A 281,382-nucleotide genomic window follows, 5' to 3' on the forward strand; every position below is an offset into this window, starting at 1 on the left:
GTCCTCATCTGTGCTGACTGTTGAGCCAGATATTAGGCTTGTGATCAGGATAATTGTGACCAGATATTAACCTTGTGACCAGAAATGGTGAGAGGATGAGAAAAAGGTAGTAGAGAAAAAGGTAAAGAAAAATAATAAAAAAGTGGAAAGGACATAGGAGTTATTTAAGTTCCCCATTTCCTGAAAAGGCCTGAAGTCTGAAGTCAGAAAATGAGGTGCATTAATCACAATTGTCTTTTGAGAAAGTGACACAGGAGAAACTGCAAAGATTAGGTCAATGGTCTTTGAAGTACCAACGTGCAACTAGAAAAACTGCTGTCTGTGGCAGAGAGACAATCTGCAGGAAAGCCTACTTTGACTTTTACTTTGAAAATTACTTCATCAAATCCCACATGAAGCATTTTCTATTTCAGTCCAGCACAGTCCCCTCCCTCAGCACCCCTCTCCTGCCACCCCGTAAGGCAAAACCTCTGTGTGGTGTTTGGTGCCCCCTGAACGTGGGCATGGGCTGGACAAGTGAGCTGCAAACACATCCTTGTAAGGCCTCAGAAGGCTGTTCCACGAGATGCACAGACATCCACCCATCACCCAAACAAAACTGAGCACAAAACATTTGCTGGCAGATTTGACGGGGTAAAAACCCAGCGAGAAGTCCTGCAATACTTTTTTAATTAGCTGGCTTTCTAGGGGGATTATCCTAGTAAAATATTTGTCTTGTTCATCCTGCTTGTAGCAATTCCCAGAGCTGGCCACTGTTACCCTGCAGTCTGCATGATTTCATGTTCAGTGGAAGGGCTGGAAGCACTGACAGCTCTGTCAGCAGGTCTGGAAGAGACCCCTAGCCACAGGTACCCCTTCCACATGGCAATGCCTTGGTGCTGTAAGATCCTGCATTTAGAACTCGAGCCAGGAGCCATCAGCCCCACCTCTGACAGCAAAGGCTGAGAGCTGCCACCCCACCCTGCGCTGCTGGCAGCAGCCACGGCAAGAACCAAATCACCCCCAGAGGTTTTGTCAGCAGCTGGGACCCACCAGCAGTGCTCCCCCGCTCTGGCTCTGGGACAGAAGCCCAACAGCAGATCCTGCAGAAGGATTCCCTTCCCAGGCCTTGAGCTCAGACAAAGTGTTAACATCTTCTCTTCATAAAACAGCCAGCAGCAGGGAACTTTGGATTTTGAGGGAAGAAACAGACTTGTATGGCTAAAGGTGCAATACATTTTCAGTTTGTTCTTAAGCCACCTGAAGCGCATGGTGAAGTGCAGGGCCCTCTAGTGACCATGCTCACTGCCTCTTCCGAAGCCTTCAGAAACAGCAGCCACATCTTGGGATCCTTGAATTTGGGGTCTGGCTGGCATTTTGGAAAAGCACCCATGTTTGTACAACAGAGCTACCCCTTGGTTTGCCCTGCTGGCCCGAGTCATTCCAATGGGGTGAGGCTGTACACAGAGCTCAGCCACCCCACCCGCTCTTAAGCCCTTAATCCTCTGCCCTGGACAACTGCTTACTTCTCACTGCAAAAATTATCTGTGCTGCAACATTTAGTCCATCACAGGCTGGCATCTTACCCTGGAAAACACTGCACTACCTCTTCTTTGGGGCTTCCCATGCTCCTAGCTATCTTAGAGAGCCCACAGATTTTAAAACAAAGCCTTATCTGATCCACTCCTCTCATCCCTGCTTCAAGAAATGACCAGAGGGTGCATGGAAAGAGAGGAAAAGCTTGGCTGACTGGTGCCTTCTGGGGAGCATCTGAGAAGCCTCGTGCACTGTTTGTTCTGCCTCACCCATAGGGAAAGTGTGAAATTGTCAATGAAACCAGCACCCAAACCCAGCACTCCAAAACCATGGATGGACCACTACAGCTTTGAGCTGTGAGTCTCAGGACCGAGAGAGGGGCAAGAGTACTGACAAGAATGTACAGACAATTCTGCCTCTCAAGAATTCCCACCCCCTTATTGCACTGAGAGACTTTTGGGGGAAGGAAGGGCCTAGAGGCTCAGGGTAACTCACAATGGCCCCAGGTGAAGGATGTGGACGTGGCAGCAACACGCAGGGAGAAGGTACATGTGCTTCCTCGTGCCTTTGGGCCCTTCTTCTACACAGATAAACCCCCACAGAAGCAAAGTCCATGAGGAATTGTGTATTTTCCATAGGGTTTAGGTGACACAATGGCAAGAAGAGCTCAAGTCCTGCACTAAATGTTTACTTGTTCTAAGGTACACAATGTACATATTTCATACTTTTAAATAAACATTTAAACCTCAATCTATCTCCCCAAACCTCAGCTCTCCCTCAGAATATACTCCTTTCCTGCCTCCACAGAGAAGATATAGCTCTTCCATTACCATACATTTCTGCTAATTCTGTACTTGATTTCAAAACTTTTGGGAGGAAGAGGAAGGGAGGAAGCCAAGCAGGTGCTTGAGGTTAAAATAGAAGACGGTCACGAAAAAGAAGAGAAAGGAAACAGCGGAACACCAAAGAGCCATGGCGTATCCCCAGAGCCCGTGTCCCGGCCTGGGCAGGCACCACGCGAGCCCGTGGTTCAAACCTGCCATCACAGAGCCGCAGCTCTCGGGCAGGATGTGTCACGGCAAAGGTCGCGGCCAGCCCTGGGAACAGTCTGGGAAAAGCAAATTCCGTCCCGGCGGCTCGGAGCGCTCGCTCTGTGCCGGCTGCGCTCCCAGAGCCGCCCAGCGCCGGGCTCCGAGCAGCTGCGGGCCAGCTGCGGGCTGAGAGCCCGGCCACAGCCGGCCAGGGCACGGCCCTGCTCGCCAGCCCTTCCTCTTTCTGCTCCTCAATCCCGCAGGGCTCCGCTGGCAGCAGCGGGGCCGCGGGCACGGCGGGCGGCAGCGCCGGGACCGGCTCGGCAGGGAGCAGAATTCCCGGGATAGGCAGGGAGCAGAATTCCGGGATAGGCAGGGAGCAGAATTCCCGGGATAGGCAGGGAGCAGAATTCCCGGGATAGGCAGGGAGCAGAATTCCGGGATAGGCAGAGAGCAGAATTCCCGGGATCAGCAGAGAGCAGAATTCCCGGGATAGGCAGGGAGCAGAATTCCCGGGATCAGCAGAGAGCAGAATTCCCGGGATCAGCAGAGAGCAGAATTCCCGGGATAGGCAGGGAGCAGAATTCCCGGGATCAGCAGAGAGCAGAATTCCCGGGATAGGCAGAGAGCAGAATTCCCGGGATAGGCAGAGAGCAGAATTCCCGGGATAGGCAGAGAGCAGAATTCCCGGGATCAGCAGAGAGCAGAATTCCCGGGATAGGCAGAGAGCAGAATTCCCGGATAGGCAGAGAGCAGAATTCCCGGGATCGGCAGAGAGCAGAATTCCCGGGATCAGGATCGGCAGAGAGCAGAATTCCCGGGATCGGCAGAGAGCAGAATTCCCGGGATCGGCAGAGAGCAGAATTCCGGGATAGGCAGAGAGCAGAATTCCGGGATCAGCAGAGAGCAGAATTCCCGGGATCAGCAGAGAGCAGAATTCCCGGGATCAGCAGAGAGCAGAATTCCCGGGATCGGCTCCGGGGGATCGGCTCCCCACGGGCAGGACCATCCCGGAGCCGCTCCCCAGGGCCATCCCGGACCGGCTCTCCAGGGCCATCCCGGACCGGCTCTCCAGGACCATCCCGGACCGGCTCTCCAGGACCAGGACCATCCCGGACCGGCTCTCCCGGACCAGGACCATCCCGGACCGGCTCTCCCGGACCAGGACCATCCCGGACCGGCTCTCCAGGGCCATCCCGGACCGGCTCTCCAGGACCATCCCGGACCGGCTCTCCAGGACCAGGACCATCCCGGACCCGTTCTCCAGGACCATCCCGGACCCGTTCTCCAGGACCATCCCGGACCGGCTCCCCAGGACCATCCCGGAGCCGCTCCCGGCCGCTCCCCTCCCCGTGCAGCTGCCGCGGTAGCGAGCTCTGGTGCGGCGCAGCAGAAGAGGGACACGCATCCATCCCACCCTCCTGTCCAGGTGAGACACCGCCTCCCACCACCTGCTCTGTCCCCTGCAAACGCTCTCCAACATCCCCCAGTGGTTTTAAGTAGCTGCCACCGCAATTTTACTTTTAAAATTGGCAAATAAGGTGAGCATCCGGGCCTTCTGCGAATTACTAACACCTAATAGCACAAACGAGCAGTTTTAACTAACCAACTATCTGCAGAAAGCGGTACAGAAACTCCTGCTTCAGCCGTGGAGCAGCTCCAGCTGTGCCAGCAGATGGAGGATCCACAGGCAAGGATTCTTCTCATCTGCCTTAAAAAAGATATTTTTCTTAAGCAACTACTTTCGTTTTAATTTATGACTGAGAAAATGTAACTATATGAAACTCATCGTTTAAAACACCAGAAAACAGAAGTTAAAATAAAATATTTGAATGACAAATGCTACTATTAAAATATAATAATAAAGGGGGAAACTTCCTTGAGCCACATTTTACTACTTTTAAAGCCCAGTTTTAGGACAATGAAATGTTTTATTGACCCAGGGCTCTGGTTTTAGCTGGGATAGAGTTAATTTTCTCCCGGTAGCTGGTACAGAAATGGGTTTGGGATGAGAACGATGTTGATTTCACCCTGATGGTTTAGCTGTTGATGAGCAGGGCTTGCACCAAGTCAAGGATTTCCCAGCTTCACATGCCCTGCCAGTGCAGAGGGGCATACCAGGAAAGCTGATCCACTTCTTTTTCTTGGGGTTTATCACTCTCCTTGTTATTTTCCTTCATTGCAATTTTTATTGTTGTTGTTGTTATTATTATTATTATTATTATTCACTTCTTAAACTATTACTTGACCTAACATTTCCTCTCACATTCACAACTCCCTAAATCCAGTATGATAACTGATGTGAGATCTCAGCGGGGGAATTTCAAGACTTAATTTTAAAACCTCGGTATTTGAAATTATGCTGTGTGCAAAGAGCTCAAATCATTGCTCAAGGTTCCATCTGAGCATCAGGTGGGAACCAGGCTTTGCACAGATACTTCACAGACTACAATCTTTCAAGACTAGAAGCTTGCACAGAATAATGCATAATCTTGTCTAAATATCAGAAATAGAAAGAGAATGAAATATTTAGCTTCTCAGGAAGACAAAGCTGTTAAATTTCAGATCCAAAGGAGCACAGAGACTGCCGGACAGGAAGAAGAAACGGAACAGTTCCTGGTGGTTTTTGCAAGACAGATAAACAATTCTGCCCTTGAGGTGTCCTGCCACCGTGGCCAAAGGAGCCCATGGCCCTGATGGGAAATACACAGCCTTATCTCCTGTGCTGTGTGTACCTGCTGGCTCTCCTCTCCGTGCCCTTCAGAGCAGCAGGAGCTCAGTGCTGCTGCCAGGAGAGCATCAGGATGGTCTCAGCCGTGTGAGACCTGCGCTCACCTCGCTGCAGCATCCTGCATTTGGCCTGTTGGGATCCGCACTGGATGTCCTGGGATGTGCACAGAGGGCTGACCCGCCTGTCCTTCCCTTCTGCTGCAGACAGAGCACACCCCCGGTGCCACCAGGCTCACGGGGCCACACGTCCCAGGAGAGCCACGGCTTTCTGTGTCCCCTGTCCTTGCACAGCACTCCTGGGGGTCTGGAAAGCAGGAGCTGGGAGGAGAGGGCGAGGCACTCCCGTGGTCACTGCTGCACCCAGCGAGCCCTTCCTGGAGCCCTGCTGGAGGAGGGGACCCTCCTGCATCCTCCTGCCCCCTGCAACGGGACTGCCACCTGCTCATCCTAATTCTCCCACTTGCACCAGGGCACATCCTCCCCAGCCGCCTCCTGCCACGGGAATGACACCTATTTCTTCTGCCATCCTCATTCTGGGATTCATCCCGTTTTCCTCCACTACATTCCATGACAAACAAGAACGACTACCAGCCAGCATGCCACTTCCAGAGGCTAAAATAACCCTTTAGTATATTTTGCATACTTTTATTCTCTTAAGTATTAAAACCCAGACATTGCCTTACGACAAACGTCATAATAAGAACAATAAATAACAAAATTTTAGACTATTGGCAAACTTGCAACACGTCAAATGTACCAAGATATCTCCACAGTGACTGCAAGCAGTGCCTTCCAGAGGAGAGCAGCAGCTCCAGCCGGGGAAGCGTCTCCAGGCAGCCCACACCCCACAGGCTGCCAGGCTGGGCTCCTCGCTGGGGACACAGAGAAGGGTCAGAGCAGCCCTGACCACGCTCAGCCAGCCCCTGCCTGGCCCCTGCCCGTGCCCAGCACAGCTCCTGAGCCTCAGCACCCTCCTGCCCCACAGGGACACCCACTGCAGCTTTCCCACCGGATTGCACCAGCACGGACAGCACTGCCAGTTCCACCAGGACCAACATTCCTGCCACATTAGAGGGAAAATCTTAAAATAAGATTCTTCTTTTAGCACACTCAGCACAACTTGCAATGGCTGTGGAGTGTGTTGCGCTTCCTCCTTCTCCATCTTCCCCCTCACGTCAGAGGTACCATCCGGCGTGATCACATCCCCTGATTAACTCCATTTTGCATTTAAAAAACAGCTTCTGGTGACAGTGACCACTGTCACCAGTTCCTGGCCCAGTGACTATATTACATATTTAATAAACAGCTGCATTCGTTTCCATAAATAGCTGAAATGTGTGCTTGGAACTGCACAACCTCTGGTAAATTCAGGGTAAATAAACAAATAACACAACTTATAAATATTATTCTTATGTTCAGTAAAGCAGGGTGAACTTTGAAACTTGACAGCCATGTCACAGGAGTCAAGAATTGCCTTAATGCTACTGTGGAAGAGTCACAGGGGACAGCACAAGAGTCTGACCTCAGAAGGGACTGAGCATTTCTAATGGTTCATGCAGCTTCCTTTTTGTGTGTTGTGCCAAGACAACATGATTTGCACGCTGAGAAACTTCATAGAAACTTTTCTATGCTTTACCCAATCAGGCTCAGTCATCTGGTGAATCAGGTTTGCTGTTTTTGCACAACTGGCTGACATTATTCACACTTCAGGCTGGCCCAAGCGTTCAGCAAGAGCAGCTGCTGGAGTGTGAAAGGCTCTGTGTGTGTGCCAGCCCTCCCAAATGCTGGCCCTGACACGTCCCCTCTGCCTCCTGCCAGCACAGGAGCCACCTGGGACAGGCCAGGAAGGTGACAGTGCCTGCTGTCACTGCTGGGCTGCTCAGGGCAGCAGGAGCAGAGCAGCAGGGGACACGGGAGCCCCCAGCCCCACCCAGCAGTGACAGGGCTCAGCCTGAACACGGCTGCTCCACATCTGTCCCTAAGCAGCCTGAGGCTCCCCGAGGGGTCTGAAGCCATGTGTGAGCGCTGGTCAGTGCTGGGCTGTGGGAGCCCCTCAGCCCCCAGGGGTGCACTGCCAGGAGCCAGGATCCTTGTCTCTCCCACAGGTGTCCCAGCAAGAGCAGAGCCCCCGTGCCTGGGAAGGGACAGCGCTCTGGACCTGCAGCAAAGCACCACAGCAGAGCTGAGGGAAGGTAAGGACATGCCAATGATGTGGAAAATGTACAGAGTCTGGCCCGGCCTGTGGCTCCCTCTCAGTGACAGGCAGCTGATAAATCTGCTGGTATCAAATGTGAAATTTGCCTAGGGTGTCCTCCATGCTGCACAAACTCAATGGACTTTACAAAGATTAGATGTCCACATCTCTAGTCACACAGTTCTGAAGTAATCCTTTGTTGTATGATGCCTCAGCACAAAACATACTTCATGAACTTCTAATTTAATACCTGTTCCCAAATCCAAGCACAGAAAGACCCAGCTGTGTGTTCTTGGCTGGGGACAGGTTCTTAACACACTATGTGCAGAGAGAGGGTCCTGCTGAGAAAGCCTGGAGGGAGAAAGTGAACAGGGACACAGCAGGAGAGAACAGTTTTTAAATACAGTGTGTTACTATTTACATTAAAATGCCATTTGCTATTAGTGCCTTTCCAGAAGATGCTTCTAATTTCAGCTTTATCACCCCAAGCTCTACCCACACAGCCTCCCAGCTCAAACACACCTGTTCATGTGGTGGTTTAATGCCCACTCTCCAAACCATCGTTTTCTTTTAAAACTCCAGCAAACAAAAACAAATGCCTTGATGAGCAGAGCTGGAACACAAAGACAGGACGGCTGCTCTGGCAGGATAATGACCAGGAGGAGGTGAAGTGCAGGCTTTGGGTGTGCACAGGGTGTCACACCTGCCCCGTGCTCCTCTCCAGGACACACCTGAGCTGATCAGCCTTCACACCATCTGCAAGAGGTACAGAAAACAATACACCAAAGGAGACCATTTTACCTATTTGAGAAAAAATGTCCATTTCTGGCTATTGCAAGGTTGCATTCAGGCTCCAACCTGCCCCACAGAGACATCAGCTACTGACTCAGAATGGGGATAAAAGGAAATTATTTTCTAAAAGACAAGGTGGGTTTTTTCCCAGCTTCAAGGCACATATTTTCCAGTTGCCCAGGGCTTCACTTGTCAAATACAGCAGCATTATATTTATATCTATATTTTGTTCTGCCCTCCCCACAGAGCATAATCCACCCCCACAAACATTCTGGCAAAGAAAAGCAGACAGCAGATGTGATTTCTTCTTGGAAATCCTTTAAAATGTAAATCTGACTGACTTGAGAAGCCAGCTCAAGCTGCCACATGACAAACCAGCACACAGACACGCTCCTGTGTGCTGGGCTGCTGGAGCAAACTCTGCCAGCTGCACATGCAAGTTCCTTGCAAGGGACCCTGGAGATGCCCAGCATGTGGCAACGTATCTCCAGTCCTGACCAACAGAAGAGGAGTTTTTACAGAATGCTTTGGCCAGGAATATTCATATCCCTGATGTTTCATGGTAAATCAATGTTTAAAATACCAGTCCTTTAACACGTCTCATTAACCCTGAGTCACCAGCTCACAGCACGTGGGCTCAGGCCTGCAGGAAAGGGGCAGCCCTGGGCTGGAGGGCAGCGGGTTAAAGTCAGACAGAGAAACAAATGGATCCTCTGATCAAAGCAACAACGTGCCCTGGAACCTCCCCAGGGAGCGAGATGGCACCGCTCAGAGAATTCTCTGCTGGGAATGCTGAGGTGTGGGAAGGTGGTCATTTCTGAGAGGCACACACAGCTCCTTTGGAAGTGAGGGTAGAAAACTTAGAGTAATTAGCAGAAAGCCCAGCACCACGCTGTCCTACTGAGATACTGTGTTCTGTGCTTCCAGGAATGAAGATAGTGCAAGATGTTCAACTCCAGCAGCAGCCCCTGGGCAAACAACTGCAGCCACAGCACGGTGATAACCACAAGAGTCATCCCGCTGCTCTACTGCTTCATCTTCCTCGCAGGGCTCTCGCTCAATGCCGTGGCAGCCTGGGTCTTCCTCTACGTTCCCAGCACAAAGAGTTTTATTGTCTATCTCAAGAACATCGCTGTGGCCGACCTCCTCATGAGCCTGACGTTTCCTCTCAAAATCCTCGCGGATTCAGAGGTTGCCCCTGTGGAGCTGAACCTGTGGGTGTGCAGGTACTCGATGGTTGTGTTCTACATGAACATGTACATCGGGATCGCCTTCTTCGGCCTCATAGGCTTTGACAGATACTACAAAATCGTGAAGCCTTTGTTCACCTCCTTTGTTCACACAGTTAACTACAGCAAGGTGGTCTCCATAACCATATGGCTGTTACTGATGACTCTGTCATTTCCAAATATGATTTTAACTAATAAAATCACCGAAGACAATGACTCTAGAAAATGCATAGGTCTTAAAAGTGAGCTTGGCAGACAATGGCACAAAGCAACAACTTATATTTGCACTGGGATTTTCTGGATTGTTTTCTTCCTGCTAATCGTATTCTACACTTCTATATCCAAAAAAATATACAGCTCTTACAAAAAATTCCGGAGGAGCTCAGACATGGCCAAGAGGAAAACCAGCCGGAACATATTCACCATCATGTTAGTGTTTGTCATTTGCTTTGTGCCCTACCACCTGTGCAGGACCCCGTACACCCTGAGCCAGACCAGCTCCCACTTCACCTGCCAGTCCCAGAAATCGCTCTTCTACGCCAAGGAGTTCACTCTGGTGCTGTCTGCTGCAAACGTCTGCCTCGACCCCATTATTTATTTTTACCTCTGCCTCCCCTTCAGAGAAAAGCTGTATCAAAAACTGCATCTCAAGCTGAAAGCTTCAGGTGAGGTTGAAATTTCTAAATCCAGAAGATCAAATACGCTTGGGGAAAGTATAAACATAGTGTAGGTTTGTGTCTCTGCAGTAATGCACATTTCAGGAAGTTATTCATGAATGCAGATGTCCCAAAGAAACAGAGACAACCAGCAACTAACAGGAGAGGGGTTCAGCACAGCACCAGCTGCTGCTTCTCTGTCTGAACCCAGAGCTCATGTGCCAATACATTCACTACCTGCTGTTGCAGCCAACGCCCTGATTGCACCTGGTCCCATCTGGGTCCCAAGTTCAGAGACAGGAGTCCCTGAACAGCACAGTGTGGAGCTCCAGGCAGTGTGTGTCTGAGAGGAGCGTCCAACAGAGCCAGAACCACACCAGTCTGCTTCCCTGGACTCACATGAACAGAGCCAGAACCACACCAGTCTGCTTCCCTGGACTCACAGAACCAGAACCACACCAGTCTGCTTCCCTGGACTCACAGAACCAGAACCACACCAGTCTGCTTCCCTGGACTCACATGAACAGAACCACACCAGTCTGCTTCCCTGGACTCACATGAACAGAAGCACACCAGTCTGCTTCCCTGGACTCACATGAACAGAACCACACCAGTCTGCTTCCCTGGACTCACATGAACAGAACCACACCAGTCTGCTTCCCTGGACTCACATGAACAGAACCACACCAGTCTGCTTCCCTGGACTCACATGAACAGAAGCGTGTCTGCACCAAACTGCAGCAACGCCCTCCTGCTGGTGCAGAAGGAGGCAAGAACATCACGGAGCCGTCTGAACACACAGGTACAGCTGTCTGAAAACTCTGGGACATTTAAATCCAGAAAGAATGGCTTGCTGGTTTTCCCATGATTTTTACACCTCAGTAAAGTATTTCTGTCTGTACCAAGGTAACAGCTGAAAGCCACCAACCTGCTCCATGCAAATATAATCTCTTTTATAACTTTTTCAGAACAGCTTTTTTATTTTTTTCAATTGATTAAATTGATGTCAATTCATCTTTTTAAATTGATTAAATTGATTTTAATTGACTTTATTATTGTACAGGGAAAACACACCGGGGCCTAAAGTATCCACAAAGGCTTTCAGACAGTAGCTCTGGAGCTGAATGTCTTCATTTTACTTAACAAAGTATCTACAGGAACAGAAATAATAAGTCCTTCACCTTTCTGTCACTGCATTTTATTTTAGTCCAAACAGATCTAAGGGTGAAAAGTTTTTAAACATTTGGTCCTTTCATCTTCTCCAAGGCTGTGAGTAACTTCTCTTGATCCAAGATCATGGTCAGCAGCAGCAGCAGCAGCAGCAGCAGCAGCAGCAGCAGCAGCAGCAGCAGGACTCTCCCATTGCCAGGGCTGTGCTCCAGCTGAGGCTCTGGACACCTCCCCTGGCTGCACACACAGCTCCTGCAGCAATTTCAGCCCCAGGGATTTCCCAGCCACCGGCAGAGCAGCTCCAGCCTGGTGCCAGTGAGCCCCAGTGCCTGAACCTGCCCACAGGGACTACACAGGAGAATGTCCTCTGGGTGTATTTGTTAAAGAAAATACATAAAAGATATTTATAAGGTTCTTTCAGAGCTCCCTGACTCTGTCAAACTGAGGCTCTGCAGGCTCTGCCCTCCAAGCAAGGGAACCAGCCTGCTGCAGAAGGGAATCTGGTGCTTTGTGGGAGATCTTTTGTCATTTATGGCAAAAACATTTGGTTCCCTACATGGCAGGGCTTGGTATTTGCCTACGTAAATTTACATAATTGCAGCTGTGAAGGATCACTGGCATAGACAGATGAAAACACTTCCACAATATAAATTGGGGTAACTTTTTAATTGCTTTGCAAGCTTTGAAAAATTTTTTTATATTGTGCAATCGTTTCACACCCCACCACCTAATACCAGCTTACTGATATTAGAATGACAAGAATCTATATGCAGGCACCAGGGGGGTGGATAGTGATCAAAACCTGTGTTCAAAAGGGATGCTACATTTCCAGCTTTTCATTTATTTAAAAAATCCTCCTCCAAGAGCTTCCCTAGGCAGGAAATGGTTGCATGCCCCTGATCCTGCTGCAGTCCCACGCTGTGAGTGGCAAGTCCCAAGTATCAAACCAAGCCTCTGATCCATCTCCTCAGCCTTGTTCCTTACTTTGATGGATGAACTGAGGCCAGGCTTTTTTTCAGGACTGGGTAAATAAATCCTTTTACATCTTTCCCAGCCTCACACACCCCAAGCAAGCTCCTCACACACTTGGGGCACTCACATTCCAGTATCTGCTCTCTTCCCACAACACTTCTGCAGGAAGGGCAGACCATTATGCAGTAAAGGTTTACTGAACCATCACTTTGTCTTTATAGACCTGGAAAAGTTCCCTGAGCTGTTAAGTGACTCTACAGAAAAGGAGAAACTGACTGAGACACACAGAAACAGCTGCCAGTGCTGCAGTTTGGGTTTTAAAAAAACCCTACAAGTATAGGAAGATCAGCTTTGCACGAGCAGAAAATAAAATGAGTCGATGTTTGCTCACAACTGGACACAGAATCATTCCAGATTATGAAGCTTTGCAAACATTTTAACAAATATGGTCTGAACTTTCAGTTTATGACTAAACTTAAAACCAGACATTTCCTGTGGATTCTTAACTACAGCCAAGGGCCAGCAGTTGGAGATTCAGTATTGCTCTCAGTACCTCGCCCCCAGCACGGTGTCAGATCTTTTCCCATGCTTTCTCAGACCAATCAAACAAAAAAGAAAGATTTCCCCAACTTCCTTAATGTGTCATTTTTATTTTAATAGTGCTTTGGAAATAGCCAAAGATTTAGAATGTGCTTTGCAATCAGCAGAATCCCGAGGTCTCTTCAAAGCTGCCAGCTAAGGTGTAACTTTAAAACAAACCCCATGAGATTCCCAGAACCTCGAATTTCATGCAGGAGTATTAAAATGAATGAGGACCAGCTACATTGCAAAATCCTGATTTCAGACAGATTTGAAATTGAGATATATGCAGGGAAGTGGGGAAAAAAGGCTCCATCTGTCTGTCCGGGGCTCCGTCTGTCTGTCCGGAGCTCTGGATCCCTGCCCGGGGCTCCGTCTGTCTGTCCAGAGCTCCGTCTGTCTGTCCGGGGCTCCGTCTGTCTGTCCGGGGCTCCGTGTGTCTGTCCTGGGCTCTGTCTGTCTGTCCTGGGCTCTGTCTGTCTGTCCGGGGCTCCGTATGTCTGTCCTGGGCTCCGTCTGTCTGTCCAGAGCTCCGTCTGTCTGTCCTGGGCTCCGTGTCTGTCCTGGGCTCCGTCTGTCTGTCCAGAGCTCCGTCTGTCTGTCCAGAGCTCCTGGACATGGATGGGAGCTCGTATGAATCCAGGCTGAGCTGCAGCCCCAGCTGATGGCACAGGGGAAAGGGGGAGAGAAGAGCACAACAGGCACACACAAACCCGAACAGAAGAGGCTGAGCAGGAAGGTGACCGGCTGTGCTGTCCCTGGAGAGGCTGTGCTGTCCCTAGAGAGGCTGTGCTGTCCCTGGAGAGGCTGTGCTGTCCCTAGAGAGGCTGTGCTGTCCCTAGAGAGGCTGTGCTGTCCTAGAGAGGCTGTGCTGTCCCTGGAGAGGCTGTGCTGTCCCTGGAGAGGCTGTGCTGTCCCTGGAGAGGCTGTGCTGTCCCTAGAGAGGCTGTGCTGTCCTAGAGAGGCTGTGCTGTCCCTAGAGAGGCTGTGCTGTCCCTAGAGAGGCTGTGTTGCCCTTAGAGAGGCTGTGCTGTCCCTGGAGAGGCTGTGTTGCCCTAGAGAGGCTGTGCTGTCCCTGGAGAGGCTGTGCTGCCCCTAAAGAGGCTGTGCTGTCCTTAGAGAGGCTGTGCTGTCCTTAGAGAGGCTGTGCTGCCCCTAGAGAGGCTGTGCTGTCCCTAGAGAGCCACTGTGACACTGCCACAGGTCACAGCACAGCCCAGGACGAAGACAAGCCCAGCATTCCCAGAACAGATCCGTGTTTAAGAGGAGAAAAGTCACGGCACAATGAGAACCAGAGAGAATCTAACCTCGGGGCTCAGGCCCCCTCAGCAGAGAGGGACGAGGATACTGTCCCCACACACCTTCCCTGGGAGCAGCCCTGCCTGCCCTGGGCTCTGGACTTCCCACACTGCAACAACTGGGGCAAGCTGCAGCCCCCAGAGAGGGAGCTGCCACCAGGAGAGCTCTGACTGGGGCAGACTGCCCCGAGCTTCGGGGCCTCACATGGTCTGGGGAACCTGCTTTGGTTGACCCTGCCTAGGGAGGGCACAGATGACATCTGCAGAGGTCCCTGACCTGTTCCATGATGCTGTGATCCCATGAGCATCTGCAGACTCCTGGTACCAGCAGCAGGACATCGCTCTGCAACCCCTGGGGAGACACTGAGCAAACAGCAGCAGGCTTTGGAGAAGTCTCACTAGATCAGGGCTCAGGAAGGCAAACAAACACAGCTCGTCATTTTTCAGAAAATAATTACTCTCTTGGTATTTCTGTGATTGCCAAGCAACGTACAAAAGCAAACAGGCTCTTCTGTTCCACAGTCGTGAAAACTGTAGAAGTCAGTAAGGCAATATAAACCTCTCATAAATCTGACAAAACTAACACAAAGTGTCTGGCACCAGGCATCAGTGACAGGCTGGAAACAGCAAAGGAACCCTGGCGGGGCAGAGCTCGCAGAGGTCGGTGCTGTCACTGCCCAGCCTCACTCAGCAGGCACACGGGGACAGGTTCATGGTGAGGAGAACACAGGAGATGCTTGGGGCAAACCCTCCATCCCAGAGGGACAGCCTGGCCATGCCAGGCAGCACAGCCACTCCTTCCCCCGGCAGGGGTGCAGAGGACACACCGACACCAGCAGCTTCTCCAGAGGTTCCTCCATCGTGCCTCAGCAGGTGCAGAGACCTCCCCAGCCGTTCTCCCAACACCCCTCACCCTGGAATGGACACGGGTGCATTTCAAACCACAGCCAGCACACCTTGCCCCACCCGAAGCCCACTGTTCTCCAACACACTGAACGGCCACAGCCTTGAGAGCAGAGCAGCAGAGCCGTGACCGACCTGCAGCATTCGGCTGAGCCCATGCACCAGCGGAGGAAACCCGAGCAGGGAGGGCTGGGGCTGCCAAGGGAGGGCTGCTTGGTCCAGGGATGATGTGAGGGGAGTGGGCAGCTCAGCCCCTCACTGAGCAGCAAGGACAGGCGTCGGGCACAAACGCACACGAGGCGATGGGACCCCAAAACAAATCAGTAAATCCTTTTTACGCAGCCTTGTTTCATTTTAATTCCAAGTTTGCCTTAAAACCCACATAGTTAACTAGACTCAGTCTTTAAGCCCAGGTGATACAATATTCTTGAACCACCTGCAGAGCGTGTACGTGCAGTTAACAAAGCAGTAAGCTGATCTGATTGAGAGAAAGCCCAAACTGTGTTTGCTGAAGCCCCTGGCAGTCGGTGGATGGATGCAGGCAGAGCCCCTGGCACTCGCCCTGGCCACACTCCAGGGATGCTGTGTGAAGAGCAAGGCAGGAGCCGTGTGTTCCTGAGCCTCGGGGTGGGCTGGGTCTTCTGTCAAGTTGTAAGAGGAAATGTATTTGTGTGTGTTTGAAAGCTGGAGCGAGCAGCTTGCCTGAGCATCCCACATGCTGCAGCCAAAACAGCATTGTGCTTAGGAGAGAGCCCTGGCAGGGAATGCAAGGACAAGCAAGTGCCCAAATGCAACTGGATACTGAAGAGGGGCCTCCTGCTTTGGCAGGGTGCTGTATGGTACCTGGGCATTTCCTTAAAAACAGCAAAAAATAAATACACAGAGATGGAAGAAAAAACAAAGCCCAAAAGCAAGAAAACAAAACAACAACCAAAAAATACAAGAGAGCAGCTCAGCATTGCTGGCTTTAGAAGAAAACCTGCAAAAATAAACCCTCTGAAACCTTCCTTTATGGACAGCAGATAATCAGATAGAGCAGCCAAGTTTGTCGTCTGAACCCCCAACTCACCCACTCCCCCGGGGGCTGGGACGAGCAGAGCACTCATCAAATTACAGAGATCTGTCATCCTAAACCCTCGCTATCAGGTGACAGGGGATGCACTGAAACATCTGCAAAGCTCTACAGAGAAGGGCACAGGGACGAAAAACCTTCACAGCATCCTCCGGGCACTCGGCTCTGGGGACAGGGCTGGCCGGGTGCCGGGGCTCTGGGGACAGGGCTGGCCGGGTGCCGGGGCTCGGGGGACAGGGCTGGCCGGGCTCTGGGGACAGGGCTGGCCGGGCTCTGGGGCTCTGGGGACAGGGCTGGCCGAGCTCTGGGGCTCTGGGGACAGGGCTGCCCGGGCTCTGGGGCTCTGGGGACAGGGCTGGCCGGGTGCCGGGGCTCTGGGGACAGGGCTGGCCGGGCTCTGGGGCTCTGGGGACAGGGCTGGCCGAGCTCTGGGGCTCTGGGGACAGGGCTGGCCGGGCTCTGGGGCTCTGGGGACAGGGCTGGCCGGGTGCCGGGGCTCTGGGGACAGGGCTGGCCGGGCTCTGGGGACAGGGCTGGCCGGGCTCTGGGGACAGGACTGGCTGGGCTCTGGGGCTCTGGGGACAGGGCTGGCCGAGTGCCGGGCTCTGGGGACAGGGCTGGCCGGGTGCCGGGGCTCTGGGGACAGGGCTGGCCGGGTGCCGGGGCTCTGGGGACAGGGCTGGCCGGGCTCTGGGGACAGGGCTGGCCGGGTGCCGGGGCTCTGGGGACAGGGCTGGCCGGGCTCTGCGGACAGGGCTGGCCGGGTGCCGGGCTCTCCAGTACCCGGGCTGTTGCCGTAGCCAGGAGCTGGGCAGCGCCTCCCGGGCTTTGTCGCGTCCCCGCAGCCCCGGGCGCTGCCATGGCAGCGCAGCAGAAGAAGCTCATCTTCTGCACGGCCGGGCTGCTGAGCTTGGCCTGCGCGCTGGGGACGGCGGCGGCCGTGGGCAGGCAGCTGTGGGTGAGGGGAACATTGCTCTGCTCCACCGGGGCGCTGCTCGTCAACGCCAGCGGCCCCGAGCTGCACAAGTTCATCGGCGACATCCAGTACGGGCTCTTCTCCGGACAGCGAGTGCGGCAGTGCGGGCTCGGGGGGAGACCCTCGCACTTCTCATGTGAGTAGCGATGGCTCGGGGGGGTCACAGAGCCGTGCCGGGACCGGGCTGTCACCAGCCCCGACACCCAGCCCCGACACCCAGCCCTGACACCCAGCCCTGACACCCAGCCCGACACCCAGACCTGATACCCAGCCCCGACACCCAGCCCCGACACCCAGCCCCGACACCCAGCCCGACACCCAGCCCTGACACCCAGCCCTGACACCCAGCCCTGACACCCAGCCCTGACACCCAGCCCTGACACCCAGCCCTGACACCCAGCCCGACACCCAGCCCTGACACCCAGCCCTGACACCCAGCCCTGACACCCAGCCCGACACCCAGCCCCGACACCCAGCCCTGACACCCAGACCCGACACCCAGACCTGACACCCAGCCCGACACCCAGACCTGATACCCAGCCCCGACACCCAGCCCGACACCCAGCCCCGACACCCAGACCCGACACCCAGCCCCGACACCCAGCCCTGACACCCAGCCCTGACACCCAGCCCGACACCCAGCCCCGACACCCAGCCCTGACACCCAGCCCTGACACCCAGCCCCGACACCCAGCCCTGACACCCAGCCCTGACACCCAGCCCTGACACCCAGACCCAACACCCAGCTCCGACACCCAGACCTGATACCCAGCCCCGACACCCAGACCTGACACCCAGCCCTGACACCCAGACCTGACACCCAGCTCCGACACCCAGACCTGATACCCAGCCCCGACACCCAGACCTGACACCCAGCCCTGACACCCAGCCCAACACCCAGCCCTGACACCCAGACCCGACACCCAGCCCTGACACCCAGCCCCGACACCCAGCCCTGACACCCAGCCCGACACCCAGCCCTGACACCCAGCCCTGACACCCAGCCCTGACACCCAGCCCTGACACCCAGCCCTGACACCCAGACCCAACACCCAGCCCTGACACCCAGCCCTGACACCCAGACCTGACACCCAGCCCTGACACCCAGCCCCGACACCCAGCCCTGACACCCAGCCCTGACACCCAGCCCTGACACCCAGACCTGACACCCAGACCTGACACCCAGCCCCGACACCCAGACCTGATACCCAGCCCTGACACCCAGCCCCGACACCCAGCCCCGACACCCAGACCTGATACCCAGCCCTGACACCCAGCCCCGACACCCAGACCCGACACCCAGCCCTGACACCCAGACCTGATACCCAGCCCTGACACCCAGCCCTGACACCCAGCCCCGACACCCAGCCCCGACACCCAGACCCGACACCCAGACCTGATACCCAGCCCAAATACCCAGCCCCGACACCCAGACCCAACACCCAGACCCAACACCCAGACCCGCAGCGGGCTGTGCCAATCTGTGCTGCCCTGCCGGGCTCTGATCTCCACTAACTTCATTTATGATATAGCACAGCCTGGTTAATGTCTTCAAAAATCTGTAATGCAGTAACGCAGATAGCCACATTCCAAAAGATTTTTACTATTACTTTTTAAAGAGTGTTTGGGGGTTTTAATTAATCTCTGTCACCTTCCTCTGTGTGCCAGCATTACAACATTACCTCGGTGCTGTCAAGAATGAACTAAACCAGCAAAAACCTCAGGAGAGAGCTGGGGCACTGGCTGCTATTGAGATAGAAAGCAGCCCAAAAGTTTGTAATCTGTGGCATTAATTGGAAGAAAGACTGGGGGAGGCTGTCTGGGGAATGCTGGCTGACTTGGTACCTGACACACAGAATATCAGAGTATTAGTAACGGCTTCACTTTACATTCATAAGCTATTAATACTCAAGGATAAGAAGATGACTCAAAAAAATCATGAAGTGAGACACATTTGTATCCAGCAGCACGCAAACAGGCAGCAGAAAAGTCAGTTGCTGTGTGTACAATACCTCTCTTTAATTACTCCAGCACACAGTTTATAATTGTTCTGCTACAACAGCACGGACAAATTGCTCACATCCGTGATTTAATGCAAGGGAAGTTTGCCAGACTAGGTACCAGAAATTATTTACTATATAACATTCTCTCAGAAGAGTAAACCAAGCTAATTTAATGTAGTATTAGTATTTGTTCTCTCTAAATTCCATCACTAGTCTATTTATACCACTGAAGTTCCCTTTTGATTGCTTTGTGTGCCATCCCAGTGTGCAGTTATTGCACTGTGGGCAGATTTTCAGAGCAGTCTATGCAATCCCAAGGATTTGGTTTACTGCTGGAGGTGAGACACTCCAGGGCTGGTCCAGCAGCTCTGGGGCTGACAGGTTCAGTCAGTGTCCACTGCGAGGGGCAGGAGCACTCACCTCAGAGAGCACCGAGAGCAAGATGCTGATCCCGTTCCCTGGGGCTTCAGCAGCCCCCTCCCATCACCTTGGTACCTTGGAAGCTCACCAGGAGCATTTTGGAAAGCAGGACAAACTTATAAAACACACAGCCATAGCTTAATGCAGTCACTGCACTTTAGCATGTCTGAGGACAGCAGACACGGAAAATAGGCTAAATGATTTAGTTCTGTGCTTGTTCCCATTAAATGCTCCCTTCTGACCACTGTATCTCTTTTAATTGTAATATGAATTTGCTCTGCCAGCAAACCCAGTTCAGCTGGGGAAAAACTTCTGCTCCATTTGTTCCTGCTCATTCCCATCAGTTTCTAGGTCAGTGGTTCATTTTCTAAAGGTCTCTGCCATGCACAGCACACATGGGTTCATCCTGGACTACGAAGGAACCTTTTCCTTTCAAGACAACATTGTTTCTGGAATTAATTTTTCCTGACACATCACATATAAAATGTTAACAACAGAATCAGCTGTAGATGCAGCTGCCCAGGGGAGGATTCAATACCATGCCATAATTTGTTTTCTTAAAACAAACCATATAAAACTGTATTAATAAATGCAGGGTTTTGCATGTTTTCCCAAAACATCCGATAGTGTCGCAGGAACTAGTGCTATTCCTTGCCGGAATCCTGCACAGGGAAGCACTGCAAGGGGCTCCCAGGTCTCCCCAGAGCCCTCCCTTCCTCGGGCTGAACACCCCCAGCTCTCCCAGCCTGGCTCCGTGGCCTCCTCCAGACTCCCTCAGGTTGTTTTTGTGTTGGGGCCCCAGGGCTGGGGCAGCTCTGAGGATGGAGTCCCACCTGGGCAGGGTGAGGGGCAGAACCCCCTCCCCTGCTGCTCCCCCTGGGGGCTCGGGGGGCTCTGGCCGAGGCACGGGGAGCTGCTGAGCCCAGCAGCCTGAGTTTGTGCTGGGATTGTCCTGACCACACACAGCACCTGGCCCTTGCTGAGCCTCACGAGCTCCGCAGACATTTGTTTCATTGACTTCCCTTTCAGTTATTCGGGGAGGCAGATGGGGTTTGGTACCCCGCTGGTGCCGGTGCTCCTGCAGGGAGCTGCAGAGCAGTCTGCTGCTCCAGCCTTCACAGGGGGAGTCTCTGATGGGAGGCTGCTCTGCTCTGCACACACTGCAGCCACAGCAAAGCAGCACCAGGCATTGGTACCTCTCTTTAGTCATGTCCCCGTGGATCAGGAGCAGTGAAGGGTGTTTCACACTTCCTTCCAAAACACCCATCTTTGCCAAATGGTAATTTTAATAAATCATTCTCTCTTGCTGTCTGAACGACTATCCCTGTGTCCTAGACAAACAGGACCACAATCTAAAATAGTAGCTTAAAAACTGCATTAAAATATTTAGAATAAATTATTCCTGTATTTGTGCATCCATAATCACAGCATAATTTCCTTTCCCACGTCACAACCCTTTGTGGGACCTTGTGAACATAAATGAAAACAAAGTCTAAAGAAAGATTTCTTGTCCCAGTCCCAGGGAAGAGCGGAGGGCCAAGCCTTCAGCCAAGGGAGATCAGCCCTGTAGTGCTGGCACGGGGAGAGGCCTCGGTGGCACCTTGTGCCAGACCTGCCTCCTCAAACACAAATTCCTGGTTTTGCCCAGAAGATGCTGTTCACATTGAGGACCAAACACCATCCTCAGGAGGGGAGGAGAGGCTTTCCCTGGAGCTGGTCTCTCTCTCTCCTGGCCAGTCTATGCTTCTGAGTGTCACAGAATTTTTCTGCCCCCAAACATCCATGAAAAACCATTTCTAGTTAATTACTTCACCTGGTTGCACTTAGAATAGCAGGACTAAAACAAATATCACAAACGAGCAGGAACCACCACCTGACATCAGAGACAACTTTGTCTAATGTGTATAATAATGTTGTGTTTGTTTTGGTTTCAGTTTTTCCAGATTTGCTCAGAATTATCCCTGCAAGTATCCACGTTAGTGTCATTCTGTTCTGTGCAGTGCTGATTGTCTTTGCCCTGGTGGGAGCAGGGTTCTTCATGTTCAACGCTTTTGGCAGCCCCTACGAGACTCTGCACGGCCCCGTGGGGCTGTACCTCTGGAGCTTCATCTCCTGTGAGTACCTGGGCTGTGCTGAGGCTGTACCTCTGGAGTTTCACCTCCTGTGAGTACCTGGGCTGTGCTGAGGCTGTACCTCTGGAGCTTCATCTCCTGTGAGTACCTGGGCTGTGCTGAGGCTGTACCTCTGGAGTTTCACCTCCTGTGAGTACCTGGGCTGTGCTGAGGCTGTACCTCTGGAGTTTCACCTCCTGTGAGTACCTGGGCTGTGCTGAGGCTGCCAGCGCTCACCAACACCCATTGCTCAGCGAGGAGAGCGAGTTCAGCTTGGCTGTGCTCACTCTAAACTGGCAAAAGCGAGCCAGGCAGGAAGGAGGGTGACTCTGCCATATCAAACACGTTTCCAAATTGAAGCTGAGAGATGAAGCGGGGAGATCCCGCAGCAGGGAGGGTGGCAGGATGGGAATGGGCTGCAGGAAGCCAGGGCAGGAGGGCCCCAGAGCTGGGCTGGCATCACTGGCACCCCAAACACAGTCAGAGCCAGGAACCACACCAGAGTACAAAAAGGGGGGGAAAACCCCACCAAAATATGCCAGTGATGGAGCTGGTCCCACAGCAGGAGGGTTCCAGATGCTGTGAGTGAGGTCAGCACTTGGAGCAGCACAGCCTGCCCCAGGACACAGGAGCTGGCAGCCACACACAGGAGGTGACAGCCACACACAGGAGCTGACAGTCACACACAGGAGGTGACAGTCACACACAGGAGCTGACAGCCACACACAGGAGGTGACAGCCACACACAGGAGCTGACAGTCACACACAGGAGCTGACAGCCACACACAAGAGGTGACAGTCACACACAAGAGGTGACAGTCACACACAGGAGGTGACAGTCACACACAGGAGGATGACAGCCACACACAGGAGCTGGCAGCCACACACAGGAGGTGACAGCCACACACAGGAGCTGACAGTCACACACAGGAGGTGACAGTCACACACAGGAGCTGACAGCCACACACAGGAGGTGACAGCCACACACAGGAGGTGACAGTCACACACAAGAGGTGACAGTCACACACAGGAGGTGACAGTCACACACAGGAGGTGACAGTCACACACAGGAGCTGACAGCCACACACAGGAGCTGGCAGCCACACACAGGAGGTGACAGTCACACACAGGAGGTGACAGCCACACACAGGAGGTGACAGCCACACACAAGAGGTGACAGTCACACACAAGAGGTGACAGTCACACACAGGAGGTGACAGTCACACACAGGAGGATGACAGCCACACACAAGAGGTGACAGTCACACACAAGAGGTGACAGCCACACACAAGAGGTGACAGCCACACACAGGAGGTGACAGCCACACACAGGAGCTGGCAGTCACACACAGGAGGTGACAGTCACACACAGGAGGTGACAGCCACACACAGGAGGTGACAGCCACACACAGGAGGTGACAGTCACACACAAGAGGTGACAGCCACACACAGGAGGTGACAGTCACACACAGGAGCTGACAGCCACACACAGGAGGTGACAGCCACACACAGGAGGTGACAGCCACACACAGGAGGTGACAGTCACACACAGGAGCTGGCAACCACACACAGGAGCTGACAGTCACACTCAAGAGGATGACAGCCACACACAGGAGGTGACAGTCACACACAGGAGCTGACAGCCACACACAAGAGGTGACAGTCACACACAGGAGGATGACAGCCACACACAAGAGGTGACAGTCACACACAGGAGGTGACAGCCACACACAGGAGGTGACAGTCACACACAAGAGGATGACAGTCACACACAGGTGGTGACAGTCACACACAAGAGGATGACAGCCACACACAGGAGCTGACAGCCACACACAAGAGGTGACAGTCACACAGAGGAGCTGACAGTCACACTCAAGAGGATGACAGCCACACACAAGAGGCTGGCAGCAGCTCGTGGTCTCAGAGAGGAGCCACTGCCGTGCTGGGATAACAGAGGGTCCCGTCCCTCTGCCACACACCCACTCTCTGGGCTGCTGGCTTGGGTGACAGGCAGATTTACCCTGACTCTACAAGGTATTACGCGTTACAATCATAATTTAACAAAGGACTTGAGCAGGTGTTTATGTTCAGGCACACAGGGAGCTCCGTTATGCTCAATGGGACAATGAGCAACAGGAAGCTGAGCACAGATATTTCGCTAGCTCTGGGCACTAAAGCAGCAGCGCTAAATATTCCTGCTCCTGGGCCAAATTCAATTAGGAAAGCTTACCCATTTCAATAGCCATTGGCTTGGGTTCCAAAAATAATCCCTGTTAAAGCTGAGTGGCCATACAAACCTCGTCCACGTGGTTTTAGCTGCAGCATACATCATACAGCATGGCCGAGGGATTGCTGAGGTGATGAGCATCTCCCCCTCCCTTTCAGGTTCCTGTGGTTGCCTCATCATGATTCTGTTCTCCTCAGAGGTGAAGATCCACCACCTTTCAGAGAAAATTGCTAATTTCAAAGAGGGAACTTTTACCTTCAAGACTCACAGTGAAGAGTTTGCGAATTCCTTCTGGACCATCCTGGTTTGCTCCCTGGTGCACTTCCTCAATGCCCTGCTAATCAGATTTGCTGGATTTGACTTTCCCTTTTCAAAACCAAAAGACTCAGGGACAATCACAGGAGCGGCTGACCTGATGTACTAAAATGATGGGATTTAAGGACATTTCAAGAAAAGAAGTTTGTCACTATTGGATCAACAATGACCAGATGTACTGACTTGTGAATTTTTAGCTCTAGAGAAGGGGAAAAAAGGGAAGTTTCAAATAAGTGTCAATATGGTGTAAGCAGTGAATGAAAGAAAACGTGCTGTAAGGTAATGTCTGGATGGAAAAGCCATCTTTCTTGGAGTAAGATCTTATTATGACATTTTTTCCTTTAAGCTGTTTAAAAAGTGGCTATGAAGAAAAAATAGGAATCTCAGTAGCGTTCCACTGAGTCTGGACAGTCCAATCAATGAGCTGCAGCAGGAGCACCCAGGCAGCAGCAGCAGCTCTGCCCTTAGCCCTGGCGAAGGCAGGGATGCAGCTCGTGTCAGAGCCCAAGGACACCCAGTGAGGGAGAGGACAAGGCCCAGGCTCTGCCCCAACCCTCCCCAGACTCCAGCTCAGGTGTGCAGAGCTCAGAGGGCACACCCAAACACACACACTTTGATCTGGCTTCACACACATGGCAAGAGCATTATTTCTCTCCGTGAAACTCTCTGGGGTTTTTCCTCTAAACAAACCAAACCCAAAGCCCTGGGAGCCCTCGTTTCCCAGCAGTTGCTGCAGCTTGGACACAAAGCTGACACAGCACACCAGATGCAGGGCAGGTGCCACGTGCTCCTGCTCACCTGGGGGAGGCAGCCAGGCTTGGCAGCACTGAATGATCCCTCTGCAGCACATCAGGCAAAGGGCATCTCCCAGGGCAGAGGGACAGGAGTGAGCCCAGGTGCCTCCAGAGAACGGCCCTGCAAGTTCCCATCACACAATGCCAATAAACCAAGCCAGAACCTCTGGCAAAGGGCAGCAATAACACAAGAGACAGGCTCCCACTCAGGCTGCAGCTCAGCAGGGACACAGGAAGGTCTGGTGTGGAAAGCCAGAACACACAGACACATCAGGCCTCGCCCCCTGAGCATCCCCAAGGCAGCCAAAGCAAGAGCTGCTTCCCCAGGCAGAGCACCATAGCACCAAACACTGCCTGTCTGGGGTTACCTCGGTGCCCTGGAGATGAGATGGTCCCCACAGGACACAAAAACAGCCCTCAGAGCAAACACAGGGGAGAGCCCCTGCTCCATTTATCTGCAGGGCTGCAGCCAGCTGTGGGTGAGGAGCAGTCGCAGCCAGCATCCACCCAGTCCCCAGGTACAGCTCAGACCCAGCTATCACAGCCCTCTGTGCCTCAGGATCTAGCAGCCCATGAGGCATTACTGACTGGGATGTCATTTCTTGTGCTTTCACTGTGAAAGGCAAAACACTGCCGGGTTATTGTAAAGGTTTGTCAGCTGTATCCTTTCCCAAGGAACTCTGCTTCTGCATCTCCTGGATTTTATCAGTGTGGAAGGGCTTCTGCAAGTCAGCACAACTCCCAGCTTTTTTCATCATTTTCTTCTTAATCTGTATGCATATTCCTCCTAATGTTAATGTGTATTTTTAAAGCATAATTCGTATTGCATCTCGTGGTATTGTTTACTACACAGCAAACCCAAACACATTCCTTCATTGTGCAGGCAAGAGCAGCCCCAGCCTGGGGTCTGGGTGTCCTCACAGGGGCACTGTGCCCAAAGCCTGGCCCCATCAACCCCACGTCCCACCCTGCACCCCAGCACCAGCTCTTCCCAAGGCAAACAACAACTTGTTACCAGCAAAATAAAATTAAGCCAATGTTTGTGTGTTTGACTGGCTGAAAGAGCAGGTGTGGTCTGTCCAATGCAAACCGTGAGGGAGCCCCATCATGGACCCTGAGGGACCCCAGAACGGGCCCTGGGGAGCCCCTGCACGGACCCTGGACCTCCTTGTGTCCATGGAAATGCCTCTGCTCCCACCCCACACTCCTGCCACCCTCAGCCACCCCCCCTGAGCAGCCACTGCTGCCATCATCCCACCCTGCTCTTTATTTATTAAATTCATCATTAAACATTGATGCTGCTGTACAGCGAGCAGAGCAGGGCCGGGCTCTCCTGCAGCTCCATCACATTGTGACGGGGCACTGCCCACAAACCCCGGCCACGGGCAGGGAGGTCGGTGCCTCTCAGCAGTGAGGGTTGGAGGGCGGCTGGCCAGCAGCTCCAGTGCCCCCACAGCACTGCCTGGAGCAGCACCTGGAGCAGCACCTGGAGCATCACCTGGAGCATCACCTGGAGCAGCACCTGGAGCATCACCTGGAGCATCACCTGGAGCAGCACCTGGAGCATCACCTGGAGCATCACCCGGAGCATCACCCAGAGCATCACCCAGAGCATCACCCAGAGCACTGCCTGGAGCAGCACCTGGAGCAGCACCTGGAGCATCACCTGGAGCATCACCCAGAGCATCACCCAGAGCATCACCCAGAGCATCACCCAGAGCATCACCCAGAGCACTGCCTGGAGCAGCACCTGGAGCAGCACCTGGAGCATCACCCAGAGCATTACCCAGAACATTTCCCAGCTCAACACCCAGAACGTTTCCCAGCTCATCACCCAGAACGTTTCCCAGCTCAACACCCAGAACATTTCCCAGCTCAACACCCAGAACATTTCCCAGCTCATCACCAGAGCATCACCGCAGCAGCCGAAGGGAGCGCAGCCGCTCCATGGGTGACGGGCAGGCTGAGCACCCTGCACAGACGGAGCTGGAGGAGATCACCAGCAGAATCTCTGATCTGAGCAAATGGAGAGAAATCTTTAGTTTCCGTGGGTAAGATTTTCATTCTGCTTCTTTAACACAGTTTTAATTCCAGGTGGCTATTTAATGTTATTTTAAAAGTTATGTTTTAATACAAAACTTATGTGACAATGATAAAAGTTCCTCGTGTACTCAGTAACGTAAATGCTACAGCTCTTACTCTCCCCTTGTTCTGGGGTTCCCTTCTGGCTGGGCTCCGGTTTCTCCACGTGCTAGCAATATCTCTGTTGGGTGTTCTAATTTGTACTTTATTTTACGTTTTCAGTTTGGAAATCAACAGCACGACTCATCAGGTAACTCCTTTTCCAGAGGCAATATTTTCTGTTTGTCTGGTGAGTTTTGGGCTGTCCTTGGTTGGCACAAGGACACACGTCTGTACCTGCAGCCCAGGTATCTCTGGAGATTCATTTCTCATGCTGCTTCTTTGAGAAAGAGACGTTCTCTTCAAATATTTTGAAATCAAAGGGACAGGCCAGTCCAACATTTGATTAAACTTTCTCTCAAAAAATAATGGTTTTCACAGTGAGTTTTAGAAAACAAACTAAGATCTCCAAAATGTAAGTACTTGGAGAACTTGCTGTGCCCTTAGGTTGGGAGCCACTGAAGGGTATTATTCCCTGCAATTCGGACAAACACAGCACTATGACCTGCTCCAGTCACCAGCTCGTAGGGATGTGTTGGGAATGTCTGCAGAAGTGAAGGGCACCCCTGTCCCAGGGCACCCCAACCCCCTGGCAGCGACAGCCAGGCGTGGTGCCCACCCCAGGGCACGGGGGGAGCTCGGGGATGGAGGTGCTGTCCACTGCTGTCCACTGCTGTCCACTGCTGTCCACTGCTGTCCACTGCTGTCCCCTCCTGTCCCCTCCTGTCCCCCAGCCAGGACGGAGCAGTGCTGCAGAAGGATCACCCGGAGCTGGGCAGGCCCCAGGGTCGCAGCCCCAGCCCCCCCTGCTCCGGCCGGGCGTGGGCGGCCGCCCCATCTCCCTGGACACGGCCATGGTGAGCTGCCTGCTGAATTAATTATGAGCTGTAATTGAATCCCCTGACGGCTGGGGAGCCTTTCCTGGTGCTCTGACTGCCGGCTGCATCCTGCTGCCAGCTGAACAGGCTGTGCAATGGGCATGGATTATTTAGGAGACTCTTAGCAAACAGGGCTGGAACCTTAAAGCTGATAGGCAATAATTCTCAGGGGAGAGCCAGTCAAATGACAACAGGCAACGTTTCCCTGCTCTTAGGGGCTTCCCTGAAAAACAGCCTCAGGACAAGAGGCAGGATGATGGAATCTTAGGATTGTTTGGCTTGGAAAGGGCCTTTAACACCATCAGTGAGGGATTTCAGCCTGGCCCCAAAAGCACTGCTGCCAGGTGCTGCTGTCCAGCAGCTCTGCAGGTGATGGCAGGACAGGCCCCAGAGCAATCTTCCCCAAAATCTGCTCTGTACCCAAATGTCAGTTATTACACGCCGCAACCAAGCTTCAGCAGGGTGGCTGAGTGTAGAATGCAGTCCCTGCACTCCAAACATCATCTTTGCTCTGAAGCTGTGAGGGCTGGCTAGGCAGGCAGTGAGAGCCCCATGTTCCAGAGCCTCATGCTGGGATGAGAGGTGTGACCCTGCTGCCTCCTCCTCCTCCAGAGGCTGCAGGAGCTGCTCTTCAGGAGCACGACCCCCCTCTTCAGCCGTGAGTGGGCAGCAGCTGGCTTCAGGTTCCACCCGCCACACTCGGATCTGGCCTACGCTCTGCAGGCAGGAAAGGTAAACGTGTCCCCCAGAGACTGCCACCCCCTGCCTGGTGTCCCCAGAGACTGCCACCCCCTGCCTGGTGTCCCCAGAGACTGCCATCCCCGCCTGGTGTCCCCAGAGACTGCCACCCCCTGCCTGGTGTCCCCAGGGACTGCCACCCCCTGCCTGGTGTCCCCCAGAGACTGCCACCCCCCGCCTGGTGTCCCCAGGGACTGCCACCCCCTGCCTGGTGTCCCCAGGGACTGCCATCCCCTGCCTGGTGTCCCCAGGGACTGCCACCCCCCGCCTGGTGTCCCCAGGGACTGCCACCCCCTGCCTGGTGTCCCCAGAGACTGCCACCCCCTGCCTTGTGTCCCCAGAGACTGCCACCCCCTGCCTGGTGTCCCCAGGGACTGCCACCCCTGCCTGGTGTCCCCAGGGACTGCCACCTCCTGCCTGGTGTCCCCAGGGACTGCCACCCCCTGCCTGGTGTCCCCAGGGACTGCCACCCCCTGCCTGGTGTCCCCAGAGACTGCCACCCCCTGCCTGGTGTCCCCAGAGACTGCCACCCCCTGCCTGGTGTCCCCAGGGACTGCCACCCCCTGCCTGGTGTCCCCAGGGACTGGTGCCAGGGCTGTCCTGCAGCTTCTCCTCCACGAGGGCTTCTTCTTGTCCCTGGCCAGGGACTGTGGGAATGACATGAGCTCGTTCAGACTCCTCAGATAGCAGGGGCTGTTCTTCTGTTCCCAGGGAGGAACAAGAGCCATTCTGGCAGCTGTACAAGCACACATCATCACATACCTGCTCTTCACAAGAGACACAGAATGTACTCACCTGGAAAGGTAAGAGCTGGGCCTCAAGGCACATATAAAAATTATTTCCACGCAGTGTTTGCTCAGTGCCAGCCTCTGAGCTCAGCCGTGCAGATACAGGTGGGGATAGGCACTGGGAGAGAAGCTTTGGCTGGCCCCCAGGCAAGGCTTCTTCCCACCAAATCCTCTGATTTCGGGACACGTGTCCCCCCAGTCCCAGCCCCTGCTGTCCCCTGGCACAGGCTGTGCCGGCTCGGGCGGCACCAGCAGGGGCAGGCACTGGCCACGGCCCTGGCAGAGACCCTGTGGGCAGCAGCAGGAGGTGGCAGAGCCGTCGTGTGCCTTGTCACTGCCCCTATCACCGTGGTGCCACGCGAGGGCTGCAGAGCCAGCAGCTTCACAGACAGAGTGAGTATGGATTTTCCTTAAAGACATATTGAAACACAGAATCTCCAACACCTGCTCTGTGCCTTGTGCTGCAGTACAAACAGCCACCAGCCAGGTCCTGGTGCAGCCCCAGGTACATCCCCTCCCCTTCACCAAAGCCCATCTTCCTTCTCCTGCACAAAGGAGAATCCTGTCAGCACAAAGCTGCTCCCCTGAAACCCAGCACAGAGCCAGAGCCCCCGGCTGGGGAAGGGGCAGAGCAAACCTTGGCATTGCTCTTTCACTTGACTAACAGAACCACAAGGATTGTGGCTGCACAATCTCAGCTTTTCAGGATAATTCATGTCTCCTTTCCACCACCCTCACGGTGCTCGTGCCCAGCAGACCCGGCTGTTCGAGTTCTCGGAGAAAGCTGCGGCTCAGGGCTTCATCTCTCATCACATCGACTGTGTAAGTGGGGATAACTGCTTCATCCCTGTTATTTTCTTGCTAAATTGCATCTTATTTCCCATTCAAATTGGGCATTTTGGACACAGAAATGTCATCATCATCAGGACGTTCACACAGTTGATGTGCAGCTAGTTCATGGATCATGTCCAGCCTTTCCTGTGGGAAGGGATCCTGCTCCCATGGAAATCCCTGTGACTTTATGCATTATTCCAGCTCTCTCAGCCCACACACACTGGGTAAACAGGGCATTTTGTACGTCATTCAAAGATGTGATTCCTTGCAGCCTCAGCAAAAGTATGGAAAAAACTGTACAAAACACTTTTAGCCAATAACTGGAAGTTCCTTCTTTCTTTTCTTTACCTGATCCTATTTGACAGAATTAGTTACAACATTTTCCTGGAATAACACCTTCCTTATCTAACTCAACACACTCACCTAAGGCTGTATTGAAGCAGAGGAATTGTGTTAATTAATTAAATATGATTTACTGGCCATAATTCCTCCCCTGTGACCCCTTATTTCTTTTTCCAGTTCAAAGGTGATCATGGAGTGATCCTGTTTTTGTACAGTTTACTTTTCTCTAGGACACTTGAAAGGTATATTTCGCTTTTTAAAAATTTTCCTGTAGTTTGGTTAGATCTTCTGAAAAGCCCTTTCCTTTTCTCCCATTTCTGTAGGTCAGGCAGGGAGGTACGGTGCTGCCTCTGGCACAGGCCCAGGGCTGCCCTGATGATCTGTGCTTGGCCACACAGGGTCCAAGAGGATTTGGGTGGCACAGCTCCTCTGCTGAGAGTCACTTCTGGAAACATCACCTGTACAGAGGTAGGATCAGCCACATGCCTCAAGCGTTCTGGTTTTATTTTTCCCACATAAATATTTTTTATTTAGGAAAAAATTATCACTTGTTAATTAATCCGAAGGAAAAAAGAAGCATAAGTAATGAACTTCTTTTTAATGAAAAAAATATTTTGCAATATTAATCATGTCTGTGCACTTAAAAAAGAGATGATGAAGATGATAGGAGCAATAATTTTAAAAAAGCCGCTGTCAGCCTGGCATCTCCTGCTGGCGAGGGACAGAGCTGGGAGCAGGGCACCGCCCGCAAAGGGCTTTTCCCGGGGCTGTTTCCGCAGGCCGTGCTCAGCCTGCTGCTCACCGGACGGGCGAGCCCGAGGGAGCTCGGCGGGCACCGGGAACCGGGAACCGGCGCTGCGGATGGGGATGGGGATGGGGATGGGGATGGGGACGGGGATGGGGATGGGGATGGGGACGGGGATGGGGATGGGGACGGGGATGGGGATGGGGATGGGGATGGGGACGGGGATGGGGATGGGGATAACGAACCCCGGCAGCGGCGGTACCCGGTGGGATTTCTGCGCTGGGAGCGAGAGCCAGGACAGCGACAGGTGAGAGCAGGGACACGGGACACGGGACACGGGACGGGGACATGGGACAGGGGACAGGGGACAGGGGACAGGGGACATGGGACATGGGACATGGGACAGGGGACATGGGACAGGGGACAGGGGACATGGGACATGGGACATGGGACATGGGACAGGGGACATGGGACATGGGACAGGAACAGGGACAGGGACAGGAACAGGGACAGGGACACGGGACAGGGGACATGGGACACGGGACAGGGACACGGGACAGGGGACAGGGGACACGGGACAGGGACACGGGACAGGGACACGGGACAGGGACAGGGACAGGGACAGGGACAGGGACAGGGACAGGGGACACGGGACAGGGGACAGGGACACGGGACAGGGACACGGGACAGGGACAGGGACAGGGACAGGGACAGGGGACAGGGACACGGGACAGGGACACGGGACAGGGGACACGGGACAGGGACACGGGACAGGGACAGGGACAGGGACAGGGACACGGGACAGGGACAGGGACAGGGACACGGGACAGGGACACGGGACAGGGACACGGGACAGGGGACACGGGACAGGGACAGGGACCGGGACAGGGACCGGGACAGGGGACACGGGACAGGGACAGGGACAGGGACAGGGACAGGGACAGGGACACGGGACAGGGACAGGGACAGGGACCGGGACAGGGACCGGGACAGGGGACACGGGACAGGGACAGGGACAGGGACAGGGACAGGGACAGGGACACGGGACAGGGACACGGGACAGGGACAGGGACAGGGACACGGGACAGGGACACAGCTCCCGGTAAGCGTGTCCCGCCAGGTGAGCCCCGGGCTGCGCACGCCGCGGGTGCCCGTGTGGCTGTGCAGTGTCTCGGGCAGGCACGGCGTACTCTTCGGCACCGACAGCCGGCTGCTCTCCGACTGGAAATCCGAGAGAATTTTCCACCTGTACTTCTGCAGTGGGCAGCAGGAGCAGACCCGAACTGCCCACCTGACGATAGGTACGGAGCCGGGCTCACCAGGGACTGAGGGCTGGGAGTCACTGTCGAGAACTGTTGTTGTGTTAAATACTCAATACAAAGTTTAAACATACCAGAAAGCAGGACTGTTTCAGGATTAATTCAGAATTTATAAAAGCCTTCTCTCCAGCTGCCGTGTTTTGCCCCATCCAGCCCTCAAGCCCCACGCAGCCACTCACTCACTCCCCCACCAGCAGGATCAGGGAGGGAACTGCAGGGGTAGGAAATGAAGAACTTGTGGGTTGAGACAAAGACAGGTTAATAAGAAAAGCAAAAGCCACACACACGCGCCAAGGAAAACAAAGAATGAATTCACTTCCTCCAGAGGCAGGCAGGTGTTCAGCCACCTCCAGGAGGGCAGGGTCCCATCACACACAGCAGTGACTTGGGAAGACAAACACCGTACTCAAAAGTCCCCCTCCCTTTCTCTTCCTTCCCCCCACTTTATACACTGAGCATGATGTCACACGGTCTGGAATATCCCTTTGATCATTTTGGGTCCCCTGTCCTGGCTGTGTCTTCTCCCAGCCTGCCACGCACTCCCAACTTCCTCACCAGCAGGAGGAACCCAAAAGGCCTTGGCTATACCAGCAATAACAAAACCAGCTCTGAATTATCAGCTGGGTTCTGCACAAATCCAAACCACAGCCCCACACCAGGCACTGGGAAGGCAATGAATTCTACCCCAGACAAAACCTGCACACCCACCTGCCCGGCTGACTGAGGCTGAAGTCTGTCTTGCTGCTCAGCACCAGCTGCCACCGTGGCCCTCGTGTTCCCCACCAAGTTTCATATCCCCCCAGGAGGGATAAACTGCTCCTGTAGCAACGCTTGGGTTGTGAACCAGGTTTTGTGCTTGGGGTGCAAGGTTCTTGTTTCTCTGCTGCTGTGCATCACTTACCTTCCTCGCTGGGTGCCTCCTTCCTTGCTCTCCTTTCACTGCAGCACTTAAAGCAAAGTCAGAACCTTGAAACTAAAGGGTAAATCTGCACGGAAGTAGAGCGATTTGAGATCAACTGTCATGATACCTGGTGTGGCCACAGATCCTATCTGAGCATCTGCTCAGAAAAGCAACATGCAAACACACTGTGCAAGTAGCCCAGGGCTGCACTTAGAGCACCGGAATTTCCCGGGGGCCCCAGGGGCAGGGGCAGTCCCCAGCTCGGGGGCCCTGCTTGAGCTCCCCCAGCTCCCTGGGGCAGACCAGCAGCACATCTGCACCAACACAGCTGCGGAAGCTTCTGCTTTTAGCCTTCACTGAAGCCTTTTGGAGTGGGGTTGGGTTTTTAAGATTTTCTTTTTTTAGACATTTATTTTTCATTTCCTCTTCAGACACTCATTCGCATCACTGGGAAGAGGCTCAAAGAGAAGGCCCCTGCAGCCCAGGGAGGAGGCGCCCAGCCCTGGAGATGGCAATCAGGACCAAGTGGGCAGGTGCAACCATCAGCTGGAACGGGACAGACCCCTTCTTTTGAGGAGTGAGCACAATGGACCCCTGCTCCTGAAGGAGCATCTAGCACACATTACCAACTCCACTGGTCACTGCAGTCTGGGGGACAAAACCTCTCTCCCCAGACAAACAGCCTTTGGTGCACTGAAGGGACACCCTGCCCACAAGGCATCACACCTTCACTGGGGGAACAGCCACCTGCAGCCCTGTCCCACTGCACACCCTCTTCAGGTGCTAGGATGCAGGAAAGAGTCAAGTCCCCGCACAGCTGCCTGGAAGGATTTAAAAGCTGCGCAGATTGGGATGGGATGTGTGATTTGGGAACTTGGTTTAGCGGTGGCCTTGGCAGTGCTGCGGTAATGGTCGGACCTGTTGGGTCTTAGAGGGCTTTTCCAACCCAAACTGTTCTGGGGTTCTATGATTCAGGGATTTTGCTGCCACTGCCAAATCCTGGCACCCCACATTAGCCTGACAAGCGTGCGCAGGGCACATTGCTTCCAGCTCACAGAAACCACTGTCCACTTCCTTTTTCACTGCCATTACTCCAAAACGACCTGTCAGTCACACCCTTAACGTGTTGCTAATGACAACTAACAATAAACCTTCTGCAAGTGATCCAGAAGCTTGGTTCAAATTTATTGAATCGAATAAACTAAATTTATATTGAATTGAATAATTTAATATATTCCATATTATAAAATAAGAAGAACTGGTGACCCCCAGCCTGAGATTATGCTGGGCCAGGATGAGATGCTGGTTACACCTGGCGTGGGGTCTGCGCTGCCCATCTCCAGTTTCTGCCCAGCTCAGGGCACCGCGGAGCTCGAGCTGTCCCCGGCGCGGAGCTGCGGCTCAGCCCGAGCGCTGCAGGGGACGGACAGCGCCGCTGGCAGGGACCGCTCTGGTCCGGTGTCACTGCATGGTCCGGTGTCACTGCATGGTCCGGTGTCACTGCCCAGTCCCGGTGTCACTGCCCAGTCCTGGTGTCACTGCATGGTCCGGTGTCACTGCCCAGTCCTGGTGTCACTGCATGGTCCGGTGTCACTGCATGGTCCCGGTGTCACTCTCCGGTCCCGGTGTCACTCTCCGGTCCCGGTGTCACTGCCCAGTCCCGGTGTCACTGTCCGGTCCCGGTGTCACTGCCCGGTCCCGGTGTCACTGCCCGGTCCCGGTGTCACTGCATGGTCCCGGTGTCACTGCCCGGTCCCGGTGTCACTCTCCGGTCCCGGTGTCACTGCATGGTCCGGTGTCACTGCATGGTCCCGGTGTCACTGCATGGTCCCGGTGTCACTCTCCGGTCCCGGTGTCACTCTCCGGTCCCGGTGTCACTGTTCCGAGCAGTGCGGGCGGTCCCGCGCGGTGCATGCCGGGAGCGGGGCGGGGACCGCGCGCAGCCGCCGCTCGCCCAGCACCGCCCCGGCCATCATCATCATCATCATCATCATCATCATCATCATCATCAGCATCATCATCATCATCATCATCATCAGCATCATCATCAGCATCATCATCATCACATCATCATCATCATCCTCATCATCATCATCATCATCATCATCACATCATCATCATCATCATCATCATCATCATCATCTTCATCCTCCTCTTCTCCTCCTCCCCTCCCCTCCCCTCCCCTCCCCTCCCCTCCCCTCCGCTCCCGTCCCCTCCCCTCCCCCGGTTCCCAGCGCGGCCCGATGCTGCCGGCGGTGCCGAGGAGCGATGAGCCGCCCGTCCTCCGCCGGGCCCGGCCCTAGCAAGCCTTGCGGGAAGCAGCAGCAGCAGCAGCAGCAGCAGCAGCAGCACGCCCCGTCCCCCGCCGCCGTCCTGCCGGGCACCGGCGGCGCTTCTCCGCCGCCTCCCCCTCCTCCTCCTCTTCCTCCCCCCCAGCAGCAGCAGCAGCAGCAGCAGCAGGAGCTGACCTCGCTCTTCGAGTGCCCCATCTGCTTCGACTATGTCCTGCCGCCCATCCTGCAGTGCCAGGCCGGGCACCTGGTGTGCAAGCAATGCCGGCAGCAGCTGAGCCTCTGTCCCACCTGCCGGGGCCCCCTCACCCCCAACATCAGGAACCTGGCCATGGAGAAGGTGGCCTCGGCCGTCCTCTTCCCGTGCAAGGTAAGGATGAGGGGCTGGGCAGGGGGACCGCCCGGACCACCCCCGTCCCTGTTCCCCTGCAGAAAACCCCCACCCACCACCCCCAGATCCCCCTGCAGAGGACACCCACCCATCACCCCAGGTGTTGAAACTAGAATCCTCTGTTCTTTTTAAAGAAAAGGAAAATCCGAGCCAGGACATCTCCAGCTGATCTGGACGGATCAGATCTAACTGCAACAGCAGATCTAACTACAACTCAGCCGTACAGCCCATTTTATCTGAGTGCTTGTGTTAGGAAAAAACAACCACAAAATACAAGAAGAATCCATTTTAAGTGGAAACAAATACTAAGTAAAAGCTCAGCTTAAATCCAGGCTACATACAAGTTATGTAAAATTTGCAATGAGCACGAGAGCTCTGGCTGATCACCTGTGTTTCCAGTTGACGGGTGGGAGCAGCGAATACGAGTGCTGGTGCCTTTCCTGATGGCTTCTGTTTGGTCTCTTTCCAGTATGCCACAACAGGCTGCTCCCTGGCACTCCACCACACAGAAAAGCCAAAACATGAAGCCATGTGTGAGTACCGTCCCTACTCCTGCCCGTGCCCGGGTACCTCCTGTGACTGGGAGGGGTCCTTGGAAGCCGTCATGTCCCACCTCATGCATGCCCACAAAAGCATTACCACCCTTCAGGGAGAAGACATCATTTTCCTTGCCACAGACATTAACCTGCCAGGGGCAGTGGACTGGGTGATGATGCAGTCGTGCTTTGGTCACCACTTCATGCTGGTGCTGAAGAAACAGGAGAAGTGTGAAGGTCACCAGCAGTTTTTTGCCACCGTGCTGCTCATTGGCACCCGTAAGCAGGCAGAGAACTTTCAGTACAGACTGGAGCTGCACGGCAGCTGCCACCGGCTGACCTGGGAGGCGTCTCCCTGCTCCATCCACGACGGCGTGTCCGTGGCCATCCGCAGCAGCAACTGCCTCGTTTTTGATACAGCTACCGCACACCTTTTTGCTGACAACGGAAACCTCGGCATCAACGTGACAATCTCTATGTGCTGCCCGTGATGCATTGCTAGTGAGACTCGAGCTGTCTGGGTGTAGTGCTTCAGCAGGGTTTGGTTTTGGTTCCTGTTTTTTACGCTGCTCAGCTATGCCATCTTGTATGCTAAGGCTTCTGACTAGCCAACGGTTGTAACTTTGGGCAGAAGAGGAACAAGAGTGTGCTGTAAGTAACATGAGCGGGACAAGGTCTTTTAAAATTCTTGGGTGCCTTAGGAAGATTATACACACAGAGTTACCTTTTATAATTATATTTTATGTAAAGAGTGCTTCCATTAGATATGTGGCTCAAGAGGCTCCTGTTTGGAGCACATCTAGAAGCCCTTTCAGCAGCAGTACAGACTCCTTCTGTCACAGGTGGGCTTTAATAAAAGGCTTTAGTATCACAAGAGGGTTTGGTTTGGAAGAGATGATTATCTGTTCCAATCCTCCTGCCATGGGCAGGGACATCTTCCAATATCTCAGATGGCTCCAAGCCCTGCCCAGCCTGGCCCTGGACACTGCCAGGGATCCAGGGGCAGCCACAGCTGCTCTGGGCACCCTGTGCCAGGGACTCCCCACCCTCCCAGGGAACAATTCCTTCCCAATATCCCATCCAGCCCTGCCCTCTGGCAGTGGGAAGCCAGTCCCCCTTGTCCTGTCACTCCAGGCCCTTGTCCAAAGTCCCTCTCCAGCTCTCTTGTAACACCCTTAGACACTGGAAGGGGCTTTAAGTTCTCATCATTTGCCCTTAGTGAAGCCATATTGGCTATCACAAGTCACCTTATTTCCCATGTGCCTTAGCATCATTTCCAGGAGGATTTTTCCAGGCGTTGAGGTGAGACCTGACCGCCTGTAGTTCTGTGGATCTCCCTTATTCATCTTTCTAAAAAAGGGGGGTTATGTTTCCCCTTTTGGAGTCAGTGGGAACTTCTCTGGACTGCCACAACTTCTCTAACATGATGGATGATAGTGGCCAAGCCACTTCTTCCACCAGTCCCTCTGAACCCATGGGTGCATCTCATCATGTCCTGTGGACTTGTGCACCTTCAGGTCCCTTAGACCTCCTCGACCCCCATGCTCTCCTAGTGCTGGCAGTTCTTTGCTGCTCTCTGCCTCCTGTGACTTGGCCAGTGTGGCTGGAGCAGCTTGCTGTGAAGGCTGAGTCAGAAACGTGGCTGAGTGCCTCAGCCTTCTCCACGTCCCAGGGAACTGGGTTTCCTATTTCCTTCCATAGAGGATCCACATTCTCCCAAGTCTTCCTTTTATCACCAGTACCAGTACCAGTACCTATAGAGGTTGCTCTGCTTGTTGCCATTGATGCCTCTGGCCAGATTTAATTCTTTCAGGCTTTGGCAGTCCTAACCTGATCCCTTACAATCTCTCTGTACTCCTCCCTGGCTGCCTGTGCTTTCCTAGTAGATGAGAGAGTAGGTGAGAAAGGAAAGAAATCCAAGCAGCCTCTCACAGGAGAAGCTGTGAGGGGAGCAGTAGGTACTTCAGCAATATTGCTCCATTCCCTGGTACCTTATGGAAGGGAAGAGCACTGGGTCAGCTGTGGTGGCTTTAACAGGAAAAAGGAGAGAAGGGGCTGGGGCACATTTCACAGAGCATGGAACTGCTGGCTCCTGTCTGCTTTAGGGAGATGGGGCCAGGTACAGGGGCAAGCAGGAGGCACAGGTTTCACAGACTGCAGATGGCTGGAGCCAGTGACACAGGGTTGTCCATGTGCAGCTGCCCTGGGACACGCTCTACTGTTGATTATTGTCAAAGATTTATAATATAACAAGAGCTTTATGGCCAGTGTCTTGTCATTTGCTATTTAAGTTTTGTTGCCATATTTCTTTTATTTTGCAATAAATATTTTGCAAAACCTCCACTGAGGAGCTGTGCTAACACACGAGTGCGTGGCAGCTGCTCCGTGGTTTGTGGTGTGCTCGGCCATGCTGGATCAGCTGGGATCCCCTGGCATGGGCTGGCTCTCCCTGGAGGGTCCTTGCCCCTGCCACCTCCCAGCCCCGCTGCTGGACACACGAGCAGAGGAACTGGGTGGGGATGTGAGTCCCAGGGACAGCAGTGACAGCCTGACCTGTGCAACTGAATCATGGGGCTGTCACCACAATCGACTCTGCCTGCAGCTCCCCCCTGCCACAGGAACGTTCTGCTGGAGTCCCTGACAGCAAATACCAGCTCCCCACACGGCTGTGCCAGATCTTGTCCGTGCACCATTTGGAGGAGGCAGTGAGCCACGAGGTGACACTGCCAGGGGGAAGCCTCACAATGGTGGAAAATGGCAGGTAAAGGGACAGGTGAGGCTTGGTGTGAATAAATACAATACAAAAGGAGGAAAACCAGTCCTGACTGTTCCTCCTGGGAGAGCTCTGGAGTTATGTCCAAGCCCTAAGCAGCCGTCACCAGTACCTGGCAGCAGCCCTCAGAAAAGTGCACAGGAACAAGTTTGGCCTCAGTGAAGGGAAGCTCGGTCTGGCTGCAAGAACTTGGAAGTGACCATGGAAAAAACCTCCCAAGGAATTACTCTCTAGGCACTGAATACCAACGATTAAAGATTCTACAGCTGGTGTTGCTTACATTGTGCCAGCAGAACTCCAGCAGCATCAGCCTGGTGAACTAATTGCCTCCTGCATAAACAGGATCGAAATCAAGCTATGGTTCCAACAGCTGTCACCACCTGTGCTTTCATCAGGATTTAAGCAAGAATTCCTAAGGATTTGATTAATTTTTCTGTAATTTGGTAAAACTTATAGTGGAAGGTAATTTGGTTATTGACATTTGGGACATAAGAGGATTTTTGCATAAAGCAAAGCTCCAAAGTGTGTCTTTGAATATAGCAGGATTAATTAATTACTCCAGTGTTACCTATAACCCACATAAGTTAACACACTTTATCATTAGGTCTGTCCACACCATTCAGTTCTGAAGAAGTAGCAAACTCTTGCTAGACTTCACCTAAAAAAAACCAAACAAAACGAACCCATCACCTTGTGTCTTTTCTGACTGAAACTGAGTTTAGGATAAGGAATACCTCAGCTGGCACTGCCAAGAAGGGAGGTGTTTCCAATTCAGGTCACCTAGTAGACAAGTGACATTCATTTCAGGATTCCCTCATCAGGTTTCAGGTTTTCCTCCCAAGGCAGCTGATATGACTTCCCAAGTAAAGTTGTGACAGTTCCTTAAGACATTCAGAAGAGGTTATTGAGGCCTGCCTGGTTTTCTGAACAGAACTGACCCCTCTCAAGCCCCCAGCCTTGAAAGGGATGGTGAAGCATATCTGGACAGAGCTTGCAGCAGGCAGACCTGCATGCCAGGCAGAGCCCCGGCCAGGCTACAACACCTGGGAGGTGCCCTGAGCCCCTTGGCTGCTCTCCAGCCCGCCAGGACCATCTGCTGTGGAAGGTGATGCCCAGGGAGCAAAAGCTGTGCCTGGGAAGCAACTTTTCTGTTGCTAGAGTTCTCCCTAAAAACTATTTCCGTTTCAAACACAAATGAAAATGCAAGTGTCCAGGGCCTGATGAGTTTAGACTGAACACAGCACAGCTCGAGGGGCCCTGGCTGGGGCTGTGCCTCTGGCTGTCGGGACAGGCACTCGGCTCCGTCGTGCCACAGCCAGACCCAAGGGCTGTGGTGACCCCAGGAAGCCATGGAAATGATCTTGCAGTGCTCTGGGCACCAACACCAGACGAGTCACTGATACCGCTGGCTGCACCTCAACATGCTCTTTCCATCTGAAAAATAAGTGAAGCTGACTTAGTGTGTTGTGGAACTCACATGCTAGTAAGACACTGTGAATTTGTACAGACAGCACTGGTAAAGTAGCACACACCTGCTCTCCCGAGGGGTATCCAAACCTGGCCGTGTTTGCACATGACAGTTTTCTCTCTTTTATTCTGCAGACTGTACGTGCAGGTTCCTTGCAGAGGTTCCACAGCGGCAGGTCCTAGGGAGAGCTCAGGGATGTGTGACAGTGTGTGGCACAGGTGTCAGGAGCGCGCTCGGGCAGGTGTTCCATGAGCACGCCGGTGGTGTCCGCAGTCAGGGCGGGTTTGGTGACGCGTGCTGTCACCCCCAGCCCGGCTCCCAGCTCCTGGCAGAAGCAGCAGCTCCGGGGCTGGGCAGGAGCAGCACCGAGAACGGCTCGGACACCGCTGGCACCAAGGGCCCCGCAGGCTCCCGGGGAGAGCCGGTACCGGGCAGTGCGGCCGGCACAGCGCCCGCAGCCCCGCCGAGGCGGCCGCGGGGAACGGAGCGGCCGCAGCTGCAGCCCCGAAGAGCAGCGAGCGCCGCGGGGCAGCCTCGGCCCGGGGCCGGTACCGGGCGGGACAGGGGCCGGTACAGAGCCGGTACCGGGGCCGGTACCGGGCGGCACAGGGGCCGGTACAGAGCCCGTACCGGGGCCGGTACAGAGCCGGTACCGGGGGGGACAGGGGCCGGTACAGAGCTGGTACCGGGGCCGGTACAGAGCCGGTACCGGGGCCGGTACAGAGCCGGTACCGGGCGGGACAGGGGCCGGTACAGAGCCGGTACCGGGCGGCAAGGGGCCGGTACAGAGCCGGTACCGGGGGGGACAGGGGCCGGTACAGAGCCGGTACCGGGGGGGACAGGGGCCGGTACAGAGCCGGTACCGGGCGGCAAGGGGCCGGTACAGAGCCGGTACCGGGGCCGGTACAGAGCCGGTACCGGGCGGCACAGGGGCCGGTACAGAGCCGGTACCGGGGCCGGTACAGAGCCGGTACCGGGCGGCAAGGGGCCGGTACAGAGCCGGTACCGGGCGGCACAGGGGCCGGTACAGAGCCGGTACCGGGGCCGGTACAGAGCCGGTACCGGGCGGCACAGGGGCCGGTACAGAGCCGGTACCGGGGCCGGTACAGAGCCGGTACCGGGCGGCAAGGGGCCGGTACAGGGGCGCAGCCGCAGCCCGCGCGCTCCCGGCGTGCCCCGCGCCCGTCGCCCTGGAGACGCCGCCGCAGCTGCCGGGCATGGACGGGCCGGGCTGGGCCGCGGAGCCCAGCGGAGGGGCGGACGATGGGGCGGAGGATGGGGCGGACGGGCTCCGCTGGCCCCGGCCCCCCGAGGAGGGCACAGAGCTCCCGGCAGAGCCGCGGTGCGAAACACCCCCGGCCGGCCCGCAGCCGATCCTCGCGGGCCTGCCCACCCTCCTGGCCTACAGACCCGAGTCCGCACAGGCAAACGTACACCACGAGGTCAGTTGGGGGTGGGCGCACCTCGCTGCTTCGTTCACACGGTTCCATGTGCAAAACACGGAACCAACGCCCTTTGCCGAGCCCGCAAAGGAGCCCCTTCATGACAGGCTTTTCTTCTGCGAGGCTGTTGAAACAGTGCTGGCTGTGCACACCTGGGTAGCAAGAGGCTGTGCAGTCTCTCCCCACTGCTGCATCCTCTGTTGAGAATTTCCCAGCAGAATATTTTGTCTAAATCTGATAGAAAATGTATATAAATAGGTACAAACACAGAATACAAGCAGAGCACAGTTCCCTGTAACCCTTAGCAGAGCAAAGTCACCAAAGAATTAATCCGAGACACGAGGTGGGGAGTGAGGGAATTTTTGTTTCCATACTCAAAACACACCCTGCTGCCAACCTGGTTTGCACCTGGTCAGATGTGACCAGCACTGTATCACCAAGTCTGCTGGTGCTTCCTCAGAAACTCCCACAACTGCAGACATCAAGGATTTTTCTCTGTAACACATTCAAATCCTCAGCCTCAGTGTTCTGTGCTCTCAGCTTCCTTGGGAAGGAGCACAGCTCATAAATATCACAGTCATTCCCTTTCTTTGGGAGCATTTATTGATTTACTTACAACACCTCTGCTTTTCTTTTTGGTGGTTTCCTGAAGCTAATGTTTTGAGTTAAATTGTTCCAAGGTATCCCAGACACGGATCCGCCATGAGTGCCCTTAGGCGCTTTGTCACATTTGTTGCATTTTGAGCAGAGCCCTCTTTGGCCGTGCTGAGCCGGGGGTCTGGGGGCTGGCACCCCATGTCCTTCCTCCCTGCTCTCCCCACCATCGCTGCAGGCAGAGGAGGATGCTGAGCCAACATGCGAGTACTGTGGCAACCTGCTGAGGCCGTTCCCTTTCTCCGAGGACGTCCCTCTCTCCGAGGACCAGGAAGACGTAAGCTGGTGGGAAGGACGAGCAGGGTTTGCCGTGGAACAGCCGTGCTCACGGCTCCGCTCTCTTGCCTTCTAGAGATTCTGCTGCGAGCGCAGCCGAGAGCTCTATGAGTTCATCAGGAATGAGAGGAAGAGGCTCGAGGATGTCAGCAGCCTTCCCAGAGCTGTCAGCACCCAAGAATCCCTCGGCTCTGAAGCCAACCTGCTGCTGTCAAAGGAGCAAGAGAACTGGAGGTACTGGGAGAACTGGGGATCAGGTCTGTGTAATGAACAGATGCAGCTTGAGGGGAAAAGGACTGTTAAGCTGCAGGGAGAGGGATTAAAGAAGAAAAACCTTTGCTTTAGGCACCAGAAGTTCAGATTCTCTCTGGTCCCTTCTGACTCCTCTATTGCCAGGCTGTTTGGATTAGTTTCCAGAGTCACGCTTAAGAACTGTGCAAGTTCTCAGGCTGTTTACAGGACACCCAAAGCTTGTGCAAGAGTTTAAACCTCCAGGGAAAGTCTAAGTCACAGGGAAAAGGAAAACCAAACCAGTATACCGGGAAACAAACTGTAGGTCTCCTTGAAAATCCTTCGCAGGCTGAGGGTGCAAGTGCTTCCTACTATGTACAAAGCACAAACCAAACCACTGTCCCACTGTCAGATTCGTAGGAAGCTACACAAGAATAGTGAAACTATTCTTTAAGATGAGCTATTTTCTTGATCTTGTGGGCATCTTTCCTTCTCTTTCACGTAAAATCCTGACCCAAACCCCATTACAATATTCGGCTCTCCTGCCAGCAGAGCTGATGTCACTGCAGTGGCAGTCTGTTCTCTGGAATCTGTGTGGGCATAATTCCTTCCTGCTGAGGCATTAGTATTTTGGTGACACTGCTGCCTGTTACTTGAAATTGTGAGCAGAGAGAAAAACAGATTCAGAAATTGTGTTCCTAAAGCAGGGATATCCACTACTTGCAGCTTTCCAAACAAGATACATGAGGCGTCAACAACACTTCTATTTTCCAGGCAGCAGAAGAGACACCTGGCTAGAGAGTTGGCTGAGCAGTCTTTAAAGCCGAGTGCCACTAAAGGTGAGTTGGTATATCCGTATGGATTTTCCATTTGTCTCAACAATGCATGCAGTGGAATTGCTGGTTTCTAACTGGAGGATTTTACACAGCAGCATGTTCGTTCATTGTCAGATATGCAATCTCATTAAATTAGATACAGCTGTATTAAATCATCCCTCACACATAAGCACAGACAGGCTGTTTGTCATGATTTTCAGTATGTGTGGAGTTTCCAGCCGAGATGCACAGAACCTGACCTGAGAGGACAAGTTGGCAAAGCCAAGCCCTTGGGAAGTAGGAACTGCCAAAATGTGGCTCACCCATATTTTGCCTGACCAGGTGGATACTCCACCAATTCCTAGCCCAGGCTGTGGATGACTGAGCAGCCTTTGAGTCTAGTTGTAGAGGAGGAGTTTTGACAGGTGAACCAGACTTACAATATGGGCATGTTTTCTCAGAGGATAGCAGGGCACTGAGGCTTTTGCAGCACTGGGATGTCAAATGGTCAGTTCCAGTGGGTGGAGACAAATGTTATCCCAAAAAGGTGGTCTTTACACAGTTGTGTGTATACACATAACTGGAAAAATACTATCTTTTATCATAATCCTGTGCTTTGAAATAGCTGAGCACTTTGGACTGCCCTTGTTAGAAAATACCCCAAGACAGACTGTCAGGATGGAACATTTCAGCCAGGAACTCCCACTCCCCCAGTTACAGCAGAGGAATCAGGCAGCCCCATGGTGGCCACTGCCAACCCCCTCTGCTGCACAGAGGCCCTCCCTGTGCTCTGCAGGTTCACAGCAAGCTGGATCCATCTCCTGTGAGCTTTCCCAGGAACTTACATCTCCCAGAGGTGGGACACCAGAGCCTGTTCCAAGTGCAGCTGAGCCCAAGCCCAAGCTGGAGCCCCAGCCCCAGGAGCTGGAGCCGGAGCCCCAGCCCCAGGAGGAGCTGGAGCCGGAGCCCCAGCCCCAGGAGGAGCCTGGGCCCGAGCCCGAGTCCTGGCCTGAGGAGGAGCCTGGGCCTGAGCCCGAGTCCTGGCTCGAGGAGGAGCCAGAGCCCCAGCCCCAAGAGGAGCCCGGGCCCAAGCCCGAGTCCCGGCCTGAGGAGGAGCCTGAGCCTGAGCTCGAGCACGAGGAGGAGCCTGTGGCCTTTGGTGACCTTGGCTATGATTTCAGTCTTCTGGGGAAGAAGGCAGGTACCTGCGGCCGACAGCGACGGGAGCCCTTTGCATGTGTCAGCCGAGCGGTCAGAGCCTGGCAGTACCCATTTTCACAGGGCAGCTGTGCCAGACTGCTCTCATTTGTTCCATCCTTCCAATCTTAGGTGGGGAAGGGTAAATTGGTGCAGAAGTACTACAAAAATGGAAAGAAATTCCTTACCATGCTCCCAGACGGAACCTCACAGTTATTGTATCCTTTACAGAGTTCACTTGCCGTTAGTCCAGGGCCGTTACTAATTTTAAATGTGTCCCAGTCCACTTTATTACAACCTGGCTCATCACTCCCACTCGCTGTCTGAGGAGCAGCAGCAGTGAAACCTGACACAGCTCCTGGGCTGAGGTTTCAAAGAACAGCCAGCAGCTCCAATGAGCACTAGCTTCCAAGACCCAGCCCTAGGAAGCTGAACACCTTTAACACAGTGCTCTGAGTAATATATGTTTTTACATACAGAGTAGTACCCGGAAGTATATAGTGTGTAGTAAGAGACCAGTCAAGCAAAGCAGGGGGTTACAAACACCTTACCTGGTGGCAGCTATCCATCTGGAAACCTGGCCATCATCATTACACGACAGAGAGACCAGCTGATTTGCATAGTACAGGAGGACAAGCAGAGGACAGCCAAAATCCGAGCACTGTTTCAGTCTGATGGCAGGAGCACATGCTATTACCCAAACGGAGATGAGTGGTGCGTTCAGCAGCTTTGCTGTCTCCTCTGTGCATTGACATTTCAAAGGCCATAAAGGGTATTTTTAATAGCATCCAAAAATAGACAAATCCAGCAGCTCATAGGCCCTGCTTTGGGTGCCTTCAGAGCAAGGCAACCCAGCTGTGCCTTGAGAGATGGGGGACAGACCCTGCCCCTGCTGTGCCCCTGTCCCATCCCTCAGGGGAATGAGACCTTCTGCCACAGGAGCTTACAGAGTTCAGAGCTTCCATTTCCCTTTCTTTAGGATAAATATGAGTATCCAGGGTGGGCAGTATTTGGACCAAGCAGGCAACAGGATAAGAAGGTGGACGTGGCCAAACTTGTTGCCAGGACGTCACGTCCCACTGAGCCCCATTTTCATCTCCCTGAACCGCCACGTGGGAGTCAGGATCCTGGCCCAGGACAAGATCTTCATCTCCTTCCTTGCCATGGGGCGACAAGCAAAATTCAACATGGGAACCAAAGTGCAGGTATTGTTCCTGTGCCAAGCCACTCCCCACAGCAGGAGCAGGGCAGCCAGGGAAGCTCTCATTTGCACTTAGCCTGTGGTGGATGCTCCCTATGTTGTCCCATGCTCCTTCCCCAAAAAGCAAGCTGTGGAGGTGTGCATATTACTGCCACTCCTATGGAGATGGGGCACTTGCCAGCCCCAGCTCTCTTCAAGGGGCCACAGTGTGGGACTCCACTCCCAGGCAGGTCCCTGGCTATATCACCAAGGGTCACCCTGGCTCTGCCACAGGGAGAAGAGCTATGGGCAGGGTGCATGGCAGCTACTTTCCTCCAGCGGCTCCTGTCACAGGGGCAGGTTTGTCTGCTGGAAGCCCTGGCCCCAGCTCGGGTGGCTCTGCTGACACGTGTCCTTGGTTCTGCAGGTCGGCACCGCCAGCCAGCCGCTTCCACCAGCCCAGCTGGGTGAGGACGAGCTCCTGCTGCTTGCCTTCCGGGTGAGGATCCTGCAGCTCTTCGACAGGATGCGGGGATGCCTCAACTTCCCTTCCAGTGTGCAGTGGAACAAAATGCAGCCTCCTATGTACCTCATGACCCAGGCTGTAAAGATCTTGGAGCTCTGCATGGCTGCTGACATAAGTGATGAGCTGCGCAGCTCCATCAAGGCGATAATAAATGCACAGGAGCTTTGACCGGTGTGTGTGGTGTAAGGCTAAATGAGCCAGAGACAGTCCCTGATGCTGTGGCACCTGCATGTGCTCAGCAAGGTTTCTCCTCTGGCCCTGCCATGCCCTGGTGCAGAGCAAAGGGCAGTCCAGGGTTGATCTGCACAGCCCCAAATGGGTCTTGCTCAGGGCAGGCAGTAGCAGCTTTCACTGGGGACACCCTGGTGATGGAGGCATGAGAGGGCTTTGCTCAGGCAGCTCCTGAGCAGCCTCTCTTCTGTCTCCAGCCCCAGCTGAGTAGACACTTCAGCTCTTGGCTAAGGCACAAGGTAAAAACATAGCACAGCCAAGCCAGGGCTTGGGATAGGTACACAGGCAGGTGTTTGCTCCAGTCACCCACACAGGTACTGCTCTGCCACTCCTGACAAGAAGGTGGGACCAGCAGGAATGCCCTAAGTATTCCCAGTGCCCATGCCCACGGCAGCTCAGCCAGCTGCAGGTACAAAACAAGGTGGTTCCCTGTCCAGAGTGACAAATGCCCTCAGAGTGCCCAAAGCAATCACCTATGCTTGGTTTCAGGGAGTACCAGCTGCAGCCAGGGATGGGCTCTGGTTCAAGCACTGCAAACACAGAGCTGTCAATGGGCATTTAGAGACCTGTGGTGCTGCACTTGGCAGTGAGGAACCTCCCAGCCTCTTAGAGCTAACTTGGGCTTCACCTGGCCAGCTTCCCCCAGGGAGGCCACACCTCAGCTGTGGCAGGTGCCTGAAGGGTAAGGCCAAGCTCCATGTGCCCCTCCCTGCACTGGAGGTTCTCGAGGGCCTACACACGACAAATACAAAATCAGTAACTTTGAAAAGTTGGCTTTTTATGCAGTTTTTTCAATTGCAGTTCCAAGAATGTCCATAAGTGACAAACAAGGTACTTCACACAGGAAATGGGAACTCTTTATTTCAATTAATGTTCTTGGGTTCTATTTAGGACAGCAGGAAGGCCCAGCTCATCTCTCAAATGGCCAAGGAAGAACTGCTAGAGCTGGCCCACATGATTAAAGAGTAGCTGATCTTAATTTTCACTGAAGTCACCAAATGATGTAACTATTCTGCATATAATTTTGCTTATATAATTCAGTATATAATGCACTGTTCGACTCTTCCATAGATTTTGAAAAATATACAAACCTGTTTTAACCACATTAAAGAGATTTGATAGACAGCTATCACTTACTCAACAGCTTAGGACAATATCAGACACTCCTATAACTTCATTTAAACTACAAAAAGAACATAAATTCATATAAAATACAACAGATTAAACAAACTTCTTTTTTTCCAAGGAAAAATTAGGTATCAACTCAATCTGCCATTGTGTGAAACATGAATATAAAATAAGTTACCATTAGTAATGCCTGCATTGCTGATCTATGAACTGGTCGAATGAAGTCTTAAAAAAACTATACAGTATTATTGCACTCGTGGCTGTGCAGTGTGGACCAGCCAGCACTGAAACAGGGCTCATTGAGTGTTTGTCCAGGAGGCACAACGTGGCTGCAAGAGAGGCATCCAGCCTGCACCAACAGCGGCTGTCTTCAGTGCAGGCCTTCATGGGTCTGCACCACGTGGCCCAGGAACCACCACCCAACGCCTGCGAAGAGACACCTGGGTTACAGTCGGCAACAGCCCTGTGCCACAGCAGCACACCTGCACTGAGCCAGGGCCACACCTGCACTGAGCCAGGGCCACACCTGCACTGAGCCAGGGCCACACCTGCACTGAGCCAGGGCCACACCTGCACTGAGCCAGGGCCACATCTGCACTGAGCCAGGGCCACATCTGCACTGAGCCAGGGCCACATCTGCACTGAGCCAGGGCCACACCTGCACTGAGCCTGCTGCACACCTGCACTGAGCCTGCTGCACACCTGCATCAAGCAAGCCCCAAGATGCAGAATCATAACCTATGCATTTTGAACGTCACAGGTGACACAGAGATGTGGAAGTGGTTTGTCATAAAATACCTACAGGATGTGAACCCTGTGCTACCAAAAGCTGTGGAGCTTTTGCAGAGGGGCAGGGCAGTATAGCAACTGGAGCATGACGGTGTTCTGCTCTCCTGGGTTAAGCACGGAACAGGACAGCACCCTGTTCCCCAAGGTTGTGGAATTCAACTGGGTTAAAAGCCAGGGAGACCCTAATCCCCTGTGCAGAGGCTGTTCTAAGGCACGTAAGGCAGCGTGTTTCTGATCTCTGCATCACACACTTCAATGACATTAGACCTTCTGCCTACAGTAATACGTGTTCTCCTGCCTCATGGAATGCCAGCTTCCTGCTCTGAGACAAGCAGAATGAGCCACATCCCAAAACCTCCCCCCCAAACAGCCTCTGTGACCCCACAAGTGACAGTTTAACATCACAGGAGCTAATTCTCCAGAAAAACATTTAACTGAACAAACACACAATCCAGTCTCCAGTGTGCCCCTCTCACCTGGGCAAACACACTGGTGACTGGAGGAGACTTACGAGAAGTTTCAGTGCTGATCGATGGGGCTATGATCGATGATGGGGCATTGACTCCATGTGCACATTGAGCTTCATCTCGTTATCAAGGATCTGTACAAGCTGCTGCATGGAAGGGAGGTGGCCAGACTCCAGCTTAGACCACACTGGGACATCTAGCACAGAACATACGTGGGAGAAAAGCACCATTACACTGGGAGCATCAAAAAACAGGCAGAGCTGGTGTAAACATGGAATTGAGAAGCTCTAGGAAGCTGTGTGAGTTGGTACTGATCTGTGCTGAGGAAAACATCTGAATCAATAATCCTTCCAATCTCTTGCTATGCTGAACCCCAGCCCAACTAAGAATCACAGAATCCCTAGGTTGGAAGAGACCTCCAAGATCATCAAGTCCAACCCAGCCCTAACTCCTCAACTAAACCATGGCACTGAGTGCCACATCCAGTCTTTTTTCAAACACATCCAGGGATGGTGACTCCATCACTTCCCCAGGCAAACCATTCCAATACTTTATCATCCTTTCTGTAAAAAACTTTTTCCTAATACTCAACTTTTATTTCCCTTGGCACAGCTTAAGACTGTGTCCTCTGGTTCTGTCAGTTGCTGCCTGGAGAAAGAGACAGACCCCCCTGACCACATCCACCTTTCAGGGAGTTGTAGAGAGTGGTAAAGTCACCTCTGAGTCTCCTTTTCCCCAGGTTAAAAGAAAGGAGGGCAGAGTGTCTAATGCTTCCACTTAGAAGTGTATCATATTGATGGAGAGGTGCAAAATATCCTGACATTCCTGTTAACCTGGAAAATCAGTACTGTTGTCCACCAGTACTGATAATCCGGTAACCGTAATGGATTCTTTAGGATTCCAAGGCTAAAGCATGCTGCAGAACAGACAGGGAAAGCATCTAATTGGAGAGTACACGCCCCTAGCTGACGGCTTTCTACTTAATGCACATCACACATAAAGCAAGAATATAACACAGTTATTCCAAGGGATCAAATATCCCTCAGAGTAAGTTTTTACAGAGCTATTCTAGAGTATCTGACATCTGTGTAAATTGCTTTATAAGACTTTTATGATTTTTATATTTTATTGTGATAGATGAAATCTGAAGATCCAAATGGATGGCAATTTCTACATACTACATTTGGGATATAACTTTCCTGACACCATCCCTCATTCTCCTCACCCCACAGCTCTCACATGTGTATATGTGACACCCCTCAAATGAAGTCTCAGCTCACCATTCAAAGTGATTTCAAAAGCCCCAGTGGACATACACTGGTTCTCAATCATGTTGCTCAGGAAGAAGACCATCATGCAGGCGTACACCTGGAAGGGAACGAAGATCCACACAGACCTCAGCCACACCTACTATTATTCACTGGTGCCTCTGAACTCCCTCTGTGATTGTTCAAGGAATGTTCCCATCTACAGACACTTCCCCTTCCTCCTCTTGAACAGACTGCACCTTGCCTTCCTCAGAAAAGCACCAAACCAGCTCCAAACCCACCCAACTGACAGCCCTCCGCACACCTCTGGAGCCAGCACATCCAGGTTTGCAGGGGGGCTGGCAGTGTGACATGGGAACCACTCCCAGACACGGCCTGTCACTGTCACAGCAATCTCCAGATCACAGAGCAAAGGGCCCAGCCACAAACAGCAGAGCAAGGCAAGTCACATGTGTATAGGAACCACCAACCCTCCTGCATGCCTCCAAGCTCTTCAGCTGGAATTTTCTCTGTGCATGGGTGACTAAGGAGGAAAGGACAGCATCTTCAGCAGTGTAGCTCCTCCCTCACCACCAGCACATCTCTAATTTCCTTTTCCTGTTCACAGGCACACTCACACAGGTCACTGTAACATCACAGAACCTGGCACAGGGACAGCAGCTGTGCACTGCAGCCAGCCCAGCCAGGCATGGAGTTGGCCCATTTAATTCAGCTGGAAATATTACAGCTTCTGGGCATGCAAACTGGCCAGTGAAAAACCCAGGGAACTGGGCAGCTCAGCAGGAAGGTCTGCAAATTACTTTAGTTTAGTGGAATAAATATGGAATAAGGTTACTCTAAATCAGAGTACAACACCCTGAATCTGCTGGCATCCTGAGTACTGACTCATGGGGTTATTCTCCCACAATGTCATGCCAGTCAACTCTCCAAAAACACCCACAGCATTTCAATTTCATTTTTCTAACACCCTTCTAATTGCTGCCTAATCTATCAGGAGTCTGATGGAAACATCAACTGCAAAACAGTTGATTTTTCCACAGAGACGGGAAGCTGTAATTTTAACATCAATAACACAGGCTTGAAATGCTACTCTTGAGCCCTAAAAAATAAAAAAAACCCTCTTTTATCATCTTTGATAGCACATTAACCTCATCTGCCCCTCTGCAGTAGCAGCAGCTTGGAGAGAGCTCACAGAAGCAATCCTGGGTTTGTCAGAAGCGTAAAGTACAACTGGTAAGAATTATTCTACTGTAATGCTGTAGCATATGAAAGGTAAATCAGTCAGAACTGAGGGACTCACAGAGCACCCTCATGAAGTAACTCTGAAGCTGCTTTTTCAGACTAAAAGAAGTATTTCTTTACCTTGTTTTCCTGGCCCCACTGCCAGATGCTTGGAGCTTGCATGCCAAAGAAAGCAAACGGGTCCTTGCCAACAATGATTAAGCCAATTAATACTAGTTTGAAGACAGACAGGAAGGATGCTATGTGCCTGTTGGAGACAACACACACCAGTGACTGAAAGGTTTAGTTCCTACTTCACCATACACAATTCACCTCACTAGAATTTTGACAGTAAACAAATGTTTCAGGGGAAGTACAAAACTTTCCAAGAATGTTTATCTCACTGTAAAAAAATCCCAAACCAAATCAAACCAATAAAACAAAAATACAACACACATTAACAATACCCCAGTAAGACCCCGCTTTTGCACAGCACCCCAGAGAAGCACTTTCCCGTAAACCACAGATTCTTTTGCCCCTCAGCAGACCTCAGATAGGACTTTGCTTTTAACTTACATATGCCTGAACTAGGCAACAGATTCAGTTTCTAAAGAAGCTGTTTCACATCACAGACATGTTTAACTGACGGGCACCACGTGTCATGGAGCATTTCCCAGTGATGCAGAACTCCCCACAGCCAGCCCACACTGAGGCACTGCACCCTGCAGCCTCCCACCACTGCAACCCTGCCAGAAATTGGGCCAACGAGTGTTCCAGGAGCCACCCAGTAACTATGGCATCACTCTCCAGCGTGGGCACACTGCTTTAAGTAACAGGAATAACACTGTTTTGTCTTTTTCGAAATTCCTTTGGCCTTTCCTCCCACAGCTGCACCAAAGGCCACTCTGGCAGCCTCCCCACTGAGGTGAGCTCTCCCTGATTCAGATGTTAAATGTGAACTTTCCCTTCCTCTGTGTCCTTAACCCATTACAGGGATTTGTCACTAAGTGCATAAGCCTGAGCAACAAATTGAATTTATGTACAGATACAGCATGAAGAAAAGCTGGGAAAAATCACTGCTTTAAAAAAAAGTTACATAATTAATTTTAGCTTGGATATGACAGGCCTCATCATACAGCTATCCAGACAGTGATACTTGTACGGAAAACTAAGGCAGCTACCTGGAAGGCAGAAAATCACCACACTTGTATGTAATGGCAATAGAAAATCCCCTTAAGTTTACATTTTCTGTATTATTTCAGTGTAAAGGCACGTGTTTATCACTGGAAAGCAGACAGACAGACAGTACACAGCACAAGGTGGCACACTCACCTATAAATAGGTTGAGGAAGGTAGTTCTCCCCTTCAATTCGGATGTCTGGGTACCGCTGGCTGATGACCCGCATGTACTCCTCAAACACCCGCCTGTAGCCTCAGGAGACACTGAACACAGACAGCACTGTCACCACAGATCGAGGGCTGCATGGTACAACCACTGCTCAGCAGTACTCACCCTCTTCAATTAAAATAGAACTAACACTTATGGCACAGAAAAAACCTGAGCTGCAGTGAAATTACACATCACAAATCCCAACAGGTAAGCCCTGGGCAGGACACTGGTTTGCTCCACATCCCAGCACAAACAGAGCTCTGGAAACACCCACTGGGCATCAAATCACCTGCCTTCCCTGTAAAAATCTGTTAAATTAGGATTAATTTAGGAAGTAGATGTAAGCAATCCCTTGCTCTGTGCCCAAAAACAAAAACAAAAAAAAAAATCTTCACACAGAGCCGTCTGAATTCCTCTCTAGGATTGCCCAGACAGGCAGTGTCACTCCCCATGTAGGCACGACACGTGAACTGCAGGAGTTAAATGTTCCCGAGCTGCCCCCTGACTCGCCTTTCAGCAGCCGCCTCTATAAAACTGCGGAAAGCCGCCCAAGACCCAACTGCACTTTCCTCTGAGCGCTTCTGCGGTGCCCCATGGACCCAACAGGGCCCGGCCCGGGCTCTGCTCGGCCGCCACCCGGCCTGCCCGCCCTCAGGGCCGGGAACCGTGCTGACGGGAGCTCCGGGCCTGCTCCCCGCTAACACAGCCCGTGTGCCGGGGCTGCCTCAATCCTGCTCGCAGCTGCTGGCACCATCGGCAACACCCCCAGGAAGGTGCAAAGGTGCCCGAGCGCACCGACTGCAATACGGGCACTGCACCAAAACAAACACAAAATTACAGCCATTGCTGAAACATCGATTCCAACCAAACGTTAGTCCCGCATCACCACAACGCCATCCGTGGCATTAAAGGGCCCGAAAAAGCGCGGTTTTACGGCGGGTGGCCGTAGAGTGAGACCCGCTGACAGAGCCGCCGCCCGCGGCCCGGTGCCGCCTCCCACGCTCCGGCAGCGCCGGGCGCCCCGATAGGTCACCCGGGGCGGGATGGCCCCCAGCCCTGGCGGCCGCCCCTTCACGGACGACAAGAGCGAGCGAGGCCGCCGCCGCGCTGAGGGAAAGGAAGGGAAGAAAACGAACGAGGGAGGGAGAGGCGAAGGCCCTGCGGACGCCGCCATTTTGGCCGCCGCCATCTTGGCGGGCGCCCCTCACCAGATCTGGAACTTGAGCAGCGGCCCGGTGGCGTAGGCCATGCGCAGCTTCTTCGCCGGCAACCCGCCCTGCTCCGCCGCCGCGGCGCCGCCGCCGCCCGGTGCCGCGGCCAGCCCCGCCAGCAGCAGCAGCAGCAGCAGAAGCCGCCGCAGCCCCGCCGCTCGCATCTCGGCGCTCTGAGGCACCGCGCGCCGCTCGCCGCGGTCACGCGCGCGGCGGGACGGGGCGGGGCCGGGCCCGGCGCGCCCCCTGGCGGTCACACACAGCAAGGACAGCCCGCCGTCAGTAAATGCTCTTTATTTCATCCACCTGCCCTTATTGCATAGAGACCACATCTCCTCTTAAATAAAGCTATCAAATGGCTTCAGCGCCTTCCCTTCTCCCACACAAATAAGGAAAAAAAAATCTGCTTTAGGCAGTATGTTCTCAGAAAAAGAGTGCATTTCTCGTTGGAACAGCAGCAGAACTAGCTGATGGATACTCATCACGTGCTTACAGCTTCATGTGCACAAATCTTTAGGAAAACGCTTTTTTAAAAGCAAATGACAAGCAAATCTGTGGACTTTCTCACCCTTGGTCATTTGCTGAAATGTTTAACAAACTACGTTTTGCATCAACTTCGTGTTAGAACCATACAGGAGCCCAACGAAGATTTAAACACCCAGTTCTAGGTCTTGCAGTTCCTTAAGAAGAGCAGCTTCTTTCTGAATCTTCTCCACCTAGAGCAGAGAAGCATAAAATGTCATAGATGTAGCTTATTACAAAATGAACCTGGAATAAACCATACAGATCCAAACCATACCTGATTCTTCTCCAGCTGTTTGCCAGCAGCTGCCTGTTCTTTCAGCTGCTCAATTGCCTTTAGTTTCTGCAAAAAAAAAAAACCACAAAAAGCCACTCTAACACAAAAATATTGGTGAAACAAGAATAGAAAATAGTCTTAGAAGCTGCAACTTGTAATGTCCTGATGCATCTGGAGACAGGTCTCTATGGAAGGCACAATCCCTTAAGCATATCCAGATGCTCTGCCCAGAATTTCCCACCCATAACAGACATTTCTTTCAGGACCAGAACCTGGAGAACAGCAGCACTTCATCTCTGAAACAAACACCAGACATTGTCTCACTGAAGGGCTAGATACAAACTTGGAAATTACTCCATCACCATGCCCCTTCATGACACATTTTCCTCAGAAAGCCTGGAATGTTAATCCAGAGACTATGAGCAGCAGGAGGCAGCCAAGAGAAATGGGAAAGATTCTCTAGCCAGAACTTAACAATTTCTATTCTGGCATTATCTAATGCAAGAACTGTCAGGACTGGCAGTGGACTTGGCACTGTTCCCTTGCCAGATGCAGGTCCCAACAACCACAGAAGGCACAGAGCTCCTGTCTGGGCACCCCGCACCCTCCTGGGCACTGCCTGCACCTCCAGCATTCCTGGCCAGAGCCTGAGGGCTAGTTTTAAAAACTCCTCCCTGTACTGCCACCTGGGATGGGGCCTTCAGGAACCCTGGCACACGATGGCCTCCGCCGCTGCACAGGGAGGTGGGTACGGACTGGGGACATGACCGTGGGCACGTGCATCCTCCTGAACTCAGCTCACCTTACACTCGCACTAGGTCTGACAGATCAGCCCTTGGAGAAATACTGTTTGCTAGAAAAATAATCTCCTCACACCTTTTTCAAATTCTTTATCTTTTTGTCCACTTCAGGATCTCCTGTGGTCACGGCAGGCACAGTGTTCTGCAGGACATTCTGTGCAGTTTTGACCTCGGCAGGGCCTTGGTGTGCATCAGCTTTGGCCTCCTGCAGACACATAAACACAATCTAGAAAATACCTTTGATTACAAAGAGAATGAAAAATGTCTTTAATCACTTTAAGAGGATCTATTTAATATTTCTTTCCCCAGTTTGCTGGTGTATTCCAAAGTCTGGGAATTACTTGTTCTGAGGTACTGTATCACCTATTGATCTGATTTCCATGGACAAAGGTTTATCTGGAACAGCTTACATGCTGCTTCTTGTTTAATTTCTACTTCCTCAAGATCCCAACCACACACAGCACAGGGAAACATCAGTTTAAGAGTAATATGACAAACACATACACAAAGCAGACCGGGTCATTGTCTCTAAAGCAAAAGAAAGGGCTCAAAACCAGTGCTAGAAATATTTTAAAATAGCATTTAAAGAAATTATTGCTTCAGAGGTTTGTAGAGATTGGAAGGCTAATACCAAAAGCTGACTTCTATCTACCTAGTCAAAGAATAGTAAGTCCAGAAGTGACAGACAGGCTGTCTCTGGTCTGCACTAAAAACACCCCTCAGCCTTGACCTGCTGGGACCACAAAGCACCCAGCCTGTTCTCAACTCCTACCTAAAACCAAAACACATTCTGTAGAACGTGGAAAGTCAGAATCACTTTGTCTCCACACTGATTTTAGCTAACATTCGCAGTGCTGCAGCAAGGCTGCTATTTCTGAATCACCCTTTTGTACCTGCTTTTCTCTGGTTAAACTCTGCTGCCCTTCCCACATTGCCACACACACAACAGGCGTGGAGGGCTCAGAGCACAAGCCACTGCTCTGAGACTGACCACTGCCCTTGGGAGAAACTAATTAACTAATTAAAGTTATCCTCCTAAGAAGACTTTAGCAGTACCTGTTTAGCAGCCTTCTTTGCTTCATGTTTCCTCTGATTTTTGAGAGCTGTTTTAGATAGTGGCTTATCACCACCTCCCTGCTGGGGTTTCATGTTCTGGGGTGGCTCATCCTCATGCTGCAGGATATGCAAAATGGTTAAAACTCCATATTCCATGTTGGCACAGAAACCCCAAAATCTACCAAAGAGAACATCATGTGCAAAGATGAAACAGAAAGAAAAAAGAAAAAAAGGAAGTGGGGGGGAAAAGTATGCACCCCTTGGAACAGCCAAAGAAGGGTGAAAGGGTTTCAAACTCATCCATTTGAGTTTGCATGGACCTACTCTGTGTGCCCTAATAATATCACAGATTTCTGATAAAACAACAAAATCATTATGTTTTCTATCTCAGGAAGGAAATAAAATCCAAGAGGAATAATCTAGCACAAAATGACTGAAGCCTGGCATTTTGCTGCTGTTGACAGCTTTGTAACTCAAACTCCTGACGACCAGAGAGGAAGGCTGAGTGCTGGGAGGGGAGTGGGGCGTTCTTGAGGGACAGTGGGGGCTGAGAAGGGGGGCTGTTTGGTGCTTTTATGACAACTCTCAACTGTGGCACTGTATTGTTTTAATGCATGTGACAAGATTTTTTTCCCATATAAGTAAGCAAAATTATTTTATTGACTGTATCTTTTTCCTACTCCCTCTGCTCAGGGATGGTTTGTGAGAGCAGCCCTCAGCCCTCAACATGACTGTTCTCAGGCTGAGTCTCCTGCAAAGCACCAGGCTCAAAACCAAAGCTCTCCAGGACTCAAAGGTGAAGGGTGCAGCTGTTATATGTTGCTATTCAGCCTACTTTGAAAACCTGCAGAAGGCAACCAATTATACAAGCAGGTCACTGTACTGAAATGTGTTTAAGCTGCAGCTGACTTGCTAATGATCCAATCTCTTTCTAATAAGTACATTTATCTTATAAAAAAAAGAAAAAACAAAAACAAAACAAAAAAACAAAAACAAAACAAACAAAAAAAAAAACCAACAAGGCTGGCTGGATTCATAACTGGCAAGTCAAGTCACCCAGATCAGAGGCTTCTGTCCTAACCAGAGCACTCAATTTCACCAGAAGCCCCACTTGGGGTTTAGTGTTTCAGTGCATATTGCAAAGAATATTACAAAAGTTTGCAAATGCTTTGTGAAAGGACAGTACTTGGCCAAACAGATGAGAGCTTTCTAGCATACACTCTTACAAAGTGTGCCCAGCAAAGTGCCAAAGAAGGTTACCAAAACCCCTCCAAACCCCCACAGTGCCGTCAAGCCAACGACTCTTCTCATGTTCCTCCTGAAAAGCACACACCTAGGTGAGGCCAAGCCCCAGACAAGAGGTCAGTTCCCACAGGACACTGGTACTCACCAGCTTGGAGCTGGTGACGGGTTTGTTCCTCAGGGCAGGAGGTCTGTATGCCTGCGCGGGCCTCGGCTCAGCGCCGGGCAGCTCGCTGGGAACCGCCCGGTGTTTCACCGCTCTCTCCGGGAACACCCCGTCCAGGAAGGGCTGCCAGGACACCTGCCACATCTCCTCGTCAGAGGGCACCTCGTGGGAGTGCAGCACCGAGCCCGTGTAGTGCCAGACCTTGTAGCCGTTGCTGACGCGCAGCCGGGGAGCGCAGGTGGCGGTCACGATGTGCTCCCCGTCGGGACACCAAGCGAAGAACGTGGAATCCGACGCCACCGGCTTGGAAATCAGTTTGTAGTTTTTAACGTCCCACACTTCCATCTGTCCCCTGAGGTTCCCAAACCCTGCCAGCACCAGGATGTGTCCGTGGGGGCTATAGTAGGCAGCATTGCGGGGCCCGGTGCCAAAATCAAACACAGGGTCACATTTCAGGTTAAAAACTGTGGCTTTGGCAGGCATGAAACCATACACAGCACAGAACTCGACAGAATTGGGGCTCCAGGCAACATCGTAAATGGGGCCATTTTTTGCTGAAGGAAAAGGAAAAACATGCAGCTGTTGGGAGATTGCACTTTCTCAGAGCAAGGCAAAATAAAATCCATAGCCATTCTTCATGCTTTGCTAAAACGCTGTATTCTGATTACCGACAGTGAAAATTAATTCTGCTAACAGAGGGAAAAACAACCTTGTATCTTCTGATAACTTTGGTTACAGTTTGCAACAATAACTGCAGTCATTCCAAATCACCTCTGTAGGGTCAGCACCAACACTTTAACAGCAAGCACAAACTGACACATAAAAAAAAATCCTTTTTTTTTTTTCTCAAGCATGACCTCAGGACTTCTCAAATTGTCCCACTGGAAACCTGAGAAAACAGGAGTTTTATACCAGCTGGATAATAGTTTTACTTCTTTCAATCCAAGAAATACTGTGTAGTTCAGCTTTGTAGAGGTAAGCATGTGACTTATCTTTGGTTCACGCCCATGCATAGTATTTTATAAGTCAGATTTTAATGGCTTTACACATAATGATCAAAATTTGGTACTCTTAGAAGCTATTCTGGGGGTTTGAACATTAGGAGATCCTGAAGAATGATAAATTAGTGATGAAAACTCAGATAAAATATCCAGAGGTAAATACAAACCACAGGCCATTATAACTTTTCATTATCATTTATCCATGGTTCAGAAAAATGCCAAGTGCATTACTGAATCCTTAAATCCAGAGTTGACCCAAAATGTGCAACCTGAGTTAAATGGTTCATGCCTGTTGTCACTCTGCAGCCTCATTATCTTTAGAGATGAGGGTGTATAATCACACTGTGTGTTCTCCTCTGAAACCTTTTCAGCGACATTAACCCACTGTAGCTCAGATACAGAGGTGACAGAAAATGACATTTGGTGACAGCAGCAGCTGGAGAGATGAGGGCAGCTCCAAGGCTTCAGAGCTCTGCCAGAGCCTGCAGCAGTACCACATCTTAGTTGAAAATGAAAAGCCCTCTGCAAATGCCAGCGTGGAAAAAAGCTTCAAAACTGCACTTCAGAAAAGAGCCAACTCCAAATGGTATGAGACACCTCTCATTGCAAGTGCCCACCACCTGCTTTTATGAGTTTGGGCTTTTCCTTGAAAAAGAGTAGCTAAATTAAATGAAAAATAATGGTAAACTTCCTGTTAAATGCAGATGCAGTAGAAATAAGGAATATTTTAGTAAGTATGCAGATAAACAAGTAGTGTTCTCAAGCTGGGAAACTGCTCGCAGAGAGGTTCTATATACCGAGTCATAATCCAAATTCTCCTTCACCAGCAGAGTTATTGTCAAGGGAAAATGGGGCCCAGTACTCGTCCACAAGTTTTGTAGCAGAAGGTAAACTGGAAATGTTTCCAGTCAGCAATGTTATGGAAATTACATTCACAGTACCTCCTGCAAAGACAGTCCATGTCACCCCATCCCCAGGGTTTCCAAGCATTCCCAACAAACTGGCTTGTACAATCCCAAACAGGCCAGGCATTTGCACTCAATGGCAAGAGCCTGAGAGAAGGAAAAACGACCCCCACAGGGGAAATTTAGACACGGACTTGCAGTTCAAGCTAGACATTGGAATTAAGCACATTCATCTGCTGCTTCCCAATATGTCATTTTTATGTCTTAAAACACTTTCAATTTTACAATACAAAAATAAAGGACCTCTATTTTCCAATAGACTTCAAAAAAACTGATTTCTGTCTGCCCTGGCTCACTGAGTAACAGTATCTTGCATGTGTAAAAGTGTAGGTAGGATTATTCTGTCTGCTGACACACATTCCTGCCCATTATGGATTCTCAGGCATCAGCCTGGTTGAATTGTCCTGGTGTTTCCTCAGCAAACAAGCATAGTTCCCTTCCCGTGCACTTGAAGCACCTTCCCAAGCAAAATATCAGTAAGTATTAACTGGGAGTGTTTGCTCTCTGCCACTGACATTAAGATAAGTCTATCAAAGGTAAGAAAATTCAGCTACTAAAAAAAACCAAACAAAGCAACCCAGAAAAAAGCAACATCTTCCTGTAGAGGTAAAAAAAAATAGTGAAGAATTTTTTGTTAAGAGGATTTAGTTGCAAAGATCAGTTCATGACACTGAGAAGCCCTGCAGGAGCTGCAGGAGCTGCAGGGCAGCACAGGAGGTACTCACGCAGCTGCACCACGGCGCTCTCCCCGCTGGCCGCCAGGTAGTGCAGGGTCTGCTCGCCGTAGTACGAGGCCCCGCTCTTGTCCACCTCGGTGCTGGCAACCACCAGCAGTGCCGTGGCTGTGAACAGACACAGTTAGTGCAGCACAGCTGCTGAAAGCCACAGCAGCCACAGAACACCACAGGCAATGTGAAATCGGCTCCGCTATCAGTTCCTACTGGTTCCTTGTGTAACAGTGCTGGTATCTCTTCTGAGTTGAGATTTTCCTAAATGCTAGCACAAAAGGACTGAATGCCTTCCCTTCTGAGATGGAAAATGTCAGCTCCATATATTCATTCACTGTTAGACCACAAGCAAGTGAACATCCTTTGCAGCTGTAAAAAAAAATATTAAACTACGGCAGAAACCAAACATCCTGATCAATCCTTGAATAAAACGTTTCCTCAACATCTTGTGTATGCACATCTGTTGTCCAAAGCTGTGTCCCTCTCAGGGGTGCAGAGCAGGGCACTGTCTCATCAGGGCAAGGCCCAACATGCCCCTTCCCCAGGGCACATGCACCCCAAAATGTCCTAAGACATCAATCTTTCGTATCTCTCACAGCCCCCATGCATGGTTTCTACATGTGTGCAACACCTTCCTTGTATTCCAAACTATGTGGGTTAAAGTAAAATGATTTGTACAAAATCATTCTGAAACAGCTCATTGCTAACAAAGAGCAAAGCACAGTGGCCTGTCAGCTCACCCTAGTTATGATATGCAAGCATCCAGACAATTCTACAGATTAAGATTATATCATCGCATGTTCTTATGTCAACAATCCAATTATATTATCAACACAGAATGCAAAATTATATAGGAATTCCTCATTCAACTGCAAAAATTACCAGCATGTATAGAATATTTTCAATTACAACAGTCAGAATGATGGAAGTCACAGGGAAGTGCTGAGCACTCCAGGGTGTGCAGAAATGCACCTCAGCAAGGTGTTAACGGCTGCCCTCAGGATTTAGCAGCATATGCAAACTAAACACAAAACCCACACAGTAAACTAAGTAAGTCAATCTCAAATGAGCACAATATAAAAGTTTCAGTACACAGCTGCTATACCTTTTTTGTTCCATAGCATTGTCACCTTGTCAGCTTTAAAGAAGCTTTTGTTGGCTAGTGCTGACTGCGGGCCCCCGAAGTTGGGGTACTGGTAGAGCCTGACAAAGGCTGGAGCACCTTTGCTGCCTGGGACATAAACAGCAACCTGAAACAGTCATGAGATTTCACTGCAGGTTAAAAGGGCATAGTTACTACCAGTACATTATACTAAAATCACAGTGGGTTTTTTTTTAAGAAAACCAAGAAAAATACTGGAAGCTGGATCAGAAGTACCTTGGTTGGCTGCGCTCCTGGGGACAACACGAAATCACTGACCTTCTGCAAATGCAGCTTATTTGCGATGGTATCTGCCAAGAAAAAGGTCACAGATGTGTGATGTTAATGACAAACCACATTACCTGGATGTCCTATCCACACCCTTCTATAGGGCTGTATCCTGGATAACACAGACCAGTAAAGACAATCACAAAGGATCTTTTTTCTAGGCAAACAAACATTATTTTCCCATTTCACCACATCACTTTACCTACAAAACAAACTTGAGTCGATGTCTGAAACCCATCACTTAGTATTTGGAAGTCCAAAAAGCAAAGGAAGCCTCTGAAGCTGAGGTGAGCACAGCTTGTGTTTGAAGCAGGTATTCTTCACCTGATCTGTGCTGGGTTCAGTCACATTCAGGTGCCATCACACAGAGGCAGGAGCTCTCCCCTCACACCTCCATGGGATGACTCTTCCCAACAGGTCTGCTCTGGGCTCAACACTGCCCCTTCCCACAAACAACTGATGGCAACAGCTCCACTGCAGCCAGGAATGTGCACTGCCAGCAGACATCCTGCTGAGGCTGGCATTCCACACTTCCCACAGCTCCGTTAACAGGAGCAGGGCTAATTCTCAGGAAACTGAATATCTCGTAGCCCTAATCCTTGTATCAACTTTATATTTAAAAGAAAACAAAAAATTGAAAAACTAAAACCATACACTTCTGTTCTCCCTTCAGTTTTTTTTAATTCCTTTACATTTTTGTTCTAAATTTTTATCTTCCTTCTTTTTTCTTCCCTTTTCAATATCTATTGACCCCAGATACTCTACACCACCAACAGTAAATCTTCTTGGTAAAAATCTTCAGGCTTCACTATTTCATTTTTGCCATCAACTTTTTTAATGAGGCATTTTTAACAGTCTATTGACAGAATATGCACAACCCAAGGAAGTAACTGCAGACCATGCTTTCTAACAACAATTCCCTGGATCTCATTAAATAAGAACATAGAATCAGGCCTCTTTAATTGAGAATCAGATGCATTTCATATCATGTCACTCAGTGAAAAGACAAATAAGAAAGTGAAAACACACTTCATTAAAGCGCAATGATTCTGAATTCCAAACTGAAATAGAAAGTAGGCAGTACCTAAAATAAAAGGCAAACAAAGGAAGAAACAAAAGCCTGAAAACAAAAACCACCCCTCAAAAGAAGCAGTATTTATAGAAGCAATGAAACTTAAAGAAATACTCGCATACTGAAGTTGTTGCTTTCAAAGAAGTGCACTTCATTGTTCACATTCCTGGCACAAATGCTTTCATCATCTGCCCAGCAAGGACACCTGCACATTAAGGGAAAAGCCAGAAACAAAAAATTATGCTCATCATTAAAACTCCAGGATTGTTTTTCCCCTCTATTGTGAGCCCACTAAGTTCAAACATGATACATTTAATATGGATAAATGACATCTGCATGCAAAAAATATAAAAGTGCCCAGCTTTCCTCTGTGGTGCAAAGTGAGAGTGAATTTACAATGAACTACACACAGGCACTCACAAGCACAGACTCTGGCTTTCAGTTAGCAGCAGGCACTGCTTTGAAAGCCAACACCACACTAACAGTTCCATTAACCTGGATCAGACTTAAAACCCACATTTCTTTATAAACTATTAGCATCTGGAAGGCTCATTTACCAGTTCTGCATCTTTTTCTGCACAAAAGACTTTAAGCATTTTCCAGTTCTCAGATCATGGAGCTGCAGGTTGGGCACCCCTGCTGTGCCATCCTTAGCAGCTGAAAAAAAACATAATGGTCTTTGAGGCTTAAATCTACTTCATCCTAACATCCCACCTCACGCTTCTGCTAGTGCCCAAACATGCATGAACTTCTTGCAAGCGTGCAGCTGCTGCCCCTGAGAGAGCAAACCCATGATGCTGATTGCTGTACCTATTAACCTCAGTCTGTTTGCTGAAAGAACTCACATTTGGAGGCATAGGGTTTCTACTCTCCACTGTAAGGCTGCAAGCACCAACACCTGCACAGCTTTTTAATCCAAACCCAAAACCATCCTCACAGCAAACAATGGGGGCATGGTCTCCCCTCCAATGTTTTGCTCTCACAGGAATGAGATGATTTTGTCCATTCCACCAGACACAGCTTTCTCTGCAAGCTCATGCAAAATGGTTCTGCTGCTTTCAAACTGTCTGTACTCTCCTCCTTGGCCTGGATAGCAGGGCCTGCCTGCTGCTGTCAGTGATTTACAGCAGACCCAGCACAGCTCACTAACAGCCCACAGCTTGTGCTGTCTTCTCTTATCCTACAGCCTGACCTGGTTCCCAGTGTCCCCACAGCCTGGCCAGGTCTCAAGGCCCAGCCTTGCCCAGATCTTCCCTCCCAAGGGAGCATTTACACTGTCTGTGGCTCAGACAGGACTGCAGCTCTCAGGATCAGGAACTCAAACGCCCCCAGGGAGGCAGAGGAGGGAATAAAGCCCTGGACACTGAGAACACTCCATTCATGGGCCCCAGGGCAGGACACAACTACTCCAAGACAGTGTGCCATCTCCCCTGCCTACGCAGGAACACAAGCTGCCTGCACAGGACACTGCACCAGGACCCTTCCCAAAGTTTAGAGAACACATGACTGACTGACACAGAAACTACAAGCACCTGCACCCTGACACAGCTGGTGTAAGAATGGCCAACACCAGCTGCTCTCAGACAGGGGCATCCCTCCCTCCTCCACTGTGCTCCTGACTGCCCACAGAACTTTCTGCACCCTTTCTGCACTGCTCATTTAGCCAATAAATGTGCTGCAGAGGCCGGCCAGGTACTAGCCCAGACATGGATCAAGACATGCACAAACCCTGTGCTTCCCCAGCTGGTACAGTACTCACTTGCATAGGCCTGCCACGTTGCCAGAACATTATTCTTTGGCGAGAATTCAAGGCAAACGGTCTTTGGGAGATCAAAGGAATGCAGTAACTCAGCTCTGGTGACATTAACAACTTTGACTCTGGAACCAAAAGATGCTAATTCAGTAAAACATGCTTATAATAACTAATAGCTGAGAGAATTGTTCAAGTATTTGACTCTTCTAGGTCTGCCCCAAATTTGCCAATATAACAAAATTACAAGAGCTTTTTCTTCTTGTTTCATCTTGTTTTCACTAAATTTTTCCAAAAGCACATTTTAAAACCAGACACCCAAGCATGACAGAAACCAAGAAAAGTGACCACTGGTCAAAAACATAACACGTATTTTTTTCTGCAACGCATTAGTACTAAACAAAGAGAGTGAACTCTATAATGCACCTGATCTGCACAAAAGGAACCTTGTAACATTCACAAGGTGTACAGACTCATTATGTTCTGTGGACTCTACAAACAGATTAATCCCAGAGACCAGGTACGGGGAGCCATCAATAAAAACAAAGAAAGCATACCCAGACTGCACAGGAATGGGTGCATTATAAATAAGAGAATAACAGCAAATCTTTCATCTGATGGTCAAGAAACTAACTCACTAATGCAACAATAAACTCACTAACAATAAACACTAATGCAAACAATAAACAGTAAAGTGTACATGCAAATGCTTAAGCATTAACATCAGTCGCCTTCACACAGACAAGAGTACATGAGGTATAATTGATTCCATTTATTTCATACAATCTAAAACTTAGGATAATAAAATGCACCCACTTTTCTCCATTGCACCAAGCAAAGAGGGAGCCATCTTTGCTAAAAGCAACAGCTTTGCAATTTTTTCCAGAATCCCTAAAAAAATAAGAAAAGCACATGAGTATCCAATAGTGCCATAGTTAAGGTTTTTTTAACAAAAACAAACACAACAACTTTCCTGCTGTGCTCCTGAGGAGCCCTGTGTCACAGTGCACTCCCTGTTACCCCTGTTCAGGGGCTGCCACCTGCCAGTGAGAGCTCAGGCAAGTGCAAAGCCTTCCAAACCATCAGTTCTCCGAACTCATTTATAGTCACACGTTTTTCAGCTCCAGAGTCTACCCTTACTTTTCAGAAAACAATTTATTTTGTGCCACTGACACCAGTACCTCTGGAATGCCGTGCTCTCAGTGAAACTGGGGGGTCCGTTCACCATGTACAGCCCTTGGGACCCTCTCACTGCAAGAGGAAACAAACAACTCATTTCAAACGCAGGAAATTGTCCAAAGCAGATGTTTTTCTAATTTGTGAACCCTGAGACATGCACACTCTTCCCTATATTTCCCATAAGGAAATTCCAAGGCACAACCAGGACCTGTCCCTGGAGCTCCCATCCCAGCCCTCCTTCAGCAGGACCCTCTGCAGGGCAGGGCCGGGAGGAGCCCCCAGGACGGGGATCCGCAGCCTCAGCACAGACCGTGCCCTGGTCTCACAGTAAAACAGTTCTTCTCGTGCCTTAATGCGATCTCCCGAGGTTCACGTACACCACAGCCCCGAGAGAGCCTAAGGGAACCTTTTACCACCCCCGAAATGTGACCCACGAACCGCGCAGCCCTGCCTAGAACGTGTTCTCCATCTCTTTCTTCATGCTCCCCACTGACATCCAAAGTTACAACAGACGGCAGCGAGCAGCCCAAAACTTACCCTGAGCAACTGCAGCCCCCACAGACCCGAGCGAGGGGAAACAGACTGGTGTTTAAAGCTTACAAACACAGAAAAGGAAAATACACGTCCCTTATGTTAGGGACAGTTTAAGCAGTGAGAGGCTGAAACGGAACGCGACTTTTCGAGAGACCTTCCCAAAGCGCAGGGACACACGAGCGGGCTCCGAGCTGCCGGGAGCTGCTGCCCGCGCCTTGGGCGGCCCCCGTGCCCCGACCGCTGCCCGGGTACCCCGCGAGTAAATCACCCCCGACCGAGGAGCGAGACCCGGCCGGGCCCCGAGAGCTCCCGCGGTGCTCGGGAGAAGGGCCGAGGTGAGCAGCGGCACCGCCCCGGCCCGACCGAGCACGGGGCCCGGCTGGCTCTGACCGGTGCCGGGAGCGGCACCGTCAATGACTCCACGAACGGGGCCGGACTCGGCCACGCCGCGGCAGCGCACGCCAGGGAGGGGACGGGAGGCGGACACCGGAGGGGCAGCGGGCCGCACCGGAGCGCCCCAGGTCGCGCCGGGCCAACTTCGCACGCCCCGTACCCCCCACCCCCCCCGCGCACCAGCCCCGACCTCGCCGCCGCCCGGGCCCGACACACCTGCGAGCAGCGGCGTGGGCGGCGCCATGTTCAGGCGCGGGCGGAGCGCTGCTTCCGGTTCCGGTTCCGGGGCGGGGGCGCCGCAGCGGCCGCAGCGCGCGCCACGTTCCCGGGGGGGCGGGGCCCGGGCGGCGCGCGCGGGTTGGCGCGCGCGGGCCCCGCCCCCGGCGCGCTCCCGGCGTGCGGCGCGCGCGGTGCTGACGCGGCAGCGGCGGCCGGGCCGGACCGGGCCGAGCGCGGACATGGTGGCCAAGCAGCGCATCCGCATGGCCAACGAGAAGCACAGCAAGAACATCACCCAGCGAGGGAACGTCGCCAAGACCTCGGTGCGCGGGGCCGGGCCGAGCTGGGCGGGCACGGGCGGGGGTGGCGGGGCCGGGCCACGCCGCGCTGATGGCGGTGCTGTGCTCGCAGAGAACGGCACCGGAGGAGAAGGCGTCGGTCGGGCCCTGGCTGTTGGCTCTGTTCATCTTCGTGGTCTGCGGATCAGGTGAGCGGCCGCGCGCGAGCGGCCGGGTCCGGCGGCGGCTGCGGGCCCCGGTGGCGGCTCGGGCCCGGTACTGCCCCTCCGGTACTGCCGGTCCGGTCCGGTACTGCCCCATCGGTACTGCCGGTCCGGTCCGGTACTGCCCCTCCGGTACTGCCGGTCCGGTCCGGTACTGCCCCTCCGGTACTGCCGGTCCGGTCCGGTACTGCCCCTCCGGTACTGCCGGTCCGGTCCGGTACTGCCCCTCCGGTACTGCCGGTCCGGTCCGGTACTGCCCCTCCGGTACTGCCGGTCCGGTCCGGTACTGCCCCTCCGGTACTGCCTCTCGGGGCCCCCGAGCTCGCGGCTGGCGCTGCCCGGCGAGCGCTCCCCCCTCCGCTCTCTTGCAGCCATCTTCCAGATCATCCAGAGCATCCGGATGGGCATGTGAGGGGCCGGGCTCGGGCCATGGCCCCCCGGGCCCGCCGCAGCCCCCGAGGAGCGGCGCCGGCCCTGTCGCATTCCAGGTCCCTTCACGAGTCATTCCGAGTTTTCTAGCCCGTGCCACAGTGCCTTGAACAGCACCACATGTATAAAGCAATAAAAGTCTATTGTTGATCTACAATCGTGGACCTACTTATTCGCTGAAGATCCAGCCTGCTCTCTGTAATACGTGGAGCTGTACGCGACACAGGTTCGTAGGAACTGACATCTGTTGTAAACACCGGTCCCAGATCAGTGTCACCCTCGCTGTATAGCTGGAAATGGTTTTATTTGACGCTGGAAGCCAGGATTCCTGTAGAGGCTGGAGCCGGACTGTGCAGCATGTTCCCGAGGAGCCTCTCAGCTCCGCAGCCCCAGCGAGCATCCTCCGTGTGTGCGCAGGGTAGGCTCACTGCAGCATGTGGCAGTGCCCATCCTCACACCACGGCACCGCCCGTAGCTTTGTCCTAATCCACGCAAAATGCTTGTCTGTGTAGGGGTAGTGGGGTAGTGAGGAGCTGGCACGGCCGGGCCCCAGCTGCTCCTGGCGGGACCCAGTGCTGGAGCTTTGTGGACTGCGGGAGCACCGTGGCCAGACCTGTGGCTCCCCAGGCCTCTCCCGGCCGTGCCCGTGCTGTAAATACTTCTTGGACAACCTTCAACAAGTGGTGGTAGTTTTAAATTTGACGATGTTGTGTGGGAATGTTGGATGCAGGGGGGGACATGCTGCCCCCTGCCCACAGTTCTGCTTCTGTATGTGCAGCCCCTGCAGAGTGTGGTGTGTCTTGCAATATATATTTAATCCTATTTAAAGTAAAACCTGCCTTCAACTCGATTTCTTTTAACAATGGATTAACTGCTTCCCTACTGGTGATCACAGTTCCTTCTGTAGACGACTGTAACTCGAGATCACATGGAAAATGCTGCTATTGATCATATTTCCCTGCTGATGGCCCTGACTCCTGCTGGCTCTGCTGTCTGCGTGGTGACAGAGGTGGTGGGAATTGCTCTACTGGTGCACACAGTTGCTAAAGGAAGGTTTTTTTCCAGGTTTCTTAGCAGAAGACAAATTTTAAGTCTGGTTACACTAGAAATAATAGGAAACTGAATGGGTTGAAGTTAATGAAATGCCAGTTAGCTGTGAAGGAGCAGATCTTTTGTATGCGTTGTATTTCCGTATGGAATCACTGGGACTGGTGTAAGCCAGCGCAGCCCCAGGCCTGGGCTGCCCCAGGGCACGGGGACCTTGTGCTGGGACACTCCTGTGCTGTGGCAGGGGAAGTCTGTATAATTGCTGATTTTAAATAAAGTTCTTTTCAAACGCAAGTTGTGTTCACTCTGACGTGGGCAAAGCAGGGCTCTGCTGGGTGTTGAAGCTCGGCCATTCACCCCGAGCACGGATTAATTGGCTTTTCCCCGAGGGGAGCTGCCGTGCCAGGGGGCACCCCCATGCTCGGCTGGCGGGGTGCTGGGCCAGGCTGGGACCAGGGGGCCCGAGCTGGGGCTGCCAAGGCTCTGCATTCACCCAGCTACTGCTGCCCTTCCCCCTGGGGACCACAGAGGTTCGGCAGGTGCCTTTCCTCACCTCTTTCTGTGCCTCCTGGGAATGCCACAGGGGCCCCAGGGCTGTGAGCAGCTCCTGCTGTTGCTGCAGGAGTCATTGGCTGTGCCAGCACGGCAGCCGCTGGGCTGTGGGAATGTTCAGGGTGGCTTGTACGAATTCTTCAGAGTTCAGTAAATGATTGCTTTGGTGCACGCTGGGCACAGAGGTGTGTGTGTGAGGGGCCACGGCTGGGGACATCTCTGGAGGGACCTTCTGCTCCCGGCTGTGCTCTGCCTCACACGTCCAAGTACAAAAGCTACAAAACATCACGCTTGTTTCTTTCCGAAAGCTACCAAAGCAATACCCGAGTTTATTTCCCCTCGTGAGCTGCAGCTGCTCCTCTCCAGGTCCCGCCGTGCCGGCCGTGACCCCGCGCCCCCGGCGGAGCTGAGCGTGCTCGGGTGGCGTCATTAACCACCCGCAACACTCTTGGACTCAATTGATTCATTTTTTTCTCCTGTGAAGCCTTCTCGAGGCCGGCTGCAGGACCGCGCTTCAGGAGGGACACGCGGTTTGCTTCCCAAGCGAGAGGTCCCGGCTCTCCTGCGGGGCCTCTCAGCTCCCGGAGCCGCACAAAGCGCTGTGCCCGAGTCCGCCCGTGCCCGCCCGTGTCCGCCCGAGCCCGCCCGCGTCCGCCCGTGCCCGCCAATGTCCGCCCGTGCCCGCCCGAGTCCGCCAATGTCCGCCCGCGTCCGCCCGCGTCCGCCCGTGCCCGCCAATGTCCGCCCGTGCCCGCCCGTGTCCGCCCGAGTCCGCCCGAGCCCGCCCGTGTCCGCCCGAGTCCGCCCGAGTCCGCCCGAGTCCGCCCGAGTCCGCCAATGTCCGCCCGAGTCCGCCAATGTCCGCCCGCGTCCGCCCGTGCCCGCCAATGTCCGCCCGTGCCCGCCCGTGTCCGCCCGAGTCCGCCCGAGCCCGCCCGTGTCCGCCCGAGTCCGCCCGAGTCCGCCCGAGTCCGCCCGAGTCCGCCCGTGCCCGCCCGAGCCCGCCCGTGTCCGCCCGTGTCCGCCCGAGTCCGCCCGAGCCCGCCCGTGTCCGCCCGAGTCCGCCCGAGTCCGCCCGTGCCCGCCCGTGCCCGCCCGTGTCCGCCCGTCTGCGGCACGGGGGGACCCGGCACGGACAGGAGCCACGGCCTCGCGGAGAGGAACAGCCCCGAAGCTGAGGCGGAGGCCGGGACAGGCGGCAGAAGCGTCGCTGGTGGAGAGGGTGCGACGAGAGACGGGAACCGGTCCGAGGCAGCGGCGGCGCATCCGGGGCTGCGGGGACGGCCGGGACCGGGATCGGGATCGGGAACTGGACCGGGAGGCACTCCACACCGGGAGCCCCACAGCCCCGCAGCTCCACAGCCCCACAGCCCCGGCCCCACAGCCCCACAGCCCCACAGCTCCACAGCCCCGGCCCCACAGCCCCGCACCGGGAGCCCCACAGCCCCGCACCGGGAGCCCCACAGCCCCACAGCCCCGCAGCCCCACAGCCCCGCACCGGGAGCCCCACAGCCCCGCCCCGCTCCTCAGCGCCGCCCCGCGGCCGCAAGGGCCCCTGGAGGTCCCGCTGCGCCACGGCCGGAGCCGGGAAAGGGCTGGGGAAGGGCTGGGGAAGGGGCTGGGGAAGGGGCTGGGGAAGGGGCTGGGGAAGGGGCTGGGGAAGGGCTGGGGAAGGGGCTGGGGAAGGGCTGGGGAAGGGGCTGGGGAAGGGGCTGGGGAAGGGCTGGGGAAGGGGCTGGGGAAGGGGCTGGGGAAGGGGCTGGGGAAGGGCTGGGGAAGGGCAGAGGGAAGGGGCTGGGGAAGGGGCTGGGGAAGGGCAGAGGGAAGGGCTGGGGAAGGGCAGAGGGAAGGGCTGGGGAAGGGCTGGGGAAGGGCTGGGGAAGGGGCTGGGGAAGGGGCTGGGGAAGGGCAGAGGGAAGGGGCTGGGGAAGGGCTGGGGAAGGGGCTGGGGAAGGGCAGAGGGAAGGGCTGGGGAAGGGCAGAGGGAAGGGCAGAGGGAAGGGCTGGGGAAGGGGCTGGGGAAGGGCTGGGGAAGGGCTGGGGAAGGGCTGGGGAAGGGCAGAGGGAAGGGCTGGGGAAGGGCAGAGGGAAGGGCAGAGGGAAGGGCTGGGGAAGGGCAGAGGGAAGGGCAGAGGGAAGGGGCTAGGGAAGGGCTGGGGAAGGGCAGAGGGAAGGGCAGAGGGAAGGGCTGGGGAAGGGCAGAGGGAAGGGCAGAGGGAAGGGCTGGGGAAGGGCAGAGGGAAGGGTCTCTGCTCCAGACACAGCCCCACAGTGCCCGGCTGCAGCCAGGGAAGGGCCACTCTGTGCTCACCTCACCTGGCACCAGCTCCAGAGCCGGCTCACTACTGTGCCAGCCTCCTGCACACGCTCCCTTCCGAGCCAGGGCCGCGGCTTTGAAGATCTCCTTGATAAGCATTTTCTCTGCATCTTCTGTCACATCCTCTCTGAGACGCCGGGCCTAACTCAGAGCCACCTCTGCCCAGCTTCACTGCATTCAGACCATTGTGACACCACTCAGAACATTCTGTGACTGCAGCCCGCTCCCAGCCCGCGCTAAGGCACACGCTGCCGTGAACGCGGCGGCTGAATCCTTTCTCTTTTATACCAAAGCTATGGAATAACGTCCAAGACACGTGTTAGAGCACACACATCTGGTCTGGAAAGCCAGCTCACCCTCCCGGCCAGACCCCAAGCGTGGGGAAGCCGCGGCAGCCCCGGCACAGCAGCACCGGGTCGGGCTGGCGGCAGCAGCCGCTCAGCCCCGGGGCTCTGCCAGCTGCAGTCACACACACCTAACCCCAACACACCGACAGCACGGCGAGCCCACGGTGACAACTGCTGCGCCTTTTCCTCACGCTGCCTCTGGAGAACAGCCCGCAGCATTCCCAGACTCCTTCTGCCAGTTCAGCGCTCTCACACCGAGCAGCTGTCCAGAGCTGAATACAACTTATCTCTAGGATAAACACACACCCCCAGAGCAAACCTGACAGGAGCAGAGCAAAGGCTTCTTAACAGGATCAGTTCAATCTTTGTTTCATCCCCTTTTTCACATTTCCTAGATGCTTTTTGCTTTCGGAGAACGCGCCTGTGTGAAGGATGTGCCTGCCAGCGCCTCACAGCTCACCCAGGGGAGCAGAGCTGTCCTCGCCCCTGCTCCCAGCAGCCAAACAATGACCACCTGAGGCAGGTTCAGATGCCTCTGTCCTGTTTCGTTCAAAAATGAACTGACAGCTTCCGTGTATCCTCCATAGAAGTTTTAATCAACTACTCACCTGAGGGACTCTTGGTTCCCAGAAGTCCCCAATTTGTCCCTTTTTTCTTACTTTACCAGCATCTTCCTCACTGCACAGCTGGAGCGAACCACTGATCTCACTGGAGAGGAAACAGACATAGCTACTGGAATATTTTACTTTCCAATCTGTGTGCACTAAGGTCTCTCACAGCAAAGGGGTGCAGCAGGCAGAAAACCAATCCACGCCTAATGGAGAGATCATTTTGCTGTTACCTTAGTGAGGACCTTTTAATAAGCACACAATACATGGTCTGAACGGTGTTGAACTGATGCTTACCAGGAGGAGGAGATGCTTCTCAGTTTCTGGGACACAGACACTTAAAGATGTGAAGCCACCAAAACCTGCAGTTTGCAGTGTTTTACCTTAGCCATAAACCTGAGCAGAGCTAGAGCTGCTCAGCACTCAGGTACTGGAGCAGACACTCACAGTAGAGACTGAGCAGGCCCAGATGTTTCTTTATCAGTGCAAACCCAAAGCCCTACGGCAGCCACTGCCAGCATTTGAAGATGCTTCTCCTAGAAGAGAAGAAAGCAGTCTGTTGCATTAGAAGTGGTAACCCTGGCACTGGTCTGTTACTGCCTCAACTGACATTGCATTTCTCCATTTCGTTCAGAAAAGAGCTACTGAATTTAATTATACTGCAACAACATCTACAGCCAAAAATGTCAACAAAACTGGTTTAATTTCAGAAAATGTGTTAAAATATATATATATTTGTACATCAATTTGACACACTGCATTAGTTTACACAAATGATGGTCTTTCTTGAAACTGTATTTATGAAATGTACATTTTTAATTTAAATACTCAGTATACACTGCATTTAATCTGCATGTTGCATTTATTAAATACATTAAATCTGCAATGTAACAAAACGTTTTCTGCATACGAAATTCAAAACACCATTTTAAATGAACAAAAGATGGCTCACTTCATTTATTTGTTTTAACAACTAGTGCCTAGCACACTAGCTTAGCTCCACCAACACCAGCTGTTCTTTCTCTTTACTGACATTGTTCACAGACTAGTACATATTACACTAAGAGTGCTGGATAAAAACATGAGGTACGGAAGTGGTTCAAAGATTACAGGTCATGCAGATCATGCGAGACAGCAAAGAAAGTTGTGAATGAGAAAACACTAAATAAAAAATACATAAAGAATGTGCATCATAAAATAAAAAAAAAACCCAAACAAAAAGCCAACAGAACAAAACAAAAAACCAACAACCAACTCAATTACACAGCTTTGCTTCTTTGGTTACAAAGTAGGTTGAACAATTTCACAGCTTTTTATTCCCACCCAAAAAACTAAACCAAAAACGAAATGTCAAAAAGCAGAGGAATCATGGCCCCTTTCTCTCTATTAGAAAGTAGAAACAGAAATGAGCAAAGTTTTCTTCATCAAAATAGCCCATCGCTTATTTATTATATCACAAGGACTGGTGACTACCTGTACAGATGCACTATGGTCTTCATACTTACACTCTATACAAAATTTACATTCAAGCTGGATCTTTACTACCGTAAATAAATACCAAAGGTCAACTGCCATTAGTGTTAGAAATATGCCAGGATTCTTTGTTCAATTATTGCCTAGACATTGTATCTATTAACGCAATCCCATCTATCATTTTACCCATACAGACATTTATTTAAAAAAAAATTCAAAAGTTCTGTGACATTGTTCATGTACATTATGAAAATAGCAGCCCTGTAATAAATAAAACAAATAAATGAAACTAACATAGGCAAATGTTACTTATATGAAAAGAACAGTGGCTCTGAAGAGGAATTGTTGCTCCTTACCAGACAGCAAGGCTCAAAGCAACCCAGGAGCAATGGGAACCTCGGAGAGCCACCCAAGCTCTAACAGACCTCCCTCCCGAAGCCCAGGGGACTGCAGGGACTCCTCGGCGACCTCCCGTGCGCAGCGAGGACGTGCGGACACCTCCCACGCTGCAGCCCCAGCTGCCGGCAGGGCTCGGCTCTGGGAGGATGATTGTCTAATACTGAAAAGGCCAAACACACAACAGAAGCACGGCTGCTCGCTCCGGGCGGGTGGGAGCCGGCGGTGGCACACGGCGCGGCCGCTCACGCCGAGGACACGTTGGGCTGCGGCGGCTGCGCCGGCGGGGGCTGCGCCTGCGAGGTGCTGGGGCCGGCCTGTTGGCTTGAGAGCTGGGATAACTGATCGTTGTTGGAAAGGGATTTTAACAGTGCATTTTCTCGTTCAAGTAAAGAGTTTCTTTCAACTAATTCTTTTATTTGTTCCTTCAGGACTTCCACTTCTTCTCTCACTGCATACATCAAATGGCTTTTCACTAGATCCTGCAAAGAACAAGAGGACAGTTACACCACGGGAAAGAAGAGTTTCCTTCACCCCAGCCCCAGGACTTACTGTTTTCACTGCAGTAAGCCTGGAAAAACAAAGCACTCATCACCAAATATTTATAAATAAGTCAGCCTTCGAGCACAAACAACCCAGCCCTTTTATGAAGTGGGCCCGATATGAAAAGCTTTGTCTCCAGCACTCCGGTCACTTTGGTTACATGGAAGCCAAGGGTGTGAATGATGTCCCAGCTCCTCAGAAGGAAAGCACCAGCTCTGATGACTGGGGATATGGGTCTGTGGTACACAGGCTCAGTCAAATCAACAAGCTTTTACATCATAAGCAAAAATCCAACAGCTCTAACTGAAGCTGAGCAGCATGTTAAGTAAGGATGGCGTACCTGACCCTTCAGAAAAACTAGTAATGAACTTGGCTAGAGTAACAGACTGGAATATGCACTATATTTTGAGCACTCCTTCAAGTTCAATCACCTTGTTCACAGCAATTTGCAAGAAAATTAACTGAAAAACATTTCTGGGCCAACAGTAAAAGCAATAATGGTTTGTGGTCATCCATAGTTGATACAGAAAATCCTTTTTTCTATCATTTTTTTCAGTCAATGTTCTCAGACTGACTCACCTGGAGGGGTATCACAGCCTCACAGAAACAAAATATAGTAGGAAACTTATGCTCAGCGATGAACCATTTCAATCCTATTAGAAATAACAACTTGTATTTTACTTACCATTGCCTGCTCTATTTTGTTGTCAATGGCAACAACACTTGCACCAGACGCACTGTAAATACAATGAGAAAATTCGGTGTTATTGTATCACTCAGGTAAAACCACACACCCGCAGGACTCCTGGATCATGCTGTCACTGGAAGGCTGAAGCTCAGAGTCAAGAATTCAAGAATTCAGTATACACTCATAGGGGCGTGCCCCATGTCCCTCCCAGCCCTCACCCCACCCAGTTGCCCAGTACAGTTGTAACTCACAAGAAATTCTGCTCATTCAGTTTATACCTTTCTCATACTGGGCTTATGACACCCAGAACCATAAAAATGCATTAGAATAAACACCAAATCAACTGCTTTGAATCCTGGCCTCATTTTCCAGCTTTCTTCACTGAGGAAAAACAAGTATTCATGGGATATTCATAGGATTCTTACCATGAGCATTATTTCTTCCAAACTGTTTTTATAAAGCAATGAAGAAAAAATCCTGTTATAATACCTGTTCTCTGGATTCACCTGAGTCCACCTTCCAGGCAAGGAGCTCCTGTGGCAGCAGCCAGCAGGAGGGTGAGACACAACCAGAGCCCTCAGCCTGTGGCCACTTCCTGGCTCCCAGTGAATCCTCCCTGGATCCTCCTGACAGCTGACAAACACATGGCCCTGGGTCACAGCTAAGGCCAGGTTTGTTCCACAGACACACTGGTGCACCTCAGAGCACACTGTGAGGATGCGTATTCACTCCCAAACTGCATCTCTGAATGCTGCAGGATGGAAATGCAGCCCCCAATAGCCAGGGTCTGTTTCCAAGTCCCACCACAGGCACACGAGCCAGTTCCTCACTCGCAGCTCTGGAGCCGGATTTCAGCAGGCCAGGAGTGTCCCTGATCTCCCCCAGACTCTGGTTCCTCTGTTCAGAGAGGAGCTGTAGCTCTCCCCGGGGCATGCAAAGCTGCAGCCTGCAAGCAGGCACCTCCCCACCCTCCACACCACCCTCCCACCCTGGCTCTCAGGGGTCCCTGACACACACAGTGGCTCCTGGGCTGACAGCCCCACCAGTGAGAGCTGCTGATAAAACTCCCAGCCATGGACACAGCTATCAGCAGTGTGCAGCCACGTTTAGTAGAGTTAACATGGGGAAATGCAAGGGTTGCAGTCATGCTGGAAAACTCGCCTCTCTGGAATTGTGCAACTCACCAAACACAAGTGTTAAGAAAAAAACCACTCAAGGCTTTTTACAAAGAGTGTGGCAATGTGGTCAGTAGTACCAGTCACAGATGTGAAACATGGCTCAGCTCCCAAAGAGTGATACTGGTCAGAGAAGTTAATTTTAAGGGCTCCCACAGAACTGTCAGTACCAGCACTGGGCTTATACAAGCAGAGGGCATCAGGTTTGCAGACTGAGGGAATAACAGCCTCTATTTCTACTGAACCAATCTTGAAACCCAAACCAAAAGCCCTGAACACACATTTCAGAAGAAAACTGTTCTAGTCTCTTATTGTCTTCTAAGCCTCTTTCAAACCCTACCTATGGTAAACCTCCTCAGAATAAAAGCTCTTTATAACTCATGCCAAGGGAAGTATTCCTTTCCATGTTGAATTAACATGCATCAGAGTCATCTGGCACTGTCAGAAGTATCTGTGTCCATGAACCACAAAATCCCCAAGACTCCCTGTCCTCTCACAGTCCTTTATGGACACCACCCTACAGGTCAGATGAGGCAGCTCTAAGAGGTAACAGCAAGAGAATTAAATAAAACAATTAAAGCAAACATCAACCATGGCAGGGGGATCTACTTCCCCATCTTTGCAGCACAATCGTAAAACTTTTGTCAATACCTGTCTAGTCAAACTTGAGATGAGAACTTTGCTCTATCCCTGTTTCAGCTATTTTGTAGTGTAATTATTTTAAAAAATAAACCCTGCTATATCACTCCAAGTAAAGGCATTCCAGCAGTTCCATAAGAAAGACAGGCAGCCTTCCCTTAGCCTCCCAAAGAGCTGCAGAGGCACCCTCCCTGTGCACACCTTTTGCTGTGAGCTCCCCTCTGCCTGTTGGGTGGGTGTAGGAATTGTCCCTCCCTGCAGAGGGATTGGAATGAGCTGGGAAAAGAACTGCCTTACCACACAGACCCCACACTTGGCACGACACCAACAGTGCTGAAAGCTCTAAGCAGCTTTATACACTCCTTTGTAAGGCTCTTGCTGCCCCCATCTGCAGAGCAGCTGTGCCAAGACAGAAACGCGGAGCCTGGATCCCTGTACGCACCCCAGCTTCAGCAGGCAGAGGCTGGGACCACACAGACCCCCCCCACACCCACCAGGAGCTCCACACCGACACAGGGTGCCCCAGTTTGTCATCGGGATAAAATCAGCTGACTGTACGTCATATCACTTTCTGAAGGAAGATGAGAATTAGATGCTATAGAATTCCCACATGTTTTTGTTCTTTATTAATCTGACAGTGCTCCCAACAGCAGCTCCTGTGGGACATTCATGAGCAGAGCCCTCCAGTGACAGCTACTCTCATGGGGAACTCCAAATGTGCTGCCAAATCTTAAAATTTTATACTTTTCTCAAATCCTAAACTCTTGACATCAAATTCCAGTTTGCATAAAAATATTTTATCCCATGGCTGCAGAATGACATTTATAAATACAATCCAGTCCTTATGAAAAGGCCAGGAAGAAACCCCAAATATCTCCTAAATAAAGTCTTTTTGGATGACCAAATGAAGTGAGAGTGACACGTTCTGTGAGTGCACCATCCACTGTAGAGCCAATGCCTCAACTTGCAAATCCTGGAATTAGAAGAGGAAAGACAGCATTTAGGTCTTGTGAAAAAAGATCAATTACTGATTGCTCCAAGAGCTACAGAACTCTAGCAATTTTTGTCAAAACTGTAAAAAAATCCACATAACACAGGGCAGATGAATGGGTGCATTAGGCATGTAGTATTCATTTTTAACAGCAAAACTCCCACCCCACAGAGCTGCTGCAGCACACCAAGTATCAAACAGATAAAATGAACAGTGCACATTTAATTTTGACTTGGACCTCCCACTTAAGGTCATGTCAATGAAGGCTCTACCCAGAAAGATACTATATTGGTACACCATGTTCAGATTGAAGCCCACAAGGTACATGGCAAGATTTACAGTCAGCAAAAACACCAAAGAGCCCCCCCAAGCACAGTTTGTCATTCCCAGAGATGGATGGTAAACCCAATGTTTTCCTACCTTAAGCACCAGGTAGACAAGACCCCATCTTGTCAGAGAAATACTCATTCTGATGGTGGATTTTGCCTTTCCTATTAAATTGTCTTTATCTCAACTGACAAGTTCTCTCACTTTTCCTCTTCTGGGAGGAGGGGAAGCTGAATGAGTGGCTGCATGGGGCTTAGTGCCAGCAGGATTAAACCAAGACACCACCCAACATGGGGCTGGAAGGGTTTGAAGTAAGGACAGATTTGACTGGGATGTTCTAGATTGAATGGATAGCTGTTCCTTCTGTGCAGTTATTGCCTGGAACCTCCCACGTTTGCCATGGGCTTGCTTGCCCGAGACTGCTCGAGTCCATTGCTTGTTAGTGGCCACTTTTTGCTCTCACTGCTGCCACACTGCTCTTATCACCTCACTGCTGTGCCTGGAACACTTGATAACAGCCACTAGCATGTGCCTGGGCTGGCAGGTGCCCATGGCAGCACTGACACACTGGGAAGGCTGGAGCTGCAGGACTGTGACCTGTGGATGAGTCAAGGGGCAGCAGAGACCCAGCTGCAGTGCATGGAGAGCCCCAGCACCACAGCAGGTGGTGCCTGAAAGAGGTCATGGTGCCTTGGGAAGTCTGTGCTGGGACAGGCTCCTGGCAGAACCTCTGGCACACTGGAGCAGGTGTTGGAAGTACCCGAAGCAACCTGCTCCTGAAGGACTGACCCTGTGTAAAGGACCCAATGGTGCAGCAGCTTATGAAGAGCTGCAGCCCATGGGAAGGACTCAAACTGGAGAAGTTCAAGGAGGACTGTCTCTGTGGGTGCTGTGCTAGAGCAGGGGAGAGTGTGAGACTGCCCAGCAGTGTGTGGTGAAGAGCACAGCAAGGAAGGCTGCAGGACCCAGCGTAACTCAGCTTCGGTGTCCAAGAGCTCCGCGCAACACACACACCTCTCCTGTCCTGAGTGACCACCATGAGAGATGGAGCCCAAAATCACAGACTAAATTATCTCAGTGGACATCTGTGGACAACCTGCAGGCCTGGTGCATAGACTACAGGAACAGCACCCATTATCAGAGCAAAGGATGGGAAGGGGTGGTGGTTAAGGAGGCTGTATTGGAGAGTGTGCAACCTGAGCATGAGGTAAACACTATGGAATAAAGGGCAGAAAATGTGCTGCTTTGGGCTGGAGTTCATTTTCTCCGTTGTAGATGGTATGGGGCTCTGCTTTGGATTTGCACTGAAAATGGTGTTTATTATTGCTGAGAAGCACTTGGCTTGCACAACACCAAGGTCTTTCCTGCTTCTCATACAAAAAAAAGGTTAACATCTTAATGCTAACTTGCTAATGGCCACAGCCTTCAATACCACCTCATATCCATGGGCACCAAGATTCATTTCTATTATTAATTCAACAAGCACTATGGCAGTCAGTGTGCTGTTTTCACTATTAATGCCATTAGATACAAATAGCATCCTCCCAAAAAACATACTCTGAACTTCCAAATTCACCTCAAAACCTAGGTAAAAAAAGACTAAGAATCCAACTTCAAAGGTATTTGCAGCTTAATTCATTCTGTATGCTTAAAAAAAGCACAGTGGTTCGTTTTTAGATATTTCACAGACCTCAGTAACGTGTGTATTTTACACCAATAATGCTGGATATATTAGGAATGAGTTATACAGAGCCTACTTTGGCATGCTCAAGCACTAAACTAGGTAATAGTGTTTCACACTGAAATGAGATTGAAATCCTACTGACTGCATGATGTAAGCTAATTCTGGAGTTTTTTAATCAGTAACAGAAAACACTCTGTGTTCAGCTCTATTAATGATTATCTGTATACTACTATCCTAAGGAATTTCTTGACACCAAGTTACTCCCCAAAAGACTCCCAGAAGGCAGAAATTTTATTGCTTTTTAGATGTATAAAATGTATCTCATCTCACAGCTGATCCTACAGGACAGAGGACATGGGACACCAATGCTCTGTACAACAGCTTCTGCAAGACAAATCCTCCTGGAAACCATCACAAGTGCTTCCCTTTAAGTCACTGTAAGTGGGAAAGGCATTACCAAAAGTCTGACACACAATCCCAAGTCAAGTGACCACCCCCAGCTCTTCTCTCCCTTTTGCTGTTACTGCTTTGAATCAAACTATCAAATAACTTTTCTGTGAACACCAGTAAGGTACGCTGGAGTGCTTCTACCTGGTTACAAGTGAACTGAAGTCCTGTGGTCATTTATTCTTTCCCCTCATTGTTTCCTCATTTATGAGCTACTGTCTTACCAATGGTTAAGTTATTCAGTTTATCCAGAGAAATCTTTTCTATTCTTGAAAGAGTTAAAGCCTATTTAATTAGCCTCCATCCCATAAAGAGATTTTATAATGATAGCATCCCAACGCAATCTAATCACCTACCCAGCCTGGAAAGAGGATCTGTGTGAGTATTACAAAATTGCATTATTTTTCTTTGTCAAAGGCATGTGAGAATGTGTGACAACCTGAGGCAGTGAATTCACCACCTCAGGAGTTCCCACACACATTTTATGAGTTACTTCATATTGTGAAGGTTTAATACTTCATACATAAATGCAATGGAAACATAAATCCTACTACTTTAATTCAAGTCTACCAATAATGTCTGTGCTTTAGGCAGACCCAGATAAAGCTGGTATGGCACCTTTACTGTGCAAAGACAACCCAGGCCCAAAAGAGCAACCACCCAGACTCACGTGAATAGGCCAAGAAACCACTGCTCCCCTTCCTTAAACCACATCAGTTGAAAAGACCCAACACATGAGACTCGTGTCTTCAGCAGCACCTGGGTGAGCACTGTGCAAGAAAACATCCCTGCTAATGTGTCAGTAACAACTAGTATCTCCCTAACACTTACTGGTTTGAGTGTCACCAGCGCTCTTCCTGCCACAGCGTGCTGGTGAAAAATAAAATAGTTTCTATTCACTGGAGCAATTCAGCAATCTCTTGTTCCCTATTGCAGTATCATGCAGCTAGCTCTGCTGACCTCAGCAGGTCCCCAGTGACAGCTACTCATAGGGGAATAATCCGTATTTGTTAGAAAAAAATACTAGAATTACACAGAAAGATTTTCTGTTTACAAAGTCTCCTAAGTCAAGCCCCTCAGGTTCACAAAGTACTTCTGAAAGAGCTGCAAAATATAATTAAGAGTTCACAGCCAGCAGACTCACGGTCCTGGTGCTCTGCAGTGTGTCAACCCCCACATTTTGTGATGGGCAAACAAAGGGATTCTGAGGAAGTCACACGAGCTTATTGTTTCCACAGCAGCGATTTTTCTTTCCCAAACCAGAGATGACAAGAAGCAGCCCCACACCACGTTCCTGTTACAGCCCTGCTGTGTCCTTGTCCTGCATGGCTCCCACAAACAGCTGCACTGCTCACTGATGCCCCTGGCTCACTCCACTAGCTTTCACTTTTTATAGTTTATAAAAACATAAGTTTATAAACTTATAAACTATAAGTTTATAGCTGAATGCTTCTCTGTTTCAGTCATCCAGTGAAAGACAGCTGCCTAATGTAACTTTAAAATCCCAGTAACTGAGGTATAAATGCAAAACCTGCAAAATCCTGTCAAAGACTTTGGAATTTGAATGGATTATAAGTTTAAAACATGCATCAATCCTGGTGAATTTCATTCTGTGTTCTCACAAACGTTTGTTTTTACCACAAAGAGTTCACCAGCAAAGGTGCAAGGTTATTTTAAAGGCAACTGTTTACATTCTTCTACCTGAATTTAATGCTCTTCTATATCCCATACTTCCAGCATTTGCTTTAGGCAATGTACATAAATCTCAGATTTGTAAAGCCTCCATCTTAATAATTTATTATTTGATTTTAGGATTTTTTTGAATTAGCTTCCTCATCTTAAGACTTATTTTGCAACATGAAAGTAGAGAAACAGCTAAAGGCTAGACCACAAAGTGACCTTTTGGTCTACAAACCAAATGTGTATTCTAAGCTCTGAAGTTTGTTCCAGTGAAATAACAAAGTCCTTGAAACCTAAATACCAGCTCTGTTCCATAAATACAGGGAAGCAGCATCATCCAGAGCTTAAAGCAGTAACATAAATTTGTCTGACTTTCTGCTGAAAAAGGAAGACGTGCTCTGAAACTGTGCTTAATGCCAGCACCCCAGCAATACAAAGTGATTTTTAAAAAACCTGCAGGACACTTAGCATTACTTATAACCATCACTCTGCAGTATACAAACTGTTGCCAAGCAAACTTTAAAGGATTCAGTTGAACTGTGCAAGTTGAGAAGCCTTTCAAGTCAAATACAGCCAAGACAGTGATGAAATGGTTATCAATACTTCAACAGCCAAACAAAATTTACATTCTACACAGCTTGTTAAGCAGAAGTTTTGACAAGCCAGAGCAGCACATTAAAGGCATTAAATCACATCACTAGGACTTTGACTTAATGCTGAAAAAAAAAAAATAAAATAAAGAATCCCTCAAAATCACTAAAGCACAGGAAAGGAACAGTTTGCAGCTACTGATGAATTAGTAATGCACCTCTCTCAAGTCCTATCCATGCCAGGTAAGACTGTTGCACTTCACTGCAGTTTCTCACCATGAGTTCAATGCTAACTTTGGAGATTTACTTTGTCCTTGTCACAGTTCATGTTCCCCATCCAGCTTCACTCGAGCAGAATGAAAGTAAGCGAGAAAGCTTCTTTTCCCAGTTTAAAGACAGAAATATCTTAACTTTGCCAAAATTGTATTTAAATGTAGTATTTTCACAATGTGTTTTCTGATACAGGGCTCAATGCCAAAAAGTCTCCTCTTTTGGACAAGGAAGCTGTAAATATTTTGGTGAAGGTTGACTAGCATTAAACTCTGAACTTATGCATCATGTATGATACATGCATAATGGAAGGAGGAAGAGAAAAAGTCATGTCATATTTTAGAGTTTAGTTCCATGTTTCAGAACAAATACTTCCATGACCACTTTCACCTCTTCAAACTGCAGAAGCCCAATATGGAGTTCTGAACACAGGCAGCAGTTCTGTGCAAACAAAAACAATGAGAAACTCGCATAGAGCAAAGCAGTTCATGCATACCTCAGCATGTATGCATTCCATACTCAAGCATCCATACCTATCCCAGGTGGTCTTTGACTCGTGTAACTTGTTGAAATGGAACGCTTGGTAGAATGCAGTTGACGGATTCCTATGAGATCCAAGAATCAGACAGACATGTTGAAAACGGGTACGCAATAAAAATACCAACTCTCTTAATTCAACCTGCATTACAAAGTGAATTAGCTGTCCAGACAGGTTAAACTAATGTCTGAAAGGCCCTACTGTTTCTATGGATTTTCATTAAGGACACAAGGACCCAAACCAAAACAGTAATTTTCCAGCCCTATGGATTTTCAGGCTGTATTAAGCTGCTCCTGTACAAAGATGAGACTAAGACCAACAATGAGACATCTCCCATCCTGCTGGCAATGCTGTATAGTTTAGCTGACCATCACCCTAATGCCAAACATACTTAAACCCAAGAGATACCTTCCCCATTTTTGGCATGTCCCAAACTACCCCTGCAGACAGTACCCAGTGTTTCCATCCTACTTAACCCACTGCTTTATACTCAAAACAGATGATTCCTCCAAGGGGACCCAAAGTCAGAGCTCAATATGTCACATTCAAACTACGACAGATCAAGTTACAACTGAAAAACAGATCCAGCTAGAAATAAAAAATGGAATGTCAACTACCTCTGTAAGCACCGCTCAGTCCCACTCCCCCTCCCTGAGGTGCCACAAGGCAAGGGCAGCCGTGGCAATGCACTCAGCACAACGCTCCCACAGCCACAAGCCCTCTGGCCATATCCCAACACCAGTGCCAGAGCCCTGAGGCAGCCTGACCCTCCAGCCTCAGCCCCACAATGGCAGCTATACTGACAGTAGTTACAGAATCTTACTTCTCCAAAGTCTCGTCTGGACACTTGCTGTAAATCAGATACTGGATGAAGCACAGAGCTCTCTGCTGCCAGTGCCTGCAGCAGTGTCACACTGAAGCTTAGAAACGCCCAACCTCAAACTGCTCATCCTCATGTGGGCACAGCTACACCAGCCCTAGAGACCAATGACACAACCTTGCTGAAAAATCTTCAGATGTGCAAGCATGAGTTCAAATTCTTTTTAGGAACAGTTTTAAAATGAGAAGTTTGTATCAACAATGGAAGCACGGGTATCAATCCCTTTTCTAAGTTTATGGCAAGAATATTTCTAAAAACAAATGTCTTCAAGTTATTATTTCAATTGAAGTACAATTACTGCATAGTAAAAATCACATAAAATAAATCAAAAACATCACAGAAGCAGCACCATAACAGAACACTATCAGAAGTAATTCAATTCTCATGGCAGGTGAAACCAAAAATCTTGCAAAGATAGTGGTATTTGTGTACCAGCAATGATCAGGAAGGGTCTGAGTTTAAAGTGCCTGTCACTCCTTTTCCCACCTTCAGCACTGTACCCTTAATAAAAAAAACCAACTTCGTTGAAGTCTGGAATTTATCTTAAGATCTGTTACAGAAGTTGCTTGATCAAAACTGATAGACACCATCCTCCTATGTTGGTAACATCAACACTTTCCTAAGAAGCACTGCACACAACAAGCAATTACAGGAAGAACAACACAATAGTTAAAGGACATTTGTGTAAAAGGACTTCACATGTGGAAAACAACTGGCATCTGCAGATCAAGAGAGCACTTCTTTGCTGAAAGGAAGTTCAGCTCTTCTTTCTAATGCAGCTGTCAGGAGTATGTACAGTCCCTTCCTCAGAATGAGGCTGTATATAGAAAATAATTTAAATTCCAAGACAAATTTACTTGTAGCATATAAAGCTGTGCTGCTACTGTTAGGTATAAAAAGTGGTTTATAACCACACAGCATGTATTCCATATAGTCTATTTTTATACTGATATTCTCTATGCTCTATATTTTTATACTATTCTTAAGCAAGCATCTGAAAAGATATGGAAAAAATTTCCTTATTAAATTCTCATTTGTAGCCCCTACTGTTGAAATTGCTTTTGCATTACTTCATACAAGTAAGAGAACCTTTTCTAGTCCATAGCTATACATTTTAAAAATAATTAATGGGTGTGTGTGCACCTAAACAGGAAAAGCAAATCCACAGAGGCAGCATGAATGATGCCTCACATGCAGATCTGAACCAATATGACTGAGTTTCAGACTGCAGAGGCATCTAGTTTAACCATAAGAAACAGTGAAAGGTTAGAGAATGCCTAAAAATGCCCTTCTGTTTGCAGAAACAACTGAGAAAACAGCTTACAGGAGCAGTAAAACCTAGCCTGCTGCTGGCTGTGCCACAGCTGGAGCCCCACAAGTCCTCCTGACACTGCCCTAAGTGACTACATGTAGACACAGCCTGGACCAGAGAAGCAGATTGCCTGTGTCTCCTCCCTGGCAGATTGCCAGGTCTGAGGTCAAGACTCAGACCCAGTCTTTGGCAGATTGACACAGTGGAACCAAGAGCCAGACAGGACAGGAATGTCCCAGCTGCTGACCCAGAGTTAAAAGCAACCACCTACCCTTCCATAGAAGATACTCCAGAATTTCTCTTCCTCCAACTCTGGTGAGAGAGATCAGGTATGCCCAAGGGTACATGGGCTGAATTTCATTCCCAGACTATGAAAGACAACTAACTTAGTACACTTAAACATTCAGAGTGTATCTCAAGTGGCCAAAAATGCTTCCATGTCTCTATAAACAAGTCCTACAACACATACTGCATTTATGTCCTTTAAAAGTTCATGAAGGCCAATATTCACACCTTACTCCCATGCTCCGGTTTCTAAGAACAGTTTTCATGCAACAGAAAATTTGATCCAAATTTAAGGACGGAGAACTTACTCATCTCCCTGAATGCCCAAGACATCAAGCTGTTCCTTTAAAAGGGAAGCCTAGACCTCATTCCAAGTCTCACCCAAAAGTTGCAAGTGTATCCTCCCACTGCCATTCATAAGGACAGTATGCCAAATACAAACTTCACCCTTGAGAGCTCTGTTCGCTAGAAACCATGCCTGTGAAAGCTGGCAAATCATCAAGTGTACAGATAAATGCCTTTGGGTTCAAATAACGATACTGGCTTGGACTGGGTATCAGCCCAACACAGCAGCTGCTGCACAGATGCCTTTTTACCATCTACTTCCTTTGAATGAACTAGTAACATCCTTGCTCACAAACAAGTTTCAAACTACTGACCAACCTCAGTAATTGAGGGCAACAAGAAGAACAACACATGAAAAATAGCACCTTTTTCCCCAAATAAGAAATTCATACCACCTCAGATAGTCATCTCTCAACCTCACAGGAATGTAAAACATTCAAAAGGCCTAAGCACCTGCCTTTGAAGAACATGAAAACAACAGGTCAGACAATCCATGCTCAATGCCTCTAAGGAAAACCAAAGAATGGAAGCACGTATTTATTACCCAGACAAGCACACATGGGTGACCTTTAGAGAAGCTCACTTCAGCCAAAATTCCTTCTGAGAACTGACTGAGAATTGACAGGTCTCATACAAAAAGCCACAGGAGATGTGACCATGTCATAGAATGAGTTGAGCTTTTAAAGCCACCTTGCATGACATTTCTGTTGGTAGGAGCTCAGCTCATACAAAGCAAGGCCACCACTGGCAACTACTCTGTGCACGTGGCTCTCCGAGGGTTCAGTGGGAGGATCATTCTTCAGTGCTCTCCCAGGGTCTCCTCCAAATGTGTTATGGGACACTGTAATCCAGTGCTTGGGCAGTGGAGTAGACTATCTCTCTATACCTGCAGATGATCTGCAAGCATTCTGGACAGGAATAGAATTCAGGAAGATCTTGCCCAATTGGAGCAATTGTGTGGAATAAAAAGGGTGCAATTCAATAAGGATAAGGGGGAAGCAGTGAGCTCTGGTAGCAAGAACCAGCTGCACAAGTACAAAACATGAGTAGCTGACTGCAATTCCACAGAAAAGAATCTAAACAGAATTTAAAAAAATAAAGCCTTGCAAGGGTGTCAAGCCTCTACACAGGACATACAGAGAATAACTGAAATCTTACTTTATTCAGCCTGAGCCCTTAGCTTCAATTTCATGGCCAGGTTTGGACACCAGCTCTCCAGAAGGATATACACCCACCTATTCTCATAACCCAGATCCTAGGAGTCAGGTCAATCGTGCAGTAACACTCTGATAGGATGGGGGAGTCAATAGCCATCTTCCAATTCCCATCCTGTGCACAGAGATACAGGAGCTGGGCATTTTGCCCAAAAAAAGTGCTCTTCAGTCACATTTACCACAGGAAGCACACTAGTGGAACTTTGTGCATCTGTGTTACTGCTACAGAGCCAGAACTGAATCAAGCACTTGGAGAAAGAATTGATTCAAGGATGGCTTGAAGAGGGAATCAGCAAACAAACACATTCAGCCTTTTTTTAACATCATGATTACTACTGAATAGGTAAGAGACCAATAGTAAGGTAAGTGTGCAGTCTGAGCTCAAGAGAACTGTCACCATACACAGATGTGTTTGTGCACTAAAGGACAACAAATGAATCCCTCCTTAGTGTCTGAAGCTTATAAAAGACTGGATGTACGTTTAGCCAGAAGTATTTCAAATCCAAGGCAGTTTTCAGTTCTGTGTCTCAGTGCTCCCCAAAAAAAGGCTATTTACTGGGCTACTGACTGTGACCTGCAATAAGGACTGATTACAGCTGGTCTCAAATTACAGCACTTGGCAGGGGTCATCTGGGATCTGGATGAGGGATTTGATGGTCACTTGATCACAGTTTATCAGGCAACTTGCAGCAGAGTTTATTGCATTTTGAGATGATGTTTACACTAGTAACAGAATTCCTTCTCCATCCTTCTCTTTTAAAAAGATGTTTCACTTTATTTTTAGCACCTTCTATTTAAAGCATCTGCAACTTTGAATCAGCTTTCTTTCTAAGACTCAATTTACAGAACAGTAACTGGAACACAAAGCTTTGCAGGAGAAAACTGACAGGGACTAAATGTGGGAGAGTCAATGCAAAGTTAAGGAAAATAACATTTCAAGTTCTGAAGTGATGTGTTTAATTGCATGTTCTGTTCACACAGTCCCTTAAGGTCACTGTAGTTGCTATACATCCCCTAAAAAACCAGCAAGAATTCAAAGATTTAACACTCGGTTTTAGGTGCATTCTAGCTACAGATAAGAGGAAATGGCTGGCTCAAAGACCAACCCACATGACAGTTTTTGAGACAGTGAATCTCAAACACCATAATGGATTTAAAGGGGTTTCACAGGCTACTACCAAACAAAAATATTGTAATAGCATAGAGAAAGCACTCTGCAGGGAACTGATCTTCACTGGAAAAACCAAAAGAAGTAGCCCATACTTCTTCACCTCACTCTCAAAAGAAGATTTTGGCAACTAATTTCCTGCAGGGTCTAGAAGTCTCTAAGGAGAAGGAAACAGACAACTGTCTCAAATACACAGAGCATGAAGTCTGGCAGCGGTGTTTCACTGATCACTTGCCTGCTCTGTTGAAATATTGGCACCAGCCTTCCCCTGCTCTAGGTGGGCTTGATTGTTTAAAAACAAGAGTAATATTTTTCAACCTCTACCAATGCTATTATTTGTTTTCCATAATTACATTATTTTAATAAATAATTTAAAAAATATTAAAAAAGTTTCATTATTACCTGTACTGGGTAATAACCATATACTATTTCTGAAGGAGCTTTGCTGAAGAGTTCAAATAGTGAATTCCAGTATGACTATTTAATACTAATCATAGTAAGAATATAACAATCTTCTAAGTATCTTCTTATTCCTAGCTGCAGCTCAAAACTCTGGAATCCAGTTCTCTGGGGTCCCACAGATTGGTCCCCAAGCCTCAGGAGCACTGCACACAACTCTAATCATAACAGCTTTATGGCTTCCAAGATCTAGTGATGACCCTTTCCATGCTCAACAGGCTGTCTTCCCACTTTCTGAAGCCAGGCCCGGCGCTCTTCTGTCCCAGCCAGGTACCCAGTGCTCTCATGCTCCTCCTGTCCCAGACAGCACTGCCACAGATGCATTAATTAACACACCACCTGCTAATGAAGCACAGCTCTTCTGTGAAGGCTGCCAGGGCTGTCAGTCAGGCTGAACTTCAATTACATCATCTTACAAACTGTGAGAGGACTAATCTAAGAGCTTCTGTTCTTAAACCAAAACGTGTAACAAGGATAAGGTTTCTTGTACCAATGATTTGTCTTCTCGCTGGATATAGTCAACCTTCAATTCTTGCAGGGAGTGTACAGAACAAAGTAGTTGACATGATGCACAGCTTGGCTTCCAAGCAAAATAAATCTACAGCAGATCACAGTTTCAGAGAGAGACTTTCATTACAAGCTGATAACAGCAATGCAGAAAGTCTGCCTGATCTAGTCAGGGATTCTTAATTCTATTAAGAAAAGCCACAGAAAAACTCTGCAATATTATCCACATTTGAATGAACTGAGACAAGTTAAAAAAACCCAAACAAAGCCAAAAGCAAAGTGCTGTTGAATATAACACCCATGGTCTCAACAGACACCTTGAACTCTACTTCACATGGGATGGAGCCCTTCAGCATCTACTGATATCTGCCAAAGAATATCACTATGCCATGACACTCTCTGCAAATGATCCTATGCAAGAGCAAGCTCTGAGTGCTCCTACCCAGCAGACCCTGATACACTGGTATGAAGGAGGAAGCATAATATTAAATTCAGCATTTCTGAAATAAAAAGATCCACATTTTTAAGTACTGCATTATAGATCCAAAAATCTGTAAAATCCCTCAGAAGTGTTGACTTTTATATAACATGGCTGGTAAAGAAAAGGTATATATTTGTATGTATGAACATGTTATTGAAGATGATCAGGCTCCTGCTGCCTGTGATGCCCACAAAACCTGATTTTCTCATAAACAGTGATGAAGGGAAAGCTGCCTGTGATTTCTGGTGAAAATGGCCTGGCACAGTGGAACAGCGCCAGGGTCTCTATAAATTGAATACTCATCCTCAAATAAAACTGCACTAAAATGAGATTTATTTTTTTTTCTCCCATTAAGCTGAAGTGACAACACTTTCAGCTATTTCAGTCATCTATAAATACAAATGGCTCCTCTTTTTTTGACAACAAAATATTTCTGTATCTGTCAGGGGAAAAAAATGAGTGGATAAAACAACTTCAAGCAGACTCAGACAAATCCCACCTGTCCTACTCATGTGATAATGGTCAGGAATGCATCTATGAGCAAATGTTTCAAATTACACACTTGGCTTTAAAGAAAGATATTAGATCCTAAGCCATGTATGGCATGGTTATTTACACAGTGTATTATAAATCTGTCTGCCTTCCCATACCATTTACAAAACCTCTACCACTCAAGTTTCAGGCCAGCCTGTGCTGTCACTGAGTGCTCACCACTTGGTTTACAGAAAAAGTGTTTTTAAGAACGCATTTGTAGGGTTGGTCAAGGTATTTACAGGCCTTGCACCCACCAAAGAGTGCTCTACATAGGAGGCATTCCCAAGAGTTCTCATCTACACCCCCACAAAAACAGCCAAAGTAACTTGATGGAGAAGCAAGCAGGGCTTTTTAACCGTCATTTCTGACCACCCCTTCCTCCACTGGATATTAAATCTGCTTGAGATGGATGCAAAAGCCTCAGATCATTCACTGAAAGCAGTATCTCATCTCCTATCCAATCTACACTTCTCCCCTGCAAGCTCACACACCTGCCACACTCATCCCATCCCAGACAAACGGGTCAGGACTCTGCCCTCGCTGCAGAGGGGGTGAATGTTATCCTGGGCTGCACAAGGCAAAGTTCAGCAGGTGGAGGGAGGGGATCCCTCCCCTCAGCACTGCTGAGGCCACACCTGCAGGGCTGTGCCCAGACTGCCATTCCCGCTTGTAACCTTTAATGTGTACCAGACAAACCCGCCAGCTCTGAGTGCAACACACAGCTCATACCTCTCCAGGGCACTAACTAATTCATATTTCTACCTTCTCTCTGCACTGACAAAAGCACTCAAGGCAAGCTGTCACAATCCAAATGCATCCTTCGTAGCTTCCAAGGGAGAACAGATACAGGCACTCCAGGACTAATTTTGCTCTGCTTGACAAAGAAAATTAAGACAAGCATCCAGCTGTCCTTCATGTGGCCAAGTAATTCACCTGCCCTGAGTAAAAATAGATTATCCCATAAAGCAAAGACTTCCTGACACTTAATACACATTTGCATTTATGAAGTGTGAAGTTTAAAGATATAATAATTTTCAAGAGGAATGAAACTACAACCTTACTCTGCACTTCAAGTGACCTCTTACGTCTGGAGAATGTTCTCAGGAGACAGTGGCTTTAGCTGTTACTATAAATACTTCTATCTTTATACTTTGTCAAATAGAGGAATAAAAGCAGACACCTGTGCCTGACAATCTAGATTTATTGAACAGAACCATCCAGATATACTTTAGCAGGAGGAGTCTCACAGATATTTCTTAAGGAATCATTGCTGACCCATAAAGCACAAACAAGTTTGCGCTTCTCCTGAGCAACAGAAACTGCTAATTGCCAGCTTTAAAACAGGAGAATTAATATACAGCTTCAACATACAACAGGCTGGTAATCAAATATCCAGTACACTTAACAGGGAGCAACTCCTCTTTACTATATTGTCACCTGAAGTCATAAAAATTATCAGCACCTCCTGTAAAAATGCAGCCTTGGAGAACTTTCAGCTCTTCTGGAGTCTGAGAGCAGTTAGGTAGTCCTGCCTTCTCAAAACATCCAAATTACTCAGCTTTTAACAAGAAGTTTAAAATAGCTTCCATAAAACATATGCTGTTCTTTCTCCCATACAGACAGCATTCAGAAATCAGCTATGGAACATTTGCACTCTTCTACAGGAGACAAGGGAAAAACAAACCCCCAGCAGCTGAGCAGAACACTCGGGAGTCTGAGGCACAGGGAACCTCTCCTGTCAGAGCTGGTCACTACAGTCTTTAAAACAAACTGAACAGTATCACTGTAAATTTCTTTCAAATATTTCCCCCATTTCCTCCTTTTAATAACTTGCTCACCTGAAACACTTGGACCTCATTAATTTTAAGAATGCACTGACTTAACAAAGTCATTTTAATGTTTAAACTAGAAACCCATACTGTCAAACAAGCAACCACAGTTCTGTTTAGCTATCTTGCACCACTCCAAAACTGACTGCACAGCACAATAGGCTTTCCACCACCCAGAAACTCATGCAGTGCTGCAGTTACCTTTGGTAATTTTTGTTACAGAAAGTACAGCAAGCACTGAACACAACCAACTGGAGTTTCTTTGCATTAACCATTGTTTGCTGCCATGAGCTGCAGAGGTGACCCCAGAAGTCCCAGCTTAGTTTTTGAACAGTCCATCAGACTGAAGGCTCTCCAGGTTCTGGAGTGTGTCTGCCCAGGTTGCATTCCCACCTGCTTCCACACATATTCACAAACACAGGCCTTCAGGAGGAGAGCTGACAAGTCAGTAGCTGTAGGAGAGATCAAACCTCTACAAAGTTTATGAGCAAGGTGAAGAAAGGAGTAACACTGAGTACTAATGCAATTCAAGTATCACATATTTTCTGATATTTATTTGCAGAACACTTACTTTTTTCTTTAGGAGCACAATAAAATATGCATCTAGGGCAATACTTAAGTGATCCCATGCCCAGTTTTGTCCTTAAATGATGAACATGGTCTCAAGAGCACAGTTCTCCCAGCAGTTAGTGCTCCATACAAATACATGATTTAGCTGAGCTCAGAGACACACTGTGGAGAGCCCTGCACTGTTGGGCTCTCAACAGCTCAGCTGCCATAGCTGCCAGTTCACAATTGCAGCCATTCATCAGTGTTCCTGGAATACAGCCGGAACAGTTCAAGCCGGTCAGTTATCTCTGGAAAATGATCTATACTCTGCTCCTTTTCCAACAGCCCTAGTAATATTTTGCCCCAGAAGCCTGCCAAACACGTAGGAGGTTTGAACAAGCTTTCTCAGTAACATTCTTATAACAGAAGCAACATATTTCTTTTCCCCCCAAGAGCCAAAATAAAGTTATTTAGCCAGATGAAATATTCTACTTGTCAATTACAAATTTGTGTATACATGGGCATAAGGGTAAGCAGAGAACATGACAGAGACCAACACCAAAATCCTCTCAGGTGCTCTAACTGCCCTCCCTCCAAAATAATTAGTACTAGTGCTGAACAAAAAAAGAAGAGTCAGAGCAATTTTGAGACCTAGTTCTAGTTGTGTTTTTACACAATTAGTATTTTTCAGGCTCCCTCTTTGAGGCAGCAATACCCACATCTGCCTCAGTATCAGTACTAGTTCCTCCATCCTTCAATACTGCTGCAGTTTATTTTATCTCCAGCCACATTTAAAGATGAAAAGAAAATAATACTGTGTTATGTTGTAAAAATTTCATAATTTCACACAACAATTTTTCCCTTTTAAGAGCTTAGCAATTTGAACACATCAACTGAAATACTGGCTTTGCTTCTCAAGGAAGGCATGACACACCAAAGGCTTTTTTCTTTTTCATTCTTGTGGACTACCTATCCACCCGTTCTTCCCCCAAGACAAGACTTTCCAGTTAATTGATTTTTCACTATTCATCAGGTCAATGCAAGAAATCACATTTTTTATAGACTACTCTCAAAAGTGTCTATGGGAACAGGAAATTAAAAGTCTTTGGGCAATGGCTTGGAAGAAAGCAATCTATAAACATAGTTATCTTTATATATCAGGCTAGATCACCTCCACCCCTAATAACCTTAGATGTTGTCTGATTTAAAACAAAGATAGCAGAAATACAAAAAATATTTTTTCAGAAACACACTAACTGACCAGCTTTTTACATCATGTTTACTGCAGTGCTGACATGCTGCTTTCAAAGAATTTCCATCTTTACTATTTTACCTTTAAAACAGTTCCTCTTCATATTCAGAATGGTGAGTGACTTTCCAGATAAATCCAGGGTATTGAGAACTATACACTACTCCTTGATGAGTCACTGTTTTAGAAGATGACTATAGGAGAATGATCTAAACAAGTCTGTGAAGCTTCAAGTAGGTGCAAATATTGAAGTATAACTAAAGGTGTCAGAAGAAACGTAGATACCTGCCTACGCACTGAGCCCCCTTTCTGGGAATGTTACACATTAATAGTAAGAAAGACAAAGAAAAAAAAAATGCTTTCCAATGATTTATAGATTCTATGACCACCAAGTAACCTCTCTGAACTGAGCTGTGCAGTAACTTCCTGGACCTGCCAACACAAACCATGACTCATGATGTATCAGCTCCCTTTGTGCCTTAATAGCTTTATCAGTGTCAACCCCCAGCCTATTAATGACACTTGAAGGTCTTCATTAACTATTTCACGACTGATTCCAGTAGATAAGGCAGCTGGGCAAAGCCCATGGGAGTAGTGACACAATTTAAATAGCTGGGAAGAGAAAAAAAGCAGGAGCAAGAATAGAACAGCAGACAAGCAGGAGACAGTCTTACAATAAAGCCTTCTCAGAGAGTAAAGCAAATAAAAACCAAGTGGTAAAACAGCCTTAACAAGCTGCTAGGTTTTTATTCTCACCTTTCTCTGAAGCCAGTGGAAGTCAGGCTACTGCTTGAGGGGAGAAAAGAATAAACTTTGATCAACTGTCTCTGTATTCATCTCCTATGTTATATATGAGGTCTAGGTCCATTTAAGGTGAGCTTTCATAGCTTACCAGGAACACCTTCCCAGCTGGGAAAGGCTCCCACAGCACACATGTGCTCCTGGCTTTCCGACAGCCGAGCACACGGCTCAGTTTTATCACCCAGTGCAGAACTGACAAACGACACACAGGCACTCCTTCACTGATAACCAGACATTCGTGTCTCTACTGAACACCACAGCATGGCCTGTCAAAAGGAGCACGCTGCATCCAGACCCCATTTCCTCTTCTTACTCACAGTTCTCCTGGCAAAGTGTGAGAGTCTCTTTAGAAATGAACACCATGTAAAGCACCGTGGCAAGGTGGCAAGTTCAATGACTAAACTAGAAAACTAGCTTTAAAAATTACTGTTCTGGTAGGAGCACCAAGAGGTGACTCACTGGAGTGCCACACAAAGTTATATGTTTTTCTCTATCTTTACACAGAAGTGATTCACTTGTCACTGATACTCATGTTCATTACCACAATTTATATTAAGTATTAGAAGCTATGGAAAACAAATGCAAAATGCATTCCTTTCTTTCTGATTCCTGAATCAACAGACTGATTACCAGACAAAACACCTCAAAAAACACTGAGCTATGAAGAGAACCCACCAGCTTGAAATCTAACCTTATTTGCACAAGGCAGTTTGTCAGCCAGGTTAGCAATCCTCTTAAGGTAGGCAAACTGCGAGTAAATTTTAAACTTTTTCTTGTCAGTCCTTTACCACTTTAATCAAAACCGGCACAGGTTTCCAAACAACAGCTTCTCCTTGCAGAAAAGCACAGCAGTTACTTTCTTAGACACAGTGTCAGCCAATTCTCCAGCAAGCACAGGCCAGCATTAAACCTGCAGCCTGAATTCTCCAAACATCCACTTTGAGGTGCTCTCTCCATCCACTGCACCCCAACCCCACAGACACAGCTGCTTCACTAAAACATCCTCAAAGCAACACTGACCACATTATCTTAATGTCTGGTGCTGTCCCAAGGTGAGGGAAGACTTGCAAAGAAATTCACCACAAGACCTACTCATAATGGTCTAATGCCTGTTTTTAAAAATAAATAACACACATGCATTCCCTTCCTCCAAACTGCAGCAATCCTGACAGTAAATGTTTGGACTTAAATTCAGTGCTTAAACACTGCTTGAGACTCCTTTCCCTCAAAGAAATCAATCAAATAGTTTTGGCCTTCAGAGCAGTCTAATGTGTCTATGGGAACAGCAGCCACACACCCTCTCTCAGGCCCTCTTAGGAGTCTGCTTACACCACACCCCTCTGTTACAACTCATAGTTCCAAATTACTTTGCAATTTAAAAAAAACCCCTCACTGTAAGGGTGGGAAGGACACTTCCCACCGTGTCCACATCGTCTGTTTTCTCAATACAAAGGATCATTCTCTGCAGAGCTTTCCCCGCATATGGATTTGCACATAAATCCACATCCAAGTGCAAGTGTCTCCTTACTAACTGACACTATAAAGTGTTAATTCCACAGCAGCATAAAAATCAAGAAACTCTGTTAAAAGCCCTGAGATAGCATCACACAGATTTAACACTACAATACAGTGTCATTTTAACCCTGCTGTCACTGAAGTGTTTTATAATGCATTCTGGAAAAAGGAGAGAGCAGCCCGTCTCACATCTTGAGCCACTGGCTACAGAAAGACAGCTTTCAGCCTTTGATTTTGAAGAGGTCATATTATTTTTGCATTGAACAGCTTTCAGGATACTTTGTACCCCATTTTGTGAGAAAAGTAATTGCATTCACACCCTGCAAAAAACAAGCACAATTCACTACTGGCCTAAACACTTTGCTATGGTTTGCATTCTTAAAATAAAAATATAGTCCAGGCGAACCTCAGCATGACTTTCTGAAAATATGAATTTGCAAAAAAAACTTGGCAATACCTTTAAAGTTGACATTTTTCCCCCCGAAAAATACGCCTCTTTTTTATGGCATTATAAAATAATTCATACCTGTCTTCATCACCATCAACAGGAATGGATATGCCAAAAACAGAGCTAGCAAGACTGTTCATTGGAGTACTTGCAGGTAACTGAAGAGGATTTGCTAGAGTGTCTGGAATGGGAGGCTTCACAAGAGGTTTATTTTCAGCTATAAGAGAAAGTGGTGGCTGAGGTAGGGGTTCCGATTTTCTTCTAGTATCATCGATCTGGCCTACTAAGGACTGGGCCTGGGTCTGAAACTGTCCGAGGTTTGCCTGAGGCAGGCTGGCGGGTGCATTGGGCGCACCTTGCATCATCGAGTGTCCGACGTGCTGGGACTGGACCACACCAGTGCTTCTGCTGACAGAAGGGTGGCTCGTCAGCTGGGACTGGACCAGCGTAACAGGGACGTTTGGCATAGTAACAGAAGCGGTGGTGGACACACCAGGCACGCTTGTACCGGGCACAACCGCAGGCACGCTCTGGACTCCAGGGACCACAGCATGGGGAGCACCAGGCATTCCTGACACTTGACTGCTTCCCCCCATTGGATGCTGAGTCACAGATTTCTGTTGCACAACCCCCGTATGCCCAAGGCCTGGCTGCACCACACCTCCCGGCTGTGGGATGCCAGGTTGACTGGCTTGTGCCTGGCCACTCTGCATCAACCCCGATCCCTGTCCGACTGCTTCGCTGGGCTGCGCTGACACCCCCATCACTGGTGCTCCCACAGGTGAGGGGTTCTGGCCCGTCACCTGCCCCACAGGAAGGCTGGAGGCCACAGTACTCGGAGCAGAGCTTGTAGTAGCCTGCTGAATAGCTCCTTGAGACTGCATCATTGTCATGTGCTGCATGTATTCAGCCTGCCCAGGAGGCTGCGTCGGCAGTAGATGCACTGGTGGAATCTGGGACTGAGAATAAGCAAATTGTTGAGGCTGAGTCACTGGTACGTTTGCCTGCTGCACCTGCTGCTGGGCCACAGGAATGCTTGACTGCCCTACTGTCACACTGGGAGGTGCCATGCCTTTCCCGTTGGGTCCAGCCTGTGAAGCACCCTGTGGATTTACCTGTGGCTGGGGCTGCTGCGGCACTATCATTTGCTGACTTGCTCCCGAAGCCCCAGAAAACACAGGCTGAGCAGTACTCTGAGGCACGGCCCCACCTACGGGCTGTTGCTGCTGCTGCTGTTGCCCAATGACAAAATTAGGTTGCTGTAGAGAGGACTGGTTCATTTTCTCTGTCTGAAGCAGCTGTGACACAGCAGCCAGGGAGCTGTCAGCTATAGAATCGGGGCCATGGGCTGACGCTGGCACAGCCGAGATCACAACAGAACCTCCTGTGGCACCGAGGCCACTGTCCCTCTCTTGAGCAGCCTGTTCGAAGGTGCTGCTGTGCCTAATGCAATCTCCAGTCCTGCTCAGAACACCACCATCTGAGTCCCGGTCATAGTACTCCATACACGTCCATCGGCCTCGCCTGTAGGGCTCCCCAGTACCGTGGTCCAGCTTGATCACCCTGAAGCGTGAGCTGCACGCAGCAGCCGCCGTCTGAGACATGGCTCCGGAGGCAGCGGGTGCAGAAGGCCCTGTGGAGGGCAGAGCAGCCTGAGTACTGCTGCTTCCCCCCACAGCAGCGCCAGGGGCAACAGCTGGCAGGGGCACAGCCGAACTTTTGGGCACAGCCCCCCCGTTGGGGCCTGCAGCCACCCCAGCAGCAGCCACAGCCAGCTGTCCGTCCAAAAGGAGATTGGGAGAGACGCTGCTGGGAGTTTCGGCCTCGCCCACGTTGTTGAGAGTCTCTTCGGAAGAGCTCCGCTCGCAGACGTCCTCGGGGCCGTAGTCAGTGGCTCGGGAAACATCAAAGATTTCAGAAGACACGTCCTCGGTGCGGGACTCATCCGGGTCATCCAGGCTCTCGGTGTCCTCGGTGATGCTGCTGGCCACCTGCGCCGTGGTCACGCTGGTGATCTGGAAGCAGCTCTTCTTCTTGGCCGGCATCTTGGACATGTTTCCTCCGCAGGAAGGGGCTCGGCCGGCCGTGGCGAGGCGAGCGGGGTGCTGGGGCGGGCTGTCACGGCGTGCCGGCCGGGCCCCCGGCACTACCGTACATCCTCCGGCGGCTTCCTGCGGCGGGCGGGGGGCGGCGGGGCTCCTCCTCTTCCTCCCTATCCGCAGCCCTCTTCCCGCGGCCGGGCCTCCTTCTCCTCCCTGCCGCCGCTCCGAGCGCCCCGCGGCTTCCTGCGGGCCGCAGCAGCGGGCCCGCGGCCCGCCCCGCGCGAGGGGCCCCGCGCTGGCCGGGCGAGGCCCAGGCGGCCCCGTGTCCCCCCCCCCCCCCCCGCTGTCTCCGCGCTCTACCTGGAGACCAGCGCCAGGCGCATCCTGCTCGCAACCGGCCCGCGGGCTCGCCCCACGGGCAAACCCCCACCGCGGGCGGGGTGCCGGCGCCGCGGCGGCCCGGGCAGCGGCGCTCAGCGGCCGCGGGCGGGCGGACCCGCTGCGCTGCGCCGGCCCCGGAGCTCCCGGAGCGCGGTAGGGCCGCGGCTCCGCTCGCCCAAGATGGGGCTCAACTTGTGCGCTGCACCCTGGGAGCGATGTGGCCACGCCCCCGGTGGGTGACGTCACGGCAGGGCGCAAAGCAGCACGGCGCGGGGGTGGCGGAGGAGTGCGGCCTGCGGGGAACAGTTGGGATATGGCGGCTCACGCCGAATTCCCCCCTCCCCCCGAGGGTTGGTCGCGCCCGGCCGCACGCAGCCCCGGCCGGAGGCGAGTGCGCGGCCCCGGCGGAGCGCGGGCGAACGCGAGAGAGCGCCCTCCTCGGGCGGGGCCGGGCACTGCCGGCGGAGGCACCGAACCGCGGCACCGCAGCGGCGTTGCGGCTGGAACGGACCTCTGAGACCCAACTGTGCCCCGTGCACTGCTTGTCACCCGGCCCAGAGCACCGAGTGCCGCGTCCAGTCGTTGGACACCTCCAGGGATGGGCACTCCAAACCTCCCTGGGCAGCCAAGGCCTCACCAGCCTTTCCATGGGGAAATACCTGCTGCTGTCCCCCCTGAACTGCCCTGGCCCAGCCTGAGGCCGTTCCCTCTCCTCCTGTCCCTGTTCCTGGGAGCAGATCCCAAATCCCCCCGGCTGTCCCCTCCTGCCAGGGACTTGTGCAGAGCCAGAAATTTCCCCTGAGCCTCCTTTGCTCCCCCTGAGCCCCTTCCCAGCTCCCTCAGGGATTCTGCAGCCCCTTCCCAGCTCTGATCCCTTCCCTGCACATACACCCCTCCCTGAAGCGAGGGGCCGGGCCGGCCGCTGGCGGTGCCTCAGCCCAGGGACAGGCCCGCTCCTGCGGCCGCGCTGTTCCTCACGCTGCCCACTGCCGCTCTCATGAGCGGAGAGAGGAATGGCCTGTTGAGACATTCAGTGTGGTTTGCAAAGAAGAAAGGGAAATTAATAAAATGGAAAGTAGTTGAAGGGTAAGGAACAAGAATGAATAAGGTGAATGGATTCACTGGCAAACCAGAAAGGTTTCTGAAAAGTCAAGTATGAAAATTGCTGCAGTCCATGGCCAGGTTAGCCAAGATCCACACAGCATGGCCTTGTCAGTGTTACACTGATAATATTTTTGTGATGTTGAATTAGAGCTGAACAATATTCCAGTATGCTGGGCACAAACACACTGATAATTTTATTGTGTCAAGCATGGACATATTCCTTTTTTTCCTTCAAGAAAAACATTTGCCACAGTTAAAAGGAATTCCCACGTGCCTTCTGTTAGTGTGTGCAAGCGCCAGCGCTGTGGGACCCTCCCGGTGTCCGTGTGCCTGGCTCCAAAGACCTGGACAGGACAGATGGAGCAGGCAGTGGAAGAGCAGCAGGCTCCTGCTCAGTGCTGCTGTCGCCTGAGAGATTTGGGTGATTCTCCCCTGCTCTGTCACCTTCACCATTACACACTTCACTGGGAGGATCCCCATACAGGTCTCAGTGGTAGTAAAACCCTTAGTGGCTTTCCTTGTGGTTCTTCTGTTCTCACTGCAGGTGATCTTACATATTTTTCATATTTTGCCATTTAAAGATCATGCACCAGTCATGTGAAGTATCTCTCACACAATCCCTCAGCCTCTGGACTAAGGGCAGAAATGCTCCCTCAAGTAATAGAAGACTTAAAAAGAAGCTCTTCTGGAGTGTGACAGTTGTAGGTATCCAGTGAAAATAACACCACAACATTCTCTTTGCTTGTATCTATAATTTTAAATGGTCAAAAGGCGGTGCTTCCCACAGATGGTGGCTGAAATCTGTGTCTCACTACCATGCACTAAACCCCTAAATGCTTATGGAGTGCACACAGTCACACACGTGCTCACACCCAGAAATGAATGTATGGCTGGATAAAGATGTATATTAATAGGTGTATGTGTGTGTTTAAGCTTTAGAAAAGCCCTGACGTAAACTTTAAAAGTAAACTTTAAAATGGCAGTGTTTTTCAAAAGAAAGATGTAGGAATATGAAAGGGAGCCAGTTTATTAGTATCTAGAGTGCATGGGTTCAGGTATCTCAGCCTTTAATAACATTAGGTGATTACTGTTGGAGACTAAAATCTAGCCTGGGATGCCATTGCTCTAACAAGCAGGGCATCTACCCAAGCATCAGGAGTCCAGACTGAGACTGTTCGAGGGGAAGTCAGTAGGAAAAGCTCAGGGGATTGTTTTTTTAGCTTCACTCTCACCCCTCAGTTGGTATTCATCTGCAGCACGGCCTTGTACAAGTTCCTTTTCATTGTTTGATCTTCATTTTTTCCTCTCCCATCCAGCATCTGCCTTATCTGCAGATGCAGAGAACTGTTGAGGGCTCTACTCACCATTCTTTTGTGTGTTGAGTTCTGCGACCTGAATTTTCCTCAGGCCATGTGATACTGTCTTAGCAATAGTAACATACTGGCATAGTAATGAACAAGTGATAAGCAGTTTATTTATCCCTAGGGTCTTGTCAAATTTGAAAATAAATTTAGGTGTTACTAAAAACTGGATATCCTAAGAGTGCACTCTGTTTCTGATGACTCTTATATCAAATCCTGCATTAACATCATAAATTTTAAAATAACAGTGGTATCAGAAATTCCTTTCTTTAACTGTAAACTGTACATTTTCCTTTTTATGAAACTCGTGGTTCTAGACAGTAAGACATTTACTCAAATTATTCTTGTTTTTAAAACTCCTCTAAATTACCCCAAATGGTCTCAAACCCAACTGAGATGCAATTGTAATTTGAATTTCAAGTTCTTTTGAATTTCAAGTTGTAAGACACAAGACCTGGAAGACAAATACCAGGTTACAGACTGCTGGAGGGGAGAAGGGCACAGAAAATGGCAAATTAGTTATTTTAATGTCTAAGTGGGATTTTTGCATTTATAAAGGCCACTAACTATCCAGAGAACCATGAATATTAGCTTCAGTCTTTAGCTTCAGGCTCTCCTTCAAGTTTCACGTGACAAATAGCACAGTTTTCATCTCCCCAGACTCTAAAAAAAATTGCTCTTTTTGTCTTTGTAGTGTTTGTAGTCTTCTACATGGAAAATAATAGGCACTAAATCCAACAACTAATGAAAAAAAAATCATAGGAATGACATGTGAGAAAAATGGACACTTTCACACATTGAAAGTACAAGTAGAAATGAATAAATGTTATGAAATATCATCAGCTGTTTTTAGCCAGATCCTGACCCCTTTCACGTCAATGGCAGTCAGCCCATCATATGTCAATGGCAGCTGTGTTTTCCTTTACTGAGAGATGTTAAAATCCAGGATGTACATTTGTACAGACCAACAGACAGGCCTTTAGCGTATTAGGCTCTCCTTCACCATGGGCACCTTTACTTTTTCTGTAGATCTTGTGCTGCACCCAGTTGTGGTGTTTGGATAGGAGCAGCTCCTCCAGTCAGAACAATGTGTCAAAAGCTCTGTGCACACCAGTAAATAGTAAATAAACAGTGTAAATAAGGAGGGAAATGACAGCATTCTGTGGAATGGAGACTGCTGCTTCACTGGGGGTCTGAGGCGATCTGTTGGTCGAGGAGTTACTGTCAATACCTTCTGGGCTATATGAGCCCTGTATGGCTTTCATCTGTGTGATTTTGCCTGTTCCTATTTACACAGTGGTTCTCAGCCTTGCTGACTGCTGTGTTTTGAACCATTTGTGGTTTAGAGGCAGAGGGAAGAGAAGTATGAACAAAATCTGATCTGCAAATCTAGTTTGGGGTTGTCGTACGTTCTTGATGCTGAAAAAGAGCTGTGGATTTGGAAGACATCAAAAGGCAACTACCATGTTTTGGCACAAATGATGAATTACTGCTGCAAGAACAAGGCTTTTAGGGAAGGCAGAGCAGACCTGGGTTTGGGCCATAGTTTTAAAGCCAGGAAATCAATCCTGGCTTTAGGATAAATAAGTCAGGTTGGTCTGTCTTTTCTTTCTCCATTTGAATGTGAAACAGTTTGTAAACTGTTGCTATTTAGCTAATACACTGGAATGCAGTGAAATTTAAAGATATGCAATGTTTCTTCAATTTGATGTATAAATAGATTATGGCATTTTCAGCATTCCAGTCTTATGATCAAGTGGAATCCAGATCAGGTTTCATTTAACCTAGTAAAGAGAGAAATGAGAACTGTTTTAGATAGTTCATGCAGCGTTCAGCAGCATATTCTCTCATGTATTTCAAACTCATACTGAGTAAAGTGGGATATCAGTATTGGAGAAAATCCACATCTCTTTGATAGATATAGTGTATCTGAAGTCTTTCTGTTTGGCATGGTTTTATTTTAATGGACATTTCAATAATTCATTGCTGGATTTCTGAGAATCTAGGTTGCTCATTTTCTTGAAAACCTCTTCCTTAAACAGTAAGTAATCACTTTGCTTTGTGTAGAAACCATTCTTTAGACTTTTTACCAGCTTTATCAATTACCTCTCAGTGTTAAAAGCATGAATAATGGCAGAGCATTTGTTTTTCATATGTTGTCTAAGCAAAAAAGACAACATACACAAACTTCAGAGAGCTTGTCAGATACTTTAAATAAGTACTATGTGGCACAATCTGATCTATAGTTACAGATCCATTTTCAGGACTGATTTCCTAAAGGACTTCTGTAATACTTGGGGTAGAAGACTAAGAGGAAGTGTGGAGAGGAAAGATGGTCTGTTTTTAAGATGAGAGAGGAGTTACAGAGTAGACATTAAAGCCATTGCAAGTCCATAATAATAAAAATAATGTTGGCCTATTTAAACATACTTCCCAGAGAGTCCTGATTGTTTGGAGTGGTGGCATCTGTGCTAACAAGCTGAGACAACATCCACTTGCCTCAGGTATGTGGGATCCTCAGGTTCAAAAGGGAATGTGTACCTGCACCCCTCACATTTCCCTTCCAGAAGTGCAATGCCCTTCCTTCCCCTTTTACTGCAAAGAAGGAATTCAAAAGCAGAGATCAGAGCTGGATAAATAAAGGTGTGGGAAAACTTTTACATATATAAGTTCTGAGCAATTTTTGACAGACTATTGCTACCACATCATGTAGGACATGAGACAGCAATCAGACAAAACTGGTTTCTTGGCCTTATTCACATAAACATGCTCCAGAAAACTCACAGTCTGGATTAGCTCTAACTTTCCTACAAAAGCACAAATGTGGGGTTTGTAGCAGACTGGGGATTGATGGATTCCCTGTCTCCACATGGAAACTGTGAGAAGTGAGGATTTATTGCCTGGTCCTTTGATGCCATGGTCTGCTGAAGCACGGAGAATGGCCATAAGAAGCGGGTTTAGTGTTCTTTTGTGGTAAGTTACAAATGGCACCAGGAATGAGGAAATGTGTCTAATCCTTGTATGGATATCAACTGATTCAGTGGTATGGAGTGAGTTTCTTCATCTCCTTACATCAGTTACTCCATTTTTGAAATCAGGTTGATGACTATCAAGCATTGTTCATTGTTTGAGATCTGCAGTTATAAAATAGGAGCAGCATGGGCAGAGTCAGGATGACAGATGTCCCACATGCACTTTTGGGATCCTGGCCTGTGGCAAGAGCTGTGTGCTGCCCAGATGAGTTATCCAATAGCCCACAGCAGTGGCCAAGTAACCAACGGAGATTATGAAAAATCTAATACTCAGAATTAAAAACTGTGGAAAGACCTCTCCCAAGACTTCCTTATAATTCCTGGTTTGGGGAACATTTTAAATTCATCACCGACATTATTTTTATGCTGCTATTTCCCAGAGCCCTATTCAAGTTTTATGTATTGAAAAGGATAACTGTGTTATCCAAGCAGGTCTTTAGAAATTGATTTCTTTGTTTGATACCCAATAGCTGAAGTCACCTGTAGGTGTTTGGGTTTGGCCATCAACATAAAAATCTGGCTATTATGTATTCAGCACTTATCTAGGTACTGTGTAGTTTACAGTGAGCAAAGGTGGAGTCAGATCCTTTGGATATTGTTCAAGGAATAGCATTTAAAGTTATGCTTGACCCATGCCAATCCTGAGCAATTCCCATCCTTATGGAAATCTCTGTATGATATGACATTTGTTTTCTCTAATCCAGGATGTGCCTTTGTAACCAGAACTTTGTTTTGCACACATATGTATGCCTCTAAAATTGTCTAGTTCTGTCTGACAAACATAAGAAATTTTCAGAATTATATTAATTTTGGGGACACGCATTCATACCTTGGACAAGACTAAATTTGTAAGCCTTGAGGGTGCAAGGTATGGCTTTCATCCTAAATTTAGTTTTATTTTCAATTATGTTGATAAATTTTCTGTACTGATTTCAAAGTCATAGGGCTTGCTTTCTGGATAGTTAAAATTTCTAGAGAAAGGGGGTTATGTATTTTTAAGGATAATAGTAATACTCAGAGTGACACCAGTAAGGGTTATAGAAATAATTCAAGGAGTTGAATTTAAGAATTAAAATCTGACCACACAGAGTCACAAGTGAGGAGAAGGAAAATGCAATTCCTCTCTTATGCTGTCCTCTCCCTCGTGGCCCAGCAGGGTGGGACACCAGACTGGATCCATTACTTTAAGCAGAATACCTCTTCTGCTCCCCAGGTGAGCAGGCACCAAATGAGGATGGGCACTGAGATCTTGCAGTCCCTCATAAATACAGCCTGGTTTCTCTAGGGAACATTTATCTGGTTTTGGCAGTACATACTGTGAGCCTGGCTGTTCCATGCTCTGGGAAAGCCAGTGTGCTTGTTCTCCTCTGCATTCTTACCTGGAGATTGCTTGTGCCTGTTTGTTCCTCGCAGTTTGTTCTGGCAGGCGCTGCAGACGAGGCGTCCGTGCCTTCCTCCCAGAGCAGGAATGGTGTCGTCATGCCTTGCGGAGACTTTGCAATGTGGAGGAACTGGCATGGGGATAAGATCATGCTTGTTCTGTTCTCTGACCTGAAGGAATGTAAACTTGCTGACCTCACAGATCTGCTGATGTTGGCAGAAGCTCTTACCCACACCACCTTGTAATTCAGCATTATGCCTGTTCCTCACCCTGCAGCGTGCTGTGCACACGCTAACAAGTGGTCTTAGGAGAGGCCACCATTCCATGAAGCAGAAAATCAAACTCCTCAGCTGGGCTGCCTGAGGTGAGAGATGGCCCCGAGGTGGCCCAGAGTCCCTCATTCCCTGATAAAGGGCCTGGCTACTGTGTTATTTTCTGCAATGCCTCAGAGGCTGCAGTGTGATGGGCAGCAGAGTCTCTAAGCCCCACCACCTGAGTTCAGGTGAGCTGTGGGGAAATCCTCTTGAACCTTCGAGACACCAGATATCCACCTCCTTAGCTGCCTCCCTGCAGCTCCATCTGGGAGCCCACGTGGAAAGTGCCCCATTAATTCCCTTTGGATCACATTCATTACTGCTTTGACTTCCACATGGGAGTCTGCTGTCGGCAAACCTCACAAGTGTGCAAACTGCATGTGCAGTCTTACCTGAAATCTGTCTTCTCCATGCTCTGTTGCAGCTCAGGTTGACCCCAGAGGCAAATCTGTGACATTCCAGTTGAACATGGTTCCACGTGAAGGTGACATAACCCTCTGTTCCATCGGGGCAGAGAAGGGGTTTCTCAATGGGCTCCACCTCTGAGCAATGCATGGAAGGAACAGATTGTCCCATACCAAACTGCAGTCACTGCTGAGGAAACAAGGAGTTGGAACTAACCTCTTATCATATATCCTCCTTTTTTCCTATAAAATGGGGAGCTGGAGCACCACACTTCTGTGTCATTAGGGAATATGTCTGTGCTGGGATATACATTATTGGGATTTATTTTGATTTTAGAAGCTGTAGCAATATGGCTCATGATTCACATCTGTGGTAGGTTGTAGTAGCAAGAAGAAGCAGACAACTGTTCTTGTATTTGACATTTTAAGTGCTTTTTAGCAATGTTAGTATCCAGACAAACCAACATTATTTTGAAAGCTACTGTGGAAATTCACAAACGATAATATAGCCAGAGACAATTATAAACATGTAAAACAAACAAAGGCGGTGTTTTCTAAACATGAGTCTAAGGTTTCACCACTGGCTCTGCACCATATGCATCCCAGAGGGTCCATGGATGTGCCATAAAGAGCAAATTTCTACATATAGAAAAATTAAAAAAATAGGTCATAGTTACATGCAAAACTAACACTCCTCCTTTAGGGATGACTGGCTGAGCCACATCTTCCCAAGAGCAGCTACTGACTCCAGAGAGGACAGCTGTGGCACCTGGAGCCAGGTCCAATTTTTGTTTGCTTATTCTAGCAAAGAACCTTCTTAGAAAAGTAAGAAAAAGCTCTTTACTCCTGCAAAACTTGTGGCATTATCCCCCATAGCCTTCCTGATGGTGGGAGTCACTGCCAGAACCTTTGCTCAGCTTCCCTCTGAGGAGTTGTCACAAACCCTCGCACTTCTCAATGCAGAACCAAGTTACACCAACACCCCGCTTCAGAATGCAAAGGGTTAGTGCTGCAGGAATAAATCCTCTTTCTTAGAAAAAGAACCATAGAATGGAGCAGGGCAATTGAAAGATTTAGTCTTGTTCCCACTGCAAATGCTTGAAATGCATAAGACTGAATTATCTAGGGAGCATGACAAGGGTCTGACAAAACCTGGCATTTTTGATTAACAGCCTCTATTCAGCTGTCAGAATCAGTGGGTCTGCTGACGAGACAGAGTGATGACAGATCAGCCTCCACTGACACCCTGTGTAGATGCCTTTAAAGTAGTAAAACATACATTTAAAAACTTACACTTTGGCATTTACACAAAACTTGAAGTCTCCCACAGGTACTCAGATTTGTATCTCAATTACAGATTCCCTTCAGCGAGGCTAGCAATTTAAAACCCTAAACCAAGTCAAACATGATGCAAAAATGATTAATTATTGAACAAAACTATCATCATGACCGTGAGCATCTGTGGATAAAAAGAGTTTCACCACCACAAATATAAAATTCGAAGTGGTAAGACCTAGAACGAGCTTGGAGGTTTTTAAATTAGCCAGAGGAATAATGGATTCGGGAATCACTACAATGACTTAACCATGGCTTTGGGTGCCGTTGTTTTGTTTTGCAGTGACAGAGACTTCTGCAGGAGAAAAATGTGGAATCCCAGCCTAAAATCTCCCATTGCAGAGGTGAAGTCTTTAACCTCATTTGGAGGCAGGCCTGGCCAGCTGCTCAGGAATGCTGCTGAAATGCAGCAGGGAGAGCAAGCATTCACTGCAGGTGTGCCAACGGGGATCGCTGCTGGGGCTTCCCAGGGGGAGCTCAGAGCTGGCTTTGGCAAGGAACCTCTCTGTTTCCTGTGGGATACACGCCTGGCACGGACAGGGCAGCGGTTCTGCCTGAGCAGACTAAGCCCCACAGTGCTAGGCTGGTCCAGAGGTAGCAGGTGAGTTGCCCTGGGTGTGTTCCTGTCCGTGGGGCACAGTGGGTGCAGCAGCTCTGAGCTGTCTGTGCCCCCACGACACCCTCGCTGCAGCTGCCCTCTCGCTTTGAGGAGGTTCTTGTTCAGAGAAGGTTCCATGAAGGACCTTTTCCTTGTAGGAGAAAATAAATGTACTCAGGCCAGCCTGGGACCCCTCATTTTAGGAGAAGCCTCAGAGCCCCTGGGAAAGAGCCTTCACCCATGTTGTGCAGGCTGTGGATGAGAGTTTCTGTGCCTCTGACTGCACGGAGAGATGAGCGCTGTCACGTCTGGAGGGAAAGGGCACAGAGCACTTCCAGCTGAGGGCACCAGGCTGGGCATTCCCTCCCTGCCAGGGAGCTCTGATCTCCATGGCTTGCTCAGGGACAGGAACCACAGCTGAGTACAGAGCCAGTGGGAAAAGCACTCCTGGCAGCAAAGAGAAAGCAAGAAAGTGAAAAGTGGCAGAAATAGACCTTCAGGTCAGCACGTGTCTCCAGAGCACCCCGAGAGTGAATCCATATGCCCTCAGCCAACCCATTCCTGAGCTCCTCAGGGTAACCTGGCCTTCCCTGTGCACACACGAGCCCTGAGTGAGCACCTCTTGGGCAGCTGCTGGCAGATTTTGGACCTGACCTCTGAACCCATGACCAAAAATAGGTGGGTCTGGTTTCCCTAGTCATCATGTTCAGTGTTACACATGCCTTGGTGATGAAGCACTGTAAAAGCATGAGTGTGCTCACATTCACTGATAAACCAGTCATGCAAAAGGTTCCTTGGAGTAGGAATTCAGCAGAAGGCATTTCACATCTGTCAGAAATAATTCAGGGGTGTGGAATGACTAATTGGGAACTGCATGAATAATCAAGACTTCATTTTCAGCAAGACAAAGCCATGAACTTTTGTCTGGCACATCAGTAGAGAATATGTTCCCTTCGTTAAGGCCCGTGTTCTGGAGACTGATGCTAGCAGAAAATACCAGAAGGAGGGATTTTTTGTGCTGATCACAGTGTCCACTTTTAAAGTGTAGCTCTTAAGTCTAGTTAAAGAGCTGTCTGAGAAGCAGTTGATGCTATGTAAAAACAAAAATAAAGGATTAAACTGAAAATAAAGACATAAAATTTGAGACTAAAATAAAAAAAATGGAAAATTAAATCAGCCTAAGCTGAGGTTTTTAATATTAAGCAAGGATTCCCTTTCCCTTGGCCAAATCTAGAAATTTGCCAACCATTCCATTCGTGTGGAAATGAGGAGCTGGGTTTTCTTTTGTTTTTACCCTAGGCTGCAGAGCAAGCAACAATAGGAGTTGTGCTGGTCTGAGGTTTTGATTTGCTGTGCCGTGTAAGAACAATGATGAGAAAGGGGGAAATGGGATCATTTTCCTTCTGGCCTGTGCCAGCTCCAGAGTCCAGGCACCCTCCAGGGTCAGGTGCTGGGGCCTCAGCTTGTTCCATCAGAGCTCCCAGGTGCTGCATCCCTGCACACAGAGCTGTAAATGCTGGCAGCTCTCAGGGATTGCAGACTTGGCAAACAGGATAGATGGCAGGAAAAGCTTTATAAGCTGAGCACAGGCTGGGAGAAAGCTTGTGAACTCTGGTCTGCTATAGAACACACAAAAGCATGTCAAACAATGGATATTGCTGCATTTCTATGTATACTGAGGTCCAGAAATTGTCATTACAGATAAGGTATTTCCAGTATATTTTTTCATTATACAAATTGTAAAATACCTCCCAAAAGTACAGGTTAGGTGACAGGACCTGTTCTTTCAAGTACAGGGCTAAATCCATCATGACACAACTTGCCAGCACTTCATATAATTTGATTCCATGTGAATCACACGGAGAGTGAGAGCTCTGAGAGCTGAGTCCATGAACAAAGCATGTCTTGGAGCAGGGTGAGGAATGCAGAGGTGTGTGCTGGAAGGTGTGGCAGGTATGTGTGAGCTGTTAATGACCATGCTGAAGAAATCCTGATGATGCAGAGGTGGAGTCTGAGAAATGGAGGAGTCCAGATCCCATGCTGTAGGATCAGCTGAGGGGTGGATCTGCATCCACAGCAGCTGGTACAGGTTCCTGGCATGGAAATGCTGTTCAGCAGCAGCAGCAGCACTTCTGAACCTCACATGCTAGCAGCAGGTATGACCCTGCACTGGTATTATCTTAATTTTCAAAGACTTCATCATGCTTTTTAGAGACATCCTATTTTTCACTTGAGACTTCACTAGATAGGGCACTCCATGGCTACTACCACTGTCCTCTGAACCAGCCTCTCTGAAGGTGACCTCCTCCAGTTACAAGTGAGCAAAGGCAGAAAAATTAGAATTTAATGGATGGAACAGTGGATGGAGCATGGATAAACCCAAGAAGTTTAATAGGTGAAAAGTGGCAAAACCACTGACTAGCATTTGTAAAGCTGAAATGCAAAAACCTTAAGTTCTGTAACTTGAAAAGTACCGAGTCTGTCTAGTTGTGAGTCGAAACTGTGGCAGGATCTGCCCCTGCCTGCTCAGCCCTGCAACTGAGGTTCTCTTTCTCCACGTGATGGGCTTCAGCTGTAGCACCATCCTGACATGAGCACAGCTCAGCCTGCCCACACTGCCTCGCTGCAAAGAGCCTCTGAACTATGGGTGGGCAACATCCACCAAGATTGATTCCCCCAGAAAGTTTGGTGCTGCTCACCTTATTTACTCCAAGGGCTTTCTCAACCCCCTGGAGGTCCCACACCACTGGGGAGGGCTGGAGCCAGGTACACCTTGCTGGGGAAGTGACCTGTGGGCAGAAGTGATCCTCCCTAACACCTGGCACCTGTCCCACCCAGGCTTCAGCTGCGTCTCCTTCAGCCACGGGGAGGCTGGGGATGAGGCTGCTGGGTGAACAGCGTGGTCCTGGCCCTGTGTCCAACCAGCACTACGTGAGCAGGCATGCCACCAACAAACATCCCAGCAATTCCAGGCAGGAGATATGCCATGTCCATCTCATCTTGATTTTTGATATTTTTCCACCCTAAACACTTGGCTAGGTGATTGTTGTTTGGCTTTTTAAATTTTTCTGTGTGGTAACTGAAGATGTTTACTACCAGGAGTTTTGTCTCCTTCAGAGCAGCAGCCTCAGCTCCTGGAAGCAAGCAGCTTCAGTGGCTGCACTGGGCATCTACTGACCTCAGGCCTTATTCTTTCACCTGTTTTGTCACTGACCTGTGTCTGCTGGTGCTGAGAGATTGAATACATGATGCCAACAGCCCTCCCTTCTGGGGAGGTGCAAAGGAAACACCAGATGTTGATTTCTAGTTGTCTCTGTTTACATTTTGTACTGGAAATTCACTGATAGGCATTCAAGCATGAAATGCAGCGATTTTTTGGAAGGTGTCCAGAAAACTCTGACATTCTGGGAGTGAGTTAACTTTCTGTGCTTTGTCTAGCAGAGAGGCAATATGGTTCAATGAAATTTTTCTCCCTATAGCCTCAAGTGGTGCTGGTTGCTTCAAGTCATAAGCAGTGAGATCTCAGGGCTGTGAAACCCTCTGACCAGAAGTGGCACCTCTGTTACTACAGAAAGACACAGAGTGTGTTTCTGACCCATTTCCATGCCCTAGGACATTGTAATTCTGTGCTGTTAGGTTGTGCTGAACATGGTTTTCGGTGGGCTGTGGCAGCTGGGAGCTCACTGCAGGAGGAAGAGGAGGCTGGTGGGGCAGGGGCAGCTGGGGGCCACCACCAGGCTCAGCCTCATCTCAGCTGTCACTGTGAACTCTTCAACCCCTGTGCTGAGGGGCTGAACATGTTCAACAGCCTCACATTTGTCCTCTCTCTCACAGACTTTCTCTTCCAAAAATTCTGACTGCTAAGGGCCATGGCCAGGCTGGAAGCCCACTCTCCCCCGGGAACTCCGGGTGGGGAGGGAGCTGTGTGCATCCCCGAGGAACTCTGGCTGGGAGCAGGTGCCCTCTGTCCCTGGGAGCGCTGGGCCAGCCGTGCAGGGCAGTGCTGGCACAGGCAGGGCTGTGCAGTGGGATCAGCTGCTGGACTGGGCAGACACTGAGCGTGTTTGTCTGAGGACTAAGCAAGGTAAGCCTCTGTGCTTGTCCATGCCCTATTCTGGGGGCCCAGTCCCTTCACCCTTCTCTGTCCATGGGGTATTTAAAGGCCCTGGTCCCCTCAGGAGGACACCTCGGGCTGGCAGGACGTGCTGTGGCCGTGCTGTCCCCGCTGAGCCCCAGCACGCTGCTTTGGCAGGCACAGCTGCTGGCGTCTGCTGTCTGCTCAGCTTTACTGGCAGGTATTTAAACTTAGTAAAAGTGGCTTTTTTTTGGAACCATATGCATAGATCAGGTGGTCACCTGTGTCAATATGTTTATTCACAGATCCTAGCTGCTTTCAGGGAGCAGCCTTCTCTAAACACAAGTAGAGCTATTTAAGTAGTTGCTCACAATTACCTCTCAATTCATATAGAACACCATGAATTCCCCCACTGAGCAAAAACTCCCAGTGGCACAAGGGTGAAAAGCAACAAGGATTTTGCTGTTGAGTGCCTCAAATATTTCTATGATCCTACTGTAAATGGATGTTTATTTCTGAAGAGCTGCCCACTACGTCCACTCTGCCATGATGTCAGTTTTCAGAGCAGCAGCTTTACTGGCACTTTGACTGTTCCCACCTGCCAGCCTCCCTCGCCCTGGCTCACAGGAATTGGGCTGGAGGTATCTGTAGCAAAGCCTGATTTGGGGCTGGAGGTGAATAAATGCTTTTCAGCTTTTGTCCTTTTGCCTGCCCTAAAAAAATTTGATTTCTGGGATTCCAACAAGGCCATCAGACTGGGTGTGATGTGTGAGGGCTGGTGAGCAGAGCTTGGCCCCACACCCGGCCCCAGCAGGCACTGAACTATCAGGTCATCTGGAACATGAGTCTCATTTCCAGCACTGCACAATTTCCCCCACACTGATGTTATCTTTGCCATCGGCTACTGGCATGCAGCAGCTCCCATATGCCATTAGCAGGTGGCAGAAGACATAAATGGAATTTTCTCTCGGAACATTTCTTCCATTCTTCCTCTGCTGAAGTGCAAGTTCAAGCTAAAGGCATGTAGTGACTGCAGCCCATTCCCAAACAGGGCCATGGAGAGTTAGGAGCAGGCTCCAGGAGAAACTCTCCCATCTTTCAGCCTCTGTGCCATGGCTGGCTCGTCAGCACACTGCCCTCAGAGCTTGGGGGCTGTGTGTGGCTGCACTCCTGGCACCCTCGTGGCTCCCTCAGCTCCTCTGGGGTCAGCTGGCAGGGATGTGTGTGCAGCCCCTGGGGGAAGCTGAGGCACCTGCCCGCTGCTGGCAGCTTGGCACAGCTCTGCCCACTGGAGACAAACACAGAAATTTAAGGATCAAGCAAACAAATCTCCAGAAGAAGTATGAGTTCAGGAACAACACGTGCACATTGCGTGGCCTCCAAAGGAAGGAGGCAGAAGCTTGAGGAGCTCCACATCATCCCACATTTATCTGCTGTGAGCTCAAGCTGACTTGCCTTCCAGCAGAGCCACAGTCAGAGGAGCCTGGGAGCTGCTGCTGCTGGAACCATGTGCCTGAGAACACTCCTGACTCACCATTCACTTTTGGATCTGGATGTCCTATATAGGAAAATAAATGGCTTTCTGAAAAAATCTTGTTCAGGTTTCTTCTTTTATTTTTAATATTAATTTTTTTGTCTTACTCAATTGCAGAAAATCCTGCTCAAAGTTGCTCCTGAACTTGATGAAAAACAAACATATTAAAGACCATGGCTCAGGACCCCCTTGGTCTCTAGACCTGAGCATTTATTTTTCATCTATTTTGTTTTGTCCCCAAAGGACAATTTCATTCCAGGTTCATGAGCTCATACTGAAAAACAATAGAACATTTCCAAAGTCACAGAATTCTGTGGCATTGCAGGTCTAATGCTTTGGATCCAAAGTTAAACTTTGGGGCTTTTTCCCCACAAAGATGCTTAGATACTTGACCAAATGAAAAGTGTTTCAGTGCTACAACTGCCACATTGATGCTCTTGTCTGTCTGACCTGTCTCAGGGACTTTGTTTTGTCATATAATGCAGATGGGGGAGGGAACTGTCACTTGCTTTTGTTCATTAAAATTGTTATGTTCCAAGGTTATTTAAAATAATTTTCTTCCATACAAGTATAGTTTCTATTACCCAGTGTGCTCCCTCATCTTATGTGGAAATCCCATTCCCTGGTTTCAAAAAGCCTTTGGGATTTTGAATGCTGCTGCTTTCCCACGTGGGGGTGGTCTCTTCCCCCCGTGTTGCTGGGGGCAGTGAAGAGAACACTGCTGTGTGCACCAGGGCACAGCTGCCACTGGAAAGGTGCACAGACACTTGTGCTAGCTAGAAAAATAATTTCCTTAGAAAAGTATTTTGCCTAAAGCCCACTAGAGATTGCAGCCCCAGATAATTCACTGGCTTTGGCCCAGGATCAGAGCTGAAACTCTGCAGAGGGGACATGGCCAGCCCCTGGTGTAAGCATTGGTGGCCACACAGGCAAGGGATCTCCTGTACCAGATGACCCAGGGCAGAAGGAAAGAAAAGGCAGTAAGGAAAACAGGAGTTGTAATAATTTTGTTGTACTGGGGGGACAAAAAAAGAACTTGTCATCTGACTAAAAAAGCAAATTCCACTAGATCCCAAATTTCCTATCTCCATGGAACAGTTTCTGTCAAGTGTAGTCAATACCTCGGAGCTCTCCCATGTTCCTTTCTTTTAAAATTCAAAGTCAAAAGGTGACTTTGAGGTGGCTGCATAGATTTGCCCTTTTCTTCCCTTGGAGCAACCAACCAGTAAAATTCTCTGGCGTATTTCTCTCCTTTCTGAAGTTTCTTTCCTCAATTGTCCTCCTCCATAAAATCAGACCCCTTTTCACACATGGGTGAACCTAGAAATCATTTAGGGTGGGAAGCATGTGAACCACTTCAGTGAACATCAGGTAACTGTATATTAGAGGCCTTTTGAAAGGTCATCTATTCCTGGCTAATTTTTCCAGCTACTTTCTTCATGAACTGAAGCTCACTGGCACAGAGTGAAGAACAGGGTGGTTTTCTTTGCACAAGTCTCCAGGCCCTGGCCCTGTGAATTGCCCACCCCTGACCACTGTGTGATTCCTTTGATGTTTTCTTTCCAAGATGCCCATCTCCACCTGTGTCACCTGTGTTTGTATCACTCACCTGTGTGCTGGGAATGGCTGAGGTTTTCAAACACACTGCTCATTAGTTTCTACACTTTTCTAAAAAAGGCTGACTTTTCAGTTGCATCAGGAAATAAAAAACAACCTGAAAATCATGAGACCCACAAACAGACACACAAATACACAGGCCACTGGAGTGCTGGTGAACCTGCCTGTCTGTGGTTGCTCCTGGTGCATTTCTGCTATGACAAGGATTCCAGGTGGGCTTATGCTGCAGCTTTACCTTCTCAGCATCACAAATCTGGGTATTATTCCTAACAAACCAATAAAATTTGGGAAAAATAAGTAAGAAACCAAAACATTAATTTAAATGAACTAACAAGTGTTACAGCCACAAGACAATCACATAACATAATCCCAACTTCCATTCAAAACCAGACAAAAACATCAAACAACATTAAAGAAACTATGCTCTTTAGTAATGCAATTTCAACTACAGAAACAAATAAATTTGGTTTATACTAAGTATGGAAGCACAGAGTGACTTCTCTAGATAAAATTTCTATTTTTGGAGAGATTTAAATTTCCTAAACTGGTCTTGTTTTCTGAAAAACAACCCAGAGTGGAGAAGGATGACACTTAGGCTGTACATTCATTAAAGCAAAGGTTTTTTTTAAACTGCAAACCTGGCAATCAAGGCCCTCTTTTGTCCTCCTGGGAATGCAAGACCAGTCAGTAACAGTGGGGTCAGCTCCTGGTCCCAGATTCCCAGAATCTCCCCAGATTCCAGACACTGCCCAGGTTCTGCCAAGTTTGCCTGTGCAGGGTTCTGTTCCTGAGGCTGCATTCCTGGGTTCTGCAAACAGCCTCCACACAGCTCCAGACATGGCAATGCTCCTGGTCAGACATTTGTGCAGAGGCATGTGAAGAGGCAGGAATAGCTGAAATTCTAGTTAAGGAAAACGTAAGTGACATATGCATTTGAGAAAGTGATGGCTGTGCAGTGCAAGTGCATCAGTGCCAGCCTCCAGAGCTGCAGCCAGCACTGCCTTTGCTGCAGGACAGCACGATAATAATGTAATTCTCTGTACTAGTTATTGCAGCTACTGCTTGGAATGCACTTCACTGTGGAAGCAGCAAAGCCCTATGGACATTTTACATGAAAGAAACGTTGATGTGACTCTGTTAAAGAGAACAAAAGGCATTTTGTGGATTTTTGGCTTTGCCCAAGTGCTGTATATTTATATTTCGTGATACTACTGCAGAGTATAGGAGATGTTAAGAGCTGTGCCTTGGCATCAGCACTGGGCTGGCAGACTGTGCCAAGGTCATGGCCAGTAGCCCCAGAGTGGCCATCAGCACCTCGCTGACCCTGCACTGACCCGCACTCTCATCGCCACACAACATTAACTCTGACTTATCCATGGAAATGAACAATTGCCCAATAGCAGAATGGACTCAAATTGGTAATCCTGGCAGGCTCCAAGCAGGTGAAAGTTGACTCTGTTATAGTCTTGTGAGCACAAAGGAGGCATAAACCACAATAACGGAGCCACAGTGCGGCTCTGACCCCACGGCACTGCCAGAAAATCCCTTCCCTACCAGGCCTTAAAGCACTCCAGGCTGAGCTTGTCTCAAGTCTCAGACCTCTGCATGTTACTCATTCCAACGCAGATTCTAGGGCTAACCACAGTACAGAGAAAAACAGCTGAGGACACAAAACACCAGAATAATTTTAAGCATTCACTACTAAAATACTGTATAAATTAAAAATGCTGTCAGCTTTTACACTAAAATCAAAAGCATCCCTGGTTTTAGGCTTTGTTTTACATTTCATGCTGAGTTAAACAATAAATATTCAGTCCCAAGAACTTAGTTTGGAAGTTCAGCAATTTTTAAGACCCCTCAAAGAGAGTTTGAAATGACTCCCCAAAGCAAAGGGCCTTTTGCAGCAGCCAGAGCGTGCAGAGGGCTGCGTGGAGCGTGGGCTGGCAGCGTCACCACAGAGCCTGCCCGTGGCAAGGGGTTCTGGCAGGATGAATCCATGGATATGCCGAGTCAAGGTTTGCTGTGCTGGCTGTTCCCACCCTCCGAGGGCCCTGGATCAGCCACAGCTCCCCTGGCTCTGGCAGAACCTCCCTGCCATGCCCAGGGCAAGACTGACCCAGGGGCTGGGCTCTGTCCCCTCCCAGGGGTGGCTGCCCTGCTCCCAGGGACCCCCCAAAGCCCCCGCACAGAGGCTGCAATCCCAGCCCTGCACACTGTGGGTGGCAGGGGAGTCTGAGCTCAGCAGCTCTCGAAGCACTTTCTCACCGCTTTTGCCCGTGACTTGGCACTCCCCAGCCCCAGGAAGCAGCAGCAGCCCTTCCCTTGCAGGTGAGCCACCGAGAGCTCACAGCTCCCTGGCTGGGACACGGGCACAGAGAGTGGGCACTGCTCCCTGGGACCTGGGCACAGAATGTGGGCACTGCCCTGGCTGGGACACGGGCACTGCTCCCTGGGACCTGGGCACATGGGACGTGGGACCACTGCCACTGAGTCGTGGGCATGTGCCCATTGTTTCCTCGGTAATTGTGCAGACCTTCAGGACCAGAAGTTCTCATCCAGAATGTAAAGAGCAAATCCCCACACTTTCTTCCAGTAGTTAAATCTTTTCTTTATTTATCAGAGCAATAGCCTTCAGAAATCAAAAGCCCAGGTCCTTCCCCCCCACTGCAGACTTCATGTGATACCAACAACACCCAGAACCACCAGAGGCAGTGACTTCTCTGCATCACTCACCCCACACCATGGCCATGCTCCCCGGGCTGGCAAAGCAGGTTCCAAGGGCTGGAGAGTGAATCTTTGGGAAGTGCTGTGAGTCAGACAGGTGAGTGTACCTGTCCTACACCTTTGCTGACCCCCTGAAATGAGAGATGAAATTAAACTCATTAAACTATTCGAAGCAAGGACTAAAATAAAATTATTCCAATGAGGAATACCTGCATTTAAAAGAAATTATATGGGTAATATCAGCTAAAGAGGCTTCTGTCTCTTCCAGAACATGCTGCTGCTGACAAGACCTTAACATGTCGCTGGTACCACTAACACCTGAGACAGTAAACAAGAGCTAATCCTTACACCCTTCTTGTGCTAATGACTGCAGGAGATAACTGGTGTCCCTGGCAAGTGTCCCATTTAATTCAATTAACTCCAGCCAGGCCCTGTTGATTGCACTGGCAGTGTCAGAGAAAGCCAGAAGCCAGATCTGGAGTCAGATGGTCAAACCAAGGCAGTCTCCACCATCCCTCTGTGGCCTAGTCCCCAGCAGACAATCCCAGGGGTAACAACCAACCTGGCATCCACAGCAGCTTCTACAAAAGGGTGTGGAAAAGGATAATTTTTTTCCTTGAAAATGCTCATCTTTTTTTTTCTGAGAAAATGCAGGCAACTTATTTCATTGTATATTTTGCTTATTTATTCTGAAATCCTGGGTTATGTGTTACAAAATAAGTTTAAGCAGCAGTTTCAGAGCGTTCCCACCCCCTTCCACAGGTCCAACGCAGCAGGAAGATCATGTTTCTCCTAACAGAAGGCAGATGTCTGCCAGCTGAACTGGGGGCACACAGAGCTGCTGGCCCCTCCAGGGGACCCTGACACTTGCAGAGACTGAGTGTCTGAGGTATGAACTGAAACATTCTGATAAACGTGAAAAATAAACTAACCATGAAAAATTAAGCTGCATGAACAACTGGTATATCCCCTCAATACAACTGATACAGTTCCCAGGTCTTATTGATAGTAAAAAAATACTTTCCAAATATTTCCTTTCCCTTTTGAACATGCTTCAGCTGTGAGCTTCAACAGGTAGTGATGTATCCACCAATTCACATTATTCAGTTAAGAAGTTTTTAAGTAGAAAGAGATATGCAGAAAAGTTTTGAAGTGTTAGTCTAGGATAGCAGGTAAAATCCTCAGAAGCCTGTGCACTGCCAACATAAATAGAAAGTGTATTTAAAGATGGGAGATTATCCATTCCTTTACAGGGCTGCCATACCTACTCTGTTGTCAGGTCTTGGTAATAGTTTTATTTGAAGGTCAGTCCAGCACAAATAGCACCCAGAAAATCTCTTCTGCTAGAAAACAAAGCCTTCAAACCTTCAAAAGGAGCTGTAAAGATTCATATGTGACCATCAGCTTGGACATGTCTCAGAAGCAGCATGAGCCAGTGGAGATTTCTGAAGCTTCACTGAGTTTCTTTGTGGAAAACTCGTTATGGCATTCCAGTCATCCTCCAGGATGGCTGAGAGCACAACAGGGAAGCCCAAACATGTTAACATGTCATTGTGTTGCACCTGCAAATCCACTGGAGAACAATTCTCTGCAAATAAAGCTCAGCCACTCCATCTCAGCAACTGGCTTCCAAGTCAGAAAGCCTGTGCTGTGGGCCCACTCATCAGCATTAAATACATGTTTAAATCAATTTCTACATCCTATGGACATTCTTCCCGTGCCACAGCTCCACTGGATAGAAGTGCTGAGCTCCTGGTACGGATGTTGGCACTCATCTCCCCCTTGTTCCCACATAAGTGTTTGGTATTTTCCAGAAAAGAACCAACCTCCCTGCTGTGCACCAAACCCAACTGTGCCCAGGTGTTTCTATCAGGCACCACTTTTACACCAGTTCAAGATCCAGGAGGAAAAACAAGGGGAGACCAGAGCTGTGCAGAAATAACTGCAAGAAAAATGCCATTAAGTGCAGGCACAGTTGGAATTCCCTCCCCTGACAGTGTTGATGGATCTGGGCAGGCTGACCCCAGTGCTGCAACCCAGAGCAGGGGTGCACAGAGCACAGCACCCACGTCCAGGAGAGCACCTGGCTGCACTCACACCATGCAGCAGAAGCGGGACAGAGCTGACCATCCTTCCAGGTGCCTCCCAGAAAGCTGCAGCTGGCCACTGCCTGAAGAACACTCCGGTTCTTCCTCGCTGCTTACAGGTACAGGGTGCATGTCTATGGCATCCTGCAATTAGCAGCCTCCCCTCTTCAGATCTGTGAGTTAGCTCCAACAGGGCTGTGTTGAGCCTTATCTTTTTCCAGGTGAGGAGTCAGCCAAGGGAAAATTGTGCCTCATGAGGGCTGGCACCCATGTGAGCCATATGTGTGTGTGGCAGCGGTGGGACAACAATAAAAAAAAAATGGTGTAAAAACCCCAGGGCCTTTCAAACCATTTCCAAATGCTGCCCCAATTTTCCTGCTGCGTGTCAGATTCTAGGAAGCCACCACCCAGACAAAACAGCTGTGGAGCCACATCTAAACTGCTCCACCTTTTCTGTACCACAGGTGAGGTACAGAGAGCTGACAACGGTATTAGCATGAAACTTAGAGGCTAATCGGGTTCTGCAGTCACTGAAATTGATGACAGCTCAGCAATTAACATCCCTGAATGTTCTTGACTAAAATAAATGTAAAATTTGCCCCCATTCATGCTTCTCCCTGCTCCATGAGCAAGCACTGTGGTAGCCTGGCACACAGGGGAGTTCTGGCACCCCTGCCAGGGCTTGTGGGGCTCCCAGCAGTTACTGGGGCAGGCATAGGTCTGGGGAGAGATTGTTATCTGCAAATCAGCATCATTTCACAGAAATGGAACGTGATATTCAATGCCAGGGCATGGGAACAATCACCAGCACATGAACACACACAAGACAGCATCCAGCAGGAATGGTGAGCGGTGATGGTGCGGTGTCACGCCCTCCTCTCTGCAGGTATGTCTGGCACTGATCCACCCCAGTGCTTCAAGCAAAAGAGAGAGATAGCAAAATTAAAAAGTGAGAGCATCTCCTGCTCAGGGTGTCAGAGTGGGACACAGGCCCAGCCTCTATCAGTACTTCTTGTAAGTGAATCAGAACATCTATTAAGGTGGGCAATAACACCTACCGAAAGGCATATGAACCTTTCACTGGATCTCCCAGGGGTGCATCACACATTTGGGGCAGAGAAAAACCAACTGTATATAACTGTACATGTTATTATACATGCTATTTTCAAGTTGAGGGGGTTGTTCTCCAAGATCCATAATGAGAAAGCGAATGCACGGCCATTACAGCTGCAAGCAGCAATTGCCCAGCCTCAGGCAGCGTGCTGCAGACTTGCTGTGCAGGATATGGCCACCTGCAGCCTCTTTCAGGCTTTCTGTGCAAGTGTGCTGTGTGTGCTCCTCTGGCTGTGGTATGCTCACCTGCAATTTGTGCAAGAGCTCTACGATCTCATTTTTAGCTCATTGTTCTGTACAACACTTGGAGTTTCTGATCCATAAAAGCATCTTATGGTAGAACATTTGAAAAAGCCATGGTACGCTTCTGCCTCCACTCACAACTGAAATCTCTGACTGCTGACAGAGCTGAGCTTCCAAAGCCAGCCCCTCTTCTGTCCCTTCCTTCAGCACCTGCCTTGATTTTGCTGTGGCCAGCAATTTTATCCGCACTCTCTGGTCCAGATGTTGCCTGTGGCTCTTCATGAGAATCTCCCAGTTCTGCTGTGACCCACGAGGCAAGGAAGGGGCATGGTCCGAGGCCTGTTCCTCACCTCAGCTGTGATGAAGAGGGGTAATCCCTGCCATCACCACACAGCTCATTGCAGTCGCTTGCTCCACTCTCCTCCTCCCTTCTTCCTACACTTGCTGCAGGCACAAAATGTTCCCAGGCTCCCACAGCCATGCCTGGGGCATGCCAAGTCCATATGCTGCTGTCCCTTTCACACACATTTCCAAAGGGCAAAAAAAATCATTCCTTGGAGATCCACTGCTCTGTGTGCAGTTCATCAAGCAGAAACAACAAACCTGGCCAAGATGGCCACAAAAACATGCCACTGTTTAGAGAGGCTAGACACCCAAAGGTATCAATTATATTATTTTGGGGTAAAGTAATATAACCAGTTTTATTTCCAGTGCAATGTCCCTAACTTTTTCTTAAGTAAATCGCACTTGTACTCATTTGGTTTAAAACTCTTGATGTGCCAGGAAGAAAAATGTCTGCATGTGTATTATATATACTACAGATATTATATACCTCTGCATTATACTACAGACATCCATTCCTTCCACCATTTATATCAGTATTTCAGACTACCATCAGAGCACTCTTGGCTTTATTCTAAAAGTCAGCCCCACAGATTATGAGCAAAGGAGTTTCTGCATTAGGAGTCCACAGCTCAGGTCTGCCCTTGGCTGTCCCAGGCAGTTAACCCTGTTGGAGGCGTTGGCTGGTGCTGGCATCTGAGGGGACCCCTCCCTGTAGCTGCCATCGTGTGTCCATCAGCCTCCACGCCCCACTCTGCCCCCAGAGCATTGTCATGGCAGCTGAGGCTTCACTTACAGCTGCCTGCAATATATAGACTGTGAACAGCATGGATTTTAAGTGCCAGTTCTTTTCTTGACTGATGCTCCCAGCTGATGGTAAGTTCATATTTCAAGGTAACATCACATTCATCAGTGTCACAAACAATTGCTGCCTTAAGAATCAACAAAATCCTTCCCTTCATTAAGTCTCACCTGAAGAATCCCCACATGCAGAAATAAGTCTGACAGCTCTCTGGGATGCCAGGGCATAAGCAGCATAGAGACCCATGTGCTGGGTGAAAGCTCAGACCCAGGGCTGGAAATGTCCTCCTGAGCAGCAGTAATTGCAGCTCACATCACAACATTCCCGATTACAACAGCTGAAGATCCCTGTTTCAAAGGGACTGAACGTTTTGGCCAAAGCTGAACTCTTGTACTCATCACTGTAGAAGCCTCACGGGGCTCATTCCCCTCCCTGTCCCCTAACATATGTGGATCATCAGCCCACAGCTTTTTTGTCTACCAACAATATGCATATCTTTCCAAAGGCAAAGTGGAAATCCCTGCAAGCATTTCTGGTGCTGCTTCCAGTCAGAAATAACAGTAATCTGATCCACAAGTGAATTGCATTTGTGTTGCTGAACTGCTTTGTACAAGTATCTTTGCTTTGAAAGAGTTTGGCAGCAGTGAGGCACAGGCTAATTTTACTTATAAGGTGTGAATCAAAGAAGATTTGCAAGTTTCTGAGTCACAGAAAGGAAGCGTCTGTGGCCTTTCACCACTTCTGTCAAGAGAAAATGTCACGGTTCAGCTATTTTAGTGCAACTTCAGACCGCTCACTGCACCCTGCAGATCCCCATCTCCCACCACCCTCACGCTCTCCCCAGGCAACCAGGACAATTCCAGTCTTCTCTTGGGACCTGGGGAACTCCCAGCTTTACTCAAACCTGCTGCTGTTAATGGGATGCATCACGGGCTGCAGGATGAGAGAGTTGAATAAATTATTAATTTGGCAGAATTCAGCAGATACTTTGTGGGAGGAAGGGGTGACCAAGGAAAGGGCGAGCTACTTCCCACATTGCACAGCACTGAAATCCCTGGGAAGCTGAGGGCCTAAGCTGCAAACCCTGCTGCAGCAGCAGCAAAGCTCCAGGGTGTGCGTGGTGCCCACAGCCCGACTCTGCTGCCATGCAAACAAGGGACTCAACAAAGCAGCTCCTCCTGTGCTGCTGTGAGAGCTCCCAGCCGAGGCCAGGCTGTCCTGAGTGTGGGGACAGCTCCTAGGAGAGCACACAGGCCTTCAGCTCCGCTTCCTGCAGCCCCAAAGGTTCCGTGGCCTCTGAGGCGCTGCTGAGGCCTGGTTTAGCCAGCAGCTCAAGCACAGGGTCACTGGCTAAAGCCAAACACGGGAGTCCATTCTGCCCAAGGGATGAGCTGGGGCAGCCTGTGCCCACATTACCTGGCACGTGGCCTCCCCATGTGGCTCCTAGGGTGACCTGTGCTTCCCTCACTTCTTTTTATCCACTGCTCATGACAGACCTGATCTCCAAGCCCACAGGGATGTGCCAAGGACTGGCACATTACAACATGTCATTCTACATGAACCTGCTGCTCTCCAGCCCCAACAGATCATTTTGCTGCCCTGTCCCCGTCTGGGGGTGACAACACTATCTTCTGCCTTCAAACAGGAGCTCAGGGTTTACAGACAGCAGGCATGGTATAAAAACTGCACAGCAGTTATCAGCAGGAGCGGAGGGTCCTCCACCTTCCAGCCATCTGTGGGATCTGCCCATCGAATATATGGGTGAATTCTCCCATGAAAGTCAGTACTGGGCATGCTTACCTGGCTTAATTATTTCTTAATAATTTCACTGCCACGTTCAGCCTGATCCAGCACAGCTACGTGGCTCTAGAGCCAAACCAGATTCTTCCCTGATAGTCTGTGAAGATGTGTATTTGTCATCTGCAATCTGTCCCTCGATTTCTGGCATGTATCTTCAGTGCTTTCTCTTGAAAGCTTTTTCAGATTTCCCTGGGCTTCTCCCTAACTTCTGTGAGCAAAGCCTCACACAGTTTAATTGTTGACATCTGTGTCAGGAGAAGGTTTTTTTACATTCCCCTGGCTGCAGCACACGAGTTGCTACACAAAGGGCTGCCTACCTGTGTAATGCACCAAAATGTGGAAAGCAGACCATGTTTTTGGAGGGGGAGGTTTTGGGGGCTTTAACTGTTTGTGATGTTTTTTCAGAGATAATTGCAGCTCCACACATGAAAATGCTGATAAATAAAAGGCAGCTGAGCAAAGAGGTGTAAAGCTTTACGTACTTGGTTGGATAAAAGTGAATCTCTCCTCCTTTCCAGGAGTTTGCATTTTGGCTTCACGGTAAAGAAAAACCCAATTAAAAGGAAAAAAAGAAACTCACTTCTGATTTTATTTTTTTTTGTAAAGTAAAAGATGGGAAATGCAGGAGACTAGATTGATCTCCCTTTCCTGCCAGGCTGAACTCAAATCTGAAACATCTGTTCACATAACTGGAGACAAGCTCTTCCAGTCAAGTAATGTAAACTCAAGCTCTTCCTGCCATCAGTGCAGAACTATCAGTTAAGCTTTTTGTGGAAGCCTAAGAATCCAGACACTTCTCATGTTCCCTGCAAGCACTGAATAACCATGGGTTCTCACTACCAGCAAATCACTTGCAAAGAAAAATTAGCACCTTTTCCTAGTATTTGAAATCCTAAAATCTGTTTTTCTCTGGAACGACTGTGTACACATTATCCTTCAGGAGTTATCCAAACTGGGCAGTACCAGCTATATAAAACAGTATCTCACCCAGCACAGAGGGGTAACTCAGGTGATTGCAAAGATCAAGGACGGGGGAAATATTCAGTTTTTAGCATAGAATCACAGATTGGTTTGTGTTGGAAGAGACCTTTAAAAGCCATTTTGTCCGCCAAGCCCACCATCAGCAGAGTCACCTTCTACTATCCCAGGCTGCCCCAAGCCCTGTCCAACCTGGCCTAGAACACTTCCTAGAACACTAACCTGGTCCCACTGTTCAGCTCAATCTGCAAGGCAAAGAGCAGCACTTCAGCTGAAAGTACTGAGACCCCAATTTGCCAGCAGAACCTGCACACAGGCCTGGGGTCAGGGCTCCCAGCGCTCACCATGTCCCCAAGCCTGGCTCAAGGGGACCCATGGCTCATGCAGAACTCCATTCTGACATAAATGCCTGTGTGTAGGTGTGTGGAGAAGAAACAAGTCTGGCTATACAAGGACAGGCAGCCCAGAAACACAGCAGATGGAGCAGGAAGCAGAACTGTGCTCTACCCTGAACCTGAACCTGTTCCTGCAGCCCTCCAAGAGCTCTTTGTGTTCAGCATGGTCTGGAGCATGAATCTCATCCTGTCAGGGAAACAGACTGGAAATCAGGGTTCGTTTCAGATCCTGATTCCAATTCTGTCTCTCTGTGTACAAGTCACTTTGTTCCCCTGCTGTTTCCTCCAGCCTCACATGACAAAAAGTGCATGTAGTTCAGCACATGCAGTAGCTTTCCCGTGTGCAGGAATGCCATCCTGGTTATTTCTGCCTTCTCCCCACACAGCAGTAGATGGAGCCCTGCTCCCTGTTCTGGGATGCAGCAGCACCAGCGCTCCCAGCTGCAATGACCCTGCCAGGACCTGCCAGCACTGCAGGGGACAAAGCTGGGGATCACACGGGAGGGACCTCGGGCTCACAGCTCCTGCCTCACTCGTGAAATTCACTGAAACTTGGGACTAACAAAGGTATCCGACTGACCAGAGTGTTACCTTTTTTTTTTTTTTCCCATTTAGGCATTGGGTAATGTTTCTTTCTTTTGTAAACTGTCATCAGGATTACATGGAATTCACCAGTTTTGTTTATTTTGCAAAATAAGGAACTACAAGGTTTGCTTGTCATACTGAGAAAGAACATATGTAATAGTTGTATCATGGCTGTGAGCACTGCAGACTACATTATCCAGAGGATTTTACAGGAACTAGAGGTCAGGATCCATGGCTAATTTCTCAGCCACTGCTTGCAGCTCTGATGCCTGCAGCTTGTGTGTGACAGGACAGAGAAGAGATCAGGGAACACTGGCACCTATGTGCAACTTGGGAAAAAATTATAAATGTATGTTGATTTTCTCTCCCCACCTCCACCTCCAAGTGCTTCTGCAAGTGACAGCAGTGCAGCCTGCACGGGTGCAGGCAGCCTCTGGAGACATGCAGCACTGGGCCACAGCTACTGCTGCAGCTCCAGGAAGACACGCCACTTCTACAGCAACACCTGACAAATGGAATATTTCAGAGCAGTAAGAACAAAATCCACAGAATCACAGAATATGCTGAGCTGGAAGGGACCCACCAGGATCACTGAATCCAACTCCTGGTCTTGCAGAGTCACACAATGTTCCTGAAGGTATTGTCCCAATGCTCCTTGAACTCTGTCAGGGCTGATGCTGTGACCGCTCCTCTGGGAATCCTGTTCCAGTGCCCAGCCACACACTGCATTTAATATTTAATATTAAATCTCCTCTGACAACTTCAGGCCATTCCTTCAGGTCCTGCCACTGTCACCACAGAGAGATCACTGTCTGCCCTTCCTCCTCTCCTCATGAGGAAGCTGTAGACTGTGATGAGGTCTCCCTTCAGTCTCCTCCAGGCTGAACCCTCAGCCAACCCTCATCTGGCTTCCCCTCAAGGCCCTTCACCATCTTCATCATGTTTATCCAGCTGTGAGATGGACAGTTTGTCCAGAAGGATATTATGAGAGACAGTACTGAAAGCTTTACTGAAATCTCAAAAGATTACATCAAGTGGCCCCCCTTGATCAGCTAGGTGGGTTACTTTGTCATAAAAGAAAATCAGGTTTGAGAAGCAGGACTTTCCTCTCATAATGCTGTGCTGGTTTAGACTGCTCTCTCTTTCTAACAAATGTTTTGGAGGTTGGTTTTTTTTTGTGTTTTGGTTGGCTGGTTTAAAAATGCACCGTGCACATTCTGCTTCCTTCTGCTGCACACCCAAGTGCAGGCCTGACTGCAAATAAGAGCAACCCATGCTGCCAGGGAAGGCTATCCTCAAAGACAGTGTACAACCTGTTGTTCTCTGTAAACATGTACTGCTAGACAAACAATACATAAAACCACATTTTGTCTGGTTTTAGATTCTTTGAAGAAGACCATGTTATGCAGGTAGGAAAACTGAGAATATTGAAGAGTTACATGAGATGCTGGAGATTATATTTGCCAGCAAGGTAACTCAATATACATCTATTCTGGCACTCAATAATTTAAGAGAGGCCCCCAGCAGTGAATTACAGGATGATTTGCTCACAGCAGCAGCTCTCCATACTAGAGAGGGGCCAGAACTTTCAGTTAGGCACTCACAACCACACATCTCATCTGCACAGTCCAGCTTCAAAATGTGAGTTTTTGCTGATTTTTCATTTCTCCAAATAGAAATTAACAGTAGAAGGGAGATGAGACACCCATCCCTGAAGAAAGGGGGTTTCTACTGATTAGCCTAGAAGTGATTTGCTCTCTGAATTCAAGAGCTTATGCTGCCTCTGATCCTGCCCCCTGATGCTGACTAGATATGGTGGTCTGTTCATACAGGATCCAAGCCCCAGCCCTAACTGAGTAAAAATCTAGGTAAGGACTTCAGCATTTGATCTTTACAAAGCAGAAGCTAACAGCTTCTTTGTCTGCAGAAAAATTAAATCCTTCAGAGTAGTGAAAATTAAACAGTCCTGCAGTCACGAGTGTTGGCATCTGGAAAGCTGCCACTAAGCTAATAATGGCATTGTCTAGCACAGCACAGAGGGAGGTCCCAGCATCCCAGAGCAGCCACACATCTGGAGACTGGGACCACAGCCATCAGCAACCCATGTTTAAGTAGCACATTCTTGCTCTTCCTGCCAGCTGCTCATCCTCTCTCACCACAGGCCAAGGGCAGAAGCCCACGAGCAGCAATGTGGTACTGGGAACAAACTGGAGCAGCCATGCACAGAGAAAGGTCCCTCAGTAGAACCCTGCCTGTCTGCAGACACCTGCCTTATTCACTTCACAAAAACACGGGCAACTGGCTCGTTTGTCACACACCTGCATTTGAACAGGACACCAGCCACTTTCACTGCTTCCTTCAGGTATCTGTGAGGAGTGTAAAGTGCTGGGGATGACTGTTCCTGGCTTACTCCAGCCTGGCCATGGGATAAGTTTCTTGTGTGCAGCAGAGCCACACTGCTTAGGAATGGGAGGAGAATCAGAGCTAGGAAGTGGGAGACGAACCAAACATGCAGATTATCACTCACAATCAGAGACAGAGAACAATTTCCAGAGAGGTGGGGATGGAGCTTGCACAAGGTATTCACCCTTTAATGCTACTCACCAGCAGCTGCCTGCAGAAGAGCCCAGGCAGGGATGGGAAGACCAAAGCAGGGAACGTGCTACAGGAGCCAGCAGCAAGAACACAGATGTATGATACAGCTGTGGGAGGAGAAGCACACTCACATGAAACATCCATCACCACGTGCACAGTGCTCCTGGGGGTGCCAGAGGTGGCTGATTCACAGCACTCCCCTCTGTAGTACAGAGAGCTGACAAGAGTTAAAGAGCAGAAGGAGATAAAGCACTAAAGAGAAGAGGGACATAAAATGCTGGAGAGGAGATATACATGAGTGTCCAAACACACACAAGGACAAGCTTGAGTAGAAAGAACGGACAGCTTTAGCACTGAATCACTGCTTCTCTTCCTGAAGTACCTGCCTTGTATTTGAAAAGACTTTCAAGGTACCAGGCTGTAGAAATCTGCATCACTGCTGAGCAAGCTGGATAGCACAGGGCAAACCAAGAGGAAACAGAGCAACCATGCACGAGGTATCCACCACTCTATAGAAGAGCAGCTCAGGCTGGCTAAGGGTGGCTGGGAGAAGATCCTGCTCCCAAGGAAGAAAAAGGAAAGGAAATTCCAAGAAGTTTCTTGGCAGCCTGGTTCTGTACCCACTGACATCCACTGCAAGGGGTATTTGTTGGCTCAAGAGATGTACCATCAGTGCTGGCAATAACTACATGGTTAATTAGGCCATCTCTCTTTGACAGTAAAAGAGACCCAAGTGTCTCAGATCCACCCAAGTAGATTTCTGTCCCAGCTGCCCCTTTCAGAACACTTGTCTGGAAAAAAAAGTCTTAGGATCAATCAGTATCTTATTCTCCAAGTTCATGCATAAAACACCTGGTGCATCCACACAAGCTGCTGTTCAGTCAACTCTGATACTGATTGCTCATAGCAATGGCAAATGCACACAGGGCTCTCCACTGTAGGTGTATGCATCAGAAAAATCTAATCATCTTTGCCTGCAATTGTAGCAAGAAAATAAAACCTCAGAAAGAATCTGCAGGTTCTCCTACTTAAGGTTTCAGTGCTTCTTGGTCAGAGGGATGGGCCTGCACCTATTGGTTTTCCCAGAAAATATAACTGCTGTCTTCCATGTGTGCAAGGCCTCCAGCAGTAGAGTTTAGCTGACAATTTCATCCCTTCAGAGACTTCACTCATTGGTACTGCATCATCTGCCTGTAGAATAAGGCTTTTACATCATGTCTGATTGGGAACATGAGCTTCCAAAAGCCCAGAGCTACATCAGGTGAGCTTTTTGTTGGCTTTTTGATAATGTTCCTTTGAGCTTGCCAGAGCAGGAGTTTGACTCCTGCAGCACTGACTACAGGGGACACACCTGACATGGATATCTTCAGGACTGGCCAGGTTCTTCCACCCATCAGGAGGAAGGGATAGCTTTTTCCTTGCTCAAGCTATGGATTACTGTAGCTAGGTATAACAGGGATCATTTCTGGAGGCCTGTGGTTTCCTCAGCACAGGGTGCTGACCATGGCCAAAATAAAGATTTTTGGCACCAAGGATGGCATCCTGGCCTTCTCTACCTGTAGCTTGTGCATTTCCTCTCTCTTTGGTCCCTTTATGCTCTCTTCTTCTGCTGCCACCTTGGTCTCTCCTGCCCATGGTAGATCCCAAGCAGTTCACAGCAGAGCAGATGGTGAAGGGCAGGAGACAGGAGGGAGCACTGGGAGGCTCATGCTCCCTTACTCCATCCATTCTGGGAAGGTGACACTGGACCATGAATAGTGATGGTGTTAACACCACACAGGGCAGCAGCTCATGAATTGGAATAGCAGCAACACTGACAGGACTCACAAGTCTCAGGAAAGAAAGCTGACGTGGAACTGGCTTGTTCATCTTTTCCATGACAGGAAACATTTCAGCCTCTGTTATCAGCACAAACACTGTGGGCTCTCATCACGCTTTGCAACTCGCCACACTCCATGCTGGGCCCACATGAGTGAAGAATGCCAGAGTGATACTTTTGCCTTCCACAGGCTCCAAATGCAACACAACTCAACCCTCTGTTATGCTTTTCAGTCTCCAAAGCACTCAGCTGCTCATTTTATGGTGCCACAGCCCATGGATGGATCAGCCTTCTAAGTAAAGCAAGCTGGTCATCCAGAGCCAGCTGCTGCAAGGACCACAGGACAAGTGGCCTGTCCAGGGCCAGAAGCCCTTGGACCAGTTGTGGCCACCAGCTGTCAGCCAGCCTGTCTGACTCAGTCAGAAAAAAATCCTCCACTTTCAATCCAAACATGTAACAACTGAGTAAAGAGGCAAGGAAGAAGAAGGGCAACTAGCTCTCACAAGTATCTACACAGCACTGTCTTCAGCTCCCATTTTTCAATTACTTTTCTGCTTTATGGCCCTAAACACAAGAGGAAAAATGGAGGTGAGCTGTAGAAAGCAATCAGTCTCTCAGCTTCTTGTGCATTCACACCAAAGCAGAGCTTGGATCAGGGACACCCTCAGGAAGTGCTGGAAAACACATCCAAAGCTTTGTGAAGAATTGCTTTTACAGGTCACAGGTTGTTTTGGAAATCACAAGCAAAAGGCACTGAAGTGTAACAAGTTTTTGAAAGGTCAGCAGAAAATTCCTATTGCATTTCAGACACAATAAAACCTTATGACTTGAAAAAGGTAATCAGGAATACCGTAAAGAAGCCTTACCAGAAATCACAAGTGAATCCTAGAGATTTTGATCTAAGCTGGAATCTGCTTCAAATCTTGCTGCAGAAAGGTTCATAGCCCTGAAATCAACAGAAAGGACACAGCAATAACGTACACGTAAGAATAAGACCCATTGGGTCTTACTGGCCCCAAATCTGATTTAGTAAAACCGGGTTAAGACAGGATGTTAGCCTTGGCTTCAGTGGTTCTGAGCTGTCCCTCAGATAGTACCTGTAGCAGAGGAGCTACTCTCTAAAATTAGACAATGCATTAGCTAGGTGTTTTTAGGTATCAAATTCTTTCTCTACTTCTCACTAAAAGCTGACTCAAACAGCCTTCTCTTTAGTGACTGCACAGTTAGATTTTGAGGCATTGTGTATTTGCATTGGGCCAAATTGCTACAATTTGCCTCTTTACTTCAAGTGAAGGTTTTCTGGGGAAAGAGCAGTTGCAGTCAGGAGCCATCCCTGGGGCCCCAAGAGCACAAACTGTAGCTCACCACCATTCTAGATTCATTCTGTAACGCACCAGCCATTCTAGATTTCCTTCTAACCTACTTTATACACGGTGAATGTTTCACTTCATGCAGAAGGGGATTGTCTCTCACGCATGCAGCACCAGCCTGCACAATGGTTTGGCAGCCCCTGGGCTCTGCCTTTCAAGGCTGAGAGAGGGCTCCAGTCCTGGGGTGTCACAGGTATCAGATATTTGTGTACATGGATGAGGCACACAGTTGCCCCAAATCTGGTATTTGTATGTGCAGCTTGGAAATATAAAATCAAAAGGCAGAGAATTTATAAAAACTTAACTTATAAAAGCAAAAGAATATATGGGTAGAAATCTAATTTCAAATGACAACCAATGTATGTTTGTTTTATGGATATCAGTTATCTACATGGGCCTTGAAAAACACTCAGAAAAAAGCGGAGATGTCCCATGGTTTTCCCTTTCACCCAAAGACAGCCTAAAGCAGCAGCTCTGGTCATTTGCTTTCCAGAGTTCCTCAGGTTATGGTGTAAGGAGACAAAAGATATCTATGACTGATCCCTGCCTCTCTGCATCTCTGTAATTCATCCCTCTTTCTACTAAGTGCTTTTTTTACCTTTTCTCATGACTGACTGACTACCTGCTATGCCAGTCCTGGTTTTCCTGCCGGATGGCAAACATCCATCTCCTGGCTGCACTCACTTGCAGGAAGCAGCAAGCCTGCTGCCTCACTCCCCACAGCACTGAAACAAGTGACATGAAACTGAACTTCACTACAACCACAAATGTACATAACCCACTGAAAAGTGTGGGGCCAGGCTTGCATGACAGGCTGCTTGCAGAAGTCTCAGACTTGGGGTGAAACGAAGCACCAATTTTAGGTGTATATTTTGTTGTAGATGGAGGCCACTCATTCCACTGTTAGAAGCACACGAACACAGAAAAACAGTGTTAGACCCAGCACTAGCAGCTGATCCATGATGGGATTTATCCTGTAGCACCAGATATTAAAATCTTTACAGAGTATGCCACCTGCTAAATAAATCCAAGATCAGGAGACACAGACACGCCTGTAGAGACGATAAATAAAGCCCAATAAAAAGTCAGAGTTAATTTCCATCCTGAGACCTAGACCCAGGATGGAGGCTCTGTTCTGTGCACCCTACAGTCATCACTGCCCTCCTCCTTTGAGGGCTCCTCACCTCAATAACACAGCACTCTCTGGAGCGAGACCTGGGAGCTCTCTCGTCAAAGAGCCACAGAGAGGCCAGCAGAGAGCACCAAGCCTAAACCTATGAGTCTGAAGTTATTTGAAGACAAAAGCACGCATAGAAAAACCTCCCATTTAAAACATGGGTTATAAAAGCCAAGCAGTTGTGTGCAGTACTGTGATCAAATGCCATCCTCATTCCATCACAGCTTGAAATAGATCGGGTAACAGGCAAACAACTGTAAAAATCCCAAGCTGCTGCCAAGGAACACACAGCAGGCAGCGGCACCGTGCTGGTGCTTCACTTCCAGCACTGTGGCATCTGTCCAGGGAAAGCCTCCGTTGTGCTCCAGGAACATGCTGACTGCCGGTACCGCCAGAAGAACCTTGCTGGTGACCCATACACTGCAAAGGCTCCACAGGCCCCAGCGCTACAGGCTGAGTGTGCCCAGACCTCAAGAGCACCCTCAGCTAACAGGACATGGGCAAAAATGCCCTTATTTTGTTTACACAGTCCATAGGACAAAAGCTAGGCACATGATTCACGGTCTTCCCAGATCTTCTGAACCCCTTCTGTCAAGCCTAGGTAGTTCTCCTATTTTAGCTGCTGCCTGCACAGGCTTCGCTAGTGCTGGAGGCTGAGGCTTTGTACCAAGCCCCAGGAGTTCCGTACATTCTGTTCAGAGTGCCAAAGGCACTGAATAACCACTTACATTTGCATTTGTCTAAACATACCCTAAACATATTGCAAACAAATAGCAGGGGTAAGTTTAGCACTCGAGGCACAATTAAAAGCTAAAAACACCCAGCAATAATTTGGTCCTTTTTCAAAAAAGACCAGAAAAAGCCAATAAGTATAATTGAAACGGTATTTTTGTACTGCAGCAAAAAACAAAAAATAAAAAGGCCTAGATGTTTGCCAAGAACTTTAAAACCTATTTTTAACCAGTCAGTACATTTTATGAGCTATCTGTAGATGAGATAAGCTGCTAAATACAATTTCTGGGCTTTAGACTTTTGCTACAGGCATGTTCAATCTCTGTTGCTGCCTGAGCCTGGCTGCTTTCCGCTGCAGCAGGATGGCAGAGGTAGCCAGCCTCCCAGCAGAGCTGCTGCATTCCCATCGGATCATGCTCACCAAGGAAAGGAGGCTGGAGTGTTGAGGGTGGGCTTGGGAGAGCCGAGAGGGTCGGGGTGCTGTTCTTGGCAGATTCCCCGTGTGACCTTGAGAGCGACTCAGCCGCTGCCCGGATCCGCTTCCAGCCTGGCTGGAACAGCCGCAAACGCCACGAGGCTCAGAGAAACAGAACGGACTGGGTGAAACAGAAAGGAAATGATGCACGAGGATGCAGTCACATCGCTGATTTCTAAGATAGCTTGGACTGTGTTTGGAACAAAAGCTCTAACCCACGTAATAAAAGAGAAATAAAGCGCTAAAAACAAGGAGCAGCATCCCCTTAGTTATTTTATCCCGATGAGCTTTGGATGAGGCAGATATTACTGTAATCGAGCGCCTGTGAGGTGTCTGAATGATGCTGTACCTGATGAGATTCATCCTCCCGACATCCCTGCATGAGGGGAGGAGGAGACTGAGCCCTGTTTGGTCTGGAGCTGGTACAGAACACTCCCACAGCTACAGACAGCCCCTGTCGCAGCTGTGTGATGGGCACCGGCGATGTGGTACTGCAGCTCCGCCTGGAAACAGCGCGGGATGCAGCCCTGCGGTGCAAGAGAAACCCCGCTCACAGCCCCGGGAGATGGAGAGAAAACCCTCCTTCACAGCTCGGGGAGATGGAGAGAAACCCCGCTCACAGCCCCGGGAGATGGAGAGAAACCCCCGCTCACAGCCCCGGGAGATGGAGAGAAACCCCGCTCACAGCCCCGGGAGATGGAGAGAAACCCCGCTCACAGCCCCGGGAGATGGAGAGAAACCCCCGCTCACAGCCCCGGGAGATGGAGAGAAACCCCGCTCACAGCCCCGGGAGATGGAGAGAAACCCCGCTCACAGCCCCGGGAGATGGAGAGAAACCCCCGCTCACAGCCCCGGGAGATGGAGAGAAACCCCCGCTCACAGCCCCGGGAGATCACCGTGGCACCGAGCCGGGGACCAGCCGGGCTGCCCGGGCACCGCGAGTGTCGCTGCGAGCACCCGGCCGTGCCACACAACCAGGAACTGACACACAGCCAGGAACACACACAACCAGACACTGACACACACAACCAGGAACTGACACACAGCCAGACACTGACACACAGCTCATCCTGCACACACACACAGCCAGACACTGACACACACAGCCAGGAACTGACACACAGCCAGACACTGACACACACACACACCGGGCACACACACAGCCAGGAACACACACACAGCTCATCCTGCACACACACACAGCTCATCCTGCACACACACAGCCAGGAACTCACACACACACACACCGGGCACACACACAGCCAGGAGCACACACACAGCCAGACACTGACACACACAGCTCATCCTGCACACACACAGCCAGGAACACACACACAGCCAGACACTGACACACACAGCCAGACACACACACACACACAGCCAGGAACACACACACAGCCAGACACTCATCCTGCACACACACAGCCAGACACACACATAGCCAGGCACTGACACACACACACCGGGCATAGTCACACACACACAGCCAGGTACACACACACACTCATTCAGCACACACACACACACACACACACACTCATTCAGCACACACACACACACACACACACACTCATTCAGCACACACACACACACACACACACACTCATTCAGCACACACACACACACACACACACACTCATTCAGCACACACACAGACACAGACACAGACACACACACACACACAGACACACACACACACACACACACACTCATTCAGCACACACACACTCATTCAGCACACACCCCAGCACTCACCAGCACACCCTGCCTGGCCCCAGTCTCTGCCCCGGGCTCGCAGCAGGCTCTGGGGGGAAGCTCCGGGGGAAGCTCCGGGAGGAAGCTCCGGGGGAAGCTCCGGGGGAGGCTCCGGGGGGAAGCTCCGGGGGAAGCTCCGGGGGGAAGCTCCGGGGGAAGCTCCGGGGGGAAGCTCCGGGGGAAGCTCCGGGGGAAGCTCCGGGGGAAGCTCCGGGGGAAGCTCCGGGGGGAAGCTCCGGGGGAAGCTCCGGGGGAAGCTCCGGGGGAAGCTCCGGGAGCTGCCGGGGTCTCGCTCCGTGCAGCATCCCGGGGTAGCTGTGGCCAGGGGCACTGGGGCTGCTGCAGAGGCCAGTCCTGCCCTGCTCCCCCCAGGCTAACAACAGCCACACTCTCAGTTCCTGTCCGGCTGCACAGGATTGCCTCGGCTGCTGCCCAAAGCCAAGATCCTGCTCTGGGTGACTTCAGGAAGCCATCAGCTCTGACCACAGCAGGATTTCATTCCTCTGGAACAGAAGGCTCATATTTGCACTTCTTACACCCCATGTCCATGCTTCAGGATAAGGACACACCGCAGATCACACCTGAAAAGTGACTATTTAATCCTAGAAATTTTTTCCAACCTAAACAATTCTATGGGTCTGTAAGACTGCTCTGCCTGGAACACAGGCCTCAGCCTTTACTGCAATAAATGGGAGTTTCCACGGAGAGGAAACCAGTCACCACCTGCTGTGTTCTGGGGTTGTTTTGTATCTACATTCACAAGACCACTGTCATCAGTTATGTATGTCTGTGTCAAAGCTGATTTCAAAACGCTGCCAGCCACAGCAGCAGAGACACGCTCCCGTCTGATTGCCACATACAGTTCCAAAGCCCAGGCAGATCTCAGAGTGCATCCTGCAGCCAGGATTCACAGCTCCACCTCAACATGTCACTGCATGCTTATTGCAGCTGCCTCCTCTTCCTGTGCACCACATAATCTCACACCTGCTGTTCTCACTCCTTTACTTCTAGGTTAGCTGTACCTTTGCTGAGCAGAAATACTGCAATTCCAAGGAAAGCAACAGCGACAAGTCACTTCAAACAGCGACAGTAGCCACGGCTGCCAACACATGGCATTGCAAGGCTGCTGAGCAGGGCCTGTCATTATCATTTTACAGATAAGAGAACAAACCCCTTCAGAAGGCAAAGATGCAAACTGGCACTTTCCAAGTCACCAGTTTAGCTGCTTTTGAATGCCAATAATCACTTGCATTTGCTCTCCATTTACCTCATTAATCCCAGACAAGCAAGTGTCAGTGACTCACTCTCCCCTCTGTCCCTGAACAGCCACAGCTCACCCCTTGACCAGTCACCCAACACCCTGGAATTGGACAACCTCTCTGACAAATCAGTTACAGGATTAACTCAATTTGAATCAACTCTGTACCTCACCCCAAATGAGGTGGTGCACAAAGGGACCACCTGTTTGAAGCCCTGCTCTGACATACACTAGTCACTTTGTTTGCTTTTTAATATTTTTAAGTGTTCCTTCATTTCAGTCTACATTTTTCTTAATAAATTTATTTTCAATATCGAAAGAGGTGCTTCTACTAAAACTGTTTCTACTGTTGTGCTGAAGCTGTGGAGGAATTCAGGTGAAGATCTCCTTTTAAGTAAGCTTTTAAGTGTATTCCAAACACTGAAAACCACATTGTCCTTCAGAAGCACCTGACCAGCGACATCAGTCAGTGCTGCTCTGTGCTCCACCACCGTCTGTTTGCAAGAGCTGTTAATGCTCCGTGGACACTACGGGATGCAACAGGGCAGACAATGAACACAGACTCGTGCCCGCCTAGTTGGGTGGGGATACATTTGTGCACAGGTTTCTTTTGAACAGCAGATAAGTCTATGTCTACAAATACAAAATGAGCTTTTCAGGTGGCAGCTTTTAGGGAGCTGGCAGTGAATCACAGCTTGTTTCTGTGGCCACCACCTGCTTGTTGATGACAGAAAGGCACAACCAGATAATGCTGCTACTGCAGGACAAGTCTGATCAGCGCAGCCCTGCACTCACTCGGGGAACAAAACACCCATGCACAGACACCTCCTGGTGTCTGCAAAGCACCCACATGGATGCTCTGTGTTTGTCCAGTGCTCCGTCCTGTAGTCGTGATTTTCTGAACCTGAGAGAATATTCACGCTCTCAGATGCTGACTATTCCCATAGGAAAGTGTTGAGAACCATTCTCACTCAAAGATTGTTTGTGTAAATAAGGAATTACTTTCCCAAACAAGGCACAGATGTTCTGAGCGTGTTCTTCTCTCTTATCCCACCAGTGGGACGAGATGGGTGTTATTCCTTCTACCAATCAGGGTGACCTGTTGGGAGAAGCTTTTAAAAGGGTTGACAAGACCCCTCAATAAAGGCTTTTGCCTCATGAAAAGTAGCTGTGTGTCTGATTATCCGGGGAACCCTCAATACTTTGTGTCCTTCCACGACACCATCCCACAGGGCTGGTCTTTGGGGAGAACCCACAGCCTCTGGAAGCACAAATAATCACCAGAGATCGCTGCTGTTGGTCCTGCAGGTGCCAGGCTGATCAGAGCAAGCAGCTGACTGAAAGGTGCTTTACTTTGACCTAGCAGACTAGCAAACTGTGGTTGAAACTACTCAAAGGTAGAAAATAGATAGACAAAGCTAACTAAAATCAAGTTATCTTTTCTTATGTAAAGCATCAATTGTTCCCACTCACATGGCTGACAACTGCTGGCCTGTCTCCCTAAGCAGGGACTATTACAGAGGCTCTCCAGAACTAGCCTGGCAAACTGGAGCTTTGGGGTTGTGCAAACTGACTCACACTTGAGAGCGAGCAGAGATCTGTTCTGCTGTTTTGACAGTGGAAATAAAGCAAAGCTTCACAAGTAAAGATGTTATGGGGCAAAGTCCACACATGACATTAGCAAGTGGACCACGTGCCAGCCTGGGAGGAACATCCCACTGCACGGCAGAGCCCCAGGGCTCCTCTTCCCTCTTCCAACAGCCTCTCCGTGCCAGCACAGCCCCATGGCAGGGCAGGATGTGCCCTGTGGCAGGGCAGGAGGGCTCTGCTGCCAGGAGGAATGGCAGCACTGGGACCTTCTCCACACTGAGAGGCGAAACAACTCTACATCAGTGGTGTAATGCATTTCTATACACTTCTGTTACAGAAGTCTACAGTGTCTCCTGTGCTGTCCAAGGACCCAAACTGTTGCCGAGATGCAGATTCAAATTAACTCAAGGTAAAAATTAGTATCAGTCACTGCTTTACAATTCAAATTCATGTGAAGAAGCCAAACTCTAAATGCAAAATCAGATCAACCCAGATTCACAACCAGATCTTGCACATAAACAAAGCAAGCTTGCTCAATCATGGATTCGTGCCACTTTCAGTGTTTTTCTAGTCTTGCCATGCTCATCCTGAGCTATGGACCCAGGGGAGCAATGTCTGATGCTCTACAATCACACACATACCGTGGTGTTTCCCTTGTGTTTCTGCTCTCTCTCCCAAGTACAAGGGTGTTGCACATGCAGTGTTTGGAATAGCCCTACCTGCTTCAGGTAGGCTTCACCTCACAGCTGTCTCTGTGGTTTACAGCACTGCCAGGCTACAACTATCCCACCTGTATTTGTCATGCCAAGAGTCTATCTCAAACAGAACTATCCGGACTTGTGAAAAACAAAACAGGTAGTTTTAAAAACAGGGAATAAGATGGTGTTTTAATTAGACGAACATTAACCACGACAGCTCCAGCAGAAGGTTTGGCAGATGAGGAACCAGCAAGCCACAGAGGAACAAAACCCAGAGAGAAGTACTGTGGAACAATAGTACTGCACACAAAATGCAAAGTCTGCCTCAATGAATTATGTCAGAACAAGGTGAAATATTTCACTGGGACTAATACTTCCCATTTAATTTATTTTTATAAATCAATCTGCATAATGTATGCTGGCATCCTTTATGTTTCAATTTTGCTTACAGTAATAAAACTAACTGCAGATCATCCTTGGCTGTATGTTATTTTTATATCCAAGAGCACTGAGTTATAGAAGCTTGGCAGGACAGATCTGACTAAGAGAGAGAAAAAAGCATTGTACTTCCCAAACATAGCAGAACAAGCCTGTTTTTAAAGCAGTAGGATGAAAATGATTCAGCCTACAGTTAAAATTAGAGGTATGATGAGATTGAGACTGCAAGAGAAGTACTGAATTAAATGTGTTTTTACTTGACTCCAACAAGCTTTCTTTATTAGTCTCTGGTAACTGTAATAGGTAACTGTAATACTAGCAACTTTAAAAGTCTGTGAAACATTCAAATCCACAAGGTGTTTCATGGAGCAAATGCCATCTGCCATCGTCACCACTGCAGGAAAGGCAGCGGTGACAGAAGGCAGGAGCCGCAGGTGCCACGGGTCTGCTCCCCGTGACTTTCCAGCCTCTCATCCCCGGGCTCCAGTGCTGCCGTGGGAGGACAGGCAAGGCCAACACAGAAGGAGAAGTGGCAGCACTGGCACACACGTTCCTGCTGGCTCCTGTCCAAAGCCTTTGCAGCTGCCTTTGCCTCCTCCAGCCCAGTTATTGGAATGGCCCTGATGGTTTCCCCAAGGCCTCCTCTCCCTCCCAGCATCCATTCCCAGCTTCGTGGGGAGAGGCCATGGGCAGCCACAGCCCCATCTCCCATCCCTGCAGCAGCAGCCCTGGTGCTCAACAACCAGAGCCTTGCTCAGGCCAAACACTGACACCCTGCACAGCCATGAGGCACCTGGCCCAGGGCCACCCTGACACCCTTTTCTGAACCTTCTGCTGCTTCCTTGTGCTCAAGAGACAGACACACTGTACTTCTGGAGTCTCTTATAATGAATAATTACTGAACCTCTGCCCAAATTATGTGTATGTGTATGTGTATGTGTATGTGTATGTGTATGTGTACGTGTATGTGTACGTGTACGTGTATGTGTACGTGTATGTGTATGTGTACGTGTATGTGTATGTGTACGTGTATGTGTATGTGTATGTGTATGTGTATGTGTATGTGTACGTGTATGTGTATGTGTATGTGTATGTGTATGTGTATGTGTATGTGTACGTGTATGTGTATGTGTACGTGTATGTGTACGTGTATATTTTTAATATACATAAAGAAATATAAATGCCACAAACATTTTGAATGCTAAATGAAAAAGCCATCATTAACTGGAAGAGTTCACTAATCCAAATCACCAAATCAAGATATTCCCATTCCCCTCCTCCCAGATACACTATTTACAGCCATCAGGAATGTGTCACTGTTCAGCATTCCGACCCACTGCCTCCGCAGGCTTTTCCTTTCTCCAGCAGGAAATCCTCCAGCTGGTCCTACTTTGTTCTCTAGCACATTTTAAATTCAGCTTCTTTGCACCAACTGAATGTAGGTACACGCAGGCATTTGGTACCTGCGTGTGGGTGTTCCTCCTGGTGAGATTTCCTTACTTTCCATTTCCTTATGAGCAAATTAAAAGAAAAAAAACCAGTAATTCCTTCAGTGTTTTTTCTGCCTTTCTGCAATACACATACACACACAATTCTTAAAGAAATATAGAAAACAATAGCCACTGAAGGACTCTGCATCTGCCAACTTGGATTGACCAAGTCCTGCCTAACTTTATGTTGAACAGTTTGCTCAAATAAGTGTTGCAGATTTCTCCTTAACAAAAACATTTTTGATTTCCCCAAGCCTTTATGCTTAGAAGCAAAATTATTTGCAAGTTGGTGTCATCTAACACCATGGGCCAAATGTTACCTGGACATGGATTCCATGGAAACTCCAGCAAATGCATTTTGTGTCTCTCCCAAGTATTCTTGGGGAAGCGCCATGCCCATGATGGGCACTGGGCTTGCAGGGGTAAGGGGCTTGATTCCAAGGGCAGAGGGCCTCAGGTTCTGTTGCAGGGACAGAAAGGAGGCACAGATTATGGGTGAGCAGGAAAACAAAACCCTCAGTTTGGGTAGAGCTCGAGGAGCTGAATCACCCTTGTTTCAGAAGCAGTACCCTTAGCCAGGGGCTAAAAGAAGCAAAAGAGGGAGTAAGGTAGGACACTTGCTAGGCAGAGTATCCTCAGTTGTGTTTGATTTGGTTTGGTTTGGTTTGGTTTGGTTTGGTTTGGTTTGGTTTGGTTTGGTTTGTTGTGGGTTTTTTGATGCTCGACATCTATTACCACTACATAGCAGAACCTGTGACATTACAGAGAATATAATTGCTTTGCTCTAAGAACATGAGCCACCTTTTCACCAAACCAGAATGGACGTGTTGGGTTGTTTTAATTCCAGGTCTAGTTGGGCATGTCTTATCTCTGGCTCCAAAAAATGATAATTTTACATAATGAAGGCAGCCAGTTGTCTTGTAGGTAACCGAACACTATTCCCATGACAGGACAGGATTGCTGGCAAGATGTGGTATCAGTACAGGGAAACTTAGCACTGCCAGCTGAACAGATCTGTCAAATTTCTTTCTGCAAAATGTTATGTCTACAACTACTAGAAATAGCACAACTGAGTGATAAAACTTTAACAAGTGTGAAAAAATATTTGCTTTATTTTCAAGTCTGTTTTCCTTGTGAAACTGACAGCATTTTGTTTTCTCAAAGTCATGTTTCCTGTGCCCAAAGACTGCACCTTTCCACCCCTACACCTGTGTTCCCATAAACAGCAGCAGGGATTAAACAGATTCTGCAGCAGCTTGTACAGGACTGAGAAGGAAAGCTAGTTGGACACTTTAATCTAAAAAGAAATAGGAATAAAATTACCTTATATATAAAGAATGTTGCCCTTAAAACACTGAAATGCTCTGCAATGTCTTCTTGATGAGGCCTGGCCCTACAAAGAGTGAAAGCATTTTCATATTGCCAGAAGCCTCCTTCCATGAATAGGCACTGATTTCATGTACTACTTTAGGATCAGGTCTTAGAGGACACTATTTTTAACTATATGAAGAACAAACAAGTCTAAACCACCTTAACCCTCCAGCTGAGGCTACACATACTTTAAAGCCATTCTAATATATGCATAATTAATGTGTATATTACTCAGCAAATGGTAAACAGCAAGTGTTGCAATAATTCTCATGTCACTAATTTTAATACTGTACCAAAATATGCTACTGTAAGTTAACTACTACATTATGGAGTGTCATAAATAATTAAAACTAAAATTGTAACTGGCAAAATGAATGAAGCAAGAACATTTTGTAACCCAGTGTTCTTCCTACTCGAGTTCATAATTTTCTAATTTGAGTAAAACACTACATCTGATTCTGTCTGAGCACAAAAAGGAATTTGTTCATATAATTTACTAATTTGGAAAGTAGCTTGGTTGGAAAGAAATCAAAACATTAGAACCTCCACATAAGCCATTCTATGCTCTGTCTACATGCCACACAACACATGCCACACAACACAAACTGCTCTTTTGTCATCATTCCCAGGTCCCAAGGTGAAGCCAAAGGAAGCACATCACAGCGAGAGTCACCCAGCAGAAACTGCTGCTGATGGTGGGACATCAAGCCCCAAGAAGGAACCCATCCTACCTGATCTCAGAGGATGCAGGAGAGAGATGGGCTTCTCCAGGTACCCCAGCTGACACAGCTTGAGTGAGCAGGACCTCTCTGTCTCCCACAGCAACAGCTGCTGTACAGCACCATGGGCAAGGACAGCTGCTGAACGCAGGGCAGAGGCAGGAGAAACAGGTTCTGCTTTGGTACATGAAGTTAGAGCCCATCAGCTTTTGACATCTAGAGGTGAGAACAGACACGTGAACAACACAGGAGTGACATCACTGTATCTTTTACAGGAATTTTTAAAGAAGACCAAATTTTATGCAAGTTGGGAGAACTTGCTGCTCCATTACTTCAATCAATAGTAAGTGTCAAACTGTTTTTGCAGAAGTCTTCTATTGTTCTGTATTGTTTTGCTTTTTAATTTTCATTCTTTGGTTTCACTGAAATAACAGGTCTCTTTTTTTAGACAGACATAAAAGAGGCTGTCAGACAATGTCTGCTGCTTCCTTGTCTCCAGGTGCATTCCATATTCTGCTCCTTCATTCCTCTCACCTTCCTGCTCTGTCTTCTCTGAAGTACCATGGAAGCTTCCACTTGCCCATTTTTTTTTAATTTTTAATTTGTTGTGTTTATTTACTGGACAAAAAACCTACATCAATCAACCTGTTTATGCTGCCTTGACTTTGACTGGGACAGAGCACAACCCCTACCAACACAGCAGAGCTGGACCTTGTGTGGCACCCTGACCATGCCACCCCACACCCCTCCAGAGCAGTGGGAAAAATGCTGAGGGGTGGTGAGCTCAGGATGAACTCTCAGGGAGAAACCCCTGTGGAGTTTGAGCTCTGGCCTTGTTTCTGTAGCCTCCAAGAAGGGGGTTCCTACATCTCTGGAGCCCACCATGGCACAGAAGGATCCTCAGTGGCTTGGGCAGGCCCCTGGGCAACCTTGGGCTGCTGGCTGGCTGGTGGGCTGCACCCATTGCCCCACAGAGGGACAGGGGAGAGGCAGAAGGGAAAAGCTTCATCTCTGCCTAAGCCTGACTTGTGCAGTCACACCGCAGATGGAAATCCCTGGGGACAACAATCCCCCTGCTCCACAGGGTCAGGCAGCTCCCCCCAGGGTGGGTACAGCACTGACAATGTCCCAGGGGAGAAGCTTATTTAGAACTGCCCTCTGACAGTGGTAAAAAAGGATCCTCCAGCCATCTGTCCTGCCCCCCCTGGCTGTGGCACCCTCCCTGGGAGGCTGAGCAGGGACACACAGCCTGTTCCCAGTACAGATGGCCCACAGGCCACCCCAGGGAGTCTCAGGAGCATGTGAGGAGCTTCATCAGGCACTGGGAGAATGGGATGCTCCTGCAGGGAGGCTTTTCCCCAGGAGATCTTGAGTTCTGGACAAAGTTGTGTAGCTGAGATTGTAATACCACTCTGCCGTGGACAAGGACACCAGGGGGTTGTGCTGGGTATAAGCAAGGACAGTTTCTAGTGCTCAGTTTTTTATGATAATGATGGATTAATCCTGTTCTTGCTAATCTGCCAGGACAGAACAGCTGACATGAGACTCCTCCAAGCTGCAATGGGTGTTCTCAGCTGCAGGAGCCAGCAGTTGTTAAGCACATGGTTAACTCCCACACACCAACTATTTCCTTCTTTTTTTTTAATAACCATTTCTTTAGGCAAGTGTCTCCTGGTATTTTAAAAATTCATTTTAATCAATTTAAAATTAATAACAAACCAGCAAAATCCTTAGGGCCTGAAAGCTCCAATCTCTGGCACGCTGGAAGTGATGAGTCAGCTGCAGCGTGGCGGCCGTGGAGCAGCTGAGGGCCACCCATGGGAGCTGCACACACTGAATTAGGTCACTTGCTTTGCTATTCATGGAACCGTGGCCGTCCCTGCCATTCTGAGGAGAGCTGCTGCACTCCAAGGGCACTGCCACAGCCCTCTGCTGCTGCTGCTGCTGCTGCTGCCATGGCTCTGTCCTGTGTTCTTTCCAGGTGGGAGCTTTTCCAAGAGGAGGGAGAGGACAGTGGCTGCAGGGTACAGCACACCCAGAGTCCTGTCCCTCTCCCTGGTGTCTGCATGGTGTCTCCTCAGGCTCCTGCCCTGGTCACTAACACGTGCTCTGCTCGGGCCAGGAACGGGAACCAGCAGTGCCCAGAGCCAGACTTGTGTCTCCAGCCTCTCCCCAGAGCACGGCTCCAAGCCAGGTCCAGCCCACACAGGTTCCCTGGGGTCTGGAGCAGAGCCCTGCACCCCCTCACCCATCACCTGTGTCTAACAGCAATGCCATGGCCCCAACAGGCAGCTCCTGTGGCAGCTCCCTGCAAAGCGCTGGGCTGGCAGGTACCCACAGCACAGGCTTGCCTTGCTCCTGGCTGCTTTTCCCATGCCAGTCACTCTGGAACTTGCTCAAGCACAAGTGTTTTGTGACCTAGGGACACAAAGAGAACAGCCACCAGAGGCTGCAGAGCCAGACTCACTTGAGTCCAACTCCTGCTCTGGCAAATGTTCCCTTCCTCACGACAGCCCTCGGAAGGGTCCGGTCACTTCAGGGACTGTCACTTTAGGACACCCTCAGGAATGTTGAGGCTCCAGCATTCCTGTTTACCAGCTGCCTGAACCCCCAAGTGCCCTTGTTTCTGCAACTACAGTCTCCAGAGATCCAGAAAAAGATCTGCTGAACACCCTGGGAAGCACATCTGCTGCTGCAGGACAGTCCAGAGCCCACGTCCTGCTTAAGCCTCTCATATTCAAGGAGTGGTTTTGTCCCTGCCAGAGGGGTGCAACATGACAAAATGACTGCCTGCTCACCTGTTCATATTCAGCTGTGACAAATATGAAAGATTTTGGCTCACATGCTCATTTGTTCACCAAAGAGAAATCAAAATGGTTGAACATTTTGCAAATTAGTAAGTATTGAAGCTCCCCTTCTCTGGAAGGCTGCAGAGTGACAGATGTAGTGCAATGGCAAATGACAGAATAGCTCCCTAAAGTTTAGGTGTGAGATTTCAGAAAGACCTTCCTCTAATGTCCCAGAGGAGCATAGCAGGCATTCCTGAGGCAAATAACAGCTTTATTAAAAAAAAAAAAAAAATAAGCAGAGCTTTCTCCAGGAGAACACAATGACAATTTCTGTGCAATCTCTGCAGGACATGTCTAAAGGCACCTCACAAATGCTCCCTGCCCTGCTGAGGCCTTCTGGGCACCCCACCTGCCCCTGTCCTGCTGCTCAGCACAAAGCCTCTGAAGAAGTCTGAAATTCAAAGTCAGATTTTGTAGTGAAGCAACAAAACAATATTCAGGGTTTTAATGACAAAATCTGTTATGAGTGCCACCATTTTGGTTCACAACTTCAGTTTCTTTTATGACTACTTCAGTGCTTGAACAAAAGTTTTGACTAAACCAGTCCCTTGCTGATAAGATCACAGGCACCCAAGAACAAAACTAAATCTACTTCCAGTTTTTTCTGTGTAAGGAAAAGATGGTCTTAAATTTCTGATATGTGTGTGTGGCCTGTGAGACATGGTGCTTGCTAAATGAAAAGTATGAACACTACATTTTCAAAGCTCAGTTTGTTCAATATTTTCAAGGGTAACACATGGAGGAAAAATGAAGTGACTTAGATGATTCTGAAATGCTATCTTTGGTAGCAAAAAGTGAAAATACAAATGTATTCTTGCATGAACATGGCAAACAGAAAGGGTGGTCACCCCCACCACATCCTGAAATATAACCAGGTACTTTGTTCAGAAATGGCATTACCTTTATCCAGCACAGCTCAGGCATTAGCTGAAATCTGCAGCACATTTCCAGTATATTTAACTTACAGTGACTCCCACTGTGAACCTGAGAGTACATCAAAGGGTGCTAATGATTATAATGCATGTACTAGATCAAGCAGAATCTGCGGTAATATTTAAATTTTCGTTTAGATTAAACTATGGTTTACCACTCTGCAAAAAAACAGGGAAAGAGGTGCTGTGGGTGTAGCAGCAGGCACACGTATCTTCAGGTATTCTTCCTTATTTTTACCTTGTTGAACTTAACAGACTTCCAAGTGCAAGTAGATTGAAGCTCCATCTAGTGCCAGGGCCCGGGAAGTTCCTGGCAGATTTTCACTCCAAAGCCAGCAAACATTGTCAGAGAGGTCCGGAGGAGCAGCAGCCAGCCTGGCACCCCATCCCACCCTGCAAACCCTGCGGAATTGCTCTCAGTGTGTAAAGGCTGCACTGAAAAGCTGCAGAGGCACCTGAAACATGAACCACCTCCTGCAGGGCTCCTCTCCTCGCATCCAGGGGTGCATCCCAACTCACCCTGCTAACCTCTGTCCAAAACCAGGGCATCAATGCTTCTGAAATACCCTTGCTGTTTAATACGTGGCTTAAGCACTTGCTAAGTACTACTACTAATAATGGTATCACAGCAAATGGGTGGCTATTGCCAACACACAATAGTCCAGCTGGTGGGAACGGTCCCTTCCTCTCTTTTTCTGCCTTTTTTTGCAATGGCAAGTGCTAGAACTGCAGCTGTTTCCAGCTCTGTAACGAAGCCATGCTGCATGTCCCAGCTCCTGTAAGCTCACACTACTGTAACCTAAACGAGGAGGAGTTTGTGTAGCAGGGGACAGCTGTTCAGATGGTTTAGTCAAAGCAGTCATGTTGGAAGTTTTTTCTACACGCAGAAGTCATGTTTCTTCATTTCAGAAAAGTGGTCTTCATTGCACATTTTAGATTTGGGCTTCTAAGAAAACTGAAATGGGAAGAATCCCTTCACTGTCCTAGCTAAACGTAGCCCACCTGAGTCACAAAGCTTTAAAAAGCACTATGCCAACTGGACACAGAGTACAGACAAACTGTATTGGATGCATCTGTCCCACATTTGTCTTCACACAAGCCGAGCACACACTGGGAACTCCAGCACTGGGAGCCCAGGGGAGCAGCGGAGCGAGGGAGCACTGCAGGCACTGCAGTCCTGAATGATGAGCTGGTGCAAGCGCCACTGGTGCCTGAGGATGTCAGCAACACAGATGGATGGATGGATGGAGAGCTACACAGCAGATGACTGGACTCTTCTCAGTCCCACCACCACAACTCTGCCTGCAGCCGTGTAAAGGCTGAGAGCGAGAGCTCGGCGCCTCCTGAGATCCAACATTTCCTCCACAGCCGCTCGTCGTGTGTGACAGCACTGGGGACAGTGTGACAGTGTGACAGCACTGGGGACAGTGTGACAGTGTGACAGCGCTGGGGACAGTGTGACAGTGTTGGGGACAGTGTGACAGTGTTGGGGACAGTGTGACAGTGTGACAGCGCTGGGGACAGTGTGACAGCACTGGGGACAGTGTGACAGTGTAACAGCACTGGGGACAGTGTGACAGCGCTGGGGACAGTGTGACAGTGTTGGGGACAGTGTGACAGCGCTGAAGACAGTGTGACAGTGTGACAGCGCTGGGGACAGTGTGACAGTGCTAGGGACAGTGTGACAGTGTTGGGGACAGTGTGACAGCACTGGGGACAGTGTGACAGCGCTGGGGACAGTGTGACAGCATTGGGGACAGTGTGACAGCACTGGGGACAGTGTGACAGCATTGGGGACAGTGTGACAGCGCTGGGGACAGTGTGACAGTGCTGGGGACAGTGTGACAGTGTGACAGTGTTGGGGACAGTGTGACAGCGCTGGGGACAGTGTGACAGCGTTGGGGACAGTGTGACAGTGTGACAGTGTTGGGGACAGTGTGACAGTGCTGGGGACAGTGTGACAGTGTGACAGCGCTGGGGACAGTGTGACAGCGTTGGGGACAGTGTGACAGCATTGGGGACAGTGTGACAGCGCTGGGGACAGTGTGACAGTGCTGGGGACAGTGTGACAGTGTGACAGTGTTGGGGACAGTGTGACAGTGCTGGGGACAGTGTGACAGTGTGACAGCGCTGGGGACAGTGTGACAGCGTTGGGGACAGTGTGACAGTGCTGGGGACAGTGTGACAGTGCTGGGGACAGTGTGACAGTGTGACAGCACTGGGGACAGTGTGACAGTGTTGGGGACAGTGTGACAGTGTGACAGCATTGGGGACAGTGTGACAGTGTTGGGGACAGTGTGACAGTGCTGGGGACAGCCCATCCATGGCACAGGGGTACAAGCAAGATCATTACGACCTCTTGAAGCACCACCAGATGGAGAAGTGGTGCTGAAGGAGCCTCGGCACTGACTGCTCCTCAAGCCTGCCACACGCTCCCCTTCCAAGATGAACACTTTGGCTGAGAGACAGGATGCTTTATTGTATTTTGAGGGGTACTTTGAAAGAAGAGAAGCCATTCTAAATTAAACCACATCATTCTCAGCCTACTTTCCCTTTTACTCATTTCTACTTTTCCCCATTCCTCCCATTTTTATATTTTTATGTTCTTAATATTTCCTCTCGTGGCAGGGTGGCTGCTCTAGAGCTGCAGGGCATTAGCCTTTCGGACTGAATACACCTCTTCTAAGAGTGCATAGACAACTCTGAGCAGAACAATTTTCATATACTTTGTTCCTCAAAAATGTGACATTTATTTGAGTGGATGCACTTGAGAGAAAAGCACTACACCTATTGCAGGAATAATTCTCTCCATGATGGAACTAAGTGGTACTTCAACTACCAAAAATTCACACCAAAATATTCTAAATATTAAATATACACTGGCTCTTCTTTGACTAGCCAACAGCAGGCAAGTTGACTGCTGCTTGTAGCTAGGATCAAGATTTTGTGGCTAAAGAAAAATTTGCTATAAGGTTAGAACAGTATAATTTTGCTGGGAAAATACGGCTTTTTAGACTTAAGAATTATTATTAAATGCTTTTGAAGACAGTGAATGTTTCAGGTAGAAACTGTGTATCACAGATACATTTATGTATCTGTGATTCAAAAATCCTTTGGATTTTTAACAAGTAGCAAGCATTAACAGCAAAGTCATTTGTGATCAGAGGTGGAAACTGCACTCAGACAAACATATTTACAGATCCTAGCAGGGAAAGCAAGTTGAATGAAGAAAATAACGCCCTGAACAAAGCCCCAGAGCTCCCCAGCTGCATCATGTGGGTGACTGAAAGTGCAGCAGAAAGCAGTGGAGAAACAATCACCTCCAGTAACTGTGAGCCAGAAAAACAGAGCTGTCCCCAAGGCACAGCTGGGACAATGCTGCTGCTCAGCACGGTGTCCCACAGGAGAGGGTCCCCATGTTCCTGCCATGCACCACAACAACAGGCAGAACTGGGTTTTCTTCTTAATGCATGCTAGCACAGTGAAAAAAAGCAAATCAGCTATTAAAAAGCTAAATTTGTTCTACCAGTCAACTGTGACAGAGAAAAAACCAAGTGGATGAAGCCTGTGAAAAGTTGAAGGTTCTCTTTCATCTCCTATCACTTCTCATTGTGGTCAGCAGAGTATGCACAGGGGTCACAGGTTCAGACTTTACACCACAGTACGATTGTTAACTGCCCCTGTTAAACCACACTGCACAAATATCTATTAAAAAAATGATTGTGTCAAGAGCCTGTGCTCGCTGCGCATCATTTTCCACTTTTCTGCCTTCTCTCCCTCTAACTTTGTGCTTCTTCAACCCTCTTATTGCATTTCTTAGCCTTGGTTTTGGCTTTTAACTTCCCCTCAACCTTTCACCCACTGCAACAGCCAGTTGCCAGAGGCATGTGACGAGTCACCACGAGTTTGGGTAAAATAACACAAAGACCTTAGATTGACTATGTTCCCACCTCCCCAACACTGTGTCAAGCTAGCTACAAACTTAGTGAATTTCACAGTTTCATACCCTTATTTCATAACTGAAAAGTTAAGTTACCTATTGGGGTTCTGTTTGCTTGACTTTAAGCAAAACAAAATACTGCAGGATCTAAGCACACCAAAGGTCCAACTGCTTGGTAACAGTGAGGCATAGAAAGCTGTGTCATACATAATTCTGTACTTGTTACTCCTATAGGGATTAATCAAAGACACCACTATGAACCAGAGACTACCTCTACAATTAAAATTTGCATACAAAGTAGTTTAATTTCTAGGAATAAGGTTTATTTTCTGTTGGCCACTAGCAAGATAAAAAAATTCACCTTAAAAATCCTAAAGCTAAGCAAAGTTCCATGATTTTAGAAATCTTTTTTAGTCCTTTGGCCAGTCTGTAAATTGCTTCCTCAAAGAATTGTCCTTCCTCCTATTTTAAGTACTTCTGGAAGCCATTGAAATTGAGGCAATTTCATGCTCTTATATGACATAGCCACATCCCTACACTTGCATCTGATTTTCAGAGTTACATTGTGGGTTTTTTTCTGTTTGAACTTGATGGTTAAATAAAGAATAAGCAAGGGAAACTCCTCAGAACTGCTTATATAACTGTCTTACATAGGAAGACAAATGTTTTGCTGAGCTTTCTTATTGGTAAAACCATACCAGGTCAAAATCCTCTAAGGAGATGAAACTCTCATTGTGGAGAGCTAACATGGAGTTAAACCACTGTTCCAAACAATGTAAGATACACCAGAAAAGCACCTTTTTTTCCAGAACTTTATGGATGGTTCAAGTGCCACTGTACAAGGCTGTCTGCAGTGCAGCCACAGCTGTGCTGGCATGGGACAGGACCTTCTTCATGCACTGGTGCAGTAGCTGTGCAATAAAACTCTGTACTGTGGTCTTCATGATTGTGGCATTATGAATGACCATATTTTTTTAAACCTAGTTTCAAGTTTTCCACACAATAATATGTCATTTTCATAATTTATTTTTAGCTAACACCCACCCCAGTCTCTGGTGGCTCCCTGGGGTTTCAGCCAGGTCCCCTGGGTAGCTGTGGAAGGACCTGACCCTCACCAGGCTGACACACACTGCTCCTGGCTGTCATCACAAGAAGTGAATCTGCTGACTTGCAGCACTTGTAAATTGGTGTTTCCCTCTGCACTTGTGGTGAAGAGCCAGACCCCGCAGAGCCCAGCAGGAGCCCAGCATGGTCAGCAGGGACGTGGGCTCCAGAGCTGAGCACTGCAGCCCGTGAGCTCCAGGAAGTTCATCTCCACAAAGCCCAGCTGTGTTCTTCTGCTGCTTGGCTGCCCTCCTGTCTGTACAGAAGTGCTGGTTACAGTAATCTCCAAATGGTGAAAAACACCAATTTGCTGAAAAACAGTTAGAACCTGTGACATCATGACAGTTGGACTAAATGATCTCAGAAATCTTTCCCAACCTAAACAATCCTATTGTGAGAAGTCCTGCCTTCTCATCATGCCAAGCACAGCAGCAGTACTGCTAGCTACAAGGCCTGACAGAAAAATCCAAGTTACATTATTCACAAAATATAACCCTCCTTCAAGTCTTTGGCCAATTTCAGTTTTTCTGTTAACAATATAAAAGCAGTCAAGTCTCTCACAAAGCTGTAAATAGTGACTACAGTCTGGTTAAGCACAGCTGGTACTTCAGAATCCTTCCAAATTATTACTTTTCTTAGATGTGATCCAACATCAATTTTTGACAAAGTTCTGAACTGAAGTAAAAGACCAGTAATTGTTACAAGCTGCACAAAATCTTACCAAACTGTGGCTGTAGTGTGCAATTAAATTCCAGAAAGAACAACTACAAGGTGAAATATAGAAGAGATTAAAATGCAAGAAATAATGATTTCACAACTGTTTACCACATGGCTATACCTTACAAGCAGTCCATTTCATATGTGAGCCTAGGCACTGATGTTAAAATGACCCACTATATCCATTAAAAAGGCTATTTTTATACATATATAAATATTTTGCTTCAGAAATGTCTCAAATTCCACTTAACTCTCATAGCAGAAATACCCCAACAGCCCTGCAGGTCCCTGCTCTTACAATCTTTAACATACAGAGCACACCTTCATTTTCTTAAATTCAGCAGTCTCAAAGGTGCTCCTGCAGTAGTGCCTACACAAACAGTATTGTAACCACTGTATAACATAGCACACAACCAAACGAGGCACCTAAGAGTGAAAATGAAATTAAAGAATCACGATTTTCAGAAACAGCACTGGTGACTGCTGAATCTGCAAATTACACAAGTTACCTGGTAGCTTTGAAACATTAAATAATAACAACCCAATTTAGACTTCACTTCCTAAATGTATTACTAGAGTTAGTTCACAAATAACATGAAGCTGAGCTACCAAGCAGGTGTGAAATCCTCTACGCTGATCCAACCATTTATGTTAAGGAGATCCCAGACTTCCATGCAGTTATTTCCAATTTAAATCATTCAAAGCAGACGTCTGTATTCCCTGTTTCACTAACACAGTCTGCACACCAAAACAGCCCTCACACCACTGATTACTTGTGCAGATATTACAAAAGATAATATTCCCCTTGAGGCAGCAGCACTATTACCTGGCCTGCACTCTGACACACTGCTGAAACACCTGTCAAAGAGGCAAAGCACTGAACCACACACATCAACCCAGCGTGGCTCCAGATTCTGGGGAAGCAGCAGCAGCTTCTCCCCACACCCTGGCCCAGAGCGTGGGGTCTCTGCCTCCTGGGAAACAGGACAAGATGCCAGGCTGCAAGGGTTCAGGAGGGCACAGATGCTCATTGGGCAGAAGGGATGGACAAATGTGTTGGAGGGTGAGATCCCTTCAGGCAAGAGGGGCACAGCCTTTGGGTAAAGTCCTGGAAACTCCCAGGCTCTTGTCAAGGCTCTGTGTGAGATACCTGCATGCTTGTACCAAGCAGCCAGCTGTCCAAGAGAAGCCCACCTCTTATTAATCAAAGGATAACGATGCTAGCATAGCAAATAAGCAGCTCCAAAAGCTCAAGGCCTGCCCCTGGGTCACAAGATGTCTCTCTATATCCATTAAATCCACTGATTAAAGTAACACTATTTGGAATCATTATTGCAACTTGAAGACAACAAAAAATCAAACACATTTTGGTTGAACTCTAAAACGGGCCCATCAGCTTCCCATTCATTTCAGATGGATGCATTTAATTTTGTGCCAGTAAGAATGTTTAACTGGGACCTCCTATAGGCCAGGAATAAATAGAGAAATAATGCTCAATGGCACCTTCAGACAGAAGAGAACCTTTTCTCCTTCCCATGGAAGGGATCTCTGGAGGCAGGATGTTCATGAAGGCAAGCCAAACTTCACAAAAAGCTTTAGCTATTTTAAAAGCTGAAAGCAGCTTTAAAGACTGTAACTAATTGGTAGATACAGTGACATGAGAATATTTCTGGGGTACATGGATGATGCTGTCCAAATTCAGAGGGGTAAAGGCACTGTGAAAACAAAATAGAGAAAAAAAACCCTTATGCAATTAAGGTAACAGATACAAACGAGCTCTTTTTCAAGTACCTAGTAATCCAAGCAATTAGTATTAAACCACACTCAATCCCATGACAACAGGAACTAGGTTGTTAAAGGACTGTGAAACCCTGAAGTGTGCTGTAGGGGTTTCCATTATAAATACCTGGAGACTTAAGGTAAAGAAGGGAAATGCAAAGGAAAGGTCAGGAAAAGGCATATTCATTTATTGTATACTATGCTTTAGCACATTCAGGTATGAGATGTAACATCTTGAATTATAGCCACAAAGCTATTGACATGGACAGCCACACCACCAGTTTCCATTGCCCCAAGAATCACAACAGTCATCCAGTAAAGCAAACCCACCCTGCTCAAAAGCAAGATGATTCCCCCACCAATTTCAATGTTACAGAAAACAGAGCAGCTGCCTCAAAACATGCCCTTAACATGCTGGTGAACACTCCTGCGACCCTGGACAGCCTTGGAGCCATCCTGCCCAGGGGCCAGTATCAGTGCAGCTAACCAGTGGCACCAGCCTCGGGTGTTGTAAAGGAATGTGGAACTAAATTATTGCAATAGAGACTCGGTGGAACCTGGAACAATAAACCCCAAAATCGCCAGTTACAACCCCTTGTAGAAATAAAATGTAGCAGATGCTGGTGTGTGAGACAGGGACCGTGAGGTCCGGGAGGATGAAGGGCACGGGCGAAGCAGGCAGGGGGTCAGCCGCCCTCCACGGGGCGCCAAGGCAGATGTGAGATTATAGAAACACAGATGCAGCGACTGCCGGGGGCCGGAGCTGCCGTGCACGGGAGCGGTCCCCGCTCTGCCGCAGCAGCACAGCCGTGACCCCTGCGGGCTCCCCCGGGCCCGCCCGCCGCCCCGGCAGCGCCGTTCCCTGAGCCCCGGGAGCCGCTCGGGCAGCCCAGCTCGGCCCGGGCTGGAAGGCGCCGCCGCCGCTACTCACCGATGCCGGCCGCTCCCGGCCTCCGGCGGGGCACCGGGGCGGCCGCACGGGATGTCCGGCCCCGCCGCGCCTCCGCCCCGTGCGGTCCGAGCCGGACCCCGCACAGCCCGCTCCGCAATTCCTCCGGGCCGAGCCGGGCCGGGCCGGGCCGGGCGGCCGCAGCACTCCCGGGACTGCCCGCACCAACGTCCAGCGGCCGAGCGGCCCCGGGCCCGGACATCGAGCCCCGGGCATCGAGCACCGGGCATCGGTATCGGTCTCGGTCCCGGCTCCGGCGCCGGTCCCGCCCCGGCCCCGCCCCGCTCCCCGGCCCGCTCCCCCCGGCCGCGGGGGCGGTGCCGGCCGCGCCCCTCCTTCCCCCGCCCCCGGCGCGGCAGCGCAGGGCTGGGCTGGGCCGCGCCGCCGCCGCCGCAGCGCTCGGTCCGCTCCGCCGCCGCACCGCCGGGACCGCCGCCCGCCCCGCGCCCCCGGCCCGCCCGCTGCCCGCACGCCCTCGCCCGCCGCCCCGCGATCATGGCCGGCTGGCAGAGCTACGTGGACAACCTGATGTGCGATGGCTGCTGCCAGGAGGCCGCCATTGTGGGCTACTGCGACGCCAAGTACGTCTGGGCAGCCACGGCCGGCGGCATCTTCCAGAGCATCACGGTGAGCGGGACCGGCGGGAGCGCGGCCGGGAGCGGGGGCGAGGGGCCGCGGCCGGGGGACGGGGGCACCTTGCGGGCGGGGGGCGCGGGCCCGGCCGCCCGGGCCGCCTTTTTGTGCGCGTCGGGAGGGGCGCGGGGCCGGTCCCGCGGGCGGGGGCGGCGGCCGGCCCAGGGCGGGGGGTGCGGGCGGCGGGCCCGGTGCGGGGCGGGCGGGCGGGCGGCGGAGGAAGGCGGCTCGAACGCCGTCGCGCCGCCGGCTCCATGTTTTCTCCGCCAAGATGGCGCTCTGCCATTGATGCTCCCCCGCCCTGCCCGCCCGCGCCCCCGGCCCGCCCGGCTCCGCGGCCCCGCCGCCCCAAGAGAAGGCCCGTGCGGGGCCACCGGCGCGGCTCCCCCGGCCGCACGCGGCCCCGCCCCGGGCGCGGCGGGCCCGGTCCCGGCCGAGGCGCAGCGGGGCCGCCTGGGCCGCGGTCGGGGGGCCGGGCCCGCCGTGACGCTGCACTTTGCGGCCGCCGCGGTGCGGCCGGGCCCGCCGCGCCCCCGAGCTCCGGGCACGAGGCCCTTCCCCAGGGGAAGGCCGAGGGGCCGCGGCGGCGGGAGCAGCCCGGGCCCCGCGGGCGGGCCGGAGCCGGGCTGATGCCGCGGGTGCGGGCAGGCCCCGGGCTGATCTCCTGGGACAGGTGCGGACAGAGTCCGCTCCAGCCCGGGGTCGGTCTCCGACAAACGCCCCGCGCCGTTTAACGGGCTCGGGGCCGGAATCGCCGAGGCAGAGGCTCCCCCGCGCGCAGCGACCGCGGAGCAGCGCAGACTGCGCCTAACAAAGCCCTGTGTTCTGGAGCACTTCCTGCGGGGAGCGAGGGGAAATCACGGCCTCGGCCTCTCCACGAGAGACGGGACCGGTTCTAAATAGAAATTACAGCAATATACCCTGCCGTGTTAACTCTGAACTCTTTCCTTTGACAGCCAGGAGAAATAGATATGATTGTAGGAAAAGACCGAGAGGGTTTCTTCACCAATGGTCTGACCCTTGGTGCAAAGAAGTGCTCTGTGATCAGAGATAGCCTGTATGTCGATGGTGACTGCACAATGGACATCAGGACAAAGAGTCAAGGTGGTGAGCCGACATATAATGTTGCTGTAGGCAGAGCTGGACGAGGTAAGCACCCTTTTTTCTACCTTCAGATTGCTAAATTAGGAATGTGACCCTAAGTACAGACTCCAGCTATTAAGAAAACCAAACTCCTGTATTTAATGGCTTATATTGGGAAGCGATGGATGGGGATAGATGGCAGTGCTCTAGCTGAGTTCTGACTGATTACGCTCTTCCCCATTCCCCATCCTGCCTCCTGGCCCAGCACCAGGTTGTGCAATAGTTAACAGGTCTCTGACAAGCAGGAAAAAGCAAGCTGCAGCTCCAAGCAGGCTTAGCTGGTGTTCCATCACTTGATACCTGAAGCTCAGGAGGGGTCTGTTAATGACAGGAAGTGACTGCAGCTTTCTCATTGTCAATTGCTTGATGGAAAGTTTATTCTGCAAAGATGTGAATCTCATGTATGAGCTGCTCCTACTTAAAAAGTTCTACACTAACTCTTCTTGCACTTCCTATTGAGACTGCTGAAGTCTGTCCTGGCAGAAAAAGCCCATCCACTTTGGTACCACCAAGAAATGTGCTTCATGCTCATATACTTGCTCCTTGTGCTCTTCATTTAACTTCCAGTAAAACCCATTCTGGGGCAGCCACTCATCTGGGATATGAAATATTGCCTGCGAGTGGTGTGCCTTATGCTGGGAACAACTGGGCTAGCATTTTTGGGCTGGCTGTGGAACAGGTTCATGGGTGACAAGATTTTGGCTTATAGGTGTAAAACCAAAGGCAGAGCAGGTATCTGTAGGTAAAGCCCAGGGCAGGCATGCAGGAAGAGTGTTGGCAGCGCTGAAGTGAAACAAGCGGAGTTCTGACTTGTGAAATTCCAGTCAGAACTGTCTTAAGCTTTTATGAGCAAATTGCTATGGAGATAGAATCATAGAGTCATTAAGGTTGGAAAAGCCCTCCAAGATCATGGAGTCCACCCCTTCTCCCGGTGCTGCCTAGACCACCACTGACCCATATCCTCAAGTGCCACAACTACATGGCTTTTAAATCCCTCCAGGGATGGGGACTCGACCACTGCCCAGGGCAGCTGTGCCAGGGCTGGACAACCCATTTGGTGAAGAAGTTTTCCTAATATCCGACCTAAACCTTCCATGGCACAGTTTGAGGCCCCGATGTATGATCATGTGTAGGTGGACTGGCTGCAGCATTCCCAGCCTGGCAAACAGCCCCTGGCCTGCGGCAGCCCAGTGCTCGCTGTGTCCCCCTCCCTGCTGAGGGACATCTGATGGCAGCTCACAGGGGCTGCTGCTGGTGAGCCTCCAGTGTTCCTTTCACCAGACCATCTGGGACACCTTGCTGGAATTGGGGGAGTGGGGAGAGCCTCAGCATGACAATTGTCCCTGTGTTTTGTCTTAAGTAAAAAGCGTCATTTATAGTTGTGTTATTGCATGGGAAGTCTCAGCCCAACTCACCCTTTGGGTTTTTTACCAGCATCAGAGCAGTTACTCTGGTTCCTGTAGCAGCAGTGACTGCTGCAGCACAGATCATGGGGATTTTCTTCTGCCACTCTCCAGGCACACTTGTGCACACACTGCACCCCTGCCCCCACAGGTGTTCAAACTGCCACCAGGATTTCCTTGCTGGGTGATGACTGATGGTGAGAGGCACTGTAATGCTTTTTTTTGATAGCTGGTGGTATTTTTCTTAGCAGTGAGCCCTTAAAAACTTCCGCACTTAGATAAAAATCCCTGAGGATAACTTGTGCCTTCTGCCAGCCCTGTCTACATCTGTGTTTTAACAAAACTGTTAAACTAGCTTAATACCCAAATATTAAATCTTGAATTTGAGGGTGTTTATTGCACTGCCTAAAACTTGCGTTATTTACATGTCTAACACATTCTTTTTAAAACTTTTTTTCTTTTCTCTTTCAGTCTTGGTCTTTGTAATGGGCAAAGAAGGGGTCCATGGAGGCGGATTGAATAAGAAGGCATACTCAATGGCAAAATACTTGAGAGACTCTGGGTTCTAGTTGTTAGGCAGACTGTTAAGTATTAGGGGAAGATTGCTATTAAACTTTCCTGGCGGTGAGCTTTAAACCTTACATTCTGGAAACTTTACTAGCAATGCAGGGTGATGGGGTATGAACCTGTGTCTCCTTTGTATCCCTTTGTTGGTGGGGAAAGGTGTTTTGTTTTTTTTTTTTCCCTTTAATTCTTTTCATTTCTGTTTTGTTTCCTTGTGTACTCCAGCATTGGTTATAGTCATGGGAAAGGAAGGTGTCCATGGAGGGACACTCAACAAGAAAGCATATGAACTGGCTTTATACCTGAGGAGGTCTGATGTCTGAGCAGCCTCTCCCCATCCACCTAGCAGCTGTCTGCACCACCACCCGCTTGTGCTCAGTGCTACCAGACCGTAGATGGTAGTTTGTGTTTTTTTATTTACCCATTTCCTACTGTCATAACTCCAGTTCCCCCTTGTTCATCTCTGTAGCCACTGTAGGTAACCGAGCCCATCTGGCACCACCATGACGATGATATGCATGATAAGTTGAAACTTGGGAGGGGAACATGCCAAGTGTAGGCTCTGCTTCGTCTTAGCAATTAGTGTGATATTGACAACTAAACCAACTGAGATACTAAACAAGGTGCCGATTGTACAATCTAATTTGATCAATGCCTCTTCAGCACTTTGAGCAAGTCACAGCTCACTAGTCTTCCTTTCACAGAGCACGGTTGGGAGGAAAAAAGTACGTGCATATCTTCACTTCTGTCCCTCTCTTTGTTTCCGTTTTTTAAACCCATGTGTTTGCTTACACCCATTTTTATAGTGCCTGGTTTGTTTAACCAATTTGCCACTCAAAAGCTATTAATGTCACATTAGTTTTGTCATTGCACTTCACTGTGGGCTTAAGTCTCTTGCTTTTTCTTAATGTTGTCTGAAGGTTGTACTGCTTAACAAGTGCAATCACAAAACTATGAAAGGGTACAGATGTACTTCCTCCCATGACCTTAAACCACCATCCTAGGGACTCCCTAGACATTCCATCATTACAATAGCTCAGGCACTTTTTTTTTTTTTTTTTTTTTTTTTTGCCAGCTCCTGTTCTGTAGTTGACTTGTGCAAGGCTGCCACTGTGGCCATTAGCTAGCCTGATAGAACCAGCTGGAGTGTGTCGGTTTCAGTTTCTCATAGGACCAATTTTAATTTGCAGCTTGGGGGTCGGGGGGTGGGGAGTGTTTTTGTTTTTTAATATGAAACTGCAATGTCATTGTGGAAAACTGCCACCTTCAGCTACCCTGGGAGCTCAGACTGGCTTCAGTCTTTCTGCCAGATCATTCAGTGGTGCAGAGTTTGGCTGCTCTGAAGCTACTGTTTGGATGAAGGTTGGTAGTTTGTAAGCTAAACTGTCAAAATACCATTTCAAATTTAAAAATCTTCATCTGGCCTGTCACACCCTTGCTGCAGAAATGATGGAGTGAGCTGCCTTGTGCACGAGTCATCTGAAATGTCTGTAACCAAACTCAGTTCAGGCACGGTTCTGACCTGTATGTCCATTGCAAGAACTGCAGAACTCTGTATACTAAAGAATAAATGGGAGATGGTAGTGGTTGGAATAACTGACTTGGCTGTCTTGTGATGAATTTTTTAATATGTATTCTGTGCCATACTATTGTTAAAAAAAAAAAAAAATGAACTGTTGCTATTGTGAGATGGATTTTAACTGACTCCGAGGGTTTCTTTTGACTGGCACTACCTTAGGGACATTCTAGTATTTGCTTCTATTGTTGGGCCTTGTGGATAATGTACAGATTTAAACAAATTCTTGTTGCTGATTTGTCCATTTCTTTCCCTGCACTTTGTTACATCTGGGATACAGTCTAACTCATCTGATTTAATATGCATTTCAAAAAATGCCATAACTATTAAAAACACCTTGTTTACAGACAGATGAAATAAATTTATTCCAACCAAACAAAACCAGACTGTTGGTAATTCTTTGACCCACACCCAGGAAATCAGAGTGAGGCCCTTCAGTGCCTGGCTGGCCAGGAGGTCTAAGTAGTTTTAAGTTTTGCAGGACAGCAGTAGTATGATATGATTTAGTGTGATAATGTGACTTCAGTCAAAAGCCAGGCAGTCTTTGGGGTAGATCTTAAATTAGATGATTTCTCATCTCCTAATTCCACGTTTATCCAGCTCTCTGGTGCAGGGTTCTCCTGCCCTCTGAGTGCCCAATACACCATTCCTGAAACAAGCTGAAGGTGACTTCGCTTTGGACCTGGCAAAGGAGTCTGTGGTGGCCTGCCCAGCTCAGTACAGCCAGGGTGGGAATGTGCCCCCCTCACCCAGAGAAGGTCTCCATTACTTTAAAGGATTGCACCTGTATGTGTTACATCTGCTGAGAGCTCCTAAAAACACAGGCCCAAAGGGATGTGATGAACCCTGGAGCTTGAGGAATGGGAGGACAGCTGAGCCCAGATCATGAGACATGAATCTGTAGAAAGACTTTGCCTTCCTGGGCTGTCAAACTAGTCAGGTGCTTCTGAACAGGACCTGAAAACACCTTTGTTCTCCCCTCCTTCCCCCACATCTTCATCCTTGGTGTCAGCTGCACCTGCTCCTCTGCTTGGCACTAGAGCTGGGTCTAACTTAAACTTTCCTATATATAGTGCTCATATTCTCCCACTGCCGAGTGGCTCCGTGTCCAGTGCCAAAGTTAGAGCAGACAGCACACCCAGAGCACACAGAAAATTCTTGTTCAACAGTAACTGGTACAGAGGATGCAAATCTGCTTCCCCCATAAAACACACCTGAAGCTGTGCTCAGTGTCTGAGCACAAAGTTGGACTCACCTTCTGACTGCGGAACTTTGTTTCTCCCTGGCTAGGAAGATCAGGGCATTGTATTCCCAAAGCTGCTTCTGTGGCAAGGCCAGAGTGGATGGAATTGACTGTAGCAGCACCTCAGAGGCAGAGCAGCTGCTGGTAGCACACATCAGGTTCTTGCCATCACATTCCTTATTGTTCCTCTCTGACCAATGCTCCTTTCTTGAGGTGTATGCGTAATTCTCCTTGGTTAAGAATTAGGTGGTGGTCAAATTACTTTTTCAAACGCATTTGCTGGTGAATTTTCCTAGCATAACTGTCTGCAACTGATTGCAGGCACTACAATTACATAAGAGCATATTACAAAGTTTAGGTCAGTTCAGGGTTCCGGAATTCTTCAGAGTTTAGAGAGCCTGGAATACAATAATGAATGAATAAACATGCACACTCACAGCAAGAGCAGGGACCTATTTTAAGAAACATCCTTCAGCTTAGTAATTACATTTTTAGAAACCATTTTCCCATTTGAGCTCACCTAGACATAACCACGCTAAAGGGGAATTTTGCCTGGTGAAAATATACCACTATCACAGTCATTACCCCATGGCTGCTGGCAGCAGTGGTTTGGACATGAATCACCCTTTCATTATTATCCTTCTACTGTGCCTCACTGTGCAAAATAAACTTTCCCTGCTCTCAGCTAGGCCCAGAAAACAGATCTGCACTGCAGGGTGTGTGGCTGCATAGTGGTATGTCCCAGTCACATCTGGGATCACCTCACCTGCCATGGCCTGTCCAGGGTTCCAGCACTGGGCTGTGGCTCTGCAGGTGCTGCCAGCTGGGTAGGAATTGTTCAGAGCACCCTAGTCCTCCTTCATACTCCCCAGGCAAACTACAGACTCCTCCAGTCCAAACTCCTCAAGCTAGAAGTGAACAAAAATGAAGGTTTTCTGCATAGCTCAGATCCCTGCACCAGTCAGTGCAACTCCTTGTACTGTGATTGACAGTATGACACAGGAAACATCTGCTCGGGATCCAAACAGTTCCATGTTCTGCACCTTCATCCTCAGTAACAGAGGCAACTACTCAAGGTCTCAAGTGATGCAAAAGTTCAATAAATTCCTTTCAATATTTAAAGTGGAAAACATGTTTATTAACATTCTTTCAAGCTTTCCTTAGTCAAGGCCATATAAAAAATCTCCATTTGAGTATATGCATGGTTTTACTTTCTACATAGTTACAGAGGTATTATATAGAATCTACCTTCTTTTGTGATACACTGGTAAGTACTGAGTTCTGTGAGACAGGTGTAAGCACTTGTTTTCAAATCAGGTATTTGAAAAGAACAATTTTTTATATACAGTTTAGCAGAGCAATGCAGCATAAAATGCTCTTAGTAAGAGGTATATGAGCCAAGGATCAATAGAATACTTACCCTAAACTTCTTTTTCTGTGTGGAACAAAACCTCTGTCTCATTTGTCTCCCAACTCCCACCTCCTCACTGGAAACCAGACGACGAAGCAGTAGCAAGGAGGGATAATTAGTGTGCTTTTGGTGGACCTGACCTTGTGCATTTCTCAAAACTAAACATAGATTAAGTTTCCTTATCCTGGGAATTGCTCAATGGAACTGCTTAAACTCAGCTACCAAGGCAAACTCCAAAGGATTATTTAGAATCACTGCTTTGAAATAGAAGTGGAATTTCTTCTGCTTTGTTAGGACATACCAGCACATAGAATATTGATCTGTTCTACATTTTCCGTTCAGCAGTGGTGACAATTTTTAGGAAAACTATACAAACATGCAAATACAGTTTTTATTGGGCCTAAGGGGTAACACATATCTACATGTAATAAATATTGCTCTCAGGATGACCCAGTTGTAGCTACAAAATGGAAATAAAAGTATTTCCAGAGAAATCCCGTTTCAACAAGGGACATTTAGCGTTTCTGCGATATTTCTATTGATACAAACTATTCTCATTATTCATTAGCATAGTGAAGTCCAGTTTAAGTGTTGGTTTTGAGAAAACAGAATGTGTGACTTAATACCTGAATCAAAAATAAATCTACCTGTAATGATTTAACCAGAGTACTACTACATGAACTGCTGTGCCTATCAAACAAACCAAATGGATTACAGATTAAAACAGATTCCCTATGCAAAAGTTTGTAAATAGCCTTAAGAACTCTTTTGTTCATACACCTATGGGTCATTAGTAGTCTCAGACAGTGTTTGCCACTCTGTACTCCCTGTCCTCACTGGGCTGCAGCTGAACCACTACGCTTTCTTCATTCATCCCATTTTCCGCATCACTGCTATCAACATTGTCATTGTCATCCTCCTCATACTCCGAGGACTCGGTCATGTTCTGATGGGAATGGGACTCTGACAGAGCCCCGAAAGACTGTGTGCTGACCGAGGCCAAAGGTCTGAGCAGAGGAGTGTTCTCAGACACTTCATTCTCCTCTTGGCTGCTGTCTGTCTCCGAGTCAGAGTCCCCCTGGGAAGGGACCACTTTCTGCTTACACACAGGACAGGTTTTCTTTGTTTTTGTCAGCCACGGATCCACACACTTGCAGTGATATGCTGTTAGAAAACAAAATACAGGGACATCATTATAATAATGAAAAGGACAGGGAAATCTGCTAAACCATGTTTCTGTTCAGTGACACAGGAGAATTTTAGAATGTAGCTCACAGAGAATTTTAGTCCCAAATTTCTTGGCACGTAGCCTGTACAAAACACCTCATGGCTTAGAATCTCAGTCACTTGGGTATATGCAATGAATACCTGCGTTCTCTATTGAGTAAATGACAGCAGTAGTACAACAGGCCACATCTGACAAAGGTTAAAGCTTTTTGAGCAATTCCAGCCACTTTGCAGCAGGCATGCCCACCACCACCATCCTCACATTGCCTCTTACCTCCACACTAACATGTATCAAAGCACCTCATCACTGCACAACATTTCCGCATGATTTAGTGGATCTTAAATGACGCCTGCAATTGGCACTGCAACTAGACTGGCTGTGTTTAAAATAAAGTATTTGTCTTACTTTTATTAAAAAATCAGTTCTTCTTAGTAACAGAGACTTCTACTTGGCAAAGAGCGTGTATTTACACGGGCCAGCAATGCCATGCTTAGTACCTGGTCAAGCACACTGGAAACATGTTCTCCACATGAACTGATGGTGGTGGGTGGTGGTGGTCAATTTAAGTTCCCTCTGCTGTCCCCCACTGGGAGAACTGCCATGGACCTGTTCTTTCTCTTCTGAGAACTCTTGTTTGTCAGCCTAGCTTGCAATTTATGAGTGAGGTTCTAAAAAGCTCAGCTTGTTACCTGCTATGCTGGCTGTGTATAGAAGGCAGTAATACCTCTGCAGTGGGCTGGACTTGAGAAAGACTGTCACAGGGAAAATATTTCACTAGCTGACTTCCAAGTGCAGTCAGACAGTGGTGTGCATGGCTGCAGACTCCAGGACAGACCCATCCCTTCAGCTGCATCTCTAAGTCACCAGGAGCTTAATTAAGTTTAGTGGTTTATTTGTCTCAGGGATAGTGAAGGCCTATTTTTGAAATGTAGAAGTATTACAGTAAATATGGGTATTCAGGGGACAGCATCAAGCCCAGATTTTCTTTCATGTGTACATCCAAGGAAAAATGAAAAGTGGGAATGCTAGCTTTTTAGTTTTTAAAAAAGAGAAAGCAAGCTTTCACTTTTCCCACTTTGTACATTAATTCTTGCATATTAGCAAAAAGGAATTTTATAAATCACTTACTAAACATATATGCTGTAAGTTTTGGACAGTGTTTTGGAAAGCTGTTTTAATCTAAATTCAAACCTAAAATACAGCTGCTTACCATGAGAGCATGGAAGGATCCTGAGCTTGTCTCCATCCTCATATTCATCCAGACAGATGGCACACACATCGTATTCATCTCCTACATAATTGAGAATTAGTTTGACTTTAAAGGACTTGCAGCAGCCCCTCCTGACACATGTAGTAAATATTGCTTGGGAATATAAATATTGGGAATTGAAGAATTTTCATGCAATTTCTGCACTGATTTGTTTTAAGAAATGTTTTAATGCTCAGACACAATCTGAGTCACATTAAAGAAGTGTTTGAACTCCTCTATTTCAGTGGGAACAGGGTCGAGCCATATTTGCCAAAGTATGCTTTCACTCAAAACTCTACCATTTCAAGTGTACTCAAAATTATCTCTTAATACCTCTGATTTACAAGGTTTTTGGTGTTAAAAAAAATAATGTCCAAAGGGTTAGACAAAGAATGATCAACTTGCCTTTCTTAAACTTATGTATGGGAAGTTTCTTAAGCTGATCCTTCCTAAGCCGATTCCTTCTTGCTCTGTGTCTGTCCTGAACAAATTTTGTTATCTAAAAACAGACAGGATAACATGAACAGTAAGTTACACCAAAATAAAAGAACAACAAAAGGTTTGGTTTATGAAACTTTGCAGTAAGTTGGTCAAAAGGGAACCCCAGCTAACACAGAATAACCTCTTCCTTGTCTGAACACAAGGATGAAACCAAACAAGCCTAAAGGATACTCTACATGAACATGGCCCTTGGAACTGAGAATACAGAAGGGTTTTTTTGAGAGGAAACAAAAAGGTATGTATACTACATAAAAAAATGGCCACTGCTGCAATCCTCTACCGAGGCCTGTGAAAAGCATGAAGCATACTGCAGAACAAAACACAATTCACTAAGTTTGAACACTTTTTCTTTAGATTTAGATTATTACAGCTGTTTTAGAGGATTTTTCCCACATTCATCAGAACTGTTTACATATCATCTAAAGTAGTAGTTTGGGGAGTAAAGGGTTTACTTTGAGTCATTGTTACATGTTGTACTATGCAATACTAAGGTAACTCATTGAAAAAAATAACCGAGTAACATTAGTTGTACCAAGCTCTCTAAATAACTGTAACAAAGATTATATTTCCATTTTCTGAGTAGTCTCTAATGCTATTTCCGTTCAATTTCTAAATTTAGCACCTGTGATATGACATTCTTTTCCAAATATGATGACAAACAAATAAATGAACAAAGGATATTTGAATCTAAACTGTTCATTCAGACTTTCACCACAAATACAAATATAAACAAGCTGTAAGCACAAAAGGAAGTTTTTCTGCTGTAATGCAGATCCTTAGTGACAATCAGAGTCTCATGTGAAGCTCCTAGTTAAAAAAAAAGATTGTCTCAAAGAAGCAGGGACTGAATCAGAAAAGAATGAGGACCAAATCCAACCTGAAACTTCCCTGGGATCAACTTCAATTTCTTTAGGTGATCATTCTGCTTTGTTTTCAGAGAGCTGCTACAATTGCAATTGTGCCCAACATGCACAGGATTGTTAATGAAATATGTAACTTGCAGTGCAAAAAATACTAATACAGAAAAATATTTTAAGTAAGTGTTTATACAACAGTTGACGCATTACTTGCTTTTTATTAAAAGGTAAAATAATAAATTTGGCACAGATTACAAAAACTAATAAATGCTAAATATCCTGAAATATGTAGTTATGCTACCTTACCATTTCAAGGAGAGATGTCCCAGATGAGAACCCCTAGAGGCAATGCATGTGCTGAGATCAATGCTCTGTGCTTGCACACACATAACTACACCTAAGTGCAGTAGAGAGCACTGAGCCCTGCACTGTGGAGCAGGGGCTCCAACGATCAGTAAGTGTGGTAAGGCAGGATCTGCTCTCGGTGTACAAGAGCACAAGGAAAGGTCACTCTGGATGGGGCCAAAAAGCAAGCACTTGTGGAGTGTAAGAGTGGCAGTGAGGACAATTCCTATAAGCAGTTACATGCCAGGGAGAACATCCAAAAGGCTCCTGATATCCCTTTGACAAAACCCTGCACCTGCTTGCTTTATTGAGAAACTAAATGATTACAGGTAAGCATGGTACATGTGCAGTACACGTAGCTTCACTCTTCCTCCACTCTATACCTTACTTTAACTTCAGTGTGTTTCAAATCATTCAGTTCCCTGATGATTTGAAAGAAAAAAATATTATTAAAAGAAGAAACTTACCATAAATATGACGATGAGAATAAGACAGATCCCTACTATTATTAGGAAAGGAATTAAGTAGTATTCCAAAGGAAGACTGAACTCTGGGATTAACACAACATGGCCACTGTGGGGAGGAAGAGATAATATTTTCTAAATTAATGAGAGTTTAATGAACAAGTTGAAAAACAAATACAATAAAAAAAAAGTAAAACAAAAGATTGTCACACAACACACCCTACAGGAATCCTAACTGTGCACAACAATATAGAAAATTCAGTCCCTATCCATACAATATAAAGCTAATTAAATAAAAGGATAAAACACTGTTTCTTAGAATATTTTTTGAGTTAAAACTATTTACTGACCTCAGTCAAACCTAGAGAAACCAGGAGAACCACCTCATAGTTGCTTTGACAGCAGAATGAAAAAATATAACATGACTGTCAAAAGATATAGTGAAATAATTCTTATTCACTGAAGCATTACAGGTTGCTCTCAGGCACAAAATTTCACCTGAAACACCTCTAACCTCTGTCATCAAAACATCCTATTTTAAAACCATAAATAGTCAAAAGCGACAATGATCTAATGCAAGGAATAAGACAGCTGCATGTGAGTTAACCTACCCTTTTTCATAAGTAAACTCCTCTTTAAGCGAATTAGCTGACATCTCACCAATAAAGACAGAAGGAATGTCAATCTTCTTTAAAACCTCAACTGTATTAAAAAAAAAGGAGGAAAATAAGACTATTATTACATGGACAATCAATAGGTACTCAAGAAACAAGACCTGAACATTATGAGACTATCACAACTGGAAGACATTTTAACATAGTGACATCCAGACCAACGCACATTCATGTTACAGCTTTACTTCATATAAGTACTATTATTTTTCCTACACAATTTATAGGGAATTTATTTCAGGTAGAAAAATCAAAATTCCCAATGGAATAAAGAGAGCCTAAAACCAAAGTATGATCATAATTTTAACCAGAACAGCATTCTTCACTCAGATTCAAGCAAGTCACATAATTCCATTGATTTCAAGAATTTCTGGCAACTTACATGATTTTGTGAACTGGTTCTATAAGTTTTAATTAATCTGTCTTCCCTTCTTTTCACCCCAAACATAAATAAACATACTGGAAACAACTGTGGCTAGATATGGTCAAAAAGAAGAAAGAAGAGAATTAACAAATCCCTTTAATACCTTTATTTCAGTCTCAAGAAACTGGATGAACTGTTGTCTTCGCTGTTTACCAGTAAAGGCAGTAATAAATGAAAACTTATCAAAAGATAAATCCATATTCTAGAAAACCTTCTCCTCAGCTTCACTTTACATTGATTTTCCCCCCAATACTTCACATTTGAGGCTCAAAATCTTTTTGAGATTTCTGAGGTGAGTTTACTCCACCTCAAAGAAGTCAGGTTCCCCAAGCTTAAAGTGCATATGGCTGAAAGTCAGCTCACACTACGAAGTTTGTGTTTGTTGTGGACTTGTTCTATGTTTTGGTTACTCAGTGAAACCTGAAGATAAGATTCACATGGGTTGAGAATTCATTAAACCCACTTTCACATAAGTGCCCGGGCTACTCAGCTCCTATGTAGTTTGTAGAAATTCATTCCTAGTTTACTCAATGGCATTTCCACTGGAAAATAATTTTCTCCCTCTTATTTGTTTTCTTATTCCATTTTGAACAGGTTGAAAACTGGACAAAATAAAGAAATGCCACAAAGAAAGCAGTAGCAACACAAAGCACATACCACAGAACAAACCCAACATTCTGACTAGATTTCAAGATGTTCTGAACATACTCACTCCATGAAGGTTAAAATTGGAACAGCTAACACAAGAAACAAATAGTAAATGGTGCACTGGTCTCTAAATACTCTTTTTCCAACTGAAAATAAGTGCACGTGATATGCTAGAATACATTTGTCCAGAGGAATAGGAAGATGCACCCACCAACAACAAACTGGAATGACTCATGGATAAACTTCATTATCTAAAGTCTTTTCCAACCTAAATGGTTCTATGATTCTAAATACTAAAATGTCATGAAGTTTGATTTCCTGCCAAATATGCATTTTCTCCTTTTTGTGTATTTCTACTTGACTAACAATGCATCAGCTATTTTACACATCAGTAATATAAACCTAGCCCAGAACACCTGAACTAAAATTTGAAGGAAAACCAAAAGAAATATTCAGAGAAGGCACAAGTCAACTCACTTGTTCTTATGAAAACATCTCCTGTTATCAAATCTTAAAAGCAGGAGGGTTTATCTAGGCTTTTTGTTTAGTTTGGTTTTGGTCTTTGTTCATTTGTGGTGGTGGTTTTGTTGTTGAGGTTTTGAGGGGTTTTTGGTGGTGCTGCTGTTTCCAGTGGGTGAAATGATATTCAAACAGGAGAGAAGAAGTGATACCTGTACTTACTGTCGTTGGATCCCATGCTTATGAGGTCATCAGAATCAACATTGTGAACTATAGCTGCCTTGTATCCAGCTCTCTGGGCATTTAAGACCTGCAAGCCACACAAAATACTTACTGGAAAGACTATTGCTTCCAAATACAGTAGCCTGTCTGTGCTTTCTGAGATAAGGTGGACTTTAACAAAGTGATTAATATGGACATAATTTGCACTTATAAACCATGTGTCACCTTTCAAACCAAAATCATACCATTATTCTTACACTCAAGAAATGAGTGGGAACCCCCCTCAATATTATATGAAATATAAAAGGTAACCAAAAATTCTTACATACAGAGCTAATGCAACATAATCTTTAAAGGACTGACTATGGAAATCCCTCAATTGCAATGTAGAAATCTCCCAATTTCAGACCTGTTCCTTTGACCATGTCTCCAGAAGAAATACTGTCCTGACATCATATAGACAACAATTAGACAGACAAAGCAGACATGAAAAAAAAGCCAGTAGCCATTTGCCCCCTTTTCTTTTCCCACTGAGCCATATGCACACACGGTGGCAGGATTCCCAGGACAGACTATGTGCCATTCCTGAGTCTGATGTGCAGGCAGTTTACATGCAGTGAACCTGTCTCTGCAGGTGGAATCCACAGTCAACACAGAATTTATATGTTTCAATCACCACATAACTGAACCTACCACACAGCAGCAAAAGCAAATAATTGAATCTCCTTTTAGTTCACAAAGCTCAACAACAAACTGAAGAGCCCTGTTTTCCTTAAGACATCTTTAGGTGCCCCATTGTATGAGGCTAATTTTCAAGAAAACCATAGTCAAACACGAATCATTCTAATTTTGTATTTTTAAAACCACCGAATGTTAAGGGTTGGAAGGGACCTTAATTATCAAGTGGCTGAAGCATGTCTAGAGAAGGGAATGGAGCTGGGGAAGGGTCTGAAGCACAAGGAGTGGCTGAGGGAGCTTGGGTGGGGGTCAACCTGGAGAAAAGGAGGTTCAAGGGTGACCTTCTCACACTCTACAACTCCAACAGGAGGGTGCAGCCAGGTGGGGGTAGGGCTCTTGTCCCAGGCAACCATCAGTAAGACAAGGGGACATAGTCTTAAGCTGTACCAGGGAAATTCAGGCTGGACATCAGCAAGAATTTCTTCACAGAAGGGGTGATAAAACATTGGAGATGGTAGGGTCTCCATCCCTGGAGGTGCTTAACAAAAGATTTGACATGGCACTCAGTGCTCTGGTGTAGTTGACATAGTGGTGTTTAGTCACAGGTAGGTCATTGGCTGGTCTTGGTGAGCTCTGCTTTATCTGTCTGGAGAAAAGAAAATTCTCCCTCCCCTTCAAATCAGTATCTATTCCACCGTCAGCTACAGAAATTTTTCTGAAGCTCCAGTAAACTCTTTGAAACAGAGGGTGGGGGGAAATGAAATCTTACCTTGACATCAAAGTTGCACTCCAGCCTTCGGATTAACACAATAAAAGCACCAGAGGAGTTGTCTCTCAGCGGAGGTGGGGCTATAGGCTCGCATGCATTCTCTGGTTTTGAATTTATCAGAAATCCCTAGAAAACAGGAGCAGAAAAAGAAGCTTCATTTCTCTTTAACAAAAGGGTTGGTAGTCAAGTATATGGAAAAAATCCTGCATATTTTCATACAATAGCTAAACAAATTCTTATTATCAGCTCAGTTCTATATCATAGTAGGATTCCTTCTACTTCCCTGACCACATATTTTGATTAATCAGAATTTTTATGTCTATTAAGAATTAGGAAGTTTAAAAGAAAACACAGTTTTTCTAATTCCATCATACTCGTTCTCTGCAGTGTGTCCTACTTTAGGACACATTACAGTGTAGTTCAAGAAAAAAGAAGATGGCATATGCTACATTAATATAGTGCAACTATTAGTCTAAGACATATGGAGACTAATCAAGAAAACAGAAGTACAATGGCCTAAGAACCACAAACACAAACTCAGCACTTGCCAATTAACAACAGAACACAAGCAAAGTTCCATGTGTGACCCCAGCACTGACCTAGCATATAAAACAGTTGGTTTGCTATGGTAATCAAACATCACCCAATGAGCTACAGCTGAAAGCTTCAGGAAGGAGGAAGCTCTGACAATATCAACTTTGAAGCAATTTGAGTTGTTTTTAGGTGGCTGAGACTGTGGCCTTCTGCTGGAAGTCTGTAGCCACTTACTATAGAACCTAACAGATTGTGTTTTACAACTTGCATACTAATAAATCTAAATCACAAGCACTGAAGGAGTATACTATTTTCATCCTATTGTAACAATTTGTAGCATTTTAAACAAGTAATTAAAATCTTAATGCAAAGAAAATGTTTTAATATAATATTCAGGTCTAAAACTCCATTTCTACACACATGATGACAGCTACCTTAATTAAGACACAGAGCTGTCTAACAGTTAAAAAGGTCAGAAACAAAGCTCCTTAGATCTATTTCTGGTGTATGAAATTGGCTCACTACTTGGGTAAATCACTTAATTACCCTCTGATTCTCAATATAGTCAATAAACAACTACATAACTTTAACAAATCATCTCCCCATGATAACACCCACTGGGCATGGAAATGAAGCCTGCTTGAGAGAAATTGCACAGAAATTCCTGATTTACAGGAATTTTTGCAGTATTTCATTACCCTTTGGGATTAAAAGGGCAACATGGAATTAAAGAGTAATCCACCCTTCTTCCTTATCACCAGCTTCTTTTTTTTTTGTGCACTGGTTGCTCTCAACACTGCAACATTAACAATGCTGCAGAGCCAGTTTTTGGGGCCAAACAGGCTTACAGACAGAAGTAACAGGAATACAACTCCCCGCTCATGTGGGCTATTCATGGTCTCCATGGGATGTGATACAAACTCCCCCCGCCCAGAATTTGGAAGGTGGTCTGCCTAAATTTTTGTATAAGAATTCTAAGCTGTAAAAGCATACACATCTCAGTCATAAACCCTCATACACTGTTCAAAGGGGACAGCAAGACAAACAAATCACTGCCACATGACTGATTCCATGTAGCCACTTCCACTGTATAAAAAAGTAAGGAAGCCTGAACTTCCCACAAGCCCTAAACTGCCTGGATGGCCAGACACAACCTCCATTCTCATGGACAAGTGTTTCAATTGCTGGAGTGGAACACAAAATACATTTTATCCAAAATGAACAAACTTACTGAGAGTGGCTTGTAGGGAAGTGACTATAAAGGGAACAAACAGTTCTTGTCACTGCAGAGCACCTCAGGCAAGGCAGTCAGAAAGAGAGAGCGTGCCCCTTGGTGTTGAACTCGGCACAGCACACCAAAAGGAAATCAGCTGCATAATCTCAGCAACAAACTCCCTCAGAGAATGTGAAGACTAGAACTAAACTGGATATTCATCTGGCTTTTAAGTAGTTTTCTAAGTACTTAAACACCAGTTCACAGCATTAACATCACCATATGTAATCTATTTTAAAATTATTTACTTTCTACCTCCTCTGTCTTATATATTAGAGATAAAAGAAATAAAAGCCTTCACACCACTTACTACTGCCACCAGTATGTCTGTATACCTCAGCAGAAGCCAGAAAGAGCAGAATGTGCCTTATCATTGCTGTCTAAGGAAGATGCATATATTTAACCTCTCACAGCTCCTTCCCATTTTACTTTCAACTTAATCTCTTTTCTGTTAACTTCACTCAGTCCACCTACACGTCTTCCTGCGTTCCAAGTGAACATACTGACCACACTAAAGACATGAAAAGTAATTATCATGCTATACAAAACATTCTTGCTGCTGTATTTCAGAAGACATCATGTCTTCAGAATTTCTAACCAAATTTAACCAATTTCTAACCAAACCAAAATAATGGTAAAGCCTAACCTGTACTCCCATGGCCACATCCATCTTGGATCAGTTTTTGCATACTAATTATTTTGCATGAAGTCAATACAGTTTTTCCCTTTCCAGTTCCATTAACATTTGCAAACCTTTACATCTTCTGCCTTCTCTAACACTAGGTTAATTTCATATGGTATAATATTTATATGTTTTTTCATGTCAATGAAAATGGGAATAAGAAAATTAAAAAAAAAAAAATAGAGACACATGCATATTTTTTGCTAATTCAATAGATTAGCACTTCCTAGTGCCTTCTCCTGGTATTATTATGACCAGTTTTCAAGTCATGGCCCAGCATCTCTACCCCAACATGATGCTATTTCAAGAAGTAAAGACAGTCTAACAGGTAAGTATATATGTATCTGCATTTTCCACACTTATTGATACAGAGTAAAATAAAAGAGCATGACTGTAACCCACACTTTAAGGGACACGCTGGGAGAATGTGTCACCTGCTATGGGGTGTGGACTGCAATTGAAATGAAGCCATGTAAGGAAAGGGATCAATCACAATCCCTGCCCTCAACCCCAGCACCAGGCATAATGCACATGCACCACAGCAGAGCTGCAGCCCCCGACTTTCTCTATTCCCCTGCTTGAGCAATGCAACAAGAGTAGCAAACAGACAACAGTTGTAACTTCCCAAAAAACTGAGCTACAGTTGCTTTACACAGCATACTTAACCTGGGCCACACCAAAGGAAATAATCTCTCTTGCTGCTTCACCCTGCACAGTGTGAAAGGTCTTCTCAGTGCAGGACTGTACAGAGACAGTGAATCTTCCAAATATGTTTTTCAAAAAATTGTATCAGACAAAATTAAGTCTGGCATCTGCTCAGTCCAGCGCAAGGTAAATGACATCATGTATCAGTACTGCCACCAAACACAGAAAACAGTGGTCTACCAACCTTCTCTTAGATTTCCATTATTTTCCTATTTTTTATTTATGTGCTAAAAACTTCAGCAAATTCTCCTTAAGCAGACAAAGATTACCAAAATTCTCTTCTTATGAGAAGAATTTGCCTATTCACAGGCAACATCAGATCTTTTGCACATTTGTTTTGTTTGAGCAGTTGATTAATAATTTCTGTCTTTATTTTTCCTTGGTACTACATTCCTTCCATTTTTACCTTTTTTTAGCTTACAGAGGAAATATTCAGCATATTCAGTTCTCTTTAAATACATTCAACATTCAAATTCAATCTAGCACTTCCCAATCAAATCTGCTTTTATCTCGAACCCTTTGTGCCCCACATTGAGTGCCAAAAAGGATTGTGGGGTTTTGCCCCATCCAGCCCTCAAGCCCCACGCAGCCACTCACTCACTCCCCCACCAGCAGGATCAGGGAGGGAACTGCAGGGGTAGGAAATGAAGAACTTGTGGGTTGAGACAAAGACAGGTTAATAAGAAAAGCAAAAGCCACACACACGCGCCAAGGAAAACAAAGAATGAATTCACTTCCTCCAGAGGCAGGCAGGTGTTCAGCCACCTCCAGGAGGGCAGGGTCCCATCACACACAGCAGTGACTTGGGAAGACAAACACCGTACTCAAAAGTCCCCCTCCCTTTCTCTTCCTTCCCCCCACTTTATACACTGAGCATGATGTCACACGGTCTGGAATATCCCTTTGATCATTTTGGGTCCCCTGTCCTGGCTGTGTCTTCTCCCAGCCTGCCACGCACTCCCAACTTCCTCACCAGCAGGAGGAACCCAAAAGGCCTTGGCTATACCAGCAATAACAAAATCAGCTCTGAATTATCAGCTGGGTTCTGCACAAATCCAAACCACAGCCCCACACCAGGCACTGGGAAGAAAACAAACTCTAGCCCAGCTTAAACTGGCAAAATATATATATTTATTTTTTTTACCTTCAAGCCTTCTGCTGGAAGTCTATAGCCAAATCTAGCAGGTAAATCATCAAAAGTCCGGGTTCCATTTTCAAGGTTATACTAAGAGAAATACATTTAAAAAAAAATTAGGTTTGCAACAAGACAGAAATAGTTAACAAGTATAAACTAAACCAAACATCACTATGTATTTTTATATATTAAAATATTTATCAGACATAGGACATCTTGTGACCATGTCAATGAAATCACAAAATTGCTTATTCCACCTGTCTTCTACTCACACATCAACATCATTCTTTTCTTATCCAGCTGTCAATACAAGAAAGTAATAGATATTTTGCTGAACTATTTCTACAGTAAATCTTTCTACTGTCTAAAATTCAAATACCATCATTTGTGCAGAACAGAAACTTCAAACAAACCTAGCAAGTGAAAATATGAAGAGCTGGGATGTTTGGATGTAGAGTTTTTGTTGGATGGTAGTGGTGGATGTTTTGCCCTTGGTAGTGGTTTGGATGTTTTCATTTGTGTACAGGGAAAAACAGCTTTTAAGAGGTGTTTTACTGTAGATAAAGAATAGCCTCCATATGCGATCCCCTCCCAATTCCCTGCTGTACATTCAGATTAGTAGCTGAAAAGTATCTCTACTGCTTTGTTTTGATAATAACTATGAGCTTTCATTTTAAAACAGAGGAATATTGAAAAAGACCCTAAATCTGTGCAAGCTTTGCTTCCCCTTTCTTTGTTCATCTTCTCTGCCTGTATAAAATGCCTGACCAACACAAAATTCATACAGAAAGAAGTGCTGTGTACATATGGCATATTTTTTTCATTTAAAAAAGAGTGTTTCCTACAAAAGTTGTGAACTCTACAGTTAACGGACTTGAATGTGCATCGGTTGTTTAAACTATTCATCACATCTGTCACACAGAACTGCCAAGCATGGATGGTGTTTGCTTTGGAGGGATGTTTCCTACCAGACAGGCTTAGACAGGGTTGCTCTGTCTATAGCTCAGAGAAAAACACTGCCATGACTTATGTGAGCCCTTCCAAAGAAGCAATGCTGGGAAGGCGCTTTCTTCCCACAGACTTTGAGGGAAAACAGGTAGGAATGGAGCCAAATTTCAAGGAAGCTTCTTTTTTCTGTGTAACCAATGTGCCCCACACAATCTCTCCTCCTGACCTTCCACCACAGAGAGCACCAGTGCACTACCTTCCTCCATTCCTCCTTCTTCTAAACATCCTGAGTCCAGGCTACTGTCAGTTTGCCCTTCAATCACTTGACAAGCCCCAGCTTAAGCCAGGAGTTTGACACAAACCTATTTCTTTTTACCCCTTTCAAAAAAAAATAACCAATCCTGTCTCACATGCACCTAAACAGCACTTTACACAGACATGATCCTTTAAGGCTGCAACTATATGAGAACACAGAAGCATAAAACCGCTCCTAAATTAAAAGGGAAAAGAAGAATTTCTTTCCTTGGTAAACCCAAAACTTTGGCCAGTTTTGCTAAAAAATGGGTAATCATTAAATGGTAAAATCTCTCAAGACCGTAAGTGATCTGTACACCAGCAATTCCACGTCACAGTGCAAATATTCCCTCTTCTGAGCATCTTTTAAGCATTCCACTGGCTCCTTTGTGTAGCAGTTTAGTATCTAGTTCATCACTTCATTTCTTACTTCTAGATATTCTCAGAATAAATCTGCAACTTCCAAATAACCAAGAATAAAAGATGCTTCATTTTCTTATGGAATTATTTTAGAATACTACATACAAAGCTTAAATAGAAAAAAAAAAAAAAAAAATCAAACTAAACTTCCAAAGTGCCCTATTTTTCATATTTGAGGTTGGGATGGGTTGTTTCTTTTAAGTAACTTTTCTAAAAGAGGAAAAAGCAAGAAAGAATTAGGTTTTTGTGAAAAGAGGAAGCACAGGCTTGGTGACAGAGCAAAAGGGGTCAAAGGGAAATCATGTTTATAGTAAAAAGCCTAAAATTTCACAATGAAATGGTGATGTCAGTGCCATAATTAAGCAATGTATGTATGCATTGATTCTTTATATTTTTTTCTACTGAAAGTATTTATAGAATAGTATCAACCTGAAAATCCAAATGCCATACTTTAGTATTCATCAACCCTGCTTTATCACAAAAAACTTTTAAGTATTTTTAATTTAAAATTTGTGTCTGAGAGTTTGTCACTCTCTTCTCCAAAACTGATATGACGTTAACAACTCTCTCCATATCACTGGAACAAGAAGGAGGCTACAGTAATTAGGTTTAATTATCTCAGTAGCTTAAGCTCTACCCTACAAAGACATTTTATAACTTCCCCCTTAAAAGGCCACGCTATATCAAAGTGGTAATAAGCGGCACAACAACAGCTTTTACCACTTATCTATGTTCATTACACTGTTTATTATTTTCCTTTATGATAGCAGATATTTTCAGCTATTTTAAAACTGTATTTAGGTGTAAAAAAACCCATTATTGACAAGGCCCCCCACCCACACAAATAAATTACATTAGTCACAGAAGATTGCTTAAATCCAGTAACCCTCCAAAACAGCACCCATCACCAAAACTTAACCTGCTGTCTAAACCAAAGAATGGAATTAACAGGGTTACAACATGCTAGATGACATCTGGTCAGAATGGAACTTTCTAAATGACTAAGGGAATTAGGTGCTTTCACCATCACGGTACCTGAGCACATACCATCCATAAACTCATTTGAAAATATACAATTTATTGTTTATTGAAGTAAACTGTTATGGCAGTTCCATTCCAAGCAATCTGCTATAGCATTTATTGTATTAACTGATTCTTAATAGAATAATTGAAGAGATTATTCCATTTTATAGAGATTTCATCCATGTAGAAAAATATTATTATACTTACTGCTAAAATGTCTGCCTCCACAGGTAAAAGATTCAGGAAGGCAAATAACTGTACAGTCACAATAGTGTATATCTGAGTGGCAGACAACATCAGCATTCCTATTGACAACAGCATATTTATTCAATACCTGCAAAAAAAGAATCAGAGTCAAGGCACATAACAAACACTTTCCTGTGTCATTTTACAGGACTCTTACTCACTTAGAACTTTTCTGCTGAGGAAGTATGCAAAATATTCTTCAGTGTATACCTTTGAGAAACAAGTAATCTTAAAGTTATGATTATTTTAGAAGTTCCTTTTGCTAGAATAATGTCCCTCCATGGGAGTAACAGCCTGCATAAACTTAAAAAATTGTAAGAGCAAGACTTCAAAAGGCTTTAGGCACCATAAAGCAATGCAAGGGGAACAAAGGGATGGTAATTCACACTACAGTAATCATCCTTAGGCACTTCATTTTAAACTTCCCTTCTTCCAGCATAAATCCAAATCAGTAAAATTCCTGATCTGAACAATTCCACTAAAAATATGTATTCCAAAAATACACTTGCAAAAGCAATGTGATACCAACTTGGAAGAACTTCAGATTTCACTCAGGCTTAGCTACAACACGACTGTGGGCAGGAAACCTCTTAATAACACAGAAAGCACAAAGTATCTTATGCCCTTGATAAAAACACACATCTACACACGATCAAGTTAGAGAACCCAACATTCAGAATCTAATTCTATGTGACCCAACACACCTCATACTCATGAGTACGAAACAAGAACCAAAAAAGTGCTACATTCAGCAGGAAATCTAACCACTTTCACTCCTGAATATAAGAGAATTGTATGGTCCACAGATCTCTAAGTCTCTCTAGAGATTCTACCAGTCTCAAAGTAAGAAATTACTGGAAATTACATAAAATAGTCAGAACACGAAACAATAGAATGGGTCCATTTCTGGGTCCAACACAGCTATAAAAATTATAATAATTAACAGACAAGTTTTAAAAGTGGACAGTATGCACTTTATAATATAATTATCTGAACATCTGGATCTCCTCTAACTTCTTTTACTGGAGTAATTAAAAGCACTTGACAAAAAACGCAATTAGGTCATCCGAAATGCTTGCTGAAACAATTTTTTGTTGAAAATCTCCAAACTGTGGCTTCTTATATAAATGGTTTCATGCAAATTTGTTTTCAGTTGACTGTAGATATCTCTTCTGAAAACTATTGACTTAACTGACACATCACAGTCAACACTACTACTTCCTTTTTCGCAACCAAGAAACACCTAAGAATTCCCGTCCTTCTGACCTATCCTCCATTGGTTTTTCAAGTAAAAAGCATGGTCCCATTATGGGAGGTTCTCAAGGTTAATTAAAGCAAATACCAGAGAGATACACTTGATTTAAGCTAACATGAAGGTAATTAGAATTTATTATTTTCAAAAACAGTTCTCATTATTCTAACTTGGTCAGAATCAGACATATAATGCTTTGTGAAACTTTCAACTGGATCACAGAAATGAAGTTACACTCACAGGAAAAAAACGGTAGTGAGTTACAAAACTAATGAACTCTTATTACTAAATTAGGATTTATCAACCTCTCTCATCACCCTACCCTAAAAAAGAGAACATCAGTGAAACAGGGAGGATAAGAGAACCATTGTTTCAAACATACAGCCATTTTTACTGACAGAAACAACAATACATTTGAAGTTATCACAGCACTTTAACCAATACAGTAAATTCAGCACAGAAAAAAGCAGTAAAAGAGTATTAAACAAGGTTAGAAAACATGAGAATTAAAGGGGTCCTTGCAAACAAGATGTATATACAGTGCACTTGTCCCTGTCAAAGTTACATACAAAATCTTCTCTGCTCAGGATCTTATGCCTCAAATGCAAGCCAAAAAGCCTTACAATTCCTGAAATTCCATGGCTCTTTGGACAGCATGACCCTCTCAGCTGAGGGAAGCAGCTCAGAGCACACAGAAATGCAGGTGTGTGGAAAAGAGCTGTATTGTAAACCAAACAAAACAAGCTAAACCTGACTCTGCAGTAGTCTTCTGCACTTTACACCTGATTTACCAGCGTGTATAGACAACGTCGTCCCTAAATAACTTCCAACATTTCTTCTCACTCTCCATGCTCGAATTAACAAACCGAACTATGCCTGTGGTGCTGCATCCCTCTGTCACAAGGCTGAACAGGACAGAAATGAGGAGAGAAAAACGTGGGGTGTGCTGGACCAGCAATAGTTACGAGCAGCAAGACATCCCTGCAGTAAACACACTAAGCACGTTTAAGATAGAGGTCACAAAGGTATTACACTTTCACAGCTTTTGGCAAATAATCACAGATCAAGCCTCAGAAACTACACCTAAATATGAAATTTTCAGATATTTATATCTCAATCCACTCAAAATATGTTTCAAAGCACAGTACAACACAAAGCAATTCCATGTTCACACAACGTTATGTTTACATTTTAACTCTCTCAATGAAAGTCCCACTCCCACTCCTGAAAAAAAACAAAACTTGTACATCGGTATCAAACAAACCTAAATTCTATTATTTCAAATCCAAGTGAGGTTGTAAATCTTACAAAAAAAATATGAACATACAGAAACTTTGTGACAAATTCCAAATATTTTGGTCGATTTGGCTGCACCTTCCAAAAATCTCACAAGCAGAGGATGAAGAAAAACTAGACAACTAATACGAGCAATTCTCATTCCTATCCTCTATTCCCCCCATATCTGAATTCTTGCATTTTGATGCCATCGTATTATTACTGACATAATCTCCACCTCAGACCTGACACAAAACTGGACTCAGACGCACGCTTTCACCATTCACACCTGTTAAGATGCAGGAACAATTCCTCTCAATTAATTTTAACGTTTTTACAACTTTCCGCCAGTCAGACCCCACGCTGCTCATCGTGCAAGCCCAAGCAGCACCTCGCAGCACAGCCAGTGTCAAGAACCACACACGCGGCAGAAGCCAACAGCGAGACCAGAGGTCGAGCTTTCACCGGCCCAAGAGCGACGCTCGGGGAGCTCTCCAGAGGTCTCCGCTCCGCTTTGCTCATCTCCCTCCCGCAGTCCCGGGAAGTCGCAGGACCGCGGCCGCTCCAGCCGGGCTCAGCCCCGGCTGGGCCTAAGCCGCCCACGGAACCGAGCCCCGCCTCGCCACTCCAAGGGTGGAGGCGAATAAGCACTGCGCAATGGAGCGCCAGGCCTGTAAGTGCTCAGCCGCCGCACGGCCGGAGCGCCCAGAGAGCCTAGCGGCCCCGCCACGATGCTCACCTGCGGCCCGGGGGACCCGCCCCGCGCTCACCTGCGGCCCGCGGTCCCGCGGTCCCCGGGCGGCCTAGGCCGACGCCATGGCGCGCTCCGTGCGATCCGCGCCCGCGCCGGAAGTCCCGCCTACCGCGGCGGGCGGTGGCTCGGGATCGCCCATTGGCCAGACGGGCTGTCACTCAGCTGCAGCTCGGCGGGGGCGTGGCTCCGCACGGGCTCCCGCCCTGCCGCCAGGGGGCGCGCGGCGACCCCGGGGCCAAAGCCGAGCCTCCAGGAGCGCCTCGCACATCTGGGGCACATCTGGGGCTCGGCTGGGGAACAGCGGGGGCACATCTGGGGCACATCTGAGGCTCGGCTGGGGCACATCTGGGGCACGGCTGGGGCTCGGCTGGGGCACATCTGGGGCACATCTGGGGCACATCTGAGGCTCGGCTGGGGCACATCTGGGGCACAGCTGGGGAACAGCGGGGGCACATCTGGGGCACATCTGAGGCTCGGCTGGGGCACATCTGGGGCACAGCTGGGGCACGGCTGGGGCACGGCGGTGGCACGGCGGGGGCACAGGTCCTGCGAGGGCAGGAGGCAGTACATGCCTGTAATTCCACAGATGTATGGATGTGTATGTGGAGTTCATAGTTCATAGGGATGTGTTGTCCTAAACAGCAAAGCCAAACTCTTGGTCGAGAGAGGCAGAGACAAATAACCTGAGGGTAAGGACTCCCACCAGCTTCACAGGAATTTGTTGTATTTCACAGGCATAACATTGCAAATATTCCCATGTAAATATATCTACAGCAATTTATAAATTTTTAAATTGAAAAAAAAAAAAGATGCTGAAATGCAGAGCATTTCTGGGAGTCTTACTGAAACACTGCATCTGCATGTATGATTCTGGAATTTGTATTCAGAGTCTGAAGGTTAAACTTGATAACATTTTAATAGTGCAATTTACTCCATATAAAGAAGCTTACTTCAGTCACAGGGATGGCCTGTATCCGTGACTGCCAGTCTTGCATAAAAGTGCAGCATGTTCTGAGCAAAAGCTAGTGCTTCCACGTGGTGACAAAATGACAAATGACAAAATTAAGATTAATTAAAATTAAGATATTTTTCCACTCACAGTTTCCAGACATTCTGTTATTAAAAAAAAATAAAACACCTCAAAAGTTGTCCAGCCTTTGGGTTTAACAAAAAGAACTATCTCTTAAAGGAAGAACAGCTACGAGAAGTTGTTATACATAATTTTAGTAACTCAGAACCTGCGGGGGGAGTGTGCTTGTTTCATTGGTTGTTGTTGTTGTTGACTTCATTGAACAAGGAACACGCATTTTTCTGTGGTAAGAAATGCTGTGCCAGGGCAGCAGCACCAGCGTCTGGGTGACACATTACAGCGAGATCTCCACATTACCGGGGCTGTACATGGGAGCGAGCTTGAACTGCTGCTGGAAGGTGGAATAACAGAATCATCAGGAAGGAAAGGAAACGCAGAATTAATCTGTTACCTCACTTCAGCACAGGTCTGTAAGATAGAAGAATGGTTTCGTTGCAGCGACGCGCACTTGGGGAGAATCGTCACTGCGTCCGTCCCGGGTGCAGCCCCTCGGGCGCTCTCCCGTAGCTGCCCCGGGACACGGCTCGGAGCTGCTGCACGCCAGGGTGTCCAGGGTGTGCTAGGGTGTCTCACAGGGTGTCCAGGGTGTGTCCAGGGTGTCCAGGGTGTGCTAGGGTGTCTCACAGGGTGTCCAGGGTGTGCTAGGGTGTCTCACAGGGTGTCCAGGGTGTGTCCAGGGTGTCCAGGGTGTCCCAGGATGTCCAGGGTGTCCAGGGAGTCCCAGGATGTCCCTCGGTGTCCCAGGGTGTCCCCGCGGCCTGGGCCCCGCGCAGGCGCCTGCGGGTCGCCGCCCCTTCCCGGCCGGTGCTGGCGGAGCCGCGGGGATGCTGCTGGTGCTGTCGGCGGAGCACCGGGCACACCTCGGCTGTTTGCCGCGGGCCGGCGGCGCAGGTCGGGGCCGCGGCGGGTCCGCGGCCGGGAGAACGGAGCCGAGCCGGGGCTGCAGCCGGATCTCTTCTCTCTCTGTCCTTACAGCCCTTGGCGAGCTCGGGCGCCTGGCGCTGGAGCAGCTGCGGCGGGGAGCGGCACCGCGGGCCTGCGAGACCGCCGCCAGTGAGAGCCGGGCCGGAGAGCGGGGACGGGGCCGGGGAGCGGGGACCGGGCCGGGGAGCGGGGATCGGGCCGGGGAGCGGGGATCGGGCCGGGGAGCGGGGGGACCGGGCCGGGGAGCGGGGGGACCGGGCCGGGGAGCGGGGGGACCGGGCCGGGGAGCGGGGGGACCGGGCCGGGGAGCGGGGAGCGGGCCGGGGAGCGGGGAGCGGGCCGGGGAGCGGGGGGACCGGGCCGGGGAGCGGGGGGACCGGGCCGGGGAGCGGGGACCGGGCCGGGGAGCGGGCCGGGGAGCGGGGGGAGCGGGCCGGGGAGCGGGGACCGGGCCGGGGAGCGGGGAGCGGGCTGGGGAGCGGGGATCGGGCCGGGGAGCGGGGGGACCGGGCCGGGGAGCGGGGATCGGGCCGGGGAGCGGGGGGAGCGGGCTGGGGAGCGGGGATCGGGCCGGGGAGCGGGGAGCGGGCCGGGGAGCGGGGAGCGGGCTGGGGAGCGGGGGGAGCGGGCCGGGGAGCGGGGATCGGGCCGGGGAGCGGGGAGCGGGCTGGGGAGCGGTGATTCCGCGGCAGGAGGGCAGGAACACGGTGGGCTCTGCGCCGGCCACGAACGATCCCCGAGTCCCCGGTGCACCGCTGTGCGGCATTGGGCTCCAGCACCGCGGGGGTCGGCGCTTCGTGCTCAGTGTAAAGAGGGAAGAGGAATCTCTTTTCGGACACAAACCCTTCTCTGTACCATTCCATGAGAAATTATTTTGTGTTTTTCTTAGTTTTTTGCTTTTGATGGTTTGTTTTGAGGGGGGTCTTTAACATGCTGGATGTTATTTGAAGGATGTGAAACCTTTTTTTTTTATTATTTTTTTTTCCCCTAAGCATATTTTGCATACTAAAATTTTGTAGCTTGAAGTCTCACTGCTGCGGCAGTTAGCAAGTAAAAGGCACTTTGTGCTTCCTTTAAAGGAAAGCTGAACATTGGCATTGACACCATTCAGCATGGGGTAGACGGACTAGTGTATCTTCTTACTGAGAGTTCCAAGCTTATGGCAAGTATACCTTTTCATAAGGAATTTGGGGATACGCTCAAGAGATGTCTTCTGGGCACTTAGCCCTCTAAAAATGATGGTGAAAAGATATCTCGAAATTTTAATGTCTTGACCTACAGGTTACAGTGTACTGTGGTAGAATGTGGTTGGTTACAAACTGTGTCTGCAGGGTGGTGCATTGGAGAGGTACAATGGCATTTTCTGTGGAGTCACTAGCAGCTTCCCCAGTGCTGGGCTAGGCTGCTACAGTAAGCACAAAAGCTTGTGAATCTTCTCCTGCCTTTGGGAGAGGAGCCTGAGTATTGTGTCTTGTGTTGCTCATGTGCAGATTACACATTACAGATTAGTGGCACAGTAGCACCCTGACAAATGTATTCACACAGCATGTTGTGCCTTGTAACACAACTGAGGTGCTCCCTCATGCTGTGTCTTGGTCTTTGATGTGAAGGCTTACATGTGAGGGGGTTGAATGTTCTTAAAAAAACTGTTCTTGAAATTCATACAAATCTGCAGTAATATATCAGCATCTGTAGATCCTTGTAAACCTGGATATTTGTTTTGTCCAAGATGTAGAATTGTACTTGAACATTCCTGCAGGAGAATAGCTGTACCATAGTATATGTGATGTTTAGTTACAGTTTTATTTTCTTTTCAAGAAATAATGATGATTACCTGGCCTAATTTGTTATTTCTAGATTTCTGAGGTTGACTTTCAAGATTCCATTCATGTTTTGGGATTCTCAGATGAACTGAACAAATCTTTGCTCCAGCTGTACCTTGACAACAGGAAAGAGATCAGGAGCATTCTTGGAGAGCTAGCACCCAGGCTTCCCAGCTACCACAGTCTGGAGTGGAGACTGGATGTGCAGGTGACTTCCCTGATGTTTTTAGTATTCCATCTTTTCCTTCCCATTTTTTTTACATAATAAAAACACACTAAACATTGTAAAAATAATTGAGACAGCAGTACTTAATGTATTTAAAACTGACATGACTTTGTTAGTGTCCCACAGACAGCCAGTTGTGAGATGAACAGTATATGCAGTGATGCAAAGTACTTATTGCCTGATGAAAATTGAATTAATGGCTCTATTGGTATTTTTAAAACATTAACATATACTGAACATATTTGGTCTTGATTATCACCTTATTTTCAGAAATATTATGAAAGCATTGATTAAAGTGGGTTAGTATTCCTTAATTATAAAACACAATAGCAGCTTGTTTTTTCAACCACATCTTTAATGTGAATGAAACAGGTTTCTGAACAGTCATGCAGGCAGGTTCTACAAGGCTGATGAGAACTGTTAAGAACAAACATTGATAACCATGTTACCAATTTCCTGTTCCTGTCCCACTGAACCCCACCTGCAGCTTGCAAGCAGAAGTTTGAGGCAACAGATCAAGCCTGCTGTGACTATGAAGCTACATCTTAACCAAAATGAAGATCAAACTGCCCAGGTGTTGCAAACTGACCCTGCTACCCTTCTCCACCTTATCCAGCAACTGGAGCAGGCATTGGGGGAGATGAAGATGAACCACTGTAGAAGAATAGTGCGCAACATGAAATAACCTCAACTCCTCTCTGCTCTCTTACTAAGCAGTTTGTAAAACAACTCAAAACATTGCTCACAAATATATTTTGAGGAAAAATAAACATCTGGATCAGATGAACTGTTTTCCTGTGCCAGGATCTTGGCCAGTATTTACTGGCCAAATGTCCTCAGCTGCCAGCTTTGCACATTTATATGTGGTGATCTTTTTCATAGAACCATCTTCATATATAGTTCTATAGTAACTAAATGTGATCAAATATTACTGCTTTTGATTTTTGATTAGTATTTTTCATGTAATTGATCTCTGTTTTCAGATGAAACACAAGATTAGCTCATACATAGGTGAGTGGCTTCCCTCATTCTGTCTCTCCTCACTACAGCCATAGTCTGGAACTCAGGGCAGCAAAGCAGGAGTTTTAGATACAAATCCTAGAAGCTTCTTCTGTTGTTTCACTAGTGCCTGATGAATCTGAACATATTTACCTTTTTTTCTCTTAGAATGTTTTAAATAAAAATCCAGCTGCTATAGAGCTGATTGGCATCATGGTAAGTGCTGGCAGTCTATACACGGCTCATATCCTGAAGCATGTGCTAACTGAGAGTGTTGAGGGTTTTCCTTGGGGATTCTGAGTAAAATGGTCAGTTGAGAATGCAGAATGTCTCTGGAGAGCCTGCATGTTCCTTTGTGCAGTGTGTTGCAACAGTGAAAAAGGAAAAGCTGCAACACTGAATGGTTTTGTTTCCTTTACAAAAAATTACCTCAGCTAAAGATGATCAAAGGTAAGCTTTGAAGCTGGATGAAACTGAGAGAAACTCAAATGCTGGCAGTGATCCACAAACAGACTCAAGGAGAGAGGGAAGGAGAAAGATCCTTTACACCAAGCATCTTACTTGTAAATTGTACCTTTCAGTTTGTTCTGGGGGAAGTACTTAGCCTGGAAAAGCAGTTGCTCAGCAGCAGGATTTGGGCTTAATTATTGGAAAGGAAGATTTGCCTTTCAATGAGGTTGGTACTGGTCTACACCTCTGCAAGTTCTCACTTCTCTGTCTTCACAGCATCCAGGGCAGCTCCTGTGGGCTTAGCACTTAAGCCCCGCTGGTGAGTGTGCCTGCACAGCAACCGGCTCTGGCTGTCGGTGCCTCTGTACAGCGGCTGAGGCTGGGAGTGAAAAGGCACATGTGTCAATAACCCAGAGATACTGGTAAAATAGGAACTCACCCTTGGATGCAGACTTTGATTTTATTGTAAACTCCCAAATTAAAGGTGGCATATTAAGCTAAATTTAACACATCTTCTGTAATTTGCACTTGCTTTATAGAAACCCTTGAACGTGACAGGGAGACTACAAAGTATTTTTCACAAGCTACTAAAAAGTTTGGTTGCTGCTTTTAACCCATTTTATTTTTAATAGAGTTTTTAAAATTTACTACTGTTCCATTGTGTTCTTTGTTCTCCACTGCCATATAGTTCAGAGGAAAAGAAGTTTTCTGTTCCTGTGTGGCTGTTCACAAATGGTCATGGAGCACCCAGCTGTAGTTACTGCCTGCTTGGAGTCTCCTGGCACAGAGCAAACCCAAAGCAGAGACAGAACCATGCCAGGCTGTGCTGTGCACTGGTCTATTGAGAAAGAATAAGGCTTGCCCAGAGACCCTGAAGTGTTATTTTATAACAGACATCACACATGCTGCTTCACCTATGTAGGTTTTCTCAGAAAAATGTTATTTTTATTAAGAGCTTTGACATAGAGCAGTGATGGATCTTGATTAAAAATTACGTGTGGCATTATTTCTTTAACTCATTAGATGCTCATCATATAAGGGTACCTTTAAAAGTGCACTTCTTCTGAGCTGTTTGGTTTTTCATTGAAGTAGAGATTGAACTTGCTGCTAGAAAATCGATTACAAATAGGGTATATTCAAAGTACTGGGCTTTATAAATTCTTCAGATGAACACAAAATCTCTGTGCTATTCAAAAACATTTGAACACCATGTGAAATTGAGATAAAATAATGTTATTGCCTTATTTTTTACAATGTACAATCTTGCAATGAGAACAAAGAAATAATGATAAGGAGCTTTCTATATCACATTTGTGATTTGGCTCCTTTATCACTTAATCCAGCCCCATTGTGATGGAAGTGTCCTCGTCTTCCACAGACTTGAACATTTTGAGTCACTTGCCCTGAAAGCTGGTGGTCATATTTTTTTGTCCAAAGAAGGAAGTTACTATTTCTAAACAAAGACTAGTGACAACAATACTATGAAAATTTATACTTATGGTTCTAATCACTTCCTAATTATTGGAGAAAAACACTTTAGCCTACACCAAGTGGTACAATAGCAGATAATTGTATTATTCAGTAAAAAGTGCAGCTGAAATACATCTTGTTGAAGAAGATGGTTCTAATTGTAATAAATGTGGCTTAGGTTTAAGACAGATGCGTACATACTCACGCATAAGATGCCAGGCTTATGAAAGTGGTTTAATTATGATAGATGAGATGGCCCCATGCATGAGACTGTCAGAGCCTTCCTTTGAAGGGACATGTTGCCTAGAAAGGAATGGAACAGGTAGAGAGTGCGTGTTTTGTGTTCACTCGAAGATACAGAGCCCTGGAAGCAAAAAAAGCTCTTTTAAAGGCTATGAAAAATCATTCATGTTCAGATCATTATCTGTGCAACAACCACATGCACACACCCTCAGAATCTCATATGCAAAGGATTTAAATAAGGCTATTGCAGGAAAGAAAAAAAGATACGTAATGTCTGCATAGCCCTGGAGCAGGTGCTGTGATTAGCACTGCTCTTTGAGATTGTTGCAGCAAGGAATCCAGTACAAAGCAGTAAAGAATGGTACCAGAATTCTTTGGGAAGGGAAATATAAACAAGTCTCAGGAGTACTGGGTTTCCTGACCAGAAATACAGCAGATGTTGGGAAAATAACAAAAAATTAAAAACCCTCAAAACAAAAGCAACAAAACCCTCAGACCCTCACAAAAACAAAGAACAAAACAAACCTCAAGGAGGAGATCTGCCAAGCCAATGGAACTATGAACAGGAAATGTGGTGAAATGTGACTTACAAGGAATATTTGTTGAAACAAAGCCATCAGGAAATGCATAGGATCTGTTTCACAGAGCTAGCTGTAGTTCCTGTACAGGCTTAAACTGCAACTCTGAGAATCTGCATAAACAACATTTTATGTAACTGATTGGAGGGACAAAGATGGTTCGGTCAAGCCCACATTCACCACTAGAGAAGCCAAATGCAATTTAGAGAAGTTTATGCATCTTTTAAAGAAATAAGGAATAAAGTTCAGAAAAAAATTACTTAAGGCTTTTCTAAGTGTAGATTCTGATTACTGAGGAGGGTATATTCTTATCACCATAGCTTAGAGTCTAAAACACAGAAATAAAATAACAAAATGCATTACTAAAATAATAAAAATAAAATGCTAAATAAAATAATGTGCTTGTTTAGCCAGTGTGTGATATCTGTGTGTGTAGTCATAAAAATACTGGATGCTTCCCTCTGTAAAAACCAACACATAAGATGGAAAGTGAACAATATTATTCTTTATAAATAAAGCTACTGAACTTGAACTATTTTTGGTCACATCGCTATTCAAAAGTTATTCCAAGTGCACCAAGAAAGGGGACAAGATTAAAACAACAATTGTATTTATTAATTATAGAAAACCTCAGGTATGCATTTTGATGCCAGCTCTGGTTTCTAGTATAGGCTAAACCAAAGACAAGAGACTGAATGGGCAGTCAGCAGAGTTGCACAAAGCATCACGCCTGCATTTGAAACTACCCCTATGGACAGTGAGCTGGAAGGAGTTAAGATACAGCTCTGGACTCATACTTGCCAGCAAAGAGCCAAACCTTATCCAAACCACAGCGAGGTGGTTGCTGTCCATGTCACGACGAATGCTTCATTCCTCCCCATCGCCATAGCATCACTAAACTATGCAATTAAACTTGTACGTGGACTAATTTAAGCATAATTTTGCTTCCAGAAATTATCACCCATTAACTTTCTGAACAACGCTTCTGGAGCAAAGCTCATTAGTTTGGCAGAGACAAAGCGCTCCGAAGGTTCCCCGGGCACCACGCGCTGGGGCTGGACGGGGGCAGCCGCTCCGGGCGGGCCCCGGCGGCGCAGAGAGCAGGCACAGTCCCGGCACAGCCCCGGGACAGAGCGGCACAACCCGGGACAGCCCCGGGACAGAGCGGCACAGCCCCGGGACAGAGCGGCACAGCCCCGGCACAGCCCCGGAACAGCCCCGGCACAGAGCGGCACAGCGGGGCGACGCGAGAGGGGGCGAGGGCGGGGCGGGCTCCGATGGCCGCCCTGCCCCGGCCCCGAGGGCCGTCCCGTGCCCAAAGTTTCCGCAGCAGTTGCATAACTGCGGGCGGGGCGGCGCGGGGGCCGGGCTGGAGCTGCCGGCGCTGCCCCCGTCCCGGCGCTGCCCCCGTCCCGGCGCTGCCCCCGTCCCGGCGCTGCCCCCGTCCCGGCGCTGCCCCCGTCCCGGCGCTGCCCCCGTCCCGGCGCTGCCCCCGTCCCGGCGCTGCCCCCGTCCCGGCGCTGCCCCCGTCCCGGCGCTGCCCCCGTCCCGGCGCTGCCCCCGTCCCGGCGCTGCCCGGCCGGGGGGAGGGCTCCGCGCTGCCCGGGGCCGCCCCGCCCGCCCGGGACAGCGGCGCGGCTGGCGGGGGCGCAGAGGCTCCGTCCGTCCGCCTCGCCTGCTCTGCTCCCGGCGAGCCCGCTCGCTCCAGAGGCCACGTCCTCGGCGGCGGCCCGGCAGCGGGGCCGGCCCCGGCCACCGCCCGGCCCGGGACGGCTGCGCCCGCCGTCGGGCCGGAGGGGCGGACAATGAACCCCGCGGCCGCGGCCCCGCCGCCGGGGCAGCAGGTAATCCACGTCACGCAGGACCTGGACACGGAGTTGGAGGCGCTCTTCAACGCGGTGATGAACCCCAGGCCCAGCTCCTGGCGGAAGAAGATCCTGCCCGAGTCCTTCTTCAGGGAACCCGACTCGGGCTCGCACTCGAGGCAGTCGAGCACGGATTCGGGCGGGCCCCCGCCGCGCCTGGCGCCCGTGCACGGCCGCTCGCACTCCTCGCCAGCCTCGCTGCCCGGCGCGGCCGCGGCGCCGCAGCACGGCCACCTCCGGCAGCGCTCCTGCGATGGCACGGACGAGCGGCCGCTGCCGCCGGGCTGGGAGATGGCGCTCACACAGACCGGGCAGCGCTACTTCCTCAAGTGAGTGCGGCGGGGCTCCGGCCGGGGATCCGCGGGGCTCGCCGGGTGGGAGCTGCGCCGTGCGAAGGCGGGGTGGCCTCCGGGTCCGAGGTGTATGCGACATTCCGGGGGAGAAAACCATTCCCTACGGGAAGAGAGAGGCGAGGGAGAGCCTGGGGCGCTCCCGGAGCCGGGCAGAAGTCCTGCCCTACATGTTGATAAGGCATTTCTTTTCTGCTTGGCCACACGTTCAAGATTCTGAAACTTAATTTTTTTGAAAATAAATGCAAAAACAGTTATTCCAGGAATTATTGCAGTTATTCTGGAACGTGGTAGCAGAGCTGTGCGTGTCCGTGACCTGTGCGAGGTAGAAGGGGCTGTGGATGGGTGGAAGCTCCTCGAGCATCCCCGCCTGCGGGGACACGGCAGGAGCCCGCCTTGCTCCAGTGCCGGGCTTTGACAAGTGTGGTAACACAAGTGTCGGTGTCTCTTCTGGCCAGTCATTTTAGCCAGAGTGTTTTATTTATGACATCTGACATTTGATTCAAAGCCGTTTAATAGGCCTGAAAATATGTAATAGCTGTAATAAGTGGTAAGGGAGCAGTGCCTTATTTTGGTAGATTCTGTAAGTCGGCTACAGATTCACTGCAAACTAAATAATACTGCATTAACTTGTTAAATAACATTAAATGTTTGCTGATGAAATAAAACATTTACTGATGAAGCATGTGCCTGAGGATATTGAGAAAGTTAAACTGTCAGGGCTCCAGGACATCATTTAATTGATCACTGCAGCCTTCTCGGTCAGAAGAATAAAATCTCGAGTTCACATTGAGCCATGTGTGGGCTTTCAGCCATCATAAATGTCATATAGACAATATGTGAGGGGGGAAAGAGACAAAACTGTTTGGAAAAGTGAAAAAAGTAATAATTTACTTGATTGTATAATGATTTCTTTGCCTCGTGGGTTTGGAATCTCTAATGGATTACTCAAGAGCCCAGTCTCCAAATGACTGCGCAGAGTTTAGATTTTTTGTCTTTTGTCACACTCTGAGCTACCAGCAAAGCATGTAAATACCTTTCTGTATGTCACCATATATTGTTGATGATACTCTGTGCATGTATCCCAGGGTACAAACTTAGAAGTTTGCTATTAATCTGATTTATCACCTAAATGAGAAGATCTCATGTCTCTACACTTTGCATGTATTTTTCTCAATTAGAACAAGCTACAGAGAAGTAGCTGACTGACTGGAGCGTTGTAACAGACCATTCATAAATAATTATTCAATATAAATTCTTGCCAGGGTTTGGTCAGGGGGTGTTTTCAGATACCTCTGGCTAAAAATTGCATAATATAATCTTTGCTCTGTGTTTTTTGACTAATATCAAAATGAGCTCATGTGGTTTCACCTTCCTGTCGTGCTTTTCTGACCTAGAGACAGAGTTTTCCAAGTCAATGGATTTTTGTTGCTTATGCCAAAAGTTCAAGGCCTTTAGTAACTGAAAAGCAAAGGAAAAAAACTCGAAGTGGTTTTTAATCTTTTTTTTTCAAAATCCCGTCAACAGTAATTCTCTGATTAACAACATCCTTTTTAATATAAAATACAATATTCATTGTGTATGTAATTTTGTTACCTAAGTTAATATTTGTTTTGTTTCCCCAGTTTTATCTCTGCAATAAATCTTCTCTTGTTTATATAAAAATTAATTGGAATAATGCATTCCTTTATACCTTTAATGTATTTTGTTACACCTCAATGCTTTGGGGGATAATATTTAACTATAAAATGCTCACATATGAATTATAGTATTTTACAGATGTAATATTCTTCAGGTGAAAATTCAATTTAAGATTGATTATGGAAAGCAGCATTTAAAGCTTTGGGTAATAAAATAATAGAGGATTTGAGGTGATATGCTCAAAATCATATTTGATCAAACTAGGGTTACATTTCCCTATATTCAAGGAAAAAAAGGAAGCCAGTGCTTTCTAGCATAATGATAAACATTGTTTCTTGGCCTTAGCAAAGAAAAAATTGAGAAACCAATTAAAAGTAAATAGTCAAATTCGGTTCTATTAAAGCCTTTATTATCTGTTGAAGCTTAGAATGCAATTTGTTGTATTAAAGCATATTCTCAGTAATTATTTAACAGAAGTACTAGTGTGAGTTTCAATGAACAGTGAGCTAACCTTGTTGACAGGGGACCAGCTACAACTTGAAGCAGTTGCACTCCTGCATGTCAGTTCCTGCAGAAATTTTCTGGCTGTGACTGGAAGAAACATAAGTAGCCTGGGGACCACTCCACCCTGTAATTAAATACCAAACTGCACAAGTGGGGAATGGAAAACAGGCTAAGGAACACACACTTGCAGCAGTGTTATCTGAAGCATTTTTCTGTGTGAGCATGTGTGGAAAAAAATGTGTGATTTATTTCTGATAAAAAGCATTTCTGTAGAGACAGGCCAACTGCCTGCTGTTATGCCTGTGAGTTGGGAATGTCAGTTGCCTATTGATCTACTTGCTGGGCTATGGATATATGGATATGGATATATATTCTCTAAAATGAATGTTTCAAGTACTACTTTACATCAGTTTGGGTTTAGGTGGTACAGCCTCATATTTTAAATGAAGACTGAGGGTTTTGTATTTTCTCAGTATGTGTAGAGAGCTTCTTGGTCAGACTCTCATAAACAGATTTGTGGAACTTTTGCCACTGTTATCTTTATCACTGTTATTTTTAAAATGTTACAGTAAACGTTTGCCATACCAGGACATGTTTGCCACCAAGTTCTGCTCAGGAGTAGGGAGACTAATTACCTACAATATTTCATTTACTCAAAATATTCAGACTTTTTCTTACTGGTTTCTGTTGGAATAGAGCTTGATTTAGCACATGACCAGTTTTATATAACTAGGCATGTTCAGCAGGACAGCAGAACAGTAATATAAATACTATAAAAAAAAATACAAATACAATGAAAAATTTTTTTCCTGAGCATGACAAAACAAATAGTACTAAGATAGCTGAACTGCTGAAGTGATTTATTTTTCTAATACAGTCTTTGCTTGAAAAGCATTTGTGTTAATTCTGTAGAAACTGTTGTTATTTTACATTGGTGTTGTGCTTGGTGCTATACAGCATTCATCATAGGAAAACTTTCCTATCTTGGGACTGAAGTTACACAGCTGGAAGTGGGGGAGGAGATGGACAGTGCTTGAGGAGGTAACTGGGTTGGGCTCTGGTGGGAATGTGGGAAGCACTGGGAGCTTTGTACCAGCTCTCTGTGCTGCTGTCCCACAGGTACGACCACGGTCACACCTGGGTGTGATGGATGTCCTGCAAGGGGGGCTCACGTGGCTTTCCTTGGTCTGTGCAGATGGTGCGAGGCAAGAGTCCCTGCTGGCTTTGGTGTTGGGCAGTAGAGAGAGAGATGTTTCACAGATTCATAGAGATTTGAAGCATTTAGTCCACACCTTAAGGGATTTTTTTTCCCCCTGTTTCCAGGGGTTATTCCTGTGGGACTTAGAGCCTGAACTGTTCCTCTTGCCAGCATCCCTTTATGAAAAATAAATTATAACATGCTAGACAGTACCAAGATGTATTAGTGCCAATGGCTTTTATCCAAATTTGTTGAGTGCACTAAAGAGTTCTTAACAGGCAGGAAAGCTGTGATACACCACTGAAGTTTATTTGTCATAAATTCAACTATAGCTCACATTTATAACTAATTTTAGAGATACTTAGGAAGTTCTGAGATTGGAATGCACACATCAAAACTAAATTTTCAAGCTGTAATTGACAGCATTAGTGATCTGTCTGATTGCTCCTCAAGTGCTGATTTAATGATGATTATGTTGGAGTTCCACTTAAAAAAATACCAAGGATCCATGAGCTACTCTTTCTTCTCTGAATTTGGCAGTAGAAACAGCTACAGAGTTTCTGATGAAGGCTGGTATTTATTCATTTTCTGGTTCAAGATGGTGTCTTTCCATGATTCTGTGTTTTTTCAGAATGTAAAAATCATGTCATCAGCTGCTTAAAAGAATTTGGTGGTTAATGTGGAGCTTAATAAAATCTGAGGGCAGAAGCAGATGTGGAATAATTCAGGGACACTTTCAATTTGCTCGAGAGGCTGTGATGCAGTTCCCTCTCCTACTGAGTTTTCTGAGTTAAGATACAAGCTACATTTTAGATTGGACTGTAAAGTATCAGTGAAGAAAGCTTTAAGCAAGACTGCACTGACCCTAGAAGTATTTACAAGAAGGGTTTCCTTTGAGGAAATACTTAAGAAACTTTGTAAAGGGCTGTCTAGAAGCTGAATTTGAATTTTGGTGTATGCATTTCTAAATTATTTAAGGAATCAGTGATAACTGTCCTGTACAAACTACTGTGTTGATGTAGAATTTAAAATATTGGATTTACGTACACTTTTAAGATAATAAATTAATAATGTGCACATGGAATTATTGGTTTAATGAAATTTGTCTTAACTTAGTCCTTTAGTAATAGTGTTAAACCCAAAGTCCTGGAGTATTTGTGCATTAATGGATAACAGTCATACATTCATCTCATTAGATGAGCTAAAAATACAATTGCTTTATGCATTAATGATTAGGAAATAGTATCAATTAGCATATTCTCAGAAAGATATCTATAGAATTGATGCAGGTGTTAATTAAGAATGCTGCCCTGAAAACTAGATGATTTTCTTTTGTCTTTACTGATGGTTTGGGTTCCACAAAGAAAGGAAATGAAGAGAAGGGGGGTTTTTACATGTTTGTGGGGTGCTGTAGCATCTAAAAGCTGGTCTGCCTGACCATCTTTACTCCATAATTAGTAAATGGCAGTGTGGAGAGCTGTCTGCTTCTGAAGGTTATGAATGTGTTCAATTTTGAACGGGCTGGACAATACAGGATCTGTAAAGTCTTTATTTCCAGCTTTTTGCTGTTCACTCCAGATAATGTTGGAAGAGTCTATGGTTGGACTTTGGCTTGTTTCCTTTTGGATGCTTTAGCTGAAGTTGAAAATTCTGTCTTTTTGATGTTGGTTCTATTACAGGACAAGAGCGTCTTTGTAACAGAGTGTTCAGTGCTCAGGGCCTTCTCTTGATTGGCAGATACAAATTGTATCAAAGCAATTAAATCCAAAGAAAGTGTCACATGGGCTGAATTTCAACATACAAACTTGTGGCATTTTCCCTCTTCATTTAGGGAGAGAGAGGTCCCCAAGATGTAGGGTGGAGATATTTGGGGTTTGTTGGTTTGTTTATGGATCTTTTTCTTTTTCTTTGATTAACTTAAAGTCTAGACTTAAAGAACTGTTCAAGAACGGAAAATTTGGGAACACCTGCAGTTTTCTCTACCTATGACTGTTTTAAAGACGGATGTGATGGAAGCTGCATTACAAAGACTTGCTAAGAGAATTGAGCAGAATGTATTGTATTAAAACTGGAAATTGCTTCAAGTGTCACCAGCAAATAATGCAGTATAAAGTGAGCTGTGAAAGAGGAGCTGGCTCGTGTGCCCTCATGGTTCACAGCGTGTGCATCAGCAGTCACAGCACAAGCACAGTAGTAACAGAGCTGCAAGTTCAGACACAGCTATTCCTGCACTGACTTGTTTCTCTGATCATATGTCTGCTGACCCCTCACTGTTTGCATGGTCAAAATGCTCCTTTTTGTTTATTAGGTATTGATTTGTCCCTGATAATTTTTGGATGCATTATTCTGACAGTCTTCCAGGTTTGAGAATAGCAGGATGCTTCCATGATGCATTTGACTTTTTTCTTGTACCACAAGTAATAATTTTTTTCCTACCTGTGATCAATTTTCCTAGTTCATCTACTGTTTTGTTTTCTTTTTCTATGTTCCTGTTTTTCAATGATGGATTGGTGAGCAAAGGGGTAAGCATTACAAAATGAAGTAATAGTCCTCGGTCAGGCAATTGGAGCTGTATTAAAGTGTCTTGTTTCCAAGCCAAAAGTAGTGTTTGAACTGTGAGCCTTAAATTTTGAGCGGGCTTTTAAAGAAGCTCTCAAAACCTCTTGATGGATGTATTTTCGTAGTCCTCACTGGCACTGTGAAGCCCCTGAGTACAGCAGCATCTGAGCAGAAGGAAGTAGGAATGATTGGGAAGCTGACCTGGGCTGAAGGAAACAGCAGCGCAGTTCCTGTTGTGCTGCTGAGCGTGGCTCTTCGGAAATCACGTCATTTCTCTGTGCCTTCTTTTCTGGGCTTCATTTCAGCATCTGTTCTTGTCCATGAAAAAACTTCTGTGTATTGAAACAGGCAGTGTACAGTAATAAACCTTAAATACTGTTTCATGCAAGTTGTTTTGTACAATGCAAGCTTGCACCCTTTTGTGTTCCCGTGGATCAGCTCAGACTTCAATCACCAAAATATCATAGGCAGCTGCTGGTGATTCCTGATTGATTCCTGCCTGCAGTTCAAAATCCCTGAAAAGAATACAGATTGCTCTTTAAATACATTTCTGCTGCCAGCTTGTTTACAAAAGCTAGCTATAGTTTGTAGAAACTGCAGCAGCTCCCCGAACACTTTTGGAGATAGAACACACAGAGGAATATACAAGGAAGGCACCTTCCCCACCTGGAGTCTGTTAGATTTTTCAGACCACATTTCCAAAGGTCTCTTCACCTGATAAAATCATCTGGCTGATGTGGGTTGTAAGTTGCCTTTTTTTTCAAAAAGAATGAAAGAAAAAAACACCAAAATGGAACTGTTTGGTATTGTTTGTTTGCTGAAGCAGCCTTTTATAATCTTAAGGTAGAAATACCAAAGTAGTTTTTAGAAGTTTCTTAAAATCCTGTATTTTCAAATGCTTCAGGAGTAAAAGTGATTGCTATTTGAGAAAGGCTTTTGATTGTCTGCTTAGTCAGACTGTTTGGACAAAAACAGCTTTTCTAATTTTGACATGTGCTCCATATGGTTTATCTGGGAGCACACAGGCAGTTCTGTCTGTCTGTGGATGCCCATCTTTGCTGCCAGTGCCCTCGCCTACATCAGGTGTCTCTGGACTCAAACAAAGCAGCATTTGCATCAGTAAGTCAGTGCAGCCTGTGAGCATCACCCTGCAGCTCTGTGGGGAATGTAGAGAAGGTCAGCCTTTTGGAGCTGACAAGCAGAATTTAGTGTAGGAATTCTTCACAAAAGGTTTTTTTTTTTTATTTTACATTTGGTTTTGATACTGCATTTCCCATTTCATGTTTTACTCATTCTATTGCATATGTTTAAACAGAAATATAAGTGCTTTTGCTTCAGAGATTGGGAAGATATTTTTTGCAAATGAAACAAAATGAATGATGGAGAGAAGATGATGAAAAGAAATGCCTACTGTTACTTAAAATGTAGTTTCTAAAGGTATAAAACAGGCTGAATTGTATCTGCACATGTCAAAACTGAGGGTTTGATGTGAGTGAAGTTAATGTGAAAATTGTGGGCCACATTTTCATTTTGAGTAAAAGTGTTTTCTCTGCAACTTCAACCTACAACTCTAATTGACACGACAGCCTTGCCAGCAGGAGGGGTACAGTGATTCTTAGCATCCCTTCACACTGCAGAGGATACACCTGGTGTAATGTTTTGACAGCCATTCCTTTGATGAAGACTTTTCCAGTCACAGGATGGTGTTTTCACAGGTGCTGCCATCACTGTCTCTCAGCACTGACATTACCAATAGTAGGTTATAACAGTAGATAAAGCTTACTTTTTATTAGAGGTGATGGAGGGCTCTACTTCTTTATTCATGTTTTATAGTTGGCATTTTGAATTTTGTCTGTTACTGGAAGACTTCATGGAAATCAAAAATCAATGAAATTATGCTACTGCAAGACAGCAGACAATGTAAAACTTAATAACTAGAGTAAATGAGATTTCTAGTGAGACTGTTTACAGCTTACTGAAAGCACAATGGTAAATCATTGATATGTAAAAGAAATGAAGGTTTTGTTAAAGATTCAGCAGTGACACTAGTCAGTGAAGGTATGTATGTTGTAGAACATACTTTTTCAAAGCTAGGAGAGATCCTAGTTTGAGATTTGTAACTTTATAAAAACCTTAGCAATTTTAGTCCATTAGTTGTAAATTAAAATATAGCTCTTGATATTAACCATGCTAATGTCACCCAAATACATGAAGAAATATTATTTTAAGTAGTTATCTGCAGTGACTGGATAATTCACATTATTATGTTTATTTTCTTTCTGTGGTAGTCTTTCTTTGAGGACAGAGAGAAGATCTGACTTAGATTACATAAATTCTGTGTAGTTATATATCTTGTGAATTATTTGGCAAATTTTGCCATGATGTTCCATTGCCAAACATCTGGATGAAGTGTCGTGCTGCCATGGCAGGCCCCTGTTGTATTGCAGCATGGAAATGAGTGAGCAGTCTGTGGCAACAAAAGTGGTTTCTGCTGCTGTACATTCCAGAAAGCAACTCCTGTGTTTATTCTCTGGTCAAATAATTGCCAAAGTTTAGGCATTGGAATGATGCTGGTGTTCAAGCTGTAGGTTTAGGTCAAATACTGCTCAAAACACTCTTTAAATTTTAAGGTTTCCAAATGGTCTTTTTTTAGCAATTATGACAGATCTTTTTGGTAACAAAGAGTTGGAGAATGAAGGGTCAAAGAGAAGCACAAGTTTGCAGATAAAACAAACTGGGATGCAGTTAAGACACAGGAGCGCTGTCAGTTTCCATTTTGTGCTACATTTCCTGCAGATACAGACATGTGTTTGCATTTATTTGAGTCTTTTTGAGGTACTGCCTGGTTTGCTTTACTAAAAGCATGCATTCTGCTGAGGATATTGTCTCATGAACATTTCCTTTCTCTGTCAGGATGGCTTCTACTAGAACAATATTTTCAGTGGTCTTTTTTTATCTTAGAGAAACAAATGTCTGATTCATTTTTCTAAAAAACCAGGAAGCTGTGAAGTAGACAGACTGGAAAAGAAATGCATAGTGTTACTTAAATTGTAATTTCTAAAGGTATAAAGCAAACTGGAAGTGACTTTTTGTTAGATTCTAAGGGGATATTACAGTTCTACTGTTTTTCTCCTATTATCTGAGCTTCATGTGAAGAACAATTTAAGATGATCTTCTTAAAAAACACCCCAAAACTCAAAAAGCACCTACTCATGTGAAAACTTCAGATGAAAGCAGCTTTAGCACAGCAGCATGTGCTTTGAAAGCATGCAGCCTCTGCACCTTTGTGAGTGATGTTTTCTGTGCCCATGTTCAGTATTGCTGCTCTGGCTCTGACACAGATTTTGACCACAACTAAGTAATTTCCAAAGCAAGAGAAAAGACCAAATGGGGAGACTGAAGTTAGCAATTCTTTCTGGCATGTATCAGGTGAAGACTTTTTGAAAATGGAATGACAAGATTAATGGATAAAATATTCAAATTAATTTTAATAGATTGAAAAGTCCTGCATATTCATAATCAGGTTACAAAGTATGGCTCTTTTTTTTTTTTTTTTTTTTTCAGTAGAAATTATTGAACCTCAGGGCAGATTATTCTCAGATTTGCATGCAGATCTGTTATTACGACTTTCTTGGGTGCTGAAAATATCTATGGACATTTTGCACCTGTAAAAAGCAGAATGAATGTTGAATGGGATGTGGAGCATTAAATTTCCCACAGCACAGTGATCACTGCAGTGGGATTCTGGTTCTAAGTACATGCAATCCCAGGTGATAACTCAGTGGTGAGGTGTTGATGCTGTGCTGTATTGCTGGTGCTAGTCTTCACCTTGCTGTGAATAATCTGGTCCTCCAGCCCAGTACCTTTGTTACTCTTCTCCCTGCAGGTTCTTCACTGTTGCAGTAAATATAAAAATTATAAATTATTGAAAAAATTATTCCCTTAGCAAAAGCATTGTGAAAACTTAAAGATTAGTCCTTCCTGTTTTAACACCCATGACAGAGGGATGCATCCTAAGGAAAAGTCAAGCTAAAAGACTTCTGTTATTCTTGCACTTTTGTGCAGTGACAGATAGGAGGTGAACTTCCTCAGAACTGTAATGAAATAGCTCTGATGAAAATATGTGAAGTTCAGTTTTGGCTTCTGCAGATAAGTAAAATACTGTGTGGAAAGATAATCTTGACTGTATTTATAAAGCACCTGTGAAGTGCAGAACCATCAGCAATGCCTCTGCCATAATTGGTGTTTTTTCTTGATGACTGTACTAGGAACAGCAGAGAAGAAAACTCTGAACTAAAATTCCTCTTGGGGCCATATGGAAAGAACATATCACTGCAATAATTCTGCCTGATACAGACCTGAAGTTTTCCTCACTGTGTTGTGCAGGTCCCTGTTGTGGGTTGTGTTTTAGGTGCTGGCAGAGGGAAATGTTTTCTAGTCACTCAATTTGCAGCAGTTGTATTAAAAGGAAAAGCTGCAAAGGTGTTTCACTGCAGGGTCTTAGAGACAAAGCTATGTCAGTTTGTAAAATATAATTTATATGTGACATTTTATATAAACCACATGTTTTTAAGAAATTTATTTAATGTTAGCTCCTGAGAGTTTGCAGTTTGCGATTGAATTATTTCTTTGAGACATTTGCATAACTATTCCTTTGACAGTGTAATTCCAGATGGCATATGCAAGAGTCTTGACCTGCCAGGTCATCTCTGCTAGGCCTAAATACATCTTGCAGAGATTTAATTGTACTTTCACTTCATGCTTATTATTTAAAGTAATCTAAATCAGGAGGATGATCACTTTGAGCATAGGTGAGGCATACACAGTTGTTCTTCAGTTCACAGCTGGTTAGGCCTTTCTTTTCTGTATGAGGTCAAACCTCAGATATCTGGGTTTACTGTGCCATGAAAAGGGGCTGCAAATTTAAATCCGGGGTTGGTAAATTACATACCTCCCACTGCTTAATTTGGTCCAGTTTTTAGTTCCCTGTGCAACCTTTATTTTGACCCCTTTATTTTGACAGGACTTAGTGTAAGCACTGACAGACAGAAACTTCCATGAAAATAACAGGTAAACAATATCTTTGGTATTGGAAAATACCGTGGCATTGGAAATAAATAAAACCAAAGCAGGTATAGTGGTTGAACCCAGTGGATGAGTAAGATGAGATCAGGTTTTAAGGGAAATGTAGAAGGTAATTGCCCTTCTCTTGGGGGTCTCTTGGCTGGGGTCTGGGGGCTGCTCGGGGTCCCTGAGGCTCCTGTGTCCTCCCTGGGAGGAGCAGGGAGCTGCTGCCCTGCCTGCTCTCCATTCCTGCTCCTGCTGCACCGTGGAGAGCGGGGCTGGAACCTCCTGCTCCCGGCCTGGCCTGGCCCTGGCAGTGGGACAGGGAAGAGCCGTTCTCTGTGTGAGCTCTGTCACAGCAGTGCCAGCGCCTCTGACTTCAGCTGGGCTGGAGTTGTGCCTTCAGGGGCAACTGATGTGTAGCTCGAGTCCCAGTTCAGTTTAGCTAAGAAAAAAGACTCTGATTTTCTTTTGGCTAATATAAGCTGAATTGAAAACAAAAATAGAGGATGATTGCTCTTAGTACTCAGGTAATAATCTAATTACTTTCATTAATGTGAATTATGAAACTGTCAACATGTAGTTAAATTTTACAAGCTAAATTTTTTAATAGGACTGCTTTATTACTCTCTGCTGAACTCAGTGTACCAATAAAACATCACAGAATCTTATTAAGATGAGAGAATACCTTGCAGGTCATATCTTAATTTACATTTTCACAAAGCTTCTTTTCCCTCCTAGTGTGTTTTTTTTTTCTGGTCAGAGGTTCATTTTCACTTCATTTTCACTGTTTGACTTCAGATGTTACAAGGTCTTTGCCCTCTTTTGAAAAACTGTAAAGGAGTTTAAGACTTTGAATAATAATAAAATATAGTCCAGAAAAGTATTTATGATGTGAAATTGTGAAGGAGGGCAGACGTACTGGATTTGTGCAGCTTGGAGAGGAGGGGGCTGGGGGTGACCTCAGATGGCTGTGAGTTCTTCACGGGGGGAGCAGAGGGAGGTGCTGGGTGCTTCTCCCCATCCCCTGGGGATGGACACAAGGGGCTGTCAGAAAGCTGTGCTGGGAAAGCTCAAACTGGACATCAGGCTAAAGCTCTTCACTGAGACGATGACCAAACACTAGAACAAGCTCCCCAGGGAAGTGGTCCCAAGCCCCTTGTTGGTCAAAAAGTGTTTGGATGTCTCTTAGATACTGGTTTAACTTTTAGGTTGCCCTGAGTGGAATCAGGAGTTGGACTGGATAATCCTCATGGGTCCCTTCCAGCTCAGGATATTATGTTCTTCTTAAATAATTCTGCATTTCTTTACTAAGAAGTCCAGTTGAAATACAGGGAGACTGTTTTTCAGATAAGAAACTGGTCTGAAATATTTCATTCCTACTACATTTTAAAAAAGAGATTTTAGGTACCAGATTTTAAATGGTGTATTAGGAAGTTTTACAGCTTAACTAGGACACTGCCTTTTAAACTGTATTTTTCAGTCAGTGTCAGCATTTTTTGTAGCTGTGATACAACATTTTAATATTAAAAAAAGTCACACCTTTTCTGAGGGTAGCTGCCATTTTTCTCCAGCCTCTCCATACACACACACATATCCCACACTACTCCCCAGTCAAAATTGTATGTTAGCCAGGTTAAATGTCTAGGCTAAACATTGCCTGATCAGTCACTCTCTTGCATTCCTAAATAAATAGATTTAGGGGCTGCATCTGACTTGCTAATAATATGTGTAATATGTGTAATTTGTGCTGCCTCCATTTCACAGCATTATTCCTTTTGAACACAGCACAGTGTATTCCTGTGACATCTGCCCATCTTCTCATACCAGGAATCCTCAGACACATGTTCCTTGCACCCCATTAGAAATCAGTAAGATCCACCTACATTGCTAAACATCTGATACTTTTATACATTATTCTGAGCTTAAGGGATGTCTTCCTTGTCCACATTTGTACTTAAAAATATCTCTTTTCAAATAGACTGTGTTTGATTGGAATATTACTGCAGTGTCAGAAGTGACAGAAATTCCTTATGCTCAGCTAAATCTTACTTGAAATTCTGGTCTCATTTTTAAATTCTCATGTGCAGAAAGCACCAGAGCAGAACTGTCACCCTTCCTAAACTCAGGTCAACTGTCAGCTTTGAGACATCGTTTCTTTATTTTGGAAATGTTTTGTTTGAGGAAAGACCTGGTCTTTTAACCAGCTCCTGCTTTTCATCTGTTTTTCATGGCAAATGACCACATTTCCCAACCATTTGCAAACACTGACTGTCTGGCAGGATTTCCTGGATACACATTAGTTTTGAGATTGTAAAAGGTCAACTTTCTGAACTCTGGCAATTAGTGTGGTTATTTGTCCTGCCTTTTCTTCCATGGGAACTGATCAACTCATATGGAAGGTAGAAATAGTGTCCAAGAAAAATTCATCTGCTAGCTAATCACCTCCAGCATGAATCATAAAGAAAAAAATAATCCAAGTAGGACATTTCCTGACCTTTGTGTACTAAAACTTTGTGAACAGCTGGAACCAATATGTGTGGAGTCAGAGTTTTGTAAGAAGCTTCTGAAAAAGTTACTCATAACCTGATCCCATTTTTGTCTATTAAAGTGAGGCACTGAGGCCCTCGCAGCACATAACTCAAGTTGAAGTTGTGTGAACAGAGGGCAGTGGATAACTAGTGCTGACTGTGAAAAGAACAATTTCTTTTAGACCTTATTTTTATATTCTCAGCTGACCTTCAAAATGAAAAGAAAGAGGGTAATAAAAACAGGTAAACCAACAGATGTTTATAGGGATTTGACCAATTTTAATTTGTTTCTTGTGACTCCACTGGAAGAAGTGATGCTATTTTTCTCATGCATGTGCCATATAAGAGATTGAAGCCATGGAAATCTTTCCATGTTGTGAGGGAACCCTCAAAATGGGTCGTAGGGAATAGTGGAGAAGATGCTGGTGTTGATAATCAAGACAGGATTTTGTCATTATTTGCATAGAATCCATCAGACATTTCTTCAGGCCCTGAAATTGAGTGGTGTGTTTGAATATCAGAAGTCGTAATGGATTTCTTAATCTTATAGGGAAGAGGAGAGAGCCATGCTTCACATCCCTTTAGCTCCAGCAGTTGAGTTTGGTTGATTACTTTCCTTTTCCTCACCTTCTGAGGACTTAAAAAGAGGGCAACATTCTGTTCTACCTTTTGTCTGTTTAAGAATTATGTATCTCCTGAATTGTCTGTTTTCCTCACTGTATTCTCAGTAGTGATTAAATGGTCCAAACGGAGAAAGTAAGATAAGTCCAAATGTATTCAAGGTCATGGTTATCTCAGCATTCATTTAAGTGAGGCAGATTTTCTCCTATTGAACTTATTTTACAGAGGAAATGCCAAAGGCATCCTGATAGATTTCTTTCTCTGCTTGTGGTGTCTGGAGACTTTCTTCTGCTGTGTGAATGAGATCTGAAAGTTTTGGGTTTGCAAGGTTGGGGCTGGAGGGGAACGACAAGCAGCTTTGTTGGTTGTTTTTGGGTAGGTGTGGATTCTCACCCCCCCTGGTGTCTGCAGGAATGTCACCAGTGGCACTGACTGGCAGGTGGGTCAGTGGAGATGCTGTGTGCAAGGTCTCTGAGACCCTGCAGAAATGCTTGGGCAGTACAACTCCGTCAGGTTGGACGTCAGGTAAATAAGGACATGTGTTCATGTCCTTATTTACATACTGCATTGATAAAAGAAATTTGTAGTGTTTATTTAACTTTAAGCACATAGGTTTGAAACAGTGGTTCTTAGAATTCTGTGATTAGTCTGCACCATACAAGACTTGAAAGGATAGAAAAGACCAAAACCCAGAATTTGTGGTTGGATAAAAATAGAAGTGTGACGCATTGAATCATGGGCAAGTGAATAAAACTTCATTGTTTACAGGTACCAGTCTCAAAGTTGTTCCTGATGATATTTCAGTAACAAATGATTTTCTAAAATACTGAGGGATTTGAGTGGCTTTATGTTTTAAATAATTCTATATACCTCATAACCACTATCGAGGTAGATAAATATAGACTCAAAGTAATTTTGGGTCTAAACATATCTAAATAATTATGTCTGTGATATATTGAATGAAATTTGTTACCTAAACATTATTTTTAGTTGGATATGTTGTAACTAAATCATAGGAGAAAATGCTTTTGCATTTGCTCTTTGGCAGACTAAAGTCTTATTTACAAGTTGTAAATCTTGGTCTGAAGAGTTGGGGATTTGGGCCATGGAGGGAAAAAAAAAAATAAATTTTAGTATCTAGTTTGGCTCTGCGTGTCTGTTGTGTTGTAGCTACTGGCACGCATATTAAAGTATAAATATTGCTGTCTGTGAAGTTCAGAGAACAGAAGTTATTTTGGCCTTTTTGGAGCTTCATAAATATAGTGACCTGAAAGCTGAGGTTGTGAGAATGATCTCTGACTGTGAGCTGCAGTACCAGGAACTGCTTTGCACAAATGTATGTGTTTTGAGCCAGGTTCAGTTTCTAGTGGATTGTCTGTTTGGGAAAGCTATTCCTCAAACCCATCTGTGTTACTGTCTGGAAATCCTGACCAAGCAGTTCAAAAGTTTGTCATAAGAAAAAATTAGAACAACCGCTCTGCATTTGTGAAAAGAAATTCTGGAGACTGTGATAAAATATTTTGTTGTCTTTTGAGGAAATGCCATTCTCTGTATGATTTCAAAATCAGAAGGTAGGCAGGATTGCAGATGAGCCTACTTAGGGAGTAGAAAATAGTTTTATTTCTGCAACAAAAACCTTTTACAGAAGTGTACTTGAATATATTGCAATGATCTGACAGCTCTTGACAAGTTAGTTTTCAAATTACAAAGCAAAAACAGTGCATAATTGTTAGTTAAATAGCAAAATAGAGTCTTACTGATCTTGTGATAATTCAACCCTCTAAATTATCTGATTAAAAAAGCACCAGTACTAGAAAAAAATCCAGGTGTTTTTTTGTTGTTATTTTTTTGTTGTTGTTGTTTGTTTGGTTTGGTTTTTTTTGTTAATGAACATGCCAAAATGCACAATGCCCTGGAAACATTAATGGTGATTTTCTGACAGACTCAGAAGGAGACCCATGAAATAAAAATTTAGATTACAGAAGAGAATTCTGGGAGTAAATTCTGTGGAATCGTACATTTCTCTGCCTCCAACCAGCTAACATATAATGTTAGGTATTTTTTCTAGAGCTTCAAAGGTATTTTGTGTCCTGTTTTGCTCTGGGTTGTTTTTCTATCCTGCCACCTGTCCTTGCCTGGGCAGGATTTTCAGTGTGTCTGTATAAGGGGGACTCTGCGTAGCTGAAGGGGGAGTTCTTGTTTATGTATTAATTTCTGTTAGAATGCAGAATATGTTAAAGTAATAACACCTTGTCTAGGAATGGCACCTTCGAAGTCAAAGATGGTTTATTAGGTTGGGCCACTTCTCCCATTCTTGTTACAAGACAGCACCAATTTATATTTTATGTATGCAAACCCTGATTGTTCATCATTATGGTCCCTTTTGACATGGTTTTTATACTGTTGAAGTGAGGCATTCACTCACAAGAGCTGGTGATAGCCCTATAGCTCAGGTAGAGGAGAGATAGTTACCTTTCATTCTATAACCTGTTCAACAATTTCAGAATCTACAGGCATCTGAAAATGCCATGTATTTCTCACAAAAGAATGCTTTGTCTTCAAATTGCTACATTTTCCCCTGAATCTATTAAATATGGTTTTAATAAAATCATTAATATCTCTTTAAATATGAGTGCTACAGGCACTCATCAAGTAAACAAATGCATTAATGCTATTATATATTCTATACACTAAAAAACCCTAAGAATATTCTCAATAATAGCTTCATTCAGTACCTTTTTTCTCTTTCTCTCAAGAACTGGGATTTCATCCAAATTCTAAAAGTTGTCAATAGAACTCAAAGGGTGTTTTGTATCCATTTGTATAACTAGTTTAATGTTTTTTAAGGCCTCCATGTATACCAACAATGGAATCAGTCAGTTACAGGGGAGCTTAGCTGGACATTCTTAAAGTTCTCTTCACAGCAAATTATGCTGAAACTAATTCCAGAAAAGAGCAACTCTCTTCACTGAAGGAGTTACTTAGCATAGCGTAATAAATATTCAAATACAGATGTAATGTTTCAGCTTCGAGATCAGAGATGATGATGAACATGCAGCAGGAGAACAAAGTCCATGGTTCAATCAGTTTAATAATTACATTGTGGCTCCTCGTTAAAGCTTCATGTAATTTTCATGAAACATTATTGGTGTCTGAAAAAGCAAGTGCCATGATTAGCTAAAACTTGTGAGCTGGAGTACTGCAGAGCGTCACTTCAGCTCCCACAGCAAGTGGCTTAATATTAGAATGTTATTAATTTCTGCACTCTAAAGGAAAGTGATTGAGAAGTACTGGATTTTATATTTGTGTCCTTTTAGTGATGTAAGGAATGATATATTCTCATTCTCTCTAACTGTTTAACAGCAGAAAGTGAATTGGGAACATGCAGCTCTAAGCTCTTCCACCTAATAGCTATTTTAGTTCCACATATATATACTGGGTGTGTATTTTTGCAAAATATTATTAACATTTTGGCTTTGAATAAGGCAAAATTTGTGCATTCCTTATTAACAGTGAGTAATGTTGTCATATAATTAAATTTCTGTGGCAGCAGATGTGTCTGAGCCCCTGGTTGTTTTGAGGTGTCCGTGGGGGCACCTCGAGTGCTTTGCAAGAGCTGTGGACACACAGTGGCTGCACCAGGTTACTCTGAAGTGCCAGCAAGTGCTTTGGAAGTGCCTGAAGAATAGACAAAATTCTTCCTTTTCAGAGAGGGAAGTTCTTAATACTAAAACCTTAGTACAGCATGTGTCTTTTGATGTCTGATTTTGGTATAAAATGAAAATACTGCTGTAGGTTTTTGTCAATCTCTCCCATTTTTCCTTCCTCCGCCAGAACTGACTGTGAAATAGGCTGACACTGTTCCAGCCATTTCACAGCCGATGCTGTCCTGGCTGTCGAGAGCAATGGCCTGGCCCTGTCCTCCTCTTTTCAAATCTTCTTCTCCATTTCCTTCACATGGGGCTCAGGCAGATCAATCTGTTAATCTCAGCAAGGTTTGTTTCTGCGAGCTCAGCAAGCTGAGCGAGGTGTCCATCTGTATCCTCTGTGCCCACAGGCTGGGCAAGGCCCTGCCGTGACCGCGGAGCCACCGGCTTGTGCATCCTAACAGGATCTGCCAGGCTTCAGCTGGGACCTGAAACTACCTCATGCATCATTTGTGATTCAGAATGCAAAAAAATAACTTGGTTTTATTTATAACAGCCCAAGTGCCTTTTGGTCTGCCCCAGACATTAGGAAATATCAAGAAACCTCAACATGTTGAGGCAGATGTGCTAAATAGCAGGAAATACACTGTAGCTAGCTGATTTTGCTGGTCTCAAAGTATTGTCCCATGAAATGAGCATCTTACCCATTTGTCAAGTTGCTTCTTCAAAAGGTAGCTTACAGGAAAGCCCTAGTCCTTTATCTTCTTTTCATATGTTTTATGCTTGCTGAAAAAAAAGGTATATTTCTATCTCTATATAACTGCTTGAAAGGGTGTATGTATTTGAAAGTAAGAACCCCCTCCAACCTATACTAACACCCTCCTCCATGCCTCCCTGTGATTCATAATATGCACACAGGGGTAGCTGAAGTCACTGGGAGCTGTGTTTTGAACACAAAAGCAGTATGTACTTTGTAGATTCAGGGGCTAGATGTTTCACTGGATCCTTCTAAATACGCTGTACCCCTGATCTGTAGAATGGGGATAGCCTTGAAAAACCAAATGGAGATGTCTGAAGTTTCACCATGATGATTTTCTCACCGTCTTGTAAAGACAGTTTATTACACTTGCCACTAGAACAGAGTTTGAAAATTTTGCAGTAGGTATGGGATGAAGCTGCATGTTAGTTAAAGAAAATACTTCTTAGCACATCAGAGCCTTTGAACAGTGAAATGTACTTAGTGAGCAAGACAGGTACTCTCTGAAAAAAGCATGTGATTAGATAATTAAAACTGTGATATCACAATGCTTGACTGCAGGGAATGAAGAGAAGCTAACACTGAGTTAGCTGTGTTTATTGTGTTAAACTTTCCACATCCCTTTTTTTGGGGGGTAATGTGAATATAAACTGAAAAAAAAGTCTGAGACATCTGCCAAAATAATGATATTGATGCTTTGTCTGTACAGTGGTGGCATGTAAACTGTTGATGCCAATCAAGAATTTTCTCCAAACATTTTCTATGTGGGTTCATGCCAGCATGAAGCTCATTGTTTTCGGCAGGATGTGATTCAGGTCATAATATAATTCAGTCCCATTTCCACTTAAGTTTGAATTTAACAGAGCTGTAAACAAGTGACAAGCCATAAAAATTGGGCTGTCCCTCTGAAATTGCAGGATTTTCAAGCACTTGTAAGAGAAGTGATTGTCTCTTACATGTTTGAAGGTACCTCCTACATCATGAGGACTGCTGCAGTCTGCTTAAAGAGTTACAGTTATCAAATGTACAGGTGAATGCATGAAATTAGGATGTGGTGCTGTTCTTTCTATAAAGTCTTTTCATGTTGTGATGAGAGCAGAACTTGGCTCTTGAAATTTTCCAGGCTATAGTGAGAGAAGGGGAAAAGCAGCATGGCAAAGGAAAACATCCAACTGCATCTATGGACAGGACACTGTATTCTCATCCACTTGTTGGACCACATCCTGCTTTTCCCAGCAAGAAGCATTCACAATTTCTCTTTCAGTATCCAGGAAAACACACAGCATATGTACAGTTTTTTTAGTAAGAGGTACTCTAAAATGTTTCTCACCTGCTGTTTTCTAGTGAACAATGAATTCCTTCTGCTTTTGGATTAGAGGGATGGCAGCAGCAGCAGTGCATCCCCTGGTGTGCAGAGCCAGCAGGTGCTGGCACAAGGTGACCTTGGTGGGACAGGCACGGGGCAGTGACCGCTTGTGTTCTGTCTGGGGACAGTTGCTGCTTGTTGTGGCACCCCCAGCAGTGCTCCCACCAGCTCCAGCAGCTGCCATTAGCTGCTGTGAAGTACTGCCTAATTATAGCATTTTCTTCATCCCCTTGATCCCCCTCAGAGATTCCTGGCCCTACCGTTGGCCAAACTCACCACCTAAAGGCAAGGCACTCATGGAGGTGTGACAGTGGCACTGCTGCTGCTGCCATCCTTAGGGAGGAGGTGATGTGTCTGTGCTGAGCAGTGGGTTTAGAGGTCTCTAAATGTCCAAGCAAATGTAACTACTGCTGGTAAGCATTTAGCCCAGTTTGATAGTGTAGTGTCATATATACACATAAATTCCATTCACTTCTGTGAGAATTGGACATGTGCACATAGGGTAATTGTTTCTAAAGATAAAAATCATTCCTGTTCATATCTCACATTTTCCTCCCCTGTGACTGTAAGACATAAAGATCACATAAAGAAGAATACTAGAACTAAGGTTTTTAAGAAGCAGATGATACTAGACTTTTACAGATGCCCAATATTCTGTGAGTTTGTACACAGTTAGCCTTTTGCTGCTGCATCCTGCGTGGTGGTGGCTGCTGGAATAGTGTGGGGCTCTGGCTGCAGTTTTACCAGAAATTACACTGCAGTACCCTGAGCAAGCTCATACAATAGACTCAAATATTGTGTCCCTGAGGTAATTTTCTTAAATTTAAAAGACTTCCCCTCTGTATAAAGGCCTATCTGCCACATCACACAGTGTCAGAGCAGTTTGAATGGCCTCTGACTTCCAATGCACTTTCTTTCAGTGCTGTTTTTGTTTACAGGGAGCAGAGGGACGCAGAGAAGGTTGGGCAATGCTTTGACTCTGCTCCAGGAGATGTAAACAGATTTCCCAATGTTTGGCTTTGGTGGTGCAGCCGGAAGGGATGGCTGGAGATGCTCCAAGGCAGTGTGAGTGTGGCTCCCTTGGAGGGGCGTGGTGAGTCGCCAGCTTCCCACTCAGCAGCAGCTTCACTTTGATGTGGCTCAGTCACAAAATCCACACTCAGTCCCTAAGCTCAAGCCCTGATAAAGCACCCCAAAAAAACTTGGCACTGTAGTCAAACTCCATGTTTGTGTTATTTCAGGTAATAGTGCACTTACAGAATAATCAGTTTGTCTTTCTCAGTTCCCCTATGACCTTTTTAGGTGAGTTTGAATTTCCTAATACCAGAAAAAACAAAAAAAAGGTCTGAAAATAGAACCCAGTGAGACACATCAGCTGTTGGAGTGCATACAAGCAGAAGGAGAATTGGTGTCCCTCATGCTGCTGCATGCTGATTTAAACTCACTGAGATGTCTTGGCATAGCTGCAGTGGAAGTCAGGGATTTGAGCCTTGCAGTTACAAAAAGCAGCAGCACAAATTCAGAGGAACACTGACATTTCAAAGTGGGCAGCTGAAACCTCCATTGCTGTTGGACACCATGTGTAAGAGTGGGTTCAAATGCAGCACACCAGAATGAGCTGCTAGGAAAAGGGCTTTTATTCTCTGAACTTTGCAGCTTTTTTAGGGTCTTACGCTTCAGGGTTAACATGATTGGTAAAGAGAACACCACCTCTTGTCCTGTTGGTGGGACAAGAGAAAAAACATGCTATCTACAGTTTTGCAGAACTGTTTCAAGAAAGTAAAATGGTTTACAAATATTGTCCATGAGCGAGAGATCTCCCAAGAAACTTTCCCTTGGGAACAGATCAGCCTCTGACGGGCTGTAATTCTCTCAGGCTCAGGGAAAATCAGGTCCACAGACACCCAACAAGAGGCATTTAAGAAAGGCTAAGGTTCAACAGGTGGAACAGAATCCTGAAGTCTGAGTAAAATACTCAGCTTTTTAGATCTGAGCTTTGGTTTAATTTTTCTTTAATGAGGATCCACTGTTGGGATACAATTTCCCACATGCTGAATTGGAGAGTTGCAGGACTTTTATAGTTAGGAATGCCATGATCTGAGCAGATTGGAGAAGCAGTTACGGTAGCATGTTCTCTGTCCTATATGTCAGATTCTTGTCTATCTAATTTGAGTGATAAATATTTATCTTTCCCTGATTTTATTGGAACATGTAAAGTTCTTGTTTGCATATGGAGACCCCCATCAGTCTCACCCGTGATGCAGAAACAGAAGCTAAAATGGACATATGTGCTTTCCTGTTCTGCTTGTTTATGAATGAAGACCTTGTTGAGAAATGGCCTGCTCTGACACTAGGATTTATAACAATCAGAGACGCAAAAATTGCCTATGAAAACTTGGAAGTGAGAATTTTAGTATGGATTTTGGGGCTGCTTTGTCATATGTTTGAATATGCCTCAAATAAGAATCATATAAAAGTTATAAAAGCAAGTTATAGAAGTTCCTTACTTATCTACAGTTCTGTTTAATAGTATAGATGAGGCAAGATATTGTTAAGGTTTGAGGCTCTTTGACTTCATGCACCGTATTCTTGAAATGTAATAGTAAAGAGAAGAAAGGCTAAAATGTAATAAAGATTTTCAGTGAGGGGAGAATAAAGTGTTTTAATCCTAGAGAGAGGCAATGGTGAGTGGTTTCATTGTGAATAATAACAAGTACTCTAGAAGCTGTGAAGAAAGGAAGTGACTCAGCAGTTTGAGGCTGAGTAACATTCATGTACAAGTGTGATCTTCCATTTGAGAATTGTACATTAAATGCAAAATATTAGGAGAAGAAAATGGCTACAGAATACATAAAGATTTTTCTGTTCTTTAAAAAATGGTCTAGGTTCTTTTCCTTTTTCTCTTCTTGTAATTCACACTATTTTTGGTAATACCTGAGATGTACGTCACAATATATACTGAAACTTGGTTGTGAAATTGGTCTGCTGATCAGCTGGGTGTGGAGTGGTGACAGCAGTGGTGGTCATGCCACGAGGGTCTGCAAAAGCAATGGCAAGTGCAAGATGGGGCTCAGTAAAGACTTTAGACGGTTCTTTTATGAAAATATAATTTTATTAAAATTGTGCAAAATTTTGGATCAAAATGGTTTTCCAGACACAGAATGTTTAAATTTTTATACCTCTTGACATGTTCTTCTTAAAGATTTACCTCTTTGTAACAAAAAAACAGTAGAGGTGAACCTGCTCAAGTACAGACAGTATCATGGTTAGTTGGTTGGGCTTGGAGCCGGGCAATCCCTTGATAGATACCAGACTATTGATTGCTTTAAGATACTTCCTTTTTCTTTTCTTGTTTCAAATAGAATTACATGCTCATCCTTAAAATGCTTGTCCTATTAAGTTTCTTACAAAACAGATGCATTTCAGTGTAAACTTTCAGTTCAACAGAACCATAGTTCTTTCACCACTGAATTCTGTGGCCAAAACTATTTTAGAGTGATCATTGTTATAGTTACCTCCCTGTAAAATTTATGTGGATATGTGCATGACTCCACTGTTTTCAGGGTAATACATGTATATATATGGGTATATATACAGGGTAATATATGTATATGCATACTGACATGGTAGGTATGTTGTTAACTATATTGCAATAAAAACTCTTAGTACCTTCACGGAGAAATTGGTGATTACACATGAGTCATGAGGCTGTAATCTGCCTGGTTTGGTAGTGGGAATATATGCTGGTATTCTTGGAGATACACAGAAAGGCTCATTTTCATAGTGTGGACAGCAGCAAGGCAGTTGGATTTGGCAGGACAAACACTTGACTTTTCAACGCTCAGCAAAACGTTGTTTTTGTTTTTATTGTTATTGCTGAGTGAGGAATGGCCATATATTGAATATGTAGAAAAAGACTGGTAGGAGAACAGTAAACAACTTTTGGACAATTAAATAATCTGAACATGAGTGTGTATTACAGATTTTGAGTATGACAACAGAATTTACCAATTGTTCAAGTAAAAGTAATTATTCAACAGTAGAGCAAGAGAAGTTAGAACAGCAGGGGCAGAAGATCAGAAGAAAAACAACCAGATGACAGATAATTTCAAGTGGGTGGGGGTGAGATGGCAAGGCCAGATGTGGAATAAGAAAAACAAATAGGAATTTTGTGACATTATGCTTAACTGTTTGTATAATATACCAGGTATTTTATGTTAAGCTTGCATCTTTTCTTCCACAGTCACATAGAAAAAATTACAACATGGCAAGATCCTCGAAAGCCTGTGAGCCAGCCGCTGAGTCATGTCAGCCACCATCCTGCAGCCACGTCCACACCGGTGCCACAGCGGTCCATGGCAATGTCTCAGCCAAACCTCAGTGAGTACTGAATGGCATCTCTCTGGTGAAAACACAAAAGAGATAGGAGAGACACCTCCTGATTTGTCAAAGTAATTTTTGGTTCAAGAAGGTAGGTCTGATTCTGCTGTCAGACCTAACAGTAGTTTTTCCCTTCATTTACTTGATTTTCCCCTCTGTTGACTTGGCAGCAAGCAAATTTGTACTATTTGAGGTGAAATTCTAACATCTCCTGTTCTATTTTAGGGCCTTCATGGCTTTTTGGTGTAGTATTAGACATAGGAAAATAAGTTCTGTCTGTGCTTTTCTGTACTGAGGTGGTATAAAACCCCCATAAGCCCCTCATGTCATGTCCAAGCTGTTAGATAACCTGTCCACAGTTAGCTCTGTGTTTTCTTTAGGTCAGAAGGTGTAGCTGCTTTGCTTGTTAGTTTGTTTATGGTGGTGGGGCTTTTGTGTAGTGAGGTTCTGCACTGGAAGCAACTTGCAAACTACTGAACAGTCTGCTTTGCAGTATGAACTACCCACTGGTATGGTTCCCTTGCTGTTTCTGTTTAGCACTTCAAGTGTAAATTCATTTGTCAATTTACATCAATCTGATATTGCCAGATTTAAGCCTTAGTGAAAATAAAGCCATGAAAACTCTAAAATTTTAAGGAAAATTTGTAAATAGAAGAAAATTTTTTCATGTATAATTGAGAATTTCAAATAATCCCTAATGTTTCACTTCTGAAGATTTGACTTTTATATTGCTCAAGAAGGTGAGAAGAGGTGAGCTTACAGGCTCAAGATCACAAAACTATGTCAAAAAGGAAGGCTTAAAAACACATAGCAGATTCTTGTTCTGGTTAGTTTTTGGTACGTTGATCTCATGATTTCTTGACTGTCCACTTGCAGCGTGGTTCATGAGTGCTGTCTCTTCACATGCCAAGAAAATGCTGAACATTTGTCTGCTAATGATCACTGATAGAAGTAGTGCAATATTTACTTTTGTCTTAAATTTATAAGAAACACCTAGAACTACCTCAGAGGTAATTAACTTCAGTTCTTTTTTCTACCTTTGTCTCATCAACTGCCTTGATTGCATATATGCAGTAAGAGTATTGGTTATGTTACAAGATTTAGTTGGCAGTAGCAAACCATAATGTGAGAATGGATATCCACAGATAAAATCTGAAAGGTTAGGGTATCTGCAAGAGTGTCATAGCACATGGTAAAACTAACAATTGCTCTGCTGTGGCTTCAAACCACAGCTGCGTGTGGGTCAGTCTGTTTATAGCAGTGCTGGAATGGCCAAGAGGTAAGAATAGGACAGCAGGGGTTCTGTTCATACCAACTCCCCCACTTATGTTAACATCTGTTACATTGTCCCTAGTTAAAAAACAGCAGTGGCATAAATCAGGACAGTGTGCAGAGCATTTTTCCCCTCAGTTTGTTAGTGGAAGTGAATGAAAGCCAAATCCTGGACTAAAACACACGTGTACTGATGGGTCTTTAGAGGAGGGTCTTTCTTGAGATTCAAAGGATTAGAAATAAATCTGTAATGAAAATCTGTTCTTGAAGGTATTGCAGGTGCCCAAAAAGGGTATTTCCACAGACCTCAAAATCTGACCCATTAAATATAGTCTGTATTTCATTCAGTAGCCTTCTTTTATATGCGTACATACATACATATATATTTATATTTATATATATATGTATTTATATATATAGATATATTTACACACACACACACATATACATATATATGATGAGGTTCTACCTTTTGTGTAGGTATATATGCAGTTCTTGGCATAGCGGTTCAAATATGTGATTGAATTTCCCTGGAAAAATATTATTTAAAAATCTACACAGTGTCCGTATTTATTTAATCCAGAAAACATTCCACCAATATGTCTTGGTCAGCTTTTTCGCATTTTGACGGCTTTCAAAGGCACTAAATGTGACACTGTTTTATTAAAAAATATCTCTTACAAGATTTAATCTAGAAACTGTGTGTATATGCATGTATCTATACATAGAGAAATAGCACACAAAGATTGTAGTAATCTGAACAGAACACTGCAGCCTCTGAATACTTCATGTGGCAGTTTAAAATACATGTGACTCTCGTACTGAAGCAGAATGTCTGTGTTTTTAGATTGCTGTAGCCAAAAGGAAGGCTTTTAGTGCTGCTGTGCTGTGCTGGACGGGGCCAGGAGCGTCTCACAGGGGGAGCAGCACTGCGGCTGGGCACCCAGCAGGAACACTCTTCTGGCTCTAGCTTTGCAACTTTGCAGCAAATGAAGTCTGTGCATCTGTCTTTTGCCTTAGCTTTTTTTTATTTGCTTTGCTTTGTTTTTGTTGTTGTACTGTAGGAACTAAAAGAAGTTTATTTTCTTTTGAAGATGTGACACTTAAAAGAAAAGGATTTAAGTATTTCAGGTCTGCACACTGGTCTGCACTTCCAATTACTAACACATGTGTTTTCCTTGTACTTCTTATGAGGAAGAGGAAAATATTGTTTGTTTGGTACAGCTTGTTGCTTTGGTTTATAAACTCCTTTCAGCAGTATTTGCTGGGAATTGTACAAAGGCACTTAAAAACATTTTATCGAAGTACAGAGTGTGACTAAGTGATACCAAATCACAGAGTGCCTGTGTTGGAGGCATACAAAAGCATATAGTGAAAGTTGGTTGAAGTTAGTAGTCATACTTTAAAAAATCTGCTGTATTTTTCTACCTTTTCCCTTACTACGGTTTCATGTTGACTATGAGCTGTAAGTGAACACTTCATTAGTGTTAGTTTTCACAATAGCATTTAAAGCACTGCCTTTTAAATGTTACAGAACAAAGGCATTAGGTGTTTTTTCCTTTGATGCATCTTATTAAATTTACAGAAAAGTAATATATGCTAGGCAAATTTCTGTGCTCATTTACACACCACCTCTAAATTCAGTGACATTTCATGAATGAATAGGAAAATTTGTCATGTAGATTGAAAGCATGTTCCTGCAGGTTAGCCTATATTCAGTCTTGTTCAATTTGTCTTTTCTTAACATTTTACCATCAGTACACTTCTAAGATGATTTTAGATGTATATACTCAGGAAAGCGCAGCATTAATAGGAATATTTTCAGTGTATGTTTTGTTGTTGGAAGCAAAAGGGAAAGTCATCAGCCTCAGACTGAAGACAAGAAGAAACAGTGTATTTCTTGCATTTTCATAAGGACTTCAGAAACGTCATTTACTGTGGTGCTGATTCTGCACAGCTCCTAATTTTCTGCCCATTCCAAACCAGTCTTTTCCAGCTGATTGATAAGGTATTAACTATCTCTTGCCAGTCAGTTATTGCAGTAGAATCACAGGCCGTTTGTGGAAGGAGGAATTAGTCTAAATCCTTGTTTTGGTTGTCAGGCCTAGGTCCCTGGGCAAGGAGAGCAATCCACAGGACCCCGTGCCTGAGAGGAAGGAGAGGGCAGCTGCCGTGCCCCGAGCTAAGGGTCACACACCTTTCTGCCTTCATGGCATTACCTTGTCTAAAAAGATTGTGGAGGATGATTTTGAGCTATATGTACCAAGATTTAGATGAAAAATTAGGTCCTTACAGGAGTTTTTTTTGCAAGATTTTTTAAATTAAGTGATACTTGTTTTGTAGTCTTTCTCTATTCTACATTATGCAGCACTCAAAACCATTGTTATTTCCATCCTTCTACCTTCAAGGTGTTTTAAACCGATTTCTTTTATAATTGTAGTCTTCATCCAGTGGGTAAGCACAATCTGGTCTTCATTTAAATATTTCCCAGATTTAACAATTTGCAACTTACTTTGACATTAAATACTGAACCCCCCCAATAGTATTTATGTTTTCTGTGTAAGTTAGCTTGTATTTATATGTGAATTTCTATGTGAATTTAAATGTGAGTTCCTTAAAAAGCTTATACAAGAAGAACATACTGTCTGCAAAAAACCCCAGAAAACTTCTTGGCCATCCTGTGGCACAGCTGGATGTGGGATTTGGGCCTCGGAGCAAATAGCAGTTGCAGGCTGTGAGGCACAGTTACTCCATGTCCCGTGTGGGTGACAGAAACGTGTGTTAAGCAGTGCCCAGAATTTGCTGGTTTGAGAGTTTTGGGCACTGCCACTTTGTGAAAGGATAGGGGCTTTTGATTTATCTAACTGTGGTTAAAATTGGTGTTTGGTCTAACTCAGGCCAGCAAAGCCCAGCCAGGTGGGGTGTCCCTGGTGCTCCCCACTGCCTGGCCACCAGCATCCCCTTTGCTTCTCTTCACAGTGGACACTGCAGCAGCAGCAATTACAGAAATGTGTGTCTGCTTTTACCTCTTCTGGTATGAAAAAGAACTTGTGTGTTTCATCAGACTGTGCACAGAGATGGGATTGATGGGCAGAAGGGATTTGAAATGCTGTGGTTATTACGACCTGGCTGTCAGGGGAGGAATGACAAGGTCTGGAGCTCAAGGACAAGCTGTGTTCATGTGGATATTTTAAGTGTTAGAGCTGAGCCATCTCCTACCCACTCTACCCTATATATCCTCTTTCTCCCTTGCAATGTATGTAATGTAAACTTCCATGTAAGTTTGGGCAAGATGGTCTTTCAAGGTCCCTGCTGACTGGGGCTGTTCTGCAATGATGGTTGATACGTAATGTCTGCTGACCTTCAGAAAATATACCTGGATTACCCTTAATTCTGTACACTGACGTAGTAACTTAAATATTCTCTTAGGTTTTGCCAAAATGAATTCATTAATATGCACATTTGCAGGGGAAAAAATCATAACTAATGTTATAGTTCCCGAGATTTTCAGTGTTCCTGTACTCTGTCTATATCTGGAGCAGATTGTATTACTTTTCTCTGTGCTGTGGGTTTATCAGCTGTCTGCTGGTCACATCCTCAAAGAGGTTTGATAAGAGCCTCATTAGTGGACTCATTCAGGTGTACTGAATGGAGAGACAGTTGCTGGGAGATGAGTATTAATTCTGTGAGCTCACAAAGGTGGAGATGCCTGTTCTGAGGTAAGGACTTCTTTCCTGGGTGGGTTTCCACACACGGCTGAGGCCTTGCCCAAGTTCTGGTTGTGTCCATCACAGAACAGCTGAGGTGGGAAGGGGCAGGGGCTCTAACCCAGCCTCCTGCTGAAAGCAGGGTCAGGGGTGGCACCAGAGCAGGAGCTTGGGACTTTGTGCACACAGGTGTGGAAATCCTTTGTGACAGAGGAGAAGGTCCTGGCGTAGTTCTCGTGTTCATTAGGAGGAGACTGGCACCTCAGAGGAAATGGATGCTCTACCATCAGCACTGAGGGGAGGAGAACGTCACTCAGAGGCGGAGAACATTTCAGAACATGTCACAACACAAATGCACACACACAAACACTTCAGAAGGGAGAAGAATTTCTGGCAGAGAGAGAAGGGTGCCACATGTACTTCAGTTTGCTCTTGACATCTCCAGTTTCACCTGATCAGATTAAGTGTAAATACTGACTATAAGAAAAACTAACACGGTTCATCTCTGGCAGAAGCTGGCAATATTTATCTCCATTTTACAAATCAACCAGTTGTATTAAGCTTGTATCTTTTGTACTTCAGTCACATAGAAAAAAATTACAGAAGAAAACAGTGGAAAGCCTGATGTTAATTTGTTTAGGGTCAGTAAAGTAAGCATTGATCCTGAGAGTTCAACCACATTTACTTCTTGTATCAAACTCCAGGTGAAGAACTATTTTATTTTTGGTTTCCCCTTTTGAAGAAGAGAACTTTATCTCTTACTCTGTCAAGATCCACAAGCAGGCATGACCCAAGTGACGCAAGCAGGATGGCTTTTGCTATTAATTCACTGGTTCTTTAAGATGAAGGACATTGGGTATTACAGATTAGAATTTCTTACTGTGAACAGCCTCTGACACTTGTTGTTTAATAGAAAATCATCCATGAATCTAAGAAGTTTAACTTTCAGCTGTATTGCTAATGGTATTTCAAATGGGTCTGGACAACTGGGAATTACAGCACTTTACCTCTGCTTTTATTTTTTTTTTTAACCAGCCAGGAAATCCAATCAATAAAACAATGCCAAAATCCTATCTAGGAACAATAAACACATGAACCAAAGTTTCCATATCCTGCCATGATAAAAGAGGTGTAACTACTATTGTTTAAGGATGATAAAAGACAGTTTTGGTAGCTATATCAAAACCAGTCTCTGGAGATAAGAACACAGAAACTCACAAAGTGTTCAAAACCAGATTATGTGTATTTTAGTGTTCACTAATGTCCATGGAGAGTGTTCACCAACATCCAGGATTTTGCAAGTCTTAGTTTGCATTGGCTGGAAATTTGATAGAAATGTGTGACACTGAGAGGAACATGTTTTTCCTTCTCTGCAGTCCTTACACCACCTGCATGGCGGAAAGGCTTCCTGTTCCAGGTCATTTTTAATTGCTGGATATCCTGAAAGAAGCAAACACAATTCATTTGTGGTCAATGTGAATAACCTTGGCACCTGCTTCTGCAATTACTTAGAGGAGAGCCGAAAGCATTATAGAGGACTTGCACATACTGTGGGAATGAGAGTTTTGTGATACAGCTCTCAAAAGAATGAGGGGGTTTTGGTTGATTGCAATTAAAACCTCTAACAAGTGATTTTTCAGGCAGATTTCAAATGGAGTAATTTATTTATGTTAAAGAAGAGTTAAAAGGTTAATAGGTCCAGAGTCTGCTAGGAGTTAACTGCAGTATCAGGTCAATTAAATCAAAGGACACACACCTTTAAACCAGCAACTGACCATGTAATAAATCTGAAATGTTAAAGGTTTCACGTGTTCAAGAGAGATGTTGCATTTTTTCAAATTCTAGTAGTTTTTAATTTTGACAGAAATAAGTTCCTGTTGCTGTAAGCATTTTCCTTCAAGGTTAGTTGTCCAAACATGTGCTAGTGCAAGAGTGGAGGGTCATTTCCATAGTTTCAAAGTGACTGAAACACAAAAGCTGAAGATTGCATGAAGCAACAGTAAAAACAATTTATTAAATATTTTACATCTAAGTCATCAGTAATTAATCATTAGCATTAAAGCTGTCTCTTCACTCAAGCAGCCCCCATCATGGTTTTTGTTACTGATTTATTGTTAAAAGTGCTTGCAGCGTAAATCTCTAATATTTTAAATAACTTCCTGCTAAATCATAGCTTTGATGTTGCACCTGGAGGTTGTTTGTATTGGTTTTTTTAATCTTAAATCATCGAAGATGGGAAAGATTAGTTAAATGTGAATATCACAGGCCTTAACAGTTGAAACTGTTGAGAAATCTTTATACAGCTATTTTCAGCTCAGAAATCTGAATAAAAGAGTCTCTGTGCACTGGGATAGTGCAACTTTTTGCTTTAATACTTTACAGATTTTTGGAACAAAATGCACCAGAACTGAAAAGCAGCATTTTTTGCTGACCTTGTTAGAAGGCTAATGCTTCTTTCTGGGAAATAAATGAAACAAGCAGTTCTTTGTTGGCTGGAGTGAGAAAAGCAGGGGAGCCCAGTGTTTTTTTTCTTTACAGTGTCATGACTAAGTCAGAACTGTAGAATGGCTAGGTTAATTTTTTTTTTTTTTTTTTTTTTAAACCTTTGTAGACATTTGTTTTTCATCAGACTGTGTTGCATTAGTCCTGTTGCTGGCTGCTTCATCTGAATTTGAGTCTGGAATGCCTATAAACAGAGCAGAAAGATCCACAGTTGCATCCAGACACTTCTGACACTTAAGTAATAAAAGTTGGTGCAGTCTGTTCAATGTGTATATCAAAGATGATCGACACTTGCATGTTGTGGCTTCTGCAACTTGCAGTGTCTCTTGTCCACAAAATAATCCTTGCCTGGCATCTATCCGCCAGTCATCAAGAAAGCTCTCCTAAAATGTCAGAGAACCTAATTCACTAGGATATCATAATTAATGTAAAGGCAATCAAAAGCAATAAAATAATTACTTTCTTTTTCATCGACCTGGAAAAAGAAAACTACATTGGTCTAACTTGATGTAAACTAAATAGTTTCAATTTCATGGACTGCAGTGGAACTGTGGTCGCACAGTTCAGGTTTGGAACTTAGCTCCATATTTTTACTTGCTTTTGGATAATTGTATAATGGCTGTTCATTAAAAGACTTACTTCATTTTGCAAAATAAATTTTATTTTCCCCGAGAGAGCTTAATTCAAGGTCACCCTGAGTCTGTCTGCTATAATGACGAATACTTTTCTCCTCTTATGTTAGACCCAGTCTTCTTTACCACAGAAGTGGTAGATTTGAGCTTTTGAATATTTTTTTTTTTCTTTGCAGAACTTTAGAAATGTTACACTGGAGTCCCAGACCCTGCCTAGTGAATTGAAGCTTACTGAAGACCAATTTTTTTTTCTTTAGTAACTTTTTGACTTCTCAGAATTAGCCCGATGGCCCCAAGGCTCTGCAGAGCTCTGGCTGAGAGGAGCTGTCGAGGGTCCCTGATGGTGTCAGTGTCTTGAGAGTGGGGTCTGTGTTGGGCAGTCTAGCTGGAATGTGAACTGCAGGTTTTTCTTTTTTAATCCAAACTCCATTATGTTCCTCTTAGCGTTAAAATACAAATTCAGAACTGAAATATAAATTAAAACAGGCATTACTAAAACATCACAAATGGCACAACAGATGTGCCATATGATTATATCATAAGGAACAGAGACTTGTACAGTGTCATTGTTTGTTAAGTTGCTCACTGGGGCTGACACAAGATTTCCACTGGGCTTGTTCAGACCACTAGTAGCAAGGAGTTACCAGATGTTACCAGCCCACTTTTACTGCCTGGGTTCAGTTCTGGTTCATTTGAGCAGTTCCAGGAAAAGCACTTAGGTAAAATATTTTTCACAAACTAAGCTTAAGTATAAATTACCACAAGGGTAATTTGTGCATTGTTGGGATTATTTTTATTCTACCAGTGCATTTAAAGAGTCACTATTCATTTGAAGTCTAGACAATATCAGACCTATCAAGCATGATTAAAAGTATTCCAGATACAATATTTTTATGTTTTCCCTATGCATATCATTGTAACTCTATCCTTAAGAAGACCAACTGAGTTTATTCCATTTTTCTTCTTGTTGTTTGGAAAACTGACACAGTGAAAATTGGTAAAGCAGTAAGAAGTCTTAGCTCTGTAACAACTGTATCATCAGACTTTGGCACACTTCTTTTGAAGAGACTGGTGTTCTGCCAGGGTGCTGGGGTTTACCCAAGTTGGTAGGGTTGCAGGACAAAACCTACCTGATGTTACCTACAGCGTTGTGGAAATTGTGGGAAGATCTAGCCTAGGTCTGATAGAATGAGAATCATCAAATCATTTGGGTTGGAAAAGCCCTTAAAATCATTGAGTCTAAGCATTAACCCAGCACTGCCAAGGCCACCACTGACCTATGTCCTCAAGTGCTACAACCACACAGCTTTTAAATCCCTCAAAGGATTTAAAAGGACCCTACCATTGTCCTGAGCAGCCTGTGCCAGGGCTGGATGAGCGTTTTGGCAAAGAAATTTTTCCTAATTTCTAATCTAAATGTGTGTCCTGTGGGATGACACACTGGCATCCATCTGTGCAGTACTCTCCAGAACACCTGGAGAGTGGTTGTGGAAGCAAGTTGCAAAGATGGTTTGGATCTGCCTGCATGCTTTCCACAAGGTCCAGAAGGATTTATTAGTGTGGGCTTTGCACCACCTACAGGCATTAAAGCTGCCCTTAGATCCAGACTGGCCCTGGAGATGGCCTAGGACTAATTCACACTTGATCCATGCATCATGTTGGGCCTGATCCCCATCAGTAATAAATCTAACCTGGGTCCTAAACAAACCATTGAGTTAAAATGTTGAAAATTCACTGTGTTTCACTCCTGGCTTGTCTGGAGGATACCAGTGCTGTATGCTGTTCTTAGCACCATAAATGGGAAGATATTTGTCTTGGTAAGTCAGGAGTGATACCTGCTGTCTGAGGTGACAAGGCATTCTATTAGCTTTGTGACATGTTGGCACCAGAGTGACACACAGAAAGCGACACAGACTTGGAGTTTCTTTCACTGCAGTTCTATGAATAAAAATGTCCATCTCACAGAGAATTCTGCTCTGATTTATAGTTTCTGAATTTGATCAGAAAAGATGATGCTGATTTAAGAAACATTAACAATCTAAGCAGCATTAACTTGCTCAGCAACAGCCTTCTGTCAGCAAGTGAAGGAGTTTACCTGTTTTGCCTGGGTGTAACTCAGGTGTGCTTAGTAACCCTGCCATCTATGATGTTCTTCCCCTGTCAGCCTTGTGAATATCCTACCAAAGGTGGGGGATTGATGGGTCATATCCTAACAGAGAAGGTTTCAGTTGTTAATTGGAAATTACTTCTGGTAATAATAATAATAATTGATTTAAATCTGTCAATAAAGGAGATGTTAAGTTGAAATATTTTTACTAGCTTACTGCCTATTATAGGCACACATTTTTAGGAATTTTCAATTTAAAAACTTCCATATTATTTACTAGTTCATTAGGTGAATATTTGAACATACTGGGATAAGTATAAATACTTGTTGTGTTGTAAGTATTCCTGTTTGATGCACTCAGAACATTGAAAGTCATTTGATTAAGCAATTGCTAGTGCAGATCTTGCCAGATGGAGAAGTTCTCTCAGTCATTTGAAGTACAGTAATTCTCATAATGCATCCCTGTAACTGAGCAGCATGTGTCCTGAGCCCTCTGCTACCTGAAAATGCAGCTCTGCCCAAGGTGCCATGAGTTCTTTTCTTTCCCCCAGTGATGAGTGGCCAGCCGCAGCTGCCCCCCAGCACGGCCGTGCCGCAGCAGAGCCGCCCCCCGCAGCCCCCCGCGCTGCTCAGCCTGCCCGGCGCGCTCACCTCGCAGCAGCAGCAGCACAAGCTCAGGCTCCAGAGAATCCAGATGGAGAGGGAGCGAATTCGGATGCGTCAGGAGGAGTTACTACGACAGGTAACGCCAAAGATACTCTTACTTAGTTCAATGCATCTAAATTTTTAACAAGTACAGTTGGTAGCTCTGTTACTTTATGTCAAGACTAACTATGGTTTTACAGAAGGGTTACCAAAAAGCTAATATAAACAGATAATTTCATTTTTTTTTTCCTTCGAAACTAGCACTGAACAGAACACAGAATGGCCATTGTCAGAAGTCACAGACCTGGTGTCTTTCTTACCAGTCTTTTTTAATAGTGATGTAAGGTCCAAATTCTGTTCTATGTCTGTTCTTAAGCAGCTGGAGTGACTAACACTGATTCACATGCAGTTTAAGTTGGTTTGCATGGGAGACCATGTTCATACTTCACTGAAGATAAAGGCAGAAAATATGGAATTGTTCTGGACTCCAATCCCCACTCTCTTAATTTGCACCCTTTGCCTTTTGGTTAAAATAAAATCACATTCACATCTTAGATTAATACCTCTGATCTGAAGTCTTTCCAGAGTTGGTTATTTGTGGATGTTTTGCTTATTGTGCTATTTCTTAAGTTTCAGCTCTATATAATGACTCATACTGAACAAAATAGGTATGTAACTTCCTTTATACTGCCTTAAGAAAATAAAGCTTTAAGAATCGTGTTTCATCTGTTACAGACAAGTCCACTAGTGGTGTTGTGTTTGCCTGGCATATTAATCAGATTCCTTTGTGGGAAAAAAAAACAAAAACCTGTTTCTTGAAATAGCAATAGAAATAGCATGAAAAAAGTACACTTTATCAAGAAACATCATTATTTGTTATTGCAAATGCTGTAGTTAACAGTTCTAAGTACCTTTAGAAATGGCAACTTTCACAAGATTAAGGTGGTGGTCTCTGACATGGGTAGTGGTCTCATCTTTTGTGTAGCTTCTCCTTTCCCATCAGGAGTTCATGATAGAGATGGGTGTGAGAAGAGAGTGAGGATATCTGGTACAAGCTTAGTCATGACTGTCATGCTAACTAGTTTAGCTGTTTTTACTCTTTGGCCCTATTCTTGATTCAAGACAAGAGCAAATTAGGCTTCAAAACAGTTGTGCCATTAACACAAGGGAGGTTTTTTCTGCTTTGCTGACTTTGAACCCAGTACATTCAGAGCACGCTGCAGCTGTGCTGTACTCAGTCAAGACTTCCATTTACTGTGCCCAGTAGCACCCTGGCCTTGTGGTGTTTGTTGAAGTTCCACATTGCATGAGGCAGTACAGCATCACTTTGCATTACTAAAGTTTTTAGAAGTGGTGTAACTCTTAGGGAGGAAAGCAAGATGCAAAATCTCATCTTCCTAACAGAGTGTTGTGAACTTCCTTCCAGTAACCTCGGTATCCTGAACCTTGGCAGCTGAGAGTGCAGTGAGCCCCGTCAGCAGTGTCCAAGTACAGTTACTCCTGTCCTGACCCTCCCTTGCTGCTTTTGCTTTTCTGCCTTAACCTGTCTATGGGAAATGCTGAGTAAGGGTGTACGCTGCTTCTAGCAGCTGTGGGGAGGTGCAGAGCGTTTGAGTGAGGGGGAGGATTCTTTGGAGGGTCACAAACCTTTCAGCCCAGTAGCAGCTGCTGGCTCCCCACAGCCATTCCTGGCAGCAGCTGCTGGGGTGGAGCAGCATGCCCAGCAAGAAGAGGTCATAGCTCTGGAAGCTCTTGCCTTAGAGAATTTCTTTCTGTCTTTGTCCTCCTCTTTACGTAGTTGCTAAAACCCTAGAACTGTAGATGGAGTACATGCAAGAAGGGCAGCATTTCAGAAAACCAGCGTGATAGCATCTATTTAAAGGTTTCCTTACTCAGTTTTGTCATTTTATAAGGAGTTAATGTTCCTTTATGCTAATTTGGTTTTGCCAGCTTTCCAAAGGAAAAGAGAGAATCTGGTTGCTGCTTAAGAGCCTCTTGGAAATGGAAGTTGGTAGAGGTAATATTAGTCAGAAATCACTGAAAGGTCCGGCAGAGAAGGTGCTCCAGCACTTCTCTGTGTGTACCAGGGCCACTATGCAGTGTGTTTGGAAGGGTACAAGTAGTCCCAAAAAGGCAACACTTCTCAGAGGCTTCTTTCTGGTCCGGGGGCTCCTATTGCATAAATTGTCCACAGAAGGTCACAGAGACTCAGAAGAGGCTGAAGAAGCAATGGAGGAATATGCAGAGGAACATTTATCCACTGTTTTGTCCTTGCAGAGTAGGCCTTTATTGGCCTGCTACAACCTGAAGAGAAAAATGCCCCGTTGTGCTCCTTCCACTGCACAGACTGGCCAAGGGTGTGATTTACTGGTGGCACAGGCAATGTCTACTTCTCTTGCTTTCCACCCTAAGTAGGAGGACTGGCAGAAGAGGAATTGCATCTACCAGCAATGTAAAACCAATATAAAAATGCTCTCATTCATCTACCTCAGCTGGAAATGAGGGCTTGGCAGCTAAGGATGGAGCTCAGGTCAATTCTTCCAAGGAGAGTTCGAGGAAATGTGACAAGAAATTTATATAGCATATAAATATATTTATAAATAGCATACAGCTAAAAAAGGGTTTACATCAGAACTGTGTTCTGAGGCAGTGGATCATTCAATTCACTGTAATGCTGAGAAACTTTTAAGGTGTTTTGAAAATTCCCACTCATGGAGTTTTTGACATGTCTTTGTGATATCAGAATACTTTGGGATTTTTTAGTTTATTTTGTTACTTATTTTGAAAGTCTTCTTTGGATTTATGTATGTCATAGTGCCGAGCAGATCATTAAGTGCATTTGGTCCTTTCTTAGCTGAATGCCAGAGATGGTTTGTGCTGGTGAAAGTGGAGGGACCCTCCTGCATTCAAAGGCTGAGGCTGTAACATTGCTGCTCACAGGGCTGCAGGACCCCTCTGCAGCCAGACTTTTATCGTTGGGTAGGAGATTTACAAATATTCTTCTTAAAAACCTTGTAGTCATGTTTAGGATAGAGAACAGGATATAAGAGGGCTTTGGGCATTGTGTAGTTGATCCATTACTGCTGACCATTGCTGTAATAATGTTAAAGGAGCAAAAGAATCTGACATGTGTAGCAGTCCTAAAATTGCAATGTGACTTCTGAACAAGTGATCTGCAGCAGAAGAACATATGTCACATATGGTGGAGCCAGTGCTCTGTCTGCTTTCCCAGCCTAATCTGTCTCCGGTGTGCAAGAGTCTGTTGTTCCACATTTTAAAAGTATACAGAGAGTTAATATTACAAGCAACATACAATATGTTGAAATAAAGACATGAGGGGTGAGCCATTCCCCAAGGGAGAGTAGATCAGGTAACTCTGTAATAAATATGGTGTTTCTTGCAACAAAGAAGAGAGGAAGTTAGATTAGGTTAACTGATAGTGGGAGTATTTCTTTAGGGTGCTGCAGGCTTTTCAGCTTACAAATGTTTTGCTTTGGAAGGCCTGTCTAAATCTCATATGGCTGTAGATGTCTTTCTTATATTTTAAAAAAGTACTGAAAATATCTGCATGTAGACAGCTAAAAAAGACACTTTCCCCTTCACTGAGGTTCGTACATTTTCAGACTCCTGCTGATTAAATTCTAAATAGAAATGTCACCACTGAAATTGTCACTTGACAAACTTAATCATAAACATAACCTATCATACAGAAGCTATTAAGAATCTTAAGAATGTTTGTTCTTAACACTTGCTAAATACTGACACCATCCAATGTAAATTATAATTTATCTATGATTATATTGATAATTTTGTTATAAAGGAAATATTGCAGTAATGGGCACCAGTATATATTACATTATTCACAAAGAGACCAGACCACTCCTCCTCAATATAAAAAAAAAAATTAAAACATAGTAAAGCATCATATTCTAGCCTTGAAAACCTGTTAATCCTTTCTATACTGGGGAGACTGAATAACTGATTCAGAGGAAAGAAATTTTCTACTAGGATTTAAATGAAATATTTACTTTGCTTGTTTCATTAGAAAAAATAAGTTGAGTAAATTGTGGTAAAAAAATATACAGCTTTATTATTTTAAGGTCTTGGGATTTTTGTTGGGAACATCCCAACAAAATGTTGGAGTCAGACAAACTCTGTATAGAACCCTGTACCACTAGATGTCATGGGTGTTTCACAGAGATAATGCTGGAAGAATTTATCTTTCAGGAAGAGTTGCGAAATTAGTTTCCTTTGGCTCTGATTACTTGTTTGTCATCCTGCAGATAGCAGACATGAGACAGGTCATTAGGAAAATGCTTATTATTAGGCAGTGTTCCTTCTAAACCTTACTGAATCACAGTCTTGGTTCCAGTGGTTTTCTTCTAACATGTTGAGTACTTTATGGTTGCTGAATTATAGTCTGGCTTCCAGACATGGTAACTGACAGCTAGAGTCCGTGGTGCTTTAAGCCAGCACAGGTGGGTATGAGAGATTGTCTGTCTACATCATGATTTTCTTCATGTCAGTGTAAACAAATAGTCATCAGTGACATCACTCAGAATTCGTTTTCTTTGGTGTCTGTGTTACGTGTTCACTTGTTACAAGACTACAGTATTTCTGAGCTGTTGGAATAACCCTTCCCATGTATTTATTTGTGTCTTTTCAGGAAGCTGCTCTATGCAGACAACTTCCTATGGACTCAGAAAACATGGTCTCAGTTCACACAGCTGTGACACAGGACATGAGGCCTATTACAAATAATGGATCTGATCCTTTCTTGAACAGGCAAGTTAATTCTTCTTCATTAGGCAATTGCTTCTGTTGCTTTCACTAAACTGTCACAGCTGTCTCTCTGAATCATCTTCTTTTCTTTACTTACTGTATGGCTGAGTGGCTGACCTGAAATCTTTTAATTCATGGTTCAAGAAGGAATCTTAGAAAAAGCAATAAATTGTAACAGGTGGTTTTAATTCTGAAAAATTAAATAAACTGGTTGTTAGTGTATGTAGAAGATTAGGTAGAACAGATAAGTTACCTAAGTATAAATACACACAACTTTTTAGGCTGTCAGAACTGATTTCTGCTAGAGTTATATATGCATGTGAGTATTTCAAAATTTAAGAGTGGCCTCGCTTCAATTACTTTGTTGTTTGGGCTGATGTCACCCAAATATGATGTTGGCTGATCAGTGGCCAACAGCTGAGGATGAGGCTTAATGACTCAGTGTCTGCTTCTCATATGTAACTTACTGTGTTCTCTTCCAACGCTGTGCTCAGGAGCTGTGTCTGTCAGAGCATGTTTACTGAGTCCTTTTCATCTTTCAATTTGTAGTGGGCCATACCACTCCAGGGAACAGAGTACAGACAGTGGCTTGGGCTTAGGATGCTACAGTATACCAACGACACCTGAAGATTTCCTCAGCAACGTAGATGAGATGGATACAGGTAGAATACTCAGATTTGGCTTTAAGTATAGTTCAGTTTATAACTTTGTATTATAACTAGTAATGTTTTATAATTGCATAACTGAACAATAATCTCTGGCTTTCCTGTCCAAGAGAATAGACTGAGACTGGGATAAAATGCCTAGATGGTGCTTAGTGCCCAGAAGGCTCTCAGCTTTAACTTAGATCCAGATTCTACCCTTTTACCTCAGGCTGATATTAAACAGAGTAAATAAAACCTGGAAAATGCAAGCCTTAATTCCTATTTTCATACCATTGTCCATGGTAGGGGGAGTAAAAAGTTTTGGGTTACATGTACAAATCAATACATTTTCTTACTCTGGGAAATCAGTCTTGTTTGTAAGTCTCTTACATTGGCAGAGTTGGATTTGTCTTCAAACAGAATGTATTTAGCTAGCTTACATTTTGATACATATTTATTTTATGTTAGTATCCTTATGGTGTTTAAAATACTGAAATAATTTACGAGGAAATCAAGGTTTTTTCAGAGAGTGAAATTCTCAGCACTTCCTAACCTAAAGTTCCTTTTGAAGTCATCAGAAATTCAGTTTTATGCAGAGAATAAAAGTTTTATCTATTAAAGATTTTCATGCTTGTTCTTACTAATTTATTAAAAAAAAAAAGAAAAAAAGGAAAAAAAAATGTAACATTACAGAACTAAATTGCTGTAAAGCACTTTTTTCAGTTATTACCTATGGACAGCATTGCCCCTGGTGCAGAGATCAGGATGGAAGTATGCATGAGCATCCTTTGATGCTCCCTGGGCAGACCAGGAAACAAGCTTGAGACTGTCCTGCCTCCCAGGTGGAAGGCCAGAGCTGGATCTTTGAGCACTGCTGGAAAGGACCTTTTGTGCTTTCAAGATCAAAGCAAGGATATGAAATGTATTCTAAGAATATGTACTCTGCACCTAAATACAGTTTTGAGATAACATTTGTGGTGAATAGAGTGCTCACAAGTGCTTGTGGGAAAAGGGGAATCAATTTTTATGTCAATTCTGTTGTTTTAAATTACCCACAATAAGAGTATGGTACTTCAAAAGTTCTTCTTTACTTTTCCTAGGAGAAACTATAGCACAGACAACATTGAACATAAATCCACAACAAACACGTTTCCCTGATTTCCTCGACTGTCTTCCAGGAACAAATGTTGATCTTGGGACTCTAGAGTCAGAAGACTTGATCCCTATTCTCAACGACGTGGAGTCAGTGCTTAACAAAAATGAGCCCTTCCTTACCTGGCTGTAACCAAGCAATGCTTACCTGGTGCAATTCAGTGCAATTCAGGTTTCTTTTTCCTCTTGAGGTAGGCATAGAAAATCTGAATATCCTCAAGAGATACAACAATACCACCTTATTGACTTTTGTTACATCATCTTTATGGTCAGTTTAATATCTGTCTGGATTTGATTGATACTAATTTAAGTATAAAATGCATTATATATATATATATAAAACATAAATAGATATGTAATTCATTAAAAAAACCCACACAACTTTACACATCTGTGTACTTTTTTACCTTTTCAAACCAGGCAGAAACACTTCATTTTTAGGATAGAAAGTGACTGATGTTTGTGCACATCCCTGACTGATCTCCTGGGTACTGGTTGACATTGACAGACCCTTCCTAGGTCACTCGGTTCAAAAACAGTGCAAAGCATCAGGACATGAGAGAAGTTTTATTATTATCTTTATAACAATAGTATCAGAAGCTTTTTTAAAATCAACTTACTTAAGCCTTAAAAATATTTTTTAGTTCTTAGTAACGAACTGTTCTGTATGGAATACAGTTCAAATCTGATCCATATCAAGCATAATTTCCATTATATATTTGTGAAGGCACAAATAATACTATAGCAGTTTCTTTTTTCTTTTTTTTTCAGTAAATTACTGTATAGTTTTCAGAAAATAATTACTTCCAATCTCAAAGTACCAAAAATTTTTAGCAACATTTTTACACTACAATATTGTTACAAAATAAACCAGGCTGGTACTGACTGTTGCCTTTTAAAAGTAAAGAAATGTATTATAAACAAGCATTTAAAAAAAATCTTAGATTTTTTTAGTTTATTATATTAAGCACTACAGCTTTGTAATTTAACACATGAATAAGCAATTTTTTATATATATAAAATCTGTGGCAAGTGTCTTAAGTGCAAAAATATTCTTTTAAAATCAGTTCTAAAAATCAATTCTGGAAAATGTGGCACAACTTTTAATGTCATACATAGTGGGGAGAAAAACATAGGGGGAGGAAAAACCTTCCTCATACTGTTTTCAGTGATGTTTTTAACTGACATTGTCAAAATACATGTAGTTGTATACATGAAAAAACCCAGGAACTTTATCAGGGCACTGCTAAAGCAGAATTCACCAGGGACTCACCTGAGCAGGGACTCACCTGGTAAAGCTGCTTAGTTTTTATGTCTTTTACTTACCATAACTGGTGCACAGGACATGAGGCATGTGCTGTGTGTTTTTACCTGTTGTGTATCCTACAAAACTTCCTTATCAGAGGTTTGGGACTGAGAAGACATCAAGAATATTAAGCCTGCAATTCTCCTGAAATGCAAATTAAGTCCTGAATATTCTTAAATGAAGAATGAATGAAATGATCTTGTTTATATGTAATGGATTTAAGCATTTTGTATTGCAAAATAGGTAATTTTATGAAAGGCATTAGAACTTTTCTCTAAGTTTAATCCAGGCTATGTAAAGAGAAGAAGAGATGTAGCACTAAATGTAAATGTGTGTGCCAGGTCTGATAACACTTAACAAGATCTTAATGATGCGTCAGAATATTGACCCCTGAAGACGTTTTCACATCTGGTTGGGTGAAGGTAGGTGAAAAGGTCGGTGGTGAAGTGGTGGGGATACAGAGCAGATTTGGAAGACAAATGATGAGGTAATAAATGTAGATCCTTGCTGGGAGGGATGGCTGCAGACAGAGTACATAGCAAATGAATCTCTGGTATTCAGTGAAAAACATAACAGAAGCACTCGATACAGTAAATGAACTGCTAAGGGTACATGGTGTCACAGGATGGAAAATAAAAAGTGCACACACTGAAATTCTGAAAAAGGAGATGTCAGGCAAAGACCTCCAGTTATGAAGTTTTATTACATAGTAAAAGGTAGTTCTTAAAATTTTTATTTTTTTTTTTTAAATAGAAAAAGAGATGGAACAGCAGAGTTGTGTCTGCACAGAATTTTATCGCTGAATGGGCATTGTGTTTCTTTTATTCTTTTGAGGGGTTATTAGTTGGTTGTTTTTTTTTTTATTCTTGCTAGTTTTGCTAACTGTTGAGATAGCATAAATTTCTTTTGAATAAACAGGGGACTGGGTAGGGCTGACCAGTATTACTGTAATTAGTTTTAATCTCTCTCTTTTAAGGATTTCTTCAGATTGTCAGCCTAAATGAAGAACAGATGGTCCTAAGGCTTTGTTCTTTAGTACCATGACTGATGTTGGTAATGAATTAGAGATTTTCTGGCCAACTTTCAAGGCCACGTCACCAGCACTGCTCAGTTGGGGTAAGGAGCTGGCAGCCAGTGGTGCTGGAATGACCCACAGCAGCTGTGGATGTGAGAGCTGGTGTGATCCAGGTGACAGTGCCCATGACAGGTTATGTTCAGAGAATGCAGTTTGTTCCTTTGCTAGTAACTGCGCTACTGAACGTGTAAATTTGTCATAATAGAAGATGCTCTGAGCAGGTCAGGCTCGCAGCTGCTGGGAGTTAGCTGGTGCTGGTTCCTGCCCACCACGTGCATGGTTGTCAGCCAAAGGCTGTTCTTCATACAGGGAGAATGAATGCAACTTTATGGTGAAATCACATCAGGTATTTATCAGAATTGTGAAGCTGCAAGCTTGGTTTGTTTTTCATTTGTGTTTCTCGTGGTTGAGTGTCTTGGTGCAAAGACCTTAAAAGGGTAAAGCAATCATAAACTGTGTTTCTGTGTTACTTCCATAGTAAGCCAGCAGCAGATGTAAAACAGATCTGTTGCTGTGTGGAGCAACACTTCAGGTTGAAACAGCTGCCAGAATCTTGGGTTAGATCTTTGCTCAGTCATGAAACAAATCCTGGTTAAATTTAAAGTGATTCTTTACACTGACAGCTTTTAACTTTTGTAACGGAGATGATGTATCTGATGAAGTGCAATGACAATAAAATCTATTTTTCAAAGTTACCTTTTTAAAAAAGTTTCTGGCTTTAAACAGGATTATGACAGAACTTTTCAGTATTCAGAGCATATGTAATATGAAAATAAATTTATTGTTGACAATATTTCACTGTACTATTTCAGATTTTGAGCATTTTTGTACTAAACTGTACACTGTCTACTTGTAGTATAAATACAGCCCATGTTCCAGCTGGACAGTTTTGCTGTGACCATCCCTGAGGAGGCATATGTAAGCCTTGATGATACAAAAGTAATGGGACATGGTTAATTACAGTTTGTATTCTGGTAATACTGTTAGAATGTAACTTGGGGAGGTATTGGGTTTGACTTTTTGTTAACAAATGCTGTTTAGGGGAAGGATTTAAATCTATATTTTAATTACAGAAAAATGTGGGTTGTCCAAATAAACTTGTTTCCTAATGCATACATCTATGTACATGCTAGTTCTTTAACTATTTCCTTTTTTCATTTTTTTTTATAAGACTTGTGTGAGCATTTGTTTTTAATTTTTAGTACCTTGCAATAGATTGTATTAGAGGCAATCAGATCAACCTGTTGTATCCCGGGTTTGATTCTGTTTTGGTTTTTTTTAATTATTTCTTTGATCTTTTACATGAAAAAATACAAATGAACTTGAAAGATTTTGGATGCATATTGTTTTTCTAAAATAATTTCTTTGGGGGAGGGGGTGGGTTTGAGGGTTTTAGTATGGGCTTCCTAGGGAACTGTAAAACACTGCTTGGAATAAAGGTGTGCCATTATTATAATACTATTCTGTGAAAAAGGCGTACATTTCTAATAAATTTCTATTTCATTTCTAAATATCAATTTTATATTGTATATTGTATATTCAATTATTCATATTTGTATATTCAATTCAATATACATTTGAATTAAAATACGGGGGCAAAGACCTCACCCATATCAGTGTAATGGAAGAAGTCAGCCTTCCCACCCTCTGACAGCTGGAATGGCTCCAGGGTTTTGACATTGTTTGCCTTGCAGCTGGTTACACTATGAGTAATGTACAATCTACGAAGAGGGAGCTAAAGTTGAACTGGAGACAGGTGTTGAACATTCCAGACTAGAATGATGTGAAAAAAAATCCCTTGTTCTGCGCTGAGCAAATTTTTTTTCAGCATTTTGTATGTTAGTTCCTCGTTTAGAGATGAACCTTTTGCAAAGAGTCTCCAGTTAATGCATCACTCCCTGGAAGATGACATTTTCCTGTGGTTAATGAATCATTTTTCAGCAGACTGTTTACTGAAGACAATCAAAAAAGAGAACTAACTGTATATAGTTCACTTGTGCAGGGGCTGAACCAGTTTTGTCCTGCTGAAGTGCATGGACTCAAAATCACATGCACATGCTCCCCATGTTGTAATCTGAGCTGTTTAAATAACCAATGTACTTTACAATGTACTTTAAATAACAATGTACTTTACCAGTGATATCTCTCAGCTACGTGGTCTCAGCACCCTGGTCACCCAGCAGCCAATTTTTAGGGGTGAATAATGAAGCTTCAGCCATTATATATATATAAATACTGTGGGGTATTTCTGAGATTTTATGAATAATACTAATATTCTTTCTTTTGACTGCTATTATTTTTACTTCTGTATTAGTGTATGTTGATATTTCTACATTATTTCTATGATATTTCTAGTGTAGTCTTTAAGTTGGTCAGGGCTCCTGAGGTCTGTTAACACTTTCAGTTATCCCTGTTTGTGGCTTCTTTCTTACCATCATCTTTCTGTCCCTTCCTAGCATTGCACTCTCTTTATCTCTGCCTTCTTTTCCTTTACTGGATGCTTTGTTGACTAAAAACACAGAACAATCTCCAGTTACTACAGAATTGACACTGCAGATGTGTGTTCGCTTAAAAAAGCCTCAGATGTTAGGTTTAATTGAATAGATTTGGAAACACCATTGCTGGCACGTCAAAGTGTGAGTTCAGCTGGACTGCTGGTTCTGGCTCATTTACCCTTTTTCAGTACACCTGAAGGGCAAGGTGAGAATGCAGTCTGGCTCACAAGATGAAATGTGTGCACCTTGTGTGAGTATCTGCTATATATTAGCTCGTGTTAGAAAGCCATCATGTAGCTGAGTATCTCTTAGAAGCAGCAGCTCATTGGTTTTGGTTTTAGGTATCATAGCTTGTTGCCTTTTATTTCTTATCCCATCTCCCACAAAGATTTATCTACTCTGTTTATTGATACATCAAAGCTGTATGCTATGCAGCTACCCATCCCTTTGTTGAATGCTGATGAGAAACATTCCTTTTTCCCGAAGGCTTCATATAAATCAAACAAGACAAATGCAAGATGAGGTGCTGGACAGCTGCTCACCAGAGATGAAAGAATAGATGTGTGACCATAGCACAGCATGTGTGGAAATAAAGGGTACCTTCAAATTCCTGGGCTATGCAGCAGAACAGGTGGGACAGACAGCTGTTCCTGAAGAGTTTTTTCTTTACAATTTACCATCTTGTACAACATAATCCTCAGTACCTATATCAAACTGTTTAACATTTCTGCATATTGCTCAGGAGCTTTCAGTGCTTTTAAGTTCTTCTAGATTCTTCAGATATCTCCTAATGTAAATACACAGTACATGAAATACATTTTCTGGAAGCACAGGCCACAGAATCATTATTTCAGTGGAAAATTTTAGGAAACAGATATCAAGAAGCGTTGGGACATCCAGCCTGGTAAGCTGGTGAAAATTTGTTTCAGAATTTTTTTTAAAGAAGCATATTAGTTGATAGTTGACACCCTCAAATGTCTCCAATCCCTCTTATTTTCTCCTTTACTCCTTTGGGAGGTAGCTTGTTCTTTTTAAGTTTTAGAAGTTCTTTCTAAAAGGTATTTTTGCCTTTGAGCTAGCTCTCTTTTGTCTTTCCTATCTCTTCCATAGCATTGTGTCAAATACAGCTACTTTTTGCAAAAAGTTTAATAAACAGCATTTTCGCTTATATATAGATTGGAAGCTTTGAGGAGTTACAAGCTACCTAACTGACCAGAATAAAAATTTTATTTTGCCTGAGAATACCCTCTTTTTAAATGGAAGCTGTTTTACAAAAATAAATATGAATGTGAGACTTGTATTTCACTTATTTTATTCCATGATGAGGGATTTCAGGAAGGCTGGAAAGGGAGTCAGGGCTTCATAACACTGGTGGGAGGAAGAGCCCTTCATCCTCATCTTCTTAGCCAGAGGCAGTGCATCTGAGGGCTGCTTTGTGGAGCGGCTGCAGAAGGGATCCTCCCAGGGAGGGGAGAGTTGTCTGCAATATTCCTGTTCATCAGACAGTTCCATCTCCCTGGAAGAACGAAAACATGGAGGTAATTTCCTGACTAATATTGCTGTGACTTTCTAAGGATTGTATTACTCCTAATGGCAGCAGTGTAGGGTTTTGGCAGTATGTTAGAAAACACGATCATAGAGCTGAAGGAAGACAGGTTTTTCTGTCTGCCAGCTAGAGGTGCGTATGTAACTCATCAGTACACAAGATAACAAAGGAGAATCATCAGTTGCTCACCCCACAACAGCCACAGCATTTGCAGTCCCCACAGAGGGTTCCAAACAGGCCATTCACCATCTGAATTCCACAGAGCAGTCCCTGGATCCCGCTCATGACCAGCAGCAAGGAGAAGAGAGTCAGGTGCCATGGGACAATATTGTCAGGTGACTTACACAGGTTCCACAATGCATGGTCAGCAAGGTAATTCCTACAGGAGAACAACATAGTTAGCAAGAGGACAATTAAGTCCCAAAGGAGGTCTCTCCCCTCTGAGAGGTTGTTACTGCTGTGGCGTGGCTGAGGTTCTCTTCATTTGGGTACACACTGCTGCTACTTACCTAGAAATTGACTTCAGTTTAGTTTCTAGGTAAGTTGAAGCAAGTGATTTGAGAAAAAACAGACATCAGAAGGGAGCAAATTGAGACAAGTACATGTTTGTTACAATTGAACCATTTTTAGTGTTTTGTGAAGAAAAGATATTAGCTAAGCCAAGTGTGCCAAAAGGGTTTTATCTATTCCAATGTTTTGTCAGGGGCATTTTTGCTGCTTTTACTTGATTACAGTATTTTAGGGGGGGGGGGGGGGGGGGGGGGGAGGGACTGTGATCAGGGCATGTAATCCAGTATGTCAAAGTACAGTTGGGAACAAGGAAGTGCATTGTAATCAAAACAACTGAATTATCAAAATAAATCATGAAATTATGCAATCACCTCTTGCCCACTGAGTTGAAAATAACAGCTTTTGTTGTTCTAGATGCCACATCTAAAGTGAAGGTAATAACTTCAATAATTTTTACAGTCACATTTTGATTTAATTGTAAACTGCTTAACCACTGGCTATATTTCATGTGCATATTCTTACTGCTGACTTGTTTGTGTTCTTGTCAATTGATTTCTGGACTGCAACCAAAACTGTGTGAACCAGAGCATATTTCCAAAGACTCTCAGGATGAGATCAGTCTGAGAATCAACTCTCACACCAAGGGAGCTGGTTTCCAGCCGTCACTGGCCCATGAACAAATAATCCTTCATCTGTGTACTTCTTGTTTTCTTTCTTATTTTTTTTTTTTTTCAACCCAAAATAAAATCTTTTTGTATATTATGTAAGAAATGCTGCCAGGTTACTCTTGACTGAGGCAGACTGTATTAAAGGTTCTGAGGCAGTGAGGAGTTTACTACAGCCCTTGCCATTCTGTTCTGATCACACCTGCTCTCCTCAGTAGCACATTGTGCCCTGTTGTTAGCTTAACCTGTCTTGACTTCAGCCTGAGCAGTGGGACTGCTGGTTAAGTGAGAAATATACATGACACCTAACATGTTTGAGTTGCAGAGCATGAGGAACAAGCAGCTTCCAAATGCCATAGCCAAAATAAAATTATACATGATTTATATTTATTAATATTATAGATATTATGAGTAGTAATTATTTGCATACCATTAAATTTCAGGAAAATCATAGAATCACAGAATGGTTTGGGGTGGAAGGGGCCTGAAAGATCATCTCATTCCAATGCCCTTGCCATGGTCAGGGACCCCTTCTGCTCTCCCAGGTTGCTCCACGGCCTGTCCAACCCAGCCTCAAGCACTTCCAGGGATGGGGCATCCACAGCTTCTCTGGGCAGCCTGTGCCAGGGCCTCACCACCTTCACAGGGAAGAATTTTTTCCTAATATTTGATCTAAACCCACTCTTTGTTTAAAGCCATTGTCTTCTCCTGTCACTACATCCTCTTTTTATAAAAAGTCCCTCTTCATCTTTCTTGTAAGCTCCCATCAGGTGCTGGAAATCCACAGTCAGGTCACTCTGAAGCTTCTCTTCTCCAGGCTGAATAATCTCAATTCTTGCAGCCTTTCCTCACAAAAGAGGTGTTCCATCCCTATGATCATCTTGGTAGCCTCTTCCATCTGTGTCATTGATGAAGATATGAAATAACACCAGTCCTAGTAGGGATCCCTTAGGGACACCGCTTGTCACTGGTGTCCATAAGGATCCTGAGGCACTGACCACCACCCTCTGGATGCCACCATCCAACCACTTTCTTCACCATCTAACAGTTCATCCATCAAATCCATCTCTCTCCAATTTAGAGAGCAGGATATTGTGGGGGATTGCATCCAGGTAAGTGACTTCTGTAGTCCTTCCGTTATGCACTGATGGAGTCACCCCATCGTAGAAGGCCACTGGGTTGGTCGGGCGGGGCTTGCTCTTGGTGAAGCCATGCTGATAGTCCCAAATCACTTCCCTGTCCTCCATGTGCATCATCAGACCTTCTATGAGGAGCTATTCCATGATCTTCCCAGGCACAGAGGTGAGGCTGACACGTCGATGGTTCCCAGGGTCCTCCTTCCTGCTCTTTTTAAAGAAGTTTTAAAGAAGCGTGTTTGCCTCTTCCAGCCGCCTGGGGCTCCACCTGACTGGCAGGACTTGGCAAATATGGAGAGTGGCTTGGTAATTACATCAGCCAAATCCTTCAGGACTCTGAGAAGTGTCTCAGATTGCTATTCATCTAAGTGGAATTTATCCCCATATGTTGCTTATCATCCCAAGAATAACCTAGGAAGAGGCTGTGCATTTCTCTTTATTGGCCTCTCTGAAACTCAGTAGTTTTGCTATTCTTTACATCCCTGCTCTTGAACCTTATGAAGTGTTGCTGTGTGCTACAGGCACTTCAAAGAGCTTCTATAATTTAGACAAGTGCTATCATTCCCATTTTTATACAATGGATTTTGAATTTGAATCATCTCACAAACTTAAAACGTGTATCATTTTTTTCTGATTGCCTTGTCTTACCCATCCTGGAAAGGGTAGGTCCACTTTTCTCCAGTGTTACATTTAGGGCCTTTGTTTAGGGCTACTGCTGACAAAATAAGGCAATATCCAGCTCCCAGAACTCCAACGGCGGCAAATATTATAGAAGAAAACATCTGATGAAGAGAAAATAAGGTTGTTTTGGTTCTCATTCAGTCAAGTGCACCCTTAATGTCAGTGAACTTACCCTAAATGAAGGTGTTAATAGTCAAATAATCATCACCTGAACAGCTGAAGTCAATTAGTTTTCATTTCATAGTAAATGTGTAATGCATTCCTGTAGAGGTATTTTAAAGCTTGGCCATCGTTAGCCCTGTGTGCCTGGGGAGGAGAAGGCAGAGGCGGGCAGCAGATGGCACTGCTCCCCTCTGGGGCCTCCTGTTCCCCTGCAGCACTTGAGTTTCCTCAAGAAACTGCAAGCAAGACTGAAGTCTTTGACCACTCAAGGCATTTTAAAAGGTTGACACTATCCTTTACAAGTTAGCTTTCGTATCTTGGTTGTATTTGGACCAAATAATTATAGTTTTCCTTCCCAGCTCTCTCTTTAGGTTTCATATTAGTATACTTTATCTCCTCCCAGGTACTTAGCAGTGTAAGCTCTGGTAGTGTCATTGGAATGGATGGCAAAGTATGTCTTTATTTTTCTGGCTTTTTATTACACTATATTATACTATATGTAAGTAAACCATGCAAGAACTAATGTCCTGCTTGAATTCTGAAAAAAATCTGTAGCCATTACAGTTTGTAGGTAGAGGTAGTGTCCTTAATTGTAATGAAGTAATACAGGTGAAGAAAAAAAACAAACTTCCAGGTCATAAAATCATTTGGGTTGGAAACAACCTCTAATACCATCAAGTCAAATGTGAGTTTTTGTTCAGACCTCATCACAAGACTTGTCTTGAGTCCTGGCATGCATTTTTATGTTGATAAATCTGACAGGGGAAACTTAAAAATTATGCTTTCATAGTAGACATCATAATAATGGATTTCAGCTAACTGGAATATACAAGACTAAATTTAGTTCTCAGTCATGCTGATGGTGATAAGGCCATAGGACTCTTGTAGTGCAGTGTACTTGGTAGTCTTGACTGTATTAATATTCCCAGTCAGCTGCACTCTAACATGCCTGTCAGCAAAGAAGGCAGGTTACTTTGCAGGCAGCACTGTGCATGTGCAGGTTGGCTCCCACCAGCCAGGGCTTGCCATGGTCACTGTGTGTGACAGTGGTCACTGTGTGTGTTCCCTGGTCACTGTGTGTGTCCCCTGGTCACTGTGTGTGACAGTGGTCACTGTGTGTGACCATGCCCCTGGTCACTGTGTGTGTCCCCTGGTCACTGTGTGTGACAGTGGTCACTGTGTGTGACCATGCCTCTGGTCACTGTGTGTGACAGTGGTCACTGTGTGTGACCATGCCTCTGGTCACTGTGTGTGACAGTGGTCACTGTGTGTGTCCCCTGGTCACTGTGTGTGACCATGCCCCTGGTCACCACCTGCTGAGCAGCAGCAAAGCTGCAGTGCTTGGCTACTTGGGGAGTTCTCTGCAAAACTCAGCTAGCTTCTCTTCACTGCTTGCAGAAAATTGATCATGCAGTGTTGTAAATAGAAACAGATGGCTCCATTTCCTCCTTCTCAAAGTTCAATCTGTCTTATTGATATTGCATGAAGACAGCATCAAAGAGAGAATTTAGGGAAAGCTCTTTGGTCAACTTCATAGGTGCGAATCTTTTCCTGTTTGTTTTTCTCTCTTTTTTTTTTTTTTTTTAGTTCAAATTCTGTTCCTTTACTTATAAACTGTAATGATTTACTAGATCCAAAGAATTTATTTTGAAAGGACATATTTTCCTACTAGAAATATTTTAAATTTAAACTAAAATGCTTGAGAAGTTTATTAGTGTCTGAAAGTATTGTTTGGAAATTTTCCTAGTGTGAAAGGAAGCTATAAATTCAAAGTGGACTCTCCTTCACACTGCTTAAAGTAGGAGGTTGGATTAGGTGACCTCCCAAGGTCTATTCCTTCCTGAAATTTCCTGTGAATCTGATGAGATACAGCTCATTTTGTTGGCCTTCAGTGAGTTGGGAATGTAATGTCTGACTGCCCAGGTAATTTTAAAAGCTACCAACAAAGTGGCTAAGGAGAGAATTGTTGTACTCTGCAAAACAGTGTAGATCTTTCAGCAATAAATTTTGAGTGTGATAGTAACTAAAAGTATCTTGTGCTGGCAAAAACCAAAGGGGCCGTGCTGTTGTGGTACCGGTGGTAAAACATCAGAGGCATAACACAATTTTTACAGCCTGCTTTTTCCACTTCCTCAAACAAATGCACTCAAACAAATGTCAGGGCTGTGTGTCCCACACTCAAGACAGCCTCTGTCAAGACTCACAATGACTGTGAGAGGAAGATACATATATCAGTAACAATTTAGCTTTTCCTTTTTTTGCCATGTTTCCTTTCACTTACCGCAAACCTCTTTCCACAGCTTCGATTACCACAGCATCCACAGCAATCATTATTCTGAAGGCCCAAAAATACCAAGGCAGGGAAGATCATCTACAAATAATAGAAATAGTTTGAATTGGGATTAATTCGAGTTACTTTTTCTTGTAAATATAATAATTCTATGGGGGTTTTTTTCTTATCATTAGGTTAAGTTACTTATTGCCAAACCTTTGGATGACTTATATCTTATTTGTTTATCAAAGAAGAATTTGCAGTCCTGAGAAAGCTCAGGACTTTCAAGTCATGGCTGCAGGTGGGGGGAAAGCAGGAATTTTGATACTTACCAATACACCAGATCCCAAGATCCCTCCGAAGTACCAAACTTCATCTGTAATGTGTGCACTGTCTTCAGCCACTTTTCCGCCAGGGAAAAACAACAAAATGTTAGCAAGGGTGCCGAGCACGGCCAGGGGGATGAGAGTACCTCCCAGGCACTTGGCACAGCCTCCCGTGCACATGCTTCTTTAAAGGAATTGAAAACACAATTGAAGACAAAATCTCTCAGATGTTCTCAGAACTGATTTATAAAAAGAAGCTTCACGGTGTACTTTGCAAAATCTAGTTTCTGTTGCACCGTTAGAGGAGCTCAGCCTGTAGAATGCTCCTGTCAGTGTTCCTGCAGTCAATCCAAAACGCACTGTGCTGGTTTTTATATGTCCTTGCAGCCGTGATGTCAATTTTCTGAACGTCTGTAAACGAAATTACGTTCATGGCAGCCTCTCATTTAACTATGACAACCCACAAACTCTGTTAATATTTTACCAAGGTGGCTGACACTTCATAATCTGGGCTCAGGACATGGGTAGATATGTGTCTTAGTTCTGGATCATCATTTTTGCAGTATATGATCTTCCTTCATACTAGAAAACATTTCTCTTGAAAGGACTGACATAAAAAGGCATAATGAGTCAGCTGATATGAATAACATGTGTAACATATTAACACATTAAACTTGGATAAAAATCCAAGTTTTTACATGTCATGAGACAGTTCTGTAATTGAAATAGAGAAACTACTAAGAAAAGTATAATAGAGAAAAAAGAAAAAGAAGAAATGGTAGAGAAACTACTACAAAGATGAGCCATTACAGACCAATGAAGATACACATCCACAAACCCAAGAAAGTTCTTGTGTTGCAGCAGACTAAGGAATGCTTATTTATTGGTGTTAGGCAGTTTGTCTGTACCTCAGGGCATGTGTTTCATTTCCTTTTTTGGGATTAAAAGGTTTATTTTATATTTATTTTGTGATTTCATGCTACAGGATGGAAGACTGTTTACAAGAAAGATTGAATTAGAAATGCTTTAATATTTAATTGCCCTCCTCACCAAACATTAAGTTATATTATGAAGATGAATCAAAACTTGACAGTGTTAGCCAAAAATTGTTTTTTGAAATTATGGCATATGCCATGTTTTAGGATAACTCACACATTTTTTTCCTTTCATAGGAAAATATTTCATATCACATATACCTAAGCTTATTCAATAAAGGATGGCAAGAAATGATTGTCACTGTTGCCAATCATATGCATTCTGTAATATATTAGGAAGACCACAGGATAGTTTTTTTGAGGACCAGTCCTAAGAATTCTAGTGTCTGTAGTGCTGAGCAGACTCATGATTTCTGAGGATATGACACTAGTTGACTTTGTAAAAGGTTTTATTCAGATATTTATTGAGATGAATTTTTGAGCAGATTCTCAAGCTGGCGTATAATGCAACACAAATTAAGTCAACAGGTTCTTGGTATGAAGCGCAGATCTAGCAGAACAGCCCAGACAGTGAAGGTGGTTGTTCCTGGTGGACTGAAAGGTCTTCATTAATCACAGTGCATTCTATGCACAGGAACCTTCAGTTGACGATTTACCAGTTTCTGAAAGTTGTGCGGTTTTTGTTTTTCAAGTGTCATCATGATTCCCCTCTTAGTGTTTTTGCTAGAGGTAGTAAGGGCTGTGAACAACACGTTCAGTTTGATATTGTTTGGAAAGCATGGCTCTTTGCATCCTCCACTGCTCAGCCAGAGCAGCTGCGTGTGCCAGGGCTGGGAGCTGCCAGGGTGCTGCCAGCCAAGTCCTGGCGTTGTTGTGTCTGGCCTCTGCTCAGAATAAACAATGCCCGAGGTGTTTCCACTGGTTTGTTGGTTGTCTCTGAAGGAGAGAGGAGCCTCTGGGTCCATCTGTGTAACAGCAACATACATATGGCCCCCGAGGATAGCATTTTGAAAGGCACATGCTCATAAATTTAACTTTTATCTCAAGAAGGACAGCTATTATGCAATTGAAGAGCAGGCAGAGAAAAAAGTCCTGAGAGCACAGCCTACTGTGGTATTCAGGAGGTTTTCAGCTGGGCCAGTGTAAGCAATTTTCATGGCTTTCAACAGCCAGTTATTGATTCTGTGGCAAAGATTCAGAACCTGAAAATTCTCCATACATCATCTGATACATTAAACAGGCTTTCACGACATTCCCGTTTGGTAGAGCGGGAATCTGTAATTTGGCTCCCACTTACAGTGGCTCAGTAACAGGCACAGGGAAAATGTTTGCTGTAGCTGGAATATAAATCTAAGCTGACTTTCCTCCCATTCTCTTTGTGACTAGAATGTGTCTTTTTTTGCAATTGTGTATCCTGGCTTGCAGTAAAGAGGAAAAGTTTTAAGTTGTATTGCATCCAGCACCCTGCCGTCCTGATTCACAGCAAGTGCTTCAAAGGCAGATGCTTCCACCAGGTTGTTGCCAGGTGTTCACAGCACTCTTGTACTTTCCCTTCCTCTGCTCAAACATTGCCAGTGCCACTGAAGTCTAGCCAGACCCCTCTGTTCAACTATACTCATTTATACATGGAGTTTTTAAACTATTGCCAGCTTTTATGTGAGGGCTTAAGCTACATCTTGTTTTCAGCAGGGAAGTGGCATACAACCTGAGCTGGAAAGCAGCACTCAGACTGAATCAAGAATTTTCCAGGGAAAAGCTGGGTGGCTTGCACACCCATGTTTTCCAGCTCTGGACATCTGTCTGGGAGGAGTGACCCATTATCAAACATTAGCCACAATTCTTGTCCTGGAATAAATGCTTCATCTTGGAGACTCTGAGTGCTGGTTATTGGGGTGGAGCCAGTCTTCTAATGTTGTGTCATCCTGTCCTCTTGGAACAGCATGTTTCTAGGAGCTGTGGTATCATAATGGAAGGCACTCCTTTCTGGTGTGCTTTGGGAGGGTGTTTCCTTCACTCCTCATTTCCTGAGTCATAAAAGGTCCATGCTGTGCCAAAAGGTGAAATGGCATATTTTACTGTGGAAAATTATAGGAATATCAATACTCAGTTTTGGTAGTTTCAGAAGGCTATAAGCAGTACTGATACCGTCCAAGTTTTGTATTTTGATGTATCTAGTAATTTGGAAATGTAGATAGGTTTGTCTTGATCAGTTTTTTGTGTTAATTACTGAACTCATTAGAAAATTATGACCTGAGGTCATGAGTCCTTGCTCTTGTGATTTGTGTAGCTGCTTCCATATTCTAAATGTAGTTTGGATATCTGGAGCTTGATAAGCTTGTGACAAGTACTGACCCTTCCTTAAATTGAGCCAGGAGGGAGGGGAATGGTAAAAATTTATAAGTAGGATGGGATTTACAGTAGCCTAGTTAAAAATTGGTTTGTTCAAGCCTCTGCTGGTGCTATAAGCTTGTGTGTGTGCCTTTATATATGTGTATATATATTTATATATATGTGTTATAATTTATAAAATATATATGGTGACACACTGATATCAAGCAAGACATACTGAAGAATGTTCCTGCATAAGATTGCTCTTAACACACGTAACATGATGTGGTAGTTGCTTGGTGTTGTGCAGTTCCATTGAGGGCTGGAGAGAGGCTGGTAAACTGTGCACCAAGTTATTTTCTTTGAAGAGAGTGCAATGCAGAATGAGCTGCAAAACGTCTCACTTCATGTGACCCAAATTTTTATTGCAATGAAGGATACACAATTACAGAATAGCACAATCTGTCCTTTGGAGTATTCCAAAAAGCTCTCCAGCTCTGACAGCTGTGAAGTAAAAGGGTGCATGCAGTGGGATGTACTGAGGAGACAGACCCTGCTCCTCTTGCTGGAAATTCAGTCACTCCTCCCCTGTGAAATGCATGGATATGCAATGCATGTCAGTGAAAGGCTGAAGAGTGGGGCTAGGCATGTACAGGAGTAAAAGCCATCATTGCACCCTATACACAGCTTTAGCATGGGAGAAATGAATTCCCTTTCCTGTTCCCAAACTCCTCTGTTAGACCTGGGGGCTGGCTGTGTGTGAGGCACCTGAGAGCAGAGAGGGGGAGTTGCCTTAGGAAAAGCTAGGTGTCATGAGCTTCCTAATGACAGGTTTTCCTGTCCCAGCCTCAGCTGCTGGGCTTTCCCAATCTCTGGAAAGGACAGACTGTTGATGCATCCCCTTCATATCTTTTTGACCTTTGTCAAAGCTCAGATAAGAGCTTATGACAAATGTAGCTTGGTTGATGACAAATGTAGGACTGGGTGGTGTCCTCAGTGGCACGTGGACATCACATCATCGTGAATACAAAAAAGCCAAGTATGCTGATGATAAGTGTCTAGGAGAAGTGGGCTGGAAGGCCCATTAGAACTACTGTATTCCACTGTACTGTAACTCTGCTTTATACTCCTTTGCTGTTCTGTAGTTCTGTAGTCAACATTCTGTTTTACATGTCTGTGTTTTACAAGCCCCCACTGCCCATTTGCCAGCTTTCCCACAAGTGCCCCTTTTGACATGGAACATCTTCTGTAGGGGTGTCAATAAAATTCCATTCCTTTATTCTTCTCAAGGCATACTGTGAACATGAGTCCAAAAGTAACTGTCAACCAGTAGCAAATGGGCATGTGGGCTCTAAGCACTCTCTGATACTTCTCTAATTCATATTACATAGCTATGTAATTTAAATTACAAATTTAAATTACATAGCTATGTGTATGTAGTACCTCTTCTTTTTTTCTACTGTTACATTTCTTGAGTTTTGTGATTTTTTTTTTTCATTTTTACAAAAGGTATGTTGTTATGTCTTAATGAAATTGCCTGTTTTGTAATCCACAATGTGTGTAGGAGAAAACAAATGAACTTCAGAATCGCTGTGGACTATATAAGTACCACTGAAGTACTTTTAATAATGAGGATTAAAATTCCACCTAAGGTATTTTCAAAAATGAGAGAACAAAGGAATTGTTTCCTTTAGGGTTACCTGTTATTTATTTTTCTGTGTGCTCCTTATTGTCTTGTTATGAGTTTTTCCCAAGTCACACAAATTATTATTTACAGTGGTTATATAGCATTTGCAGTTACATATTCTTCCCATCACTATGCATTGCTGAAATGCACAAGTGTCCATTGGGTACAATCATCTTCTTGCTGGTATAATTTAGTTTTTCTTCTTCCTCTTGACTTTACAAAAGCAGGCAAACAAGCAGGAGATGCCTGGGAAATGATGCCAGCTGCTTCAAATTTTAGAAACAGATGAGTCTGCCTCCTATTTTTACCAGATGCATTTATTCTTCCCTGCTTTGCAGGGAAGTGTCACAAGATGCTATCACTGGGCTTGGTTTTCTGTAATTTCTTTCTCAAAGTGACTGCTTGTCACTGACTTATATGTCTTCAGAGCCCAGCGTTCCTCCCGATTCAGTGTGTTTCTGAAGCAATATACAGTGTGTCTCCATGTCTATTATCCTCACAAAAACCCAGTGCTTTTCGTGCTTCAGTCTGCTTCTAGTTTCATCTTCTAGCAGTCACCAGACATGATGTTTCACTAGAAAATTTCAGTTGTAACTAATATTTGTACAAGGACTCTAAATCTTTGAAAATATGAGAAATTCAAATTACTCCTGCTTGAGTGAAATCTTGGCTACAACTTGAAATACATAGTTCCCATCATGTTCAGTGAGGGCAGATTTTAATCCTTGTATTGTTGGTTTTGACAGGTTTTTTTATGTCTGTATTTTGAAATTAACCTATCTCTGTGTATTTTGCAACAACAAACATCTTTAAGTTTTCACATCACATGCCTGCACCTGGAATTTCCTTCTTTGCTTTTATAAGCACTCAGATTCTTACAGTGTGTGACAGGGCCATTCACCTGGTTGTTTTTCTCTCCCATTTCCCTTTCAAGGGGTCCTACAGACAGCCCAGGGCTTTCCCAGCCTCTCTGGTGCAAATGCCAGGAGTGCTGCTGTGGCTGCTGTGGCTGTGGTTGCTGCCCTCCCTGTCTCCAAACCATCAGTGCTGGTGCAGGTGGACATTGTTTCTGTCTTTTCTGGGGTGCAAACATCAAGTGCACCTTAAGGGAATATGTAGCCTTAAGGGAGAGTAGGTGCCAGAGATACAGACTGTGCATTCCTACCCCTTGCTAGATACCAGTGTAATTGAGCTGAGAATCCTTTTTAGAATTCATTAACTCACCATAGGTAGGAGCCTTATGTGACCCCAAATGTAAAACAGGAATAATGCTGCAAGCTTACATGGAGTTGCTTTGCCTTAACCTGGGAAGAGAATACTTACCTCTCATCTTTATTTCTAGACTTGGAGGAGATGGGAGTAGAAGAGAGCTCTTTCTTTCTGCAGCTTGTGTTGCTGATAAACAGCTTTCCCCATATGCTGGTTCCTGTGGTAAGAGGATGTGAGCTGCATGTCCATCAAACCTTCTGTCCAGTTGCATCCCTGCTGCTTTGCTTCATATTCTCCACTTGTGATGTCCAGCTGAATTATTCATATGCTCCATGGAAATGACATGATTGTGGCCAACTGGCTCTTTTGCTTCTCTTGCTTCTCCAGAATTCTGTAAGGGATATGTCTGCCTTAAGGCCTCTGTAGGGAGGAAGGAAGGGAAGGAAGGAAAGGAAGGCAGGCTGTGTTTTCTGTGGAAGTAGAACTGTTTCTATTTTGAGTCAAATCTAAAGGTTCTTACAGTTGAATGTGTTTAAATTTAAGGATTGCTGTGGGTCATTTCAAGCTGTATGTCTCATGTACTTAGATGCAATTCTGTACAGCTTTTGACTGACAGTAAAAATGTTATAAACACCATTCTCTTTAATCCATCTGGTGAGAGACTGGGATGCATAATGCCTCGTATTTATCTTAGTCATAACTAGAAACATGCCTCCAGCTGGCTAGTCAACCTCCTGTGCTGATTTCACCCGGACATTTGTTAAGAGTGGGGTCATAGTCCATGTTTACAATTTATTTCCTCTTCAGTTGGTTACTTTGTTATCCTCATGCTGTAATTCTATTGCAGAAACAAGGTTTTCAAGACTGATTAGTATTTTTTTCTGTGCTGATCTCCTCTGATAGTAAGAATCAAGAAATTCTAAAGGAAGCAGCTGGTTGGGTTTCTAGCTCTGGAATGCTTAGAACTCACAGCTGCAACTTTCTCTTTATTTTTCCAAAAGAAATAAAACATTTAATTTTTAGTTAATACATTAAGAATCTAGTTACATACCTTGGATGTATCCATGGCTCCTGTAAATTTCTGTGGGAAGCCTTGCTGTAGAAGAAATGAAGAATTGTCTTACCCAAATCATTTTTCATTCACAATTTAAACGCTACTATTTTTTCCAATATGCTCAAGTTGCTGGTGGCTTGACATTAAAATTCCTGTATTCCTATTATCAGCAATAGACTCCCCAGGCTGGTGGAGGGCAAGGTGAGATTACATGTTTGTGGCCTTGCCTGCAGTGGATTTATTCATCAGTCACTGTGGTAGTGGAGCTCTGAGGCTGAGCATTTGACTTTGTACTATTGTAACAGTTAACTGATTTTTCAGTTAACAAATAAATTAAAAAACTGAGACAGATCATACAATGTTAAGTCTAATTTCTAACAAATTTTGTGAAAGCTTGTGTTCTTTTTATGAAATGTTTGAAAATGTGTGAAAACTTGGGGGTTTCGTGAATTGTATGCTGTTTAGTGACAGCCCCGCTATCCAAAGAAAAGCCCACAGAGCAAGGACATGACATGCTATTCCTGTTATCAGACCATTAGTGCTTTATTTAAGCTTGTATTTCTTAGTTAGAGTTTCGGAGGGAAGATGGCACAACCTCTACACCTTCTCCCAACCTCTTTGCCCCTTCAGTTCTTTCTGTGCTGTTGCAGCTTTGAGAAGCTTGCCCTGTTCCTGTGTCCGGAGAATCCACAGGAGTGGGGGTGCATTTTCCATGTTGCTCCCTCACCCTCCAGTACATCCCTTTGCAATCATGAAGTCTGTATTAGGTACAGCAACAAAGTGCTTGCTCTGTAAATAGACATCCAGATGGTCTAAGGCAACTGTTTTGTATTTGACTCTGTTTGTGCCTGGTGATTATGGATTGGTTGCTATTAAATTTGCTAGGCTGGGAGTAGAACTATACTGCTGGTTATGGTATCCACATTAAGCTTCAAATGAACCTTAGCAATGGAAATCTTGCCTCTGGGCATGCCCTGTCCCTTCTTACAGCAAAATTCTTGTCATTGTCAGTATGCAGTATATTTTTAGACAGGGTTCTGTTGCTGAGTTGTTACTAAACAAAAGAACATTCTAGCTCTCCCTTCATTTAATTACACCTTCCTATTTTCTTTGCAGATAAATCTTGTCCCAGCTCAAAACCAAATTAGCTATTACTCCCTTATTTAAAGCCCAATGGTTTTTAGGTGTAGTATGTCATACACAGAGTTGGAATGTGTTAACTACACAGAAGAATCTTTTATTATACTCTATAGTTTAAATCTTCTTTTATTTTCTGAGACTTACATGGACCATTTCATTTTGTCAACATAGTGAATACAAGCATGATATGTGTTTCCAGAAGAATTTGACAGTCTTGATTTCAGAAGTGAAAACAAACTTTAAACCTGTATTTTTAATCAGATCTTTCTGTTTCAAAACAAGTAAAAAAGCTTTGTCTAGAACAAGTTATATTCGGTTTTATACCTGGACCTTCACTTGCGTTCTCAAAGTTGGCACAAATCATTAATTCCTTTTCATCACTTCAGTTTAAACTCTACCACGAACTATAAAAAAGTGGTGCAAGGCTGTCTGCCTTTCTTCCTAAAGCAGGAAATCTACAGAAAAGAAGAGCAGGTTTATTTTTCTTCTTGTATCATTGAAGTAATACCAACTACACCTATTGAGAGGAAAAATTGTTTTACCATAATAGGTTAATTAATGGGTGTCTTTCAGCAGCCTCTGTTAAAATGGTTTCATTTCCTGGCAGCTCTTTCTGCTTCACAGACAACTTTGTGTCAGTAAGGCTGAACTGAGTGGAGGATAGGCCTTTCTGTGCAGTCATAAATGGGCAACTACATTAGATTTCCATATCATGGACAGATTGTTGTGTAGGGAATGTAGTGCTACAGGTTGCTGAGAACCAAACGTCAGCAAAAATAAACAGGTAATTGAGAATGAGCCTGTTGATAATGTAGGTTCATCCAGACTAAAAGCTCATACAGCTGCAGGAAGCACAATGCAACTTCCCTTCCCTTCCCTTCCCTTCCCTTCCCTTCCCTTCCCTTCCCTTCCCTTCCCTTCCCTTCCCTTCCCTTCCCTTCCCTTCCCTTCCCTTCCCTTCCCTTCCCTTCCCTTCCCTTCCCTTCCCTTCCCTTCCCTTCCCTTCCCTTCCCTTCCCTTCCCTTCCCTTCCCTTCCCTTCCCTTCCCTTCCCTTCCCTTCCCTTCCCTTCCCTTCCCTTCCCTTCCCTTCCCTTCCCTTCCCTTCCCTTCCCTTCCCTTCCCTTCCCTTCCCTTCCCTTCCCTTCCCTTCCCTTCCCTTCCCTTCCCTTCCCTTCCCTTCCCTTCCCTTCCCTTCCCTTCCCTTCCCTTCCCTTCCCTTCCCTTCCCTTCCCTTCCCTTCCCTTCCCTTCCCTTCCCTTCCCTTCCCTTCCCTTCCCTTCCCTTCCCTTCCCTTCCCTTCCCTTCCCTTCCCTTCCCTTCCCTTCCCTTCCCTTCCCTTCCCTTCCCTTCCCTTCCCTTCCCTTCCCTTCCCTTCCCTTCCCTTCCCTTCCCTTCCCTTCCCTTCCCTTCCCTTCCCATGAAACACTTACCAGAATTTATTTTGGAGTTATTTATTACAGTTATTTTGGAGACACATCATATACGGGTTAGTGGTTTATTCCATTTCCTAAGGGCATGGAAGTAACCCAGTTTGAATGCAAAACACTGGGTTTTGTGAAACTCTTAGAACTGCAAGCTCAGGGTTGGTTATAAAACCTTTTCTTTTCCTTTTTCAAACAGCAAAATAAAATTTGGATCTTTTTCACATATGTTTTCTCACAAACCTATAACGTAGCATGTTTTACAACAATTTATGTGCTTAGTCTTGATTTATTAAACTTTTTTGTTTTTGGTAAATGGTTAAAACTGTGGTCAGAGTTGACTCACCTTGAGTAGATTAGTTATCACTTGTTAATATTTAATGGTACGGTACCAGGCTGTACCCTGTTCCTTTTAGAACACTCCCATGTTGTTTCAACAGATAATGCATCTCCTGCATTTATACCAGGGATCTGGGATGAAGTGTGCTGTATGACCTCAGAGGTGCAGCTTCTGCTGCCTTTATGTAAGGGCTGCCATGGATCCTAACGGTGCAAACATTCAGATTACAAGAGCCTAATTTTGGTCTTAGCAAAAAATTGTTAAAAATTAGCAATTTTAAATTTAAAATCAGGCCTTAGCAAAAAATTAGCAAAAAATTGGAAATAAATTAGATTTAAAAAAAGATAGGGATCATTCTAGTTAGTTATCTCTATCTCTTTGTGAAAAAAATGCTTAGCATTTTGAAGCTGGCCTAAGGTCAAGGGACTGTGGCAGACCTTAGAGTTCACATTTCCTGTTTTTTCTGTCTGTCCCTTAAGCTGTCTTTTCTGCCATCTCCTCCTGTCACCAGTGCCAGAGATCTGTTGCACCCCTGAGATGTACTGCCTTCTGCTGCCACTTGCCCGTGGCCATGGCTCTGCCTCCTCAGCTGTCTCCTGGTCATGCCCATATCCCCATGCACAGCACCATCACCTCTGCAAGCGAGACACTGATGCAGGGAATACTGCAGGTAAGCAGGTGCCTCTGTGCTGCAGAAACAGGGATCTGAAAAGATACCATGATAATATACAGACTCATCCTCTCTGGAACTTAGTTAAGCCTCTCCAATTTCTTCCCCTGCTCCCTTTGTTGTGTTTTTGGTACTTCACTGAAAGGACAAAAAAGGCACTTTTGGCTGCCCCAGCCTGCAGGGCTCCTGTCAGTGGCACAGGCAGCAGAGCTGGGCCAGCTGTGGTGGGAGCACAGCCGGGGGCCACCTGAGCTTCCAGCAGCGCCCAGAGGAGCCTGGCACTGGCTCCTTGGCAGCTGTGCCCTTTGCAGATGGGCTGATCTGGCTGAACACAAGTGGTTTGTTCACTGATTTGTTGTTTCCATCACTAGGCTAGTTTTTATCCTCTTTAGCTCTCTGATCCAGTCCAAGTAGGACCGCAGGAATGCTAGGACCAATATCAGGGAATGAGTGTGAACAGGATCTCAGAAGAACATAGGGAGTTTACTCTTGTGAGCTGGATTGCATCCAGCTATTATTGACAAGAGAAGTCCATGGTCAGATTAAGTGCAAATAGTTCAATTAAACTCTTTTTGAGGTGTGTCTCTGTTTCAGTTTCCCCTCCTGGACTTCTAGCAGTCTGGGGTGATTTTAGGACTCCAGAATGAACTTACACATGTGGTACTAAGGGTCTGTTTTAATAGTGTTTCTTTTCAAGTTCAGTGTGTAGAATATTGCTGTATGTTTTTAAATTTGTTGGTAGCCGATTCTCACACCATTTAGAGGAGCTGGGCATAATAGCATAACACTTTCTGGAGTGGGGACTAAATTTTCTTTTTTTAATTGTTGAAAATGTTTCAAAATCTTAATAAACCTTACAGCCTGGTTGGAGCAAAGTAAGTTCTTTTAGATCATCACCAGTATATGCCACAGTACCACTCCAGGCTGCACTAAAGAGGCCTGTCAGGATTCTCCTTGGCTCCTCTGATGGTTGTTATAGTATGATCTTGTGGAAGGACTTCAGCTGTTGTCACACCCTAGCGTTTTTTGAGTAAAGTTATTGTATACTCTTGAAATATATATTCAATACTAGCTCAAAAGTACCTGTCTTGCTACATGACTTGTCATCTTAATACAATGACGTCTTTATTCCTGGCTTCTTTGTTTTTTCTGCTTTTACTGACTTATTAGCCTCTTTAATTGCAAGGTGGATCTCATCCTGTGAATTTAACAACAGGTTTGAAATGTGCTGAACCCTTTTATATGTCCTTTTGCATGGGATAAAATTGCCATTTCTCTAGCATTGAAGTGCAGAAGCAGCTCTGGCTGAATAGCTGTTTCAGAACCATGTTTATGCTCACAGGTAGAACCAGTTTCTCCCAGACACAGCAGATATGCAATTTGATTTTGTAAAAAAATCCTGGCTTTTAATAACATCCTTTTCTTAGTTTTTGTCTGTCTTTAAATGAAAGTCACTGAGGGGCATGGATTCTTCTAATTCTGATTTATATTTAGGCAACACAGTAAGTGACCTAAATTTTAAGATGCTGAAAATCACAATACACTAGTTGGAATTCCCTTGGGATTTGGTGTGTAAACTGCAACCAGCTTTCAGCACAAACAACAATTCAGCATGAATGTACAAGCTGTATGTTTTTCCAGGATACACATGTAGCCCTCATGCAGAGATCTTCCTCTGCAATTAGTGGTGTTAGTAACTTCTTGGTGCTTAGCCTTGGCTCTGTGTACCTTCACTGTTTCTGTGCACTCCCTGTGCTGTGCTGCTCACACAGGAGCGTTCTGTTTCCTCTCTGAAAACAATGCCCTTTTTGCCTGATGCTCTTTGGGACAAGCCAAGGTGGTGACTTTCCATCTGAAGCTTTGACTTGGCAGACGACAGATGCATCTGCTCTGCCTTCTCCCTTGTGGAGCCTGCGGAAATCACCAGCAAATTCCCATGCTTGTTCAGCCACGTTATGCTGGAAGCAGACACTAAGAATGCATTGTGCTTTTTAGTTTTAAATTATGAGAAATCTACCACTGGACTTGATGGTGTGTGGTTACTTTTCCCTCCGGTCCACTTGAAAATAAGAGATCTTCTTAATAGTGCTGGTAGACCTTAGAAATTATACTTCCTTAGTGGTGGTGCATTTAGGTTGTATCTGTAATGATGTGGAAACAGATATTTCCAGAACTTCTGTTAGTCTTTAGAAAGTAACAAATATGGGAGTTTTAAGACAAAGGCATTTTAAAAAGTGATCTCTGCTTTCTTGACTGTTACCATTATCATAATCATTATCCCTCATAACAGGCATTTCTGCTAAATGCATAGCAGGTGTTACAATGTAGTAAGAATATTATAAAAAATAAAAATTAAAAAAAAATAAAGACCAACATGTTTAGTTCTTCATAATATTCTAGGGCATCTGATAAATCTGAGAGTTTTGTTTTGTTTCCAAGTTATTTTTTTAGTTGGAATGCATCTACCCAAAAGATGTAGATAAGATTGAATGTCTAGGTATGCCTCATAAGAAGGTATATATTTCTATACTTAGAAAAACAGAGTTGCATTTTAAATTTTTTATAAGATACTTATTTCTGATTAGATATTTCAGTTTTGCCTACTTCCTAATATTCCTCATACTTCTGAAAACTTCTGCGGTTCTGTTTTATAGTGAGGCTATATAATGATAGGTTGCAAAATGTGTATGAAAAGGGAAGGTTTTTATTAGAAGCTATGAGTTGTATTTTCTCAACATTTTTGCATTTTCAGAAAGGTCAGAATAATCTGCACACCCGCCTCTTAGACGCAGTACCCTGTAACACCAAGGGCAAGCATTCCGTCTAATCCAGGGCTCGCAGGAAAAAGTTCTTAGTCATTCATTCAGTGGCACACCCATTGCCTATTAAGAGGTATTTTTAGAAAGAAGCAGAAGTCCTCAGCATGGCTCACAGAGACTATTTTGAAATACCTGACTACATCCACACCCATGCTTGTAGCCTTTACTTGAGGAAATTTTTTAATTACAGCCATGGGAGTTGTGTCCAAGTTGAGCAACAGAGAACAGACTCTTAAACATAATGGGCTACCTGTTGGGCAAGTGAATTGACTATTTTCAAAGAGGGAACATTCATGTGCCGAGCAGTACTAAACCCAAAACATCCAGGTACATAGCATCTCTGAAAGTAGACATAAAACTTTGAAAGATTCCTGTAGACTTAGCAAGATAATTTGGGTTAGCTTGAGGTCAGGGTGATATATATGCTGGAAGAGAAATGGAAGTGCTTGATCTGTCTTGTCATGGTTTGTAGTGGCACCTCGTAACTGTGACAAATTTCCAGCAGGTGTGGGGATACCTGTGCCTGAGCTTTGCAGCAGGGAAGGAAATTCCTTCCATTGGGATGGATTTAGCTGGCTGCTTGAGTGTGTTGTTGGCCAGGAGGAGTGGGTTATGCCTTGATCCTGTCAAAGAAAAGTAGGTTTTGGCAGCTGGGGCAAGCCAGCGTGTGCAGAGGCACATTTTGAAAGTGGAGCAAACATCACTACTTTTGGAGTGCACAGGTAGAAAAAGTTGGGGTGCCCAATTCCTGACAACAGATCATTAAAATGCCTCCTCAACATGAGGAAAGTCATAGGCCTTCCTCAGGCTGAGGACTTAAAAAACCACATCTTTTTGTCAAACACCTTATCAGTAGGCAGGTCATGTGGGCTGTGCTGCCTTCTTATGTGCCATCTCAAGCAGCAAAAGGTTTTGAGAGGCACCAGTACAGCAGAGCAGCAGCAGCCCAGGGAGCTGTGTCCTGGAGCTCAGGACTACGGTAACAGTTTTCCCACAAAATAAAAGTTCAGGTGTGAGTATATTTGGCAGGATTTACAGGGCACCTTGCTTCTACTGATGTCCTCTTGTGAGCAAGCAGACTGGCACTCCAGGCTTTTTTCTTTTACATGTTGTTTAGATATCATGTGCTGAAGGTAAAAAATAACTTCATAACTTCATAATTGTACATATTTCTCATTAGCTGTTTTGACTGTTACATGTAAGCAATTTTCAAGTGTGTTATGAAAACCACCTTTCTGTAACTCATCTGCAAGTGAAATCTATTTTGTGTGAAGGAGCAAGATTTCCCCTCTTACATTGGGTTGGGAAAATTGGGTTGTTACTGCAGAACACTGTGCCAATTCATAATGCTTCTATCTTATTCTAAAAGATTGTTTTAGAGAAGTGGGGAAAGACTATCTCGCTTTTGGGAGTTTGTATTATGAAGAAATACATTCACTCTGCTGGTTTTAATATAAATTTTTAATAATGCTTTTTTATTGTTTCAAGCAAGAAGAAAAAGCTTTTTTTCCTCCCTGTAGTGTGTGAATGTTTGGGAAATGCCTCCATATAGAGAAAGAATCATAGCTTTGACTCTAAACATTTTGGAGGGTTCTAATTTTAAAGGTATGTCCTTCATATCCAGTAAGAAATTTGAGAGGCATGTGTTTGTTTTTCAAGTCTGATCAACTCTGAAAGAATGATTCAGACACAGAAGAACGAATCCATAAAAATTTTCAGCCACCTACAGTTCAAAAGAAGTATTCCTTGATACAGGTGAAAGGCAAGGCTCCAGTTCAAGTAAACTGTACAATGAATAGTTTTCTGCTACTAATTGAAGTGTGATTTTATTGGAGAAAGTATGAGACCATTTTGAATTTTGTGTTGAACACATTATTTTGCAAACTACAAAATAAACTTTGAAGAAAATTTCCAGTATGATTTAACTGATACTTATAAACAACTTTATACTTTTTCGGAATTTCTCACTGCTAACTACTGCACAACGCTGTGAGCAATATGATGAAATTAGTACCACGAGTTATGTGAATAATGCCTGGATATACAGTGCTTTTTACTGCTCTGTACTGTGCAGTAACATGGACCACGTTACAATGTGTGGTAAATCTAATGCAATTGTAGATTTTCTGCTGCTGCGTTCAGATGCTGAGGCTGTGGAACTCAGCTTCACTGACACGATCTCAGTCTGTGCTGATCTGACAAGGGTTGGGCACCTAGAAAACAGCCTGCCCAGATCTGATGCAAAGGAGTGTTCTCAGCTGATTAACTTTTAGAGATATTTTCTCTTCCCTTGCATACTCTGTAGTATGAGAAGGAATTCTGTCATTGGAGATTTTAATCTGCTTCTGTACATTTGATGGTTATCGGACTTCCCTCACAAGGATTTGAAGTATGTCTCCATTAAATAATTTGGCTAAAAAATTGTTTGTTTTTATAACATTAGTCCATGTGCTACTTAAAAAAATTAAAAGTAGTTAGAAAAAAGAAAATAACAATTGTTAAAGTAAAGCAGTAAAGACCTATTAGAAACAAGTTATCTGTGGGTTTTGAATCAGCTTAAAAGTAAAGAAAAGGAAGAGGTGCACTGATGTATTAACCTAATTTTAAGAAAAAGTTGGAAAATTTTCAATTAAAAAAATTACTGTGTAATGATTGCATGGTATTTTCCTCTTGCCTAACAGTAACATTAAAAATTTTGCTTGGACAGTCAGAGAATGGTAAAAATGAGAGAGAGCTGGTTTAAACCTTAGATCTCAGTCAGCATGATCAGAGAAGCAAATGGATACTATGGCAGCGCTTGCAGCTATGAAGTCTCTGTATCTGTGGCAGCTGTTTTGTTCAGAACTGGTCTCCATCACATGGGGCAACATGTGCAATACCAGCAGCATCCCAGCCATTTTCCTTGGGTGGAGGGGAAAAGAGGGAGACTGTATTCAAACAAAGAGGACTGCAGCTCTCCCGAGAGCTCTTCTGCTTTCCATGCCAAATGTCCAGGCACAGAATTCCTGTTCCTATCTGAGAGCTCAGCATGGCAGGAACTGCACCAGTGTGTGTGGAGCAGAGCATGGAAGAAGGACCCTACAGTGAAGCTCTCCAAACCCCCACAACATGATTCTGCTTCCCAAAGAGCTGGCTGTCAGCAGCAATCTTTCTATTTAAGGGTTTGTTTCATTAGTCTGTTTGAAAGGCAGAAATGAAATATTGGAGGCTGATAGGGTTTGCAGTCAGGTTAAATTCAGTAAGGTCCATGCTTAGTAAGATCTTGTAGCTAAAAACCATCTTAATGCTTTGCATGATGACAGCTTTATTAAAGGAACGTAAGAAAATCAATGAGCACAGTGATTACTTATGCAGAAGTAGAAATTCCCATGTGTGTAAGTACCAGGCTGTGTTAGTCTGGGTTTGTGTACTTTAGATATATGTGTTTACTTTAATTTATTGACAGGATTGTGTTTGAACCTAAACAATTATTAGTTATAAAGTTGAAATATGGATATAGGCATTATATAGCTATTAGAGGACTTTGGCTCCATATAGCTATTAGGGGACCTCTGTTCCATGTAGTATTTCGTCTTTCATATGATAACATCTATAATTTCCAAGTTTTATCTAAACCTTGGTGTGTCTCAATTGCTTCAGATTATCATAGAAGTATAAGTATTAAAGCTCCTTGAGACCATTGAGTCAAACGATTCCCCCAGCACTGCCAAGGCCACTGTAACCCTTGTACCCAAGTGCCACATCTACACAGCTTTTAAATCCCTCTGGGAATGGGGACTCCACCATAGGGCTGGACAAACCTTTTGATTAAGAAATTTTTCTAAGTATCTCATCTAAACCTTCCTTGACACAACTCGAGGTCACTTCCTTATGGCTTATACTACCAATTTGGAATTGCTCTCCTTAAATTTCTCCAGTGCTGTACTAGTGTGAGGCATCTAGCCTAACACAGTCCTCTGCTTTAAGATAGTGAGGGTCCTATTTTTGTCATTTACCTGTATGAATATATCCTCTGGTTCCAGTAGCACACTTCACAATATGGGGGTAAGATTTGTCTTATAGGTACATAGTAGTTCATTTTTAACTGAGACAGAACTTTTATGGGTGCTAGGTTTTATTTTCTGCATTTCAAGCAGTAGGAAATCTAGCTCTGAAAATGTATTGCCATTAGAACTGAGATTAATTACTTTACTGTGGTGGATCCTTGAGGTAATGCCCTGAGGCCTGCTCTCTACTCAAATGCAACTGCATGGGCTTTGGAACATGACTGGTTCCAGATAGCTGAGAACTTAGACCACAAGTGAGAAAGTACTTACAAATAAAACATGGTCTAGTGTCTGTGAAGGCTATTTGAGAAGATGATCAGAGAGTCCAAATTATACTACTTTTACGCAACAGGATAGTTAATTTTCAAATTTTTAAAAAGACGTATTTTCTGTTCATGTTAAGCTCTGCCTGACTAAAGGAACTAGTTTTTGTTTCACATAAAGCCTTTTTAATGCAAAAGGAGAACAGGAGTGGAGTTGCAGCCTCTGCTGCCTGTTTTCTCATTCTGCAGAGCAAATGTGAGATTCCAGGAGAGGACAGACTGCTGCATGTGTGTTAGCCAAATCCAGGAGGTGAGGGTGTTACACACCTTCACTAGCCTCAGCAGGTCAGCCTTTTTTCTATAGTTCACAGGCTAAGTTCAGCCTTGTGCCATAGTTCCATGCAGAACTGTGGAAATGCAGTGTTGGTAAAGGTACTCTTGCAGTGCTGTGGCCGTAGCTGAGTCTTTTTTCTTTAAGGCAAGGAGAGAAAGGAGTGTCTGTCATGACTTCTAAGGTACTGGGACCCCTTATCATTAAGATAAAGTGACTCCATTTGCAGTGCAAAGTTATATAGCCCTGACAACTCTGTACCTTCTAACCAATGGTGTTTACTTTTGGTTTTGCTCTTTGTAAGTGTAATTTACAATGTTAAGGATGATCTATGAGTTCTTTGCAAGATGAGCTTGTAAATTTTAGATCTTCACTTTATTTTGACAGAAAAGTAGAAATGTCTTATGTTTTTCATATTATTGTTTTATAATCTTAAATAATGAAAAACAAAGTCCAGACTCTGTCTTGGCAACATTTGTTCATTCATTCATACCTAGCGTTATCAGGACTGAGTTACTAGCAATAAACTTTAATAGAACCTTGTTATTAATGATTCTTAGCAACATACTGTTTAAACGCTTGTCATGGTTTAACCCAGCTCAGCCCCACAGAGCTGCTTGCTGATTCTGCCCTTGATGGGATGGGGAAGCAGTTGGAGGGTTAATAGTGAGAAAACTGGTGGGTTGAGGTAAGAAGAGTTTAAGAATTAAAATAATAATAATACATTGTAATGAAACTCATTTCTGTTGTGATAATCTTTTTAGTCATTGCACATTAATCATAGTCTGGATTAATCAGCAACTAACTTTAAAAGTCTGCATATGAAGAATACTCTAATGGCTTTGTTAATTACAATGGTTTCACAGGACACATCCTAATTTTCCTTGAGCTCTTTGTATGTTTCTAAGTAGCACTCTTATATTAAGCCCTATATCTCCATCTTAGAGTGTAATTTATCAAAATCCTGGGAGTCAATAGAGTGTAACATGTAAAAGCACAGGATGTTTTGCCTAACAGACAAGTACCATGGTTGACATGGTTGCAATTTCCTCAAAGACGGTGCCTGCCTTTTTGGAGGGAAGTTCCATCTGATTCAGTGCAGATGCTGGGGAAGGATTGTGGTATTTTGATTTCTTTGAGGGTTTTTCTCCTCACTTTTAGAGGAAACTTACAGTTTGTTTTGTTTCCTTCGTGCTTAAGGAGAGCAGAGAGCAAGACTAGTTTTCTGTAAAAGAAGAAGGTTGGTTTATATTCTTTTTCAACTTACCATTTATAAGTCTATTCTTGGAAGAGCTCTCTTTTGGAACTAACACCTGAACCAATTCCCACCTATCCTGTCAAAGCCTCAAGGTTTGACGTGGTGGGCATGGTGCCTTAGTCCATTTCCTCTTCCTGTAAGAGCTCCTTGTGAGCTCCTGTGCCACCAGGAGCTGCTACTGAGCATTGTTGTTTTCCACCAAAGGCAGATGCCTCTCACCTCAAGATGATATTTCAGGAGCTACTGTGGAAGACTTGAAAGCTAGAGGTCACTGGAGACAGAGGACCATGAATGGGCCCAGCAGAACCTGTTTGTTTGCAGTCTGATTATCACTAGAAGAAGTTGGTGGAATTCTTGGGGTACTCCATCTTCTGAGCACTGGCAGAAGGTCCCATGGGCAGGATTTGACCCCTGGAATTCTGAGGAGATAGCTGTGTGACAGAATGCTGTTCTGGAATGAACCCATCTGTATTTCTGCAGCACTAAATTCCATGTTTTGGTACACAAATGGCACAGCTACTTTTAGCCATAATTATAATACAAAGGAATAGACAAGACCAAGTTCAGGCAATCAGTAGTTCCCCCTCCTCCAAGTCAATTGCAGCTCATTAGAATGGTACCATATCTGTGAGTTTGAAAACCTGGTGAAAAGAAGCTTCAGTAGAGCTCTGTATCTTGTACCACATCAGCACTGAATGTTATTTTCTTCCGCTTTTCTCCATTAAATGTTGCTTAGATGGAAAAAGATCCTCTGTAGACTAATTTATTCTTTAATCATGGTTTTTAATTGGTTCTTTCAAATTGCTTTTTAAAATATTTTTTTAAATAATATTTTGGGGGTTTTCCTAAAGATTCTGTCCTACTAAAATGTGTGCTACCTTTGTGTATCATTTTTGAGGTCTTGATGTACCCCTTGGAGGAATATCACTGAGAAATAATTGGCATTATCATTGACAGCCATTTTAAAGAACATCTTGTAGCAAAGATTCTTTGCACTGAGTGTGTATTGAGAAAAAGGATTTCAGGATTCCAATTTAAATGATGATAGCAAAGATTGGTGGAAGGGTGGGATTACAGTTTAGGAAATCATCTTTCAAGAATCTTGTGGTAACGTCTGATTTGCTTTTCTGATTGTGATGTCTGATTCAACTGCTACTGATGCTGAAATACATGCAAGTAAAGACAGCATGCTGCAGTATCAATCATGCTAATGTGAAAGACGTGTTAAATTTAAACATTCATTTCCCATCCTACTGCTATGGAATCAATATGTAGACTGTTCCCAGCCAAACAGCAGCTGTGAGATTGTTCAGCAAGTATAATTTAAAATATTTAATTGACATGAACTTACTAATGGCTAATTTCAGAGGCAAGACAGCATGAGCAATGTTTGAAGCATATGCTAAGGAGAAAAAACAGGCAAAGAATTTGGTGCTTTTCAGTTTTCTTTCTTTTTTTTTTTTTTTTCTTTGAGCTTACAGATCTAAAATACATGGTATGATAGAGCTAGTCTCTTTCTTTTTTTTTTTTTTTGGATTAGAAGTTCAGTACCAACAGGATCCCTTTATGAGAAAAACAAAGTTAATTACTGACTGACTTTTGCACCACAAGACCCAAAGCCATAACACTAATTTTTGTTCCATGTTTTCAACGTCTGGTTTTTGTGGTTGCTGCAGGGGAGGGGAGACATCAGTGACACACCGTGAGCCGGGAGGCCATCTGTTCCTTGTGCTGTGCTATGCAGACTTTGTATGCTAAGATGATGCCAGTTTTCTGATCCATACAGCCATTACACACAGTGTAGAAGAGAGGATGCTTACAGTACAGTGATGATAATGCCTCACTCTTGTTTCACTTTTGCAAGAATGTCACACTTTTAGGGACAGACTAGAAATCTAAAATGCAAACCTGTGTGTGTGGATAGTACAATCCAAAGGAAATGAACTTTTGCTGGCCATTTTGCAGGGGCAAGTTTTCACCCATAGGCTGTTTCAGAAATAGAATTTGTTTGTCCTATGTCCTACTTTTATTATAATAACATTGTTGGAAGAATTAATGAATGCAGGCTACAGCATTGTTTTTGTATGTCACCCGAGAACAGTGTTTGAAGTGGTTTATTTGATTGTCGTATTGCAAGTCCAGGATCAGTAATAGTTGTTCTTAAGTAAGGTTTATGGGTTCTTCTTTAAAGAAAGGAATTTCTATACACTCATTTAGTGGTAGCTCTGCCTTGATTGTAAGCTTTTCAGTCTCTGAACTGGTTGGTTAAATGGCAAAACTACTTTTGTTGCATTGTTGCTGACTCCTTCTTAGATCAGCATTATTACTAATAAATAAATGTTCTCTATATGTGTCAGTGTGTGTTGTTACATAGAAGTGTGAGCGCTTACTCCAAGCTGACTTCTATGGTTCAGATCAGTTTTCTGTCTCAAAGTGGTGGCAGAGATAACAAATAAGCACATGCATGTGTGTTACAGCTGTGTTAGGAGAAATTGCTTTCCTGACAACAGGTAGTTGCTTGTGCTCATAAGTAGCTCATTTGCTCATCTGTGGAGTTGTGATCTAATTAATAAAAGTAATCTAGAGACTTTCTTCTGTCTGTGGCCAGGAAACCATAGGCACCAAGGACTTCATGATGAGCCATTTCCAGGTTGAGTTTGTCAACCAATGTGCACTTGAGAAACGGTGAGAACAGTTTCAGCTGCCTCACAGTGTTTTTGTGGATGGTTACTGGAAAACATGGGTAATGCATCATTTGGACATTGAGAAATAGATGGCAGTGTGGATGGGTCAAAGGAAGTTGTCCTAAGGTCACCAGGAGCTCTTCACAGTTCACCAAGAGCCTGCCCTTGGTTTAGCCAGTAGGTGATCACACATTCCCACTGTGTTCCCAACAATTGTCAGAGCTAGCATCGGCCTCCATAAGCATCAACCTATTCAATAGTAAAAGACCAAATGAGAACAGCTTACAAGAGAAAACAACTGGGACTTAATAACCTGTGTAAATACATACGTTGTGTTGCAAATGAATCAGTGAAGCCCATGCCATTGTTTCCTATGCTGTGTCTCACCTGCAGATGCTGTATGGTGTAGACATCCTGCCAGTGCTTTCATGGGAGGCACTTTCCTCCGTTAACCATTTTTTGATGGTGGGTGGGACCACCAGAAATTCTGCAAAGGAAGGTTATATTGAGACATTCTGGTAGAAGCTGTACTCTAGGGTTTCCAGATGGCAGTAGCATTAGTGAAGCCCCCTTGATTCATACCTGACCAGGTCTTTTAATGTAAAAAAAATGTATTCGCATCAAATACAATGTTTTGTTTCTTTCTTTCTTCACACTGTTTTCAAGGTCATTGGAAGACATTTTAAATATAGAATTGATTTTAAATATAGGGAGTTCTTGATTATGTTATTTTTTTTTTCAATTAAGTATTTAGAAAACCATGATTTAAGTTGTAAATAGAACAGTTTTCAAATATATGGTTAAGGCTAGGGGTTTATATCTAAATATATGGTTAAGGCTAGGGTTTTAAATCTGTGTCCCACAGGCTATATGCTGGTGTGGTTGTTGAGGTGGGGGAAAGGTATTGGGTGGTGGGTTTTGGAGAAGGAGTGGTTTGGGTTTTTTAGCCCAACAAAATAAAGGAAGTTTTCAGTTGAGTGTCCGTCTTGTTCTGCAGAGGAAACTTGCAGGATAATGTTTAGGGTTGTTAAAGTCATTAGAGGTGAAGCACACAATAATGGCCAGCCTATGTTTGTACAATTGGAGGATATTTCTCATAATGAAGGAAGTCTCCAAGGTCAGCATCTACAATACCCGGAGAAATTACATCACAAAGCCACAGCTGCACTAGCCTGCTCTCTTCCTCTGCTTCACCACCCATATTTTATTTTTGCACACTATTTCTCAGCATAAGTGTTGCTCACATCTCTTGCAAAAATACCATGGTCTTGACTTGGGCTTGTGTTACTTAGCTTTTAAACACATCCCACCCCACCTTCAAAAAAAGAAATCTGAAATTTTTTTAAAAAAGTTTCATTACAGTCTTCTTATATCCTGTACATTCCCAAACTCCATTTGTCTAGCTTCTGGTTTTGCAATGACAATTACATTGTGCTGTGATGATGGCAGCAGCAGCACCTGGATCTAGTCTGGACCTGTGCATTTTAGTTACCTCCTGTCATGTGATGGCAGTGGGCATGGCAGCTCACACCTCTGTGTTGAGCTGTGTGTGAAGAAACAGGCTCTGGGCTATTTTAGAAAAGTTTGCATGAGAAAAGGTTAGATCTTAATTTTTACACTCCCTTTGTGTCTCCATTTACTATGGAAATTAATGTTACTGGTACATGAAACACCATTTAGAAGCCTTGGATACAATCTGCTTCTTTCTTGGCATTTTTCTTTTTTATGTGTTTCTACACATGATACTTTAGTGCAAGGAATCTCTTTTATAATCGAGCTTTTTTAAAGCAGTACTTTTCAGGAGTGTTTGCTTGGTTTAGCTGTTACCAAACCATTTACATTGATTGTTAATCTAAATTCAGTTCATCTTATAATGAAAAGAACAAGGACACTCCTAAGAAGCCTACCTGCTAATTTTGTTTGTTTTCCAACCTCCCGGTGAGGTTTTCTGTTGTTCCATCAACAGGACAGCAAAGTGAGAGGTTGCTCTACATACTTGCCATTGCTGTAGAATTTACTGTGTTTATACTCAAAACTGACTCAGTGCTGTTAAGTAAGCCAAGTCTTTCCCTGGCTTCAGGTTGTTCTGAATCAGTCTATAAACCTAAAACTCAAAGCTGCTTCTAACAAAGAAAACAAAACATTTTTCCTTCAGTTCCTAACAGGACTTGTGTTGTGGTTTAAGCCTGTTCACATCTAATCATGTTCACCAGTGATTATTCCAAGCATCATACGTTAGTGTGAAATCACCTAGTATTCAATATTTCCTTCATTGCATTTGGTTCATCTACAATTATTGCATTTAAAAAGGGCGGCGGCGTTCTGCCATCCCTGCTCTCTCACTCTGCAATTGGGAATGGTGGTTATGAAGGGTTGAAAACGTCATCCAGGTGATGAGGTAACCCCTGGTATTTAAGGAGGTGAGAATAAACACTGATCTTCTTTTAGGTGTAGACAGGTGTAAGATAGGTTGAATCGGACAAGTTGAAGGAGGATTTTTAAAGCTGAGAACATGTGTTTTGGAAGGTGTGTTAGATGTGTTGGTTATAAGTTGCTCATCCTTGCCCTCCTCTGCATTGTGGCCAACACTTTACTTTATTTTCCCAATGGCGAAACAAGATATGCTTCAGAGCATCACCTCAGCAAATACGTGGAGTGCCTTCATGGCATTCTAGGTGGAGGCCTTCTGGTAAGTAATGACCTAGCGTATTCTTTCAGGTTTGTTTTGGAGGTACTTGGTACTGCTCTTTCTCTACTGGTTACCTGAATTTATTCATCAAATATCTTGTCAACAGGTGTCTCTGGAGTTCTATAAAAAAGAGTTATATTATCCCATAGCTACTATTGCTTACTATTGATTATCTTAACTACAACATTATCTCACTTTAAAGCTGAAAAAATCATGGGGTCTAGGGCACAGAATCCAAATGCAAAAGTGAAACCAAGCCTCTCAGCAGGTCGGTTTGCATAAAGTTTTTGTTAAATCTTTAATTTTTGTTATGTTATTAAACCACTCTCCTTTTAAATGCCCCTAATGCCTAAATGAGCATTTAGATAAAATTCCTTAATTTCTATTATATGACATGCTGACAGGTATTTCTCTGCCTTAGCTGTTTATTGAGAGGAACTGAGTGGTAGTTTTCAAACCTTTGCTTTTGAATAACAGAATGCAAGGACTGAGTGTGTTCATTATAGGATGTCATTAATTTGAAGCTCTTATTTTCTACCTTTTCAGTTTTGTGGACCACACTGGAGCATATTTAAGACCCCTAATTCCAGGCTTCCTTTTTCATCTGCTTTTAGAAATTCTCTTAGAAATAGGTTACAGATCCCTTCTGGTTCTTACCACTCTGTGATTCTATGATCTCAAGGTGTCTGCAAATGACAGGTTGAAAACAATTGCATGCTAAGGTGCTTTGTGTTGTGAGAGGTGCTTACAGCTGTGTTACAGTCACAATGGGACCTGGAGTGGGCTTTGCAAAGACTGGTTTTTACACACAGAGTAACACAAGTGAAATCAATGGAACTTCTCCTGCAGCACACTTGTGCAACCTCTTCTGGACTTGAAGCATTGGGGCTCAGCAACAGGTTTGAGTAAGGGCTGACAAGTATACGTCTGTTCAACGGGATAATTCTTATTCTAGTTTCATGTTAAGTAAATCTCGGGCATTTGCAAATAACTCTCTACCCTTCTTTATGGTTTTTCAGAGTACTCTTGGGTGTAGAGTCTTTATAAGTGGACACCATTAAGTGCTACTATTGCTGGTGGGAGGATCTGCTTTTAATCAGCTCTGTTCATTCTTGATTTTATGCTAAAAACCCTGGAGTATGGATGCTTTGTTTCTCATGGATAGCTTCTGCTTTGTTATTTGCGTTTCTGTTACTGGAAACTGGTTGTGAAAACTTGGAAAAAAAATAGATGTCTGTAATGAGATATTTGTTTGAATTGTGCAAAATTTCAGTAGACTTTCTACTCCAGTCAGACTGGTTTGTCACACAGGCAATGATGACTGCTCTTAAGTAGCAAGTATATTGGCAGTAGCTGTTTTTCAAAAATCTTTATTTGTAGTCCTCATTGGAATAAAGTTGATGCTTTCCCCTCCCCCTCAAGAATTTTGTTTACAATGACAGCCTGTAATGTGAACAGAAACTTTTAAAGCTGAAATACTTTAAAGGTAGCAATACCCAACAGTCTCTCTTTGTGCTTAAGTGCAATATTGCCACAAAGTGGCAATAGAAATATACCTGTCCCAGGGCTGGTGATGTCAGTGAGATGATAGCTAGATGCCTACTGTGTTAAATAAGAGTAAAGCTGAATTGCCTGTACAGTCTGACTGCCAAGAAGCAACATAAATGAATGCAATTTAAAGATTGTATTTTATCTGCCCTCTCTGTGCAACCAAAAGGAACAGTGTGGTTTGTTTGCTTCATACCCAGGTACTCATTCCAGCAGCAGTGTTCATTGGGCTTCACAATGATGACTGCTGTGAATGCTTTGGCCATGAGGGAGGTGGAAAGAGCTGTGCGGTAAGTGAGCCTGTACCCAGTCCCAGTCCTAGGAAATCCCAAAGACAAGGTGATGACTGTGCTGAAAGTTCACGTTTATGTCTGCTGTGCAGATACTGTCCTCGGTTCTGGCAGCCTTTGTTGGGATCCTTGGCTCTGGATACTGTATAACCATTTCAGCACTGGGCTTGTCTCAAGGACCATATTGTTTTACCCACCTAGAGAGAAACTGGATCTACCCTTTCACTGACTCCTCTGGAGGGTAAGTTATCTGTTTGTGAGGATGTTATCTCTTCCCAATGTACACATGGGCTTTCAGCAATGTCCAGTAACCATATACCAAGATCTATTCATAGCTTTATCCTTCCCACTTAGTAAGAACTTAACAAACGGCATCAGTCACCCTCGCTGCTACAGTGTAAACCCAAATTCATAGAAATATATATATTTCTGAATCCATCATATATATGGTTCATGTCCATGAACATCTCAAACAAAGTACAAAGTTTTAGGACTTTGAAGAATTTACAAACTAGGAATAGTGGTTGTTAAGATATTTGTCTCATCATTTGTGTAACAGGCTTGCTTCTGAAGCTGCTTTGCACCAGCATAAAGTGGCACAATGCACACATTAGTGACAATGGCATAGAATCTCATAAATGAAACTTGAGAAGGTTTACAAGAATTTTTGTACACTGCAAGGCAGAGAGGGCAAGAAGCTCCTCCCTAATTATCCCTAATTAAGATTCTCCTGCAAAAAAAAAGCCTCAGTCTGCTATTCCCCATTAATGCACATAAATTCTGATGTGGATATCATGGCATGCTTTTAAAGTGTCTGTATGGTTGGCAGCCTCAGGGCTGTATCTAGCAACAGCTTATGGCTGATGCCAGACTAGAGGCAGTTGGAGTACTAAGAAGCCACATAAAGCTCTTTGCAGTAAAGTTTGAATTTTATATTTCACTTGTATCTCTCCCAAGAGGAATCATTCCTCCTTCTTCACTCCCCTGACCATGACTGAGTGTAGAAGAACTAGGCTGAGTCCTTGCTGAAGGCAAGTGCTGATGTTCTTAAGTCGTGAGTGAGCAGTAACAGCTGAAATACTGGAGTACCTCACCCAATTTGTTCTGTGTTTGGCTTATCCAAGTAAGCATGTGAGGGCCCAAAAACAGCAACACAGGAGAGAAAGCAACCCATTTGCCTCAGATCAGTGACTGCTATCTTTAGAAAAAAGGCCCAGTCCTGCAAAGATCTGTGGTTATTTTGAGAAAAACCTTTGCTCTTTCAGCTTTCTTGTGTTTGTGTCTCAGTTTAATCAGCAGCAGGAAATTCTGTCTTTATAGTTTAGATTATTTTTTAAAAAGAAATTAAGACTTAGCAAAAACATGTGGTTGATATTTCAGCATGTCCCTAAACCAAATAAACCTTGCATGGAGTAAACAATTGCTTTTTCTATCCCCTTAGGAATAGATTCCTAAGGGAACCTAGCCTATTAGAACTCTATAGAGTCTTAATATCCTCAGTGCAGTTACAGACTAGACATAATTTGGTTCTAGTAACTCTAACACAACGTTAATATACTTTTAATTGCTGTGTACAGGTACTTGTTTGAGTATAACAAGTGGTCTGAATGTCAGGAACCTCAAAACATTGTGCAGTGGAACGTCACCCTCTTTTCCATCCTCCTAGTTTTGGGAGGAATAGAATTCATTCTGTGCTTCATACAGATAATCAATGGCATTCTTGGAGGACTGTGTGGGTTGTGCTGCAGTCATGAGGAGGTAAGTAATTTGCAGATATACCCATGCTTCTCAGATGAACATGAAAATTGTTACTTATACTACTGTGGAGTTTTACTCAGCAGTTACTTTATAAGTATTCTTAAGCAACAGTTCCCTCTACAGCTGTTTCTAAAGCCCTGTTGTGATTAAAATTTTCATGTAGTGTTTGATCACATGTTTTCAGCTGTTTCCTTATCCAGTGACACATGATCATCAGCACTGTATAGCTGATATAACTGAGATACAGATCTCCTGGCAGTGCTGGTCTTTGCCTAAACCACTGTTGAATAGTGTGGTGCTTGTTCTAAGTGTTTTGTGTTAGCCTTGTGTTTTGTCCGCAGCAGCTCACAAGCTACTGACAATATGCTGCATATAATGAAAACTGCAGCATCCTGGCCTTACTTAGTGGAAATAAGAGAATTAAATTGCACATAGCTAACAAAATCTTCAAACAGATCTGGAAGGGTTTTGAAGGTGGATTTTTTTTTTTTTTTTTTTTTTTTTTTTTTTTTTTTTTGTGAAGAAAAGAAATTTTCTCCAATTTTCTTTAAAGCTTTGTCAAATAGTTTGGGCATACTCCAAAATCACTCTCAGAGTGCTAGTGTCAGATAGCTGGATAGCACCATGGCTTCAAGTATGAACCACATATAATTTATATCACACACTATAGGTAAGCATGTGTTTCACATTTTTAATTGACACAGTTGAGTGTTGGGGCTCTTTCAAAGCTATTACTCTTTTCTTCTTCCTGTCTTCCTTGCTCTAACTACAGTATAGAAGAGCTATGCTATAGTTTTCTAAATGTGATCAGGTTAATTTTTGCATTTTTAGTTGGATACAATAGTAACATTTTTCCATTAATACGTTTCTTCCTTTTTGTCCCCCCCACAGGCATACGTTTGCTAGAACCTGACAATGCAGTGACATTGATGCATGTGTGTGCTGCAATGAATATACTGTGGATTTTTTTTAAAACATTCTGTGCATACTGAAATTCACATTGTTGTCAAACTGTGCTGTTGGCATAAATTTAACTGACTTGGGGCCTTTGTTGCTGGAGTCATATGCAGGTTTTCTACTAACCTGCCTGAACCGGAAGGCAAAATGTATCCTGAATGTCTTTGGTTCATTTCATCTTGGTACAGGCAACTGCTTTAACACATGTAACTAAAGTGGCGTTATTTATTTTTCTCTTTCTACTGACATAACAGCTCTGTACTTTGTCCTGCTTTCCCAATAAAGTTGCTCTTTCATTCCGATCTTGAAATGAACACAAACCAAATCTAGCCTGGCCTGGATAAAAGGTTTTGGTCAGCTGGACCAAAACTAAAGCAATAGTAAAATGTGGATGATTAAGGGCTTTTCAGGATTTTTCTGAACTTCCCCTGTATTTCACAAATAAAGATTTGTATTAAAAATACCCAGGAGGTGTCAGTGACTCCTTCCCTGACCATGCTGAACCACTGCTTGCCTGATCTTGGAGTAAAAGGCAGTGGTGTCATAAAAATGTGGATTTAATGCAATCAGGTTATAACCTGTTTTTCCTTTCCAGCAGGCTCTGCCAGAGTGGGAACTGCTTCCTTTCTTGGTTGGGCTCATTTAACTGAAACGGGTGTTTGTTCATCAATAAGGGTTCAACAATAGCTTTGGACAGATACAACAGCACATGTGGAGTCTTAGTCCTGGCGCAGGGCTGGTAGTTCCCAGCCAGGGAGCTGAGGGGGTCCCTGCACAGCTGAGCCCCTCCTGCCTTCCCAAGAGGGATCATCCCCTGATTGCTCCATTACAGGCCTGAGATAAAACAAGATGTGGGTATGACTCCTGTTTTTTACCTCACTCAGCAGACCCTCAGGCCTCCCAGTGTTCAAGGATTACAGTCCAAATTCAGGTCAGCAACAACAGATTAATCTGAAATATCTGACTTCACCAGTTATCAGCCTGAAGGCATTACTGTAAGGTCCTGGGTAAGAATCTCTGAAGTATAGCTTGTTGTCCATTAGACTGAAAGTTTCATCACAAGTACATCTGAATAATGTGCTGCCAACAGCATTGCTGGCAAAGCCAGCTTGGCAACATTGCTGCTGGCAATGGCATTTTTCAAGTGAAAACCAAAATGGGACATGCTCTTTATTTCAAAGGACGGAGGCTCAGTTTTGGAATTTAGCTGTTCATATTGTCCTTGAAAAGAAGCAAGTTGGTTTCTATTCATGGGAGAAAAAGAAGCTCCCATGGGTGTCAGTGCATTCTTAGGCTATTTGTAACTAGGAGTGTAGTCTTTAAAGATAGCCAGAAATTTCAGGTGTATCTCAGACTGTCTGCACAGTTAAGTCTGCCCTGTACAAATACATACCTGAAAAAAAAAGTTAACTGTGAAAACAAAATTGTCCACGTATATCTACATCATCAAAAGAATTCTCAGATGAGAGTTTGTCTAGAATCTCAGGATATCTGAATTTCACAAGAGTATTTATTCACACCTAAATACATAGAAGTAATTGAGGGATTTTAATGCCATTTCTTGGTAGTGTCTATCCTTGTCCTGCCCTGCTATGGAAGGGAGGAAGGAGAATACGTGCATGCACATATGTATACACACAAAATTCCTTGCAGCTGTGTGGTCCAGTGC

General features: G+C 45.7%; 15 protein-coding genes, 3 long non-coding RNA genes, 1 other non-coding gene and 1 pseudogene across 60 annotated transcripts; 13 read left to right on the forward strand and 7 right to left on the reverse strand.

Annotated features, from left to right (window-relative positions):
* The first annotated feature begins 2,746 nt into the window (after positions 1-2,746).
* P2RY14 (purinergic receptor P2Y14) lies at positions 2,747-11,180 on the forward strand. The gene is made up of 3 exons (XM_086843875.1): positions 2,747-3,975; positions 7,382-7,468; positions 9,190-11,180. Exon 3 carries the CDS (start codon positions 9,208-9,210, stop codon positions 10,219-10,221), a length of 1,014 nt encoding a protein of 337 aa, XP_086700001.1. The 5' UTR covers positions 2,747-3,975; positions 7,382-7,468; positions 9,190-9,207; the 3' UTR covers positions 10,222-11,180.
* Positions 11,181-17,000: 5,820 nt separating this feature from the next.
* Positions 17,001-24,475, forward strand: CLRN1 (clarin 1). Of its 2 annotated transcripts, none has more exons than XM_086843738.1 (3): positions 17,001-17,253; positions 21,475-21,654; positions 23,997-24,475. In XM_086843738.1, exons 1-3 carry the CDS (start codon positions 17,001-17,003, stop codon positions 24,299-24,301), a joined length of 738 nt encoding a protein of 245 aa, XP_086699864.1. In that variant the 3' UTR covers positions 24,302-24,475. The 2 variants fall into 2 exon arrangements, with proteins under 2 accessions (XP_086699864.1, XP_086699863.1); XM_086843737.1 differs by having other exon boundaries at positions 24,036-24,475.
* Positions 24,476-26,933: 2,458 nt separating this feature from the next.
* On the forward strand, positions 26,934-30,946 carry MINDY4B (MINDY family member 4B). The gene is made up of 9 exons (XM_086844167.1): positions 26,934-27,037; positions 27,291-27,318; positions 27,902-28,024; positions 28,658-28,777; positions 29,495-29,586; positions 29,799-29,964; positions 30,328-30,393; positions 30,677-30,687; positions 30,925-30,946. Exons 1-9 carry the CDS (start codon positions 26,934-26,936, stop codon positions 30,944-30,946), a joined length of 732 nt encoding a protein of 243 aa, XP_086700293.1.
* A 1,633-nt stretch (positions 30,947-32,579) lies between these two features.
* LOC111922056 (uncharacterized) lies at positions 32,580-34,883 on the forward strand. The gene is made up of 2 exons (XR_015274468.1): positions 32,580-32,793; positions 34,144-34,883. It is a non-coding gene; the product is annotated as an uncharacterized LOC111922056 (transcript).
* Positions 34,884-35,635: 752 nt separating this feature from the next.
* SIAH2 (siah E3 ubiquitin protein ligase 2) lies at positions 35,636-39,273 on the forward strand. Its single transcript, XM_086843801.1, has 2 exons — positions 35,636-36,373; positions 36,864-39,273. The coding sequence occupies exons 1-2, from the start codon at positions 35,981-35,983 to the stop codon at positions 37,419-37,421; spliced, it is 951 nt and encodes a 316-aa protein (XP_086699927.1). The 5' UTR covers positions 35,636-35,980; the 3' UTR covers positions 37,422-39,273.
* Positions 39,274-42,319: 3,046 nt separating this feature from the next.
* ERICH6 (glutamate rich 6) lies at positions 42,320-47,666 on the forward strand. Its single transcript, XM_023933243.2, has 9 exons — positions 42,320-42,613; positions 43,446-43,544; positions 43,620-43,777; positions 44,549-44,613; positions 45,386-45,786; positions 45,919-46,004; positions 46,348-46,500; positions 46,766-46,991; positions 47,394-47,666. The coding sequence occupies exons 1-9, from the start codon at positions 42,389-42,391 to the stop codon at positions 47,658-47,660; spliced, it is 1,680 nt and encodes a 559-aa protein (XP_023789011.2). The 5' UTR covers positions 42,320-42,388; the 3' UTR covers positions 47,661-47,666.
* An 892-nt stretch (positions 47,667-48,558) lies between these two features.
* Positions 48,559-55,428, reverse strand: SELENOT (selenoprotein T). Of its 3 annotated transcripts, none has more exons than XR_015274463.1 (6): positions 55,195-55,411; positions 53,929-54,039; positions 52,738-52,864; positions 51,388-51,475; positions 49,510-50,303; positions 48,559-49,377 (listed from the first exon to the last, which is right to left on the reverse strand). XR_015274463.1 is itself a non-coding variant. In XM_086843807.1 (6 exons), the coding sequence occupies exons 1-5, from the start codon at positions 55,359-55,361 to the stop codon at positions 50,179-50,181; spliced, it is 618 nt and encodes a 205-aa protein (XP_086699933.1). In that variant the 5' UTR covers positions 55,362-55,428; the 3' UTR covers positions 48,559-49,277; positions 50,152-50,178. The 3 variants fall into 3 exon arrangements, 1 of the variants encoding a protein (XP_086699933.1); XR_015274462.1 differs by having other exon boundaries at positions 48,559-49,399; XM_086843807.1 differs by having other exon boundaries at positions 48,559-49,277; positions 50,152-50,303; positions 55,195-55,428.
* Positions 55,429-55,476: 48 nt separating this feature from the next.
* Positions 55,477-68,593, reverse strand: EIF2A (eukaryotic translation initiation factor 2A). Of its 6 annotated transcripts, none has more exons than XM_086843791.1 (15): positions 68,528-68,571; positions 67,922-68,011; positions 67,387-67,456; positions 67,022-67,096; positions 66,215-66,333; positions 65,013-65,112; positions 64,578-64,660; positions 63,333-63,406; positions 63,060-63,204; positions 61,952-62,068; positions 59,243-59,814; positions 57,853-57,969; positions 56,873-57,001; positions 55,997-56,062; positions 55,477-55,913 (listed from the first exon to the last, which is right to left on the reverse strand). In XM_086843791.1, the coding sequence occupies exons 3-15, from the start codon at positions 67,431-67,433 to the stop codon at positions 55,848-55,850; spliced, it is 1,710 nt and encodes a 569-aa protein (XP_086699917.1). In that variant the 5' UTR covers positions 67,434-67,456; positions 67,922-68,011; positions 68,528-68,571; the 3' UTR covers positions 55,477-55,847. The 6 variants fall into 6 exon arrangements, with proteins under 6 accessions (XP_086699917.1, XP_086699918.1, XP_086699916.1 ...); XM_086843792.1 differs by having other exon boundaries at positions 67,922-67,979; positions 68,502-68,535; XM_086843790.1 differs by having other exon boundaries at positions 68,502-68,535.
* A 79-nt stretch (positions 68,594-68,672) lies between these two features.
* SERP1 (stress associated endoplasmic reticulum protein 1) lies at positions 68,673-70,802 on the forward strand. Its single transcript, XM_086843810.1, has 3 exons — positions 68,673-68,853; positions 68,942-69,017; positions 69,404-70,802. The coding sequence occupies exons 1-3, from the start codon at positions 68,770-68,772 to the stop codon at positions 69,442-69,444; spliced, it is 201 nt and encodes a 66-aa protein (XP_086699936.1). The 5' UTR covers positions 68,673-68,769; the 3' UTR covers positions 69,445-70,802.
* A 4,214-nt stretch (positions 70,803-75,016) lies between these two features.
* TSC22D2 (TSC22 domain family member 2) lies at positions 75,017-101,986 on the reverse strand. 16 transcript variants are annotated; one of them, XR_015274458.1, is made up of 6 exons: positions 99,428-101,709; positions 97,342-97,371; positions 85,769-85,840; positions 77,922-80,219; positions 77,430-77,481; positions 76,598-76,683 (listed from the first exon to the last, which is right to left on the reverse strand). XR_015274458.1 is itself a non-coding variant. In XM_086843785.1 (5 exons), exons 1-4 carry the CDS (start codon positions 101,401-101,403, stop codon positions 77,452-77,454), a joined length of 2,145 nt encoding a protein of 714 aa, XP_086699911.1. In that variant the 5' UTR covers positions 101,404-101,707; the 3' UTR covers positions 75,017-76,683; positions 77,430-77,451. The 16 variants fall into 16 exon arrangements, 12 of the variants coding, with proteins under 12 accessions (XP_086699911.1, XP_086699901.1, XP_086699908.1 ...); XR_015274459.1 differs by having other exon boundaries at positions 85,732-85,840; XM_086843785.1 differs by lacking the exon at positions 77,922-80,219 and having other exon boundaries at positions 75,017-76,683; positions 85,732-85,840; positions 99,428-101,707.
* A 1,058-nt stretch (positions 101,987-103,044) lies between these two features.
* Positions 103,045-159,625, reverse strand: LOC111933245 (uncharacterized). 4 transcript variants are annotated; one of them, XR_015274467.1, is made up of 8 exons: positions 137,711-139,566; positions 134,877-134,956; positions 132,201-132,298; positions 121,261-121,382; positions 118,692-118,793; positions 109,357-109,555; positions 108,649-108,820; positions 103,045-106,021 (listed from the first exon to the last, which is right to left on the reverse strand). It is a non-coding gene; the product is annotated as an uncharacterized LOC111933245 (long non-coding RNA). The 4 variants fall into 4 exon arrangements; XR_015274466.1 differs by lacking the exons at positions 118,692-118,793; positions 137,711-139,566 and adding an exon at positions 159,336-159,625 and having other exon boundaries at positions 103,045-108,820; positions 109,357-109,558; XR_002866597.2 differs by lacking the exon at positions 118,692-118,793 and having other exon boundaries at positions 103,045-108,820.
* Positions 159,626-159,701: 76 nt separating this feature from the next.
* PFN2 (profilin 2) lies at positions 159,702-165,053 on the forward strand. Its single transcript, XM_086843809.1, has 3 exons — positions 159,702-159,980; positions 160,943-161,135; positions 163,004-165,053. The coding sequence occupies exons 1-3, from the start codon at positions 159,849-159,851 to the stop codon at positions 163,099-163,101; spliced, it is 423 nt and encodes a 140-aa protein (XP_086699935.1). The 5' UTR covers positions 159,702-159,848; the 3' UTR covers positions 163,102-165,053.
* A 1,978-nt stretch (positions 165,054-167,031) lies between these two features.
* RNF13 (ring finger protein 13) lies at positions 167,032-188,251 on the reverse strand. Of its 7 annotated transcripts, none has more exons than XM_086843795.1 (10): positions 187,864-188,251; positions 183,063-183,189; positions 180,180-180,260; positions 175,842-175,967; positions 174,395-174,482; positions 172,582-172,672; positions 171,974-172,079; positions 170,209-170,302; positions 169,765-169,845; positions 167,032-168,490 (listed from the first exon to the last, which is right to left on the reverse strand). In XM_086843795.1, exons 2-10 carry the CDS (start codon positions 183,174-183,176, stop codon positions 168,126-168,128), a joined length of 1,146 nt encoding a protein of 381 aa, XP_086699921.1. In that variant the 5' UTR covers positions 183,177-183,189; positions 187,864-188,251; the 3' UTR covers positions 167,032-168,125. The 7 variants fall into 7 exon arrangements, with proteins under 7 accessions (XP_086699921.1, XP_023788476.1, XP_023788475.1 ...); XM_023932708.2 differs by lacking the exon at positions 187,864-188,251 and adding an exon at positions 186,399-186,520; XM_023932707.2 differs by lacking the exon at positions 187,864-188,251 and adding an exon at positions 186,368-186,520.
* Positions 188,112-192,900, forward strand: COMMD2 (COMM domain containing 2). Its single transcript, XM_086843802.1, has 5 exons — positions 188,112-188,363; positions 188,448-188,525; positions 189,476-189,558; positions 190,254-190,427; positions 190,933-192,900. The coding sequence occupies exons 1-5, from the start codon at positions 188,198-188,200 to the stop codon at positions 191,128-191,130; spliced, it is 699 nt and encodes a 232-aa protein (XP_086699928.1). The 5' UTR covers positions 188,112-188,197; the 3' UTR covers positions 191,131-192,900.
* A 2,827-nt stretch (positions 192,901-195,727) lies between these two features.
* On the forward strand, positions 195,728-242,009 carry WWTR1 (WW domain containing transcription regulator 1). The gene is made up of 6 exons (XM_023932705.2): positions 195,728-196,379; positions 220,532-220,668; positions 231,440-231,630; positions 236,200-236,318; positions 236,865-236,977; positions 238,060-242,009. The coding sequence occupies exons 1-6, from the start codon at positions 195,991-195,993 to the stop codon at positions 238,242-238,244; spliced, it is 1,134 nt and encodes a 377-aa protein (XP_023788473.2). The 5' UTR covers positions 195,728-195,990; the 3' UTR covers positions 238,245-242,009.
* LOC111933240 (uncharacterized) lies at positions 225,697-226,140 on the forward strand. The gene is made up of 2 exons (XR_002866593.2): positions 225,697-225,744; positions 225,837-226,140. It is a non-coding gene; the product is annotated as an uncharacterized LOC111933240 (long non-coding RNA).
* Positions 226,872-230,609, reverse strand: LOC111933239 (uncharacterized). Of its 3 annotated transcripts, XR_002866591.2 has the most exons (5): positions 230,473-230,609; positions 229,912-229,961; positions 228,251-228,333; positions 228,080-228,104; positions 226,872-227,087 (listed from the first exon to the last, which is right to left on the reverse strand). It is a non-coding gene; the product is annotated as an uncharacterized LOC111933239 (long non-coding RNA). The 3 variants fall into 3 exon arrangements; XR_002866590.2 differs by lacking the exon at positions 228,080-228,104; XR_002866592.2 differs by lacking the exons at positions 228,080-228,104; positions 228,251-228,333.
* LOC111933236 (transmembrane 4 L6 family member 1) lies at positions 241,349-280,176 on the forward strand. Of its 7 annotated transcripts, XM_023932699.2 has the most exons (7): positions 253,202-253,277; positions 256,578-256,666; positions 260,912-261,070; positions 276,909-276,998; positions 277,091-277,239; positions 278,576-278,756; positions 279,648-280,176. In XM_023932699.2, exons 2-7 carry the CDS (start codon positions 256,589-256,591, stop codon positions 279,660-279,662), a joined length of 672 nt encoding a protein of 223 aa, XP_023788467.1. In that variant the 5' UTR covers positions 253,202-253,277; positions 256,578-256,588; the 3' UTR covers positions 279,663-280,176. The 7 variants fall into 7 exon arrangements, with proteins under 7 accessions (XP_086699931.1, XP_086699932.1, XP_023788468.1 ...); XM_086843805.1 differs by lacking the exons at positions 253,202-253,277; positions 256,578-256,666 and adding an exon at positions 241,349-244,525; XM_086843806.1 differs by lacking the exons at positions 253,202-253,277; positions 256,578-256,666 and adding an exon at positions 243,474-244,525 and having other exon boundaries at positions 260,880-261,070.
* Positions 244,283-250,699, reverse strand: TM4SF4 (transmembrane 4 L six family member 4). The gene is made up of 5 exons (XM_023932706.2): positions 250,292-250,699; positions 249,969-250,058; positions 247,493-247,626; positions 244,723-244,912; positions 244,283-244,503 (listed from the first exon to the last, which is right to left on the reverse strand). The coding sequence occupies exons 1-5, from the start codon at positions 250,463-250,465 to the stop codon at positions 244,486-244,488; spliced, it is 606 nt and encodes a 201-aa protein (XP_023788474.1). The 5' UTR covers positions 250,466-250,699; the 3' UTR covers positions 244,283-244,485.
* On the forward strand, positions 271,241-276,679 carry LOC147651392 (transmembrane 4 L6 family member 1 pseudogene; annotated as a pseudogene). The gene has a single exon (XR_015274464.1). The product of XR_015274464.1 is annotated as a transmembrane 4 L6 family member 1 pseudogene (transcript).
* Positions 280,177-281,382: the final 1,206 nt, after the last annotated feature.

Source organism: Cyanistes caeruleus, chromosome 10, assembly GCF_971803275.1.
Source record: "Cyanistes caeruleus chromosome 10, bCyaCae1.hap1.1, whole genome shotgun sequence".
NCBI classification, from domain to species: Eukaryota; Metazoa; Chordata; class Aves; order Passeriformes; family Paridae; genus Cyanistes; species Cyanistes caeruleus.

Bases quoted from the DNA above. Each gene is read 5' to 3' on its own strand.
- P2RY14 (XM_086843875.1), top strand. From the start codon at position 9,208: ATGTTCAACTCCAGCAGCAGCCCCTGGGCAAACAACTGCAGCCACAGC.
- CLRN1 (XM_086843738.1), top strand. From the start codon at position 17,001: ATGGCAGCGCAGCAGAAGAAGCTCATCTTCTGCACGGCCGGGCTGCTG. The intron at 17,254-21,474 runs GTGAGTAGCGAT...TTTTGGTTTCAG, and splicing joins GAGACCCTCGCACTTCTCAT to TTTTTCCAGATTTGCTCAGA. The intron at 21,655-23,996 runs GTGAGTACCTGG...AGCATGGCCGAG, and splicing joins CCTCTGGAGCTTCATCTCCT to GGATTGCTGAGGTGATGAGC.
- MINDY4B (XM_086844167.1), top strand. From the start codon at position 26,934: ATGGGTGACGGGCAGGCTGAGCACCCTGCACAGACGGAGCTGGAGGAG. The intron at 27,038-27,290 runs GTAAGATTTTCA...TTACGTTTTCAG, and splicing joins GAAATCTTTAGTTTCCGTGG to TTTGGAAATCAACAGCACGA. The intron at 27,319-27,901 runs GTAACTCCTTTT...CCTGTCCCCCAG, and splicing joins TCAACAGCACGACTCATCAG to CCAGGACGGAGCAGTGCTGC.
- SIAH2 (XM_086843801.1), top strand. From the start codon at position 35,981: ATGAGCCGCCCGTCCTCCGCCGGGCCCGGCCCTAGCAAGCCTTGCGGG. The intron at 36,374-36,863 runs GTAAGGATGAGG...GTCTCTTTCCAG, and splicing joins CCGTCCTCTTCCCGTGCAAG to TATGCCACAACAGGCTGCTC.
- ERICH6 (XM_023933243.2), top strand. From the start codon at position 42,389: ATGGACGGGCCGGGCTGGGCCGCGGAGCCCAGCGGAGGGGCGGACGAT. The intron at 44,614-45,385 runs GTGAGTTGGTAT...TGTGCTCTGCAG, and splicing joins AAAGCCGAGTGCCACTAAAG to GTTCACAGCAAGCTGGATCC. The intron at 46,501-46,765 runs GTGCGTTCAGCA...CCCTTTCTTTAG, and splicing joins TACCCAAACGGAGATGAGTG to GATAAATATGAGTATCCAGG.
- EIF2A (XM_086843794.1), bottom strand. From the start codon at position 68,555: ATGGCGCCGCCCACGCCGCTGCTCGCAG. The intron at 66,334-67,021 runs GTGGGTGCATTT...TTTTGGTTCCAG, and splicing joins GCTTGGTGCAATGGAGAAAA to AGTCAAAGTTGTTAATGTCA. The intron at 65,113-66,214 runs GTGAGTACTGTA...GTTTTTTTTCAG, and splicing joins AACGTGGCAGGCCTATGCAA to CTGCTAAGGATGGCACAGCA.
- SERP1 (XM_086843810.1), top strand. From the start codon at position 68,770: ATGGTGGCCAAGCAGCGCATCCGCATGGCCAACGAGAAGCACAGCAAG. The intron at 68,854-68,941 runs GTGCGCGGGGCC...CTGTGCTCGCAG, and splicing joins GGAACGTCGCCAAGACCTCG to AGAACGGCACCGGAGGAGAA. The intron at 69,018-69,403 runs GTGAGCGGCCGC...GCTCTCTTGCAG, and splicing joins CTTCGTGGTCTGCGGATCAG to CCATCTTCCAGATCATCCAG.
- TSC22D2 (XM_086843775.1), bottom strand. From the start codon at position 101,403: ATGTCCAAGATGCCGGCCAAGAAGAAGAGCTGCTTCCAGATCACCAGC. The intron at 85,841-97,341 runs GTGAGAATAAAA...TGGATCTCATAG, and splicing joins TCCACTGGCTTCAGAGAAAG to GAATCCGTCAACTGCATTCT. The intron at 77,482-85,768 runs GTATGGATGCTT...TTGTATTTACAG, and splicing joins TCAAAGACCACCTGGGATAG to TGCGTCTGGTGCAAGTGTTG.
- PFN2 (XM_086843809.1), top strand. From the start codon at position 159,849: ATGGCCGGCTGGCAGAGCTACGTGGACAACCTGATGTGCGATGGCTGC. The intron at 159,981-160,942 runs GTGAGCGGGACC...TTCCTTTGACAG, and splicing joins GCATCTTCCAGAGCATCACG to CCAGGAGAAATAGATATGAT. The intron at 161,136-163,003 runs GTAAGCACCCTT...TTTCTCTTTCAG, and splicing joins TGTAGGCAGAGCTGGACGAG to TCTTGGTCTTTGTAATGGGC.
- RNF13 (XM_086843795.1), bottom strand. From the start codon at position 183,176: ATGCTGTTGTCAATAGGAATGCTGATGTTGTCTGCCACTCAGATATAC. The intron at 172,673-174,394 runs GTAAGTACAGGT...TTTTTAATACAG, and splicing joins AAGCATGGGATCCAACGACA to TTGAGGTTTTAAAGAAGATT. The intron at 170,303-171,973 runs GTAAGTTTCTTC...GTCTGTTTTTAG, and splicing joins TTCTCATCGTCATATTTATG to ATAACAAAATTTGTTCAGGA.
- COMMD2 (XM_086843802.1), top strand. From the start codon at position 188,198: ATGTCCCTCGGTGTCCCAGGGTGTCCCCGCGGCCTGGGCCCCGCGCAG. The intron at 188,364-188,447 runs GTCGGGGCCGCG...CTGTCCTTACAG, and splicing joins GCCGCGGGCCGGCGGCGCAG to CCCTTGGCGAGCTCGGGCGC. The intron at 190,428-190,932 runs GTGACTTCCCTG...CCCCACCTGCAG, and splicing joins AGTGGAGACTGGATGTGCAG to CTTGCAAGCAGAAGTTTGAG.
- WWTR1 (XM_023932705.2), top strand. From the start codon at position 195,991: ATGAACCCCGCGGCCGCGGCCCCGCCGCCGGGGCAGCAGGTAATCCAC. The intron at 231,631-236,199 runs GTAACGCCAAAG...GTGTCTTTTCAG, and splicing joins AGGAGGAGTTACTACGACAG to GAAGCTGCTCTATGCAGACA. The intron at 236,319-236,864 runs GCAAGTTAATTC...TTCAATTTGTAG, and splicing joins TCTGATCCTTTCTTGAACAG to TGGGCCATACCACTCCAGGG.
- TM4SF4 (XM_023932706.2), bottom strand. From the start codon at position 250,465: ATGTGCACGGGAGGCTGTGCCAAGTGCCTGGGAGGTACTCTCATCCCC. The intron at 250,059-250,291 runs GTAAGTATCAAA...TATTATTTGTAG, and splicing joins TCTTGGGATCTGGTGTATTG to ATGATCTTCCCTGCCTTGGT. The intron at 244,913-247,492 runs GTAAGACAAGGC...GTTCTCCTGTAG, and splicing joins ACCTACCCTTTCCAGGATGG to GAATTACCTTGCTGACCATG.
- LOC111933236 (XM_023932699.2), top strand. From the start codon at position 256,589: ATGGGAGTAGAAGAGAGCTCTTTCTTTCTGCAGCTTGTGTTGCTGATA. The intron at 256,667-260,911 runs GTAAGAGGATGT...TCCTGTCACCAG, and splicing joins CCCATATGCTGGTTCCTGTG to TGCCAGAGATCTGTTGCACC. The intron at 277,240-278,575 runs GTAAGTTATCTG...TGCTGTGTACAG, and splicing joins TTCACTGACTCCTCTGGAGG to GTACTTGTTTGAGTATAACA.